Source organism: Camelus dromedarius, chromosome 9 (assembly GCF_036321535.1).
Source record: "Camelus dromedarius isolate mCamDro1 chromosome 9, mCamDro1.pat, whole genome shotgun sequence".
NCBI lineage: Eukaryota > Metazoa > Chordata > Mammalia > Artiodactyla > Camelidae > Camelus > Camelus dromedarius.
The window spans coordinates 16,257,856-16,544,141 of record NC_087444.1 but is presented as its reverse complement, the minus strand read 5'-3'; the positions used below and the strand labels follow the sequence as shown (position 1 = coordinate 16,544,141).

General features: G+C 49.2%; 3 protein-coding genes and 1 long non-coding RNA gene across 5 annotated transcripts in view; 3 read left to right on the top strand and 1 right to left on the bottom strand.

Annotated features, from left to right (window-relative positions):
- Window positions 1-48,413: 48,413 nt before the first annotated feature.
- Window positions 48,414-247,672, top strand: KCND3 (potassium voltage-gated channel subfamily D member 3). Of its 2 annotated transcripts, XM_031457820.2 has the most exons (8): window positions 48,414-48,645; window positions 55,316-56,492; window positions 236,735-236,897; window positions 242,865-242,966; window positions 243,332-243,421; window positions 244,971-245,027; window positions 246,258-246,505; window positions 247,239-247,672. In XM_031457820.2, exons 2-8 carry the CDS (start codon window positions 55,387-55,389, stop codon window positions 247,438-247,440), a joined length of 1,968 nt encoding a protein of 655 aa, XP_031313680.1. In that variant the 5' UTR covers window positions 48,414-48,645; window positions 55,316-55,386; the 3' UTR covers window positions 247,441-247,672. The 2 variants fall into 2 exon arrangements, with proteins under 2 accessions (XP_031313680.1, XP_064344899.1); XM_064488829.1 differs by lacking the exon at window positions 244,971-245,027.
- An 8,179-nt stretch (window positions 247,673-255,851) lies between these two features.
- On the bottom strand, window positions 255,852-266,039 carry DDX20 (DEAD-box helicase 20). The gene is made up of 11 exons (XM_031457814.2): window positions 265,617-266,039; window positions 264,770-264,864; window positions 262,880-263,048; window positions 262,168-262,282; window positions 261,905-262,047; window positions 261,625-261,763; window positions 261,465-261,523; window positions 260,479-260,561; window positions 260,031-260,136; window positions 259,808-259,909; window positions 255,852-257,379 (listed from the first exon to the last, which is right to left on the bottom strand). The coding sequence occupies exons 1-11, from the start codon at window positions 265,915-265,917 to the stop codon at window positions 256,214-256,216; spliced, it is 2,478 nt and encodes an 825-aa protein (XP_031313674.1). The 5' UTR covers window positions 265,918-266,039; the 3' UTR covers window positions 255,852-256,213.
- Window positions 266,040-266,060: 21 nt separating this feature from the next.
- Window positions 266,061-275,723, top strand: LOC135322006 (uncharacterized). Its single transcript, XR_010382224.1, has 3 exons — window positions 266,061-266,197; window positions 268,828-268,930; window positions 275,057-275,723. It is a non-coding gene; the product is annotated as an uncharacterized LOC135322006 (long non-coding RNA).
- A 3,531-nt stretch (window positions 275,724-279,254) lies between these two features.
- INKA2 (inka box actin regulator 2) overlaps window positions 279,255-286,286 on the top strand; it is an 11,968-nt gene continuing 4,936 nt past the window's right edge. The window contains exon 1 of the mRNA XM_010995302.3: window positions 279,255-279,556. Coding sequence (XP_010993604.1) covers window positions 279,500-279,556 — 57 coding nt within the window. The 5' untranslated portion in view covers window positions 279,255-279,499. The remainder of the gene's footprint in view (window positions 279,557-286,286) is intronic.

The window sequence follows — 286,286 nt, the reverse complement described above, 5'->3', positions numbered from 1 at the left end:
GTAAGATTTTCATCATCACTGTTTGTCCAGCTTGAGGAGACCAGCTCAGAGAGGTTAAGAAACTTGTTCAGTGCCACTCAGCACTGATACATGGCTAGAGCTCATTTCCTGTCTCCCAGTCTTGTGCTCTCGCCACTGTCCCTGGCTGTTTTTCCTTTTAAAGCAAAAGGAAAGGAAGGAGATGGATGAGTTGGTGGCTTGGGGGGAAAGCAGGGTCAAAGCACAGTGTTTTGATTTTTAGGACTGAAGGGATTTAACATTTGAATGGGCTTTTGGGAAAGAGCCTGAGGTGTGATGATAAAGAAGCAGGGAACTATTATTACTATTACTGTTGTCATTATTACTGAAGCAGGAGGGAGTGGAATCACGTGGGTAGACATGAGCCTGGAAAAGAGTCAGGCCCAGTCTTCCCTGAGCTGGAGGGCAAGGGGAATGTGTGTGACAGACAGACCAAGGGTTGAAATCAGGGGAAGTTTTCCTTTGATGATCTCAGTTTCCTCAGTGAGGTAGGAGGTGAGATCTCTTGCCGAGTCCTGGTCAGTAAATGCACTTATTCAGTACGGATACCCATTCAGAGTAGCTTAAGTACAAGTGGGAATTTTTTAGGAGGCAAGGAAGTCTCTCACAGGTAAAGAGGCCAGGAAAGACAGCTGGGCCTCATGGGGATGCTCTCACCATCTCTCCGGGACCACATGGCATCCCATCTCTACTCCTCTCTGTGCACCTGCCTCTCTCTGTCTCTCTCTGCTGGTCTGCAGTCCTTTAGCCTTGGAATCCAAAGTGGACTAATCAGAGCCTCTGTATTCTAGCTCCTAATATTCAGGAGGTGGAATCTAATTGGTTCTCAACTTGGGCAGGTAACCATCCCTGGTCCAATCAGAGGTAGACAGGGTTTGGGGTCTCCTGAATCTAGGAAGGATGCTGGACACAAAGCAGTGGAGGACGAATATAGCAATAAAGGGCCCCAAGCAAGAAGGAAGGATTGTCCAAGGAGAAAAGAGAGTTGAAGATCGAAAGCTGCCAAAATGCTCCTCGCCAAAGATCTGCCAAATAGCCCACTGAGCCTCTCAGGGTGGAAAACCATAACTCACAGTGGAGCTTTCAGCATGGATGCAAGGTTTTTCTCTAGCAACTTTCAAAAGGTTGGGAGTAGAAGTGGAAAAATCATGATGTTGCATTGTCTCACAGTTGGAGGGGACCAGGGAGGTGATGGGCAGGAAGTTAAGAGGGCAAGGGAATTGGGGTTGGTGACGGGGTACCAGAATGGCTTTATCAGGGCTGGCCTGGGAGACGCTATGAGGGGAGACAGGTGGGCTGGGGAGACAGGGAGTGGTTGATACGGCATCAGGGAGGATGAAGATCAGGTCTGGGGAGCACAGGAGGTGGGAGAGCCGTCAGTGGGGTTCTGTGTTTCATCAGGACCACTGGGACTTCTCTCCCAGGCTTCGCTCTCCATACTTACTCTCCACTCTAGACAAGAGGCCATTTGCTGGGCTCTCCTCCTTTCCTTTGAGAAGCGTTCTTGATACACAACTTGGACCCAACAAAGGATGCCTCCGGGCTCTGATGGCTGTGTAGCGCAAGGAGAGAGGAACAAGATAATTATCACTATGTAATACCCTCAGAGGCGTGGAGACAATCCATCACCGGGAGAGACAGCATCTTCCCTGCCCTCCTCCCATCGAGGGGAGTTGACATGGTTTCATGTTTGGTGTCCTTACCCACCTGCAGAAGACCATCTCCAGGGGCCCTCACTCTCTGCATCCTGCTGACACTGATTTCCCAGTTGTGTCCCCTGGAGCATGGGAGGCTGATGAATAGAAAGTTCCCCTGTTGAAGGGAAAGTCAAAAGCATGGGGGCTGCGTGTGCAGAGCTGCGGCGACTGAGAGCAGCTTATGATGGGAGAAGCGTGCCCTGCATGGGCTCCTGTGAGAAGCAGCCTGATCTGCAGCAGGAGGAGCGCTTTAAGACAGGCGGGAAGAGCAAGCACAGCTAGTTCTGGAAGCCCACTCTCGCGAGACTTTGGAGACAAGGAAAGGCCTATACTCTCCTCCTGTAGAGTCTAAGTCCCTGAGGGCAGGTGTATGCCTGACACGCGCACCTCTATGCCCCTGGGACGGGCCAGCATCTGCCCAGAGCGATGCTTAATGAATGAAACATGGCCTCTCTCTGTGATGTGCTCAGTGGCAGATCTGCTTGGAAGCAGGTGAATAGACTGAAGGCCTCTCTGAGACCTCTCCTCATCCCGTGCTTTCAGGCTAAGGACTCTCAACTTGTGCTGGAGCTTTGGAGAAGAGCCTCTGCTCTGTAGGCCAAGGCTGCGGGGTGAGGGCTCCCAAGGGAGCCCCTGTCACTGGTCCAGAGTGCTCGATCCAGAGGACGCCCTCTTGGAAGGAGCATCTGCAGGGAAATTGCCCTTTCTTAGGGTTAAATAAGGAGCAAGAGCCTCAGTCCAAGTGGGACAAACTGGGTCCACTCTGGGAAGATTGTCCCTGACTGGATCAAAGTTCTAGTGTTTTCCATTCATTCATTCATCACTCATTCATTCATTCATTCACAAATTTTACTGAGTACCTTCTATGTGCCAAGCATGGTTCAGGGGATCAGGAAAACAGTGATGAACAAGATACAAAAAGCATCTCTCCTCAAGGAGCCTTCAGTAAGGTCTTGAGAGTTTTTTGGATGCAAAACTAGAGACTCACTCAAGACTAGATAAAACGACAAAGAGGGATTTATTGAAACGATGCAGGTGTAACTTCTGCCAATGGAGACAAGAGGCACGACTGAGACCCAGGAGAGGCTGATGTGGGGACCTGCAGAATCAGCCCCCGGGTTGCTGTTGAGGCTCTTGAGGATGGACAAGATCTCTCTAGTCCTTGTAGCCCTGCACACTGCTTCAGGCCTGCAGTGGCAGAAGAAGGTTTCCCCAGCCCTGCCCTTGCAGGATCCTTCAGTTCTGGAACCCCCAAACCAACCCTCTCACTCTCTGTCCTGATACTTGGTCCCTTGGGTTCAGATGTCCACCTATGGTGCAATCAACTATGGCTGGGGAAGCAAAGGACTGGTGGTTCCAAAGGGCAGATGGAGTGAGTGTGGATACAGGGGGGTGTGGAGGAAATCCATCACCTGACTCGATCTCTAATTCAATCTATATGAGTGGTGGCAGCGCCTTTGCTGAGAACTACCCACTTCCCCTGACCCACCAGAATAGAAGCCTGAGACCACCTAAGCCAGGCAAAAACACTGAGAAGGAAGCCCCACCAAGGTAGACTGAGGCCTCTTTCTTCTGCCTTTCAGCCTGGGGAATTGTTCCATAATTAAGGGGCCGAAATGATGAATGCAGACATAAAGGAATCCCCATACTTCATCCTTATTGTCGGTGAATTAGCAGCATAACACATCATGTTTTATTATAATTTTATAATAATTACAGTTATTACTGAATTCATGTATATGGAAAAGGCAGAAATATCACTGTATTAATTTGTGAGGCCCTTAAATAGAATTTATTGAGCAATAAGTGAATTCCAACCAGTTGGCATGAAGCAGAAACTTTTCCCCAACACAGGACTCTATGAGCTGTCATGAAACTTAAATAGCTCACTTCACATGGGATCAGGCCATCTGCCCCAGTTATTGCCTCCTCCTCCAGGCAGCCTGCCCTGATTCTGAGGTTGTATTTAGAACTTCTTTCTTCTGAGCTGAGCCAACACCCACACCTCCCTAGAATGTCTCAAAGGTCACAAATGTCAGGCTGAATGTTGAGATGAACATTTTCCATTTGCATTGGGCTTCTGAGATTTCCAAATATGATCATAGACATGACCTTTCTGCTTGAACAAATAGAAAACTCTTTTGAAAATAGAGATATATAAGCATCAGGGCCATCAATAATTGATTTTACCTTTGGTAGCTTTTGTTGCAGGGAGGGGGGGCTGTGACAAAATGATGTAATGCCAAAGCCCAGGCTATTTTTAAGAAATGAGTAAGCTCTTGGCAGTGACCGCATGCAGTCAAAGAGAAGCCCATGGGCACCTGCCGGTTAGGGCTCTAGAAATGAATGGCAAAGGAGGGACAGAGGCAGAGTTGGGGCGGAGGGGTGGTGGGGAGCCTAAAATTTGCTCAGAGGAAAGAAGATTTGGGAAAATTGAGAGAATCACCTACCATCAGAAGGGCTTCTTCTATGTAGGCAGAAATGGACTAGTTCACTGGGCTCAGAAGAGGGTAGAGAAGGAGGGGCCAGAACCAGGATCTAAAAGGAAGAGACTCAGGGCAGATTTCATGTGCCCCAAGGCTCAACTTTCTGGTGGGGAGACCAGTCCAGCAGCCAAGAGGGCAGCCTCTGTAGTGTTGGATTTCCGGAAGTTTGGGAGGCTGTTTGGTTAGTTTACTCAACTAGTGCTTATCTAGTACTCATTATTTACAGGCAGTGTGGGTGACCCAGCCCTGGCGGAGCTCACAGTCAGGTGGGGAAGTCAGATGATACACGGGTAAGCAACAACCCAAAATGCAGTGATTCATGGTTCTGCCTGGGAGATGCTTCTGATCACAGCCATTCATCACTAGGCCCTGGGTAACCAGCAGGTGACTGATGGAAGAGGTCCCCTTTTCGTTGTGTGTGGTGCTGAAAAGTGATAAATATCCCCTCGGACTCCAACCCCAGCTTCGGTGCTAAATGTGCCCCTGCTGTAAATCCCTCTGTCCAGCCAGGGAAATGGGCCACACACAAGCTTGGAGCATCAAGCTACAGGGCTGCGACCTCCTGTGACCCCCTCCAAAGCCTTACCATTGGAAGAAGAGGGAAGAGCATGAGTATAGGGTCCAGAGATCCAGCGTCTGGGTTTTTCTCTATCACTACATGCTGTGTGATCTGGGGCAAATCTCTGCCTTCTCTGAGTCTTGGGTCTTTCATCTTTAAATTGAGAGTCTGGGTCACTAAATTATCCCTGAGATGCTTTCCAAGCTCTAATGTTTTATGATTCTAGACGTATCCCAGGAAGGTGCATAGATCAGGCTGAAGCTGGAGGCCCATGTTGCAAAGACAGGGTGTCATTCACACATTAGGAGGAGCTCAGATGTGACGACCTACAGGCTTCTTCCAGTTCCAGAAGTCTGTGAATCCCTCCCCTGGGCACTGAGAAACCACCAGAATGCCTCTCCCAGGGCAGAGACCTGGGTTTCACTCCCCCTGTCCTCAGCACTCAATCCAATGGCACCAACTTTGATGGAAGGCAGGTCAATCTAACGGCAATTGATGTTACCACTGGGGTGCCGGGGGGGTTGTTTGATGGGGGTTCTGGTAGGGGTGGTAGAACCAGGGTTCTTGGACACAAGGGAGAGGAAATCATAGCAATAATCACTAAGTATCCAAGACATGTGTGATGAGTACTTTCCAAATCCCTTCCCAGAAGTTGCTTTACTCACAGGGAGCCCAGGCAAGGTCTTCCCGATGCCAGCATTGTTTGCTTTTCACTCTGGGTGCTGATTGGAGAAGTGCGTTCAGTGTGTGAAAATTCGTTCAACTGAATACTTAGGCCGTAAGACTTTTCTCTCTGTATATATTCAACGAATTTATTGGACAAAGTTACCTTATTTAATCCACACAGTTGCATGCAATACAGGTACTGCTACCCTCACTTTGCAAAGGCCGGCAGCGAGGCAAGCGCAGGACAATTAAGGAACTGGTCCAAAGCCACAGGGTAGGACCTGGTGATGACAGGCCTACAGCTGAGATCCAGCTGGCTTCAAAGTGGGTGCTTCTCTCTACCACCCCACCCTGCTCCCCTGAACCGTGTGCAGGAGGGTGACTCCTCAGTCACCCTCAACTCCCCCCAGCCACCCTTGCACACACGCGTGTGCACAAAACCAATCCTAAGTCTGAGCTGGAGGAGGGGGTGGAGGGGAGAGCTGGATAAGCACAACCTGTTCCTCAGTGAAGCTTCCAGTTGCTTGTGGAGGCAGGTAGGGCACTGTAACAGGAGGCTGTGCGTGCAGGGGATGGGGAAGGCGCCGAGCACCAGTCTAGCCTGGAACCCACCAGCCTCCGCGTCCTGGGTGCTCTAAGGAGGACCTCCTTTCACAGCCCCCTGGCGGAGGGAGGCCAGAGCTGGGCCCAGGTCTCCCTTAACCCCTCTCTGCTCTCACTGCTGCCAAAGGGCTCCACATCCCTGCTGGCATCACAGGGTGGCGTGACTGGATTAATTAGGCTTTATTAATAGGCGAGCACCTCATGAATTGTAATTAAGCAGACGTGCATCTGGTGGCAGTGGTGGCTGAGGCTGGGAAGTGATTCCAGGAGGCTCTGAGGCCCCATTAAATATGAATTCCCCAGCACGAACAGTCAGGACCCAGTCTGTGTGACAACGGCACATGGACTATCCTGTTAAACAGAGGCTCTGGGGTCTGAAATCTCAATTTACGCAGTAAGCATGTCTCAAGCCTACTGCGTGCTCTCCTGTCTGAGACACCGCTGTGGGTGTGGGTGCAGAGGGCAGGACGAGCCCGGTGTCCAGCTCTCCCAGGAAGCCAGGAGGCGATACCAGTAGGGACAGACATTTGGGGAACAATCACAAAGAAAGGCTGCTTCTTGAAACAGTGAAAGTCACCCTGCAAACACACACACACACACACACACACACACACACTCACTCACTCACTCACTCACTCACTCACTCACTCACACACACATGACCTCTCTCTCTCTCCCTGCAGCTGAGTAAGGCAAGAGGTCTTTTTGTACCAAGGGGCTACAAGGGCCATGCTGGCAGACAGCCGAGGAGGCAGGACCAGACACAGTCAGACTGGGCCAAAACCACACACAGGGTGCTGCCCAGGGGATGCAGAAGACAAGCCGCTCAGCATAGAGAGGGGCCTGGAACCAAGTGTTTAGACAGGGGCAGGCGTATTTAGCTTATGGACAAACAGAGTACAGAATGATAAAGTGTACGATGGAAAAAGAGACCTGAACAATGAAATCCTCTCCTGTTGCTCTGCAGCCCTGACAGCATGACAGATGTGGGGGATAAACTTTCATCTGGCCTTTTCTAAAGCCATCCTGATTTTTCACTGGGCCTCAAAGAAATATCCCAGAATCACTGCTTTTGCCTTTTGAAATTGTTGGGTGTTTTCAATTTACCTCCATGCTGCCTCACAAAGGCATTTCTCTGTGTCCCCTGCAGCATGGCCTGCCAGATGAGGCCAATTGTGGACTAGTCTATGCACCTCCCATCCGGGCCTTTTTAATACCATCCCTTCATCCTGAATAGCCCTTTCAATCTGACACCAATTCAACCCACTCCTCTGCTAAAACTCAATTCAACTATAACCCTCTTGGAGAAGCCATTTCTGAAACTTCCAGTCAGAATTAGCTCCAGACAGCTTCTTCTGCTTTCCGGGGGTGTAAAGGGGAGAGTCTGGAGTCAAAAGCATGAATTCAAGTTCCAGCTCTGCTCTTCTTGACATCAAGCCATATAATGGCTCTCCACCTCGGTTTTCTTATCTGCAAAATGGGCATGATGGTAGCACCTCCCTCCTAGGTTTGAAGAGTAAAAGAGATGAGGTTTGTGAAAATGCTTTATAAATTGTAAAGTACGTGTCAACATGAGTCTCCTTAGTAGTTTGTGTTAATTGCGTCCTTGTCTGTCTCTTTGATTTAAGGTCTTGTTTCTGTAGCCCCAGCACCTAGTGAAGAGGTCCTCACTGCTTATTCATTGAATGAATGAATGAATGAATAAATGAGGTGGAAGGTGAATGCTTCTCGTGAGCTGGTTGGGCCTGTGGTTTCTTCCCGCAGGATCCCAGGGACTTATGCAGCCAAGCAGTCACCGGGGGCAGAGAAAGGGTAAAGTGAAAGGTTGGGGGTGGCATGAAAGTGTGTGCCAACCTCAAAGACCAGGGTGTTTTAATTAGTATAATTAATGATGCTACCAACTGGCTTATTACCTGATGGAATTAATGAGGATCATTTGTCTCCCTAAAGCAGACCTTCGGTGTGGTGGAGGCTGTCGGGGAGGTGGGGAGATGGCATGCGTTGTCCGCCCTGGGGAAGGATTCCTGAGCGTCCGCTGGAACCTGTCTGCTGTCTGGGAGTCTTCTCCCTGTCTCTGCCCGCTGCCCGGGGCCTCTGCCACCATCCGGAGCCTAGCTTCACTTTGCTTCAGACTAAACAATTGATAGCTAAGCACAAGTATGTGCAGGGATTTAAAATGTAGCAGCTGCGGGACCTCTCTCTCTTCCTCTAAATTTTCTCCCTCACTAACAGACCACTAAGGCCACACTGACCCTAACTTCACCCTGGGCTGGTCGCATCTAGGTGGCCTTCCAATAGCTCTTGGGGGGCCCATCTTAAGAGTCTGTTGCTGCTAAGGGTGACTTAGGGCTAAGCTGAGACAAAGCAGTTAGGCTGAGTGATGTCAGACCCTATTTGGAGACACACGGGCTGTCTATCCCCCTCCAACATGGATGCCTCGGTTCCAAGCGCACCCCCTCTTTCTGCTATAAAGAATCACTTTCTGCAGCCAGAACCTGAATTCTGCCTTCCTTTTCTGGGAGCAGAACCAGAGAGCCTGGGCCTAGCTCCTCTCTGAGACGCCCAGGACACACATTCTGGGCAAATAAAATCTTGCCTGGAATCCCTCGCCTCTGGAACTCACAGCTGTGTGCAGCCGTTCACAGAGAGATATTGCGACTCTTGACCTCTTCCAGGGAATGTGATGGGCGGATAGGGCCCTGTGGGGAGTCAAGCAAAGTCCCCTAAATCACCTACCAAAGAATTCAACTGGCCCTGCACTTTCCCAGCTGTAAAGGTGTCGGCCACCCAGGAAGGAACACCTACCACAGAGCTCGACCCCAAAGCTGTGGTCCTAACATTACGGAATAGACTTAATTCCGGCACATTCCAGGTCACATTTGTACAAAACATTGTACACACGGATGGGTCTCTGAAGCTACCTTTTGGACTTTGGGAGCATGTGTGTTGATTTACATAGGAACGTGTTTTGTGTGACATGAGCACATGCTTTCCGGTACTGCACGAGTCTGTGCATGGGTGTGTCTGTGCACGGGGGCTGACTGTCCCTGGGAACGTGTGTGCACCTCTGGGTGCTGCCTAGCTTCCTGTGTTGGTGGCTGTTTTTGTCTTGTGAGTGTACGTGTGTGGTTTTCTATCTGAGCCGCTGTGTGTGAGTGGCTAGCGCAAACAGCAAGGCCAAGACATCTGAGGAGTCAAGAATAAATCCCCCTTTTTCTTTTACTGCATTTAGAGTTGAGGAGATTGAACACTGCTGCAATTCATCCATTAATGGAGTATCGCTCCCTGTGGAGAATAGTAACGTACTCTAGTGACATAGTAACTCCCACTGTGGCGCATCCACGAATGCTTGCTAGTGCCATTATTCTGGAATCCTGGTATATCCCAGCAGTGGTGTCATGATGCAGAGGTTAACCAGGTTGTCCACTGTGTGTGTGCTGCCGACAGGGCTGGGGAGGGTATGCTGTGGTGCTCATTAGAGCAGAAGCTGTCCCTATGGACCATTCCATGCATGAACTGCAGGGAGCCTGGGGCCCGTAAGGTCCAGAGCGTCTCCAGGAGAACACAGAGGCACAGGGTCTCTGTGCTTGTGTGTCTGCATGCACATAAGTGTGTGTATGTGTGTGTTATGATAATCAGGGCCACCACGTTGCCCAACTCTTGGGGCACCATTTGCTGTGCCTTCCATGGAGTTCCAGGAGCACCATTTACACCAAATGCAGTGTGAATAGTGCCCCCTGGATTTGTGAAACACAGAGGCCCTGGGCAGGATAGTAGATGCGGAGTTCCTTCCTCTTACGCCTCTCTTCCCAGTCCTAGCATCTCACCCAGCTCAGCTCCCTCCCTGAGCCACTGTTGCCACCCCAGCCCCTTCCTTGCTGCAGCTCTGTGAGCTGAGGCTGGGGTGGGAGAGGCCCAGACACATCCCCAGTGGCTGGGCTCCCCAGGGTGTGGGCGCACAGCCAGAAACCAAGTCTTATTCCCTGAGAAGGTTGCAGTGACTTGTATGAAAAAGTCTCTTGCTGTTCAATGGAGAAAGAAATCAGATGGAAAGGAGAGGGAAGAAGGCACCAAAAAAACTTTTTTCTAACTGATTTTTGCTTTGGAAAGGTCAGCAGTGAAAACCTGCTTCCTTGCCAACACAGAGCGGGTGCTAGTGCTCAGCAGCCTTCTCTCGATCAATACGACACTGATCACCTCGTAAAACGGTGTGGAGGCAGCAGGGGCTGGGGTGGAGGCGGCTGGAGGGAACGGCCTGCCACCAGCTCCAAGCTCCCTCGCGGCAGCCTGTGGGCTGAGTCCCTGTTGCCCTAACCTGCCCACATCCAAGCTCCCCCCTGCCCCTTTGGAGCCAAAAGCCAGCCACTCCTCATTTTCAGGGGCACGATTCTGTGGATAGCTGCCCTTGCTTACTGCTGGGAGTTTGGGAGCATCCTTCCTTGAGCAGCCTGGGCCCCTGTAGTCAGGCCAAGCCCAGGCGCAGCCTTCCTGCTGGGTAGCACGTAAGGGGCACAGACGGCCCCCAGAAAACGCTGGAACTCCAAGGAGGGAGAAATGGGCTGTTTCACTATTGGAACCACTTGCATATTGTCTTCTTTCCACAAGACATAGAGGTGGAGCTGAGAGAGAGAGAAGTTGGGGGTGTGGGGTAGCCTTCATCCCAGAAGGGTGACCTTCATCCCAGAATCCTCTATGCATATGCTTGGCATGCACATGGACCATCTGGTAAACCCCATGCACCCTCAGAGGGTGTACAGCTTAGACATCTTCAGCCAGCCTTAGCCATAGGGCACGGTGCAGACTGTCTACAGGCCAGAGGGTGTGAGGGGCAGGAAAGGGGCACAGTGACACTTTCAAAGAATGGAGGATGCTGTTAACACGTCAGTCCAATTATGGTAATGTGCTGGGGTAATTGGTCCTCCAAGGGCGCAGGGGATGCACACAAGTACAGTAATTGCAGGTTCACTTTGCTCTGCATTCTTTATCCTGCTATCAGTGACTAATTATTAGTATTTAGCAAGTGAATATTGTCATCTTCAAAGCAGGTGCAGCTGTGGCTCGGGCGTGGAGCTGGGGCCAGCTAAAGGTCTGCTTCGGCTTGGGGATAATTAATTTGTCTTTTCTGGATCTGAATTGTGCTCCAAGCTTGTCTCTTCTTTTTTCGCTTCCAAACAAACAAACAAACCAAAGGGAAGAGGAATATACTTTGTGGTTATTTCAAGTACCCTTTCCATTAAAAGGCCAGGATTGACAAATAGGGGTGAACGGCTGGAAGTGGTCATGTGCCTGCATCCTCTCTAGAGAAAGAGCCAGAAATTGACCCTCCAGGCAAAATGCACATGAATAGGGAAGTCAAATGGTCTGGGGTGACTATCAACAGGTATGCACAGTCTACAAACTCTGATATCCTGTGTGTTTGTCTATTTATTATCGCTTATGTATTGAACACTAGGACACTCTGTTCCTAAAAGGATTGTTTTAAAATCCCAAAAGGAAAAGGAATAACGATAGTGAATAGCCATTGAGCACCGACTGTGTGTCAGATACTCATTTTACTCCTCACGTAAAATACTTTATTTAATCCTCGCAAGAGCCCCAGGAAATAGGTGCTATTGTTATTACCATTTTACAGTTGAGAAAGTGATGCCCCAAGAACTTAAATACGTTACTCCAAGCTAAGTATCATCTGACGCCGAATCCCTGGGCTCTTGGATGCCCAGCAAAGCCCCTTTACCCAGTGTGGTGCTAGGCTTTGTTCCCTGGCCTCCGTAAGAGTAGCCCTCACTAACTGCTTTATGGAGAGCCAAGAGCCCAGGCATTTTTGTCTGCATAGGCAGAGCCTTCTGCTATACCTTGGGAAGCCCAAAGTTTGGTTTAGAGTTATTCCATGGGCGTGACGCTTGGTAGAATTTTGTCAGAGACAACAGAGAAGTCAGTGTAGCTGGGGATGGAAAGGAAATGATCCCACCCTAAGTCCTACCTTTCCATGGACCCTCCTCAACACCTCTGGCCCACAAAGCACTTTCCCTAGCCCAGCTCCTCCATGCGCCACTGGGACGTTAGATTCCCACTCGTTTTCATGAGCGACCCCATATTACTCTCAAAACGCGTCATATCTGTTCATCTCTCCAACAAGGATCCAAATGCATTTAGGTCAGTAATTGGCCGCACGTGCTTTTGTGCCTCCTGGGTCACTTGGCTCTGCCCTGGGCACATGGCAGATACTCAGTAACTCCTGATCAAATAAAGTTGGGAGGTTGGGGTGGACAAGGCTCCTCTGATAGTTTGGTTGGCAAAGGAAGATCCCACATTTTTCACATTGGCTGGACATACAGAGGATAATTTAAGAGAGTTAAGTGTGACCCTCTCATATGCATACATTCTGAATTCAGAAGAGTGTATTAGATACTTCGGGAAGCTTCTGATGACTCACTTGCCTTGCAAATGGAATTCTGATCATATCATTCTAGGAGGAGGCTGGCAAGGTGAAAGAAGCATCTAGAAGGGACTTGCAGGAGACAAGAGTAGGTACCTTAGAAGTTCAGCCTTATGTCCAGGGTTTGCTGCTATGGCAGGGCAACACAATTTTTTTCTGTGGTTTTGCTGCAGCCTACATATTGATGCGGCCAAATGAATTCCCCTCTTTGCAATCTGACCTCCTTCTTACTGTGAAATGATCTCATTTCAAGGCTAACCACAAGAGGTTTGGCTGGGCACCCGGCATGCCGTGTGCCTGGCATTTGCAAATCTTCATGCAAAGTGCAAAGTGTTTTTTTTTTTTTTTAAGAGAGTAAATAAATCCTGTCCAGAGAAATCTTGGAAAGGTCTGCTCTCAGCCAGGAAGTGAAAAGAAAAGCAATTTCTCTCCCCACCCTCACAACCATTATCTGCTGCTCTTCTCGAACGTTAAGGCTTAAGTCGCTTTTAATTTTAGATCAGGAACAATCTGATTTGGGGCCAAGGTCTTTTTTCACTGTCCTTTAAAATGTATTCAGCTGTGGTGTTTTTCCACCTCCAGCCTGCTCTGTTTCAGTCTCTTGAGTGTCAAAAGCTGAAGCCCTGCCAAGAATTCGACCTACAGCCAGGATGCAGTGAGACTATACTCTCTAAAGAGCATCCCCCTCCTGCCTGCAGCAGGAAGCTCGGCAGTTATGAGAGAGAGAGAGAGAGACAGATGGCTGATCATCTGCCCAGGTTTGGGGGATGCTCACCGCCTCCTTGGCAAAATGCGGCTGTGTCCACACGGCTGCCCAGGAAAATGACCAGCCAGTAGGCAGAGTTCCCAGAAGCTCAGATCACTGCTTCCCACTTCTCAGCTTAATCTTTCTGTGCCTCCTTCCTCAATCCCCACTATCACCGCAGAAAACAATGGGCTCCCTCACAGACTGGGCTGTTGCCTGGTCAGTGCCATCTTGCTCCCAGTCACTGTTGCCATCAGTAGACTACAAGGCATGCAGAACATTCCTTCCAAGCACTGCAGAGGGACCAGGCATGGGACAAGGGTAGATGCCAATACCTGGACTTCAGATTCCATTGGCAGAAACCCAGTTGCCCACTCAACCTGGTTTGTGAAACCTTAGCTCCTCCTCCTGGGGTGTTACGCTTCCAGCCTGAAACTCCACCCAGAATGAGATGTGCAGACGGGGTAGGAGCTGAGACACATAAGACCCTATTCCCTAAGCTGACCTACCTTTCTGTAGTAGACATCAACATTCAACCTACTTGACAGACATTGAACCTCTGATTTTGTTTCTTCAAGATCTTCCCCACCTCAGTGGGTGGATCTGATTCTAGACTTTGACCCATTCCATATTCCCCCATCTGCTGTTATGAGGCCAGATCCCAAAATTTGACCATGGAAGGCTCCTATTCAACAGTATGACCTGGGCACCATCTTGGCTTCTCACACTGGATGGGGTCTTCTTGACAACAGAACTTTCTTTTGAAAAAGATGCCTAAAAGTTGGGTAAAAACCTGCTGAACTTTTTGTGGGAACCCTGATACTCACCATCACCTGGTTCCCTCTCCAGGCCTCTGGCAAGAGGAATGTGTTGGGTGGGAGAGGAGGGGGAGTTAACGGGGAGAGGATGGAAGTGGGGAGAGCTTAATTCTAAGACACTGGTGGCCCCCTCGGGATCCCAGGCTCTGCAAAGCCCAGGCCAGTGACAAACTATTGCTGGTTTTCACTTCCCTTAGCCACAGCCTTTCTTGGGACCATCTGACAAGGTTGCTAGTGCATAAGAGTATCCAGGACATGGCCAGACAGGCTGGCAAGGTGCTAAGGAGTGCAGCAGCTGATGGGAGAGCCTTCTCTTACAGGGAAAGCCTGCCCCTCCCCGCATCCCTGCCTGGTGCTGTGCCGCCTGCAGAGGAGAGAGTCAGCCTCTGGAAAGAAAGAAATGTCTCTGGGCTGCACTAGTGAAATGCCCTGAACCTTGCCTGAATGCTATTTCGGAGGGTTGGGAAGAATGGGATTGTAGGGGCAAGAGACTTGCTTCCCTAAAAATCTGACCATATGTGGGTTTGAGTCAATGCAACTGAGTCTTTGGAGGGACCTCAGTAACTTGCCCTGTTTCAAAGAGATGATATAGGATTCAAGCCACAGGGGACCTTTGCTCCAATCCTTAGTGCAAGCCCACAGCCCTCTCCTCTGGAGACATTGTTGGGAGTGAAACAAGGTGATATTCCTCAGTCTTGATCTTCATGTGAACTGACATGTCATCCCACACATGCCCCTTTCTCCTCCCTCATCAAACTTCAATAGATTTAACATGAAGTAGTGGAAAGGGCACCAGGACAGAAAAAAAAAAACAAAACAGATGTGGAAAGTTGTGTCCATTCTATCCCCAAACAGCTGATTGTAGGCAAGTTGCTCTTGTCTGCTGCATTAGATCTCCACTTCTCTTTCATGGTTCTGTGCTTTCCAAGATTCAATGCCTAAATCTTGATTTCTGGCTCACCTGTAGTCAATATTCTACCTTCCAAAAACATCTTCTCTGTCTAGAACTTTGGCTAGGACACCTTAGTTGCTAGTGTGGCCTCAGAGTACTTCTGTGGACCACAAAGCTTTATCCTGAGATTTGTCCCCAACAAATCTTTGGGCTCTTCTTTCCTCCCATGACTTAATCCATCCCTTTCTTTCTTCCTGGCATCTTGGGGACTTTGATACTCTTTACATTCTCTACCTTTTGACTTTTATAAAGGAAAATGTTTCTTCCATTCATTCAATAAATATTTGCTGTGTGCCTTTTATACAGTAGATCATGTGATAGTCAGCTATTTTTGCAATAATGCTGGGTAAGAAAGTACCCCAAAATATCAGTGGCTATCAACAAGAAGTATTTGTTTCTCCTGCTTGAAGACCTACAGGTAGACTGGGAAACTTTAGGGTTCAGGGTTGGGTTCAGGTCTGCACCTCGGTTGGAATTGGCTGCATTTCAACTATACAACAGCCACCTATGGATGGCTCAGGTCAATGGGAACAGCAGAGCCTGGTCCTCATTTCAGATCTCAGGAAGAAAAATGACAGCTATGTAGGAAGGCTCTTCTCGTGGCAGGGGAAAGTAGCCCCAAGAGATCAAGCCAAACCGTGCACACACACTTAAAGACCCTGGTCAGACATAGTGTACTTTATTTCCACTAACATACCATTAGCCAAAGCGAGTCACGGACCAAATCGAAAATTAGTGAGGTAGGGATGAATATCTACTCACAGTTAAACCAAGGCAAGTGCAGAAAAAGAAAGAATAATTGTAAATAAATAGCACAATATAATACAGAACAGTTTCTACTTCCATAAAGCTCATAGTCTGATGTGGGAGACAGATATTAAACATGCAAACAAATAAATTAATATATTATAAACTGGGATAGACATTACAAAGAAATGAATAACAGTAGGGATCTACTTTTAGAGTGGGTGGTCTCAGGAATCCTCTGTGAGGTGATGCCCTTTAAACTGAGGTGTGAAGGGTGGAAAAGAGTCTGGTGTGCAGAGAGAGGGCAAAGAGCTTTCCAGCCAGTGGGAGTGGCCTGTGCAAAGGCCCTGGGGAAGCAACCATCTTGGTGAGGTTGAAGAAGTAGAATATGATCTGGTGTGGCTACAGTGTAGTAAGGGAGGAGAAAACAGTGTGAGCTAAGACTGAAGATGACCGCAGGGGCCACATCATGCAGGGCCCTGACTTGCTTTCCCCCAAATCCACCAACTATAGCCTCACCATTTAGTCAATGCTGCTAAAGAAAACAGCAACACCTCCTCCTGGAAGCCTCCTTAGGTTGATCAATGTGGTGACGTCACTTTATATTTCACTAAACAAAAACAGAAACAAGACAAGATAAAAACCCTGCAGTCTGCATTTCAGGGACTTGTACTGGGCCCGGATTCGAGTCTGGGGAACTGGTGAAAATTCCTAACCTGAACAAATGAGGATGGAAGGAGTCTCCTGGGAGAATCCTCCCCAAGGGAGGAAGAGCCAGGCCTGACAGCTGGTGCCTGATAACCTTATAAAAAGATACATTTCTGAATCCAGCGATTTAGCTAGCCCTCAAATCTGCCCCTGGCACAAAGGAAATTTTTGGAGTGATGGAGAAATTCTGTATCATAATTAGGGTGGTGTCACACAGATTTGGCATTTGACAAGACCCAACTGAATGATCTACTAAAAATTAGTAACATTTTATTGTATGTAAATTGTACCTCAGTAAGTTGGTTTTCAAGGTAAAAAATAAAACAAAACAAAAAGGAAATCATATATAGAAAACAAAACAAAGTAAAAGATCTGATCCTGGCCCACCTCCATGTTTTCCTGCAGAGATGGCAGGAAACAAAAACAGAAAAAGCTTTCAATGCACTCTATGATACTAGAGCACAGACAGCTTTCTCTGCTTTGGGGCCTTTTAACAGAGACACCAGAAGAGGAAGGGAGACACGGTCCTACCTTGTCCCAGGGCCCTGGGCCACTTTAAGACCTTGAGGACTCAGTTGGTGGTCATAACTGGGTAGAGGTTGAAGGCACTGAGGAGGGTCGGTGGTCTCATCTGGTAGGTGTTACAGGAACCTACCAGAGGAGTAGAGATCCTGCCCAGCAGAAGTGACAGTGACATTCAGCAGTGCGGAGATGTCCTAGTAGCAAAATGTGCGCCCTGACCCAGCGGAGCCCAGGAGAAACGGCAGCAATCTGTGCAGTGCTGTCCAACAGAAATCCAGCGCCAGCCACAAGGGTGACCCACAGAGATCGTTTTATATTTTCTAGTAGCCACATTTAAAAAACTAAAACAAAAGCAAAATAACCCAAATGAAATTAATTAATCTATCATTTAGTTGTAGTTAATTTAGCTCAGAATCTCCAAAATATGATCATTCCAACATGTAATCAATATGAAAAAGATTATTACCAAGATGCCTCACATTTTGTGTACTAAGTCTTTGAAATCCAGTGTGGATTTTGGACTCAGGGCACCTCGGTCGGAATTGGCTGCATTTCAACTATCCAAGAGCCACCTCTGGACGGCGCAGGTCAATGGGAACAGCAGAGCCTGGGAGACCAAATTCATGGGGAGTGTGTGAGGGTTCTCTCCACCCCAGTCCACTCAGGAAACAAAGCCAACCACTCTGAGGGTCTCCAGCAGTACCAGAGAGTAGGACTCCACAGGGGCTGGAGAGGGTGCCTGCTCTGTGCCAGGCACTGTTCTAGGGAGTTGGGACAAAATAGATCCCCATGCTCAGAGAACTAACATCCTAGCTGGGAAGATGGACAGTGAACGATAAACATTACAAATATGTAGCTTGTACAGAACGTTAAGAGAGTGGTGAGTGCTGTGAATAAAAAGACCAAGGAGGGCAGGTTAAGGGGATGGGGAGTACAGGGCAGGGGCAGGGGGTATGTTACATGGGGTCCACGCTAGTCAGTCCATTGAGAAGGCATGATCTGAGCCAAGGCTTAGCTGGTGAAACAGCCAAGCAGAAAGGCCATAAAACTTGAGTATCTGGTGTGTTTGAAGGAGAGCAGATAGGCTAGTGTGGGTGGAGCACAGAGGGTGAGGATGGAAGTAATGAGTAATAGAAAAGGAAATCAAAATTAACAAAGGAAGAAAGGGGTCCCCTGGGCTGCTGTAAGACTTGCGCTCTTAAGCTGAGGAATGGGAGCCATTACAGGGCTTGGGTGAGGAGTGAAGGGATTCCATCTACATAGACCACGTTGGCTGCCTTGTTGAGAACAGACTGGGGGGGTTGGAGGCAAGGGTAGGAGTGGGGAGACCAGTGAGGAAGCTACCAAAGTAATCCAGGCAAGAGATGGTGGTGGTTTGGACCAGAGGAGTGACTGGAACTGGTATCACCATACAGACCTCGTCATTGACTCGCCAGGTCTGTGTGACCCAACTCTGACTGTCACTGGCCAAGGGGCACACAGGATGTATCCCACCTTTTCATACCCTCCTGAGCAATCACTATAAGTCATTTAGGTGGCATCTAAACCAAGTTTGAGGTGCAGCTTCAAGGGAGTCATCAAGAAAATATTATTATATTCAAATGTCACACAAATAATATCTGTAATGAAAGTGTTAATGGAGCAAGTGGAGACTTTAGAGAAAAGGGAATCAGATTTTCAGCAGAACAATAGTGTTAGGAGAGGGAGGAGAAGGGGAGGGGAGGAGGAGAGGGGGCCAGGGGGAAGGGAGGGGGAGAGTGAAAGGGAGAAGGGGGAGGGGATGGGAAGGGAGATAGAGAAGGAAGGAGGAAGAGACAGACAGGATAACAAGATTCATGCAAGTGCTAATCAGCCTGATAGAGGAATAACCTGCTTATGCCTGAGAAATGCCTCAGGTCGGAAACTTGGCTGGACACAGCAGTTTTGGACTTGGTCTGGAATTGTGAAATAAGAACAGATACTGACAGTCATATGTAGAATAGATAAACAAGATTATACTGTATAGCACAGGGAAATACAACAAGATCTTGTGGTGGCTCACAGAGAAAGAATGCGACAATGAATATATATACGTTCATGTATAACTGAAAAATTGTGCTCTACACTGGAAATTGACACAACATTGTAAACTGACTATAAGAAAGGAAGGAAGGGAGGAAGGAAGGAAGAAAGCAAGAGAAGAAAGAAAGAAGAGAAAAGAAAGGAGAGAAAAGAAAGAAAAGAAAGAAAGAAATGAGTCAGGGTGAACCGAAAGAAAGATTTTACTCAAGCCTAAGGGAAGGAAATCAAGTTAGATTAAAATCTATAGGTAAATATATAGCTTTTGAGATTTGCAGATACTAACTAATATACATAAAATAGATAAAGAGCAAGTTCATACTGTATAGCACAGGAAACTATTCAGTATCTTGTAGTAACTTATGGTGGAAAAGAATATGAAAACAAATATATGTATGTTCCTATATGACTGAAGTATTGTGCTGTACACCAGAAACTGACACATTATAAACTGACTATACTTCAATAAAAATACATTAAAAAATAAAAAAATAAAATATATGACTAAGCATTAGTAAAGGTAATACATTGTACTTAGTGCACTAGTACGTTTCTGAAGAACTAGTTTAAAGTTTAAAAGTTGACTTTTTAAGGCACTCTCATTTCTTAATGTTACTGTTAAAAGCTAATTTTTAAAAAGAGTTTTATTTCAGGGGAGAAGAAAAAAAAGCGTAATTGTGGCATAGTTAAAGACACTAGACATCAGATTTCTGAGTTTTTAGCTCCCTTCTGTCTCTAATTATTTGTGTGATCTCAGACAAGTCATTTCAACTCTCTGAGCCTCAGTTTTCTCCTCTGTGAAATGAGAGCACACGCAAGATTAAGCTGTCTCCTTTGGCTGTAAAATTGTGTGTATTTTTAATTGAGTGGAAAGTGCATTCATTTCCCCCTCCATTAAAACCCCTAATGGGCTGCCTGACAGTGTGAAAGCCGAGGTCAAGGTCTTAAGCAAGGCACTCCTTATGTACTGACTGTGGGCAAAGGGTCCCTTGAAAGCTGGATTTGCCAACTTAACCCATAAGGCAGCAAACACACACCCGGGCTACCTCTCACAGCTCAGGTGAGCCTGGCCTTGGCCCCGCCTCTCTCATTTAAATATTCAATATCCCCATGTGTGTGCTCTCACTAACAGAGCACACACATGTGCCAAGCCTGGCACCTGGGTGCCAGGACCCAGCTGTGAACAAAGACTAGTGCAGTCCCTGCCTGGTGATGCTCACAGTCTAGTGGGGAAAACAGACATTAAACAAGAGCTATGAATAATTTATTACGAGATTCTGAGCATGCAAAGTACTGCAAAAAGAAATACCGGAACTACAGAAGCATTTAGCAGAGAGCCTAATTTAGTCCCCTAAGCTGGAGGAGTGATATTTAAGTTGACCCCTCCAAGGGTGAGTGGGAGTTAGGTGATGAGAGAGGAGTATTCTGGACCAAGGGAAGGGAACACATCCCCTCTCTTGAGCTTTCCTCCCCTCCTTCCACCATGTTTACCTGAGGATCCAGCTGGGATTTAGAGAGATAATGGCACTCATTCATTTGTTCATTCATTTATTCATAGCTATTATGATTCTGTTACATGCTGGGAAATCACAATGAACAAGCAGACCCCTCCCCCAGAAATCTGCTCTAATGGAACCTACATCGTCTAGTGGAGAAGTCAGACACATGCAGAAGTGAAATACAATGTTGATGAGCATGGAAAAGAAAATACAGGGAGTGTCAGCTCTGGGGGTAGAGCGTACTATGTCATATAGGAGGTGGTCAGAGAAGGCCTTAGTGAAAAGGCCTAAAGAAAGGGTGAACCTTATCATGCTCAGGGGAAAAGCATTCCTTACAGAGGGAACAGCAATTGCAAAGACCTTGAGTTAGGAGTGTGCCTAGCAGACCTGAGGAAAAGCAAGGAGGTCACAGCAGCCAGAACAAAGGGCACAAGCAAGCCAAAGAGGCCAGAGGGGCTGTGGGGACAGGCTTGGTACGGCCTTGGGGGCCACTGTGAGGACTTGCGCTTTTCCCTGAGTGAGGATTTTAGCAGGGGAGTGACACAACCTGACACACATTCTAGGAGGACCACTCTGACTGCTGTTGAGAATAGACTTTAGGGGCTGGTATCACAGGGACACAGGGAGACCACTAAGGGAAGGTGGCCTGTCCTAGGATAGAGGGACTGAGGTTCTGAGAAGTGCTGGATTCTGGATATAATTAGAGCCAATAAAGTACAGCTGATAAGACTGGATGATGGATTGGATGTGGTGTATGAGAGGAAAAGGGAGTGAAGAGGACACTGAGGTTTTTGGCTTGAGTATCCGGTAAAATGGACTTGCCCGTGAGCGAGATGGGAGAGACGGTGGGAGGAGAGGCTTTGAGGGAGAAATCAGGCGTTTGTTTGGGGGCAGGTGAAGTTTGCGATCTCCATTAGACATCAGTGGAGATGAGCGGTGAGAGTTCAGGGAAGAGGTCTGGAAGGAGAGAAAAACTGTGTATGAGCTGTCAGATATTTACAGCCAGAAGACTCGATGAGATCACTTACGAGTGAGGGTAGATTGGAGAAGAGAGGGGTCCCTGGAGTCCTCCAACACCGAGGAGGACACTGCAAAGGAAAACTGTGAAAGAAGCCATGACAAAGTTACCTTTAGTGGGTCAACCTTCATTCTTCACCCAGCGCTTTCTCCAATCCCTCACTCCCAGCATCTTCTACATCCAATGCCTGACATGTGAACACATGCACACACATGCACATACACTAAACACGATCTCCTGTCTCATTGCATTCCATGCCTCTGAGAAGAGCTCAAAGAGTGTGGACCGCCTTCTGCAGCCATGCACCGTGAGGGACAGGTTTGGACAGAGGCAGGAAAGTTATCTCCCAGGAGGTCAGCACCCTGCACTGTTATTTTTAAATTCCTTTCCTATTGTTGATTCTACTGATCACTGATAACACTGCTATGCCCATGGGAAAATTACACAGAGAAGACATTTCCTAGGTAAACTCATAGCAATATGAACTTGAAAAATAGTGTTTGACTTTAAAAGCCAGAAAAAGTATGGCATAATATAGATAAACAACAAGTTTCCACTGTACAGCACAGGCAACTATATTCAATATCTTGTAGTAACTCATAATGAAAAAGAATATGAAAAGGAATACATATAAGGGGGAGGTTATACCTCAAGTGGTAGGTGCATGCTTAGCATGCATAAGGTCCTGGGTTCAATCCCCAGTACCTCTCCTAAAAATAAATAAGTCTAATTACCTTCCCCGTCCCCAAATTAAATAATACAATAATAAATAATTTTTTTAAAAAGAAAAAAGGAATATATACGTATATGTATGACTGAAACATTATGCTGTACATCAGAAATTGACACTACATTGTAAACTGACTATACTTCAATTTAAAAAGAGAAAGAAAAAAACCCAGAAAAACTAAGGAACCCTCATATCAAAAGAATGAATCATCTTGTCCACGCCCTTGACTCTGGGGACACCTGAGCCTACCCTAAGTGACCAGGTTGCTGTCTACTCTGTTCCTGGGATCTCAAGGAGGGGTCGGGAAGGAGAGCCCTGGTGGCCCTGACTGTGTGCCACATAGCAGCCACTGGCGTAGCTGTGGCCATCTTCACTTTCATGCAGTTCTTTCTGATCTCTCAGCTAGGATTTTTTGGCTTTGGGTTGAGGACAATTTCTCTTGCCTTATCCTCTAATAAAAAGAGCCTGTTGAATGGTGACTGGTCATTCAGTCACCCTCCCACCTGGCAGGTTGGCCATCCATGGTGGGACATCATACAGGACATCACCTGCTTTCCTGTGTCCCGAGATCTGCAGATCCCAGCAGCGCACGTGGTGGGCAGGTTAAAGGGCCACTGGCAGTTTTGTCCCCAGTGGTCTGATTTGCTGATATGATGAGGATTGCCCAGCACAATAGCCAGTGGGGCCATTCCTTGAGAAAACAGGGAAGTCTGGGAAGAGGAAGGGACCCATCCCCTTTGTGGAGAAGTCACAAACGCACGTGTCCCAAATGAACCCCAGAGGGTGGAGATCAAATTAATACAATCTATTATTAGAAGAAAGTCAGACATAGCAAAAAAGAGCAGCCAAGGAACCCAGTTGAAAACAAAGACTCCTCATTCTGAGGTTCCATTAGAGCCCCCATTTTGTATAGCCACCATATGTCCATAAAGCAGCGGATTTTGGAAGCAGAGAACAGCTGACAGAGGTGTCAGTAACCCAATTTGTGGCTTGTTAGAATGTTACACTTGTTTATCAGCATTTAACCAGACAAGACATTGATGTTAACACAGTGGGAGGGAAGTTGCCTAGACCAATAGTATCCCTTGCTGCAAATTAATTTAAATCCTCTTTCCTTTGTGCCAGAAATGGTAGAGGTAATTCATTTCCAAAGTGTTGAAATGCCACTGAAAATGAGCTAGGGTAATAGGAAAGAGTCAGCAGCAGCTGAACAAAATCCCAGTTTAGCTTTCTTTCGGTAACCTCTCATAAATGAGACAACGTGAGGTAATACGCTTTATGGCAAGGAAGAAAACAACAGGGTCTATTTAATTTGGGGAATGGGGGAGGGTTTCAGGGCTGGGACGGGAACGTTTCAGGCACAGATTTTTGGAAAACCATGAGCGCTTCTGTGGCCATGGCCAAGTTCATAGCCACTCTGCGCTGGTGGAAACTTGACAGTTTGTGTTTTGGACCTTTTGGCTTGAAGAGTCCAGGGTCTTGGCAAGGACAAGCCCTTTTATCAAGACTCAGTGAAATCAGTGTTCAGATCATTTACAAGATCTCTTCTCCCTGCGCTCGTGTCTGGTTGAGGCTAGGCACAGCATTATTCACCTCTCTGGTTCACACATCCCATTTAGTAGTCACATGGGGCACATGACCTGAAGTTGTAGTGCTTTCCGTTTTCTGCTCCTTGTTGTGTGTTCCTTTGGCTGTTTTATTTCCCCAGGAGAAATATCAGACATGAGAACTACGACTCAGGAGGACATAACCGCTAACGAGATTGATGTGATCATTTAGTTCAGTGCAAACTTTGTCTTTCCAATCATTATGTGCCCACGTTCTACCCAGGGGAAGATGCAGAGGGAGTCAGGGGGCTAAGTTACTCTGGGTTGACTAGGTCTTCCCTCAGAGGGTCCTGTATCATCTCATCCATCCCCTGACTCCCAGGCAGAGTGGGGAGAGGGAGACATCTGCAAGAGTTCCAAGGGGCAGAGCATGATTCCAACATCTGGCTGGGTTTATGCAGGCTGGGTCATTAGCCCCTCTCTATTCACGCCCTTTGCTGTGTGACTTTGCAGTTCTTCCCATAAAAGAATGGAGTTTGTTTCCCCGCTCCTTAACTTTGTGTTTGGCCATGTGGCAGCATGACAGTTCTGAGTGTAGGTTTTCAGAGGCATTGCATGTTTCCACTTACCTTCAGGTGCCTCTGCCATCTCCACTGGTCCAAGAAGGATGACAAGAGATACATGTTGCAGAGCTGAATCCCAACTTCCCAGCCAAGTCTGGCCAAGATTGGCTGACTGCAGGCGCCCCACACAGCTATGAGCTAAGTAAGTGCTTACTACTGTATACTGCTGAGTTCTGGAGAGTATGTTATATAGAAATAGCAAATGATAATGCCCCATTCAAACCAGAAGAGAGATTCTTATACACAAGTAGACTGATCCTTTGGAGGGAAAGACTGACCTCTACTTGAGGCATTATAAAATTAAGAGAGTCAGGGTATGTTTCCCAGGCCAATGGACTTCTCAGAGTGGAGGGCCACTGCACCATCACCAAGGCCTCCCTCGGCCTCTGCCAACTGGATCATCAGTCAAAAGCCTCAGCTTCACATGGAGAAGCCCTGGTGGGGTGTTCCCCATCCCCTTCTAGAGTCCTAGTACCATTTGTCTAATCCTCCCACCATCTCAGAAGAAAGAAACAACCTTCCGTCTATTAGGAACCCGATCCAAACAATGGCTTCGGAACCTCCCTTAGGCTCCTTATAACAGCCATGATGGGGCAGGCTTCCAGATTAATACTTCCAGGACCCAAGGGTGAAAGGCATGGGAGATTCTTCGTTTAGGGGCAGTCAGCTGCCCAGAGATCCTCTTTCTGTGTCATCCAACCCACTGACAAAGCTGAGAGCTCACCCCAGCCTCCCTAGTGGTCCTAGAGAGATGACATATCTCTGCCAAAGACTTCAAAATGTGAGCACAGGTCCCGGCAGCTTGGATGTGAGCTGTTTTGGGGATAAATACCTGGATTATTTATTTTTCCACTTATGAAAGCCCAGCGATTCTACATTTCCACTAAGCACAGTTGGCATATAGCACAGAGCCTCATTTTTCCTGCTGTATATATAAATGGTCTTACCCTACCGAGGATCCCTGCTGCAAATGTATGATTAAAGGATTATAAAGGTGATGGAAATAGTAATCATGTCTGTTTTCAGACAGAGCCTTTCCCCAAGGGGCCCCAAATGGCTGTGTTCTTATTCATACCCACAAGGAAAGGGCATTTTGGTGGATGGGCCAATAGACCCCCAGAAAAGGTCAGATAGCAGGTTGCCTCTGGTTACTCAGCTCATCAGCTTCCAGCTTTGATGAGGGGTGTGTGTGGAGGGGAATGGGGGGCATTGTCTGTCAAAACAGAGTTCAGAGCCTGTGGACACAGCATCATCAGGTCACTCGGACTGGGCCCGGAATCGGGACATAGCCACTGTGGGTGAGCAGATTAGGGACAGACCTAGCAGTCGGCTATGGGGCGGAGCAGCCCAGCAAGCAGATCATTATTTGGAAAAGATGTCATAGGAGCTAGACAGTCATCCTACCTGGCAGTCGGCATCAGCGAGGTCCAGCGGATGGTTTCCAGTTGGTGAACAGAGCACAGCAGAGAGGACCTAGAAACAGGAGGGAGAGGTGTGATGGTTCAGGCTGGATGGCCTGGGATCTCAGCCTTGGCAGGGCTCTAGGACAGGGCTGGACTCCGGAGAGGATGGACCCAGAAGAGCAAGCCAGGGTCCAGGCCCAGAAGACCTAGAGGTAGGGCAGGTTATCATGAGAGTGGAGCCCGGAGCTCAAACTAGGCAGAAGTCCCACCAAAGCTGAGTCAAAGGCCGAGCAGCCAGCTTGATTGGCACTGAATCACCAAAACCACTCGTTAGACTCATTCTGTAGAAATAAAGGTCTGGTTCCAGCACCAGGGAAGGAGTGTGCTGCTGGGAGGGTGGTAAGGGAGGTGGGGCAGCTCCTCAAAAGCCCATTGAAGTTCAGGCTTCTGGGGGTCGCAGGGACTTTAGATCAGTTCCAGCCAGAATTTTCCTTCCGTATAGAATCACAGAGTAGAACCAGTTAGGTATCAGGACAGAAGGTTGATTGAGTCCTAGCCCACCTGCACCACGGCCCCCCTGTGGGACTCGAGCTGAGGAGCCTACCTGGCCCAGCCTCAGCTCCCTGACCTCCAGCAGAGACAAGTACCTCCCTGACTCCCTCCCACACACATCACTGTTATGAAGAGCACATGAAATAGCCTATCAAATCACCTTGGGAAAAAGTGTAATAGTAAGGTGTTGTCAGTATTATTATTAATCCGACACGTGTAGCATCTTCTCTCAAAATCGAATTTCCCAAGACTGATTTGCCAGTTTGAGAGCTCTCCAGTCCTTTGCCCTAGTCCCCTACTCCTGGATACTTTCTCATCCATCATTCCCCCGCAGAGATTTCATTGATCTTAAAAAGAGATAGAGCCATAGCACTTGAGAACTGGGGGGTGGGGGTGGGGGAGCGGTTAGCTAGTCATAACCTGATTAACCGTTTTATTTTAGAGATGTGGCACTAATGCACGCATGGCAGATGTCACCTGCTCGAGGGCACGTGGCTAGTGCCCTGAGCTGGAAAACACAGTGCCTGGCACACAGTGGGAACTCAGTATATGGAGCCTTTGTTATTATTCCAACGATATCATGCTTTCACTAAACAATCCATTTTGCTACTTATCAATCACTTTGATGAAAAGGTTTGGGATGGGGAATAGTGAAGACTGAAGAAGGGGGATGTCATAATTAATATTACAGAGGACAGTTTTAGGTTATCTAAGGCCACCTTAAATGCCTCCTCTTCCAGGAAGCCAAAGCTGGTGAGGGGCTCTTCCCATCTTCTCACTGTATCTTCTTATCTCTTGTCCTTCCTTATTCCATATGCTTAAACCAAAAGTGCTCCTTTACTTGCCTCTCTCTCTTTCTAGACTGCTGGTTCCTTGAAAGTAGGAACTGTGGCTTTCTCAAAGTGGAATCTACAGTGTTTAATGAATAATATGTGAAGCTGTGGATTTTAGTGTAGTTCAGGAATCTGTCTGATGCTTCTTAGATGTTCTTGATTTGTTTGAGCTCAAGGACCCAGAGAGTCTTGGACCAAGAACCAAAAAAAAACATTGTCCTCATCCCAGTTGATTTACATACAACCTGTATGACTTTAGTCAAGGCACATATATTCTTTAAGTTTCAGTTTTGTCATGTTTAAAAAAATAAAAGGGCTATCTATGAAAAGCAATTTGTCAATAACTAGTAAGTTTACAAAGGGACAAATTCTTTGACCAAACAATTCCTCTTCTAGAAATTTATCTTCAAGTACACTCACAGACATCCTACAGACAAACTTCCCAACAGGTTATTCATTGCAACATTATTTGTAAAAGTTAAAGATTAGAGAGACTTAAATAGGCTTGTTAAATATACTAATTTATATAATAGAATACTATGCAGCCACAAAAAGAATGATATAAATCTATATATACTGATATCAAATAATAACCAAAAAATATTATTAAGTGAAAAAAATACAAGGTGCATAACAGTGTGTAAAGCAAGCTTTCCATTTGTATAATGGAGGGAGGTTATATGTGTGAATTTTCTTGTCTCTGGAAGGCTTCTCAGAGAACTGGTGACCATTGGTTGCACCAAGGGGGGGCTGTGAACAGAGGAGAAGGGCTTTCCACTGTATAGACTTTAGGACCTTTTGAATTTTGAACCATGTGAAAATCAGTAACACATTTTAAAAGAATATCAAAAGAACACAAAAAAAGAATGAAAGTCCCAACCCATTCACGCAACTGTTGTGAGAAGTGTCCAGTGAGACTGTTGCTGCTCCCAGGCACGGTTGTCCCCTTGCTGCTGAATTTGAAATGGGAAGCTGTTTTCCAATCAAGATCCTGTCCTGATCACCCACAGGGATCCACAGCACAGCCTTCTAGTAACATTTAGGTAAAATACTGCCACTCTCCGTTACCAGAACTCCAGTGAGGAATAGAAGGGGCAAGGCTCTCCCAGGACGGTCCAGGACTGGAGTCTAGGAGCCCCGGGACACCCAGGTCTGGGGTCAGCTGGCCTGCAGCACACTCTTCCTGTCTTATAGAGACTAAGCCCACATGGGCTTTAGAGGTTCAACACATACACAGGGTAAGGCGGCCTGAAGCACAGGGAGGACCAAGGAAATTTTGTCTCTGTGGCTAGAAGGATTTACTTTGTCTCCTTTATCCTCTGGCTGGTTCTTTTTCTAAAGCTTTTTTTTTTTTTTTCAGTTGAAGTATTGTTGATTTACAATATTGCCTTAGTTTCTGGTGTACAACATAGGGATTCAGTTATACATGTATATTCTTTTTCATTATAGGTTATTACAAGTTATTGAATATAGTTCCATGTGCTGTACAGTAGGGCCTTTTGTTTATCTATTTTATATATGGTAGTTTGTATCTTAAAATCTCAAATTGCTAATTTATCCCTCCCCCTTTGGTAACCACAAGTTTGTTTTCTATGTCTGCGAGTCTGTTTCTGTCTTGTTACTAAGTTCATTTGTGTCATTTTTTTAGATTCCACATATAAGTGGTATCATATGGTATCTGTCTTTCTCTGACTTACTTCACTTAATATGAATATCTCTAGATCCATTCGTGTGGCTGCGAATGGCATTATTTCATTCTTTTTTGTGGCCAAGTAGTATTCCCTTTATGTATGTACCACATCTTCTTTATCCAGTCATCTGTCAATGGACATTTAGGTTGCTTCCATGTCTTAATATTGTAAATAGTTCTGCTATGAACATTAGGGTGTATGTATCTTTTCGAATTAGAATTTTCTCTGGATATGTGCCCAGAAGTGGGATTGCTGGACCATATGGTAAGTCTATTTTTAGTTTTTTAAGGAATCTCCTTACAGTTTTCCATAATGGCTGCACCAAAGTACATCCCCACCATCAGTGTAGGAGGGGTCCATTTTCTCCAGCTTTTACCATTTGTGGACTTTTTAATCATGGCCATTCTGACTGGTGTGAGGTGATATTTCATTGTAGTTTTGATTTGCATTTCTCTGATAATTAGTTATTTTGAGCATTTTTTCATGTGCCTATTGGCCATTTGTATGTCTTCATTAGAGAAATGTCTGCTTAGATCTTCTGCCCATTTTTTGATTGGGTTGTTTGGTTTTTGTTGTTGTTATTGAGTTGTATGAGCTGTTTGTATATTTTGGAAATTAAGCCCCTGTCAGTTGCATCATTTGCAAATGTTTTCTCCGATTCCATAGGTTGTCTTTTCGTTTTGTTTATGGCTTCCTTTGCAAAAGCTTATAAGCTTAATTAGGTCCCATTTATTTATTTTGGCTTTTATTTCTATTGCCTTGGTAGACTGACCTAGGAAAACATTGCTACGATTTATGTCAGAGAGTGTTTTGCCTGTGTTCTTTCTAAGGTTTTATTGCTCTTAGAGTTAGGAGGGAGATTCTACCTTAGGGAAGGTAACTGTGAGCTACAGACCAGAACCAGCTATATTTCTAATAACTGACTGTCTGACTATGATCAGACATATGAAGGACAGCGAAGAGAACCACTGACTCTAAATGTCTTCCCCAAGGACGCCTGGAATCACACCATTAGCCGTTTACATGTTAATCGTTGTCATCAATGTGCAGATCCTCTCTTTAAACTTTTTTTTTCCCCCTAGGAAGGATAATATCTTTGAAAGAATTAACCCAAAAGAACATTCTTCCATTGATTCAATGATTATTGAATGTTAATTCATGCCAGGCCCTCTATCAAGTACCTGGACCTATAGGCAAATAAGACAATCATTGATCTTAATAATAAATATCACAGCAATGATGCTGATGCTGATAAAATTATCATGGCAGGCACTTTTCTAAGCTCTTTGCATGTATTTGCATTGAATTCTTGTACCAAATTTGAGTAGGTAATGTTATCATCTCCATTCATTAGATGGGGAAATGGAGACACAGATTTAAGTGACCTGTCCAAGATCCCAGAGCAGGTGAGTGAACTGGTGTATAAACTTTTTTATCTAACAGATATTTTTCTAGGAAGAGACAATAGCCAGGAGCTGAGGCCCTAGGTGCTGTCTCCCCAGAGATGATACAGATGAGACACCTGACAATCCTCAGGCTAACTCCTCCCTGGTGATGGTGGAAAGGGCTCGTGGCTGTACAAGATTTAAGGCGGTACAAGAGAAACTGATCAAAAGAGCAATCAATGGACACCAGCCAGGGTGCCTGGGGAGCTCAGTAAACAGAAGAAGCCAGCAGAGGGAAAGGGCCCAGGCTGAATCAGTATCATCTAGGCTGCACTTCTGCGCAAGTTTTGCCTAAAACCAGCACAAGGCCTGAGGCTCAGGCATCCAAAGACCAAGGGAAACGAGAGATAGAAATCTATCGCTGGCAGCAGTATGGAAGTTGAGCGAGGTAACGAGAAAGGACACATGATCCAAGGGATGCAGCCACATGAGGAGTCAGCCAGCGTGGGAGGGAGACGGGAAAGGCCTGCAAAACCCTGGATGAGTCTTTTTTTTCTCCCCACTGGAGGTACTGAAGATTGAACCCAGAAGCTTGTGCATGCTAAGCATGTGCTCTGTCACTGAGCTATACCCCCTTGCAAAATCCTGAACCACACTCCGAAGTTGAGCTCAGCCAACTCAGTGGAACTGAAAACAGGATGCCTTGGGTCTTGCTGAGTGTCCCCAGTCTCTTCCTAAGTGGCTCAGAGCTGGACTGATTTCCAGGCCGGAAACTCAGTTCAGGACATTGAACTCAGGCTGATCTTGGGCACTTCTCCAGCCTTGCTCCCTCCTCTTGCAGACTCTGGATGTGCTACTGAAACGGGAGATAGTCCCTTCCTAAAGCGCTCCCTGGGACACAGAATTGAGCCCTGAATGGTAACTTCATTCACTTTCTGAGTTCCCTGCCAGCTCTTCCCCCTGCCGAAGTGAAAGCTGTGTGCTTACAGGGAAAGCCAGTCTCCCTCCCTCTGGACCTGATCTTCTAGGACCTGGGAGGCCGGAACCATGGAAGCAGGAAGAGGGCCGGGGATTGGGGCGAAAACAGACTCAATTGTCACCAAGTCTCAGCATCAGGACCGGGCCCAGAGGACTCATCTGGGATCTGGGAGCGGAGCGGGAAGACGAGCTGTAGTCTATTCTTGAAGAAAATGAAGCCTGTTTTTTTCCCTCCCTGATTAGCATTTTTATTGCGTCCCTCCTATTCGCTCTGCCCGCTCATAATTAAATACTGCCCATGGTGTCTCGTCTGTCTTGGTAATGTTCTCCTGGACACCGATGAATTGGATTTTCTTTATGGACTTGCTCCACTGATAGAAAATAAGACTTAAGTTCTATGCATCCCCTGGCAGGTGGGTCGGCCCTGGGGCTGCCTCGCATTGAGGTCAGGAGCTTCCTCCTAGTGACTCTCTTGGAGTCTCAATCCGAGATCTTGGAGGGAAAATTTTAAAAGCACCAGGCCTTCTTGTCCTCAGAGCAGCTGCCTTGGGGGATGCCTCTGGGTATAAGGCAGCTTCCTCTGTTCTGCTTAGGGAGGCCTGAGGCTCAGAGGCAGGCAGTGACTCTGGAAGGTTAGAAAGAAGAGATGGGGAGAGAGATGAGGCTTTCGAGGAGGGAGACGAGACTTTGGCCAGGATTCCAAACAGATCCCTGAAGGCTGGTTCTAGTCCCCGTACTCCTCTCTGTCTAACTCGTTCTGTTCATGTGACGCACAGTTTGGCCATGACTGTGGCCCCTCGGGCCACCCCCCTCTGTGTCATCATACCCCAAGCCTTCCTTGGCCTGCTGTTCTTTTGCCAGCCCCCTCGCTTCCCTCCACCTCGTCCCCATCCCCGTGTCCTCAGAAGTCTCCATCCTACTTCCAAGGAGCTGCCCGGCATTCCCCACTTTCCCCTCCACTCTGCCCTTTAACCAAAGCTCTGTTTCTCCTCGTGTCCGACTTGTGCCGGGATAGAGGATGAATCTGCCTTTGAACCTTCTCAAATGCAGGTTTATCCATCTAGACCAGCGATTCAGTGGTTCTCAAAGTGTGATCCCCAGACCAGCAGCATCAATTTGCATTTCGGATCCTGTTAGAAATGCAAGTTCTGGAGCTCCGCCCCGAACCCTAGTGAATTAGGAACACTGAGGGTGGGACCCCGCAACTGGGTTTTTACAAGCCCTCGCCCTCCTGCTGCACACTCAAGTTTGAGAGCCACTGCTCTAGACCAGTTTTCCACAACTTCCTCTCAGCAGCATCTTCTCTGAAGCCCACACTCTCTGCTTATTGCCTTCTACCAGCCTGGACCAGCCTTCCGGAAGGAGACTGCTGCCCTGCCTCTGACCGCTTTCCCCAGAGCTGTGTTTGTCTCCTCTCACATCCCTGCGCCTCGCCTTCTCCCTTGGCAATGTCCTCTTCCCTCGACACATTAGCTGTCATCTCTGGGCTGATGATTTCCACATGCACATTTCTAATGAGCACCACTCTCCCAAGTGCTAGAAATACCTTCCTTCTGCCTATCAGGCATTGACCTTGACTATAGCAAACTCCTTACCTACTCATCCCAAACAGAGCTCCCCAAACTGAGGTCTTGGGTTCCTTATTTCAGTCTATTCCCCATCCCCGATTCTACTCAAGGAGATTTTTCCAACTCTTCCATTTCCTTCAGCACTCGCCCCTCCCTCCTGCACACACTCCCACAACCAACCAGTCACTGGGGCCCACAGATTCTGCTGCTCCCCCTTCTTGGCTGGGACTGTCTTCACTGCTAGTTCAACAGCCCAGTTCAGGCTCCCCTCTCCCAGCTCCCACTTCTACCCTCCCTTCTCACTGCTCTTGTTTTTGCTAAAACACGGTTCTCACCATCACAGTCCCTCGCGTCCACAGGATGCAACGCAACTGGGCTTTCCATCATCCGGCCCTTCCTGCCCGGCTCCCTGCTGATCTCCCCGCTCTGCCTGCTCTCCCACCGCTAGACGCTGCTCATTTTCACACCTCTGTGCATCTGCTCATGCTCTTGTCTTTGCCCAGAATGACTTTCTGTCTCAAGAGCTGCTTCTCACCCTTAAACATGCAACTTGATGCACCCCATCTCGTGTGCACTCTTCCCAGACACCCCTTCCCTCTCCCCCCGGCTCTGAGCTCAGGAGGGCATTGCTCTTGTCCTTCTGATAAGTCACACCCTCTGCATCGCTCATTTGTCATCCTTCCCATACTGATCATTTCCTCGAAAGTCTCCATTGTGCCTCAGTCATCATCATCTTTCCAGGCCAGAGTGCGATTTGCAGCACATAGTGGGAGCTATATGGATACTTGTTTAACTTGCTTGATCCAGCTATTACTGAGAAGACTGAGACCTGCAAACACACCATCGCACATAATCCTCTATCTGCTTTTTTTCCTCCTCCCTTATCATCTCAGGAAAGTGGCAGTGGTTGGGAGCAGGATCTGTCATTCCCCCATGCTCCCCAGCCAGCTCTGAGACACTGGCTCCTGCCCTCCTCACTTCTCTTCTGTGTCAGAATTTCTCCTGTATGAGAATGGTGGAGAAAATGAGCAGGATTTACCCCTCAGGTCCCACCCAGTGAGGGTCCCATTCTGCCTTCAGCTCAGTTTGATGAACTCCCTCCAGCAGAGGAAGGAGGAAAGGAGTATTTCCCACAATCCTGACCCTGGCTGGACATGCTTCTGCAATCGCGGAGTAGAAATGTGCTATCAGGGGGCCTTTCTTGTGGCCCTGGATTCTGAGCTACGGAAGGACGTCCACACCCAGAGACAAGCAGTAGTGCCTAGAATGCAATCAGCGCCCAGCCAGTGTTTGTTGAATGACTAACAAAATGCTGAGGAACAGAAGAGGATCTCAGAGACCTTCCCCCTCATCCCCAGGGCTGCCCGCTCCTGCCTTGCAGCCTATCTAATCCCAGAGTCTCTATGAAGAAAAGAGTGAGGCAGCAAAAAGGAAGATGGAGAGAGACTTGAAAGGAATATTTTTCCATGATTCTCTCCTCTGTTTGCCTCTGAGGAGAACCTCTGGATCAGGAAAAACATACAGGCTTCCTGGGCCACCAAACCCTCCTCATTCTTGGCCTCAGCTCTGGGCTTATGCCCTTCCAGACTATGGACAGAAAGAGGTAGACAGACTAGCTTGGAGACAACTTTAAGTGAATTCAATTACCATAGCAACCAAAACCACCAGAATGGAGATTAGGCTCCAGACAGCAGTGATCCAGGCATCCAAGGCAGGCAGCAATCCAAAGGCCATTGCTTGCGGGACCAGAGGCCGGGGGGGAAGGGGGACCCCAGCTCAATCTACCCAGCATTCCCATTCACCTGCACTTTCTGGGACGCCTCAGAGCTCTAACCTGCAAAGGAGCCGGCATTCATCTCTGCTGGCAGCTGCAGAGACCTGGCAGGGGTGGGGGGTTAGAGGAATGAGCAGGTGCTGGCCTTCTGCTGGCCTCTCGTTTCCTACTGTGACCTTCCATGGATGGGCAGGGAAGCAGGTGGCCTTCTGCACATCTCTACAGAGTAAGATGCAAGAGTAGGAGCTCTGGAGTCAGACTCTTTGGTTTTAAATTCCAGCCCAGCTAATGTTCTTGAGAAAATTGCTGAACTTTTCTGTGCCATGGTTTTCTCATCTGATAAATGGGGATGACAGTATCTGCTCATAGAAGTGCTGTAAGAACTAAAAAATAAGAATGCTTATAAAGCCTTACGTAGCACAGTGTGTGGCACATATTAAACGCCGGGCAAGAGTTTGCTGTCACTGTGTCACTGCTGTTGTTAACAGTTTCATGATGATGATGAGGGCTCCAGGCACCAGCCCTTTCTGGCTCTTGTCTATTTCCCTGCTATGAACACTTTGCTAGGGCAACGCACCAGCCTGAGGCAGGCAGAGAAAGTTCCCAGGAAGCTGACAAGCTGGGACATAGTGGTCAGTCCCCTTTTGCTCCAGAAGCTGGTCAGAAACCCAGAGGGACTGTATGGGCCACCTGGCAAATGACTGTAGGCCTTGCTCTCTGGGGACTTTCTCTGGGCCCACCAGTGTGGTCAGCCAGCTGTGGTCAGCCTGGGGGAATCTTGGTAAGAACAAAACCCCAGATGGTCTCATTCACCTACTCTTTTTGTCCCAACAATGTTAAACGTGTCTATGATCTTCAGCCCAAAAGAACTGTTGCTTTCTCTGAAGGTGGGTCCCCATTAAAATAGAGATAAAAATAAAGGCTGATTTCAGACAAATAATAGATTCGTTCACATGGAACTGAGGGCAGAGGTAGGCACTGCCTTTACGCCCCTCACCTTGTGTGTTCATGGACTTTATTTCCCATGTGTCTGAGGGTAGAGATGACTCTCTTTGACGATGCCAAGAACTTGGGACCATGCTGGGGAAGGTGCATCTGGTCCACCTCCCGGGAGGTGCCCGTTCATTCCACAAGCATTTTTGAGCACTAGTGATAGTTAGCCCTTGTCCAGCTGCCGGAGAAGCCAAGACGAATAGGACTCAGCAGTTCATCTTGGTGGTGATGAAAGACCTCAGAGAAACACACCATGAGGTGCTACTGGACAGGGGAAGCGTGGGGAGGATGCCCGGGGCAGTGTGGCTGAGCATCGGAGAGGACTGGTATCTGGACTGTGCTAGAAGGAGAATACATTTTGCCCAGTGGAGAAGGAGGAAGGACTTTGCAGGCAGAGAGAACAGCAGGTGCAAAGAGGGAGTGTGAAAGGGCCTGGTGTGTCTGGGGGAGGTGAGAAGTTTAGGAAAGATAGAGCGTGCGCGCGTGTGTGCGTGTGCGTGTGCGTGTGCGTGTGCGTGTGTGTGTGTGTGTTTGCGTGCATGCATGTTGGGGAACGATAAGGAGGTGGAAAGAAGTATGGCAGGAGATGAGACACAAGAGTTAATCTCTCCTCTTATCTCTTAAGAGATGGGCAGTTCTATCAGCCTCTAGATACTGTGGTCTGCTATGCTGGGCTTGGTCTGGGCTTATTTTGGAAATTCATTCCCCTACAACCAAAGGAGTTGTTGAGCTGGTTTTAGAATCCCAGCCTGTTTCTTAGAGTCTGCATAGCTTGAAGGTCTTGAATGTCCCCAGCTGACAGATTCCTCCAGCACAGACAGCTCTGTCTGGAAAGGACCCTGAGAGAGAACTCTGACCCATCCCCTCTCCGGGAAGGGCTGCACCTACACCCCCAGCCGGTTCTGCTTTGCAGCCCCCTGCCCCAGACTGGCATGGTCACCTGCTCAGGCATCACAGCCTGTTCTGGGACCCTGTTTTCCTGCTCTACATCCAACCAATCAGAGTCTTGATAATATTTACCTCCAACATATTTCTCTCACGCGCCCTCCTCTCTGTCCATCCACCGCTGCCCTAGCTGACACCCTCAGCATCGCTCCCCTGGAATCCTGCAATAGCCTGCTAATTGGTCCCCCTGCTTCCCATCTGGTCCTACTCAAATCTGTCCTCCACACTGCTGGGCCAGAGTGGGTTTTTCTAACAGAGATCTGACTGCACCGTGCCTCTGCCTGGAGCCCTTCGCTGGCTCCCGGTGGCCTGCAGGATAGAATCCATCTCCTTGGCTTAGCTTTCCAGCTTCAGGCCCTGCTTTGTCCTGCCCCTAGCCTCACATTCCAGGCACATCTGTGCTCTTTGTAGCCTGGCGTCTTTGCCGCTTGCTGTTTGCTTCTTCTTCTTCGCTGTTGGGCTGATTCCTTGTCCTCTTTCCAGACTCAGCTCAGGTGTCATCTCCTCCAAAGCATCTTTCCTGACCTCTTGGGCTGGACCAAGCACCACCCCCATGCTTCCCTAGCTCTTTGTGTACACTGCTGTCACATGTCCTAGCTCTGTCACTAGGCAGCTCTGTGATGCTCACCTCCAATTCTTCATCTGAGAAATGAGAATAATCATAGATCTTTCTCATGAGACTGAGAATTTGTAAAGCTAGCTCCTCTTCACACCTCACTGACCCCCCAGTGAGGTTAGTAAGCCTACACGTGAGTGCAGTGCTCACACCCACTACCTGTCTTTCTCTTTAAACCGGGAGCTCTGGGAAGGCAGGGTCTGTGTCTTATCTTGCTCACCTCCATGTGCCCGGATGATAATGAGTGGATCTTCAATAAGTACGTGTTAAAGGAATGAATGGTTTAATAAGTGTTTGTTGAACTAACATTAGTCGATGAAGACCTATCAGTTGAATTAAAATGTCTATTGAATGCCAGGCGCTGGGCTAGGGCTCCCCTGTTAATACCTAGGTGGGATGAGAGTACAGATAAGACAGTGCACACTCACCTGTCCTGGTCAAAACTGCACCTGGAGTTGGGACTTCAATTCAACTGATTAGCATTTGAGTTGGATGAGATGAGAAGTAAAAGGAATTTCCCAGGGAAAACCTGTAACTCGCACTCCCTCACATCCCTCTTCACCACCCCACAGCTGTAAGCAGCACTGTAACCCACTGAGAAGGCTGTCCTGTGTTTCCTTTTTTATCCACTTCAGGAATCTGTAGCAAAGAGAGCCGGCTAACACTGAGCCTGTATTTGCAAAACTGACTTAGGTGTTGCTTAGGATGTTGAAAGCTTACCACTATGGGAATTCCGGTTGGTCTGGATGGGAGGAGGGTCTGAGGAAGAAAGGGTATTCACCCTCTTGTCAAGAAAGGACAATCTTCTAACTTTTTAAAGCATGTGTGATTTTTTTTTTCACACTGAGCCGGGCTGTCTCCATTCTTTATGACTCTGGGCATGATTTAACACATACACTTAAAAAATGGAAGAACGACTTCTTAAATTTGCAGTAAATGTATTGTTCAATAGATTTGATTTACTAGTTATGAGCCGTAGAAGAGCCGCCATGGCGATTTATCGTGATGTCTCAGGAGTTGGAGTCCACTGCTTCTATCTGCTCTAATGCCCATAAAAATAACCCAGTGAAGGGAAGACCCACCATGCATCTTGGCACCAGCTTGGATTGTAACCGCCACACCCTACTCAGTATATCAGGGTCCCCTTCCAGAGCATGGCAGGTGGGGGAGAGGCAGGGCACGTTCCATGGATTTAGAGGCATTTGTTCTGAGCTGTTGGTTGGGGTCAAGGAGCAGACCCTTTGGGCATTGCAGCTTGTGGGAGATTTATAAGGCTCCACTTGCCTCCCTGGTGACTCTGTAGAGGAATTAAATGGATGGAAAACCTGTGTGTGTGTGTGTGTGTTTGTGTGTGTGTGTGTTGAAGGGAGGAGGGACTGAGACATAATTTAGAGGGATGTAGAAGGGTCAGTCTCTTGGGAAAAACCTCTGCAAGACAGTCTTTTGATTCCTAAAGCGACTGAAAGCATCTCCTTCCTGTTCTCCAGGGAAGACTTGAAAGTGTGGGAGGTTCTATAGCTGGTTGGAGGGCCAAGAGAGAGAGACAGCAGAAGACTGTCCCAGGCTGCGGAGCAGGTAAGACCTCCAAGGAGAAGCATTTCCAGGCCTAGCCCTACATGTAGGCATAGCTAAGCAGAGGTGTGGAAGCAGGAGAGAGTTCCCGCAGGAGGAACAGCCTGAACAAACACTCAGGTAAAAGGAGAGCTGGGGGTTTAGAGAGCTGCAGCGCTTCTAATACGGCAGGAATACAGGTGCAAGGGGCCTAGGACCACAGTGGAAAAGCAGAAGATGAGGTTCGATGAGAACATAAGAGATGTTACAGTGTGCCTACTTAATTCAAAGGGCAATGGGGATTCTGAGAAGGATTTCAACCAAAGGGCAACATGTTTGGACTCGTGTTGTGAAAAGATCACTCTGGCTGCTGTGGAATACGGATTGAAGTACTTACTGGACTCCTTGATTAGGCTTCCATTTTTGGAAAACTCCCTGCCTATCCTCAGCTTAGGCCAAGAAGCATATCCCTGGTCCCCACCCAGTCTCTTGGCATCCGCTGCTTAGCACCTTCATGGATACTGGGGTGAGAATGAGATGCTGCCCCTGCTCTCAGAAGACACAGTCCAGTGAGACAGACAGGGCTCATTCTGTTTGAGGAAGTCATAGGAAAGCATGTTACCAGTGAATACAGGAGGGTCACAGATTATAGCAGGAAGGTTAACTCAGGGAGGCAGGAGCAAAAAACCCTAGGTCTGGGTGAAGGGAGAGGCCTGTCATGTCTGAGGAACCCTGATTGCTGGCTAGACCATCCTCTGTCCTCTCATGAGCAGCACCTCTAGCTTTTCCGTGGGGATCTGGGGAGAGGTACATTGAGAAAGCTGAATCTGTCTAAGACCTGTCCAATAGAACTTTCTATGATGATGGAAATCTTCTCCATCTGTACCTCCAGTGTGGTAGCCATGAGTCACATGTGGCTATTGTGCACTTGAAATGTGACTAGTACAATTAAAAAACAGATTTTTAAATTTAAATTAATTTTAGTTTTAATTTAAATAGCCCCAAATGGTTAGTGGCTACCATACTGGCACAGATCTAAGATGTGAGATCCTCAGAGACAGTCCTACTAAGTGCTGAGCGTGTAGGAGATTCTTGTAGGTGATTCTTATTTCTTGTGCCTGGAGGCAGTATGGTAGAGGCCAAGACCTTGAACATTGGTATAGTCAGACTTAGGGTTTAAATCTTATCTGTGCCACTATATTGGTCAGGGTAGGCTTACTAGTTTAACATACATAGTCAAATTCCAGAGGCTTAACATAATAAAAGTTTATTTTTTTTCAATCATTTCATAGACCACTTCAAGTTAGGGAGGGTCTCTGCTCCACATAGCCACCCAGGGACCCAAGATCCTTCTGTCTTGGGGCTTCACTCTCCTCTAGGTCTTTGAAATTCTCTCCTTTCAGCCAGTGTATGGAGAAAGAAAGAGAGCATGTAGGATTGCTCTATGTCTTTTATGGAACTAGCTTAAAACTACCTTGGCCAGAATTTAGTCACATGGCCAAGCCTAACTGCAAGGGATCCTGGGAAATGTAAATGCCCATGAAAAAGAGGAACTGAGCTGGATTAGCACCTAGTCAGTTTCTGCCACAGGTACCCACTAGCTGTGTGACCTTAGGCCTTAGTTTTCTTGTCTGTAAGATGGGAGTAAAATAAAAATTGGTGAGAGTGAAATGCAATAACGCATGTGAAAAATGCTAAGTCCAGCAGGGATTCACGACTACGATTTTTGCCTCTCAGTTTGGGTCTCATTTCAGTTATTGGGCAGCAGCCCTGCTGACACCAAAAAGCTGGCACACAGAGGTACCCCTGCATGGCATTTTATGCATGCTCCTTCCTCCCCAAGGAGCAGGACAGAGTATGGAGAGAATTCAGTAAGCCCTTGAGCTTGCCTAACCCAAGGACTACCCCTCAGGCAGAGATGTAAGTACTGGCCAAACGTCCTTAGCATCATGCGGGTTGGTAGAAAGAGATTTCCTCCTCTGGGGAGATGGATTTTGATAGCTGTAAGAGGGTACAATGACTGATACATTTACAGGTCAAATTATATGATATCTAGAACTTGTTTCAAGATTATTGGGGAGTTGTGATGAGTAGGGGTCCAAGTAAGACATGATTGGCCTTGAGCTGGTAATTATCAAAGCTCAGTGGTGAGTTCATGGTGGGTGTATTATACAATTCTCTCTTCTTTTGTATGTGTGTGAAAGTTTCCGTAAGAATTTGTTTAAGGGTGATGAGGGTTCTACTTTAACAGGCTTTGCAGGGAAGTCCAGAAACCTCTTACGACCTTGCCGTATGGGGACAGTAGCTTGACTGTTTGTTTACCTGTTGACTCACCAAAGCAATTAACAGTTTTGCAGCTGGGTCTCCCACAAAGGCAGAAACACTGAACCCCAGCCTTGATCTCTGAAGAAAAAATGAACTTGAGTATGGTGTCATAGATGGGCAGAATGAGCTGTGTCTCTTTACCAAGAGGAGGTTGGTAAAAAAAAACTGGTATACAGATCATCTCATCAGAACACTTTTGCAACGGCTGGAGATTTTTATTTTCTAGCTGCAAAATTTAGAAACAGCCCACCCTGTTGCTTATAGTTGTGTCAATGGGGCCGGTTTTGTAAGTGGACAGTGACTCTGTGGAGTTGGGAAAAGCCTCCTGTCCCCCAAAACTTCCCCCATTACTCTGATAAATGCCTGAAATCCCACCCACCCTATTTCATTGCCTTGGCTTTTATTATCCTATTAAAATGTGAATACTGTATCTCTGGACAGGATCGTCACTTACATATTGGTTTAAACGATTTATCAGTTCTTGCTGATGAGGGAATGGAGAAAAATAGGCACTTGAAGCTCAAGGCTGCAGAAATGGGGTGTCACAGAATGAGAGAGAGGATCCCATAGAAAAAGGTGCCTACAAGCAATCTCCTCTGACCTCACACATTTCCCAAAGTCTTGGTATAACCACATGGGATAGGGAGGGGATAGCTCAGTGGTAGAGTGCCTGTCTAGCATGCACAAGGTCCTGGGTTCAATCCCCAGTAACTCCACTTAAAAAATAAGTAAATAAACAAATCTAATTACCTCCTCCCCTAAAAAAATAAAAATAAAATAAAAAGAATAACCACATGCAAAGACCTTGAGTGATCTGTATGAATTTCTTCGCAGACAAGCACTGTAGAGAGCTGTGTCTTCTCTTAGACTTAAAAGAACTAGTTTCAAGCATTTGTAAAGTCAGTTACAAAGTAATAATAACAGCCAATATTTTTATTTATAATTGCATATGAAACATGTTATATGCATTATCTAATTCATTCCTCATGAACCCTATGAGTCAAGACCATCACTATGATCCATTTTACAGGTGAGATAACTGAGAATCAGAGAAGTAGAGAAGCTTGCCCAAGGTCACACAGCTTGTAAATTAAAGTCAAGATTTTAAGCCAGGTCTATCCCAAGCCTATGTTCTCACCACTCAGTCTCTACTGTCCCAGGTTTCCTGATGTGGTTTACACACAATTTTATAGTTCAAGTCCAGCGAGCTTTGGTCTTGTCATTTCTTTGTGTCAAGGCAAGGTTTTGGCTAATGGGTTTTTTGACAGGCCCTTCACTGGGTTTTATGTCAAGCATAGTCAGAGCTGCAGGCAACCCAGGTATATTTCCAAGTGACCACATCCTGGCTATTTCCATGGAGGGGATATTCTGGGGATGTGATTGACATTGTGCCAGAAAGGAAAGAAAAGAGTTCCCTAAAAACCAATCTGGTTCAAGAGCAGAACACTGGCCAGGTCTCTGTAGGCAGCATTGACTGAGGTTCTCTTTGTAGATCCAAAGAGGCTGGAGGAGGGGGGCTTTGGGGCTCTCTTCATTTAGGATCAGCCAAAAACTGAACACCTCATCCTTTCTCTCTGTCCTCATGACAGTGCTTACGCTCAATCAGGTAGGACCTGAAGTCTAACCAGTTGACAAATGTATTGCATATTCTCAGTTACGCACAATCAAGGGAGCAATGAGAACGAAAGAATAAATTCCTAGTGCAAAGTTGTTGAGCATCTACAATGTGTCAAGCACTGAGCTGGCAGAGTCAGAGGTGGCTATGATGTGGTCCTTCCTTAAACAGCTTAAAGCCAGAGAGGGAGGCCACCATACAGACAACTAAGGTAATAAGGTAATAAGAACTATATTTACAGGAAGGACCATGGGGCCCAAGTAGGGAGTGGCTAGTTCCCCCTGAGGTGTGGCGCTGAAACTTATCAATACGTCTTACGTGACTTTTGGGCTGGGTATTGAAGGTCTGGTGTTGAGTGGAAGTTTGCTAGGAAGACGGAAGGAAATGGGAAGTGGTGGAGGCCATTTCTGGAAGTATGTATGTACAAAGGCACGAAGGTGTGAAAAAAACGTAATTTGGTCAAGTAGCAGAGAAAAGGTCTGCGAGCTGAAAAGAATCATGTGTGTCAGTGGAAGAAGGTAAGACCAGAAAGGAAGTGCAGGAGATGACATGATCAGAACAGGGTTTTTTATAGGGAATGATCTTTTGCAGAAGGTTGAAGGGGAGTGGTGAGATGAAGCAGAGGGGTGCCCGTGTGCAAGGATGGAGACACGCAGTAGGTGGTTGGCTATGGCCTGCACCTTCAGCCTCTACCAAACCTCCTCCAAACTGTCACTAACAGAAACTGAACAGATGAGTAGTATTTTTTTTCCTTCCAGTGCCTGGTTCTTCTTCTCATATTTGCTTTCCTTTTCTCCTCCCCTCCTCTTCCTCCGCCTAGTGTCTCACTCTGAGGGAGGTCCTGTTGAGCAGAAGCCTCCTCCGCCCCAACCCTGGCAGGGCTACATACATATCACACCCCCACCCCCACCCCAGGATCTGCCTGGGTTGGAACAGATCTCCTGGAAGGACTGACTTGCGGGAGCCAACTTTGATGACTTCTCATTTGCCAATACTGGTCTCAGCACTGATGTGATGACCACTCAGGCAACTGCTGGCCCCAGAATGGGGTTAGTGCTGCAGGAAGTGAGTGTCCCTCTGCTCCCTCAGGAAGAACCAATGGTTGTGGGAGCTCAGCCATCAGGGCCCCCAGTGTTGGATGGTACCTCCTGACTTGACCATACTGGACAATCTGGGCTGATCCCCATAAGTGAACCCCTGGCCTTCTGAGGCAGAGCCAAGCCGAGGGCATCCTCTTAGGGCAGACCCGCTATCTGACTGAGGGGGCCACTCTACTCTCAGAAGAGCAAAAACCCAGCAGCCCCTGGGGAGTGGCAAGAGGGAAGGTTCAGAGCTTCACTCTAGGTGTGCAGCCTGGGAGGCATCAAACATCTTCAGTTTTCCCATCTATAACATGGTGGTGATATCCACGGTACAAGATTACTGGAGACCTAGCAAGGAGTCCAAGATATGGCAGCTCCTCAACTTAAGACTCATATGTTAAGCCTCATACAACCCAAGGACTTGCAATGTTGCTTTGGATCCCATGGACAGCCTTCCTATGCTGGGTCCTTTAGAGCTCCCCGTCCTGTTAGTGGCTTCCTGAATCCCTAGGTGTGGGACTTGGGGAAGCCACTTAACCTCTTGGTACCCTGATGAGCTGCTTAGAGACTGAGACAAAATGAACTCTGATGGCCGCTGAGTAAGGGCTCATATGCCCAGCTGTGGGAATAAGGGTAGGAGGCAGTGGCAGGGTCAAAGCGAGAGGACCTTGAGCCCAAGGGGAGACTCGGTGAGAATGAGGGGCCACCCCTACTGAGCCCCTCACTGCAGCTCTACTTTCATAAAGCTTTGATTTACGTAGTTAGGGAAAAAAAGAGAGGCTGAGGCCACATGGGTATCTAGGGTCCTTACTTACTCCTCCAGCATAAAACTGATGCCCCTGGAAATGCCCCATGGGCTTCTGACATGGTCCAGCCCCTTCCTTATCCCCATTCTTGTGGCTCTTCCTCTATTCCTTTATCATCAGTCTCTCTCTCAGGATTTAGGGAATCAACCACCTCTACAAGGTGAACTTGACCCATTGTGGGCTGTGGCCTGGCATTTTTATTGTTAGATGCACGGAGGTGTGTGTCTGCCTGTGTCTGTGCGTTCAACCCAGCAGATCCACCTTCCTCTCCAGGTAGATTTCCTCACACTTCATGCTCACATCACTCCTGCCTTGAACAACAACGACCAACGATTCTATTGTACCTCCTACGTTCCAGGCGCTGTTCTAAGTGCTTCACCTGTGATAATTATTTATCTTCACAAGACCCTATAAGGTAGGTAGTACTATTCATTGCTATTTCAGAGATGAAGGAATCATGGCACAGAGAGGTTAAGTAGCTTCCCCAAGATCACACAGCTAGTAAATAGTGGTGGCAGGTTCAAATCCAGGCAGTCTAACTTCAAATCTGTTTTTCACCTCCAAGATACACAACACCCTGAGTGCAGAAAGCTGGCAACCCTCAGAGGTGTGGTCCCACTTCCAAATTCCTGCCTCTTCATGAGGCCAACTGTTGAAGTAGGCCAGCCACAAGCAGTGAGGCGGGGAGCAACCCTGATGGACATTGAGGCACAGCTTCTAAGTGGGAGCCCCAGCAGAGCAGCCCTAGGAGATGCTTGCTCAGACACACCAGCCCGTCATGTCAGCAGACTTGGAAGCTGCAGGATTTGAAGCTGGGCTGCCTCCTACCTCCACAGTCCACACGGTGACAAGTTTGGCCAATAGCGGCCAGAGCCAGGGGACTAAAGAAGAATCCTCATGTGTGCACAGCTTGGAAAGGACACACACACACACACAGAGCACAGTCATCCATAGAACACAGTCTTTAAATAAAAAAGATAGCCTGAAATACACCCTGAGCTCACGTGCACACTCTCTCTCTCTCTCAGACACACACACACACGCACGCACACATGCACGCACGCGTGCGCACAAGCGCAGCCAGGGCCACTGGACTGACTGAACTAGTGCCTTAGCTGTGCTGGTGGCAAGGGAAGGAATTCTAGTGCCCTGGCACCTCCTGACTTTCAGTTCCTATTTAAAATATCTGAATTGGGAGCATCGACAAGCTCCCAAATTAGCTTTTTAAATAGAAGCTGAGAGTTAAAGGAAAAGCGGCCGTGTCATGGGGGAAAAGCAAGTGAGAATCCCGGCCAGGCCAGGCCAGAGGCAGAGAGGGGAAAGGCGAGGCCAGGCAGTGTTGGAAAGATGCAGTGGAGAGCCAGTGGGAGAGCATCTCTAGGGAAGTGGCTCCTTCCGCTGCTGGGGTCAAGGGGGCCTCCCTTCTACCCATCACTTGCTCTCTCTCTTATTTTCCAGGTCACCTGGTTATGAGAAGGGCTGGTAAATAAAAACCACACTGGCCTGGACTAGAAATTCAAGTCTTTCATATTTCCCTCTAGATCTTCTCAACAGAAGGGAGAGTACAGTCTACAGCTACTTCATTTAAATGATGAGATGTGAGCCTGGGAGGAATGCGGCCACGTGTGTGTTTGGTGGTGGGAGATGGGGGGTGGGGAGTGAGTTGGTCTGAATTAATGTCCGGTCTTCAAACAGGTCTGACCAGGCACAGGAGAGCACAGTTGTCCCATCAGTATACTTTGGAGAGGGAAGGATGGTTCCAGCTAACTGTTCCCAGAAACCTCCAAGCTTTGGCGGCAGACCCAGCCCCTGAGCTACCTGAAAGAAGCAAAACACAGATGGGAATGCACAGAAGTTCAGTTCTGGGCAGAAATGAAGTCTTGGGTTTTAACTCTCCTAATTTGGACTTGGGGTGGGAGAGCTGAAGAAAATTGTCCCTCCCTGGACCTGCCCACCCACAGTCTGAGGAATTCCCGGGGACAGAGCAGTTGAGGTCGGCAATTGTGAGAAAACTAGCTCTTCCCCAGAGGCAAGGGAGGAGGGAGGTGGGAGCAGTTCCAGGGCCTTCCCTGAATTCTTCCCCTGTCTGCCAGGGAGTGGCACTGTTGTTAATCATTATTACTGTATGCAAATCAGTATGCAAATTCCACACCGCTCTGGGACTCCAGGCAAATGCTAATAGAGCCCACGCCCACCTCTTGAAGGGCCAATTGTGCACCTTTCAGACAGACACACCGAAGTGGGCTTTGAGGAGAGTAGGACGAGGGGTGAGTAAGGGGATCTGAGCCGCCAGGGAGCCACAGGGGCTCAGGCCACAGTGACTGACCTCTATCTCTGAATCTAGAACAAGGCTAGGGGTTCTCACAAGCCAGAAACCCCGTTTGGACTCAGGTTCTTCCCTAGCCCTCTTCAAGCACACCCTCCCCTTTACCGCATACTTTGCTTTTCCCTCGGTCTCTGCCTCACACTGAGAATGGTGATCGCTCAAGCCCTGCGTTCTGGTCCCTGCTGAGGCACGGAGCCGCCTCGCCTCCGAAGCTCCAGGCCGAGATCCTGGGATTCCGCGCACCCAGGCCGAGATCTCGGGATTCTGGACACGGGGAAAGCTGGAGCCGCGCGGGTCGGCACTGTTGGCGGGGACTGAACCCTCGGCGCGCCGCTGCCAGTAGTGTGGGAGTCTGGGCTGTATACCACTCTCTCGGGATGCTCAGGGGGCTCCATCCGCCCGACCCTTTGGGCACGTGCCGACCGCCAGCCCCCCATCCTGGGTCAAGGCAACGGACCGTGGGGATCCATGGGCTTCCGAGAGGGCCCGAGGGACTGGGAGGACTCAGGTAGAGAGTTCACGCTCCCAAGTCCAGACTCTCGGGTCTGTGTACTGGGTACACGTGGAGGGATGGGAGGGCGAATCCCTACCGCTGGGAGGAGAGCGGCTCTTACATGGAGTAAGGCCACTATGTGTACCCTTGGACCTCTCTAGCTGGGGCACACCGAGTTGAGAGCCGCGGCGAGCCGGGAAGCTAGCGCGGTGGCGGGCTTCACCTCCCCAGGTGGCAGGGCTCGGCCGCAAGCTAGTGCTGGTGCCGCCTGGACAGTCGGTGAGAAACAGACACCCAGCTGGGTCCACACACACCCCACGCGCGCACACACTGGCGCTCCCTGCCACCTCTCCCCGGGTCCCCAGCACACACGCCCACGAGCTCACACTCACGCCTACTCTCCGCTCCGCCCCCACCCCCAGGCCGAGCTCACCTTGCCACACTCACCCCCGTGCCCACGCTCTCACACCCGCGTCGGCACACTCCGCCACCTCCAGGCACACCCTAGGATTCCTCCACTGGCCCAGGGAGACGCACCAGGCTCTGCCTCGTCTCCCTGCCCCCCACCTCCGCTCACGCGCGCGCCCCTCTACACACACACACACGCACACACACACACACATACACACCCTCGCGCGGGGAGTCACTCCCCCTAGCACGCCCTCGCCCTGGGCACCCTCCCGCGGCGAGCCTCCGGGTCCTCCTCATCTCTCCCTCCGCTGCCTGGCGGCCCGGCGCTCTCGGGCCGGGCCTGGAGCCTCTCGGCCGCGGGGGATAGGCAGGGAGCCGAGGGCGCAGCCTCGCCGCCTCCCCCGGACTCTCCTCTCCGCCCCGCCCGCGCCGCGCCCCCACCGCCTCCCCCTTCGGCAGAGGGACCTCGCCTGGCAGCCCGTGGCCCGCCGGGCTCCGCTCCGCGCGGCGCCGGCAGCGGCGGGGGCAGGGCGCGAGCGAGGGAGCCCGCGAGCCCGCGAGCCCGCGAGCCGAGCGGTGAGGCGGGGAGGGGACGCGCTGCCGAGCCGGGGCTGGAGGGGCGGCGGCGGCGGCGGCGGCGACGGGGGAGAGAGGGCCCCACGGACAGACGGACGCACAAACGGACCGAGCGAGGGAAGGAGCGAGCTAGACTTCGCCGGCGAGAAGGAGCCGCGCGAGCGGCGGCGGCTGGGCGCTTCCCCGCGCTGCTGGGTGCTCGGCGCCTCCGCGGCCCCCGGCTCCCGGCCGCAGCTTCCTCGCGCGCGCGGGGCGCGGGGTGCGGGGCCCCGGGGCTTGCTTCGCTGAAGGTAAGACGGACGCGACCGAGCCTTCTGGAGCCAGGAAGTGCGAGGAGCGCTGCTCCCACGCCTGTTGCTCCGGCTGCCCACGCGGCACCCTCCCACTCCCGCGCCCGGGTGGGTGGGCGCTGGGGCGCCGGAAGGATTGGGGGTGGGGCCGGCGCTGCGGGAGAGCAGGCAGCCGGCCCGGGGGCGTCGGTTCCCGCGGGCTGCGGAGCCACCTCCGGGCAGCGAGGTGCTGTGAGGTTTGGGGGTGGGGGTGTGAACCTCTGCCCTGCTTCCATTGGCCTGACTTCCTTCGGGGGTGCCGGAGGCAGCGCCCCGGGATCCGGCGGCAGGTGGCGACGGCTTGCTCGGTTCCCCGCTCTTTGTAAGGGGAGAAAGAGAGAAATGGCTGAGGGTGAAAGCAGGGAGCAGTTTGGGGCGCTTCACAAAGTTCTCCAGCCGGGCGAGCCGGCGGTGTGCCTACCAGAGGCTGGGGGCCCGCACCTCTGGTCCTGCCCGACGCCGCTTCCACCCTGCGAGCTCTGGGAAGGGTCTTCGAGTGACACTGGGAGCCAACGCGGCCCTGGAAAGGGCGTTCGAAAGACTCACTTTTCAAGATGTTTACACTGGGGATGAAGCGCGGAAGGGACTGGGCAGAGAAGTTACCTGGAATCAACTGAATTCCTGCACTTGCTTAGTGTTGACATTTGAATCGAGTCCAAGATGTTCTGCTTTTATCCTGGGCAGCCGTGATATGTCAGCAACAGGCTGAGGTTCCGGACCTGGAATCTTATAGCAAAGATAAGGCTCCGTTGTATTTCTTAGGAGAGGGTATCTGAACTTTCTCGCGATCTTAGGTACAATACGATCTTTTTTAGACCTGGTTGCTATGTGATGCATGATGGCATTTTGCATGAACGTACCGTGACGGTTAAATTTACGCCTTATTTACCATTACTTCAAGGGAACCTGGATATTTAATGTCTGTAGAAAGGGGGCCTGGGCGTGCATGAATTCAATGCAAAGCATGTGTACCTTTCCCCATGTGGAAATGTTGGCAGAAATGGATGTATTTATTTTTCCTTGTCTCTATTTGAACGCAACAAAACGCAAGTACACAAGGGACCCCCAGAGGAAGAAGGATTAGTAGCTTGTTCCCTTTTGCTGTTGAAGAGGCTGAAGGGGAAAAAAAAAAGAGTTCAGAAAAGTGCTCTGGCCAGCCTAGCAGTGGCACTGTGGGAGAAGAGGATCTCTGTGTGTGTCCCAGGCCTGTGCCCCAAGTATCTCCAGCTTGGCACCCTGTCAGTTTCATGCCTGTCTACCCAAACCTTGCAGGCACAGGAGAAAGCCCCCTGGGTTGTCAGGACTCTACCCTCCTCCAGACTGGACCCATTCTGGGCTGAGCCATGTAATGTAAAATTGTGGAAAGTGAGTTTCCAGAGATTCTCCACACCCAGCTCTCTGCCGAGGTCACTGAAGGGCAGACCTTGGTGACATGATGTTTTCGTTGCCTTATGCCTGTGCTGAGGTTAGGTGTCAGTCCCTAGAACAGGCTGTCTGGTCACTTTGCCCACTTTTGGCGCTCGTCCTCCCCCATAGAAGCTGCTTAACAGGGATGCCTTTTTTACAGCAGGGGAACTGTGTTTCCCTTTTCCAGGATTTTTTTTTTTTTTTTTTGCCTGTGTCATTTCAGCACTCACCTGTTTTAAATGTCTCTTCCCCATCCTCCCCCCACCTCCATCTTTCCCACTGTCAAACTCTTCTGCCAAAAACAAAAATAGCTTCAGACTTTTCATTTGTAAGGCGTCCACGTCCTAGTAAAACCTTGGCATTTGAGGCCTGTGCAGTGCCATTGGCTGGAAATGGGGCCGCACTGTTGTGCCTGTTGCAGGAATTCAGACCCAGGTCGGCTCCAGGAGGTGTTGGTGCCCGTCAGGGGGTGAGTGCTGCGGTGAGAGCCTTGGAGAAGCCCTGCTTGAGCTGCGTCATGCCTGCAGGCTTGTGTGGACCCAATGGCTGGTGTGGCCTTAGGCATAGTATCTCGTGGGACACTTTTCTTCCTCTTCCATACTCAGACACACATAAACACACACACACACACAAGACAGAGAAAGTAGCAGTGGGGTAATTGCTCTTTTTCTGTTACCTTTTACCAGGGGAACAGGGCTTGAAGCTCTGGAGACAGCCTGGCCCTTGCCTGGCCTTCTCAGGGAAGATTGTCCTGGATTAATGCATAGGGTGAAGGTTTGGCCTTGGAACCAGAGCCTTTTGTGATAGATGGGAAAGAGGTTACTCTTCCTTCCCCAGCTCTCAAATATTCATCTGAAAGCAGTTTGTAAAATACCATTGCCCTCGGAGAAGAGGAGACTGGCGTGGGGTGGAGGCTGTAAGGTGATGGGGCTTAGCTTGGTAGGGGAAGGTACCGGGCACTGAAGCTCTGGAGTCAGGGTGGAACAGCACTGGGAGAATGCAATTGGAAGGGCACCATCCTCTCGGGGTGCACAGCTGTATATGTGGCCCAAGCAGGGTACTACAGGGTACCTCCTGGCTCTGTGGTCTCTTACTCTTTGCAACTGGAACCCCCTCAAGGTCCTGCCTCTCTGAGCTCCATTCTGGGATAAAGCAGGAATGTTAAGAGTCAGAGGTCCAGGGCCCAGAATCTGGAGCCTGGCCCCCTTTACCCTCCAGGGGGGTGGCCAGGGGTTCAGTGGATGAATCTGGCCTTGGGCTGCCTTGAATTCGGAGTGATGCATGTTGTGTGCCCTTTTCTGGGCACCAACCTCATCAGGAATTCCCAGAACTGCCTTTGCTAAAACGAGGCTCAGACAAACTCCATCCCCACAGCAACAAACCCAGATGCTCTACTTCCTGCTTTGCATGGGCGACTGTCATGAAGAGGTTTCAGTGAGACCTGAGCTACAGACTTGATGTCCTGGATCCAGCAGAATCAAAGCTTATTTGAGCTAAAAGCCTCCTTGTCACTTTCTTGTCCAGGGCTCTCTTATGAGGCCCAGGGGGGAATAGGAGCTTGCTTTCACAAGTTCAGGAAAGAAATGGAATTAGAAGGGCAGGGCCTCCGGACCCTATGCTTTCTGCTGCCTGGGGACGGGGCGAGCGGAGGCTCTGCATCTTGCTCTCTTCTATGGAAATACCAGTATCTTGCTACACCTAGGTCAGGAGAGGCATTTGGCAGTGAGCTGATCAGTGGCCTATTGGAAAATCATCAACTCCTTTATACATGGAACATAGTCGCTTTGAAGGAGTCTCAGCTCCCTTCTTGAACCTTGTCGGCATAAATGTCCATGTCATAGGACTTTGATGGAATTAATTGTTGCTATAAAAGTCCTTAAAACAGTGCCCACTGCATGGCCAGTGCTCAATAAACGTTAACTAAATCTGAATTGGAATTATCTTGTGACCAATGTTTAAATTGTGGGCTTGTGCCCCCCAAACTTCCCTTGCTCTTTAGAAAACCTAGCTATGTGTGTGCTAAGGGACTACAAATTCTCCTAGTAACCTAAAGGAAATATAGGGAATTATAAGGGGAAATTTCTTGAAGAGAAGTATAAAATGCACGGGATGTGTTCCCAAATCTGTCAGCAGCATGCTGCCATGGATGAAAGACTCCCCAGTTCTTTCCTCGGTTCCCGTAATCAAGAGCTCATCAGCCCGCACTGTTTTTCTGTTCTTTGAGTGCTGACATTTACAAGGAATGTCATCGTCATTCCTGATGTCCCCTGCGGCACCTGAATCAACCTCCCTTTACGGCAGAGGAGCCTCAGAATATACTCCTTAGCATATGGATGGGAAACTGAGGCAGAGATTGGCTCCTTGGGAAAACTCACCAGAGAACCGCAGTGAGTCAGAAGCACTTAAACTGGGTTCTTTTGATTCAGATCTGTCTTCTGTGTTTACTGAGTGTGTGGAGAGAAAAAGCCTACCCTTGAAAACCCCTGGAAGGCAAGGCGTGGTGTAAAATCAAGGGACTGCAAAGGACATCTGTAAAATCCGGGTTCCCGCCTACCATCAGGAGGTTGTGCACCTACTGATGCAGTGCCCTGTGCTGCCTCCTGAGTTATTATATAAAAATTAAGGCATCATGGCCTTTATTCTTAAGGAGCTTAGGGTGGGAAAGCAGGGAAGAGACCTGGCTGTACTCTTGAACTCCACATTGAGACTGCCTGGATTTAAATCTCTCTGCCTACTTATGACATCCTTTAGCCAGTTATACTGCCTCAGGTTTCATCTTCCTCATCTGCAAGGTGGGGGTGGGGCAGTCTGTGCCCTAGGTTTGCAGGTGGGGTCGATTGAGGTGGTCCACGTAAGAATGTGGTACTGAGCCTGCTTGTCTCTCATCAGCAACATCAGCTACTACTCTTCTTGCAGGAAGCCCGTGAGAAGCAGTGGAGCACGGTGCCTCAGGGCAGGTGGTGTGAGGGTCAGACCACCTAGGGTTGGGGGGATTCCTGTTCTGGCCCTTGCCGGCTGGCAGGTTGTTGAATTTCAGACTTCTTCCTAGGGTTGCCGTGAGGATGACATGAGATGATCCCCAGGAGACAATCAGTGCAGTGCCTGGCATAGAGTAAGTGCTCAATTACTGTGGGCCGAGATTATTAATAAGACACATGGAAAGTGTCCTGTCACTAGAGAAGAGGGGCCAACAAAGCGCTGAGAGCTCAAAAGAGGAGAGAATTTCAGTGTGGGGAGGGGGGTGCATCACAGAGAGAACGAGGAGTAGAGGGGATTCTGAGAGGAGGGCTGGGTGAAGGGGAGGAGTATCCCCAACAGAATGCAGAGTGCCTGCAGACAGACCCCCACCCCAAGCGTGTGAGCTGGTCTGTGGTCTAGGCTGGGCGCATGGGACACCGGTCTGGAATAAGCCAGGATCCGTTTGTAGAAATGCCAGAATACTGGGCCACAGAGTTTGCACTTGATTTTGTAGACTGTGGGAAAATCTTGTTTTAGGGAGATTACTCTGAGCAGAATGGATTTATTGGGAAGAGGAGAAACAGGGGTTGGGGTGGGGGAGATGAGAGACAAACAGGCCAGTAGAGAGGCCGCCTGGGGGAAGTGGGGCCTTAATGAGGGCAGTAGAGCTACTGTCTCACTATTCAGCAACTCTCTGGGTTGCACTGAGAATGACGGCCAAGGCAACAGGCCCGGGGTTAGGGATGCCATGAGCAAACAGTAGAGAGCAGCTCTTTGCAAGGAGGTAGACTCGGCTTAAACCTGTCCAGTTTCAGAGGCATCCAGATGGGAAAGCCCACTGTGGCCCAGGAGTGAGAGGAGGCCAAGATCTGGAAGACTTCAAAAGAGTTGGGGGATCAGGTGAAGGAAGCAAGTTTACAAGGGAAGGTGACGATCCAATCCCACAGCAAGATTCACCTCTGGCTCATTTATTTAAACCAATGGAATTCCAGATAGTCCAAATAACTCTGAGTCAGGATTGGTTCTGCATGATCAGTTTAGGCTTTGTGAAAATGAGTGTGTCAACCCCAAACAATTTCCCGTTGCTGTTACGTGTGTTTCTGTGTCACCACCTGTCTCCCCACAGATGGTGTACATTTGGGGACTGCAGAGTCATTTCACTATCGTCTTTAAAAAGCCAGATTTGGGAAGGTAAATCTGTTTCCCAAAACCAAATATAATTCTCCAGGCCATTGTTCCTTCCATCGATGCAGGTGATGGAAAGTGCGCGCACAGCGTGGTTGAGAGAGCTGTGGGTGAAGGGTGCCAAGGTAGCCCAACTCTGGAGGAATCTCTGAGGGTGGAGTGAGGCCAGGTGAAAGAGGCTGGCGTGGGAAAGAGTATTGTTACATAACCCGAGGGAGTTATGGATGGTGGGCAGATGGAGATGGGAGGCGAGGAATCTGGAGATGGTGAGAAGTGTGGATCAGCCTCCTCTGGGAGGGAGAGGGACAATGCATGGAAGACAGGTGAACCAAGAATCAAGAGTCCTTTACAAGGTAGGGGAGGAACCTTAGCCTCACAGCCTCTCCTGTATCTTTCTGTCATGGCTCTGCGGGTGTGAGCGGATGTGAGGTTGCCAGGTGTCCCAGAGAGTAGCATTCCACCAGGGTCAGCCTTCTCCATGGGACATGGGGACAGAGCTTCACCAAGCCCTGGGTTTACTGTGGTCACGCGCCATCTCAGAGAATTTTACAGACCTGGTCAACCCTAGCCTTCCCACCAGTGAGGAGTAGAAAGGATGTGTTTACCTGATTTCCCTCATCCACACCCCATTCCTGATTACCCTAGCGGGTGAAGAGAGAAATAAAAATTAGCTGTTTATCCCACTTTTAAATTCGTTTAATGAGAACTAATTTACCCTCTCCCAATTTATATTCGTAAATAACGCCGTAACCTTTCAGAGCTGATTATTACCCACGTCTTCCCAGATCTTTCTGCTAAAGAGGCTTTCCCTCCAAATGCTCCTGAGCCCTCTTGGAACCTGACAATTTGTCAGGCAGTCAGCAACATCTGGTGATCCCACCGGCTGCATTGCCCTGGTGCTTGGGGCTCTCCCCGCCAGGGAAGGGAAAACAATCAAGTCCCCTCTCTTTGGTGACTTCAGTTCCACTAATTTGCCTTGGAGACTTGTTTCACTTACCAATGACCCATCCCTGTGTCCCATTTCCCACCTGGGCATCCACCTTGGACTCACCGGTTCTCCACTCTCTCCTCCTGTCTCCAGGGGTCGCTGAACTAACTCCAAGCTGGTGTGCAGAGTGGCTGCGCAGTGGCCGCCCGAGAGCTGGAGTCACCATGGCGGCCGGAGTTGCAGCCTGGCTGCCTTTCGCACGGGCTGCGGCCATCGGATGGATGCCGGTGGCCAACTGCCCCATGCCCCTGGCCCCGGCCGACAAGAACAAGCGGCAGGATGAACTGATCGTCCTCAATGTGAGCGGGCGGAGGTTCCAGACCTGGCGGACCACGCTGGAGCGCTACCCGGACACGCTGCTGGGCAGCACGGAGAAGGAGTTCTTCTTCAACGAGGACACTAAGGAGTACTTTTTCGACCGGGACCCAGAAGTGTTCCGCTGCGTCCTCAACTTCTACCGCACGGGCAAGCTGCACTACCCGCGCTATGAGTGCATCTCCGCCTACGACGATGAGCTGGCTTTCTACGGCATCCTGCCCGAGATCATTGGAGACTGCTGTTACGAGGAGTACAAGGACCGCAAGAGGGAGAACGCTGAGCGGCTCATGGACGACAACGACTCGGAGAACAACCAGGAGTCCATGCCCTCGCTCAGCTTCCGGCAGACCATGTGGCGGGCCTTCGAGAACCCGCACACCAGCACGCTGGCCTTGGTCTTCTACTACGTGACTGGCTTCTTCATCGCCGTCTCGGTCATCACCAACGTGGTGGAGACGGTGCCCTGCGGCACGGTGCCCGGGAGCAAGGAGCTGCCTTGCGGCGAGCGCTACTCCGTGGCCTTCTTTTGCTTGGACACCGCCTGCGTCATGATCTTCACGGTGGAGTACCTCCTCCGGCTCTTCGCGGCGCCTAGCCGCTACCGCTTCATCCGCAGCGTGATGAGCATCATCGACGTTGTGGCCATCATGCCCTATTACATCGGCCTGGTCATGACCAACAATGAGGATGTGTCCGGCGCCTTTGTCACGCTCCGGGTCTTCCGCGTCTTCAGGATCTTCAAGTTCTCCCGCCACTCGCAGGGCTTGCGGATCCTGGGCTACACCCTGAAGAGCTGTGCCTCCGAGCTCGGCTTTCTCCTCTTCTCCCTCACCATGGCCATCATCATCTTTGCCACTGTGATGTTTTATGCTGAGAAGGGCTCCTCTGCCAGCAAGTTCACGAGCATCCCCGCCTCTTTTTGGTACACTATTGTCACCATGACCACACTGGGGTAAGTTTGTGCTGGTGGTATGGAGAAGGGCAGAGTTTGCATTGATGGTGATGCCTTGGATGCTATCAGGATTGGGCAGAGGAGGATAGAGTCGCTTCCCCCCAGTTGTAGGAGCAAGGGAAGTTGCTCATCAGAAGAGGAAAGCACATGAGTGATTTGTTTGGGGACGACAGATTGCTCCGAGTTTTCTTTTAGGGGTGGGGTGTGTGTTTTGTAAAACAGGGAAAATTGTCACCATTTCTTTTTTCAGCCATGCATTCTGTGTGTGTGTGTGGTGGGGGAGGGGGGAGTGGTGATTGCTGTCTTCTTATCTGCATCTGTGCTTGTAAGGGCTGCCGTGGGGAAGAAAACAAGGCAGTAGGAAGGAAGAAGGCTGTGAGAAGTTCAGTGAGTGTTGTAAGGGGATGCTTATTTCCATTAACTGAAGATACCTAGAACATGCTTTTTTGGATCCTTCCTGTATTTCTTCTCTGTAGTATATGTGCAGGCTGTTTCAGCTTTTGCCTTACTTTCTTTTCTGCTGCCACAAATGCTCAAGGGTTCAGCAGCTTGGAGCAGACTTCCTCTGAGTGACTCTGAACTTGGGTTTTCTGCAAAGTGGGGCACCTGATTTGTTTTTTCTCGCTGAAGGAGCAGCAGGCTTGCTTTCTCAGCCTGGCTCTGTTGATTGAATGATCTGACCTACCTGAGCGATTGTGAGACGGTCTGAATAGATCATGTGGTCAGACACAGTAGCAGCAATATCAGGAGAGAGAGGGAGAGGCGCTTGGCGAAGTCATGGGTGACTCTGTCTCTTCCATCTCCCAGAGGTCCCCTCTCTAGCTGAGGTCACCAAAATGTATTTATGGTGCTGGGATGCAAAGCTTTCCATCAGAGGAAGGGGGCTTAGGAAGGAGATTACAACCTCTACCCTAACGGAATTAGAGCCAACGAAGGCAGCTTTATGGAGATGTGGATTTCTTAGGGGTTGCTGCTTCTGCTGTTGGAAGTCACTGAGGCTAGTGCAAAAATCCCTTCTCAATTCATAAGCTGGGTCTATATTTACTTAGGCCAGGAAGCGTTACATTGCTGATGGTAAATTCATGAAGCTTTTTATTTGGTGTTTGACAATTCGGTTGGTGGCGTCCTAGCGATTTGATTTTTTTTTCCTGGCTGAAACGCTGTGGCGCTGGTATCGGTTTTTCCATAGTGCTGCGTGTGCTTATTGGGAATGACTGAGCAGGTGACGGGACCTTTTAAAATGATTACATTTGTCATTCTGCCACATGGGAGAGAGTAGCAAGAGGGAGAGCAAGGGGTGTCATTGCCCATTTGGGAAGGCCACATGTGATGGGGGCGTTCCCTTGACCTCTTGTCTGCCTGACAGAGGCCACCCTGCCCCTTTCTCCCTCTCCAGTAACATGCAGTCTTCACATAGCTGCTTCCACCCAGAGTGGGCAAGAATGTCTGGTCATTTGACCTTGTCTATCTTGGCCCAGGGGGCAGATGTGGCTTCCTGGCACAGGGATAAAATGGGCCAGAGAGCTGGCCACGCGTCAGGAGGAGGCGTGTTTGCTGCGTTTGTGCTAACCTGGCCATCCCTTTGCTTCCCCGAAGGGGACCTCTCCTGTGGCCAGGACCGCCACGGGCATGCTTTGACGTGGCTCTGACTGTCCAGTGCCCTCAAGTGCCCCTCAGTGGGACTCATGACACCAGAGTGAGGCCTCACGACTGCCATGGGGAGAAACTAGGGCAGACAGATGGGTGTCAGGGTTAAAATGGGACTGTTTCAGAGGAGATCAATGGACCGACCTGCCCATTACTTTTTATTAGTCGATTAACAGTGTATGTGTGTCTGTCATGTGTCAGCCGTGTGCTGAGCACTTTGTATATGTTATCTCTTTAAAGCTTCACAACAGCCTTGCAAGGTAGGAGAAATTCTATCCAACTTTGAAGATGCAGCAGGCAAGTCTCAGAGAGGTTAAGTACATGTCTGTAGTCACACCGCTGCTAAGGGGCAGTGCTGCGTTTCAAATACCAGTCTGGCTGTCTTCGGTGCCCTTTCTCTTTTCACTCCCCACTCCACTTGTTCCCAGACCATCAGGGCCCATAGGTAGAAATCAGACCTTCGGAGTTATTTTTTCTCCTATTATGGCCTCAGTGTGTCGTAGTCCATTCTAGTCAGATCTCTAATTCAAGAAAGAAAGCATTAGTGCAGTGAACATTATAGGCACCATACCAGGCACACAGGGAATTTATTAATAAAACACTACATTCTGGCCAGTTTAAGTTCTGCCTTGGAAATTAATGGCTGCTTTCATAGACAGGTACAGAGTTTTACTGTCGCTGGGGAGACCACTGACTTCCTTTCGCATTCACTCTGTAGAGCAAGGTCAGGTCCAGTGTTAGCAGGTGGACAGTCGTGGCCTCGCATTAACTTTTTGGAGATGGGGGAGGTGCGAAGCAAGAGGACTCTGCCAGAGAGTAAGGCAAAGGGGAAGGGCAGGATACCCATGTGGGGAGAAGCAGGTTCCCTGCACTGCGGGCACTATGGGTCCTTCCCTTCCCCATGAATCAGGATGTCTGGCCTCAGGGAGGAGAAACTCATGGGCAAGAAAAGAAGCCTTTAGTCGCGTCTTCCTTCACCTCAGTTAAGTAATGGGAAAGCAGACTTTTTCTTCCTCTCCACCCTGGCCAGTATCACCCAGTGGTGGATTGGGCCACTTTGACTTTGACCTGAGTTGCAGTTTGAACCATTACCAGGCTCACTGGCTACACAGAGCAGGTGGTTGGCAAAACACTTTTAAATGGGTGGGTCAATGTGATTGGGGCTCCTTTACCATTTACTGGTCTGAAACTGTTCTCAGTCTCCTTCCAGACCCTCCTGTCCGCTCTCCAGGGTGGTCGCAAGATTTGTGTTTGCCCCAGCCCTGGCTCCAGTAAGAGAGGAGGGCAGCCTTCAACTGGTGTCTGGTTCACCCCAGGGGATGCTCTGCAGCCTTGCTGGAGTCTTCCAGTCTGTATTAGAGGTCTTACCCACCCGACCCTGGAAACCTTTCCTTTCCTCTGGCTGGTTTCTGTCCTAAGCATATTCACTGGCTAGTTGTAGGCTTGTTCAACCATCCAAAAAGCCTGTCTTTTGCTTGCTCTTTGCCGGCATTTGAGCCCCAAGTGTCTGTTGCGATACCAAGGGCCAATGTTCTGCCACTTTCCACGTTCTGTCTGGTTGCTTCCAATAACACCCAGCAGACTCTTAGTTCTTCCTGTCTCCAGATCCTCCCCACCCAAACCTTTCCTGACTTCCTGTTTCCAGTCTGGGGAGACTGTCTTGAGCTCTTTTGCAGAGCAGAGCTGTCTGCCTGGCCGAGGGCTGACGTGCCCAGTGAAGGAGTTTGCTCTTCCTTCCTGCTCTGGTTGCCACCTCTGCCTACCTTCCCTGGACCCACTGATGAGTTACTCAGGTGTCCTCCACGGAGGGAGCTCCTGGTGCCAATTATTCCCATTTATTTAATTTCTAAAAATATTTTAAGCATATAGAACAATAACAGCCCAGCTGCCACCAGAACTTGAGAGTGGCTTTTCTTTGCAGATTCCTGTGCTGGTGGGAAGGACCCCTGTGCCTGACCTAGGGTTCCCTTGGGCCACCTTGACAGTTGAGCTCCCAAATTCACCATTAAAAGATTAATTTCCGTGCTCATAATTGATGCTATAAATAAAATAAATCCTCAATTATCTTAACAGAGGGAAGGGATAATGCAGAACTCCCAATATTCAGTAAGACCAACACATCTACTTTTGGAATGTGCTAGATGCCATAGACTTTTTCGAAGCAGATTTGCCTTAGTTTTGTTTTGACTTTGCTTGGCGTCACCATTGGGCGGACTGCCTGAGTTGGGGGGTGATGCTCGTGTGGGGAAGAGGGCAGCAGGCGAGAGGGAAGCTTTGGGAGCAAGAATCCACGGCGTGTGCGATTGAGGGCCAGCTCCAGGCCTGGTGGGGATGAGGTGGCCTGGGATATCTTAGGGAGGGGGAACTGGGCTTGGGAAGGGCTCGGAGCAGTGTTGCTCCTGATGAGACTACCAGCTGCTACCCGGTTGGCCTGGTTATGTAATTGAGACCGGCAGCCTATCTGTCACCCCGTGCCCTGAGATGAGAGAGCTTTTGACAGTGTCCAAAAATCACTTTAATGAAAACAGAATCGATTTTTACTTCTTCCAAGCAAGAAGCAGCCTCCAGGTGATTTGCATTTCCCTTTAAAACAGAATCCTGGAAGGGGCCTGCCTGAGATTTCTGGAGACTGGAAGCCAGACTTGAGAGATCAATGCCGGCACTCCACAGAATGGGCTGCTTGATCAGGCTCCCCCAGGGGGGCCCATGGGAGGTGTGGTTTTGTTAACCCTTTAGTTTCCGAAATTCTGGCTGCATCGTCATCCACTGTCTCTGGGACCCACCAACCATCCTCCCGACTTCCATGTACCTTGGTATGGGACACTGGCCAACAGGGCCCACCTGGATGGTGGGGGGTCCCTGCCCTGTGGAATCTGATCATAATGCACTTACTGGAAACAAATGACCTCAGGGTCTTTCTTGGGTTTGACATCTCTTAACCAACAGTTCTCTTGTGCTGAAACTCCTAAGAGAGGGTAGAGACCTGTATCTCTACAGGGAATTGTTCCTTCACTCAACATTTATTGAGTTCTTTCTATGCGCCAGGCAGCATGGTAGGCTCTGAGAATACATAGGTGCTCTGATTGCCTGTCAGCCCTGCGGAAGGTATAGACAAAATGAATTGAATGAGACTCAATTCTCTTCCTTTGAATCAAAACAAGAGTGGGTGAGAAGAGCAGTAGACCAAGGGTTAGAAAAGAGGCCTTAACTCACACTCTTTCTATCAGTCCAGAGACTACCCCTCACTCTGCTCTGTGTCTGGCTAACTCCCATCATCCTTCCAAATAGCTCTGTAGCGTCTCCTCCAGGAAGCCTTCCCAGCCCTCCAGGAGCTATGTGCCCCTCCTCCTGCCTCCCGTGGCAGCTCCTGCATACCTGTCTTATCAATTGCCACATTTTATTGGCCTTGTTTATGTGTCTTTTCCCCAGGATATCAGCTCTTCAAGGGCAGCTGTCTATCCCAAAGATCATTGTATGATCTATGCCTAGCACAGGGACTGATGTATTAGGCCTCCATACATATCTGTTTGTACCCCAGCTTACCTGTCTTCAGTTTTCTCACTTGCTAACCATCTCCTGCCCATTGTGAAAACCAATGAAAGTGCTGTCTAAATGTTTGCTATATTGTCAAATTAGACAGGATATTTGTGGGGAGGGTGGAGATGGAGAAGCCAAGCAGGGCATTCTCTAGTTCTGACATCAGCCTAAGCAGAGTTGGGGCTTTCTTGGAAGGGAAGTTTAAACCCTTGACCTTCACTATTTTTGGCTACTTGGCAAAACTACCCACTGCAGACTCTGGGGCCAGGAAGGAACAGAAAGGCAGCCGTAGATAAGCCCCCCACCCGTGAGGTTTCCCTCCATTCAATGATGTACTCAGCAGATGTCTGAGTAGCAACTAGACCCTGGGAATACAGCAGAGAAAACAGTCCCTGATCTTCAGGGGCTTACATTCTAGTGGAGGAAACCAGACAGTACGTAGATAAATGAATAAATTAAAAATAAATAAATACATCCTATCAGACAGCAGTTCATGCTGCAGTGAAGAATGAAGTGTGATGTGATAAATTGGGGGTGCTGAGTGTGAGCACGTGGTGAGCAAGGGAAATGGGCCTTGAATCCAGATGGGCCTCTCAGATAAGATTATATCTGAGCAGAGACCTGAAGGAATGCGGGTTTCTTGGGGAAGAGCGTTCCCAGCAGAGGGAACAATGAATGGAAAGGCTGTTGGGCAGGAGGGGCCTTGCTGCACTGTTCTTGGACTAGCGAGAAGGTGCTAATGGTCAAGCCACGAGAGCAGGGGGCAGGTAACAGGGACGCAGCTTAGGCAAAGCCCTCGTGATCACCCGGATCACCACAAGGACTTGGCCCTTTGTCTTTTACTGAGCTGCTGGGAATAGGAAGCCATGGTGAAATTTGAGTAGACCTGACTCATGTTTTACAAGGCCCACTCCAGGTACTGGGTAGTGAATACACTGTAGAGGAGAAGCTCCCACAATGACCTGGGCGAGTGATGTTGACTGGGACTGAGGGTGGTGGCCAAGGAGATGAGAGAAGGGAGAGATTCTGCATATATTTGAAGGTAGAGGCATCATGAAACACGGGCTGGTCCCGCCCCCAGCCTGCCAGCTGAAAGTCTCACCAGCTTCCACAGCAGAGAACTGGCCTGACAGACACAGTCTAATGACTTTCACTGTTGAAGAGGGCTCAAGGCCCTGAGGGATGGCTCCCAGACTCCTGCCTGAAATGGACAAGCCCTAGAGCATCAGCTGAAGCACGGTCGTCTGAGAGCAGGGCTGGGCTGGGCTGGCCATCAGCGGGAGCGTCTGCACCTGACTGAGGTTGCCTTCCACCCAGGCGGCACTGACCCAGCACCTGCCAAGGGCTGGGCACAGTGCTCACCACCATGTGGCGACAGTCTCAGAACCGGAAACGGAGAGGCCAGTCTCCAAGTCAGCGGCTGCTGACACAGAAGGGTGGGCGGAGGGCTGCCGGGTTGCACAGGAGGGAGAGATGAAGTCCCACGGGTGGGACGGGAGCCTTTGGGGTTCTTCACACCAGGGGCACCACATGAGGTTGGTCATCCGATCTAGTAATTGAGGTTGCTGCAGTTTTCTGAAAGGGATGTCAGCACTGATGCCCAGTTCACAGCTCTCTTCTGGAATCTCTCAAAATCAATCTCTCTCTGTTTGGTTTTGTTTGAGTTTCTCTCTGTAAACACACCCGTAAACACAAACATGATTCTTCCTGAGGAGCAGCAATTATTCTGCCTGAAAGTAGTGTAAGTAAGAGGCAGCCCCGCCCTCCCTCTCCTCAAGGGAGGGGCAGAGCCCCTCCGGTAATTACACGGGGAATTTTTATTTCTCTCACCCAGGAGGGAGCTCCTGCCCCAGGCCACCTGGGGCTCTTGGCCACACATTGTCATGGCTCGGAGCTTCTCTCTGGAGCTTCTCTGTGGAGTCCTCCCATCCGCATGTGGCCCTGAACACAACCAGTCCTCTCCAGGAAACTGACAGTCTATTCACATCTTAAGTGTTCATCCTCTGTGATAAGTCAGTTTTTCTTTCCTGGGAATTAGGACCCAGGCTTTTAGCAATCTCTTTTGGGAGGAGTATATAGTAGTGAATTCAAACCAGCTTTGAATGGGCACTTGTTTGTGACCAGGAGGAAGGAGTTACCAAGTGCTCCAAGTTCTTAGCCTGGAGGCTCAGTTATCGTGGTCTCCAGGCCAGCGCTCCTGCCTCTGTCCAGAGTGCTTTTCTCAGGCCAGAAAGAAGGGCTGTTCTCCCTGCCCCACTGCTCGCCACCCAGCTCAATGCAAATGAGGGGTGGAATCGGGAGGGGGAGCGGGGAGGGAAGAGAACTCAGCCTTTGCTGACCACGGCTGCATAGAGGGAGATTGCATCTAGCCTGTGTAATCATATTCCGGGTGTCAGGACTCGAATGAGAGTCATTAAACTGAATCAGAAAAATCGTTTTAATATAAGTGCCACCTCACACACAAGCTAGTTGATGGAGAGATGGATGAGGCAGGGGACGCCTCCTTTGTAATGCGTTGCTGTAAAATCCCATCACCTTCATTATTTCCCACCGAGCCAACGCATCATAATACCCATGAGCGGCAGTAACAGCTTGAATTTAATATACAGAAAGTCCAATCAAACAATAAATGGATGGAACTATATAAAGAAACCATTTTCTGGGAGGCTGGCTCCATTCTCTGGGATTCAGCTCCCTGACACATGAAATGTGCATCAATTTTCCCCAACTAATGCAGCTGCTGAATCACCACATGTGATATTTGTTTGCTTCAGAAGTGGAAGAGGGGAACTTTCCCCCCTGCATTATCTGGCTATCAGTGCAAAATTGCAGATCTCATTTTCTTTGATTTGCATCCAGTGGTTCCCGGTGGCACAGCAAGGCACCATCATGTTGCCAACAAGACTAGAATGCACAGCCCTCTCTCCATCCCAGAACCTTATTCAGGGGGAGTAAGTCCCAGGAGGCACTTTGTCGTCAACTTTAAACAACATCTATCTCTGGACCCAGAGTGGGCTGTTAGGGGGCTGGGACATCTCTACTGTCACAGTCATCTGAGAGAAACTGGCCAAACCATGGGCCATGCTGACACACCCTGAGCGTCTGTGATGTTCTGATCATCCAGACTTGCCTTCGCGGTTGTATAGAGTGGATGTTTCCTTCTGGACTGTATTCCCCCCACCAGCCCAGTCCTCTATCTCCCCTTCCATCCCTCTTGCCCAGCCAGTTATTGAGAGACTAAAAGCAAATAGCAACCAGATCAACCAAACAAAATTAAAAAGGCAAATCGGCTCCTTAAAAAGTCTACAATACATGTCAAAGACTGATGGAAATCATATTTTTATGCTTCTGATGTGGGATTCTCTCCAAGGCTATTTTTCCGGTGGCCTGGATAATTGAGAGTTAACCATAATTATGGGCTTATAGCTGCTGAGAAGTATCATTAGGTTATTTTTACTTCTTCCTGGTCACGCATACTTAAACAGGAAAATAAAAAAAAAACTAGGAGAATTGAACTAAACTAAATGATATCAAAACCCGGGATGGCATAAATCTTGATTCAGTTCAATAAATATTATTGAGCACCTGGTATCTGTGAAGCACCCTATTGGGCATTGTTGGGGATACAGAAATAAATGGGACCTCGGCACCGTACCTAAGAAGTTTTATAGCAGGAGATTGGAGTACATATCTGAGCGACCAGGAGAGAAGGGGGCATGCACTGAAATGATCAAGAAGTGTTTGGCACAGAGGAAGAGCTTAATAAAAATTTGCTGATGAATGAATGATTAGTTTCACGGAAAGGAGAGATTCCAGTTGGATGGACCACAGTGGGCAGGATTTTGATATGTGGAAATGAGAATTCCAAGTAAACTGCAAAAAAATGGTGTCTGGGGAGCTTAACTAACATGCTGGTTTGTTAGCGTTTAGGGTGTATGAGGAGCATGGCTGGAGATAAACAGGAGCAGAAGGTTTGCGAGAGACACTGAGGGTCCAAACTATTAGGCTAAGGGATTTATTCGGTAGGCATTAGGGAGCTACTGAAGGTGTCCCTGGGACACACTGATTAGGAAGATTGATTCTGCAGCGGTCTTCTGGATGAACATTGGAGGGGAGGCCTCGGACACAGTGCCGTCAGCCAGGAGACAGATCCAGGGATGAGGTAAAGAAGGTCTGACCTAGGACAATCACAGTGAAAAAGGAGAGAAAGATCTAGAACGCAAAGACATCCAGGAGAAGGCGAAGTCAAAACTAACTCTGGAACTCTAGGACAGGGTGATTAAAGATAACAGAGCTGGCAAACATTCAGGAGGAACAGGTGGACAGGAGGTCAAGGGGGAGGTAGAGACAAGGAACTTGGCTGTGGGTCTGCGGCATTTACAGGTAACCCAGAATGCCCTTGAAGTGGCTGGCAGGCAGGCAGGCAGAAAGGTGGGTCTGGAGCTGAGCAGAGAGAAGGGGGCTAAAGCAGCAGCTTTTCGAAGTCATCAGCTGAAGCAGGGAAATAGATGCGATCACCCAGGAAAATATGAAGGGGGGGAAGAGGAGAGGGCCTGGGGACCGTGTCCTGCCCCAGGCCCTGCTTCCCCAGCACCTGCCCCCTCTAAGAACTGCCGTGCCCCTCGTGAACAGCTTTGCTGGTGCTTCCCTTCAGCCTCTCTTGGCCTGTGGAAGTTCCCTTTCATACCCGGTTTCTGCTGGAGCTAAAAGGTCATAATGGTTTTCTGAGTAAAACAAGGTTTTCTTTTTAGTATCCTACCACGATAATTAAATAAACAGCACCGACCCAGGAAATCGAAATTGGTTTATGCGCTTTGCTAAAAAAGAAGAAGAACAGGGTTCTTCCATTGGCATGTGGATGGGGGATGAGGTCTAAATGGTCACAGACCAGCATCGTCTGTGCCCGGCCAAGGGGGATGCTGAGCAGAGTGGCGCCACCTCTGTGGGTGACACTGGCTGGCCTGGCAGGGCCAGACCCCTGCGCAGAGTTTCTGGGCACTGCAGACACTGCCTGTCTCACTCGTTCCCTCCTTCTCCATAGAGAGAAATGTCAGACGCACCCCCGGCATCACTGGCCGTGTCCTCTGGCCTGATCCCTCTCCATGACATCTCTCTTGGGCCCTTGGTAGGCAGCTGGGGAAAGCAATGGTTCAGTAATTCAGCAAATTCACATTGGGCGGTCCTTGTGAGCAAGGCACAGTCCTAGTTAACATGAGGGGCTACAAAGAAGGAAGGAGGACAAGGACTAAATCCTGTGGGGCGGGTGTTGGGTTCCCATCCCGTGTGTGAGAAGACTGAGACACTGAGAGTGTAGGTAACTTCCCAGAGCTCCCACGCTGTAGTACATTACTGGATTCAGACCAGGGTCTTCTGATTCCTTTAGAGTCCTCTGCTTCATAAGGAACCTCAGTCTAGTAACAGGGATGCCCTGTGTACACAGAGCTTTATTTCTGGGCTCAACGAGGTAAGAAGTATGAGTAAAGGGCAGGAAAGTGTGAGGGGAAGGTGGAGGAGGCAGGAATCAGGGAAGGCTTCTTGGAGGAGGTGGCATTTCAGCTGGTCCTTGAAAGATTGTGGTGGAAAAGTTAAATGCATTCCTACCTTCGATCATTTATCCAGCAAATACTGTGGGTCTCCACGTGCTAGGCAGTGTGGTGGGGTTGAGGATGTGTTTATGAACAGAACAGACAAACTCTCTGGGGCTGGCATCCTAGTAAGAGCAGCAGACAACCGACAAATGAATGCCTGAAATGAGCATGAAAGGTTGAAGCAAAAGCTAGGGGAAAAAAAGAGAGAACACTGGTAAGGGGAGAGAGAATGGAGCCATCAGCCTGGTCCCAGGGGAGAGATGAGAAGTCCCAGCGAGGGGCAGTGACTCTAGCCTCTCCCGAAGGGAAAACTCTGCCCACGGTTGGTTGGGAGTCGGAGAGAGGCTGGCCCCAGCGCAGAAACGATGACTCAAGAGCTGCGTTTGAGTCTCTTTAGGGTTGTTATCCAGAAGGCGAGAAGCAGCTGTTTGCCATCTCTGCTGGAGACTGAATGAGTAGAAACAGGTTCACCCTGACACGTGGGGACCACCGTCCCTCATCAACAGCAGTCACAGTGACTAACAGCTCACGTTACAGAGCGTCTGTGGCATTCCAGGTGCTGTGCCGACTGTAAACTGTTTAGACGGACTCCCTCATTTAACCCTCCCGGTGACCTCCCCTTAACCACAGGAGAGGGAAATGACTATTATCTGTGTTCTATTGATGAGAAAACCAAGGCCGGCTCAGATCCTGCCACTGGTGAATGGAGAAGCTGGGGTTCAGACCTGCACTGATCTGACCAGTGAATGCTCTTAACCTATCACTTAGCACCCAGATTCCCATCGGAGAGGCGTTGGAAGAAGTCTCCCTCCTCAGGCTCTGCCTTGGGCAGAGCAAGGAGGACACAGCATCCCCAGTCTCCTAGTGTGCCAGGCCTGTTGGCAGAGGTCCTGAGAGTGGAGAGTGGATGCAGAATGGTGATAATCAGAGTCATGGAGTTGAGGCCAGCAGGATCCAAGGGATGTGGGCTCATCTGAGCCAACAGAGACAGGAACCATGCATCCACAGGCCAGGGGCGAGTTCCCAACAGGCAGGGAGCAGACTGGTGAAAAGGAGGAAAGACCAAAAAAGAAGGAGATGGGAAATTTTAGTGTTAGTAGAATTTATGCAAAAAAAAAAAGAAAAAGAAAAGAAAAGAAAAAGAAAGGAAGAAAGAAAGAAAAATTGAAGGGAGAGGGGAAGTTGTAAATATGTATACTATGTAAATAGCCTATGTCAATATCTTTTAGAATAACTGAATCTCCTGCCATCTCCCTCTCTGTGGAGAATCTTTCCCCGGTGCCTTTGTTGCCGGTGTCCTACGTCTGGGGGTTTGGGGCCTCCCCACTCACCCCCATGGCAGCCCTTGGAGCATAACTCAGCCTTTCAAGTGCCCCCTGCCCCCAGCCCCTTAGAGAGATCACAGCTCAGCTCAGCAGAGAGCTGGAAGGCCAGTCTGCACGTTTTTGGAATGGAGAGAAGCAATGTTGATAAGGCAGCCTGTCAGAACCCGGTAACATCATAGGCTGCCTGTCCTCGGCGGCGACACCCCTCAGCTGTAGGCCCCTGGCAGTGATCTACAGCCTTTCCTGAGTTCCAGGAGATGCAGCAGGTGGGGGATGGGATGAGGAGGCTCCTGGGGGGAATGGCACCCCTGGGGGGTCATGGGCACTACCTTGAGCCCACCCTCCATGAGGAATCACAGCACCAGGTGTGGCTCTTCCTTCCTGGGCTCTGACCCTTCCTCCCTCTGCTGGCTCTTCTGACATTGTATCCTTGGATCGTTCAGCCTCTTTCATGCCGTTTCTGCATCAGAGATGAAGGAGACCAATTGGCCAGATGTGACCCTACGTTTGTGTTTTCTTTTTTCCCTTCTTCCCTGGCCTGTTTTCACTTCTGCCTCCAGAAACGGGTTGAAGTTCTTGCGAGATTTCTGGACCTGAGGGCTGTGTCCCTGTCTTCTGAGCCGAAGACCCCTCCCCTCCCCACCCTCCCATCTCCAGCAGAAGCTTCTCTCTGGACCAACAAAAGGCTGTTGTGTTGATTAATAGAACATTTTCCTGCTACCTGACGGGCGTGCTCCGAGTTTGGGCAGGGCTTAGAGAGAGATGGTGGCGTGCCGTGCCCACCCCCACCTCCACACACTGTGTTTGACTTTCTCAATATTTCCATGTAAGGTCAGCTTCTCATCCAAGGAGCAGAGGCTGCTGTGTCCATGCTCTGATTTAGGTGTTTTATGCCTGTACTGGCTCACGTGGGTTCACCAAAGCCTTCCGGGGTTGGGCTCTATAGGACAGTGGAAAGACCACTAAATGGGGAGTCGGGAGATGTGGGCTGTGGGGCCAGCTTCAGCAGGCTGTGTGATCTTAGGCAAGTCACTTCCTCTCTCTGGTCCTCAACATCCTCTTCTCAATGGTGAAGGATGGAATTTCCTGAGTTCTCAGCCCCTAGCAAGTTTCGCAAGCTGGAAGCCTCTCCCTCTTCATAGGAAAACTGTTCCTTAGCCCCAGTAGCCTGGATAAGCCACAGCCCGGAGAACCAGCCCCTATATGGCGGGCATTGGGGGGAGACTGGGGACCTGCCCATTCCTTTTTTTTTAATCTCCAAAGAGGCCAGAGTGAAAGGAGTCCTTGGCCAAAGTGGCCATCAGAAATGCAAGTCTGCAAAGGGGATAGGAGGTTCTGCTTGGAGACTCCCCAGGAGAGCTTCGGGGTTCCTGATGGTCACCCTGTATGACACAGATCCAGGTCAGCAGACCTCAGCCACCTGGTAGTGTGTTTGGAGAGAGCAGGAGATTGTGAATTCAGCTCCCTGGTTGGGCCGGATGAGGGGAAGGTATAAGATGTTAACCCTGGACCATCAGACAGCTATGTAAGCCCCACGAATCCTAGGTTTAGAAGGAGTCTAGTTTGGAGTTGGAGTTGGACTCCCTTCAGCAACCTCCCCAGCAGACAGCAGCGGTCTGCCTGAACATCCAGGGATGGGCGTTTTACCCTTTTGGCTGCAGTGATTCCATTTCGCGGAGAGTCAGTGATCACAACCTCCTCTGTGAACTGAATCCAGACCTCCTTCCTCTACACCCCAGGATGAAGGCTTTTGAGAACCCAGAAGGTTCTGTTACATTGAGAACGCAAGAACTTCAGGGAAGTCACTAGGGAACTTGGTGGCAAGAAAACCCTGGGATGTCTGTCCTGGCAAGGACCTGGGGTGACTCAGGCACAGCCCTGGCAGATGGGGTAGGGTGGAGGCTTCGCGAGTGATATGGCTCCTCACCAGGCGCTTTGAGATGAACAGGGACCTGCCCAGCATGGACGGGTGGGTTCTGGGGCAGGTGGAGTCCCCATCCTTTTGCAGGTCTCCCACAACCCCATCCCTACTGACGTTCCACCGGGGCTGGTGTCCTACTCGCTCCACCCCCATCCCCAATGTATTTCTCCTCCCCTGTTATCCTGTTGGTTTGCAAGTGGCCCTACTCTTCTCCACTCCCATTATTTTAGTACATGAGTTCCCCAGAGGAATACAGGGGAATCTCCATATTGCTATTAGCATCAGTGTGGGCAGCATGGCTTACATTACTGTGAGTTATTTGAATGAAACCAATCATTAAATGATCACAGAGGACTGGGGAGAGGGTGAGTGTGGGCTCTCTCCAGCAGTGGACATCTCACAGGCTTTCTTTCTAATGTGCAGAGAGGACGAGGGCCAAGGGCCAGCAACAAGGTGATGGCACCCAAGGGGGCGTTGAGTGGAAATGGGCCAGGTTACTGAATCTTCTCCTGGGGAGGTTCCCTCCCTCCCATCACCACCATTTGAAAGCACAGGCAACCCTTTTTCCTCAAAGTCAGGTGCCATGGGCTAGGCCCCCAGCTCCCAGCAGAGCCTGGCATGCAGTGGGGCTCAGGCGTCAGGTTCTGGCCCCTCGTGCTCCATCACGTCCTGCCAGTTCACTCAGAGTGAGAAGCACCCACACATGTGTGGCTCAAACAACCTGAAGGCAATGACTTTAAACCGAGCAGGACTGGACAATGAGTCAGGTGCAAGGTTTGTGCATTTCATGGCATGAAATGAGGGGGATCATGTCCAAACAGGGGGTGGGGTATGTAGCTCTGGGACATTTCCTATCCAGACAGGGCAGAGCCAAGGGGATCATCAGATCTCTTCGACCTGGAGATATCACAGAAGAGACAAAACTTCCAGGAGTGTGTAAATTATCTGAGAAAGTTGACTTGGAGGGTTGGAAAGGGAAAGCATTTCAGAAACAAAGTGAAAGTCGGAGGAGAGACTCAGAAACAGGCACTGTGTTCATGGTGTGTGTGTGTGTGTGTGTGTGTATGTGTGTGTGTGTGTATGCACATGTAGATGTGAAGGACTGCTGGCAGCAAGGGGGAGGGAGGAGGGAGTCCTCAGTGGAACCCTGGGCCTTGCTGACACGGGGAACCTCCAGGCCCTTGCTTTCCTTTTGCCATCCCGAGTCCCTCCATTCTGGGAAAGTTGGCCTGTGGAGAAGCGACCCTTCTTGCCACAACAGAAGCATCATCGTGGACCAGGGCTGGGGTTTCTGGTCCTTAGATGAAGCCCTCACCCACCCACAGCTTTTCCCCCAAAAGTAGCTCTATTCTTGGAGAATCCAGAGAGAATTGATGGGGCTCTTGTCTCTATGAATTTGACTACTCTAGGGACCTCATATAAGTGAAGATTTTAGATCATTACTTTAAAAAATTGTGAAATATATCGAACATACCGAAATAATCTCATCATCTTTCAAGCAGCATCTGTAAGACTCCCTTATGCCCTTGGATGTGACTGCCTCTCATATATGGCAGCGTTATTTAATGAAATTCATGTTATAAGGATAACTTTAATGGGGGGGTGGCTTGTGTATACACAAAGGTATGTATATTTTATTGTAAAAAATCAAGTTAAAAATCTTTTTTTCTTCATCTTAATTGTTTAAAATGAAACCTGAACCAAAGAGAGACAGCAGTCCTTGGATTTGTAGTCCTGTTTACACAAAAATGTTTTGCAGGGTGAAGAGGTTTTGCAGGGTTGGGGGTGGATTACAAGCCTCCAACTGCAGATACTGATTTGAATCTCTATCGTCCATTTCCTTTATTCATTCAACAAACATTCCTGTTGTGCTGACTGTGTGTGCCTGCTCTTGGGGTGATAAAAAGCTCATCAGGTGTGGTCACCAGGCACAGAAAATGAATCAGACAGACTACAATGACATCTGTAATTATGCTCCTTGGCAGAGTGAGGGCCCATGCACTCTGGGTGATGGCGAGAAAGGTGAAGGAAACAACCCTTTCTAGTGACCTTGATCTAGAGATTCCTCTCTCGGCAGTGGTAGTCCCACTCCGTCCTGGAGAATCAGAGCCCCTCTGTTTCCCGACTCTGCAAGAGCAGGAGTCCATTCTGTCCTATCCTGGTGTCTACCTCCTAGTAACAGCTAGAATTTCAACCATATAAACTTGGATTTTGTCTCTGAGAAGCCCCTTTGAATTTGTGCTTCTTTCCTTGACCTGAGTTTTAGGGTCTTTTCCTTTAGATCTGTGTCTCCCAATGTGGTCACCTGGCCATGCCTCTGTCAGAGACCCTGACAGCATCAGAGGTAAAGGTGAAACTAAGGATGCTCAAGTAGTTTCCTAGCCTGTGGGCCGTGGTACACAGGCGGCCAAGAAGGGGTTGCCTCATGCAGATGGGCACGGAGCTCCTCAGCCCCCAGGGCAGCCAGGTAAGGTGGGGGCAGCAGAGCCCTGGTGAGTAACCTCCTGCCTCTAGCAGCCTGGCCAGCCTGAGGGGAGCAAGGTCAAAGGCACGGCCAGATGACCACTCTGGGAGACACAGATCTAAAGGAAAAGACCCTAAAATTCGGATCAAGGAAGAAGGCACAAATCAGGCTCAGTTGGCACAGAGTTTCCTGGTCTTTGTTGAATGTATCTCCAGCTCAGCCACTTTCTTAGGGTGGGACCAAAAAGAATTCCACCTGTGAACCTCAGTTTCCTCTTTTGGCAAATGAGGATGGCTGTGTGGTTGAAAACTAATGCCGTCTATGCAGTGCCTAGACCAGTGCCTGGCACGTGTGAGTGCCCAGTGTTAGCCACTACTGGGGCTTGGAGGGGGGGCTCTTCTGCCCTTGCTCCTGGGCAGGGCTGGCCAGATGAACAGAGCCGTCGCTGGTAAATAACGCTTGGCTCGCCCAGGAATACCAGATGGTGTGCCAGCAACTCGGGCCAGGAAAACTCGGGCAGAAGCTGCAGGGAGAAGAGAAGTGGGACTGTGGCTGCCCAAGGACTCAGCTCTGTGGGCACCACTCACACAGGCAGGGAGGGCTCTGTGGAGCCCCGTGTCTTAGACACGAGAAAGCTAAGATGACACCCACAGTGTCGGCCCCTTAGGAGCCACCAGCAGCCTGGAACCCCAATCACTTTATTTCCCGGCTGATGCCCTTCCCTTTCCCTGCTGTGAGATCTTCTAATGTCTCCCTCTGGCCTCCTTTAAAATACCCACTTCCCTAGACCATCATCCTGTTGGATCCTCATCCTGTCTGGGTGCCTCGATGCAGAGTTTTGGGAGGAAGGGAGGTGGAGATAAGATGCACAGGAGGTGCCCGGGGCGGCAGCAAGGAGGGAGCTTGGTGACGGCTGGCAGCTGCCGGGGATGAGACTGGCCTTTGCAGAGCAGCCTGTGCCCCCTGCTCTAAGCAGAGGTCAGCCCTGGCCCTCAGACACCAACAAAACAAAGAGTGTCCCTATCAAGCCAGCCTCCACCCATCCCTCGCTTGGAGCTGCCCAGAGTGAACGAGGAAATGATTATTTATCAGGGAGTTGGTCAGGAAATTGGACACATTCAACAAAGACCAGGAAACCTCGTGCCAACTGAGTCTGATGGGGGTGACAGGGACCGTTGGGAGCACAATGGCCTTGCTGGCATCAGTATTCACTTTCGGAGGGACAGCTGAGGATGCCCACTGCATATGTGATGAGGGCAGATGGACCGGCCCTCTGTGGCCAGCAGAATCCTGGCTGCCGGCCCCAGGTGGGCAGCAAAGCAGGCTGGGCTGTAGCCCAGGCCCCTGGGCAGAGTGAGTGTCACCGTCCCTGGCACCTGCCTCCTCCCCAGGACTGCTCTATCCATGCCTGTCCCTGGGCTCCTGGGCTGACACCTCACTGCTCTGGTGGGAAAGTAGGGAAGCAAGGCGTGACCCGGGGTCCTTCCCTAGAGTGGGAAGCAGGCATTTGGATGGGGTTCCCTCAACCACTCACTAGCCTGCTCCACCGCTGAGGCCCCGGGCTCCCCTCAGGCTCCTCATTAAGTTAGAGGGATGAGTGCTGATGGGAAGCAGTCTGCTCTGTTCTCTCCTGTCCCCAGGGAGGGAAGCTCTTTCCCATCTTCACATGAGCAGGGGTTGGAGAACCTGTGTCTTCCCTGGAGTTGAGTCAAGTGTGCCTACGGAACCATCGATGCTTCAGCGAAGCCTCACCCCCATCTCAGCCTGGAGGGGTCCATGTGGGATTTATCCCCACACCCCACCTCTGATCCCAGGTTTCCCCGAGGATCTTCCAGCATTTTTATCTGATAACCTTCTAGACTGCGGGAGCAGGCTACAGGGAACCCTCCTGGGCCTGACCAGTCCTATGGAGAGGGGAGGGGGGGTGCCTAACTCTGGCTGGTCTTCAGCTCCTGTAGTGTCTCCACCCCATGCAGGAGCCCATTTCTCTGGAAGGTGGCTGAGGGCCGGGAGCTACCCTCTTCAGGGTTGCTAAGTGGGGCTTTATCAAGCGCTCTGAGGATCAGCACCCTTAGCCAGAAAGGATCTTTGGCTTTGGGAAACTTTCTGTGTTTTCTCTGAGCCCAGATTTCAAGCCCTAAATAGCTCCAGACTGTAGGGTGCTGGGTGATTTGTTTGGGGTCTGCTGATGAAGCCAGCTCGGGGGAGGATGCAGGTCCCAGCAGTGGGTCCCAATGGAGGGGTTTGGTCCAAGATGGGCAAGGGAGAAGTTGCTAGGACTGTGGTACCCTTTGGCCATGGGGCTGTCACACCCAAGCACCTCTGCCCCTCAGGGCTCTGAGGAAGGGGTGCTCTTGGCGTTCGACTTCGTACCTGCCCCAGAGCACCTGGCAGAGACAGTGCTGGCTCAGAAGATGCTTTGGTTCATTTGTCACAGCTGGCTGGCTGGATTTACCGACTTTCCCAGCAGTGGGCAGGGAGGAACTGTAGATGTTCCCGTCCCCACTGAGCCCAGAGAGCAGGAGTCAGGGAGTGAACTTAGTGTCTGCAGCTCAGTTCATGGAAGCCTGTGAGAGCTTCCAACCCTTGTGACCTTTAGAAATGAAGGAGGCCCCACCTGTTGAGAGTGGGAAGTGGTGGATGGGGTGAGCCTCCTGGAGCAAGGGAGTCACAGGAAGACCCAGGATGGCAGGAAGGGAGGGCTGTTTCCTTTAGGGTGCTTGATGTGGAACGTTTAAATACAGAGGAATAACTCCATCTCTCCCTTTCCTGGCCCCTTGCTCCTGGAAAGATATCTTCGTCCGTTGAGTAATTACAGCAAAGAAGGCTGATGGTTTTATGGCGAGCTTTAGAGGGAGCAGGTGAGCATGTGGAAGTGCTTCCAGGAGCCTGGGCCAGGCAGTCCGCCATGGGTTGCGTTCCCTCCCTTTGATACGCGGAAGCAATCACAGTGAAGCAACACATTCTCGATTTAGGCAAGTGGACAGAGTCCAGCTCTTGGAATTTCAGAACAATCACTCTGCCTAACCGTTATGCAGTCTGGCTTCCTCTGTAAGTGTGTGTGTGTGAGTGCATTTCCCTTCCCCTCCATGGATCTGTCTTGGGTGATAAAATAGAACATGATGAGTGTCATTCTAAAGCAATTACAAGCAAGATGCATAATAGCAGAGCTGGAGAACACGGCATATGGCCTTGGGCGGCCGCCGTGTGAAAACTAATCGGGAGATTTTGTCCCCCCACCCCCACCCCATCGCTCTGCAAAACCAGATCGGCTTCATGTTGAGGAAGAGAAGACCATCAAAGCCCTCCGTGGCCTGCCAGATGGATGCTGGAGGCTCTGGGGTGGAGATCAAGGGCCGCCACGAAATGCTGGCCTCTAAGACAGGGCCATACAGAGGGGGCCCGCCAGCGCCTAAGGGTGTAGAAGAATGGGGAGCAGCAGGAACACCCTCAAAGCCCAAAGCTAGCAGCCCGAGCCTGGACAGCTTTGAGGAGATTTGGGGAGCCCAGAGAGCGCAGGCTAATTGGCAGCAGGTTTTTATTTCATCACTGCTGATGCTACCGAGTGTCTCTGTGCCCTCACTCCAGCTCCAGCCACTGCCTGCTCCCCAGGTCCCTGGCAGCTCGCTGCTCCGTTCATACATCACATTGCTAAGTGAAGCTCGCAGGGCTTCCAGTCTGCTCTGTTTGCTGGTGACCACCTTTCCCCACTCTTCCCGGGGAATGGCTCTGCTTCTAGGCACTGCCAATCGGACCCCTGGCTCTCCCCTACCCTGGCCTTAGCTCAGGGCTCCGCGAGGGATTGGAGAGGTTTCTGGAGCAGATTAACCATGGGACCCCAGCAGGGATAAGCACAGGTGGGATGCCTTTACACAAGTTGCATTAGGACCCTCTCTGTCACATACTCAGAATGAAAATATCTCCCTGCCCCAACCTACCTACCCCAGCCGTGTGTGTGTGTGTGTGTGTGTGTGTGTGTGTGTGTGTCCCCGCACATAGGGGTGTCTCTGTGTGTATGTATGTCCTGTGGTTTGAGGAGAGCTTATTTCCAGGCTGCCAGGTCACTAGGCAGATCCCCCAGAGACTCCAGGGTTCTTATCCATGTCCCCAGGAACAGTGCAGGTGACCCCTGCTATAACCTGATTTGCAGGACAGTGAGGAGTGGGCAGTTTGCTCTGCCCAGGAGCTCCCCAGACACGTATTCCTGACCTCTACTGGGAGAGTCCTTTTTCTCCTCCTCTCTCCAACTCCCAATCCACTGACATGCCCTAGCAGAAATCGGCAAACTTATTTCGTAAAGAGGCAGATAATAAATATTTTAGACTTTGTGGACCATACGTGCTCTGTTCCAGCCACTCAGCTCTGCTGTGGTAGCACAACAGCAGCCATAGACAGTAGGTAAATGAACAAGCATGGCAGTGTTGCAGCTTTGCTTATAAAAACAGGAGATGGAACAGATTGGGTCCCAGAGCTGTGGTTTGCCATAAAGAGTGGAGGGCAGGAGTCTGGCACCAGCACTTACCCTCTGCAGATGTCCTCTTTCTCTGGCAGCTGAAGTAATATCTTGCTTTAAGATGAAAACTCAGCATCAGCTCATCCAGGCTCCTTTCCTGGCACATGTATGTACAGACCCTTTTTTGTACTTGGAATTATGCTATTATAGAGCTGGGAGCTGGAAAGTTGACTTTATTCCACCCACTTATTTTTATAGACAAGAAAAACTAAGGCACAGAGAAGTTAAGCTACTTGCCGGGGACCTAGCACTAGTTGGTGGCAGAGGTGGGACCGTGCAAAGCCTGGCAACTTCAGCCAGACCTTTCCCCCCTACCGTACTGCCTTGTCCCCAGCCTTCGGTGGGGCGGAACAGAACAGAACCAAGCACCAGTGAGTCACAGGCTGGGCTAAGCAGTAGCACTGTGTGTGTGTTTAGTGGTTGGGGGGCGAGGGGCTCCAGGGAACTGGGAGAAGTCCTGGAGAAGGAGCCTTGTTGCTTTCAGGTAGTGACTGGTGGGCAGGTAACTAGGGAGAAGGAGGGGGTTCTACTGGGCTTTTTTCTACCAGTGTATGTTGGTCAGCATAATAATCAATTTGCTTTTTTCTGGATTCCACCCCCTCCTCCCTCTCTGTTGTGACTTGAAGGGCCCAAGCCCCTCCTCGCATCCTCTCTTAGACATAGCACTGAGAACAGAAAATAAGATTGCTTTTACTTTAAGAAGATGAGGAGGAAGAGACAACCCTAGTTGTGAGTTCAACCATTTTTTCTCTAGAGACTTTTAGGGGGATCTTCACTTGCCTGGGCCCCAGTTTCCCTGTTGGTATAATGGGCGGTTGTGTCCAGGCAGGGCAGAGAGGGGCCAGGGACACTGTCTTCATTGTAGAGAGAGGGGAAAGCTCAGTTCTGAAGGGCCAGGAGGAGACGCCAGGCGTCCTGCTCACTGAGGTCTCTGCCTGGGAAGCCAAGGAACCCAGTGAGTCACCCCTGACTTCAGCTGGAATGGCAGCGGGGGCGGGGGTGGCAGGGTTGGGAAAATGAGCCGAACCCAAGCCTGTGTTTGGCTGCACCTGCCCTTGAAATTAGGAATGCTGCGTGTCAGGAAGAGAAAAGTGGGACTCAAGAGCCCAAGCCAGGCCTGGAAAGGCTCCCGGAGGATGCTGAGCTCACAGCCCAGACCCTCCAATCAATAGGGCATGGCTATTTATAGCATCAGCCCGAGAGAAACTTAATTATGATCAAAAGGAGCTATTTAATACCGTGCTTGCCGAAGACGCAACCTCTTGTCAGTGGAAATTAATCAGCGGCTGCTGTGGGTTCCTGCCCCCTCGGGCTTCAGAACTGGGGAGGCGCCTGGCGGGAGCTGGGGCACCAGCTGCCCCAGGAGTGTTGATGACATCAGTGCCCTCATAAAGTCGTCTAACATGCAGTGGTTTCCCCCAGGGCTCCAGGTGCATGGGGATGAGGGTCCTGGACCCCAGCAGGACAGGAGAAAAGGTTTGGGGGAAGGGGATTCATGACTCAGCTCAGGTCTGCCTCCAAGCTTTCTCTAACTACTCCAGCCCACAAGCATCTATCTCCCTCTTCTCTCTACTCCTACAACCTTTGCAGTCTGTCCTACACAGTTTATGTTCTGGTTAGGACTCAGTGTGCCCCCTCCTAGCTGGGAGGCTGTAAGCTATAGTTTCCTCATCTACTACTTAGAGATAATAGTACCTTCTTCACAGGGTGGTTATGAGGGTTAAGATGAGTTCCCACCTGGTAACTCACTTACAAGAGCCCGGCACAGGGCAAGCCCTCCCAAAGTGGTAGTCGCTGTTACTACATGTGTGTTAATTAACCTTGTCTCCCAAGCCAGGTTGTTTTTCAAGGGCAGAAATGGTAACTTTATCCTTGAGGTGACCTCCGCCAGTGACAGTGCTGGCCACATCAGAGGTATTTAATAAATATTGGCTATTCAGTCCATTGGGTTCAAAAGCTAAAGGAATTCAGTCTCTCAATGATTCATTCATTAATTTATTCTCAAAACCTTTGATTGAGCCTTCACCTGTCTGGCCTCATACTGGACTTTGAAGATGTGAAAATCTTTACGTTCAGATGGACTTTCTGTTGAGCTGCTTACTGTCCAGTGAGGGACACACGTGTGTAGAGGGACCACTGTGACACAGTGTGAGAACAGGGATGGAATGTGGCTGAGATCCTGCAGAGGAGATCACAGAGAGGGGTGAGTTTCCCTTTCCGGATGACCTGGAAGGTTCTTGGAGTAGATGGCATTTAGAAAGGACCTCGAAGGGTCACAACAGGGCATGAAAGGAGTTACAGAGAGTCTAGGTAGAGGGAAGAAAGGCCTGGAGTTGTGACAGTTAGCATTCAAGTCACTCAGGAGCATCTTGACCAGATCCTGAGGACAACCACAGGCCACCGCCAGGCGCTGCCATCCAGGTTGACATTAAAGGCAGAACTGGAAGTCTTAAGCAGTGGGAGAGGAGGAGGGCCCATCTCACAAACACTCTACACGAGTTCTTTGGCTCAAAGGTCAGTTTCCTCACTAGAGAAACCAAAGGAAATGCCCCAGGTGATGGGTTTAGATTAGAAATCCAGAAGAGAGGGATAGAATTCTGAAGGAAGGCTCTAGAGAAGTCTAGGGTCTCCTGCTTGGGACAACCATTGAAAATTAAAGAGATGCTCACTTCTATGAGGACCAGCCCTGCAGCAAACTGTGTAGGAGAGTGGTCAGAACTCAGGCACAGGGGTCAGACCACCTGGGCTGGAATCCCAGCTCCTGCTCTTGTGAGAATAGCTGAGTGTTGACCAAGAGCAACCCCCTGTGTGGTGAGAAATCAGCTTTGCTTTCATCTTCACTGTCTCTGTGAATTTATTCAGTGGAGCCAGTTCTTCTGCTGCCCCGGATGGAATCTGGGCCAGGTCCCACGACTTTCCAGGTCATTTTTAGGTAACGCAGACAGCCTCAGTTCTGTAATTACTGTGTGCAGCCCAGTCCATCATTACACCTTTAAAGCCCACCCGGCGAAGGCCTCTCCGGCCCTGGCTCTGCCCGTTGCTGGTGGGACCAGGGTGGTGGACACATTTGGCTTGTTTTCTCTTTCCCTTCTCTGTCAGTCCAGCTCTGACAGGAAGCACGTGGCTCTCCAAAGCTGGGAAGATGAGGGGAGTTTCGTGAAAGGACTATCTCCAAAGGTGGTGGCAAGGCTTGTAGGTACCAGGGGAAGAAGTTACTAGAATTAAGAGAAGGAGCTGTATGGATAGGGCCACCTGAAAGGAGGGGGTACTGGTGAGCGGGTAGGGGAAGCAGAGGGAAGGGCGTCCCCCACGCTTGTTAGCGCACAGCGCCTCCTGCTGGAAGGCACGGAGCCTGCTAACTTCGTCCACAGAGGCCAGGAAAGGGTAGACAGTGGATCTAGAGGGTGGAGGAAACCCACTCCTGGGGCCTCTCCTCTCCTCCCAGGTTGAAGGAGTGGGAAGAGAGGGCAGGAGGGCAGGGTGTAGGAATTCTCTCTTGAATTATCTGGGCCCAGCAGGTGTGTAAATCTGACTTGTCTCCGCCGGGAAGCACTTTCAGGGTTCTTTGAAGATCTTCCCCCGCCTAGTCACTAGGAAGCACCTGTGTTTCCCCTCTTACATGTGGTGCCCTCTCCCTGAGGGACGCTCAACTCCTTTCTCAGCTCTGAGTTTTGAGGGGGCCTCCACTTCCCCATGGGGCCCACCGCCCCTAGTCAGGCTCTCTCCCCACTGTGGTCCACTCCTGTCTGTCGGCAGGAAACACTCCTTTGCCTGGAAATGAGGATGCCTGTGAGGCCACTTTCTTCTGCTCCACTATCCAAGCTGCTGGGGAACACATCCATCACTTTCCCTGTAGGTTATTCGGGCGTGAGTTAGACAGCAGCTTTTCGTGTCTCCCAAGTGCGGGGGACCCATGTAAAACTCCCAAAGGGGCCCCCTTAGAGCCCCTCACTCTTGACTTGACCTGAATGGGAAGCAGGCAGCATACATCAGCTACTCTCTTCAGGGACCCTCTTCCCGTCTCCAGCAGCCCCAGTCTTGTTCTCTCTGCCTCACTGATGGCCGGGGTGGGTGGACAGCTCAGATCCTGCGGGTGGTCTTGCGTTCCGCTGGAGATGTAGAGCCCGGACTGAAACCGAGATGAAGGAAGTCCGCCGTTCTGGTCCACCCGCTGTGAGGAAGTTCACAAGCCTCTCTGTGCCTCTATTTCCTTGGCTATACAGTGGGGGATGTTGGTACCTTACCTGGTTGCAAAAGGATTTAATGAGTTGGTTCCTTTAAAGTATTTAGAATAATGCCTGGAATGTAGTAAGCGCTCAATAAAATGTTGTTGCTGTTGTTATATTATTTTCTTTTTCACTGGGAAATGGCTTGTGGGGAGGAGCTCCTGAGAGAAGAAGCTGAGGGCAGGGAGCCAGACAACCTCTCTCTGTCTCTGTCTCTGTCTCTCGCTCGCTGGCCTTTCAACCCTCCTGGGTGTTGGGAGGCACGGGGCCCTTTGCCAAGAGAGGGAGGCAAGCATGGAAGGTTCTGGGTTCTCCTGTTCTTAGCATTAGGCATGGCCTTGGTCAGCCTTCTATCCAGTGTTCAGCATCTCCCCTGGGGAAGGAGGGAAGTGTGAATGAGAGAAGCCAAGAGGGATGTTCCCTCCTTTTCCAGCCCCGTGGCTGTGAGGGGAGATGGAGGGCAAGGAAATGGCAGCCAAGCCCCAGAAACATGCTGTCCTTACCAGGGTGGCAGAAGTTGCGAGCTCCGGTCTGAGATGGAGAGACATGGACTGGGGAAGGATGAGTCACCCCGTCAGGCTGCCCCAGGCCAGCCCCAGGCTCTCCCTCTCTACTCCTTAGACCCTCCATGGGAGAGGGAGAAGCGGGGGATGGGGAGAGCACACCCGTGTTTGTGAGAGAGGCTCCCAGGTCAGTCCTGCCCTTGCAAGGGTGGGGTGAGGAGTGGGGTGAGGACCCTTTTGAAAGCAGAGACTCCCAGACACACTGAGAGCAGCTCCTAAGAGGCTTCAGGAGGGTGGAGCTTCCCCAGTCCAGGCTGAGAGCTGCTCTCTCCTCGCCCAGACCCCTGACCCCTGTGGCCAACTCCCAGAGGCTGGAGATGGTTCCCTGTGGATGGACCAAGGTGTGCTCCCAGAACATCCCATGATTCCCAAGGTGGGGGCTGTGGGCCTGCATGCAGGTGTGCCCTGGCCGATTGCAGCACTGGCTCGGCCATGTTTTGTCAATAATCTTGGTGTTTCACAAAGGCCACTCATGTCTCCTGGCTTTCATGCTGGTCCTGGGTCCTAAAATGTTCTCTCCTCCCTACCAGAACCCCTGCTGTCTTTCTGGGGGCTCTCCTGCTCTTACATGGGTTTCTTTGACTCTCCTTTCTGTTGCCTCTTCATCCTCCCTCCCTGCAACCCTGGGTGTTCCTGGGAACTTTCCCCTGGGTCTCTGTCCAAATGTCACCTCCTCGAGAGACTGCCCCAGACTGCCCTGTCGACAGGAGCCTAACTCTAACCCTGCATCATCTGTCTTCTTAGCACCCATTGTCTCCCGGCATGATCTTATATATCTCTTTCATAATTGTCTGACTCCCCCCTTCCTCTACAGTGTGAACTCCACAAGGGCAGGGAACTTCGTCTTCCATTGCACCTTCAGCACCTTGGCCAGTGCCTGGCACAGAGTAGGCACTCAATAAATGTTTGTTGAATAAGTGAATGAATGAATGAATGAATGCCCTGCTCCTCATCCCTCAAATGTTCCCACACTTAAGGTGGTCAACTCAGAGACTGTCTCCACCACACCCCACCCCATCTATGCAACCTTTCGCCATACACATATCTACGCCCCTCCTGATTAAAAGTGATTCCCAATTCTAAAGAAATCAGGGGCTCAGAGACAGATGTATGCAAAGCATCTGGTACAGTGGCTACGCATAGTAGGTGGTCAAGAAACTTGAGCTGTGACTGGGTCTTTACTAAGCTGTAGTGATCGGGCAGGGTCCAGGCCAGAGACGTGGGGTCCTCTTTGCCGCTTCTTCTCTGCCACCCCTGGAGCTCTCTACCTTAAAGCCTTGTCATGTCTTCCCTCAAACAGCCTCCAGGAAGAGCCCTTCCTCGTGGCCCCTGTGGCTAGAACCCTGGACCAGGCCCTCCTCCTCTCCAGCCTAGGATTTCTGCCCAGTAACCCTCCTATGCTCCCTTCAAATTTACCTCCAGGTGCCTGCTCTTCAAGGCCCTCATTCTATCCCACTCTTTGTTTTATGCTCCTCTGCTCCAGCCAGAGAGCCCTCCATTCAGTAACTAATCCATTCAGTGTTTTTAAATCCCCTTCTGGGCTCCAGGCACAGTGCTGGGGGGCTGGGCCCAGGGGAGAGCACGAGTTGTCCCCGGGGAGTTTGCAGTCAGGCCAGGGATGCAGATGTGTGCGGTGACCCAGGATCGGGATGAACGCGGTGACAGGGGAACAGAAGGCAGGGTTGTCAAATGGCGAGTGACCAGCCCATGAGTGGGTCGTGAAATTAACTTAGTGGGTCATGACCAGCATTTTTTAAAAAATTAAATAGAGCAGAAAAGAAATATCACAGAATGATATTAGGGGATCATGCCTATAATAAGGGGAAAATGTTATTTCTTTAAAATTTTTGTTTCCATTTTATATATTGTTGTGTGTGTGTGTCTGGTGATGTAAAATGTATTTCTTATTTTGAGTCATAATAAACATGTTTAGAAAACACTAACCTAATATATATTGGAGCCCCTGTCTTGGGGACTAGGAAGACCTTTCTGGAGGAATGACATTTAAGACCTGAAATATTAGTAAAAGTTCATCAAACAGAAGGGTAAGAAGAGAGGAGCCTTTTCTAGGCAGAAGGAATCACCTGAAAATGCCAGGGGTGGGAGGAGGAGGGTGGAGAGAGCAAGCAGAGAAACCAAAACAGAGCACTATTTGTTAATAACCCCACAAATACACAAGTATGTTCCCACCTCGTGCCTTTCTCCTGGCTTCCTCTCCCCTGCCCTCATGAGCCTCCTTTTCTTTATTTCTTCTAAGACTGGTGGTTTCTCTTTCCCAGCCCAGCCCTGTGCTCTGGCCCCCAGGACTCTGGCCACCCTCTGAGTGGCTTTAGTACCTCCGTATCCAGCCTTTGATTGCTCTGTGTTTCCTGCCTTTCTGTCCAGCTTTAGAATTCACAATTTATTTTCATCCACAGAGTCTCCTTTGAGGGGCCCCATGGCCATGTAAGGGTGTCAAGACTTGTAGCATCATCTCATTTTACAGAAGGGAAACTGAGGCACAGGGAGGTCCCATGCAGGACCAGACTCACCCAGCTGTGAGCTATGGAGTCAGAGCTGTCACCAGATTTTCCACCCCTCGATGAAAGTGTTTATTTGTATCAAGTTGGACCTTGAACATGTGATGCTCAGACCAACCCTTCTGCCCAGTCATAAGCAAAGGCCGAGTTTCACACTTGTGCATCTCCTGCAGCGCTGGATGCCCACAATGAGGCCCAGGAATGCTTGTTGTGATTTTCTGCCCACATTGGAATCTAGTTCTCAGGCCCCGAGGAACAGATCCCCGAACAGCGCAAACCCTTCTCCCTTTGTGTTTTCTTCTCCCTCTGTACTTGCCTCTCTTCTCTGTTTGCTCCCCTGCTCCTCCTCTCGCCTTCCAGAAGCCCTTTCCCTACTCACTGGTTTCTCCCTCATCTCTTCTGCCTTCATCTTCCTCCTTTCCCACCCTCCCCTCTCCTGCACTGCACTGTCAGCTTGGACCAGCAGCAGGGAGGCCTGTTCCCAGAGGGAAGAGGTCTGCTTGCTGAGAAGGGAGAGTAAAAAAGACCATGGTCACAGACTTCCAGCTAATTGATTTGAGGGTTTTTAAGCGTCTCTGGGAAAATGCCCTGCCCAGCTGGGATGGAAACTCTCTCCAGCCCTAGAAAGAAAAGAAAGTAGAAAAACTAGCAGAATAGCCTGACAGGCTACGGGGAGGAGAAGAAATAAATTCCATCCTTAAGTGTGGGCCAGAGGCCCATGGCCCTCCCTGGCACCTCCCAGGGCTGCTGCCTCCCTGTGCCTGGGAGGCTGGCTCTCTTCCCTGGTGAATCACGGGCTCGGTGGGGAGTGATCTGTTTGCTGCTAAGTGGTCATCTGCGGCTGCTTCTCCAGAAGCTGGAGCCATTTACAGATGAGAATAGCACTCATCTCTGGCAGGGGAGCCCCATGCCCTGCACCAGCCCTGTGCCTGGAAATAGATCTTCCTGTAGAGGCTGAGCTGGTGTGGAAACCGGCCGGACATGTAGCAGGGACACAGGCAAACCTGTGAGTCCAGTGGGCCTGGCAGGCTGCCTCCGCGGAGCAGGCGGACGGAGCTTGCCTTGGTCATCCTTGACCCCAGGGCTCACCGGGAACTCACCTGATGTTTATGGAAGGAGTGAGTGGTGGCCAAACAAGGTTCTTTGGAGGTCAGGCCATTACCTCCTGTATTTCCTCCCTTCTCTCCTTGTTCTTACCTGGCCCCTTTCACATACATACACACACAGTCCCCATTGGAGAAAAGTCATCATACCCAAGACAAGAATTACAAAGCAAAACAAAATAATACAAGCAAATAAACTAACAACAATACAATACTAATAATACAAGCAAAAAATGTAATCAGATGACAAGTATCACTCCAGCCCAGGGTTGTACTGGTCACTGTGAATTCTTAGACAGCTGGTCTACCAGAGGTCATTAGTCGGCCATTATGAGAATATGCGGAGTTCCTCCAAACTTCAGCATCCCCCTTGGAAGTCCCAGACAGAAGAAGGAAAGTCCCCACGACAAATCCCCTTCTCTCTTTAGCTCTTCTCATAAAAACATTGTCCTGACAGTTTTGCATCAAGAACAGTTCATCTCATGTGTCTGAAGGGCAAGTCACTTAACCTCTCTGAGTCTTAATTTCATCTATTAAATGAGAACAACAAAAAATACAGTTATCGTAAGACTTAAGCGAGAATTGAGCTGATGTTGGAGACAGCATATCATAAACATTAAAGTGCAGGACAAATGTCTGATGTGTGCACTGTAGTCTCCCCTGCTGGAATGTAAGCTCCTTGAGGGCAGGAACCTTGCTTTGTTCACTGCTGTATCCCCAGCACCTAGAACAGATCGTGACACATGGTAATCACTCATATGTTGAATTAATTAACAAATGACTGACTGGTTGTCCAGAACACAGGGCTTGGGCAAGTCATGTCACTTATCTACAACCCAGCCTCGATGCCTCTGGGAAAAAGGGACTCATCCTCCTCAATCTGCCTTTGTATCTGCAGCATGTGACAGAGTTCCTGACTCCTACAGCCTTACCCAACATATTTGTTATCAGTTGGTTAACTGAATTATGAATCTGCCCGTAAACAGTGGCCTCCTAGACCTTGCCTATTCACTGGGGCCCCTGCGACCCGCTTTCTGTGCAGGGTGGGTTGTGAGGACAAAGAACAGCTCTGACAGGATGTGGTTAAGCCCTTTGCAAACACAAAGAGCAACATAACCTTCTGAGTCCTCACTTCTCGGTGTTTAATCATAATCTCCTAGTCTCTGGGGGAGTATTACAAGAAGGATGTATTGTTCTCAGTCCAGCGAGGTTAGACAAGGAAGAAACAGGCATGTGCTAAGCCAGAAGGTCCTGGAGATTGGAGGGTGAGCCCCGGCAGGCCCTGGGCTGGCGCCCTCCACCGGTCATCAGGAAGAGCCTGGCTGCATTCTTCCACTGGAGGCAAGGACAACGTCTCCCCCATCTTGTTTACTCAGCAGGTACCATCGGGGGAACAGATTCTCCTCCCAGCCCTGAGCTCAGCATCACAGAGGTGTGGGGCGGTGGCCACCTGAACACCAGCTCCGACAGGGCACTATCAATCCCTTTGTCCTTGGTGTCCCCACTGCCCTGGGCGTGGGTTCACCATGGCCCCTATAACACTTTGCTGCACTTACGTGACTCCATGGGGCAGCTGAGCTGATAATTTTTTCAGAATAACAGCTACCATATGTTAAGTACCTACTGTGTGCCAAGCACTGGGCCCGGTGCTATACACACATTAGCACATTTAGTCCTCACAACACCCAGTGAGGTGGGTTGTATTCTCCCCTTTACTCAGTTGTGGAAACTGAGGCTTGTCTAAGATCGCAGGGCCAGTCAGTGAAGTGGTGGAGCCAGGACTCAAGCTCAGTTCTTCTGACACCAAATCCGTGCTCCCTGTGCCGCTGGTACACACGGAGGGAGACAGTGGAGCCGGTGTGCCAGCCCGCCCGCCTGCCTGCCTGCTTGCCTTCCTCCTTTCCTCCTTCCTTCTTCCTTCCTTCCTTCCTTCCTCCTTCCTCTTGTCGGGGACCTGCTCTAGTCAGGCACAGAGATGGCACTGGGGATGTGTACTGGCCCCCTTGCCATGGTGCTTAGGTTGCGTGGCGGGGACTGCAGTCTGCTGAGAGCAGGGCAGGCTGTGGGCCAGGCCGAGGTGGGGTGCAGGGCACTGCTCCCTGTGTTATGGGGTTCACCTCGGGCCTCCTGCAATGGTAACAACTGAAATGCCCATACTTGCTTTCACTTCCCTCTTCTTGGAGCATAATCACCTCCAGGAAATGTATTCACATATTTGAGAAGGAACATTTACTAAGTTCCTTGTGTGTGCCAGGCATAGCAGGGGATACACAAAGACCAATGAACTGACTTTGGGGCAGTAGAGAGCCAACGGGGACAACACGTGAGCAGACCCATCACAGCGCCACTGCGCACGTGCCCTCCTGGAGGCTGCTGGGTGGTCCTAGGGGTGGGGCAGGGGGTGCTGCGCTCCTGAGAGGGTCTTTTGCAGGAACAGACAGAGGGAACCTCAGGCCCCCGAGAAAGGGCCTCTCTGGGGCCCAGCTAAGCTGCCCTCCAACTGCTGCAATCAAGGGCGATGTTTGGCTTTTTAATTGTATCCTCACTTTTCATTAATTGAGAGTGGAATGACAATGGCAGCTGTCAAGTGGGGCAGCAGTTGCAGACTCTGAGCGGGCATCGGGTGGCCTATGTCCCACCCTCTTGTTCCCCAGGCTCCAAACTTGGCCGGGCCTCCCTGTGGGCCTCCACAGGAGACTGAGGGACTCAGTCCTTCCTCTGCCCCCCTTGCCATCTACCCCCTGCCTGCAGAGGCAGCCAGATTGGATTTTTAATGTAGTTTCCCCCTTCTGTTTTGTATTTACATAATAATAAGTCTAATAAATAGTTGTCGAGAAGATGGATGAGGGCCCTGTCTTTATGTTTTCCTGACAGATTTAGTCCTTTATGAAACTCACCAAAGTAGAGGCTTTGCTGAAGCTAATGAAAGGTAATCACCGTGAGGCCCCAGTTGGGTTTAGCTTGGAGTAATTGGAAGGAACATGAAACTTGGAATCAGAGTTCCTGGATTTGGATCCTGGCCATGCCACTCCCGGGCTGGGTAAACTTCCCGAGCCTCCATCTCTTCCCCTGTGGAGTGGGGTGAATGACGCCTGCCCTGCCAGCTTCACTGGGCAGAGTGATAGTGCTTTGTAAGTTCTAATCCATCTCTGAGTGCCGTGAAGGCGTCAGGATGGCCCTTGTTCTCCCCAGCCTTCTTTCTCCAGGCTCTAGCCTACAAGAGGCACGACACCATGTAAATATAACCCCTCTCCTTGGGAGAAAAGGAAAGGGCATCGCGGCCTTGGAGTAAACATCCGGACACCTGGGTTTTTGCTCTGTTCCTGTCTTACTGTGTGACTTCAGACAATTCGCTTTCCCTCTCTGGACCTCAGCGTCTTTTCCTGAAGAAATGAGAGTACTCCATGAGCCAGTGTCTAGGTGTCCTCCAGCTTTATAGCCTCCATTCCAATCGGCAAAGAAGAGGAAAACAATGCTGTGTGCCCGGGGAGGTGTTGAGGCCATACCTGTGGGGTAGGTGAGGCTGGAATGGTGCTCGCTCACCATGGAGACAGGGCTGAGAGGGAACAGTTGGTGTCCGGGCCCCACTGACCTGTTTGCAGTCACTCTTTAGGGCCAGGATTCGGCCAGCATCCTCTGCTGCATCTCAGCCCACTTTGAGGTGCAGCTTTCTCAGCCCCTTCTCCAGGATAACAGCCTCCCCTCCAGCCGGCCTGAAATACGACTCCCACTTCCCCACGTTCAACTCTCATTTCCTGTCCCAGGATGCCCTTCCCAGGTCCCCCTTCCTTCTAAAAGCCGGCGCTCCCTTCCCTGCTCAAAGCTCCCCTGCCCCAGTCTCCCAGCAGTGCCTCCCACTCTCTTTTCCGGCTGCGGGACCTGGCCTGCTCTGTGCCCTCATGGTTCCAGCACTGGTTCCAATGCCGGACAAAGGACCAGGAGTCGCGTGCTTAAAGGCAGCCATCTCCACACCAGAAAGAAGGCGGGAAGGCCCAGTCCTGCCACTTTCTTAAGTTGAGATGGAGAGTGTTGGGGTCAGAGCCTCAATTCCTTATCTAGAAAAATGAAAATGCTATCGTTCTTCCTTGACTAAAAATGGAATCTCCCTCCCCTTTCCCACTTAATTTCCTCCCTAATATGTATCCTCTTGTCTTAATTTAGGCTCCCTTAAAATCGAAGCCCAAGACGTGGGTGCCACTGCATGTGGGCAGCGAGACCAGGGGGCAGGCGGTGAGTGAGACAGGAAGGAGGAAGGGCCAGCAATGGGGGTCGGTCGGTGAGCTGGGTTTCCTGGGGGCAGTCCAGGCTCAGCCCCACGGGGACCTCAGGGGGACCGTGTAGGCAAGCCCAGAACTATCACCCCAAGGACACGCACGGAGCCTGGGGTACTTGAGCCTGTCTCCCGTTGGCTGTGCCCCTGTGAGTACAGAGGGCTTCCCCGGGCTTCAGAGAAAGCCCCTTATTTATCTTACCATCTGTCTTCCTCCCCCAGCCCCACACAGACCAAAGCTCCCCAAGTGCGGGGATCTGTGTCTGTCTGTTCACAGCTGTGCCTAGATCTGTGCATGGCACACAGTAGACACTCAATTAATATGTGTCTGAATGAGAATGAGTTTGAATGTTGAAAAGGATAAAATAGAATCCGGCTCGTGGTAAGCGTCCAATCACATTCAGTCTTTACGTGATCCAGTGAAGTGAACATGGCTGTGTCCTCGGCGGTACCAGGTGGGCAGAGGGTCAAGGCATGTTTCTCTCACACCTCCGAGCCCCCGGGACAGATGAGCTGACAAATGCAGGGCCTTGTGGAGAGCAGCAGACCGATGCAAGGCAAGGAGGAGCTGATGAGTCATGGCAGCAGGTCAGGGCTCTGGTCCGGACGGCTCCCCATCCACACACGACCCCTGAAGGGCTGGCGGGTGGGGCTCTTGGGTCTCACCCCAGGGAATACTTGTCCTTGCTAATTGTGTGTCAGAGGAAACCTGTTTCCTAGGTGAAAGGCAGTTTCTGTTCTGCTGTCAGAAGCTGAAAGACCGTATTTCAGTGGCAAGCAGGGAGACTGTTTGCCTAGAGGTCCCTGTTCCCAGAGTGGGGGTTCGGGTCCCCCAGGCTGGCTCCCTGCAGCTCAGGGCTATTGGAGCCGGCCTGCCTCTGGCTGCCTGTCATCTGCTGGGGATTACGATGCCATTTGTTCTAATTCTTGTTGACATTTCATTTCACACGCTATTAAATGAACCTCTCCAGAAGGGGTGGGAGAAAAGTTTGCTTTAGCGGGAGAGGAAAAGTAATGTGTACTCCGGGGTCAAACAAGAACCTAATTTGTTTCCATGATAGAAACCTGAGTGGATCTGGAGCCAGGAGCCCAGCCCCTGGTGGTTGGGGCGAGGGTTTGGGCTTGGGTGCTCCCGAGTCATCCTACCCAGAGGACCTGTGTGGCCCCACTGTGTGCAAGGGCGGCTAGGACAGAAGTGGCCTACAAGGGGTCCCCACAGACGGCAGGTACCGGGCCTCCTTGCCCCCTCTCCACACTGAGACTCTTGATTGTTTACTGCTCCCTCTGGTGAGAGGCAGAGCCGGCACCCAGCCGGGCCATTTGCTTTCCTGGGTGCCTGTAGCGAGCGACCAGAGGTGGCACACATGTCGGGTTTGACGAGCAAAGCTGGTCGGCAGCTCGCCAGCGACCCTGCTCTTCTTCTTATCCAGGAAGTAACAGCAGCTGCTGCTCTTCTGAGATAAGTTTGTCAGAGCGGGATACCCTTCCCTCCTCCTTCCCCTCCTCCTTCCTGCTTGCCTGCGAGAAGTTTTCATTGAGCACCTACTTTGTGCCCCGCGCTGTTCTTGAAGCTGCGAATAGCAGTAAACAAGGCAGACAGAATCCCAGCTCTCCTGGGACTTTCCTCTAAGAAGAGAGACATGGAGCATTTAGTTACAGTAAGGGGTCAATGATTGGATCCTATGAGGGAAACACCAGGGTGTTGGGGGTGAGGGAAACTTAATACTTAGGTTCTGATCTACTCGTCCAGGAGCAAGGCTGACCCTCCGGGTATTTCGCTCTCCCCGGGTGATTACGATGTGCAGCAGCTTTGAGAAGAGTTGAATGACAATATGGTCAGTGCTTGAAGGGGGATTTGAAGCTGCTTTGAGAGAATAAAATTGTGGGTTGAGATCTCATAGGATAGGGGGCCGTCAGAGAAGGATTCCTTGAAGTCTTGTTTGGCCTAAGACCGAGAGCAAGGCTTCGCCCTCAAAAAAGAGCAAGGTTTCCCAAATTTTAATGGGTCTGCAGCAGATCTCCCGGGGATCTTACTGAAATGCAGATTCTGATTCAGGAGGTCTGGGTGAGAGCCTGAGCTTCTGCATTTCTAATAAGTTCCCCAGTGATGCCAATTCTGCTGGTCTGGGGACCGCACTTTGAGTAGCCGAGATCTACAGGCAGTTGGGATGTAGGTGCAGCTGGGAGCCCCTTCAGGATCTAGGCCCCCCAGGGCTGAGACATGACCTCTTCCTCCCACACACGGCACATCTGCCCCTGCCCTGGCCTGGGTTTCCTTAACTTCCGTTCAGAGGAAGAGGAAATGCCAGAACTCTCCTGGTTCCAGAGGCCCGAATGGGCCCCCTCTCGCCTGCGCCTCTCATTTCCACCTGGAATGCTTTCCACTCTGTGACATCGTGTGGTGGTTAGAAACACAGGCTCTGGGGCCAGACTGCCTGGGTTTATGTGCCACTCGATCATGGCCAGTAGCGTGGTCTCGAGCAGGTCAGTGTCTCTGTGCCTCAGTATCATCATCTGTAAAATGGGGGGATGAAGTATTCGATGAGTTAATACTTAGCCCAGTTCCTGGTATATACTGAGTCCTTAATAAATCTTGGCTATTATTTTAGCTATTATCCTCTTCTCCTTTCCTTCTCCACTAACACACACACACACACACACACACACACACACACACACACACACACACACACACACACACTTCTCTTGCCTAAACACCTGCCCATCCTGCATTGGAAAGTGAGTTGGGGAAAACTTTCCTGATCCTGTCTCACTGCCGCTGTAGCTTGCTGTGCTTTTGTCACACTGCATCGTGTCTGGCTGACTCTCCCCTCCTTCACCCAAGTCAGCTCACGCCCCTCCGTGCTCAGAGCCTCATCTCACTTACAGTAAGAGCCAGAGTCCCTACATTGGCTGGAATGTTCCCCGCCGTCTTCTCTGAGGTTGTCAGTGATACTCCCCCTTCCCCGGTTAGCTCCCACTTCACCAGGGTCCTCCTGCTTCAGGGCCTTTGTGATGGCTGCTTCCTCTCCCTGGACCAGCCTTCCCCAGGGAATCCTCGCTTCTCTCCAGCCCACTTCTGTTAGCGTCCTCAACAAAACATGCCTCTGCACCATCACTCTCTGTCCCCTTCCCTTGATTTTCTTCTTCACAGCACTCATCACTGTCTGGCATGTATCTTTATGGGTTGTGGAGCTCCCCAGCTCTCCAGGAGTGCAGGACTTCTCTGTTTCATTGACCGCTGCATCCTGCACCCAGTCTGGCACCTAGAAGGAGCCCAATAAACATTTGCTGAATAAATGGCAAAGGGTGGGCTCCACATTTCCACATGAGCTAGGGCAGTGTCTGGTAGGGAATGGGCATTTAGTACGTGGTGGATGAAGGAACCAGCATCCTTAGACTCAGCTCACTTACTGGCAAATCACTTACCTTCTCTGGTCCTCATCTATCAAGTGAAGGGCTCCTTCCATCCCTAACCATCTATGATTCTGTCTTTTTATGAGAGCTCAAATCAGTGAGAAGACCCATCTGGGCTGCAGTGAAGTGGCCTCATGCAAGGAGGCAGGGAGTGAGTTGAAATGTTGGGACAGTGGGTTGAGATCAGACTACAGGAGGCTTTGAATGCTGAGCTTTGGACCTCAGCTTCATCCCAGAGGCCACGAGGAGCCACAGAGGGTTGTTGAGTCAGAGAGTGACTTGATCAATGTGGCACTTCAGAAAGACTGATTCAGCGGGGTGAGCAGGCTGGGTAGGGTCGGTCAATTATGCTAGACCTCTGCCCAGCCCTCCATCTTGGCTCCTCTGCTCTGTGTGTGTGTGTGTGTGTGTGTGTGTGTGTGTTTGTGTGTGTGTGTTCATGTTCAGGCCGGCCCAGGGCATGGAGGGTGAGGCTGGCTGGCCCATTTCCAGTCTGGGAGTTGTACCCCAGGTTTTAGAAGCCTGTCCCCTTCTCCTTGCATGTTCCTGGGAATTGAGCTGGAGAGGTCGGGAAGCCCCACCCTGCTGTTGCCTCCAGTTGGGTCCTTCAGGTGGTTGCACCGTCAGTCCCATCTGTGACCTCCAGGCACAGACTGGTTATAATGAAGGAGAAAGTTTCCCGAAAGGGATGAGCACTGGTGTGGAACAGCCAAGCCAGCCTGTCCGCCTGTCCGGGGAGTCTGCTTGAATTCCATTTACACAGCAGACATCCTTTTCATCCTCCTGGTAAGACCAGCGGTCTTTGTCAGCCAGGCCTGCACCCGCCTTCCCCCGGGGAGTCTGGTGACCCTGGGCAGGGCTGCTGGAATGGAAAAGCGCAGGGGCTGGTCTGGCTTCAGCTATGTCAGTGTGGATGCTAATGCTGCCTGAGGAGATGCCAGGGGTGCCAGAGGGGTCACAGGGTCTGCTTCCAGGAAGTGGGTGGCCTGAGCTTCTGGGAACACTGGCTCACTATGGCCATGATGTACTCATCCTACCCCTTCCCTTCCCAAGACCTGCTCCTTCTCCCCTGTTCCTCATCTCGGCAGATGGCCCAGCACCTGTCCTATCCAAGAAGAAGCCCAGCCTGGGTCTTATCCAGACAACTTCTCCCTCCCCCACACCTACATCCATCCACCAGCGCCTGCCTGCTGTCCGTGCCTTCTCACCAGTTGGACATGTTCACTCCCTGCGCTCTGCTTCAGACCCTTAGCGTCTTTCAGGCAGTTAGTTATCCCACCAGCCTTCCTGCTGGTCTCCTGGTCTTCCGGTCTGCAGTCTCACCCCCACCCGGCCATCCCACAATGAGTTGCCAGAGAACCATTCATTAGCCATTCAGTCATTTAATAAACACTTATTGAGTGACTCATATGTACCAGGAACTGTGCAAGGCACTGGGCGAAGAGAAAGCCCACGGTGTCTAGTGGGGGAGACAGTGACCCCAAATTACAGGATAATTCAATAATTCCAGTTGGAGCTGGAAGCACTGTGATGGAAAGGGACGGAGGGCTGAGAGTGCTGGCCAGGGCTCTAATCTGGTCGAGGCGGGGAATAGGGAAGTGCTCCTTGAGTAGGTGCCACTTGAGAAGGCCCTGGAGGGTGAACGGCCTTAAGCAGTGACAGGAGAGGGGGGAGTCACTTGGCAAGGTGGACGGGGCCTTCCCTTCCTCTCTGGCTGCCCCTTAGAGCTCCAGCCCCAGCTCTTGTCTCCCCACCCCCGTGTGCCTTGGTGATGCCAAGCTGGCTGTCCACCCTCCCTTTCCTGGTGCCCAGGGCCTTTGCTCTTGCTGTTCCCTAGAATAGCACCTAGAATGCCACCCCCATTCTCCTCCCCTGGCCACCATCCTCATCCTCCAAGCCTCATACCCTCTCCTCCAAGAAGCCCATCCTGATCTTCCAGTTCAGCCTCATAATCATGCCTACCTTGACATGTTTGTATCTGTTCAGGGGTCCTTTTCTTCCATGAGACTCTTACTCCTCCTGGGGACCCCTTTGCTGACCCGATCGGGGCATGTAACAGGGACTTGCCAAGGATTATTCAGCTGAGCAGCCTGAACTGAAAAACATGCTCAGGCTGCCAGACAGTGGTCACCAGCCCAGCCACTCAGGTGCCTAGCCCTGAGCTGACACCTCCCCCAGGGCACAGCCATTCTCCAGACTTGGGCTCTCCCCATCTCCTTATCAAAATACAAGCCGTATTGAGGCAGTCTGTGCATGTGTGTGGGCATGCGCACCCGTGTGTGCGCGTGTGTGTATAATCAGCAAATTCACAGAAAGCACAATTTATCAGGATAAGATGTTTCCATGTTTCCCGCATGAATTATACAGAGCAGGCCTGTGCTGTGCATTTTGCTATTTTTGTAAGGCAGTCTTGCAGAGTTTATTTTCCTTGAGCACATTTGTTGGGATAATTACATAGGGGGCATGTGTGTATGGATAATTGAAAAGTTGATGGGGCTGTTCTGTGCCGAGGGCAGGCTCACTGTTCACCGTTCTCCCTGCGGGCTGGAATGAGGTTGGGATTCCAGGGGGATGTGCTCACACTCTCCGGGTCTGCAGCCAGGGCTTCTGGACACAGCTCTTCCACACACCTGAACAGGCAAAGTCTGCCCGTCGGTTTGCAGCCAAGAGGCAGTTCTGCTCCTGGACCCAAATTAGATGGGCTAATGCCGGTGAAGGACGGAGCCCAGGGCCTGGCACGTGGAAGCAGGCAGCAGAAGACAGAGGCTGTCACCAGCTTCGTCATTATTATCATTAGTATTGTTGCCAGTTTCATTATTGTTTAGTATTTCATTGTCATTATCACCAATTGTATCACCAAAATCCTCTGATCGTTGTACCCATCAGACTAAAGATTTGCATCTCCCAGGGGAAAATGACGTATTTTTCTCTCCCTGAGCAATTACAACCAAATAAAGAGAGGGTATTAAAACAATTTCATTTATGTAGATATCTCTCTACATCAATGAGTGAAAACAGGCAATTCAATTATCTGGGAGTAAGGGAAACAGGTGGTTGCACAAATAATCCAAAAGCTTAAGCTGCGGGCTTTGCAGTTAACTCAGCCAACTCTCTACATGCAGGCTGGACATGATGAGGTGGATCGGTTGGATCAATGTTAAGGGTTTTGGCTGATGAAGTATCCAAAGGATCTTCTTATAAGATAGTTGAATGTATAAAAGAGTCCCGTAGAGATGGACTCTAGGGATGGCATTTCAATGAAGGTCCTCCTTGTACACTTGAGAATCGACTTAAAAGAATAGGTCTTGTGTTTATGTACATGCTCTGTATTACAGACATGCCGAAAGTATGGATGGACTTGGCTAAAGTCTGGTGACCTCTGGGGATTCCTTTATGCCTCAGTTTGACATCAAGAGGAAGTGACACTTATCAGCCAACTGACCTGGATCAATAAACAAAAAGAAGAAGAGTAGCTAAGAGTTATGGAGCGAGACTCATGGACCAAGCATTAGTTGTTCTAAATGTATTGATTCATTTAATAATCACAGCAGTCCCATGAATTAGGTACTGTTAGTATCTACATTTTATGGATGAGGAAGCTAAGGAATAGCTGGGTGAAACACTTACCCAGGTTCATCAGCTCTGATGAGCCAAGTTCATCCAAGGTGACCAAACAAGGACACAGACCCTGAGTCCAGAGCCTGTGCATCCAGTTGCATCTCTGTCCGTGATGCCGACACACAGGCATAGGGGCACATACACATACACACGCACCCCCACACACATACATACACACACACATTCAGTGCACACTTTTTGGCAGACATGGCTTTTAAGGAACATAAAACATGTGCCTGGGCTAAGCCTTTGACTCAGATGCCCCTCACCAGGTCAGAGGTGGATGGAATGGGCATGGGGGCTGGGAAGTCGTGGGGGAATGGGTGGGAGTCAGCCTTACAATGCCAGGAAAATAGCCTTCCCCCTTGTGCTCCTTGAGTCACTTCCAAACCATCCTCTCTCCCCAGCAGTGGCCCAGTTACAGGGCTGGAAAGCACTGGTTACTCGGGAAGATAGCTGTGATTATGGCATGCTCTCACGAGGAACATGAGATGATGTCCACCTGGGGGAAGTGGCCCAGGGCACTGCCATGCTCTTCTCCCAGCTCCCCAGCCTTGCCCGCCTCTCTGGGTGGCAGGGAGGGATGTGAGCAGAAACTGAGGAACTCTCTGCCTATCCTTGTCGTACGCAGCCCCACTGGCTGGTCCACACCAGCCAGCTTCCAGGACCGGCCAACACAGCTTTGACCTCGGAACCTGCTCTCCCTCCTCACTCAGCCCTTTGACACTGGTGTTGCCAATTCTTCACTGCCATGGGGGCATATTCTGTAGCCTGTTTGGTCCCAGCTAGTTCCACACGTGCCCAGAGGAATGTAGCCCAGGATAAAAATTCATCTTAGTAGCTGCTTTTAGAAGTGTGTAGTCAAAAGGGTAAATTTGTCTGTAAAAATCATACGTGCAACACAAACATCAGAGCCAAACAGAAAGGGATGGGGGTGAGCTGCACCTCTTCAGTGACTTCATAACTGAGGACTGAGGCTCCTTAGCCTTGAGTAGTCAGGGCAGCTGCCTTTTGCTATACGAAAGGGAAGTCTAGTAAAAGTCACTAGAGTTCTGTGAGTTTAATCTTGGAAGGCTTCCTGGAGGAGGAGATTTAAAAAATCAGGCTCAAGAAAGCTCATCAGCTTTGAAAGGTGAATCTTGGCGTCCCTGCCTCCTTTCCCACATGCATGTCACTCTTGACTTGGTCCTGCTTCCTGGCCTACCTTTAGAGGCATGTCCTCAGAGCAGCCTCTCCTGATTTCTTAGGAAATGCTGCTACAATTCTGTGTCTGCTCTTCTGCCAAGGTTCAGAGCTCCCTACCACAGCTCCCTGGGGCTCCTGACAGGAAGCTCATTTGGAACCTTAGGGGTTCTCCACTCGACTCTGCCCTTACCTTGACCCCTTTTTTGAACTAGCGTTTACTGAGTGCTTACTACGTGGTGGTACTGTGCTGAGTAGCTTTTTTGTCTCTTGTGCCTCACACGATGACTGGCACATGGTAGGTGCTCCATGAGTGTTGGCTGATGAATGAGTCACACAGCCAATGAATGGCTGGGCATGGACTGGAATCCAGTGCCCGGCGACCCCAGATTGGCACTCCGAACTGCAGTCTACACCATCACACCACACTGCACTGTGTTCTTTTTAAATCTCTAGACCGTGTGTTTGCAAACTTTTAGCCTGAAATGCCACTCATGGTGGGGACCTCCTGCAGAGCCAGCTTTTGGGGGATGAGTGGAACCAGTAGCATGGAGTTGTTGCAAAACCAGGAGACCAACATGCGATAACGTAGATGAACTTTGAGGACATTGTGCTAAGTGAAATAAGCCAGTCACGAAAGGACAACTACTGTATGATTCCATTCCAGTGAAGTTATTGTTAATGGGTACAGTGTTTCAGTTTTGTAAGAAGAAAAAAGTTCTGGAGAATGGATGGTGGTGATGGTTGTACAACAATGTGAATGTGCTTAATGCCACAGAATTGTACACTGAAAAATGGTTAAAATGGTGAAAAAACAACCAAACTCAAGAGATTAGGCCCTGAGTACAAGTGAAGAGGGTAGAGCAGATCAGGAGTTGGTCCTCACGGTAGACAGAATAATGGCCCAATGATGCCCACGTCCTAATCCCCAGAACCTGTGAATATGTTGCAAAGGGAATTAAGGCAGCAGATGAGAGTTACGGTTGTCAATCAGCTGACCTTAAGAAAGGGAGAGGATCCAGGGTTATCTGGGTGGCTCCACTGGAATCACAAGGGTCCTTAAAGGTGGGAGAGGGAGGCAGAAGAAGAGGTTGGAGCGATGCCATAGGAGAAGAATTTGACCTGCCGTTGCTGCCTTTGAAGTGGAGGAAGGGACTGTAAGCCAAGGATTTTAGTCCAGTAAGACCCATTTCAGATCTCTTACCTCCTCAGAACTGTAAGTGGTACAGTTGTGTTGTTTCTGCCACTGAGTCTGAGCTAATCAGTTAACCACAGCAATAGGAAAGGACTGTAGTCCCTGGGCAGTGGCATTCAGAGCTCAGAGGTCCTGCCACCACGGTGAGCCCGCCGCTGGAAGATCCGTGTCAGGCCGGCCCATTCACAACATCTGAGGGATGTCCTAGGGGCAGAAGGGAGCCCTCATCCCATCAGGCAGAAGATGGACCGCCCCAGCTGCCCCTAACCACGGAGCCCTGAAATTATGCTAATCATAATAGCGAGCACTCACGCAGCCTGGTGCCAAGGGCCTCAGCCCTTGTACTCATACACTCCTCATGATAGTAATGAGAGGTAATTACCGTTTTACCCCATTTTATCAATGAAGGAAACTGAAGTCCAGAGTGGTTCAGTGACTTCTTCAAAGTCACACAGCCCATAAGTCCTATAGCTGGAATTTGAACTGAGCCTCTAAGATCTTTGCTTCAGCTGCTGTGCTATGAAAATAATGGGTTCTCCTCTCTGTGAGACCCACTTTTTGGGGAAGAGAATCTGCTTTTAGGAGGAACTCTGGGTTTTTAGGAAGGAGTCCCTCCACCTCCTGCTGGTTTACTTGTTTACATTGGAGTGTGTGACGGCTCTGTGAAACACTCCTGAGGCTCCAGGAGTCAGAGCCAAACAGAAAGTGATTTTCAGAGACATGTCCCTCCTGCCTCAACCCTGCTCCCCGTTCCCATCCTGCCTGCTTTCTCATCACCTCTTGTAGGTAACCAACCTCTTAAATATCTGTATTCCTTTCACACAAATGTACCAGATACCCATGTTCCTTTCTTTCTAAAGCGAGGAGCAGGACCCCAGGGGTACTCTGTGCTCTGACTTTTAACTTAACAGTATGCTTAGGAGGAAGTTGGAAAGCTCAGCGACACTGCCGGGCTTAGCCTCCGTCATCACAAAGACCGGGGCCAGAGTAGGCCCTGGATAAAGAGCCCACTCCCCTCAGCGCTCACACTTTGGTTAAAACAAAACGAACCCACAGCATCATGACCTTTCTTGCCCGGGTGGGTGCCCTGCCGTGGCTGCCTTTCCAGACACGTCCAGCATGCCACACCCGGTCTCTCTGTACCTTTGCCATCGTAAAAAGTGAAGAGAGAGACCCGAATCCCCATGGAGACTGACGAAGAGAAATGGAGGCTCAGAGGAGTTTTTGCATCATTTACTTGATCGCATGATGATTCAGCACAGAGTCAAGCCAGGGCTCCTGTTTCTTTGTTACACTTGGGTGCAGTCACTGATGCTTTGTGGAGATCGGTTTACTGGGCGAGGGTGGAGGCCAGCCCACAGCTGAGGACCAGAGGAGGTAGGCAAGGGCCCTAGGATGAGGTGGGCAGGAGCCCGAAGCCCCTCGCCCAGGTCTGGGGCTGGCAGGTTTTGAGGCTCACCTCCTCGGTCACTGAGTCAGTTATCTGTCAACTCACCAAGCAGCAGCGTGTGCCTTTCTGCAGAGAGACCAGAGGGAACGCATTCCATCCAAGGATGGAGAAGGCCGTCCCATTAAACAGCAGAGGCCCCCTGTGCCTGATGTGTTTGGGTTCAGCAGTCAGTGGAGGCAAAAAGTGGCTGAGCCCCTCTTTCAGGGTCCCCCCCAGCCCCAGCATTTGTTGACCTCTAACATGGAGAGCTTTCCTGTTCGTTGTAACCTCAGTTTTCAAGCCTATTTGCTGTGAGTCCAAAACCCAGGCTCAACACAACTTACTGTTAAAAAAACAAAAAACAGTGAATTGCAACAAATCACCTCTCTTTGTCCTGCATTCCGGCAGCCTTTCTAAATCTGCCTACCTAATTAGCTTCTTCTCCTAACCCAAAATATGATTAAATCTGTATTAAAAATATCTGTGCAGAGTAGGATCAGACACACCTGAGCATTTTCTAAATTTAGCAAAGGACAATAGGCTCTGGGTTACTTTAATTGGGTGCGGGATTGCTGCAGGAATACATTTTAATTTGGATTTCCAGAGCGTTTCTCTCTGTCTCCTGCCTTGAAATTGCGTAGCAGAGGAAGGGGGAGCAAAACAGGGCCCGTTCATAACTGCCCTCCCTCCCGACTTATCTCAGAGCTGAATGAACAATGCGTGGCTGGTGGAGGAGGGGACAAGCGGGAAGGGGGTGTTCCTGTCTGGCTCGGAGCACGGCTTTGACAGGTAGCAAGGCAGAAGCAAGATGGGCCAGGCTCTGTGGGGAGCGGCAGCATCTTCCTCATAACCCAGCTTTCCCTGGGAGCCCCCACTAGTCCCCCTCACCCCAGCTTTCTGGTGATGGTGGGAGGAGATGCTTGCTTGGAGCTAAGTAGCCATGCAGTTGGGACAAGTATGGAAAACATGAATGATTTCAACCAGCGGTGCATCTCCAAAGCACTCTGTCAGTTCCTTTGCTGAAAGATGAAATAGTGTGAATATAGTAATATAGTAATTATAAACATCATTAAATTATAATTATAATGATGACCCCTCCTCCCAGGAGATGCCAAGGCAGGCTTCTTACAGTGGACTTGAATGACTTCCCTGATGGTACCTATCACCCACCGTTATTGGGGGAAGAAAGAGACCTGGGAATCCCAGCATCTGGAAACCACTTGGGTGCCATCAGTCTTGCTCCATGAGAGCTGTTCTTTGAGGAGGTGGGGGGTGGAACCCAGAGAGAACTGCAGAGAAGGCCTGCCTCCCCAGGGACCAGAGGTGGGCAAGGTCATGGACTGGCTGGCTGGCATGGTGAGGACGCCTGGTTTCCCCTCAGGGCTCTCCACTCCCTGCTGGAACTCTTACACCAGGTGCTTGCAACTGATTTTCAATTTGCAAAGCAAAACAAATTTGCATTAATCTGAAAAATCCACAGGAAAGACTGTTTAGATTTTAATGCAGCTGCTGGGAGCCTGTTGGATTCCAAGTTTGCAGGAGGCTCTGTTAACCCTGATGCCATCATGGACTTGTTATCTGTCCTCTGAAACAGTTCTGTCTGCAAGCAGAGCTCTCCTTCCCTGGTCCCAGACTGTGTGGCCTTTTCCTGCACACTGGAAGCCAGGGAGGGGAAAGCTGCCACACCCCACCGTGACATTGCTCCCACAGCTATATAGGAAGTGTTATGAGGTCAGTAAGGGGCTGCCCTGAGGCCTGGGGCCAGGACACCCAGGGGGGCCTGTGAGCTAGACTCAGCTCCTCTTCTGAGAACTCTACCCCTATGGCAAGGTCATTCCTGGCAGGCCCCTGTCTGCTGCCCGCTCTGCCTTGGGGCTTCCTACTCTGTGTCTGCACATGGTACTCAGACAGTGAGAACTCCTCTTCACCTCAACTTATGCAGATGCAATCAAGGTGGTGACTCTGTCCCCATACCAATTATGCAATGCCTTCTCTAGCCATGCAGGAGTGGACCCACAGCCTGGTCCTTGCTTTGGTCCTTGCAACTTCACTCCTGCTGCTCTCCGCTGAGGCTGAGCATTAGGCACTGACTGTTCTGTGTGTCTGCACAAAGGAGAGAAGGCACTTGGAGAGGGGCTGTCCTGGAGATCTTTAAGGGCAGGGGGACCGCAGCCAGCTGAGCCTCGCGGGGAGGAGGTGAGCCTCGTTCCGGGGTCCCTTCTCCATCCTGGGCATGATGACCCTCTCCCTCTGGAACATCCATTCAGTTAATAGATATTTGTTGAGCTCCTATGGTGACAGGCACCATTCTAGTCATGAACAACGTAGAATAAAATTCCTACCCTCATGAAGCTTATATTCTTTTGGGGGTTGATAACCTAGAGATGCATAAGCAAAAAAAAAAAAAAAAAAAGAATCCATTAGGTGGTGATGGTAAGAGCTGGATGAAGGAAACTAAAGTAGGGTTAGAGGGCAGAGGGTGGTGGCATCTCCCATGAGGCAGGCGGGGAAAGCTCCTTTTAGAGATGAGCAGTAATCAGTAGGAAGTGAGAGACTGAGCCGTGCAGGTGTCCGCGAGGAGGAACATTCCAGGCAGAGGGAGCAGAAATGCAAGCAGGACCAGGCCTGGGATGTCGGAGGACCATCAGGGAGGCCAGTGTGGCTGGAGAGGCGGAGGGGAGGAGGTCAGGAGAGTCAGAGGGACTGGGTCACGTGGGACCTTGGAAGCCACGATCTGCCAGGCCCCCATGGTCTGGCCTCACTCTTCCTGCCATAGTGCTTATAACACTGTTAACATTTCTGGCTCACTGTGTCTCTTTCCTGATGAATTTTTGCTCCCCTAGGGCAGGGCTATCATTTATAGCTGCATCTCTGGTGCCCAGGGTAGTGCCTGGTAAATAGTAAGGGTTCAGTGTATGTTTGTTGGATGGATGGATGGATGGATGGGTGGGTGGGTGGAGGGGAGTGAAGGGAGGAAAAGGAAAGAGAGACAAATGAATATGGGCATTGCCATTCACATTTCGTTCTGGAGAGTCCTCCCTAGTGTTCTCTCCCTCTGCGCACAGGGAAGGAGAGACCCTACCCTTTCACCTGTAACTGAGTTGGCTACACTGGACAGCATGGGCTGTCAATCACACTCCCAGCCCTGCTTTCAGTCCTTTAGTGACTTACAGCCAAAAGAGGGGGGCTTGCCCATTCAGGGATGGGTTTCTGAGAGTGGAAGATAAAATGATGTGCCCTACCCTGCCTGGAGGTGGGAAAGCCAAGGTCTGGAGGCAAGACTCAGAGTGAGAGGAGAGTCAGCAGCTTTCCGAGGTGGATGGGAGGGAGGACGTCCTCTCCCCGCCTTCCCCGCCTCCTCAGCCTGTGGGCTCCCTTGCAGCCCCCGCAGAGGGCTGCCCCATCTTATTGGTCCTCCATGATTCCCGAGGAGGGGAGAGTCCTGGGAAGTGTTGGTAACTGACTGCAGGAAGTGGGAAGGGTCCTGGGGGCAGGCCCGAGGTCAGAGGTCAGAAAGCTGGAGAGGTGAGGGGTGTGGTTTAGAACTGGAAATGCTCCCAGCTCTAATTGGAATGCTGTTAGATAATTCTTCCCTGCCTGTTGATAATTCTAACAATAGATAAGAATAAGAAGACACTTCCTAGTCTGTGGAGCTCCAGCTACTAGTTCCCAGAAAGAGAGACCTGCAGATATCATCTCAGAATCTAGCCTGGTCCCTGAAGTGTCCATCCTCTTGGCAGAGCCCAAAACTCTGGAAGAGGAAGCTTTGGAGCCCCTGTGAATCGTTAGTCTCAATATACTTGGCCATTTGCTTTGGCGACCTAGCAAAGAAAAACAAGGTCAACCTGGCAGCCAGCAGGTTGATATTAAGAAAGATTATACTGTGAGTTGACCTAAGAGAGCAGGCTTTGGAATCGGATACACCTAGCCCAGGATCTGTGCGCTGACATCACCAGCTGTGTGACTTGAGCACATCACTTAACCTCTCTGGGCCTCAGAGTCCTTGGCTGGAAAATGGGGAGATAATGATGGTTTCTAGCCCAGAGAGGTTTTGTGGCAATTAAATAAGCAAACAGATGTCTAGCACTTAGTGTAATAACCGGCCCATCCTAAGTACTTAGTAAATGCTGTTTGTTGCCTTTGAGGGAAAACAAATGGAGTGAAAGGAGATGCATTTTAGAAAAGAAAGGACTGAGAGGAAGGAGACCAGGCATCTTCCAAAGGGATCACTTCCTAAAACAGGTCAGCTTTCAAGAATTAGAGCAAATGCTGTTCTGGACCAGGGTGACGATCCAGCAGTGAAGAGCACATCACTGTCTGTGTCAGCCCCAAGTGATGAGCAGAATCTGGAGATGCTGCCTCTGTTCCCAGGGCAGCTTCCTCCTAGAGCGGCAGAGGGAAAGCCAAGCATCCAGAGAACTGGGGCTTGGTCCAGGTCTGTCCTGGCCAAGCCACCTCCCTGCTCTGGCCTCCATTTTCTCTTTGGGAGAATGAGGGAGTAGACTGGATGGCTTCCCAGGTTCCCCCCAGGGCTCTCCTTGTGCCTTTCCAGGGGACAGGCACCTGTGAGGCAGTGAAAAGGCTCTGGACCCCATACATCTGGTTGTGAACCCAGACCTGCCAGTTCCCAGCTGTATGACCTTAAATATATCACTTGCCGCATCTTTAATAATGGGAAGGTCTTGAAGTTTGAGTGATATAATGTGTATCAAGTGCTTAACAGTATCTGGTGTCTGGTATATAATTGCTCAATAAATCATAACTATAACAACTCCTCCTGCTACTATAACTTCTGGTATTGCTCCTAGGTGCCATCGTGGAGCAGTGTGACCCACCCTAATGTCCCACCCTCAACTCAGTTTAGGGCACTTTATTCTATGGAGACCACAAACTGGAGATTAATCACACATGAGCCATTTGGTATTGAAGTTAAATAACAGTCACTGCAAAGTTACCCTGATACATTCTTAATAGTATGCATAATTGTTTCCGAGCTGCACAATAATTAGGCATAAATGGTAAGCGAGGCATGTAAATGAAAATAATTAGTATATGTAATAGTTAGGCAAAGAAGGCATTTTTGTGATCATCTGGGAGGAAGGAGGAAACTAGGGCTGGGGTAGAATATAGAATAGGGGAAAGGATGCTCGGGCCCCATCCTTTTATCCCAAATGGGAGGGCCAGTTCCTTTCAGGTCACATGAGGGCCAAACCTCATTAACCACCCTGCCTCAGGTGCCAGTACTAGGCTCTGACAAATCGCTTAGCCAGGTGCTCTTCAAACCCTGGACTTGTGACAAGAAAAGAAGGAACATAACTCACTGCTCCCGGGAGTCTCTGGGTGCCCAGGTGGGAAGGGACTCCGTTCTCTATTAGGTCAGTGCCTAAAACAGTGCCTGGCAGAGGAGGTGGGGAATAGCTCAGTGGTAGAGCGTGTGCTTAGCATGTACGAGGTCCTGGGTTCCATCCCTAGTACCTCCATTTAAAACATAATAAATAATAAAACAATAGATAAACATGAATAAAATAAATAAAAACAATAAATTAATAATAATAGTACAAAATAAAAATAAAGACCTCAGTGCATCTGTTGAATGAATGAATGTGTGCTTAGAAATGCCTTTGGGTAAGATATTCCTAACTGGGAGGTGATGGGAGGAAGGGGAATTGGGAGTGGGCGGAGGGGGGAGGAAGCTGGCGGACAGTGCAGAGAAACGCTGGGAGGCCCTCGAGCCAAGCTGTTGGGAGAACAGGCGCTGAAACTAGAACTTGGGCTTGCGTTTGATTCCCTGTGCAGTGTTCTGTCCCATGCCTCGATTTTCTGCCCTATAAACTGGAGACGGTTAGGTTGTGATGTGGATTAAAAGAGTGAATGTAGTTAATACATGTAAAGGGCCCTTTCCAGTGCAGGGTATACCATCAGAGCTAAATAAAGCCATTTATGAGCCCTTTTTACAGCCTTTTCTGTAAACACAGGTGTCTCTCGTGAAGCCTGGTCACTTGCTTCTCTGCAGCTTAGCGGTGGAGAGGTGGGCAGTTCTGACAGGTGAGGCCCTTGAAGACGAGAGAGGACCAGAAGTTGGATGTCTCCCACGCATCCTTTCCTTCACTGAGCATGCGTTTATATTACGAGCACCTCGAGTGCCGGTTGTATTCCAGGAGCTAGTGGTCCAGCAGGGAACAGGACAGGCAAGGTTTTTGCTCTCTTGGAGCTTACAGTATAGGGGGAGAGGGTTAATATACATAAATAGAATACACAGTGTGTCACTTAGTGCTAAGTGCTATGGAGGAAAATTAAGTGGGGAGGAGGAATAAAAAGGGTGGGGGTGGGCATTGATGGGAAACCAAATTGGCTGAAAAGAGTGGAAAGGTCACAGCCGATATGCGTGTGTGTGTGTATGTGTGTGTGTGTATGTGTGTGTGTGTGTGTGTGTGTGTGTGTGCTTACTCTGTAGCTTTTCTATGAGGACGTTTTAAATCCCAGGCCAGCTGGAACCTGCTTTCTCCCCACTGCCCAGCCTGGGTTTGCTGGGGAATGTGTTATACTGTTCCAGGGTCTTACAGATGGAAAACCAGTGCCAAGTGACCTGCCCAGGGTCCTGCAGCTGGTAATCAATGATGTACGGGGCAGGTCACCTCTGTAAAGCCAAGGAAACACGTTTGTAAAATGAGAGCTGGTAACCTTTAGGGACTGTTTCCCAGTGAAAGGCCCTGTACTAAGTACATGAGTACATTCTGGATAAGGCACCTGTTCTTATCCCTTCTGCAGATGAAGAAAATGAAGCCCAGAGAGGTTAAATGACCTTCCAAAGGTCACAGAGCTAGAACCCTGGTCTGCTTGTATCTGACTCCAGAGCCTGCCCTGTTCACCACTAAAACTGCTAGTCAAAAAGCCACTGTGATGTTTCCAACATTAAATGAGGAATTTGAGTGAGTCATGCAGAGGGTAAAACCAAGCCCAGGCCCTGAATTCATATTCCCAGGGTTTAAATCCTGGCCCATCCACTTACTGGCTGAGTGACCTTAAGCAAGCCTCCGGGCCTCTCAGTGCCTCATCTGTGCAGGAGGGGCAGTAGCAGTAACCTGTCCTGCTGCTGTGTGAGCATCGAGTGAGTGAAGCCCTGGAAAGCGCTCAGCCCGGCACAGAGTAATCACAGTATGTGTCAGCTGTTAGTATCAAGAAATGTAGTCATGACTTCCCGGTGCCCAGCCCCTCCTGCTGGTGGCATAGCCAGCTGACCTGTTGGAGGCGTGTGGGTGGACCCAGGCAGGGGAGGTGTGGCCTGGCTGTGGGGTTGTCTCTGATGGGGGCCCCCTTACACAGGCAGGACCTGGGGCTGGGATCTGGCCTCTGGACTGTGGTTGACGCACCCCCTCTGGATTAGGTGGCACCAGATCATCACTCAGGCTCCCAGCTCAAAGTGTGCCACTGTGAAGGGAGGGACGACTTCCTCCCCCAGAGAAACTGAGGAGCGCCGCCAGGGCAGAGACCCGGTTTGCAACCGCTGCTGTTCAGCACGTCTCAGTATCTGGCATGACACGGGCACACATTCTGGGGGTGCCCAATGCCAGTGCAGAGAGAGGAGCACTCACACCACCTATGCCAGTGGCAAGGGACGTGGGCTGCCCTGGAAGTGGGGAATGAGGCTGGCCAGTCCCTCCCTTGCTCTGGCCAGTTCCCCACCAGTCAACCACCTCCAGAGTCAAGGGGGCGTTTGATGTGAGGTCTGAAGCATCACCTGAATCTTTCGTGCCAGACCCTGGATATGTTGGGGGGGAGACAAGATCAGTGAAGGTCTTGGTTTCAGGAAACCTGACCTGGCTCCATGCATCTCTGCGTCAGAAGTGTTCAAGTACCAGGTGTATCTACGTGCTGGGGCTGGCTCCTCTCCCAGTAGGAGACAGCGGTTGGGAAGGAGGACGCTCTTGTCCCTCCCAGGGTCATAGCCAGAAGCAATATGTTTTCCCCTCCAGGGAAATTAAAGAGTCAGGTGCCAGGGAGCCTGTGTCTGGAGAGAAGACAGGTCACGCTGTTATTTCTCAAGTGCATCATGTCCTGAAATAGCCCAGGGCTGTTGCTGTCCCAACTTTTCCTCCTAAACCAAGATGGTCCGAGGGCATCCTTGCCCTGGCCCTCCAGGCTGGCAGAGTCCTCTCAGGGAGACAGTTTCTTAGCACAGCAGCCCTTGGCTGCCCTGCTGGGGTGGCTGTGCCACTAGGCAGCCCCAGAGCTGAGCCTCCAGCTCATGGCTCGGTCCCCTACGCACATGTTAACATCAGCTGGGAAAGAAGAACTCCAGGGCTGAAGTGTGAACTGGAAATGATTTTGGATGATCTGATTGAACCCTGGTCTCCGCCTCTCTTAACTGAGTGTTCGATGGGGCCTAACGTTCCCTGGAATCTTCCATGCTCCCTGAGCATCGCGTTTATTGCTTTATTATAGCACTTAGCACACGCTATTGTGATTGTTTGTGTGTCCACAATGTTCTCTTCTTGGCTGTCAGCTCTGCAGAGGGAGGTGCTCACGTAATTCACCTCTGTGTCCACAGCCCTGCGCTCACTGGCTGGCACTCGGGGCTGGGTGACTGTTTATGGTACGGGTTTGGGAGCAGGGAGGGAGTGAGGAAGGGAAGGGCGATCCACAGCCCTCCAGAGTCGGGGAGCCGCCTCCTGCAACTGCTCACCTGCGAAGGGAAGCCTGGTTAGGGCTGTGCTGGTGGTCCTTGCCTATGGGCATGCCCCTTGCCTGAGGGACAGCTCATGAATCCCTCCATGGTTTGAAATCTCAGGCCCTGGGCGTCTGCCTGGCAGCCCCACACCCTCTGTCCAGCTGCCTCTGGCCAGTGGTGCTCACAGCAGTGCTTCTCCCCATCACTGCCTTCAGGAGGAGGAGCAGAGGAAGGAGGGGGCATGTACCCACCTGTGCAGTGAGCCCTGCATCTCCACCGAGGAGCTTGGAGCTTCTGAGGAGGTAATAAGGCCCCCACCGTTTTTTTCATTGACACAGAAACGTGTGCCTCCTCCTTCACTGGAGGTACAGAAATACATTTCCAAGATGTTGATCCAGGTGTTATAACACCAGAGATTAGAACCCTGGAGATGAAAGTGGAAAGGTCTCTTTCTCACACAGACACACAGACACACACACAGACACACAGACACACAGACACACAGACACAAACACATACACACACACACACACACACACACACACACTCTGCAGCTGGCGCTCCCGCCACTCCCTCCTGCCAGCCTCACTGCCCAGGTTGGATCCCAGCTGAGGAACAACTACATATCAAGGTCCTGACCTGGAAGCCTCAGTGGGACAGCCGCCTGGAGCTCATCAGAGAAACAGAGGAAGTCAGTTTGGGTAGGCGGGGCACAGAAAGGAGGAGGAATCCAGACGACCTGGGGGCACATCCTACCTTTAAAGGGCTCAGCCCTGTATTGTGGAATCAGATGGTGATGACTGTGTTGGGCCCGGGAGGCAGACAGGAACCCACCCTGGCGCACACTCTGGGTGTCTGACACCGGGCTAGGCCTTCATGCACCCACGTCTACCCCCATGAGCTCACTCTCTCCACTCTGCCACGTTGGTTCTCCAGACTGGGTCTGGGCCAGAGGTCTGGAGAGTCCTGGAGAACGTGCCTTGACTATTGGGATGGTTGGACTGTAAGGACTCCTCGAGGCCATACACCCCAACTCCTTCATTTTGCTGGTGGGGAGACTGAGGTTGAGAGGTCAGGCAGTTGTGTGTGGTCACCCAGCTAACATGGGCAGAGCCAGGATAGAGCCAGACCCGCTGACTCGTGATCCAGCATCTGTGCGGAGCCTGCAGGGATGATCAGACCTGAATGTGTGATCCTGGCTCATCTCCTGACACAAGCCTTAAAGACAAGGCTATTATTTCTGTTTCTATTTCTTACAGAGGAGACATTCAATAAACATTGGATACTTTCCATCTCTTATCTCATTGAATCCTTAGAACTTCCATATAAAATAGGGATTGCACTTCTCTATAGATGAGAAAACTGTGGCTCAGAGAGGTCGAGTAACTTGCCTGAAGTCATACAGCTACAGAAACCTAAGAACAGAACTTACATCCAGATCTGACATCAGAGCCCAGATATATCTAACAAGGGTCCAGCATGCTTCCTATCTGGGGTTCTGAGCCCTTGTATGTACCAACTTATAATGCTCCTAACAACCTCTGAGATAACGCTGTTGTTATCCCCACTTAAAGGTACAGAGAGGGTAACTATCTTTGCCAAAGTCACTCAGCCAGTAGGGAGCAGAGCCAGGATTTGAACCTAGACTTTCTGACTCAGAAGAACACACTATTAATAGTGTCCCACATACACTCACTAAACATTTGCTTGATGAATGAATAGAAGTACAGGAGTAACTGCTGGTAGAGTTTCAACTGTGCTCCTGGCACATGGTGGGCTGGTGTGTCAAAAGAATCTGTCCTCTCCCAACCATGACCACGAGGTCACCTCTCCTCAAAACACAAATTGAAAACCACTTAGCTGTGCAGGAACTGGCTGGAATCTCAATTTTACCTGAACTCAAGGCAGAGGCTCCAGGCAGTTCCTCCTTTCCTCCCGCCAATGCCAACCTGCTCATGAATTAAAGATGCTGCCTGTGGCCATGGGTTTGTAATGGCATCACCTCCTCTGTGCTCATCTCGGACAAATTAGGGCTGCCTGGAAGCACTCTTAGGCTTCAAGGCAACAAATAGTTGGAGACAGAAATGTCTACAGAGTGAGTTTCTCAGCTGCCTTGAAAACAGAACACCCGTGGCTGCTGCAGTAACTTAAATTTTTTTTTAATCATTGCTTACCCACAAGCGCTTTCCTGCTATCATCACCACCGAAAGGCCTTATATTTAGGCATCTACGTTATCTTCCCAGGAGCTCAGAGCCCTGGTTATCCTGTTGATCTTCCTAACAGCTCCAGGAGAGGCCAGGACAGGATGCCCTTTCAGCTCTAACGTGAGAAGAAAGTCAGCTCTGTAAATAAGCAGTAACTCCTGCTATCCAAGGCCTCGGAGACATCAGGGAGTTGAAGGTGCTGTAGAGGGAAAACATCACTGGGAACAGTTAGGAGACTTGTACTCTGAACCTTTACTCTGCCATTAACTAGCTGTGTTACCTTGGGCAAGTTACTCACCCTCTCTGGACCTCAGTCAAGTGAGAAGTTAGGACTGAGATGATTTCTAAATTAAGATGCCGCAGATGAGAGTGGTTGGGGCACTTTATTCAGATGGGAGCTTGAATTCTAACTGTGCCATCTCCTACCTGTGTGGCCTTGGACAGCATTCTACAGCAGGCTTATCAAAGTCCAAGTTCGAACCAGGGGAACAAAGGAGGAATTTAACACAGGGAATTGGTGACCAGGTGATGGACTAAGGAGCCAGACTGGGGATGGAGAGGTAACCAGAGATTTGCAGGAAGCCACCACTCTTAGAGGAGAAGCTGTATTATGGCAAGCCTCGCCTTGGCATCACTCAGCAGAAGGCAGAACTATGATGGTCTGTCTAGAGGGAGATAGCACACACAGCAGAGAAGGAGGAGAGACATACCCTGACTTCTGGCTTCCTCTCACCCTCCAGTCTTCTGCTAGGACCACCCATCGGCTGAATCCAGCTGGAAGCTAGTTGGTAGAGGAACCCAGGAAATGTAGCATGTGAAGGAAATGCTAGGCAAGGATCTGAAGGCCGGGAGGTGCAGGACCGGCAGGCTGTCCTTGCCTGAGTTTGTTTCCCTGTGAAGTGGCCTGTCCCACTGTGTTGTTGGGGGATTATCTGAGATAACGCATGTAAGGTCCTGGATGATTTATGTTAACAATCCAATTGATTGATGAGAACTCTTAATTATTAAGAGTTCTTTCCTTTATAATTGACTAGGTTTGTGTGTGTGTGTGTTGAGTGCTGCATTGCCCCTGGAAAGAAGTTGTATTTTCAGAACCAAATGAGAAGGGGAGACATGGGAAAAGATCTTTCATTCATTCAACAAACTAAGTAACAGACTATGCCAGGCCCCAGGGATACAGAGATGCATAAATAAATAGATAAAGTGAATGAATGAATGAATGAATGAATGAATGAGATCCAGGCCTAAGCTGTGGGTTAAGTGGTAGTTTTGCAGTCAAATTATTTTTAAAATAACTTTTAAATGATTTGCAAGATGAAGGGCTTTGTCCACAGACTCAGACCAGAGCTCGTGTTACCCAGCTCTCCTGCTCCTCCTTCTCTTTATTCCTCTCCTTTCAGTCCGCACAGCCCCTAACTCTCTGCACTCTGGCTTCATGAGCTCTGAGTGTCAGGGCTGAGTTTGGCCTGAGCTGTTTTTTCATGCACAGGTCATTCTGTTTTTTCCCCAACAAATCCGTTCCACCCTTCTTGGCCTGCTCTGTGCCCTGGGCTGCATCCCCAGTGCTCCCTTGACATCCAGCATCCAGTTGAGTTACTAGCAGGAGGCCTGCGGGTGGGAAGACGGAGAGGCTGGGGTATTTCCTCCACTTCCTCGAATTCTGGGCACCACTCCATGTTTAGCGCACCTGCCAGGCAGCCCTTCCTCCCTGGCTCCAGCTCTCCCTGCGTCCTCCCCTGTCCCTTGGGCCTAGGGGTAGTGACAGCCTCTGGCCATTGCTAGTCCCCGGGTGCCTTAGCATCCCTTATTGGTCCCCCTAATCCTGCTCTCACCTCTTCAAATGGTTTTTTTCATTGGAGCTTCTGGAACCATCTGAGATGGGGTCTGTTAACTGCCTGGCCCTCCCCCAAGCTCCTTTGAACAAGAAGCTGCTTGAGGAGGGGGGGGGCTGTAGTTTTGTGGCTGATGTGAAGGCCTTTATGCCATCGGGCTGCACTACCAAATAAATCTTAAAAATAAATAAGTAAATAAGTAAGTAAAAGCAAATTCCAAGGAAACTTTTTTTTTTGCCGGAGCCTGGGGCAAGTTACTCAACTCCTCTGAGCGTCTTTACCCAATTGGTTTACAGAGTTAAAGAGTAAGAATAGGGATGAGAAGATGATGAGAGGTAAGCATCTTTACCTTGTGGGGTCACTATGGAGGCTGAAGGAGAAATAAGTGAGATGGCTTGGAAAGAGCATTTTGCAGAGCGGCATATCGCGGGACCTCGGTCGTGTGAGTTTCCCTTGCTCTCGGGGGCACAGATCCTGTCTGTTCCCTCCTGGAATCCCCACTGCTGGGTGTGCCCACACAGGGCCTGGCACGGAGTCGGCATCACCAGCCTGCAGGGTCTGGTTAACGAAGGCGCTTAGATAAGGAAGATGCTTTGCAAAGTCTCCCTCCTGGGGCCAGATGAGAGACTGGGTCAGAGTGAGAGGTGTCAGAACCGTGACCTTTCGCCAGGGAAGGAATGCCGGGGCAGCCCTACGTGGTCACAAAAAGGGAAGGGGTCTGTTGCCTGGGAGGGGATCCGGGCACGCACATAGCTGCGGGTGGCGACGGGGTGGACCTTCCTTGTGAGTGCACAGTGGCAGAGGGCGTGGGGGCACATGAGTGAAGGAGGAGGAGCCCAGCAGAGCCCACCAGCCCTGAGCAGGGCCCTCTCTGGGGGCTCTAGCTGCCCCTCCAGCTCACACTTGGTCTGGGGTGTTCAGCAACAAGAGACTGTTTCAGAAACAGGAGAGGGAAGAGGAGGAAGCGCCCAGCACGGGGAGGCTCGAGCACTGCCAAGCAAGCTGGTACTGGAATTATTTGCAGTCCATATGCCAATTTGCTTTGTCATTGCCTGGCTATTTTTAGAAGCCCCTGGCGTATCTAGGAAACCAGAATCTGTTGACTGTGTTTCTTCAGTGTGGGGAGCGTGATTATTTCCCAGAGATGCTGAAGGAATGTGTGAGGTCGGCCTGTGGGAAGACGACCTCTCCCCGCAACCCAGGTCAGGACTCATGTGCCCATGCGGCTGCACACTCTGCCCTTTCAAATGGTTTGTTTCTGCCCAGTTGGTTGTGAGTCCAGGGTCCAGGTGACCTTTCCCAGATGGAACATCGGCAGGGAGTGGAGGCCTCCGTTTTAGCTCCCAGCAGGCAGGAGCTGTGAGGTCCTCTGATCCCTCATTCTTCCCAGGGCACCAGGTAGGCAGTTGTCCAGTGACTTGGGGGCAAAGCTGTCTTTGGCTCCCTGTTGCCGAGGAGGAGTAAGGAAGCAGAAAGGAGAGGGGACGGTGGTGCATCAGTGACCTGAGATCTTAATTGGAACCTTGGAATATTCTGTCTCCCTCCATTCAGGCTGTCTGCTTCAAGGACAGTGTCATTCATTCAGACACTGCCTAGAAGCCTGGGAAAAGAGGGGCACTTATTTCAAATCAATTCAAGTCCTAACGGCCCAAAGATGCCATCTCAGGAAGGAGAGGGCACCTGCTTTGGCTGGGTTAATCCTTTCAAAATAAGACTATGGTTGAGGGGAATACAGCATAGGTTTGACTAGAAGAGTTTTAAACTGTGAGACTTTGTATTTGATGATGTGTAAATTTGCCCAGCCTGCTCCAGGGACATTACCTAATCAGAATTAGGGCCACTTTGGTAAGTGACAAAATGAGGCACTTAGAATAAAATGCAAACCTTTATCCTAGCCTTCCAGACCTCATCTGATGAGACCCCTGCCTCCTCTCCTAACCCATCCTCCACCATGCCCCTTTGTCCTCTCTGGGCTCTTTCCAGTCCTTGTACATGCCAATCTTATGCTTGCCTCAGGACCTTTGCACTTGCTGTGGCTGCTGTTTTCCCCAGATCTTCTCATCATTCAGGTCTTCAGCAAGTATCATGTCCTTTGAGAGGCCTTCCCTGAACATCACCCAACTGTGAGCCCACCACCAACCTCTACTTGGTCCCATTACCCTCTTTTACTTCATTCAGAGCACCTATCATGACCTATATTTATCTTATTCATTATTTGTGTACTCATCTTCTGTCTGTCTCCCCCATCTGGAATGTAAGCATATTGAGGGCAAGCAATCTGTTTTGTTAGTGCTACCTCCCCTGACCTGGAACAGTGCCTGGCACATAGTGGTTACTCAAGAAATTTTTGCAGAATGAATTAATGAAGAAATGGGTCCTTAGGGTCCAGTGATTCCCTGAGCTCAGGCTCTCGGGCTAGTGCAGATCTGATTTATCATCTCTCCTACCTTGGACTGCTTCCCTTTTCACCCCTCAGCTGCCTCTCCCCCGCAGTGCCTTCTATACACACAGCCACTTAAAATGCAAAAACCATTTTAACGTTGGGTGGCAAAATCTTGAGGGTGTAACCCGTGCAGAGAAAAATAATCTCAGGACAACGATAAACCTGTTCCCTTGTCTCTAGTTGTGTTTCCTGGCTTGTCATTTGCTGCCTCCAGCCTGCAAAAGTACCTCCCATTAGTTCCTTTTGGCAGCAAGGGAAATTCAGTTTTTGTTTTTTGTTTCGTTTTAGCCGGGGCCCTATTCAGCCCCACAGTTTCATATTGAAGCTACTTTCTACCACCACTCTCCCCTGATCTCAGGAGCAGCTCCCCTCTGCCCCTCCCAGAGTTCCTGTACAACAACAGCCCCCTCCCTGGTACTGTGGACACACCAGCACTTACTGTAATGTATGCAAAGTGTTGCACACCTGTCCCCCACCCCATAAGGCCACATGTTTCTTGGTGGTGGGGGCTGTCTTTTATCTCAGTCTGCCTGACACTGAGCACAGTGTCTCCAAGTCCACGGACTCCCCAAGAGATGCGACGGAAACTTTTTCTCTCCCCAAGGCCCACTCCCATCGTTCCTTTTACGACATGCTCTTTGAACCCAACTTTTGCTCAGTTTCCAAGTTTTTTCCCAACTCTCTTCCCACACACACCCAAATGACAGTTTACTCAGGTCTTCTCTTTTGGTCTCATCATCTTCTCAGACAGTCGCTAGCATTGACATCAGCATTTGCACAGCACTTTCCAGTTTACAAAGTGGTTTCCCGATGCACGATTATTTTGTCCTGGAGAGAGCAAGCCACTTGTACCTCCCCTGGGCTCCTGTCAGGTCCAAGTCTCTAAGTAAATATTTACTGAGCACTGCTGGTATGTCATGATTGGATTTGGGTATTTTATGTTTTAGTCTTCTAGGAGCCTCGTTGTGGGAAGCCTGCCAGCTATTCTGAGTAGGACAACCTCACAAAAGAAAGGAGAGATATCCTTGGGGCGCTGGATTCCCTGGGGTCCACCATTCCATGTTAGGGCCCGCTTGTGTCTTGGGCCAGCCTTCTCATAAATGTGCCCACCCAGGTTTGTCAACATTCAGACACCCTCTGCAGCAGCAGAAAGCACTGTGACTCGCCAGGCAGAAAGGAGGGGTGGTGCTGTGGGAAGCGCAGTGGTCTGCGTCTGTGCTCTTCCTCCATCTCAGTTCCCCCATCCTTAGGATGAAGAGCATTCACCTGCCCTGTCCCTTCCCAAGGTCATCAAAGGATTATGTAAGACTTTGCATCCCAGAGGCCTTCGTGAAGAGAAGTACAAATACTAGGGGTCTTTTCTCCCTAACCTACAAGGACCTCCCCAGCCCCCAACACGTGTGAGTGTCTGCTGCCTCAGAGGCAACCAGCCATTTTCTCACATCCCCTCCTCCAGCCAGGCTAGACCGCATCCTATGGCCTCTGTTCTGCTCTGTAATCATTTGAATTGACAATAACAGTGAACATTTACTGAGCATTTCTTAGGTGCCAGGAACTATTCTAAGCACTCTGTCTGGATTAACTCCATCATGATAACTTCCCTAGGAAGTGGGTACCTTTATGTACATGAGCGTGCAGTCTGTGAATAAAGACACTGCTCCTTCTTCATTTCCAGTCTAGACAGTGTCGTATTTCTTATCCTTGCCTTATTGTACCAGCTCGGGCTTTCAGTACAATGCTGAATGAAATGCTGCAAAGACGTGGTGAAAGCAGACATCTTTGCCTTGTTACCAGTCTAAGGACATCCAGTCTTCCACATTAAGACCAGCATCTAGTCTTTGACTGCTAAGTATGATGTCACTGTAGTTTTTTTTTTTTTTTTTAAATAAAAGGCTTCTTTCCAGTTGCGGAGGTTTGCTGAGGGTTTTTTTTTTTTTTAATCATAAATGGATATTATGTTTTGTTAAAAGTCTTTTTACACATCTACTCAGATGATCGTATGGACTTCCATTTTAAGTCTATTGCTACAGTGAGTTACACTGAAGAGTTTATATAGAATTGATATTCTTGCCTAAATGTTTGGTAGAATTTATCAGTAAAGCCATCTGTACCTGAAATTTTATTTGTGGAAATAATTTAAACTAAGAATTCGAGTTATTTAATAGATATAAGGCTATTCAGGTTATCTGCTTCTTCCTGAGTGAGTTTTAATAGTTTCGGAGTTGATGTCTTTCAAGGAATTTCTCCATTTCATCTAAATGTTTGAATTTATTGGTATGAAGTCCTTTATAATACTCTTTTATCTTTTTGAAGTGTGTAGAAGCTGTCATAAAGTTTATTCTTTTGTGCCTGATATTGGTGATTTCTTTTTTTCTTGATCAGTCTGGTGGTTTTTTCAATTATAGTCATCTTTGTAGAGAAAGAGCTTTTGGTTTCATTGAATCTATTTTTGCTTATTTGTTTTCTGTCATTTATCTGCTTTTCTTTATTGCTTCTTTCCTTCTGCTTACTTTGGTTTTGTCTCTCTCTCTCTTTTTTTTCCTAGTTTCTTACGTAGAAGCTTAGGTCATTGATCAAGACTTTTCTCTTTTTTAGCATTAAACATTTAATGCTACAAATTTTCCTCTAAGCACTGTTCTAGCTACCACATACCACTAAGTTTGGTATGTTATATTCATTTTTATTCAGTTCACAATTTTCCAATTTCCTTTGGGATTTTTTTTCTTGGACCCATGGGTTATTTAGAAGTGCATTGTTTAATCTCCTAAAATTTGAAGATTTTTCAGATTTAAAAAAAAATTTCTAGTTTAATTGTATTATAGCCATAGAAAAGACTTTGTGTGACTTCAGTCTATTACTATTCAATCTATAGACTTGTTTTGTGGCCCAGAATATGGTCTGTCTTGGCAAGTGATTTATATGTTCTAATTATGTCAGTTAGGTCAAAAAGGTTGATGGGATTGAGACTTTTACAACCCTACTGATTTTGTCTATTTTTCCTATCAATTGCTGAGAGAAGAGCATTTAAATTACAGTTGTGGATTTATCTATTTCTCCTTTCACGTATACCAATTTTTGCTTATGTCATATATTTTGAAGCTCTGTTAATAGGTGTATATAAATTTAGGTTTGTTATATCCTTTTGATGGATTTACTCCTTTATCATTATAAAATACCCTTCTTTATCCCTGATAATAGTCCTTGTTCTAAAGTCTGCTTTGTGTAGCATAGTCACCCCAGTTTTGTTTTGATCAATGTTTGTTTGGTATATTTTTCTATCCTTTTACCTTTAACCTGCCTGTGTCTTCATGTTTAAAGTGTGTTTCTTATAGATAGCATACAGTTAAGTCTTACTTTTTTAAACCCACTATGACAATCTCTGCTTTTTAATCAAAGTTTGTAGGTTATTTTTATTTAGTAATTATTGATTTGGTTGAATTTAGGTCTACTATCTTGTTATTTATTTTCTAATTGTCCCATCTGTAGTTAGTTTCTGTTTTCTTCTTTCTCTGCCTTATTATATATTAATTGAGTATTTTTATGATTCCATTTCATCTCCATTGCTAGATTGCTAGCCATATCTCTGTTTTATTTTTAGTGATTGCTCTATGGTTTATAATATATTTTATTTTAAATATAAATATATTTTATTGATTTTAACATATCAAAGTCTATCTTAAAATAATATACCACTTCACATATAGTGTAAAGAATCTTATTAGCTATGTGTTCTGTGTTCTGACCCTTGTCCTTTGTGATAGAGTTGCCATATATTTCACTTCTACCTTTTATAAACTCCATCATAATACAGTGAAAACTGCTCTAAACAATCAAAAATTTTAAAGAGATTTCAAAATGAGTAAAAACATACTTCAATTTACCCATGTATGTACTGTTCTCAGAGCTTTTTATTCCCTTGTGCAGAGCCGAATTTCCATGTAGTATCATTTTCTTTTATCCTGGGGAACTTCCTTTAACATTTCTTATAGGCAGACTGCTGGCAATGAATTATCTCAGCTTAATATGAAAAAGTATTTATTCTGCTTTCATTTTTGAAAGATATTTTTGCTGAATATAGAATTCTAGGTTGACAGTTTTTCCCTTCAGTGCTTACAGCTGTCACTGTCTTTTGCTTTGCATCTTTATGACAAGGGGTCTGCCACTTTGCTTTTGTTCTTCTGGATATAATGTCCTTTTTCCACTGGCTGCTTTTAGGGTTTCTTCTTTATCACTGGTTTTCAGCAATTTGGTTATGCTGTGTCTTGGTGTCTTTTTTGTTTGTTTGTTTGTTTTGCTTGTTTGTTGTTTTTTTACGTTTACTCTGCTAGGAGCTCAATGAGCTTCTTGAATCGGTGGGTTTATAGGTTTCATATAATTTTGAAAAATTTTGACCATTTCTTCAAATATTTTTTTCTGTGCTCCCTTTTAGGGGGGAACTTCCTTTACGCATATGTTAGATCACTTGATGGTGTCCCATAGGTCACTGATGCTTTGTTCTTTTTTTTTTTTTTCAGTCTTTTTTCTGTCTTTGCTTTATTTTGGATATTGTCTATTGCTGTTTCCTCAAATTCACTGACTTTCTGATGTGTCTTGTTGGCTGTTAATCTCCTTCATTATATTTTTTCATTTCAGTTTTTGTATTTTCACTTATTGTATTTTTTCATTTCTTAAAGTTTCATTTGGGTCATTTTTATGTCTTCCAATTCTATCCTCAACATGTTCATATTTTCTCATACATTTCTGAGTGTATGTAGTATATTCGTTATAGTAATTTTAATATTCTTGTATACTGTTTCATTATCTCTGTCATTTCTGAGTCATTTTCTGTTGATCAGTTTTTCTCCTGGTTATTGGTCATTTTTTCTGCTTTCTTGGTTGCCTTGTTTTTTGTTTGTTTGTTTGTTTTAGGGTGTGTGTGTGTGTGTGTGTGTGTGTGTTTTAAACAGATGCCAGACATTGTGAATTTTACTTTGTTGGGTGAAGTTTTTTTTTCCTTTTTGTATTTCTTTAAACAGTGCTGGGCATTGTTCTGGCATACAATTTAGTTACCTGGTATCAGTTTGATCTTTCCAGGGCTTGTTTTTCAGCCTCTCTCAGGATGACTCTGGTACTCACTACTGAAGACCCTACCTGACACCATGTGCATTTATTACAAGGTCTGTTCACTCTGGCTCATGGGAACCAAACACTACCCAGCTTTGTTCAAGGTCTGGAAATCGCCTGATTCCTTGTGATGGTTCTCTCTACAGCCTCATGGAGTTTCATTCCTTGCATATGCAAATCAGTATTTAGCCAAAGATTTTTTAAGAGGATCCTTTTCAGATATCCAGAGCTCCTGCTGATATTCTGCTCTGAACATTCTAGCTGCGTCAGTCTCCACGGAGTCTAGGAGACCAGCCTCTGTCTGTGGCACCGTTCCCTGTGCTGTAGCCCAGGAACTGAGTTCAGTCAGTAAGGTGGGGAAATTGCAGCCCTCCCTCTCCCACCCACCACCCCACCCCACCCCGTGTACTGCCTGTTGTCCCGTGTCTGGAATTATTTGCTTCATATATTTTATATGATTTCTAGTTGTTTAAGACAGGAAGGTGAATCCAGTCACTGTCACCCTGTCATGGCTGGAAGCACGAGTGGTAGTATGTCCTTTCATTGTGCTTATTTTGAAGATAAGGAAACTAAGCCACAACAGAGAGATTTAACAAGTTGCCCAAAGAGAGCATTACTCTCAGGTGGCTGAGTCCAGATTTGAGTCCTGGTCAGCAGTCTCCACTAGCCTATCCACTCCTTGGGGTCCAGGACCTTTCCTGTCTTGTTCACAGCTGAATACTAGGCACCGAGCACAGCACCTGGTACACAGAGTTGGTACTCAGTAGATGTTATTAAATAAAATGAATAAGTGATTGACCCATCTGGGACTGAATGAAGCACTTCCCAGAAAGGAGAGAGAAGGTGCTTTCTCTTATCATATACCCAGGTTGTGTTTATATAATGCCACCTGAATGGGACCTGCTGTTCTCACATCCCAGGGTCTCCAAGCCCCAGTAAACACTTCTTTACCTCCCCTGGCACGCACCTTGCATATACTCCTGTGTGTAAGCAGCAGCTGCTGCTCAAATCTGCTGTCTGGCTCCTGCATTGAAACATATCATTTTAATCATGCACTTTCAAGCCAGGAAGGCAATCTGCATTTTAAAAAGTCAAATTCCTTTCCCCAGTGGTGGCCATGCAAAAAGACTTGGCCTCTTTTTCACTTTTGTCCAGTGTGAGGTCTTGGACAAGTAGGAGCCCATCTTGGTCCGAGTTAGGCCACATGAAGAGAAAGAAAGGTCTTCAGACCTAGTGCACCACCCTCCACATACCCTGTTCCTTACCCTACATTTTTGGGGAGAATGGAGGAAAGAGAGCCCCCTTATCCAGAACTTTAGATCTGTTTCGGATGATAGCAGAGCAATTGATTGAAAATTATATGCCCATTTCTGCATCTGCATAATTTTGCATATTTATTTTATGGCCAAATAAACTCACTGGGATTCTCTCTCTCCCTCACTTTCCCTCCTGCTTTTGCTTTTGTTGTGTCATATAGGTCTGGCTCAGCCTGGACAGATGACCAGTTCTTCCCATCTTTGTTTCTATGGGGAAATGTGTTCTTCTCAGAAGATCTAGAATGCGCTCCTTTACCCAACAACCCAGCCCTGTGGCCTGGGTGACATCCTAGTTGGCTGAGGTCTGTGCCCAGCCGGGGCGTGTGGAGGAAGTGGAGGAGGTGGGAGACTGCTTGTCAGGAAGTTTTTGAGCAGACAGGTTGTCGAGCCGCCCTGCAGACAAGTGTCTCCCCAGGGACTCAGCTGCTGTCACTGTGGGTAATTGGATTCCTGCTCCCCGGCAGGATAGGCTGCAGTAACCTTTAGGATTAATTGCTCCAGTTGACCTCAGCTGCCTTCTCTGGCTGGCTGCCTTCCCCAGTCTTGATCAGAAAGCCCCAGGGGCTCGATGTTGGGCACCAGACATTGGGACAGGAGTTTTGAGCCGGAGGCTTCTTGATCTGAGCCTTGAGAGCTTTCCCATAAGCCCAGCAGAGGCACCTGCACAGAAGGCTGTGCTTCACCCTTAAGGCAAGGCCCATTCCTCTCCCGAGACCTTCCCCTGGTGGGGTTAAAGGAGCCCTTCATTTGCTGGTGTGAAGTCAACAACGATCCTAAGGAGGAACACCAAGCTGTCAACCTCCTCTCTTCCCAGGAGAAAATGGTGATGGTGCTCTCCCATCTAGGGGGATAGAGAGGGTTTGGGAGTGTAGTGAACGGCCATGGTTGTGGCTCGTGGGCCACTGACAATTCATTCCTGCCATGCTTGTTCACCAGAACATAGAACCTAAGGTAGAGAGACGGGGGACACTGCAGTGGCTCCATCCCTGACGGCACTGAGCATCTGTGAGTACTCGTAATAACAATGGCGAACACCTACCGGTACTTAGCCCTGCATGACCACATATAATTCTCACAACAGCCCGAGGAGGGCTGTGGGATTGTGATGCCCACAGAGTAAAGGAGAAACCTGGGGCTGAGAGCTGCTCATCACAGAGAGGCCACCCAGCTGCGCATGGGCAGATCCTGTGAAGCAGTGTGTCTGTTACAGAGCCTGCTCTCGCCTTTGCAGCTCTTGACAGTGGGACTTTTCCATTTCTTTCTGGAGTTGGGGGTGGTGGGTAGTGACACTAAGGTTCTGTAATCTTCCAGACTGGCACAGACAAGAATTCGGCCCCTTGTATCTTTCCTGTACATCGTGTGACAGTTACACTGACGGGCCTTTTGCTTCTCTTGGTACTGCTAGCTAGTTGTATCTCCCTTCTCATGCTGATCAGTAATCCATCACTGAGCAAGTACACATCAACATGGACTCACTGTGCCACGGTCCATGGGGAGGGGCCCCAGCACCATGCCCCATGAATAGGGTCCTCGGACTCTAACCTCTCCCCCACGCTTCTCCCGTACTTGGCAATGAGCAGTGTGTCATTAAGAGACTTTCCTGGAAAGCCCGATTGGCCAGTCATTTGTTTCCGCTGCCACCTCCTCACCCCCAGATGGCAATGGATGTTGCCATGACAACATAATGGGAAGCAATCACACCTATTGTGGGGCAAGAGTGTCGACTTGCATGAAAGAGCATGTGTGGGGCTGGGGAGATAAGAGAGACTAGACCTGCTTGTGCCCAGGAAGAAAGGAAGAAAGGAAGTTAATTCAGAATTGAGGAGCCTGGCTTCTGAATGTTCGGTCGACGCCTGCGGAAACTTTATTACTTGCCAGGTCACGTGATTCACTGACTGACACAGTCTTACCCAAAAAAGGCACAGGACCAGGGCTTTAGATTCATTTTGAACCAAAACTTAGCCGCAGGGTTGAGAAATTCCCTGTTACCCTAGTTATTTTTTATTCCTTTCTTGTCTTCCCTTCTTCCCCTCCTTTTCTGCACACACAACAGTACAACCTCCAAAAAGTTTGCAAGGCAATAGGTAGTATTTCCATAACATAGGAGAAGAACTCTGAGTTCTTTATTTTTGAGGCAAAAAAAAAGAAAAGTGTTGAACTTAGTCAAAGACTCAAGGGAATCCATCATCAAATTGGAGAGTCACTGGAACTGGAAGTGAGCTGAAGTTAGGTAGGTGATGGGGAGCCTGGGAAGGAGGCAGGAAAGAGCAAATTATGGGAGGGAGCGGGGCGGGGAACAAGGGGAGTTGGACTTGGAGCCAGGAGCCCTAACTCTGAGTTTCAGTTCTGCTGTGACCGTTAGTGTGGTTAAGAGTTAGTTGTTCTAGAGTCCGACTCCCAAGTTCCGTTGTTGGCTCTGACACTTAACAGGTTTCCTGGTGTAGACCTGGGCAAGTTTTGCATCAGCCTGGGCCGAAAGAGGATTCGATGAGCTAACTAGGGACACGCCACAAGTGTTAGCTGCTATTTTTACTGTGCAAGTTGAACAAGTTATTTCACCTCTCTGGGCCTTGATTTACTCATTAGCAAAATGGGAGTTATATTTGCCACACAAGTAAATTTTTGTGAGGATTAAATAAGCTAATATGTCAGAGAGTACCTAGCAGCTGCTTTCCATACATACAACAGGTGCTCAATAAATGTCAGCCAAATCTTGATCTATTATTCGAAAGGAAGAAGGGAGTAGAGAAGATATTAAAACTCTCAACCCCCCATTCTTCTGTCCCATCTCACACAAACACAGACCTTTAAAATACCTCTGATAGGCAATTCATCATTTTCTCCTCTTCAATCACCAGGTATTTGCAGGATGCTGAACTGGGCTGGGTGCTATGGAAAGTACAAAAGTGCAGAGAGAGTGTCCTAACTGAAGGTGCTTTCAGGGTAGTTGAGGGAAAAGGAACACTGCAGGTAAGAAAGTGATGCATGCACTGTGAGCCGCAGAATCCCCTGTACTGTGAACAGTGCTAGGTGCATGGGAGGTATTCTGCAAATATGTGTTGAAACAAAAATGAATGAGTAAATTTCAAGTAGAACAGCCATGAAATACTAAGCCAGGCAGTGCACACTGATGACATTACAGAGGGGCGGAATCCAGCGAGTGCTGGAATGCTTGGAAAGGTGGGCGGAGGAGCTGGGATGCGAGAGGCTTATGGGGGGTGGGCAGAACACCTGCACCCGCTTGTCATCATCAGGGCTCTGTGTCTGAGCGCCAGGTTCCCCGACGGCAGGGATCTGAAGCACTCCCTTCCGGTCCACTGGCCTGCCCAGGGCCCCATTAGATGTCACTCACCCCTGCCATGCCCACAACTGACGTGCACATTGGACAAACACAAAGGACATGCTTTGGTTCTCTCTTGCTGCATATCAGAGTACCCCAAAACTTAGCTCCTTAAAAAAACAACCATTTATTATTTCTATGGGTCGAGGTTCCAGGTCTGGCTTAGTTGGGTGCCTCTGTGGTAACAATCAGGATGTCAACCAGGGCTGCAGGCATCTGAAGTCTGACTCATGCCATTCTTGGCCCATGTCAGTCTCTCACCATGTGGCCTGCCTCTCAACATGGGAGCTGGTTTCCCCCAGCACAAATGACCTAAGTGAGAGAGAGCCCAAGATGGACACCATAGTCTTTATAATCTTGGAAGTGAGATTCCATCACTTCTGCCATATTCTGTTAGTTAGAAGCAGGCCATTAAGTCTAGTCCATGCACAAAGAAGGTACACAAGGTGTGAATTCCAGGAGGCAGGGATCACTGGGGACCAACTGAGAGGCTGCCAAGCACAGGACATAGGATGCTTTTTCTTCTAAGTCCAACAACTTGAAAGGAGAACCACAGCACGCTGGACTGAAGGGCCTTTTCACATGCATTTTGTTTGTTATTTTGCACATGCATAAAGCAAATATTGTCTTCTAGGTCTGCTGGGTCTGAGAACAACACCTGGGACTTCCCGAGCACACCCTAGTGACACATCTGTACCCTTGTAGAGATAAGTTCAGTTCATCAGTCTTTATGAGCACTTGTGCCCTACGAAGTGTGGTGGGTACCATGCCTGAAGGCTGATCCCAAAGGAACAGGAGCCCTGTGGAGGGGGAGGGGGAAAGCAGAGGAGGAATGAGGTCAGAGGTGTCAACCCAGGGATGAGCCTGAACTGACCCAGAAGGGCAAGGAGATGTTAGCTGGGTGTGAGGAGTGGATATTTCACTCAGTGGGTCAGCAGAAGCAGCAGTTCAGAGGGAAGAAAAGTGTCATGGGTGGGGGACGACAAAGGCTTCGGGATGTGGGGGCCCGGGAGAGTCGAGGGCAGGTGGGAAGCTTTGGAAGCACAGCTGCCCAGCGGTTAAGTGGGCAGCTGATTCTCTAGCTCCCTTTGGATCCGTCTCGATCGCCTTGGTCAGACTGGATTAAGGAGTGGATGTCCTGTGCACAGGCAGATCTGGAGTAAGGAAGGAATGAACAGTCAGCTGACCTGATGTCCCAACGCCAACCTTGAGGATTGAAGGGTGGTCTCTGAGCCCAGAGTAGGGCAGGGAAGCAAGGTACAGGTTCACAGACAACCAGGTCAAGCCTGGGGCAACATTCAAAACCCAAGTCATTAGTTTGGATCGATAAGACAGGAAAAGAGTGATGTTTGTTAAGGTTTTTAAAAATAATCCAGTGATATGCCAAGTGTCACAAGGCACAAGTGAATGACCGACTGCCAAATACGGGTTACTGACACTAAGTCACATCCTGTCAGAGAGGCGGAAACTCTCCCTTCCAGAGTGGTCTGGCGGGGTGGTACTGCCTGTGGGCTTTAGCACATGGCGGGGTGTGAGCTGGGCAAGGTGTCGTGCTGTGTCCCAGGCAGGGCAAGCAGCACACGCGTTCAGGTGTGCTCACCGTCACGGACGCTGGGCCAGAGCGGCTGAGGCGGGGGGCTCCCGAACCCCACCTGCCCTGCAGGGCGGGGACTTCCGTGTATCTGTCTCCGCTTGCTTGTCTAGCCCGACAGCTCTTTCTTCAAACTAAGGAGTCTAGGACAGGAGAGCAGCATCTTTCCCAGACACCACCGCTTGGGGGTGGGTCTCCCCTGGCCACTTCTGCGCTCACAGCCGCAAGAACACAGAGCTTGGAGTGGGGGAGAATGTGGCTTTCCCCTGGTTCTTTACCCATCTAGCAATGACTACTGACAACTCACAGCAGAGCTGTGGGGTCCTCGTCTGTAAATCCAAGGGGCTTCAAAAAGTGGCTCTCCACTCTGGCTGTTCATTGGCATTGCCCAGGGAGCTTTCTGAAGTGGGCGAGGTCCCAGCCTCACCATGAGGAATTTGACTTTAAGGGCCTGGGCTAAGGTCCTGGCATCACTGTTCCTTCCCCAGACCTGGAATCTGACTCAGGAATGGGGCCCCTGGAGCACTGCCAGCTTCCTCTGTGACTCCCAGCAGGCTGCACACCACGGTCACCTGGGGACTGATGAATCCCCTACCTCGTGCCTCCTGACGCAGGATCTCGAGGTCAAGGTGAGGCTCACGAGTCTGCATTTAAGAATCTCTCTGGGTGTCTCGGATGCTGCAGGTTCTCAGTCCAATGATGGGAAACACGGGATGTCCTTACCCAGAATTGGAGCAAGAAAACTTGTGTGTGTCTGTTCTGTCACTTACTGGGAGTTCTTGTGAAAAGCACCAAACCCCTCCGTTCTCACATCAAATACAATTCTAGCAATCCTTCACAGGGATGTGGTGATCCACAAAGAGGCTGGTACAAACGATATTACCATTTTAATGATTTCCCTGCTGCCTGGGTGTTCTGGGCACGGGTTTCCACACTGGCATATCCTGCTCTGTGCCTTCAGGCAGAGCCCCCCACACCCAGTGCCATGTGGTCATAGATGCTCAGTCAAAGGGTGTGGATGGGGAGAGAATGAAGACCCGGGCCTGCTCTGGTGTGTGCCTCAGAAATCCACTGAAAGAACGAGACCACGCAGTTTCTAAATCAGTCATTTGGGCTGCTTTAGCATGAAAGGCTCTGATGAGCCGGGACTGATTCATCCATTCTCGGTGTTCTGGAGAGGCGCACGGCCGAGGTCCCTGAGAATGCCGTGGACTTCCGGCATGAATACCGCCTCCTGCCTCCCTTCCATCGCCAGCAGGGCTGCCCTCTCTGCAGGTGGCCCAGACACAAAGCCGACACCTGAGTGGCCAGGGCAGAGGGATGAGGCCCCAAGGGTGGGCTGAGCGTGTGTCCTGAGTCTGCTCCCCACAGCCAAGCCCCCGTCCCCTCCCCTCTGGGCTGTGTGAGGTCGCCATGGTGACTTTCCATCCTAGTATGTCAGGGCTCTATCAGAGCCAATCGGTGGCAGGTGCAGATAAGGGTCTCTAAGCAGGGGCGGCTGTCACGCAGCCTGCGGCCGCCATGCACAGCATCGATTCTCGCCTGTGCCCGTGCCCACAGAGGACGAGGGAGGCTGGGGGAGGAGGGAGCCCTTTCTATATTTAGCTCCCGCACGGGTACATCCCGGTGGACAGCTTCGAAAGAGGCTGCCTTCCAGCCCAGCATGGGAAGGTTTAAGATTCCTCAATTAGGCACACTCTACGTGGGGCTGTGTTTGGCCCATTGAGAGGGCTTAAAAAAAAAAAAACAGGTAAAAAGGAAAGCAAGAGGGAAGAGAACAACAAAGCTAATCTGATGTATAGCAGTGAGGGAAACTGCCCCTAAACATCTCCTCTGCCCAACCACCCACAGCCCCATCCCCGGACCTACGGGACAGTGTGGGGTGGGCGGGGGTGCTGCCGGCCAGGGCAGGCATTGGAACAGGAGCATCAGAGAACGGGATTCTCCGGATTGTTGAGCATTTTGGCCCTTGGATGCTGCCTGAAGCTGAGACAGAGCAATTAAGTATTTGTCCCGGGCCCTAGATCGTGACCCTTTGGAGGGACTCTTGTTTGGGAGAGGGGACGGGAGGGACTTGGGTCACTGGAAATTCCAGTTAATGGCCTGATGGCCCGGGGATTTGCTCTAAGCCTCCCCATCTCTCCTCTGAAGCCCTCCAAGACACGTGGAAGGGATGCAGCACACTGGGGGAGCCAGAGTGCTGACAAATTGTTTATTTGCCTGAATTCACCGGGTAATTGCATGTCCCTCACTTTGCTTCTGCTGCCCAGGCTGTGACCCACTCAGTGGCCTGGACCGAGCTCCCTCAGCCCAGGGTGTCGTAGAGAGAGAAGCACAGGAGAGATTGAGGCTCTCGCCTCCCAAGGTTCACGAGCCTCTGGGAACACAGGCATGAAAAGGAGACCAGAAGACAGACCCAGAGGACAGACAGATCCTGGTGCAAATGAGCATGTGAATGGGTGCGGAGCCTGTGGGAGGAGCATTCTGGGGCGTCTAGGGGGCTGGGACTCAAGGCAGAAGACCCGCCTGGCTCCGGCCTTGCACCTTCCCCAACCAGTCTTGTGTGGGGAGTACTTAGCCCACCTGGCATCTTCAGGGATATCGGTGATGCCAGGCAAGGCATTCTGCGCCAAGTCCATTAGCATTGTTCAAATTTTGCCTGAATATGACAGTAGATGCAAATGACCCTGCTGCTTAATGAGCAAGTTAAGAGCCAGATCAGAAATCGATGGCTTCTCCCCTGGAGCCTTCACTCTGTCACTCTGAGCCTGGGAGAGACGAGCTTTCAGAGCCTTGAACTGCAGTTGACTGGGGATGCCGTCCCCAGGCAGCTGGGCTATTTGTAAGCTGGGACTTTTGGCACCTCTTGCCTCCTCAGCCACATTCGTGTTGACTGTCAGGACCCTCCCCTCCCACCTGCCACCTACTCAGCTCTTCCTGCACTAACGCTTACCCACTGGTAGTAAGTAGGTGCCAAGGAAGGCCTTAGAAGGGTGCTGGAACTAGCACATCCCCACTGCTCGGCCTGATCTGAGGGTCACCAGACCCTCAGGGACAGTGACCCAGTGTATGTCACAGGCTGAAGCCAAAGAGAAAGGGTCCCACCTCCCTCTCTGCACAGCCCAGCCCAGCCCTAGAGCACACTGGATGGAAGAATTCCTTCTGACCCTCAGGGTCTGTTTCTGAGCTTCTGCAGCCTGTGCTTGTGCATGTGTGCCAGCATTTATACATGTATGCGAGGCTCTTTATTACAAATCCATATGTCCGTGTACAAGTAAATATGTATCTTTAAAAAATTTATTTAACACTACGTGAAGGACTATGCTGCTCTCTAAAGTGCGTTGAAAATGGGCAGAGGAGCATGTGAAGATTATATAAAGAGAATTATATTATTTGCTGAGCACTAGTAGAGTCCAGGCACCGTATTAGATGCTTGACATCAGAGCCTTTCGTTTATGCCTCATGACACCCTTGAAGTGTTAACCCCGGTTTGCAGATGAGAAAACTAAGGATCAGAGAGGTTAAACTCACCCAGGGGCACAACACACGAAAGCAGCTGGCAAACCTCAGACTTGAATCCAGAGGATCTCCTGCTCCCGAGCTCTGGACCACTAGCCATGAATTACACATGGCCCTGCCTTTAGGAGCCTTCACACTGGGGTGCAGTGAGCCCAGGCAGGTACATTACACAGTGTAACTGCTGTAATTACAAAGCGGGGAGGAGGCAGGGTAGGAGTGCAGTCGGCTTGTATTTGACCAGGAGGGCAGTGCTAGGTCCAGGGCCCTGCCAAGGAGCTGTAAATTTCAGCCACACTATGTTGTCTCCCATCGGCACTCATCTTTGTCCCACGGTACCTTTTCTCCCGTCAAATTGTTATCAGTTGCTCCAGGGCCCCGTCGAAGCTCAGGGCAGTTGCTGTTGGAAACAGTTTTTATTAAGTCACTTGCCCCTCATCTCTTTCCTCCACCCCTTTATTCCCTGCACCCTAGATTCTCTGGCTTGCAGTACAAGGTGCCCCACATATTAGATACCCAGAGGCAGGGCCCACTCTGGACTGGCCTCCCCCTCACTGCTAATGTGTGCCCCATGCCTGTTTTGGGTCCACTGGCAAGGAGCTGGGAGCAGGGACCCACCATTCTTCAGTTACCTGCTGCATCTGAGAGGTGTCATTAGACATCTTAGAGGCTCTGGGAGATTCTCAATCTTCAAGCATCTTAGTGTTTTAGAGACTTGAGCACCGAGTAGGGCATTAGGACACATGGAATCTTACTTGGCTTTGTCACTGCCTAATGGAGTGGTTTGTGGTCCTCAGCTTCTGTGGGGGCTCTACCTTCATCTGGATGGTCTCTAAGTTCCAGCGCTGATAAGAGTTCTTGTAGGGCACAGGACCCCTGGGAACCTGAGGGGTAAAGGCTGCAGTGGGAGATGCTGCTCTCGGGGTCTACATGGCTACCTGGATGAAGAGCCTGGTTCAAGGTGAGCTCAGGCTGGGGCTTTGGGGCCCCAGTTAAGAGGTTTGGCCTGGATCTCTAAGCACATCTGCCAAGGAAGAGAAAGCATTCTTCCTAACCCCTTCCCGGTGGTACCGGGAATGGGCATCCCCCCACCCCTACCCCACAGAGGTTCTGTGCTGCTGTCTAGCATTTATTGTCCTGACCTATTTCTATGCGATCTCATTCCCTAGTCGGAGAGCTGCTCCTCTTAATTCATCGTGTTTATCTCAGTGTCCCCAGTGCCTAGCTAGGGGCCTGCCGCTGCACAGCAAGTGAGCTATGAGTGTTTGTTGTACAAATAAATGAAAGTGTGGCACTGGCCTTTAGAATGCAGTCTGTCTTTGGCTCAAGCCGGAAGGCATTTACGCTAATGAGTGTTGATCTTGCCTCTCCAACTAGAAAGTAACTCCTGTAGGAGGGGAGCTTGACTTAATTCTGTGTCTTGCAAAGACTCTCACCCAATCTGGGCACAAAGATATGCTCAGTGTAAGTTAAAATAAACAGGATGGAATACGACATATCACCCTTTGCACTCCAGGGGCAACTGCTTTGATTCTTTGGGGCATGTCACTATTTAGCCTTAATTACTTGATTTTATGTTAGCTCTGGGAACCGGTCTGACTGAATGATGAGATTTGGTTGCTGGATAATAGCTAACAATAATAACCACCTTATATTGAATGCTTAATATGTGACATTGCTGTGATAAATACTTTACTTCCCTCATCTCATTTAATCCCAATAACAATCCTTCTGAATTCATTTATTCATCTATTCAGCCAATATTTTCTGAGCATTCACTGTTTGCGAGGCAATGGGCAGCCAGTGCTGTACGAGATAAACATGGTTTTATTTTCCCTGGTTTACAGTTGAGGAAATGGACTCAGGGACTCTCGGTGACTTGCCTGCAGTCACCAGGCTCCTAAGTGGCAAAACTGCGTCTAAATCATCTTTTCTCTTCACTGCGTCAGGGAAATGGTGCCCCTGCTGCAAACTCAAGTTTGTAGCCATTTGCAGAGTGGAGGTTGCTGTTTGTTTCCTCTGGAAACTGACAGCGCCTTATGCAAATGGATGTTTGGCTGAGAAATGCACTTGCCAGCAGTCCCTGAAATGCTCTCTGGTAGGGGGATGGGGGGGGTACGTGGGTTAAGGTCTTGGGGAAACGTCCCAGCACCCTCCTCTGGACACAGCATCATTGGGCTCTCAGGGAGACATAAAGACGTTCTCTTTCCTGCCAGAGGTGACACGGACAAGTGGGAGAATGTGTGGGGGAGAGAAGACAAGGCTTGGGTAGGGTGGGGTCTCTGGAGAGAGACTCAGGGGAGGCGTGGGAGAGGTGACCAGCGGCACTGCTGCTGGCCCTCATCGTCCCCTGCCTGGGCCACACTGGACAGTGTTCCTGGGAAGCATTGTCTGGATGTCCCCACAAGGGACTCATGGAGGCTGTAAAGGAGTCTCAAACTCTCCTCCGGAAGCACTCCTGCCCCTCCTCGTCCCCAGGGCACGCCCACGTCTAAGTACTCACTCACACATACACCCACATGGGCAGGTGGCTCGCATGGGGGTGTCCAGCTCTTCCGGTTCCTCTGTTCCCTTTGGCCACCACCCTGCACTCCTACGTACACATGTGTGTGCACACACATTCAAGGGGATGTTTGACTCACCCTTCCCAGGTCTGTGCAGCTAACAGAACCATCAACCACCACTGTGGTTGGCCGAGGCAGCGGGAAGCTGCAGGCATGAGGGTCAGGTGTGTAGTTGGTGTGGTAGGTCTTTCTGCAGACTTATAACTCCTGTCACCCAGAACCAGAGGCAGAGGGCCAGGGCCACCCTGGTCTCCCCACCCCAGTTCCAGCCTCAGGCCAAGAAACAGAACATAAAGACTCTTTTGGATGATTGTTCATCAGAAAAAAACTTGGGAGGCAAACGATGGAAGCGGAGAGGGGCTGACATTTGCAGAGGCTTCCTGTGGACAACACCTTGGCCTTTACCCTCACGCTTCGTCTCATCCTCACAAGAATGAGCACGCCTGTTTTACAGACGGGCGGGCAGGGCCCAGTGGAGTGGTCCTAGGAACAGTGATAAGTTAGGGATTCAGACAAAAGCCCGCGAGAGACTGAATAAAGGCTTGATGGTGGCCTCTGGGGGTCAAGTCAGCAGCTAGAGGCCCTTTGGGACAAGCAAGGAGCCCTGAGCACCTAGTGCTGAGAAGCTTGGAGAGGGGAGAAGAGAGCGCTCCTGCTGCAGCTACCAGGAGGGAGAGATGGGAGGACGCCACCCCTTCTGGAACTAGTGTGACCACAGGGAAGGGAGTGCTGGAGATGGTGCTGAGCCCCTGGTGCTCATCAGAGGGGCCAGGGCATCGCCATGTCCGGCCAGCGGTGTCCCCACAGCCCTGAGGGCTGGAGGCTGCTGTGGTCACGGGGAACTATGTCTCCTGGGAGGCCTGGAGCATGTCCCCTACCCCCACCTGCACTCCCTACTCTCTGCTCCGGTGGCATCTGCTTCGACCTGCTTCCTCTGGGAAGCGGTCCCCGACCCCACACTATGGCCTCTGCTCTTTCCCTGTCCCTTCCTGCTCTATCCATGTCACCTTTCTGTCCCTGGGACTCTGAGATCCCGGAGAGCAAGGCCTGCACTTTGGTTACAGTTAAAGCCCCCCACTCAGTAAATAACTATAAGACACAGGTACTGATCACAGTGCTGCTCAGTTCACTTACTGAAAAGTCCCCTTGTGCTGGTCCCCAGAGAGCCAGTCCTGGCCCTTGGGGAGCTCGCAGTCTCCCAGGGTAGCTGGTCACACACACCGCCGACTGCAACCCTGTGCAGTCAGTGTCAGATCACGATCATAATAGCCACGCTTTCTACACTCTTCCCATGTGCCGCACGTGGAGGGGCTGGCTTTGAGCTGCGGGAGAGCCCATGAAGGAGCAGTTAACCCTGCTGGTAGAGTCAAGGAGGGCTTCTCGGAGCAGGAGGCTGGGCTTTTTTAAAATTCATTTTTATTTCCTGCCCCAGGAGTATAATCAAGGTAAAGACTAAGATAATAAGAGTGAAAATGACTAGAGTCCTTCACACTCCAAGCACTCCGCACGGATTAATTTCTTCATCTTCACAGCTCCCTGAGGGGTGCTGTTGTGGACCCTATTTAACAGATGAGGAAACAGAGCCGGGAAGGTAAATGACGCATCTAGGGCCACAGGTAAAGCCAGGAGCTGGGATACAAACCCAGGCAGTTGGTTTCAAGGCTGATCTCTTAAGGATGCCCAAGGACTGATAAGGCTGGGTAAGGAGAGACATTATGTTTTATGGAAGGGCATTTGGAGATGGGAGACCTCTTATGTCTCAAAGTATTTGGTGGTCTAAGGCATATTAGGAAATGAAAAGTATTTTCTCCTTTATAGCTGACCAACTTTTATCCATCCTTCAGATTCTTTATGGAAATAAAGTACTAGGTGCATTTCTCTGTTTTGAGACCTGGTTCTGGGGACCAGAACCCAGTACCTTTTTCACTCCTACCCCCTCCTCTCCATATATACACCTAAACCCACAAGACTGCACCTACTCCCGACTTCCCTTGCCCACATATAGATGATCTACCATGACACCTACACGTGGGCCCATTTGCCTTCGTCTCATCCCAGCACACACCTCCCAGACCTGCATGCCCAGCCCCATGTGATCCCACGTATGCAGGCCCACCTGTACTCCGGCCCTCACTCTTCCGCCCCTCTGCTCCCAGATATGCCTCCGTATTCACATAGGAAGGAACACAGCCCTCACTGCACGCCCACCCGCTTGTACACACACAGGTGAGGCCTGTGTGCCCAACTACCCCACACGTAGGTACGAGCATCCAGGGACCCCCCCCCCAGTCCCCATGGAGACAGTGAGGAGGAAGCCACAAAACCCGGGGCAAAGTCTTGAAGGACATTTGGGGCTGAGGTCCAGCCGCCCTTCCAGGGACTCAGGGTCAGCAGCTTTCTGGGGTGAGAAGAATAAGGAGAGAGCAAACCATGGAGGCTGGGAGGACACCCTTCACCTGTCTAGGCTGTGAGGACCACCAGGGGGCAGGCAGCCAGATCCCCGACCTGGGGACTTTGGTGCAGTGGGGCTGTTTGATTGTTGCAGCTGAGGAGGTGGCAACCCCATGAAATGCCACAAATACCAGATGCTGGCAACGACTTAATAAAGCCTCCCAGAGCTGGAGGGCAGGGCACATACCGAAGAAGGGCCGATGCTGTGTGCAGACCTTTCTGCCTTCACTTCACTGGTATGCACAGAGCGCCTGCCCTGGGCCTGCCAGCGTGCTCGGCTCTGGGGATGCCACAGTGGACGGGACACACCCAACCTGACTCACGGAGTTTAGCCTGATCATAGTAGCAACGTGGTGATGAGGGTAGTAACAGGAGTTCCCAGCCCTCCCTGTGGGCCAGAATCCTCTGATACTTACACATGTGGCAATGCCTTGAAATTTACAACCCGTAAGGAAGGGGCTGATAGCATGCCCACCTTACAGATAGCAAAACAGAGGCACAGAGAGGTTAAGTAACTTGTCCAAAGTTTCACAGCTAACAAAGGAGCTAGTATTTGAACCCAGGCAGTCTGAGTGCCTGGGCTGTGAACTGGGCTTTGATGATAATCCCCAGGAAGGAGAAGGATGCTGCCTCCCATCTTGGTGTGACACTTAGAGTTCGCAAAGCATTTTCAACACACTCGATTTAGCCCATTTGAACCTACCAACAGGCCTCTGGGGTAGGTCCCATGACTCCCACTTTACAGACGAGGGAAATGGGCATCACACATTTCAGTAACGCTTTATTCCCCAGACAGCTAGTAGAGGACAGGTAGGGCTCAAGCCCAGCTGCGTTGGGTCCAGATGGCATTGTACAGTCACTGTTGGAACCGGGCCCACTCACCGTCTCATTCTGGGCCTCAGTTTCCCCATGTGTAAAACAATGAAGAACCAATTCCTGCTGCCTCCTGATTTCCAGAGACTGTGTTGGTGTGTTATTAAGTGGATCGTATTAAAAATAAAATTGTAGCTAAAGAGAGTGGAGATCTTCTGGGTGAAGAATCAGGAGGAGGTCCCCTCCCAGTGCCCCTGTCTTGGATTTTCACCACATCCGACTCACAGGAGGAGCGAGCTCTTGACCACACATCGTGTAGGAAAGCAGCTGAACCTGGAATCCCACAGACCTGGGTTCAAGTTCTGCCCTGACACGCAGCGGCTACACTCTTGGGGCAGTCACCCCACCTCCCGTTTGCCCTGTGTCTCGGGGGCGGGAATGCCTGCTTCCAGGGCTGCAGTGAGGAGAGATGAGACCAGCGAGGAGTGTTTGCCCCAGGAAGCACTCACATCCCAACAGTCGCTTGAAATCATCCCTCAGTATTTTTATCTTGGGTCCTGGAAGTGCTCGTGCCTGAGGGGATGACAGAATTCCTTCCTGAGCTCCTTCCTCCTGGCATTTAACCAAGCTTTCTTCGAAGAACTCCTTCTCCATGCTTGCTGTGACCCCAGATGGGGACCGAGGCCCATCCTCACCCCTGGGAACTCTCTGGAGGGAGGTGCGGGCACACTGGGCCCGTGGAGCCCGCCCTGCAGGTGGGAGCTGGCAGCCTCTCCTCCCAGGCTTCCTGCCCCCCGCTGGGCCTGGGGCCGCCTCCCCATTCCACACCCCTCCCAGGGAGGGCCACCTAGAGCATCCTGAGCATATGGAGAAGGGGTTACTCGGAAGCCCCCTGACTCATCGAGCTGCTGAATAATCCGGGAAGGTGACTGATTTAGGGAACATGCCAATTTGATATCAGGGCCTGATCACTGGAACGCAGCTCCCCGGGGAAGAGAAAATGAAAAATATGACTAAACTGTCCTCCCACACTGGCTGTCATTAAAGCAGGGCTCGGTGTGTCACCGATATTTTTTGCTCCGTCTCCAAATAATTTGTTCTTCCAACTTTAAGAAATTTTTTAAAATTTAATTTTTATTACCCCTTCCTCCACCTCCCTATTTGGCATGCCCTGTGCTTTGGGAGGCCAAGGGAAAGTCAAAGGTGTGTCTTCCTGGTCGTGACTTGCAAAGGAGACGCCAAGAAGCCCCCGGGGAACCTGGACTACAGCTGAAGCAGAATTATCCCTCCTGCTCCTCCCCCTCTCCCTCCTCCCCTCCCCCCTCTTTTTCTTCCTTCTCCTCCCTCCTCATCCTCCCTTTCTTCCTCTTCCTCCTCATTTTTCTCCTCCCCCTCCTCTCCCTCCTTGCTCCTCCCCTCTCCCCCTCCTTCTCCCATCTTCCCTCCCCTTCTCTTCCCCTCCTCCTGCTGCTGTGCCTCTTTGTCAAGGAACTGAGGCCATGCAGGCCCCACCACTCTGCTTTGATGCTGAGGAGGCGTTTCTAGGAATTCTTTAGGAAAAAGAAATCCTCAGAAAGGTCGGGCAGGTCTAGGTCCCGAGCCCTGCCCTGCAGGCCCTGCCTCAGCCAGAGAGCACCTCCTCCCCCACACAGTCAGGGCCCAGGTGGCTCCTGGCCTGGCGACCCTGGGCCAGTGCTTTGCTAGGGTGGCCTCCACCAATTCCAACCGGGAGCTTCTTGCGCTGCCACCGTGCCACCCAGTCTGGTAGCATTCACTCCTGCCATCTTTAGCTCCCGGGGAGAGAGCCAATCAGTGTTTACTACATGCCAGGTACTGCGCTGGGATCTGGGTGCAGAGCCATAAATATGACCCATTTCCTGGCCCTGCATTCTGGTGATGGGTGGGTGGATAGGGGGACCTACACAAACACGTAAACAGATAAACACACAAATGACTAAGATAACCCCAAGCACGGTGCAGTGAAAGAGATGGAACAGGGTAAGGTGGGAGAGAGGGAGCGACAGCTTTAGCCAGGGGCTGAGGAAGGGCCAGAGGGACTGAGGGGGGGACCTTGGGGCGAAGGACTTCACTCTGCAAAGATCCAGAGAGGAATCTTCCAGGCGAAAAGGAAAAAGCACAGCCCAGCAAACGCCAATATTGGAGACGATCTCAGCCTGTCTGAGAGGCAGGAGGCAGGCCGTGAGGGGGCTGGTGAACACGCTTGGCCAGGGGGAGGCAGCCAGCCACGGACCCCTAGGCCCTCACTCACCTGCAGCCCAGGGGAAGATTTGGAATGCATTTTAGGTGTTAAGGAAAGCCTTTGGAGGGTCTGAAGCTGTAGGCAATGTGATCTGATTTATTCTTTAAAAGCTAAGTCTGACTGATGTGTGAAGGATGGGTTGTAGGGAGTGAGAGGGGCTAGGGTGCCCAATGAACAGCAGGCCAGGGACCGGGGCTGAGACCCCACTTGTCTGCCCTGCTCCCTCCACTGAGCCGCAGGCGCCTCACACCTTGAATGTTCAGATCCTCCCTGTACTTGCCCGGTTGTCACAGCCCTCATCACCCTATGGTGTAGTTATGTATACTGCCTGCCTGTCTCAGTACAGGACTGTGAGCCCCCAGAGGGCAGGGATTGTCTTCTTTTGCCATCCTGTCCTGTCTCAGCCAGCTCGGCCCAGAGCAGCCACTCAACAAGCATCTGTGGACACAGAACCCTCCTTTATGACCATCATTTCAGCAAAAGTCAGGCTGTCTTATCCCTTTTGCAAATCTAAGGCTCACCATTCATACTAAGTCTTGAGTAAAATTCACCTCCTCCAGGACGTCTTCTTTGATTATAGAGGATACTTTGCTGCCTCCTCTCAGCCCATGGGCTCCCTGTTTCAAATCCATATCTCCCTAGAACGTGGTTTTCAGAAGGTCTTCCTGCCCGTTCTGCTTCTCTTCATTAGTTTGTTCAGTAGATAGTTGTCATGTAGTCTCAACTTAAATGTCAGAGAGACCTTCCCTGATGACACTGTGATTCTCTTTATGGTACTCTATTGTCTTTCACCTACGTGCTTGTGTATTTATTTATTGTATGAGCTCCCCAAATACAGCATCAGTTCCGGAAAGCGGGTCCTGGTTTCTCTCGCTCACAGCTGCCTCCCAAGTGCCCAGAGCAGTCCCTGGCACGCAGTAGGCCCTCAGGAATTATTCTGTGAGCAGATGAGCCCTGAGCTCTTCCTAGGTATGAACTGTTGCTATAGGCACCATGGCCCTTCCCTCTGAAGGCAAACCATCTGCCTGAGGTCCCGAGACACACACCTTGGATGATTGGCTCACAGGTCGGAGCAGTGCCCAAGAAATGATCCAACAGGCTGTCAGGGAGGGAGCCGAGGGGAGTCAGGGGGCCAGAGTGGCCAGGCAGGCTTCATGCAGGGCCTGGGGGCTGAGGCGAGCTTTGGATGCTCACTGTCACTGCCAGGGCTTTGCTGGCCTCGCTCCTCCACCTGAAACACCGGACCCCACTCACTTTGGACCACTTTGCTGACTCTGGTTTGGAGCCGCTTCTCCAGGAAGCTTTTCCCTGTCTCACATGCCCAAGGCGGTGGGGCCCTGGGCATCCCTCTCTTGTAAGGCTCCTCATACAGCTTTGGAATAGCCTTTCCTGTCTTAGGCTCCCCCGACAGACACACCCACACCCACACCCACACGCACCATGCACGCACACAAGAAAGTTGACTCCATGAGGGCAAGGAGGATGTCTGGTTCATTTCCAATTCCCAAGAACCTGCGTTTCTGGAATGTAGTCAGTATATGTAGAACAGATGAAGAAGGGAGTTTATTCTCTTCCCTGGTGGGTAAGGAGCTCCCCGAGTACAGGTAGCAATTCATCTGTTCCTTCAGCAAATATTTGTAGAGTGCTTACTCTGTACCAGGCACCGTTCTAGGCTCTGGAGATACAACTGCCAACAAGGCAGATGAAACTGCCTGCGTTCCAGGAGCTTACACACTAGCTGAGGGGCAGGCAAAACGAGAACGGTTACTGAAGTGGTAAGCTAGATGCTGATCAGTGCGATGGGGAACAATGAAGCAGAGAAGGGGCAGGGAGTGTTGAGGGGACAATATTGAGCAGGTTAGTCAGGAATGGCCCCCAAGAAGGTGTCGCTGGGGATGCCACGGGGGAAATGAGGGCTACCAAGTGAAATTTATGCACTTGGACACTCGGTCCTGTCCCTCCTGCAGAACATTCCTCCAGCAAGTCTCCCCTCTTCTGAATCACTGAATTCTCTTCTCTAATGGATCATTCTTATTGGCTTCCAGACATCCTGTCAGACATCCTGTTATTTCTTCCTTCTTAAAATACCTCCCTCCCCCCGACCCCAACCTCCCTGCTAACGAACCCTCTCCATTTCTTTGCTTCTCTTTGCAGCAAAACTCCCTGAAGGAATGTTCTGATTCATTTCCTCTCATTCTCTTTCTTCTTTTCTTTTTAACTTGATAAACATTCATTGTGCTGCCCAGGTGCCCAGCACTTTGCAAACACACTGATTTCATCCTCCTCACAGCCCTTTGAAGTAGGTGGCCTCAGATCAGGAAACAAGGCAAAGAGAGGTTAAAGGACTTGCCTAAAGTCACACAACTAGAAAGAGGCAGTGCTGGGACTCGAACCCTGGTAGGCTGGGGCGCAGGTCTGTGCTCTGAATCACTGCGCTACACACCCCTTAAGTCACATCTCCTGAAACCCACCTCCCTTGGGCTTCTCAAGCCCCATTCTCCCGAAACTCTTCTGTTGTGGTCACCTGTGACTCCATGTTGCTAGATCCCAGGGCCACTTCTCACCCTTCATCTTTCCTGACATCTCAGCAGCGTGTAGCATGGTTGGTCACTCTGTTCCTTGTCACACTTTCTTCTCACTTTCACTCCCTATCAGCTCCTCTGCTGGCTTCTCTTCTCCTCCCCAACCCACGGGAGAGCCCACAACGGGGTCCTTCATCCTTTTCTCCACCAACCCTCACTCTCTGGTCATCTCATCTAGTCTCCTGGCTTTAAATCCTCTACATGCTAAGACTCCCATGTTTGTAAATCCAGGGGAGACTTCTTTCCCTAACTCCAGGCTTCTATGTTCACCTGAGTTCTTCACATTTCTACTTGGGTGTATAATCGGTATCTCCGGTTCCACCTGTCTAACTAAACTGATTTTCTCCCCCACCCCTCCCCAAACCTGCCCCGGCCCCTCTATCTTTGTTGATGGAAAGCTCTGTCCTTGCAGATGCTCAAGCCAAAAGCCTTAGCATCCTCCTTGATTTCTCTGTTTATCTCACCCCCTACATTCCATCTGTCAAGAAATCTTGCTGACTGTTCCTTCAGAGCACACACAGGACCTGACCACGTCTCACCATCGCCCCTCCTGCGGTGCTGGCTCAAGCCCCCATCTTCTCTGGATTACGTGATGCCCTCCTAGCTGGTCTCCCACGTGCATCCCTGACCCCTTATCTACTCTCATCACAGTGGCAAATGCAACCCTATTAAGACTTAAGTCAGAACATACTGTCCTCTGCTCCCCTATCCTCTGATGGCTCCCCATTTCATTCAGAGGCAAAGTGTTTTCAGTGTCTTCCATGACCTTCCACAATCTGGTCCCCATGATTTCTCTGAACTCATATGGCTCCCCTGTGGGAACCCTCCAGGCCCGCCAGTCTGGCTGCCGTCCCTCCACATCTCAGGAATGCTCCCAGCTTGGCACTTGGTTGTTTCCATTCCCTGAAATGCTCACCCACCAGGATGCCTGTACAGCCAGCTCCCTCAGAGTCACCTTTTGGGTGGAACCTGCCTGGACCTCCCAGGCTTCCCACTCCCCCTTCCTCTGCTCTGTTTTTCCCTCCATAGCACTTTTCACCTTCTACCATATGGTAAGGTTTATGTTTTCAAGTAAACCTCCCCTCACTGGACGTCAGCTCCACAGGAGCTGGAATCTTTATCTTGTTCAGGGATATTCTCAGCAACCAGGACCAAGCCTGACAGAACCATGCTCCGTAGACACCTATTCAGTGATTATCTGGCAAAGGCCTTCCAGGCAGGGGACCAGAGGTTGCCAGAGTCCTGCCACGTTCTAGCAGGGTCAGGGTCCATCAGTCTGTCCATGGGGCAGACCTACTGGCCAGGCTGCAGCGCCTGCCCCCCTTTCGAGCAGACCTCATTTCATGTGCAGGGTGACATCTGTGGCCTGGCCCAGGTGGAGAAGCAGGACGCTGATCACAGCCCAGCAAACCCCAGCCCAGCCGCCTGCCACGTCTCCTCCGTTTATCCAGACAGGCCCGCTACACAGAGATAAACACACAGCCCTGATCCAAAGAGAGATAAACTGACCTCTGCACACCTCCCGCTGCCCTTGCAGACACAATCAGAGAAAAAGGCTTGGGCCGCAAAGCTGCTGCCAGCCAGTGATGGAAACGGGTGGCGATCCGACCTGAGACCGTGGCCAGGCTTCCGTCCTCTCGCCTGCAGCCCCCAGGGTTCTGCGGTCTGTCTGCCGGTTTCTTCTCTTCTTTCCCTAAATGTGTATTCGCCTCTTTCTGTTCTGCTTCTCCATTGTCCCTACTCTCCGTAGCCCCCGCGCAGGTCTCTGTCTGTGTCTTCACAGAGTCTCTCTGGAGCTGGGTCTCTGCCTCATTGTGTTTTCCTCCAGGATTCTGTGGGGCCCCTTCCTCTGGCCCTCTCTAATCTTTACCCTCCTCCTCCATTCCACCTCTTCCTTTTTCATAGCCTCTCTTTCTGTTTTCCTCTCCCTCCGAGTCCTCCACTGGCTCATGACCCCCATCCTGGCTTCTTCTCTTGGCTTCTGGCCTTTGGGGGCGACGTGCTGCCTCCCTTCACCAGGTCCACCGGGAAGTCCTGCACCTCTTCCCTCTCACCCTACAATTAGGACTTCTGTCCATGACCTTGGTATGCAGTCCGAGCAGAGCCCGCTGCCAGTCCCTGCCCTCCTCTGCCAAAGCTCTGGTCCACCCACCGGGGGTGACCTGTCTCAGCCCCACTGCCTTGGCTTCCCCGGTGGCCCACGGCCTTTGCCAGGACCTGGGATTTTTCCCCTTTCTCTGGCGCTATCCCTGCAGCTGGGTCTAAGGCCCAAGGCTGGTTCCTGGAGAAAGCTCCCTCCAAATCACAAATCCTTCTCTGCTACTCCCTCCCACTGACCATGAGTTTTGCATTCCTGGGCACTCCAAACTGATTCCTTGTCAGATGTAAGTCCTGCCCATCTTTCTCTTTATAGCCAGCGTGTCGGATGACTTCATAAAACTTAGCACCAGCCTCTGGTTTATTGGCCACAGTAGGGCCAGTTTTAAATCTGGCTCCCTTACTGGCCCTCCATTTTCTCAGCCAGTGAATGTTCACCCCACTACCCCATGAGAGAGAAACCATGGGGCCCTGGAGGGGTCCTTTGCCTCTGGGGGTTTTGTTTCAGTTGGAAATATCAAGTACTCGAAGGCAGCAAGCAGTTCTGTCTGGATCCCAGATGAGGTTGGGGAGATGTGTATTTTTCTCTCCTCTCTCCTCTTCGTCTCTTCTTCCTTCTCTAGTATGACCACTCGTAAATTGTTCTCTTTTTCTGTCATTCTCCCCTTCTGGCCCTGGAGACAATCTTCCCCTCCCTCCTCACCCCCGCGTACCAAAAGGGTATTTTCATCGAAGGTTGTTGACTACACAAATGAGCTCATGTCCACGAAGGGGCTTTGTGAGATGGAAAACATAATAACTCGTGGTTTAACAGTGCTTCCCGGCCTCCTTGGAAAGAATAAACCGCTCTCTAGTGCCTGGGCAGTGTTTCTCCTTGGCTCTTACCTCTGACTCCTAGCTGACACCACCCCTACCGAAAGCTCCAGTCTTGCCCCCAGACAGATGTGAGCAGGAGCCTGTTGGCCTCTCTCCCCACATGCCTCCCCATCCCTGGCATCCTCACATGCCCAGAGCTTTCTTCTTAGCTTACTACAGCGTGGCAGGAATTCCTCATAGCACCGTGCCAGGCAGTGTTTACATCTCTGTTGAATGCTGGTGGTGACAGACAGCTCACTACCTTTAGGTGGGAGGCTTAATGGTCAAGAATATGTGTGTTGGGGTCACAGGGATCCACCATCTGCTGGTTGTGTCACTTCAGGTGCCTTTACTTACTTAGCCTCTCTAAGTCTCAGTTTTCCTCTTTGTTAAAATAACAAAAACAAAAAAAATACCTTTGTCGGGCTGTTGTGTAAAGATACGGAGGTAATGCAGCAAAAGTGCTTATCACAGGGCCTGATGCTTTGTAGCTGCTCAGGAAGTGTTAGCTATTTTATTATTAACTCACAAGGCGGCCTTTGCATGGTTCTGAACTGAAATTGGCCTCCCCATAAATTGAAGAGGGCCTGGTTCTGCAGTCTGGAGCTACACAAAAGCCCCTAATCCCTCTTGCATAGGATAACCCTTCAAATGTTTGAAGATGGCTTTCATGGTCCTTCTAAATCTTTTCTCAATTTAGATCTCCCTAGTTTCATCACCTAGTCCTCATATTTTTCATGGTTTCCAGGCCCCTTGCCATCTAGGTCACTGTCCTTTGTACATGCTTATCAATGCCCTTTCCAAAAATACACCATATGGAAGTGAAGGTGTGACTACGAATCTGGTCTGACCTGCCCAGGGTGCAAATGGGACTACATTGCCCTTGACCTGGATGCTGTAAACGGTCAAAGCCTCATTAGTGTATGTTGGTGTGTCTGTTTGTGGACTGGTTGGCAGGATGACCTGTGATCAACTGAAAACTCTGGATTTTCACATGAACCTCTCAAGCCCACCCTCATTAGACCTACTGAATTAATTTTTTTATTTGTTTGTTTTTGATGGGGGGGTAACTAGGTTTCTTTCTTTCTTTCTTCCTTTCTCTCTTTCTTTCTCCCTTCCTTCCTTCCTCCCTTCCTTTCTTTCTTTCTATGGCCTTTACTAGGGATTGAACCCAGGACCTCATGCATGCTAAGCACACACTCTACCACTGGGCTATACCCTCACCCCTTGCTGAATTAATTTTTGAACTAATGCAGGATGGATGTTGTGTCTGTTCAGTTGCACTGTATTTATTTTGACCCCTACTGTAGGTCGAAGATCTATTTTTAACTTCATTATTTGAATAGATAATACACTTCCATATTTAGAAATGAAAAATTTTGACAGGATAAACTGTGAAAAGTTCTAGGCCATTCCATCTGCCCAGTCTTCTCTCTCCCCACACAGACAGTGACCACGTTCTTTGTTTCTTATGTGTCCCTCTGGAGTTTCTCTAGGCAGGTACTAGCCAATACCAATAATGGTTCTTATATTTCACCTGCTTTTTACACAAACGGTAGCATATGGGAAGCACTGCTCTAAAACTTGCTTTTTCACCCAGTAATGTCTGGGATCTTTTTGAATCTTCAGTCTTCCATCTGACATAGTTTCACATCTACCGGACTTGTGAGATTTGTACATAAAGTAAGCACATATCGATGTCTTTATCCAAGCTGTTGATAGAATCTGTGTATGGAGCCTGGAGACCTGTCACCATGGACTTGCCGCAGGCTGATGCCCACCCATCAATCAATGCTGCTGTCCACAGTCTTCTGCTGGTACAGCTAACAAGGCTGATTCTCAGCCCATTTTCTCCTCCTTCTTCTTGAGGATAATGCACAAATATGTCAAATACCTCACTAAAGAACTGGGTATATAGAAGCTTCCTGAGTTATCACTCTAGAACAGTGGTTCTCAACTAGGAAAGATTTTTCCCTAGGGGACATTTGGCAATGTCTGGAGACTCTTGGCTGTCATAACCGAGTGTGTAGGGAGAGGGGGGGAGCCAGGGCTTCCCCCAGCATCCCGTGGGTAGAGGCCAAGATGCAGCTAAACATTATACAATGCACAGGGCGGCCCCCAGGCTCCCACCCTCACACAGCAAAGAATTATCAGGTCCAAATGTCAGTAGCGCCAAGGTTGAGAAACCCTGATCTAGAACCTTACCAAAATAAAATAAAAAAAAAACTTTTTAAAGATTGGTTTGGTGTTACCTGGTTTTGAGAAATCCTTGCTGGTTCTTAATAATCACCCCTTTTCAAAGTTACATTAACATAAATTTATTTTGGCAAGAGAAGATCCTCTGATCGAGTGATAAACATCATCTAGACTCTCCTGTCTCATGGAGAGAGTCCGCAGATTTGGGGAACTGCTCCTCTCATGGGGGATGAGTTCTTCCAGGTGTGCCCTCCTCCGTGGAGATATCTCAGTGTGGGAGCTTCCTCTCTAGTGATTTCTGTCCTGCTTCCCAGGACTGCTCACGTTCCTGGTGATGACTTCAGTTCTGGCTTCTCTCCCTCCCCTGCCCCCGCCCCCAGCCCCAGCCAGGAATCACACAGAATCTGTGGAACATTAGGAAGTCATAGGGCTTAGGGGCAGTTCGATGACTTGACCAAGGTCTTTCCCTCTTTAAATATGCCCATGTCCCACTTAGGGAGGTGTCAAGGTCCCCAAATGAACATCTCAAAAACCTTGACAAATAGAAAAATAAATAAATAAAACATTTCCCACACCTCTTTAGAGGAGTAAGTCTAAAAAAGATTGAACTGAAGGTTCAAAGGAGTTGTTGCTGTCCAGCAGAGCTGCCAGCCAGGCACGGTCCATCTTCGTACTCACTAAGCTCCTGCTGTATCCAAAATTCATTCAGGGATAAAGAAAGCATGGACGCAGCCCCTGAAGAACTTACAAGAAGCAGCCTGTATAGTGCCAAAGCATCACCTTGGGACAGCTCTGCATCCAGATCCCACAGAGATGGTGAGAACTGTGTTGATTAGACCTGGCACTCAAGGCCTTGAAGTGTCAGCTTCTCCTCCATAAGAATGGAGAGGGCAATAGCCATCTCATGGTCGTGAAAACAGAATGAGAATAAACATCTGAAATGCCTCATGCACGTCTTAAGAAGCCAACGTTGTAGTTATTACTGAATACTCTAATATCCTAGTACAGACACGAGACATGCAGAATCTGATAAACACTAAAAAAAACAAAAAACAAAACCACACCCAAAGGACTGTAGACTCCTAAAGGAAGAGCCACTGAAGGAGCTGAAAGCACTGTGAAGACCTGGCTTTGAACCCTTCCTCTGTCACTCAGGAGCCGTGTAAACGTGGACGCTTCACTTCATTTCTCTAAGCCTCTGCTTTTTCATCTAGCAAGTGGAGGTAATAGGACCTCCTTAAACAGCAATAAGTATTAAATAAATGCTTGTTGAGTCCGCGGTTGAGTTTCAACCAGGGAGACTTCTTAAGATAGGTGGCGTTTGAGCCGAGCCCTGAGGAATGAGGAGGTTGTTCATAAGGGCAAAAAGGACCAAGAAGACCTCTCGGGGTGAGGAAAGAGCTGGGTGAAGCTCATGAACGATCACGGATGTGTGTGGGACTCTCCAGGGAGTTACGAGCAGAAGCCTAGGGTGTCACACAGACCTCGGTAAGTCCTCGAACTGCTCTAAGCCTCAGTTTCTCCATCTGTAAAAACTAACCTGCAAGGTGGATATGGGTGTTCAGTGAGTAGCGTATGAAAGCCTTTAGCTCAGGGCCAGGCACGTGGTAAGCGCTTAATGGACATTCTCTGGTAGATCTGTGGCTCTGGGCTTGATCTTGGCTGGAAGGCCCAGATGGGCCAGTCCTCCAGGGCCCTGTGTGCCAGGTCAACGAGGAGGCCAGTTGTTTGGGCAACAGGAAGCAACTCCCAGCTTTGGAGGAGAGTGATGTGACAGAGTTTTAGGCTAACTCCAGGCAGCGATGTGGAGGGTAGGTGGGCAAGGGGAGCACCTAGAGGCTGGGAGACCAGTCGGCTCAGAAAGCTGGGCTGCAGTTTAGTTTTTATCATGTTTTCACTTTGGACTCTGGAGCAAGACCCCAAGATCCAGTCAGGCCCCAGACTCACCGCTGGGCTGGGCTGAGGTCTCGGGGGGAAATGAAGAGTTCCGGCCCCTCCCTGCCGGACTCCCTTCCACCACCCTCACCAGCCTCCCGGTGACAGCTGCGACTCCCACCCCCAGTCCCTGTTTGGAGCAGTGATTAATACAGGTTTAAAATAATCTTTGTCTTCTCCCTTTGTCCGCCCCCAGCACAGCCGCTGCTCTCTTCCCATCCCCCCACCCTCCACCGGACACGCCTCAGAAACCAGCTTCAGGGCAGCTTGGGCCTGGGGCACTGCCTCCCCACGCACACTTGGGACCGGAGCAGACAAAACACACTTTCCCTTCCAGGCTTCTCCGTGGCCCCGGACCCCGCAGTGCTCTCTTCCCTGGGGTTCTGGGCCCGGGCAGGGAGAGGCTAGCAGTAGACAGTCTCCCTCCTCACTAACACTGACCTCCAGCAGCACAGGGACCCTGCCTGATGCACAAACTGGATGCAGGAGGCCCTGCCTCATTCTAGTCAACACTTTCCCCAAACACATGTGGAGCTCTTCATGCCTCAGTTCCTCTGGCTGCTTTTCCTTCCCAAAGAACTTTTTTTTTTCATTTCATCATGGATGCTCCTAAATTGGGGCATGGATAATATTATCCCATTAAACTGATGGAGAAAACCAAGCCTTGGAGAGGCTAAGCGGCTTCCCCAAAAGTCAGAGCCAGAAACGGAGTGTAAGAACCAGCTTCAAAGCAGCACCTAGTCTGTCCTGAAGAGGCCACCCCCTCACCTCCCCACCGAAGCTGCTGGGTCTCCATTCCTAGTCCATCAGCCCCCAGGGCACCAGTGACCGTCCTCACACCCCTCCACCGTGGAGTAAACCTGATAATTAATAGACACTTGCCCCCTTGGAGCCAGGTGACTCCAGGCTAGCACAGTGCTTTTGTCTGGCCCCAGCCACGATGGTTAGGCTCGGGGGAGGACATGTGGGCATGGATAAGGCAAAACGGCAGATTGTGGATCAAAATGCATGTTAATGCAATGTCCAGTCGTGGGGTATTACAGTTCGAAGGGGTGCAAAGCTATCTAGTGTGCCTCTCTTATTTTCCAGAGAGGGAAGCTGAGTGGGAGGGACCTCTCAGAGCCACACAGCTGCAGGATGGTGGGGTGACCGCCAGGGCCCTGCCCTCTGTCCTTTCACGGGGGCCACCCTGGATGGCTACTGTGTCGCAGGAAGTGAAGAGGCTGCCACCACCGTTTCTCCTTCTGGTGACAGTGGAGGTGACGGCATAAAGAGAATTCGTTTTCCTGGCACAAGCAGCCAGAGTCAGAGAGGGTTAGGAAAGAAGGAAACACATCAGGTGACGGGGGAAGCCAGCCTGGAGTTAAACCTGAGAACCAGAGGAGAAAAGCTGCGTGCTGGCAGCTGGTGGGGACGAGCTGGCACAGCCTCGGGCAGGTGCTCACTTGGCTGCCGGGCTGAACCGTGCATCTCAGAGCATAAAAGGCACTTTCTCTGCTCTGTCTGGTGGGAGAGCCGATGAGCTCACGCCTGTGCTCAGACAGAGCTGACAAATACCGAGTTAATCCCAGATCGCTTGCTCGGGATTAAAAAAAAAAAAAAAAAAAGATGGAGGTGGGGAAATGTGTCACTTTGGGGAGGAAAGGGAGACAGAAGTATGTTTGATGGCCTGGATGGAGTCAGGCTAAATATTTAATGTTCTTGACAGAGACCTGGAGGGGGCTGTTTCGTTCTCTAAACAGTGACACACAAGGCTCCCGGTCTGGGAGACAGAGGAGCCGGCAGCTGGAGAGCTGCTTCCAGCTGCCTCTTAGGGGAAAGGCAGGAGAGAGAAGAGGCTGCATGAAGGATGCAGCAGAGGATGTGGGAGCAAAGGGCCAGTACAGCCGGAGGCTGGGGGGTGTTGGGGGCCAGGACCAACCCAGAGCTCCCTTTATTAAAGAAATAACGGTTCATTCTTTACATTTGGAATAAAAACCTGTTGTAATTACCTAGCAGTGGGAAAGCAATTTCCAAGCAGCTTTATTGTTCTGCTCTCCAACCAAATGTGCAACGAAACATCCACCCGGGAATAGCAGGAGCGAAGACACACGGCAGTAACTATGATATTTAAATGTTTCCACGGTAGAAATTTCAATAAGGTTTAAATGAACCATAAATTGATTTCTCTCTGGATTATTTTTTTCTCCTCCTCCTTTATTACTTAAGACATTGTGCGCCTACACTGCATTTCTATGGCACTAGCAAAGAAGTCCCAGCAGGAAACTGCAAAACTTTGTTACCGTTCTGAGCACCTCTCTCCCAATCCATGCCCCAGAGGAGGTGGGCACCTTGCATCCACCTGAGACATTACCTGGGTTAGCCTGAGGCCACGGGGTCTCACTTCAGATCCCAAAGGTGCGCTGGGTTGATTTCACCCAGGCTGCCAAGCTCTCCTCGAGCCCTCATGTCCTCTGTTACACCTCCTGCAGTAGTGGTTGATAGTTTATAACCCAGTAAGAGTAGATAAGCCTCCTTAACTCAATTTGTTAGTCCTTGACGATTAAGACCATATCTCCAGTATCCCCTTGCTGAGTCTAGGTTGAGCTGAGATCCTGGCAGTGGGTAATGTCTGAAATCAGAATGTTTGGCATCTTCCTATATCACTGTTCTAAGTATAATTCTTTGAATACTGCACAAATTCTAGGCTTAGAGGGGGACACAAAGAGGGGTAAATTATTCCGCCAACCTATAAACACCTAATGATAGCTGAAATGTATATAGTGCTACTATATGCCAGCCAATTTACTAAGCTATATGTATGTATATATTCATCTGTGTATGTATATGTATATATCCACATATATCCAGATATATGTGTATATATATTCATTTAATCCTCACAACAACTTTAAGAGTGGTTACTACTACAATCATCCCAGTTTTCAGATGAGGAAACTGAGGTACAAGGAGCTTAAGTAACTCACCTAAGATCTCATAGGGACGAATGTCAGCTGGGATTGACCCAGACAGATTAGCTCCAGGACAAGAGCACAACCTTTTTTACTACTGTGCCTTGCCAGCCTGCCTCTCGATTCACCTCCTCAGGTCTGCATTGCAGAAGCGTTGGCCTCCCTTAGAATAAAAGTATTTGGAATCTTCTTGATAGGTCAACACTGGAATAAATGAGTGGGGATGCTGGTGGTGGTGCCTTCCTCGGAGACCTTGAGGAACTGCAGAGATCATGCGTCCAGTTGAGAACTCTTCCACTTGGAGGCAGGAAACTGTTGAAGACAGCCCCTTTGAATTCAACTGTTGTCTTCCCCAGACTATGCTCTGCATCTGGACACCCAAGCAAGCATCTCTCTGCAAGGCTGAGATAAAGCATGTTCAAACTTTCATACCATATGGTTCTTTTCAGCCCTGTAGCACATAGAGAACTGGGGAAGAATGAAGAACTCTGCACGTGATCTCTAATTTCAAGCTTTGAAAAGCAAGCCATATCTAGGAATATTTGGCCAAGGAAGTGCCTTCCTGCGGAGTTTCCTGCTCAAGGCGGTATTTCAGGGGCCATTAGAGTAAGCTCTGGAAGCTGAGAAGCCAGCATGCAAATGCATTGACTCAGAACCTTCCGTCACAGGCAGAAACCCAACCCACCAAACTCCAAGCCAGGTCCCCACCAATGAATATGTATGGTGCCTGTATTAGTCAGAGTTCTCTGGAGAAACGGAACCAATAGGAGATAGATATTTCATGTAAGGAATTGGCTCACACCATTCCAGAGGCTGAGAAGTCCAAAGATCTACAGTTAGCGAACTGGAGACCCGGGAGAGCCAATGTGTAGTTCCAGTCTTGAGTCCAGATGCCTGAGAACCAGGAGAGCTGATGGTAAAAGTTCAAGTAGAGTCGATGTTTCAATTGGAGTCCAAAGGCTGGAAAAGACCCATGTCTCAGCTCAAGCCAGCCAGCAGGAATTTCCCTGTAATTCGTGGGAGGATCAGCCTTTCTGTTCTATTCAGGTCTTCAACTGGTTGGATAAGAGCCACCCATGTTAGGGAGGGCAGTCCGCTTTACTCAGTCTACCAATCTCTCGTTCATCTCTTCCAAAAACACCCCCTGCAGACTCACCCAGCATAACGTTTGACCAAATATCTGGGCACTCCATGGTCCAGTCAAATTGACACACAAAATTAACCATCACAGTGCCCCTGCCTTCTCTACCCTTTGCCCTCCAACTGCTGCTCTCGGAGGTTGGAATGTGGGCAAAATGCTTAGCATCCCGTTAGCTCCACTAATGAGGCTGCCTTTTCTGCTGGCCTCCTAAATCTGTCGCCTTCAGCAGGTGGCTGTGCAGGTTAAAGCACCAGTACCTGACAAGGGCAGTGCCTGTCTCCACTCCTTACCCCCTCCTTTTCCTCCCCAGACCCCAGGCTACCAGAGAATGGAGCAGAGAAGCCAGAGATAGGGAGAAGGGCGCACACATGAGTCCTGTCTTGTCTGTGGCCTTGGACTGCAGCCCTGGGTGCCCCGGATGGGCAGATGCTGGGGTGGAAGCAGAGACCCCATGTCTCCCCTTTGCTCAGCATCTGAGCTCGTGCTGACTAGAAGCCTCGTATCTTATTAGGCATAATAAGGCCATATTGTGGCTGGCAGGAGGGAAGCTCATTTCACACTCTAGGGAACGGGATTCAGCGAAGAGACAGGAAGAGTTTTCACGTACACGCTTCTCTGCCTGCTAGTCTGAAAGTTGGCAGTGGCAACAAGCCACAGGAGATAAGCACAAACTTCCCTTCCCAGTAACCCAGAGGTGAGGTAGCGCTGAGGCTCATCTGGGGACTTTTGTCCCAAGTGCCTAACACCTCATCCTCCATCTACCAGTGTGACCTTGGGCAAGTCACTTAACCTTTCCTTGATGCAGCTTCCTCATTAAAAAAAAAAATGAGAATAAAATAACACCCACTCCATAAGATTGTTTTGTGAGGATTAAATGAATTTAAATGTATGTATACATATGTATATGGCTTAAAAAAAATGCCTGGTTCTTGGTGGAGCCCCAGTACTTGTTAGCTATTAGCTATTATTAATACCCATCAGATTTTTGCTTCTTGAGATTTGGAGGCTCAGTTTTCTGCTAGTGGAATACCCACAACAAACTGAAAGTTCTAGGCTGGCCCCTGCACACCCAAATGTGTGCCCTGGGGAAATGAACTTACTCTAAGAAGAAGGTTAAGAGCTCTTTCCCACGGCCCCCACTATATGTCATGAGGCTGAGAGTCAACAGCTATGGGCTTGGTGAGTTTGGGAATAATATATAAGATCCTCCATTATCACGGCTGTCTTCTGGTGTGGATACTTGAAGAATGGTTGTGGATCTTTGATACGTAAGCTAGCACTCTATCTGTTGCTTCCTCCTAATTCCCAACTCTCTCCATGCCCCTCCCAGCCCCGAAGCCCTGCGTAATCTGCCTCCGCCCTTCCTCTCTTGTTAGGATTGTGTCAGAAGTGAATGATCTACTCCACTCCTAAAAGCAACTCAAAGTGCCTTCTCCCTGCCTCCCCATCCCCAGGCCCCACCCCTACTTCTCAAGTGTGTGCACATAAGTATACAAGAGCTGAAAATGTTGAGGACTCTGTTCTGATGGAGTTTCAAGCATTTGCAGGGATATAGGCACATATTCGTATATTCATTTATATAGAGAAACCCCTTCCCAACTCCACTAGAGATCCGGAATGCTCTGAACAAAGATAGTTTGTAGGTTGAGCACACTGCCTCGCACATAGTAGATACTTTTCTAAATGCATTTGAATGAATGAGTGAACGAATGAATGATGGAGCTCTGAGACAGGATCCCACTCAGTCCATGTAGATGTGGCACCATCCCACCTGGAGATGGAAAGATGGCAGGGATCCCTGGGAGCCAGGCTGGATGGGGAAGTCAGGACCAAGGAAGGGCTCTCCTCATCTTTATCTGCCCCCCCCCCCCAACTTCCAGGCAGGAAACACAGCTCCCACTCTTTCTCCTTCTTCTCCCAAGAAATCCACCTTTGCTCTTCCTCTCCTCTTTTCCCCTCTTCTCTCTTCTTCTGCCTTGGGAAGAGCATTGTCAGAAGAGGAAGAACAAAATCTGTCTCTTTCTCCACCCTTGGGTTGCCTGAAAATAGTAACTATTCCAAAACTCACCTTTCTCTGACCTCAGAAGAAGTCTGGTGACTATTTTGGAGCAGATTGAACCTGCCTGATTTAATTCCAACTCCACTCACAGTTCCTGGGGTTCCTACAGCTGAAGTCAGGGCAGGTAGCCTGGAGGCAGAGGTGCCAGATAGAGTGGGGCTGCATCGTGGGATTAAAATTTGTCTAAAGAGGTGGATTAACCACACTCTGGGCCAGGGCCAGAGAAGTCACCTAGCAGCTTGGAGTACCTCCTAGGCACTCAGAAAATACACCATTTGATTCCTCCTGGCCTCTGCCCACTCATGTGGCCTGACTTGAATCAATTCCATGCAGTGGCTCCTGGAATTATGGAATGTCCTAGCTGAAAAGGACCATTTTACAGGTATGGAAACTGAGGCCCATGCAGGTGAGGGGACTTGCCCAAGGGCTCCGCACAAGTCAGGGCAAGGAGTCCAGGCAACTGATGCACTAGAAACGTCAGCTTAGTGGATATAGCCTGTGGGCTATCAACTTGACCTCAGGAAGAACTGGACACTTGGGGACCAGCTTCCGTGCCAGTTGAACAGTGAGCTTCCTCAGTCTGTGTGTTCCTGAGCTTTCCCGCCATCTCTGGAAACTACATCCTGAGCAGAGAAGGCAAACAGCAGACAAGTTCGCTGGCCTGTTTCTCTACTCCCTCCATGAACATCCATCAGCCACAATTTTATGTTGAATGGGACTGTGAGGAACTTCAAGGCCGAGATTATTACATTTTGTACATTACACTTCTGCCAGAGAGCTAAAAATACCCTCCTGGTGGTTGCTAAGTGCAGGTCTAATGGTTTTCCTTAGAGGAAAGGATGGCATTCTAGTTTCTCTGAATCTGGAGGCTCTGAGTCCAGGGAATGGAAACATGGAAATTGTCAGAGCTGGTTGTAGAGCATCCCTGGGGGAGGAGAAGCGAGGGACGATCCCAGAATTCACTTCTCCCCAGCGTCAGGGAACATCTCCGGGAACTGGTGCCAGCAAAGGTCATGGACCCTGGAAGGCGTACAGAAGAGGCTTCCACGGAGAATTCTCCCTGATCTGCAGCACCGCCCCCTCCCCTTGGGATCTGGTTTTCTGAATTTTCATTCTTGGAAATCTCACTCTTTCATTGGCACAGAATGGCCAGTCCCTAAAGTAGCACCTACAACCTAGATATTTGAAAGGTAAAGAGATTGACTTAGGGATACAGAGCAGGGTCTTGAGAACAGCTCACCTGCCTTGCTAGAGGCCTGATGATGAATCCAGGGGGTCTCTCACTTGCTAAACTGAAAACAGACTTACTAACTATATAGCTATCCTGACACTGCCCACCTCCTCTCACCTGGCCTAGCACTCCCTCTGACTACAAACATAAACGTTTGAATTTATTTTTTTAACCAATACATCAGAAGTCCTAAATCCAAGTAGGAGTCTTGATCTGCCCTGAGAGGTCTGCTTAGGGACCCACACCTTGTAGTCACATCTCCTGGAAAAGCTTCAATGCCTTCGTTTGGAAAGGTGTCCAGCCCTAGGTGACTACAAGCCCACGTTGCCCCTCTGGAACCAAAATGTCTCCTCAGGACTCTTGGTTCATTCTCTGGAGGCTGTTGCCATGGTTTCCTCCTCCTGATTACCTTGGACATTGACATTCACATGAATGTGCCTTTCCTGGCACAGGCTGATGAGTGGCCCTGGGAGGTGGGAGAGGAGTTGGTTGTATGGCAAGGAAATCTGATCTGGAGTAAGATGTTTGAAGTGCTGTTTCTGCAGCTCATGAAAGAGAGGCCCTGGGAGCTAGTTGTGGTGCCATGTGGCTGTCAGTGGTTGCCTGGCTGAGAGCTGTGTGCTCAGGAGAAGAAAAGGTCCATGTGTCATTGTTGGCAGGGGGGTGGGGGTGGTTTCTGATGCTCATTTTGTTCAGGGGAGAATTGTGGAGCGCATCCCTTGCTTAGGTGATGGTTCCAAATGCAAACTGCTTAAACTGTTTTCCTGGAAAAAAAAAAAAGGAAGTGGGAAAACAATCTTTATGAGTAAGAACTATAAGATTGTACTTGACTCACTACACTTCCCTCCAAAATGCTTTCTGCTGTCACTAACCTAACCTCCCAAGACAGAGATCTGCCCCTCAGTGGGAGACAGGCACTTTAAAGAATGGGCAAAAAGCAGCAAAGGTAATTCCCTTCCCCAAAAAGAACTTCCAGAAATGTCTTCAGCAAAGCAGCAGCCCTGTCCCAAGGTGACTATTTTGAAAGAACAACACACTTGAATGTGTATGTTTTCAGATGTTTGTTAAAGCAGCCTGGTGGCCTGCAGCTCCTCCTCATTGGTTCCTGCCGAAGGAGGGGAGAGCAGTGGGGTGATTAACTCAAAACGGCGGATCACCAAAACCTCGCCGCTGTCTGACTTCAAATGTGTGGAATGATATATCGATATTGCACATACCTTACCGCGTGTTTGCCTTCCTAATTATGTTCTCCTTCAACCAGGATGGAAATGAGCTGGCCGGCTGTGAGTGCACACCAATTAATGGCTGGGTCAGGCTGCTTGGAAGCTTTTGGGGTCTGTGGAGCAGTGGCGAAAAGCTCAAGGGATTTAACACTTTCTACAGACCGCTTGCCCAGTGTGTAATCCACCTGGGTGTAATTGAGGGTTGGTTGCAATCAGATTCATTAGCAGCTGAAGAATTAAACCTACCCCGCCATCCCCACCCCCGTCCAGTCATTCTCCGTTTTCCCCTGTTCATGCCAAATATTTCATTAATCTTGAGTACTGCCAAGCTGGCAAGCGGGCAGCTTTGCATCAGTGGCAGGGGGGCTAATCTATATTCTCATATTAACCGTACTTCCCAGTGAATTTCAATAACTTGGAAATGGGCATTTAGCAGCTGGGAAAGAGAAGGCATGGTAAGTGCTCAGACCAACTCTATAATAAGCATCTGCTTAAAAGAGACCTCTCCAACCAGATGCCCTGAGCCTGATGGGGGCCCTGGGCTGGGGCTGCAGCTGTACATTAAAATACACTTAGTCTGTCTTCCCGGGTGGAGGGAACAGCATTTTTTTCCCTGTGAAATGGATCTGGCCCCAACAGGCAGTCTCTTATTCATAATGCAGAATTGCCAAGCCAGACTTCCTTCTGCCCACAATCCCCGGCCCCTGAGTGGGGCCACTGTTTTCAGACTCTCCTTCAGAAGTCTTCACCCAGTAATTCCTGCCACCTGTCATATCATGGATGCCTGCTTTATATGCTACTAGCCAGGCTGTCCTTAGGAGAGCATTGCCACCTCTGTCCTGGCTAGGCTTGTGTCTCCTTGAGGTTGGGGCTGTTCTCATCTGAGTGCCCTCATCCTTTGCACCCCACCCAACTCTAAGACACACAGCTCCTGGCAGAGGGCAGGGACAGTTCAACAAAGGACAGGCTGGGTCCCTGCACAAGGTGGACGGCCCAGGGCTGGGTCAGCGTTCTTACCTGAAGCTTCATGGGACATTGGGAGCCAAAGAGGCATAAGCCAGAGAGGCATAAGCCAGCTAGTGGGGAAACTGGTCTTCAGACTCTGGGAAGACCAAGCACAGCTTCAAGGCCAAAGGAGCAGAGGCAGAAACACAACCCAGGGTGCAGAGCCAAGAGCTGAGAGTTGGGAAGAAATAGTATCAGAGTAAGAGCAATGCCTAACACTGCTTCTCACCCAGAGGAAGCCCAGTCTGTATTTTCTGAATGAATTAATGAAAGAATGAATGAGGAAGAGGATCCAGAATACTCTGATTGCTCCCTAAAACTGTGGGAGCATCTCCCCTTAAGAAGCTGGTGAGCAGCATGCTCAGTGGGTGTGTGGAAGTGGACAGGCCACTTATAAGAGCCTGGAGTGCAATTGGTAAGAATTTGCTCTCTCGTGGTCTCTTTTCCAAGAATCCCAGCTCAAAGCTCTCTATAAACGGGTTGTTGATTTTTTTGTCTAGCCCTAAGACTTCTTCCCCATTACCCCTCACCCTCACTTCCTTTAGCTCACCTAAAATTTTGCTCCCCTATCATAAAAAACAAACACCCTTCCCTCTCAAAAAAGAAGAGCAGGATGCCCCAGCCTCCTCAGGTTTCTGTCCTTGACTTTATGGAAGAGTCCTCACACCAGCTTTTCCCAACATGTGCCTTGTAGAACGTTGTTCCATACAATGGTGATGGTAAAAGGTTTGTCGGGCAGACACATTTAGAAAACACTGGGTTTCACAAAGCTACTTTCTTCAGTGTGGGGGCTCCTCAATCTTTAATACAGCAGTCTGCATTCCTAAAAAGGGAAATGCCAAATGTACTTAACCCTCTTATGTGCTGCTGCTTGCGGGACAAGGGTTCTGCACTTTGGAAGTCTCCAGCCTTGTCCTTTCTTATTTTCTCCAATGCCCTGACTTCCTTATCTGTAAAGTAGGAGGTGATAATAGTACCCACCCTATAGAGTAGTTGTGAAGATGAATCTGCTCATGTAAAGTGTTTTGAAAGTGCTTGGCCCTTAGTAAACATCGAAAGCAAGGCTTTATTATCTTTATTAGTGTCTTTATGATGATTATTTCTGGCTCCTTTTACTCTAGCTCTGGCCTTCACCACTCTGCCAGACTTGCTCCCCTGACCATCTCTGAGCCCCTCTCAGCCCCCCAAGGCCAGTGGCCTCTTCCTGTTCCTCCTCTCCTGGCCTCTGGGAGCATTTGGTGTTCCGTTTTCCTTTCCCTAAAGCTTCACCCTCTCTCCTTGAGCTTCTCACCAGCTGCTGTCGCCTGTTGTCTTTCTGCTCTTCTGGCCATTACTCCTTTGGTTGCTCCTTTACAAACTTGGGTTTTACTCAAGAATCATGCCTTGGCTCCTTTTTGCTCTTTCTCCACACTCTTTTCTTAGGAGATCATATCCAATTTCAGAACTTCATGTACTAACCTCAGTGAAGGCAGATGGTACTCAAATTCATTTCCCATCCCTCCCTAACTTCTCTCCTGAACTCCATGTGGTCCATCTTTTCCAACTATGTGCTGGACATCTCAGCCTTAATTCCCACAACCCCTCAAAGTCAGTGTGTCCAGAGCTGAATTCATACATTGACCCCTTTAACTTGGTTCTTTCTTTCATGCTCCCTGTTCCTCTTAGTGCCTCATTTGTCCTCTTTACCACCCAAGCTTCAGTCCTCTCTGCCTCTTCCAGATCCTACCAAGTGGGTTACCATCTTGCTCTGAACTTCCATTTCCTTGTCCGCATTTTTTCTGCTTCTTCCATGATTCACTCCTTCATTATGCCTTCATTGCCTTGACCAGCATGACAACTTCTTGACTGGTGTCTTGATTATAGTCCATTTTACACTGTGCTTCTAGAATACTGTTCTAAAGAACTAATTTTCAACCTTTTCTCTTGCCTTTTGAGATGGCCTGCACTCTGTCTATGGAGTGTGTATCTACTTTAACTTTAAACACCCAACCCCATGCCTTGTGGCCTCCCTGGCCTTCTGAGATGGCCTACACTCTGTCTGTGGAGTATGTATCTCTCTAAATAAATCTACCTTCACTCTAAAATAAAAATAATAGTAATTTTCATCGTCTCATATCCTGCTTGAAAACATTCAGTTACTCCCTACTACTAACCGAACAAAGTTGAGAGCCGAGGCCTTTTATAAAATAGTTTCAGCTTTCTTTCTGATCTTGCTGCCATGACTTCTGCTCACAAAGCCGTCTCTGTGACCCGCCGAACGTCTCGATGTGCTCACATATGCCCCGCACTTTCCTCCCTGTCTCAATTGCTACTTTCTTCATGAAGTCAGTTACTCCTAGTAGATGGTACCTTTTCCTCTTCTGATCTCCCCTACTGGAGGTTATATCCCTTCAGGACACAATCTATGTCTGATTCATCTGTCTCCCATCCCACATACACTTTGCATAGGATAGTAGCCCAATAAATGCTTGTTAAATGAATAAATAAATTGGTCTGTTGATGATTGGGTGGATGGTTAAGTGATTGGATGGAAGCCACCTCTTTCCTCTTTTTGTGTCTTTGTTTCCTTCACTAAGTGCAATCCCGTATACTGTCTTACATGAGACCCTGAACAACATACACATTGGCTTACCTGGCTGCCGTTCCAAATCTTGGATGTGGTGCCCCCTCAACCTCAATCAAAGCCATCTTGACAAGGTATCCTAGCTGAAAACTCCCCAACCAGTACCCCCTTTGAAAGCCTGATACCCATATCTCCAAAATGGTACTGACACCAGCTGGCCGTCTAATTAAAGCCATAATCTTTTATTATCCCCAGTAATTTCTTTCGGTGTCAAAGTGACCATCTCGCCTCTTAATTGAGACTTAGTCTGACTCTGTGGCAGAGTGACATTAGTGCCCAGCACCAGAATGAGGGGAGTCAAACTCAGCCTGGCAGCTCTTATTGTCCACCATGCCCAGGGCCCCTCAACCAGGAGTCACACAGCTGAAGAGCTTCACAGTGAAGCCTGTGACTATGGTCTGCTAGGAAACTGTAAATGTTTATTTCTGAGAAGTGAATTTAGTGTCTGGTAAAAAAAAAAAAAAATGAAATAACGAAAGTGAATTCTGTGACCCTGCCAGCAGGAGTTTGAAATTCCCACAGCCACCGAGAGGCAGATAGGACACTAGTGGTTCAGAGAACATGCTCTGTAAACAAGCTACCTGACCCAAGTGCTATAGTAGTCACAGTCTAGTCAGGAAAAAAGGAACCACCCTAGGTATTTCAAACAGAGGAGATTTAATACAGGGAAGTGGTTACACCACCGTGGGAGAGCTGGAAGAGCAAAAATGGCACACTGAAGTGACCCAGAGATAATAAAGGCAGGAAACAGCTACCATCTCTAGGACTGGGAGGCATGAAGAGTGACCAGAACTTGGAGCTCAGAGGAGCTGATGCTCAGATCTCTGAGTTGAGGGTGCCGCCTGGCTGCTGCTGGTCCCTATGATGGCATAGAGGCTGTTTCTGAAATGCCCATAGGAGTTAGTGGCTGGAGCCACAGAAAAGAATGAAATAAAACCATTTGCAGCAACATGGATGGACCTAGAGATTATCATATTGAGTAAAGTAAGTCAGACAAAGACAATGATATCATGATATCAGTTATATGTGATACAAATTCTATTTACAAACCGAAAACAGACTCATGGACATTGAAAACAAACTATGGTTACCAAAGGAGAAAGAGCGGGGAGGGGTTGGGGATTAACAGACATGCATTATTATATATAAAATAGATAAACAACAAGGACCTACTATATAGCACAGGGAACTACATTCAATTTCTCGTAATAACATATGATAGAAAAGAATCTGAAAACACAAATATATATAAGTATGTATGTATATAACTGAATGGCTTTGCTGTACACCTGAAACAAACACTGTCAATCAACTACACTTCAATAAAAATTCTTTTTTAAAAACCTGACACGTTAGCAAGTTGGGCTTTCCGATATGACAAGAAGAATCCCAGCACAGACCCCATCCCTCCTCCACCCTCATTGCGTGGAAATGGCAGTGAGGGGCATTCTGTTCCTGTAGGGGAGAGGAGTGCTTTGAGGACCCTAAGGCTCACTTTCCTTCCAACTGCACAGTCTCATCCAGTTATGACCCAGGACTGGGATGCTCTTCATATTCTGAAAATATCCAAAACATGTTGATCTTAGAAATCTATCCAAGAGAGTTTTCTGCTTTCAGTGAAGTCTAATGCTAGCCCTTCAGCTCCTGAGGTGCATTGAGCACCCTCCTGATGCCAGACTCTGGGCCAAACTGCCTAACATGCCTTAACTCACTTGGTTTTCTACCAGGGGATGTGCCTAGAAGGTGAAGGGCAATAGGGTGTATGGTAGGACTGTTGAAAGTGAGCATGTACTGCATATTTTAATGGGCCAGGCATTATTCTAAGCACATCTTACTTGTATCAACTCATTAGCAACTATCACTATCCCCTTTCTACAGATGAAGGAACAGGGGCACAGAGAAATTGGGTGACTTATCCAAGGTCACACAGGTGAATAAGTAACCGAGCCAGGACTTCAAAGCAATACATTTTTTAAAAATAAGCACACGTAGGAATCTTTCCATGATGTGCATTGAAAAGATTGCAGTGCCCTTCAAAGGGCTTAAGGGCTTCCCTGGGAGGCTGCATGCTTAATTCAGTGGTGCTGGCATTGCTAGCTGGTTGTAGGATACCTGTTTGGAAATAACCCATTAGAACCAGTTTAGGAATTAAATAGGAAAGTCAGCCTTAATACGTTAGAATCACACCTTGTTTTTGACCTGAAATAGTATTGCTCAGCATCTAAGCCATAGTGTGTGTGTGTGTGTGTGTGTGTATTTAAACAAACAAATAAAATCAGAGAAACAATGTAGAAAAATAAAATGGTACCCTCTCAATTCTGTTGTGAACCTAAAACTGCTCTAAAAATAAAATCCATTTAAAAATTTTTAAATACAAATAAAATGGTGAAAAGTATTTTACTCAAAACATAATTTGTGTGGGGTGGGTATAACTCAGTGGTAGAGCACATGCTTAGTATGTGCAAGGTCCTGGGTTCAATCCCCAGTCCTTCCATGAAAAAAAAAAACATAACTTGTACCTACAAAATGAAGAATTTTTATAATTGAAAATGTATAAATAATGTCTTTAGGGAAACTCCAAAAATAGGAGACCAAAACTCTTTTGAATAATAGAAACATAATTAGAATGGGTTAGAGCTGCTAGAATCTGTACTATGAAAGATTATCTTTTGGACACATCATTTCTGTGTTATTTTAAGGGTACTCATTTACAGCAACCCCTAGAATTCCCCAGGACCCCACCTTTGTTAGCACAGACATGCAGTGTTCTGGTGGGACACATCCCTGACAGATTCCATGCTGGCCCTCTCTCTGTCAAGCTCTGACCTCTTTTATAAGGACCTTGCCCTTTTTTAAGGTCCTTATAACAAAGTAAGATACTTTCAGTCAGTACCCAGTCTCAACTATGATTTGGTTTGAGCAACTTAAGGCAAGACATTAGAAGCTCTTCGAATTATTGTGTTAGGAAGTTATTGTGTGATGAAATGAGGTAATATGTGTGAAAGCAAATGGCAGAGTATCTGGCATGCAGTGGGAATTAAATAACTATAATAAGGAATTTGTGAATATAAAAGCTTAAAGTCATAGCATGGTTCACCCGTGTCTACCTGTTAGGACCTTAAAATTCAGCACCATGGCCAAGGACATTTTAAGATCAAGATGAGGGCACTTTAAAACCATGAGGATTTGTTGAATTTCTGGCTGTCCCTGACACCTCACCACCACCACCCCAGATCTCCTATTTCTCTTATTTCCTGTCTTCTATTTTCACCACTTCCTATATATCTACAATTTCACACTGTTCCTGTCTTGAATGAGAGCATTCTCTCTGTCCATATTTGTCCCCTAAGTCTTTCTCTGCCTTCCCTTCCCTTTCTCCCCTCCCCTCCCCTCCCCTCCTATACACACAAATACACAAACATGCACACTATTCTATTACTCCTTGGAAAATCTTTGCCCTTCCTCCTGATGAGCCCTTCTGTGAGGTCAGGGCTGAGGACTGCAGTGAGTCATTCTGAAGGTCATGGCTTGGGAAACTGCCTAAACTTGCTGAATTAGTAGTTCCTCCTGAGATGTCTTCCATGGTCCCAGAAAATGTCCTAGTGGAAGCAAATGCAGCAGCAGCCAAGGATGACTTGGGCCTGGGGGAATGGGGAGAGTTAGGCAAATATTTTCAAACAATATGAAAGGAACTCTGGGTACAAGGAAGGCCTCCATCTATTCATCTTTGTTTAGCTCTTAGAAAGCCAGATAACTGGTTCCTATGATGATGTCAGAATTTACATTTTACTGAAATACAAAGAAGTGAAAAACAACAACTACAAAAAAGAAATGGAAATATCCACACCAAACCAGTTTCTTTAAGAAAGGGGGATTCCCACGTGTGGTTTCTCTCACCAGAAGACCCTTCTCAAGAGTAGAAGGTAGAAGCTACCCAGAAACCTTGAGGTACCCTCCACACCTCACCCAGGGTTGGTTATCTGGGCCTGATGATGGTACTGTTTCTCAGCTCTTATCAGTGAGTCCCACATGGGATTGAGAGAAGAATGTGTGTCTTCTCCCCAATCCTGCCATCTGATACCCACACCCTCCGCCACCACTAATCCCCACACTAGCCATCCTCAGCATGTCCAAAGTGGAACTCCTTCTGTAAAATCCTTTTTCTCTTCTCTTCCCCATATCGGTCAAGGTTGCACCCATTCCTCTCATCCCCCAAGGCTCCAAGTCACCCTAGGCTCCATTTTCCCTCCCCACCCCACTCTTAATTTCAAGCATCATCAAGTCCAACCAACTTTACCTCAGTATCTCTCAAATCAATCTTTTCCTCCCTAGACTCACTGCCACTTTTTAATTAATCCTCTCATCTTTTCTTCCCTGGAATATTTCATCTGTCTTTCAAGTGGTCTTTCTATTTCCTGTGCATTCACCTTCCAGACCAACTTTCATTTTTTATTTCTAAAACACAGTTTGGTTCTGTTGCTGCCCTGCCTCCAATCTTTTAGATATCTCCCCATTGCATGCAGAACCAAGCTCAGACTCTTCATCATGACCCATGAGGGCCTCCCTGAGTCCCTTGTGACCTGCCTCTCCAACCTCATTGCCCACTGCTTGCCTTTGCAGCCCTCCAGAACACTGTATGACTGTTCTCAAAAGCACAGTATTATTTAATGCCTCTGTGTATTTGCGTATGATGTTACTTCTCTTTGCAGTGCCCTTCCTCCATGTGCTCCAGTAGACTCCCACTCTTCCTTCAAGAATCAGCTTGAGTGTCTCCTCCTTGGTGAAGACTCCCTGCTTCTCCACACTTTTCTTTGTTATCACCCCACCTTGATGACTGATTTAAATTCTCATCTCCCCCATCTTGACCATGAGCTGGTTTTATCTATCTGTTTCCCAAATTATGTCTGTCTGACTTCTGATTGGTGAAAAATAATTTTTGATGGAAGAATCAACTTGTAATTAGGCAGCCTGGTAACCGTGGACATGTCATATAACCTTTCTGAGACTTAATTTTCTTTGTCTATAAAGTGAGGACACCCTTGCAGAGTTGTTTTGTGGATTTCATGAAATAAAATGTGTAAAGCACTTAACCTGCCCCGCTTACTGTAGCAACTCAGTAAATGTAGTTTCCATGTCCTTTCTCTTCTTTATTCTTCTTGCTATAATTATATTCTAACCAAAATTGGCACAGGCAAAAGAGAAATCCCAAACACCCAATGCCAAGGTACCTGGATGGGGATGGCCACCTATTGCCCATCTAGCAGGAACAATGTCCTCACACCTCAACCTCCCACGTCACTCAGGATCAGCCAGCCCCTGGGCAGTGTTTGCAAAGAATCTGGACTGGTTCCCAGATCTGGCAACATGTAAGGACTGACCACGAGCCAGGCCCTCTTCCAAGTGCTTTACCTATAATAACTCATTCAGCTTCACAGAGACCCTATGAGGGTGAACTGTCATTGTCCCCATTTTACAGATGAGGAAACTGAGACAAGTGAGGTTAAGGCCATATAGCTAGTAAATAGTAGAGTAAGGACTGACAACACCAGAGCCTATTCTCTGAACTCCTACACACTCCTGTCCAACACTGAGGGTGTTGTGAGCGATAATAGCCCCAAATCCACAAAAGAGCAGATCCCTTGGTTTCTGAGACTTGGTGAGACAACAGATAGGCTCCCGGTATCTGAATCAAGGGCCAACTCCAATGGCCTCATTGATTGATTTACAGCTTTTCACTGTAAACTTTATCATGATAATTATTAGTTGATAAATCTTGTTAAGAAGGTGAAAGGATCTCCAAATTTCCAAAGGTTTGGGACATTAACATGTGACCCATGGGCCAGTCACCTGTGTTTTGTAAATAAAGTTTTATTGGAATGTAACTACTCTATTCATTTATATATTATCTACGGCTGCCTCTGCACTACAGTGGCAGAGCTGAGTGGTTGTGACAGATGCCTTAAAATAGTCACTGTCTGGCCCTTTGCAGGAAAACTTTACCAGCCCCTTCAGATAACAGTACTTTCAGCCAACACGCTCTTGTCAAAGTGGGCTGGGAAAATCCCAATGATCCCAGACACCTGGGCAGAGCCCCAGGGGCAGCTCCCTTCCCAGCCAGTGTGGCGCACTGGGAGAAGTCCCTCGGTCCCTGCAGGCCAAGAGGAAATGCATCATGTCCTTTGGGGAGTCTTTGCAGCCCAGGGTGGGAACAGACAGGTGCAGTTTGTAAGGTACTGGCTCTGTGGACAATCTTTGGGTTTGATTCCTTATGCTGGTTTCAGGGTCTCTGGCATAGCTTGAGCCACGGGAACCCAAATAAAGTGGCAGAGCAGTGCCGTCAAGACAAATTTCCTGACCCCACGGAGGCTGCCAGAGGCAGCCAGCTGATGGATGGAAGAGGGAGAATTTCTCAGTTGCCGTCTAATCTGTGCCTGGGAAATAAATTGCTCTTGTCACTGGTGTCTGCCCCAGCCCTGCAGGCCCCACTTCCCTGCAGAGCCTTCCCTGCACCCCACCCTGCTCTGCCAGCCTGGAAATGCTGCCTCGGGAAGTGGGGGAAGGAGAGGACAGGGGAGGAACAAAAGGAACGTCGCATTCTGTCCTGTCCCCAGCGGCCCCTTCCTGCCGCCTGCCTCTCTCCATGAACTCGGGGAGGTGTGAGCAGCCTGCAGGGAGGGTCCCACTGTGGGCCTGCAGCAAGACTCAGGACCTCAGTTTTCTCAACTGTAAAATGAGAAGGTTTTTTAAGTGATCTCAAAAACCTGATTATTCCAAGTTACTGAGACTGTGCTAAGGGAAGGAAAGGAAAGGGATCTGCACAGTCAGAGTTTGGAAGAATCCCAAAATCTTAACGGAACGTGCCTCCAGGTGTCGAAATCTCTGAGCCTGGGGTTAGGGCATGTCTTCATTGGAACCTAGGGTGCAGACTCTGTTTTGGGTTACCCAGGGACCCTCGGCAGAGCCTCCCTTAAGAAATGTTCCCTGTCTCTTTTTAAAGGAAGCTTTTCCTCCCAAAATTATTTGCTCCTCTGTGTCATCCATCTCTTTCTCCCTCCCTCTCCCCGCCCGCTTCTGCCACTTCACTTTTTCACAAAGCACCCAACACTAGTGGGCTTAGCCCACGAGTCCCTTTGGAAATGGGAGCCGGTGAGACAGTTTTTGCCAGACAGCTCCTGCTGGAAAGAGGACTTCCCTCAGGAACAGTAAGGAGAGTTCCTTGCTGGGACCTAAACCTTCACAGAGATGTCCCATCAATAATCCAAGAAGACAGGGACGGATGCTGGCTGAGATCTGGGCCCAACACTTTCTCTGGATGGATGGAAGGACTTCATCAGCTGACAGCCAACATCTAGTCAATCCAGGAAGGCTTGATGGAGGAGGGGGTGTTTTAGGGCTACCTGAATGAGAAAGGAGAGCTCATTTGTTACAGGGCAAGGACGGAGAAGGGGTCACCTCCCTGCTGAGGCAGACATAATCACAGGCTCATCCTGGAACTAAACTGGATCTGTCACTGCGATTTCACAGCTGCAGCTCAAGGATGGGCAGGGCTGGGAGGGAACTTGGGAGCGTGGGTCACCCATTAGCAGCGTGGATACGGCTAAACCCCGGGCCCAGGGGCTGGGGGTGGGAAAGTCTGAGAAGCCAAGCCTTAGCCATGCTTCAGATCCTCTCCCATGGCCGGAACTCCTCCTAGGGGGCTGGATGCACAACACTGGTATTTTTATCCAGGCGGAGCTGTCAGGGGCCAGTTTTCAGTTGCCACCTAACAAGTATTAATCAAGCACCTAAGCTGTTAGAGGCAAGTCAAACGGTCCTGGGGACAAATCCCAGCTTCAGCATTTATTAGTTGTGTGGCCTCAGTTAAGCTCCTTATTCTCTCTGAGCTGCTATTTCCTCAGCTGTTAAATAGAATTCACAATAGCTGCTTAGGGTTTTTGTGTGGCTTAAAGGAGACAATGTGTGCAAAGTATCTTTGACAGCACTGGCATTAAGTAGATGCTCAATAAATTGATTAACTCGTTGCATTTAAAAAAATTTTTTATTGAAGTGTAGTCAGTTACAATGTTGTGTTAATTTCTAGTGTACAGCATAGTGATTCAGTTATACACATGTATATTCCTTTCCACATTCTTTTTCATTATAGGCTATTACAAGGTATTGAATAGAGTTCCGTGCACTATACAAGGGCCTTGTAGTTTACCTATTTCATACATAGTAGTGTGTATCTGCAAATCTCAAATACTTCTAAATGCCCACCGTAGTCCAGACACCATTCTGATAGCTACTGCTGGTCGTACCTAAGACTGTGGGATGTGTGTCTACTCCAGCCGTGTCGATAGCAGAATAGCACCAATGAGGTGGTCTCCACAGGACTGTCCCTGCTGGTCCTTAGGGTGCTTCCCCGGAGAATGCAGAGGCCTCCTCTCCAAAAGGGGTGGGCGTAAGGAAAGGCTTTCCCACACCTCCCGCCAGCCTGGCATCTTAGGGTCAGGGAGATGGGAGCTCCAAACCCTCATCTCATCAAATAGTAGCCCCTCCAAGGGCAATTGTGAGGGAGAAATGACTTTAGGCATGTAAAGCACTAAGGACGGTTGGCACAGGATAAAAGCCTGATAAATACTTATTTTTATTGTTTTAGTAGGGCTCAGCTCTCCTGGGAACAAAGGGCTTTGTGATGGGAGGCTGTCCTGGCTCTCCATGTCCACCAAATAGGGAAATTGTAGCATGCAGCATGTAGGAAGGCACGAGGAATGCTTCCTAACTATAGCCTGTAAATTCTCTATTCTGTGGCTTCTGGAAAGCACTGTCCAGCTTCAAACAATGTCCGGAGGTAAAAGAAGATGAACATTTCCAAGCAGAATCCAGGCACTGCCTCCTTCACCAAGTGGGGCCCAGGGTCCTCCAGGGTCTCCCCAGAGATTCCAACTGGGCTTGGGAGAGAGTGTTATTACCCCAGGATTGCCAGGGCTCATGGAGTCATCCCTGCATCCATTTCCTTCCCATCTGCACCAATCCCAAGCCTTCCCGAGGCACATTGAGGTCTTGTCTCACATGAGGTAATGCTGAGGCTCAGGTGCCCCCAGAGAGCTTCTCATAATGCGATCAGCACAGGCCATGCGCTGGGAGGGTCTTGGGAGAAGAGGAACTTTAAAAGGGTCAGCACGACAGCTCCTGATCAGAATGTCTCTCCACAGAAGCCTGGAGTGTAGCATCAGCTCTTCAGGGCCTTGTAGGTTATGCTAGGGAGTCTGGCTCTTCTAAACGCAATGAGAACCAAGAAACTTTTTTTTTTAGATCAGGAGACAGACATGATCAATTTTTTTAATTGAAAGGTCACTCTGCTTTGTGGAGAAAAGACTGGACAAGAGTAGAAGGGAGGAAGGGAGACAGGGAGAGCGCTGTTGCACTGGTGATCACAGAAGGCTACAGTGACAAGGAGACACTTGAGCAAAGATCTTAATGACCTTCGTCAAATGTTTATGTCAGGCAGAAGGAGGGGTAAGTGCAAAGGTCCTGCGGCAGGAGTGTGCCCAGTTTGATCAAGGGCCAGCAGAGGAGCCAGTGTGTCTGGAGTAGAACTAGCTGAGGAAAGGAAGTAGACACTGAGGTCAGAGAAGCAATGAGGAACCAGATTATGGGAAGTCTTGTATTAGAGTGATCAACCATTCCAGCTTGCCCAGGACTAAGGGGTTTCCTGGGATGTGGGACTTTCGGTGCTAAAACTGACAGAACCAATCTATCCATCAGGTACAACAGACACACTGCCTGGGGCACATCATACTTTTAGGGGCCCATGAAAAAGTTTTAATTTTAATTTCCTAAATCAGGAGAAAGAAAGAATATGATGATAATGAATATATAATAATAAATTCGGCCCGAATTATTTTTGTCATTATGCTAATGTAAAGGAAATTTTTAATTTTTTTTTCAAAGAAGGAAGAAGACCACGAAGACAAAGGGCTCACAAATATCATAACTTAACAGGACATAAATCAGGACAGTTAGTCACCCTGCTTGGGAGGCCTTTGGAGGGACTTTGGCTCAGGATTGTTTAACTTACCCCCATTTTACAGAGAAGAAAACTGAGACCTTGAAATTTCAAAATAAGGCAGCCTTGAGATGATGGTGGGTTGGCCTAGGAAAATAGCAAGAGAGAAGGGATTAGATGGAGTCAAGAAATATTCCAGTGGTGGAACTGACAAGACCTGATTGTTTGAATGTGTGTTGTGGAGTGGGGTGGGATGAGAAGGTGAAGGAGGCATGACTCGGTTCACTAACATGGGCCTTTCACCGTGATGAGGATCGGGGCAGCCAGTGTGTGACCCTGGGCAAGTCATGGAACCCTTCTGAGCATCAGTTTCCTTATCTCCAAAATGGGGGTACCAAAAGCTATCTCCTGGCATCACTGTAAGAATCAAAAGATTTTTTTTAAAATAACCCAAATAAAAGTGCCTGGTGCCTAGTATGAATTTTGATATGAATTTTGATACGAATTTTGAACCTTCCCAAAGGTTCAGTATAATTCATTTATTCATTTTTACATTCAGTCACCCAATATTTAGTACTCTTCCCTCTAGAAACTTATATTCTAGTGGGAGCAATGAGAGTAAATAAATGAAAATCATAGATTGGCGGGGTACATACATGCTATTAAGAAAAATTGGGTAAGAAGATAGAGAGTCAGGGAGGGGGCTCTTTAAGTAGGGTGGTCAGAAGCAGCCTGCTGGGGAGAGGGGGCATGGCGGGAGTGCTCTGGGTATCCTGAACAGAGCAGAGCAGAGGAGGCAGCTGGAGTGCCTGGAGCCCGGTGCAAGCAGCTATCAGAGGTGTAGGTTTGCTGAGGTGGCAACAATTATCACCCTGTTCATCCAGCGGAGAGTTGCTGCCCTCCCTCCCGTAAGGGATGGGTATTTACTTTTCCCTGCTGCATTGTTGACAAAGGAGTCCCTGGAGCTCAGCCCAGGAGAGGAGGAAGATGAGGGTGCCAGCATCAGCCCACAGGAACACTTCGTCTTGCAACTACCTGGGTCAGCAAAACCTGCCAGGCACCCAGTGAGCAGGTGAAGAATAGTGCAGATGGCTCCATTCTCCTCCTGGATGCCTGCAGAGACCCCATAGAGGCCAGGGCTGTGCCAGAAGGCTGCCTCCCCTCTCTGCTGGGGACCTGGAGCCCCATGCAGAACAGAGCATCTATAAAATGGGGATGATGGTGATAATAGAAACTGTGCAGAGCTGCTGTGAGACTTAACGTGGAGTAATGGATGTGGAAAGTGCTTTGTAAACTGTAAGACATTATACAGATGTTCATTTACAATTTGTAAATCATTTGATGAGAGAAGGCACAGGATGCTTGCCCAGGAACTGGGTGGAGGCAGAGAAAGTTAAAGAAGGGGGAGTGGCCGCAAAGCGCCCCTGGGACTGTGACCGACACAGAAAGACAGTGCGTGAAGGTACATGAATAAACATGAGACATCTTCTGACTCCTAACTGCCTTAATTGTGCTCCAGTTAACGAGGTAGACAGGCAGCTGCTGGTTTCTGTCAGGCAGGGAGGGCTGTCCCCTCTCTTCCTGCCTTGCTCAGCCACCCACCCAGGGTCCTGTTGACAGGACCCTGCTGGTAGGGTTTCCCCTCCCTCCTCCACCCCAGCCTGGCCCCCTGCCCCTTCCTGCCCCTTCCGTGCGCAGCAGTGCAGTGCAGTCACTATGGGCATGGAACCAATACTCATGAGCAACAGAGATGGATGCTGGGATGGGCTCAGTGCTGGTGAGTGTAGCCGTGGAAACTGGCAGGTGGTCTGGCAGCCAGCTTCCTGGAGCTGACCCCAGGCTGGGCAGAACCTTGGGATCCACACGTGCGATGGGGGTCCGGATGGAAGGAGGCTGGGAGAGACGGCAGGCAGGGCCCAGGGTTGGAGGGGAAGCGCAGGTCACCAGGCAACGGTCTGCAGACTTTCAGATTCAGTTCATGCTTATCGCACACCTACTATCTGTCGGCCTGCATTGCGCTGAGAATTGTCGCTAACGTCATCCTGTGTAACCTCACAATGGGCCTGTGCGGTCAGCGTTACCCTCTACAGATAAGGACACAGACTTGCAGAGGGTAAGTGACTTCACCAAGGTCACACACACTGTTCAAGGTCCTGAGGCTTCTGAGACCAAACTGCATGTTCCTTTTCCTGACACTTCTCAGAACATCTACACACCACATCAGTGCCTTCACAGAACCTGACGTGGGGAACAGACACCCTCTGCCACTCTCCCTCCTGTTGCTCGTGCTGGGTGGGGTGGAGGGTGAGGAGACATCTCCTGGGTTGTTCATCCTGAGCGGAGGGCCAGTGGTCTCCCTCCAGCTCTGCTCCCCTCCTCTCCTCCCTGCTCTCTGCTTCTGGCTGGGTTTGCCAGGAGGAGTCCTGGCAACACCTTGAAGGGAAGGGGGAGAGTACAGTGGGGATGCCCCTGTGGGTCACCTTGGGCTGCGGGTCACAACTGAAGGCCAGAGCCCCTCCCGAGGGGACCCTTTCTACACAACTGTCTTTCCCTGGATTTTGGTGTCACTCCCTTCCTGGATCCTTTTGGTTGGTGACAGCCCTGCTTTACTTGCTCTAGCGTGCCATCTACCAGTCGTGCGGGTGTGGAAGGAGGTTGGAAAAGGGTGAAGGTAAGAGGGATGGTCCTCCCAGTCCCAGCTGGAGAGAAGGACGCTGACTCTGGCCCATTCCACAGGGCTACGTACCTCAGAGCTTCCCCAGATTCCAGCAGTCTGGAAGAAGCTTCCGATAGCCCCCTTGCTCTTGTCTGATCCGTCCGCCACCCTCCCACGCATGCCTGGTATGGGATCATGAGCATAAGACACAGGCTCTCTGCTTAAAGAGGACAGTCAAGATGCAGCTGGGGTGTGAAAAGTAATTATAGGCTGGTGATTAGAGCCACCCTTGGTCTCACTTGCTGGAACATGCCTCTCTGACCCTGAGAGGGTGGGTGAGATTAGTTAGCTTTTGGATAACTGGCACCAGGAACTCTAACACTCAGGAGGGAGACAGTGGACTTGCCCCAGTGAGGAGGATGGACTGGATTGGAGAGGTCTGGAGGCTGCCCAGCTGGACATCCTAGGTCACTGAAGGATGAGGAGCCTGAGAATGTGGTGGTGGGTGAGGGGGAGGCAGTGGTGGGCTGCATCTCTGGCTCTGAGAGTTCAGTCTAGGTTTGACCTCAGCCCGACTTCCCCCAGGTCTCTAAGGACCTCAGCTTCACACAGGGGCCTCCAGGGGTGCTGAGAGCAGCCCACCAGGCCAGCATGGAGACCGAGCACAGCAGGGTGGGGACCAAGGCAGCAGGACTGACTGGGCCACAGAGTTGCAAGCACCCAACTCGGCCTCCAGCACGGTGCCGGGTACATAGCAGGCTCCCAGGAAATGTTAGTGGGATTCTTCAAGTGCTTCCGAGCTCAGTCATGGCACAGATGAGGCTGTGTGGTGTGGTTTCGCCCCTTCCCAAACAGGAGGCCAGCATTAGGATGTCAGGGTTTGAGCCCAGCTAGGCAGCTAAGCAGTTGGGTAACACGGGCAGTGCTTCTGGTGGCTCGAGGCCTTAATTCCCTCTTCTCTGAAGTGGAGGAGACACCTACTCTGAGATGAATGCATGGAGGCATTCGCAGATGGAGGAGGCATTTTAGTAACCAACAGCAACTAGGAGCAGGGGTGTCTGTGTCGCGAGGGAGATACCCGTACTCTCACCCTTTCACACCTCCCCCCCTCAGAGAACCAGCCTCTACCCAGTGGCAGAGATCAGTGTCTCACCCTTTTCATGCCTCTCTGACCCCTTCTCCTGCCTCTCTCTCTGCCTCTGAGCTCTTAAAGCCTCCACCCCAGCACCCCTGGCCACAGCTGAGAAGGAGAGATGGTTGTGGCTAAGGGGATCTTCCTGATGCTTCCATCTTCTCAGGAGCCCTTGAACACACACCCCTCAGCTAAGAATGCCAGATTTAGCAAATTAAGATATAGGACAGTGAATAATTTTTTTCAGTATATGTGTATCCAAAATACTGCATGGGATATATCTATACTAAAAAAGTACTCTTGTTTATCTGATATTTAACTTTAACTGGGCGTCTTGATCTGGCCAACTCTATCCCCGGCCAACAAGCCTCCCAGATTGAATCAGCTGCCTGGTGCCTGTTCTGGCAAGTGGCCGTGCTCCGAGCAATCCCCATCCTCAGCTCTGAGCCTCTGGGAGCCATAAGCTCTCTTTTAGTGTCAGGAACGTCAGGAGACCTCATGCTCTAACAGACCCCCTATACCTTTTCAGATTCAAAGAAGCTTCAAACAGTAAGAATCCATTTGACATATGTTTAGTGAACATCTACCTGGTACCAGCTGTTCTCCTGAGCACTGAAGTTACAATGGTGAACAGAAAAGCAACACTTATCTCTCATAACCATCGTGTTTGGAGCGGGTACCAAATGTCAGGCTCAGTGTTAAGCAGCCTAGAAGCTATGTCAGGTACTCCTCACAAAAACTTAAGAGGGTGGTAGTGTACAGCTGAGCAAACTGAGGATTACTGAGGTTAATCATTTGTTCATTCATTCACCAAATACATATCGAGCTCCTACTAAGTGCTAGGCGCTGTTCTTGGTGCTGGAAATACAACAGTGAACAAAACAGATAAACACCCCTGCCCTCATGGAGCATGCACTCTAGTAGGGAGCAGGGGTGGGAGAGACGGGAATAAACACAGTATAAAGTGCAGCATGTGAGAAGGTGATAAGTGTTATGAGGAAAATACAGCAGAGAGCGAGGCTATTGAGTGTCCATGGTAGGAGTTATAATTCAGATTAGGGTGATGAGAGAAGGCTCTGGACAAGGAGCCATTTGAGCAAAGTCGGGAAGGAAGTGATGGTAGTTTAGGAAGAAGAGGAGAAGAAATTCATCCCCCCACACCGCCCCACCCAATCCCACTGCTCTGATTCTCGCAGCCGGGTTCCTAATTACCATGCATCCCTGCCTGCCAGACCTTGATTGAGGCTTCCTGCCTGTCCCTTTCACACACATGATTTCATTTAATCCCCACATCAGAACAACCCTGAAGGTAAGTTTTATTATCACACTTTTCCAGAGAGAAAAGATGAAATGACTCAAAAAGATGAAATAACTTGCCTGAAGTGCCAATGCTGGGATTCAAGCCCGGCTCTTCCATTTCCAAATCCACCAAGCAGGATGGGAAGCACCCAGGTCTGCCTAGGTCCGATGACCTTGCACATTTCACGTCCTAAGCCTCAATTTCCCCATCTGAAAAGTGGGGTTAATATGGTCTACCTCATAGCCTTGCTGAGAGGATTAGTAGGTAATACCGGTAAAGTGCCAGACTTAGCTCATTCATGCTTTTACTAATATCCTAAGAATAATACCCTACTCATCGAATCCCCCTGGAGGAGCCGGGTTGGACAGTGTGGTTCCTAGGACTTGGGGAAGGAAAGGATGCCTTGGGAGAGCAGAGGATGTGGAAATGGAAGAAGCACGAAGCAGGATAAAAGTGGAGAGAATCACCGCAGGCAAGCCCACCTGCGTGCGAGCGGATGCGTAAACGTTACTTAACCCTGCGTGGCGCGACTCCGTGATTGTAATCACACTGGTTTGAGGTTATGACTTCAGCAATTTTGTTTGTCTTTTGGAGGCGCTGGCTCATTTTTCATGCACGCGCAGGAGCTAACTGCGTCCCGGAGAGCGCTCTCCGCCTGCTGGTCTGGAGGTGCGCCGCCATATGCTCGGCGCGCGTAATTAACCCGCGGCAGCTGCACTCCCCTCCGCCTGGAGGACGGATTCCATTCGCGTTTCACTCGCAGGCAAATGATTACCCTAAAGCGAGGTGCTGAGGACAGAGCCCAGCACCAGACTGGAAGCCGTCCTGGCCGGCTCGGGCCGACGCCGGACGCCCGGTGCTGAGTGAGCGCGGCTTGGTCCTGCCCGCTCCCAGGAAGGGCTCCCAGCCCTGCAGGTGCACAAGCTGTTTTTCTGGCATCTGAAATGCATTGTTCCTGGACTTTCCTTGCTGGTCTAGCCCTCATCCCATCTTCTCCCTGCCAACCTTCTTCAGCCACTGACCCCTCAGGCTCTTTCCAGAGAAGTGCTTTTGGCACCTGGAACCGGTACTCAGAGTAGGCACCTGATTAATATTGAGCAAGAGATAATTCCGATGGGGAGAGGACAAAGGGATGCTCCATTAATCCTCCTGTATAGAAACCCGAGCCTGTGGCCCACGTGTTCCATGACCTCCACAAATAGTCACTTAACCAGATGGTGACAGCTATAAAGACTGATGTATCACAGGAGGAGGGCATAACTCAGTGGTAGAGCGCATGCTTAGCATGCTCAAAGTCCTGGGTTCAATTCCCAGTACTTCCATTAAAAAAAAAAAAAGATTGATGGATAAGGTGCTTTTGGGGACTTAGGGGCAGGGACAAGAGGAGGCTATAGGGAGCCAAACCACGGGGCTGGCCATCTTTCTAAACTTTCCTCACACTTTACTGCCCTTGGCTAGGGACAGTGGTTCTTGGCAGGGTTGTTCTGTGAGGATACAGAGCCACATCAGCTCATCCCACGGTCTCCATCGAGTTGTGAGCTGCTCTTGGTCCCACAGCCACAGCCCCCCTTGTGGTGGTGATTCACACCGTCTGCAGGCATGCAGCATCCACAGTGCCAGAGGCCCTGCTAGGCACTGGGATGGGGAATATAAAGAAAAATGATAAACATACCCGGTCCCCAAGGAGCTCATGTCTAGTGGGGAAGACAGATACGTAAACAGTTGTTTGCAGTACACTGGAGTGTTTACAGAGGTTTGAACACAGAGAAGAGAGTGACTAAATTTGCCAGGATTTGGTGATGAGATTCTTGAGATTTTCACTGAGTACAGATAAGTTTGAGGGCAGAACCAGACCAATAACATTTCCTTTGTTCCTCAGAGGTATGTGCACTTCCGTGCTAAGCACCGTGCTGGCTGGTAGATGTATGGGTCCTAGACTCAAGGAGCTTGCACCCCAAGTGGAAAGACTCACATTGCACTCATTTACTCAATGAGCATTTAGTGAGCACCTACTGTATACCAGAGTATGTTCTAGACTAGAAGATACCAAGATGATTAGACACCATTGCTGCCCTGGTCTAGAGGGAAGACAGACAGACAGACAGACAGAATACAGTATAAGTCAGTGGAATATGTCCATCACAAGAAGAGCCTTTTCAAGGTCTGGAGAGGAAAGAACAATTATTTATGTGGAATGAAGAAAACAGCAGCTCAGGGAGGACTTTCTTGGGATGGTTATGTCCAAGCTGGGTTTTCAAGGGTGATTAGGAGTTTCCAGGTTGAAAGTGGCAGGTGGGAATGATTATAAGGACATAAACAGTTGGGCAATAGAGGAGCTCAACAGTAACACAGATGAGAGATTCACAAGGCACCCCAGCATTGAAGACTAGCCTTCTAAGTGCCAGATGATTACCATGGTCAGCCCTATGCAGGCTTTTCTGCATGTGAGAAATACACCCAGTTCTGTCTTAGCGATTGTGGCTTGAACACAATGTGGATGTGTCATGGGGGCATTTGAACATGGATCCAGCCTTCTTCTGCCCCAGTCATGTCGCTGGTCATTTTCCCAACCCCTGGGCTTCCTATTATTTGGAAACAAACATGGGAAAGTCACCTGGTGCGGTGGCTCCCAGTGGCCGGTGACTGACCCAGCCACATCAGAGCCTCCAGCTACATATGGTTCCTTGCTGTGCTCCATTCAGTGTGCCAGGCTGTGACCCAGGGTCTGTGCATTTTAAGTTCCCCAGAGTGACTGCAATGAGACCTGTTGGTCATGTCTTCCTCCTTTGGTTATCCTTCCTTTCACAAGGAGGGGCGTGTTCCAAGGGAAAGTGATGCCTGTGAGTTGGCTGTGAGGGGCCCCCAGATAGTGCTGCAGCCTCCAAGGATTCCCGAGGGAGCAGAAGCCCGGGAGATGTGTCCCCGGGAACACTGGGCAGGGAAGAGTGGGGGGGTGCTGTTTGTCAGGTTATTTAGTCACTGATGAAGATGCTATTCTTAGCACTCAGGCAATTTGGGCTTCTCTAATCAGGGAGCAGTGAGCAGGCCAACTGAGGGTGGCCGGGGATTTGAAATTCCATGCACAGCCTGTTAGGACCAGACCAGGGAAGATGACATTCTTGGCCAGGGATCGGTTGGAGGAGAATCAGATATTTTCCAGTCACACAGAGGAAAGGACAAGAGGGAAAGATGCTAAGACTGAGCAGGAAGGAACATGGTGAAATGGCTGACAAGTTACAGGGCTCTCTGGTGGGTTCCTCAGAAGAGAAGGTGGACTCTCATTTGCCTTCAAAAAGGCAGGAGCAATCAGCCAGGAAGTTCTAATGGCAACTACCAGGCAGGTCCGATGGAAGATAGGGAGGAGCCAGGATGAGGAGATGGCGGGATCAGGAACCCTGTAACGAGGCTGGATAGGAAATCTGGTCCCTAAAAGAATGGACAGAGGGACCAAAGGAGGAGCCTAGTCACAGAGGAAATGAGTCCAGGCAGGAACCAAACTCTGAAGAGAATCGACAGAGAGCCTCTGGGTTGAGCGGAGTGCAGCAAGCTAAATGCCACTTTCTTGTGAATTAGAAAAAGCACCTCCTCCCACCCCCCACAGAAGCAGCGCGAAGATGGCTGCCCCTCAGTCAGGACCTGCACAGCAGAGCACATGGCCTTGAGGCTGAGTTCCTAAATGGTTGGCCTTGGACTCCTCCACTTCCCCGCCTACAAATAGGATCATTCCCAGAGCTTGGCCTGGACTGCCCCTACAGATGGCACCACCTGCAGGAGGAGAGGGAGGTACCTGGCCAGGCCTAAAGCCAGGTGTTTCTTGCCAAGTGGGGTTTTGTGAGTCCTCAGGGAGCAGGACCCCCTCCCGACCTGTCAGGGGTGAGGGGAGGAAGACGAGCTGGAACAGGGACCCTGAGCCAGGTGCTCTCTGTTTGCCCCCCATACCTCTTAGCCTGGAGGCTGGGCGCTGTTCCGCGGTGCAGCAGCACCGCAGGCTGATCCCCGATCACAGCCTCAGTCTTCTGCTCAGCCTGCCCAGGGGAGGGGAAGTACGTGCTGAGAGTCACTGAGGAGTCCTGATGATATTGGAGCAAGTGTCCACTTTGGGAGGTCTACGCCGTCTAGACGATGTTCTGGCCCAATCAATAGGACGTCAGTCTCCAAAGGCCGCCTGCGCCTGGCCAGGAATAGACATAGGCAGGAGCGCAAGTGTGCCTCTGTCCTTCCTGCGGCCTCTGTCTGGAGGATAAGGGAGCCATGGAGAGGCTGGGGGAGAGGAGAGGAAGTGGAGAAGAGGGAATGAGACGGAGGGTGGGGTGGGGACCTGAGCTGGAGACTGGAAATCAGGGAAAAGGGAAGAGCACGGAGGAGATCCACTGGCAGCCTCTCTGGGTGGGGTAGCCAGTGCCTCCTGTGGGAAGCGGTACTTCCTGTGTCCCAGGCATCATTCTGCACTTCTTTCATCCTCACACTCGCCCCGCCAGGTGTCTTGTTATCCATGTCCCACAGACAGGAGCTGAGGCGTGGAAGGGTGCAGTGATTCCCCTAAGTTCTCAGAACTAAGAAGAGGGTACCAGGGGTCTCACCTGGTGACCAATCCCGCGTGGCAGTTTGGCTGCAGCCCTCTTGGGCAGTCTCTGAGGTCTCTGGGGTGAGTCTGAGTGTGTGGAAGCCTATTTTCTGCAGCTATACCAACAGGCACATGGGCATCACCTCAGGGCAGAGATGCACATCCGGGGTGTGGGGGCGGGAAGGGATTCGGGCACAGGAAGAGGCGGGCAGCCCACCAAGTGCTCCCTCTGTAAAGTTTCCATTGGACTTTCACAGACCCCACCGCCATCACTCCCACCCATGACTGCTCCCCTCTGAGGGCATCTGGTGGCCCTGGGTCAGGAACCCTGGAAATCTATGGAGCAAACTGCACTGGCATGAGCTGTGACCTCAGTGCTGAACTCAGACTGCCCGTGTCTGCCGAGGATCCACGGGACGCAGCTCCCTACCCGCTGACGGATTCCCCTCTGCCAGGAGGTCCTGTCACTGAGGACAGGGCTGTGCGTGATCTGCTTGAGGCCAGGCGTGCCTTGGTCTGTAATCTGTGCCCTCAAGCCTAGAACGCAGAGGGTGCTCACCAGACACTAGCAGCATGTGAAGGGTGCCAGACAGCAGCAGGGAAGCTGCTGGCCCCTCTGTTCACCTCGCAGGGCCGGAGAACGGGTTCACAGGAGGGAGGAGGGCCGAGCAAGGGCTCTCAAAGCACAGTGGGGCTGTGGGGATGGCACGCCAGGCCAGGATGACAGCTCAGCCAATCGGAGGCAAACTGTGTGAGCTTCTCCTGGTGTCTCTCTACCTCCAGCGTTCCCTCCAGGCATGCTGGGGGTCCTGCCCACAGCTCTGGGACATCCTGCCCTGCTGGAGGGAAGCTGGAGGACTCTGCTCCCCAAGGCCCCCACCCCAGCTGCTGGCAACAATTAAGCCCAGGACAGCCATTAGCTAGCACTGAAGGGCCTGTATTGATTAAGGATAATTATATTTACTCTTTAGCAGTGTGAGGCCTGCTAGGAATATTTTTTGTTAATTTGCTGCTGCTTAGCCTCAGGAATGGGAATGATATGCCAACCTCCACCTAGATCACCCCCTACACACACACACACACACACACACACACACACACACACACACACACACACACAGACACACACACACTCCTCTTCATGGTTGCTGAATGACTGTAAATGCTCGTCTAAGACCCGTGGCATTCCAGGCTGTTCTTCCTGCAGCTTTTATTTCTGAAAAGAACATGGAAGTGGTTGAAGGAGTTTTATTTTCTTTTGGCTGCTTTTACCTTGGATGAGAAGCATAGAGGAACCCAAGCTGATTGCAGCAAACCACAAATACACACACACACACTCTTATACTCTCTTCCCCCCTCCTCCCAATAAATATGTTTTCTTTATTAAGTGTAACTCAGTCTACCATGTAAACATCATCTTAGTAGTAAGATGAGTTGTTGGGAGGGTAGGTAATTAGGATTTTTTTTAAATGGAGGTGCTGGGGATTGAACCCAGGACCTCGTGCCTGCTAGGCTTTCGCTCTACCACTGAGCTACGCCCTCCCCCTGCAATAAATATACTTTTAAAACCTAAATTCTAGGAGGAAAGGAGAGACAGAGGAGTCTCTTCTCTATCTCTGGGGTATAGATACCCAGATCCCGGAGAAGATGGCCCTGTGTCACTCCGCCACCCAGTAGACGGCGTCATTCCCACCTCAGTTCTTCTGCCCCTCGGCCCCGCCTCCCTGATGACACGCCTCACCCTCGGTGTTTCATTTTGGCAGGAGCAGGAACATGCCTTCTCCTGGTCACCAGGTTGTAAGTTCCTCCCTCCCTTCCTTCAGGAAATACTTATGGGACAGGGCCAGGCCCCTTGCCTAGGCTGAGGATATGGGGGCCATGGGTCCCATCTCTGCCCTCAGGTGGCTCACAGTCTAGTGAGGGAGACCAAATAGGAAGCCACAGTTACCCGCCGTGCCGTGGGTCCGAGGGCCTGGGCACACAGCTGGAGTCCAGCGCTGGCTGGAGCTGCTTTACTAACTCGGGCAAGGAACATCTTTAAGTCTCAGTTTCCCCAGTTGTAAGATTAAGATAATAACAGAGACTACTTCAGAGAACCATCGTGACATATGGCTCACGAGGTGTTGCACGTGAAGTGCTCACCCCCGCCTGGCACGTAGCAAATGCTCAGTAAACCACAGTGGCCGTGCTTAATGGCTCTGTGCATTACTATGTCCCGGGCAGATTTCACGTGCACTGTCTCGTCCAAGCCTCATGGGAGCCTTATGAGGATACAGAGCCGTGGAGGGGTGAGATAACTTAATTGGGGTCACAGAGTAAGCTGAGACTCGACCCCCTGCCACCCATATGCTTAACCACTCTGCTGTTGCCCCCGCATCCCTCACCCCAGGTGGCACTGGCTCCCACTCCTTGATTGGCAGCACAGCAGGGTGTGATGGGCACACAGAGGAAAGGCCCTTACATCACCTGGGATGTGACATCAGGAAAGAGCTCCCGAAAGAGGATAAATGGCCTTTTTCCGGTAGAGGGAACAGTGTGTTCAGAGGCCCAGAGGTGAAAGAACACGGTGTGTTTGGAGAACAGCAAATATTTCAATCTAAGTGGATGACGGCTCGGGTGACCATATATCCTAGTTTGCCTGGGACTGTCCTGGTTTACACCTATTGGCCCAGCTTAATTATAAATAGTTCCTGTTCCCTCTCAGAGAATCCCAGTCAGGATGATAAATTACCTGGTCACCAAAATTCTAGTATGCAAGTCCTGGAGAGGTGAAAACAGAGCTTTGCCAGCCCACCCACGGACTCAGATTTTATGCGGAAGGACGTGGAGACCACTGAAGCGTGAGTTATAGGGAGCAAGACTGAGGCCATCCAGACCTTTAGGATGCAGTGGTCCAGGCGGACAGTGATGTTGGATTATTAAGGAAGTAGAATCCATAGACTTTGGTTACAGAGAGGCTGTTGGGCTAGTGGGTAAGGGCAGGGACTCTGACACCAGGCTCTGAGTTCAAATCCTAGGTCAGCCCTTTATTAGCTCTTTATTTAATTATTCAATCCCTCTGTATCGCACTTTCTTTGCCTCTGAATAAGGTATCATAATAGCACCACCTCACGGGTGGTTGTGAAGGTTACATAGAGTTAACAGGTGGGGCAGTTGTAAGCAGTAACAAGTCAGGGATGACTCAGTCTCTGGCTTCAGTCACTGGAACAGAAGCATTCCTTGAGCTTGAGAATGAGAGGAGATGCAGGGCAGGACACAGGGATGGTAAGGCCTGTGTGGGGATATGTTGCATTCAAGGTGTCAGAGGGGAGAGGAGATACCTGACAGATAGCTGGACGTGCCATGTCTAGCATGCAAGGAATGTCAACCTTGGCATCATCCGCGTGTGAGCAGGAGTGGATGGAGTGGGAAAGAAGCATCCAGAAAATCCTGGGGGCACCAGTCTTTAAGTTGATGGTGGAGGAGAGGCACCCAGGATCCGAGGCGTGATCAGAAAGGCAGGAGAGGGAATGGGGCTATAGCTCAGTAGTAGAGTGCATGCTTAGCATGCACGAGGTCTTGGGTTCAACCCCTAGTACCTCCATTAAAAAAAAAAAAAAAGAGGAAGGAAGGAAGCAGAAAAAACAGAAGAGAATTATTTCCCAGAAGCCAGGGGAGAATTGAATTTCTACCAAGAGAGTTTTCACCAGCAGGCAATTCAGAGATGAAGATCACCTGCTGGATTTAGCTGTGGAGGCCGTGCGTGGCCTTGGTGGGCACGTCTCACTGTAGATGGCAGGGATTACACTGAATGGAGGATGAGGGAGTGGAGGGAATGCTGATGGACTGCTTTTAAGAAGTTGGGCTGCAACGGACAGGGACAGTGGCCACAGCGCGGTGCAGGGTCAGGAGAGGCTGGTTCATCTTTAAAGAGCAGAGCTTTGAGTTCGGGAGAGAACCATAGAGATAGAAAGGTTGAAAAAGATGTCAGATAAAGACATAATTGATGGAGCAAAGTCCTTGAGGAGGAAGGAGGGGGTGAAGTGATGGGCACATCGGCAGGATTAGCTCTGACTGGAGGGGGGCTGCCTTCTATAGTGAGATGGAGGGGGAGACAAGGATGTGTGTGGTCACAGATAACTTGTGAGGGAGGGACGTGTCAAGCAGGCATCTGGCACCATTCTCTCTGGTCCATTGGAGGCAGGACCTCCGGTGAGGGGAAGGGATGGAGTAAGAAGAATTGGAGAAAGGATGACCATGTGAAAAAGCTATATGGGGAATAAAAAAGTGTTTCCTGTGGGTGGATGGAGGACACTTAGGGACTGGGAGGAATGCTCTTGTTAGGGTGGTCCACGTAGATCCTGTGGTCACCTGGGTTGATGGCAGGGCTTGGACTTCAGTGAGAGTAAATGCTGTGGTTTTCAGTGAGCAGAAAGTTGATCAATGATGAGACTAACGAAGGGAAAGACGTGTAGAGCTAGCATCAAAGAAGCAGGATGCTTTTTGAAAATTTGACAGCAGAGAATGGGGGAATAATTTTGAGGCTGCGTTGGTTACAGGGGTGGGGGCCTCCCCACCTCCTGGAAAAACGAGCATCTCCTCCTCGAGAGGTCATCAGGGATGTGGTGAACATGATGGCAAGATCTGTGCCCAATTTGCCTTTGTTGCCTTTTCCTACCCACTGGAAGGAGGCTGGTTGAGAGTGAATGAATGAATGCCTGAATGCCTTGCTCCCATCCTGAGAGTCACTTCCACTTGTCCCTGTGTTTCTTGTTCTTGACATTGCCTCTTCCTGTCCCTGAGGAGTGCCTGCCAAGCCTGTGTGTGCATCCCTCTCAGGGGCCATGTGGGGGACTGGAGGTGGAGAAAGGAAAAGAGGTGCTTACTGTCACTCTCATTGTCCCTGAGAGCATGAGACCTGCCCACTCACCCAGCTCCATTCCCACATCCCATTTTATGACAACATAGAATGATTGCTACCTGGTCTGCCAGGTAGCTCTTAGGTTTTCAGTAACTCTAATACCTCAGTGTGTAGCCAAAGGAACAGTGGTGACACAGTGAGGGTGGGGAACACAGCATCAAGTCTGAGGGGCCTCAGCTTTTCCAACCGTAGTTCTAGTTTCTCGATTGGACTCAATTTGTCCCCATCGCCACCTTCTTCCTTACTCCCCACCTGGCACCAATGGCCTGATCAGAGAACCCTGAAATGCAGAGCAGAAGGTGCTTCACTGGCTCCCAAGGGCAAAATGAAGCAAGATGTCACCCGGCCAAGGAGGACCACAGCTCATCCATCCCCTGTGGCCACCCAGACTCCCACCAAGGGAGCAGCAACGGAGTGCCTTTATTTTTAGCTCCCTTGTGGGCCCCTGAGCCCTGCCCCACTTTCTGAAAACAGTGGCCTTGGGGCCCAGACCATCTGGTCATAGAGGGGAGACTGGGCAGGCCATGCCTTCTCCTGCCACTCATGAGGAAGAGCCAGGGGAACGCAGCCTTCTCCATGCCCACATTTTCCAGGCCAGGAAATTCACGCGGTGGGGCCTCCAGTGGGACTGGAGTCTACCGGAACCAGCATGGTCGGTCCTGTGCCCAGGGCTCTGGCTCTGGAAGGGCCTCCAAGGGCCCTGCTATGGGAACCCCAAACTCCAGGCACTATTCTGACTCTGAAGCCCCCTCCCCAGGCCCCAGCTAACATTTTTCTGAGCTCAGCTTGAGCTTCTTATTGGACTGGGAGCAGATCTGTAATTCGGAGGGTAAAGGACAATGAAAGCAATAAAGAGGCTCCCAGTTGAGATCAACCCAGACAATGTAATAAAGAGCATCCTTTATTCATTTGCTCAGCCAAGAGTGGACCGCATGCCTGTCAAGATGCTAAGGATGCCAGAAATGAATAGAACATCATCTTTGCCCTCAAGATGCGATACTGTTGTTCGCCATCACACAACTGATCACAGGGACTGCCAGGATCCAAGGACCAAAAGCAAAGGAGGCGGCAAGTGGGGCTGGGAGACCTAGCATTTCTTCTTCCCGAGCTGAATCCCCAGGTTTGTGGCTTCTCCCCACTTTTTCTCTTCTCTGGCAGTGCCCCTGGGTTCATCCTGCCTGCAATGCCCCTGGGTTCATCCTGTCTGCCACATGTTCTCAGCTCCTACACATAACTGAATTGGGAGGGCACCTGCCAGACAGACCCAGTCCTCCAGATGGAGGTGGCCGTCATTCATCTTGGCCGAGACTCACAGCTTTAATTGGCCACTCCATGGAGCCCCTGATGGTCACTGTCCAGAGTGAAGACCCTCCTTGGACTCATTTTCTACCCCAGCTCTCTAGTTCTCTAGGCCTAGGCTGAAGTCTTTTTTCTAGTCCTTCCAGACTCAGCTAAGTCTTTTGCAGCCTGGATACCTCTTAATGGTGTTTGCTCCCTGATCAGAGCCTTGCTGGATCTCCCTATGGTTCCTGGTTTCCCGTTCTTGGCCCTCAGCATCTAGAGTGGGTCCCTCCTGTTCCCAAGCCTACTCCTCAGAGGGGGACTAAAATGGAGCAAGTGAAGCAGAGGACAGGCAGTCACCTGGCCAGGGAAGGCCACTTGGGGCAGGTGGCGAGTCTGCACAGCGGAGGCCTAGTTGGAGCTCACCCTCACCCTGGCACCTCTGCTGGGAGTCCTGCCAAGCCCCGAGTTCCCTGTGAGTGCCCAGCTTAGCAGGAGCAATCCTGAACCCGGAATACCTGGGCCCCTTCCTGGCTGGCATTTGGGACCCAGACTGTTGCCTCTCTGGCCTCTCAGGTACTTTGCTTCCCAGCTGCCCTCCCTCCCCCTAGGATGTGTTTCCAAGCTGCGAAGCCCCAAGGTGAGCCTGGGAATCAGGTATTGTTGGCAATGGCATATCTGAGCTAAGCGTTATCCCCTGGCCCCCAGGGCACATGGGGCATAGCCCCCTGCCCCCCTACCATTTTAGGGCATACTTCTCAGTTCTTTCTCTCTCCTAAAGAGCCTCAAACAAGCAGACACAGAAATAAGACTTTAAAGTGAAAGCAGAGGGAGTGAAATGCCCAGAGAAGACCAAATACCCTGAAGGAAGTCTGGCATGACAGAGGAGGAATGGCGGGGAAGCTGACATGGGTTGTGCCTGTACCTGGGGGCCTCATTTTGCAACTGGCACTATAGCTCCATCCTGGTGTCTCATTTACTCATCACATCAGCCCCACGAGATGTGTTATTATCCTGGCTACAGAAACGAAGAAACTGCAGAGAATTTAACCTGCCCAAAGTTACAGGGAGAGGAAATTGACCACACGGAATCTAGAGAAAGAAGAACTTTTCTGGAGGAGGGGCCCAGGAAGCTACAGTTGAAAAGCTGAGAGCAGTTAGGTTCTCTGATATCTACCTAGTAACAGACAGACTGGGGGAACACGTTACCTTGTAGTCTAGTGTGTCCTCCAGCCTGTTGGATGGAGCTCAGGCGTGGGGTGTAGAGCGAGGTAAGTTCTGACTACATGGGAGAGGGAAACACTACGTGCCGTGCCAGGAAGGTGCCTGCATGTCTGGAACCAGGGAGCCAGAGGGGGCGGCTCAGGGGAGAGGAGTTGAGTGGGAATAGGCCACAGACTGCCTGCCAGAGGGGCTCCAGGAATGATTCTGCAACAGCACAGGACAGAAAGGAATAGTGATGAGGCTTCTGACTAATTAGACGACTGTGAATATCATTCTGCTAAAAGCAGAAAGGCTGATAAATTTTTTACTTGACCTGCTAATAATTTTATCCCTTAAAAGGTGGAACAGGCAAATAGGGGAACTGAGTCTAGACTGGGCTGTGATCCACAGGAAAGAATTACTTGTTGCTGTGGAGAGTGCTGATCCCCCAGGGACAAGGACTTGGTTCTGCTCCCTGCAGCATCTCCGCTGCCTAGAACAGCGCCTGGCAGATTGCAGTTGCAGAATCATTTGTTTGGTGAACAAAAAGAACAGGGATGAGAATCTGGAGGACACAGCCACGTCATCTTAGCATGGCTGATAGTCGGGGAAGGGAACTGGGTGGCATTCTCAGACGTAAGCCTTAGACCTGAAAGACGTTAACTTTTATAAAGAGAGAGTCTGGGGAACACAGCTAAGCTGTCAGTTCAGTTCTGTGGCCAGAGGTGCCAAGGGGAATGCAGCTTAGGATGGTTGGGGAGATTATAAAGACGGAATGTCTATGTCACAGTCACAAACTATATCTAAGAAAAAAGAGAGGCATCAGAAGCAATGACATACATTTTTGAATGAGGGGATGGATAGTAAATCACTTTGAGATTCTAAAGAGAACTATATAGATCCTTTCTCCCAGAAAAAAATAAAAGCACATCATATAACTTTAGAAGAGGTTGGAGACCTCATGTTAAGAAGATCTAATGTAAAGCAACCAATGAAGGTGCAGAAAATACTTCCTCGCTTGGAAAGAGTGCAGGGCAGGTGGGAAGGTGGGAGGGCTGTGTAAAAGGCTGGGTGCCAGAGGGCCCCACATCCTGCAGGAACTGTGTCTGGAGGTCTAGGCTCAGAATAGACCATTTTTTCAAAATCCAGACAACAAAAAGGCACTTTGGGTAGTTCTGTAGCTATTGTGCTAAGAGCAAAGATTCAGGAATCAGATCCACCTGGTTTGGAATCTCAGCTTTGTGACCTTGGACAAGCTCTTTCACCTTGCCAAGCCTCAATTTCCTTATCTGTGAAATGGGAGTGATATCTATTCCCAAAGGGTTATTGTAACTAATACATTCGATAATATCTATTAAGTGCCTGGCCTGGTGCCCGGCAGATTTGGTTCAATACATGTTCACCATCATTATTATAATCATTATTCTCTGCTTGTAATTCCCGTGCTCTCCTTTGCTGATTATCAAACCCTTCAATAAAGATTTGCTTTTAGTGGGTTTTGTTATTTTTAAGTAATGCCTGAAGCAGGAAAATGAACAAGATAAAGGACTGCTCCTTGGGGAAGATGATGTCATTTTAACTTTGTTTGAAAGAAACAGCTAACAAAAAGGAATCGAGCTAGCATGGAAGGGCGGGAGAGGAATACAGCACTTCTGCCCGCGTGGCCCCTGGAGAAGAGAGAAAAATAGACCCGCCTACCTCTTGTTTTGCTTCCAAAGATGTCACCAAAGATTTTTGATCTGATGTGTCAGGAAGAGCATCTACCATCCTTAAATGAGGCCAAGACTCCAGACCCAGATGCTTGATGTCCCAAGACTGAAGGAAGTTGCAGCTACAATGGTGGAAACGTAGCTGGTAGTTGTTGAGAGACCACATAGTACAGAGGAGATGCTCAAAGACTGGAAAAATCTTACTTTTCTAAAAGCAAAATTCTAGAAGTCCTGGATTGATCAGCCTGATGTCAAACTGATGACATTCTACAAAGATAGAGTGGTAAGTAGATTGTATGCACTTAAAAAAGAAATAGAGACCCAGGAGCCATCAGGGGATCACTTATAAATAATCATGCAAAATTAGAATGACTTTTTAGAAGGTATTTTTTCTAGACCGTCAAGGGAAGACGATTGTCATATAGTTGATTTCAGGGAAACATTTGATGAAGTTGCTCCTTATCACACTGTGGATAAAGTGGAGAAATATGATCTGAACAATAATGCAATCAAGTGATTTCAAAAAGTTCTCCCCAAAATGCCAGTTGTTCTCCTCAAATGTCAAGAGAATCTCTGTAAAGGCAGTCTGTTCAGTGTTTGTACAAGTGACCAGAAGTCGTGCTAATAGATACACATAGATACTGCTTACAGGGGGAAGTTAAATTACCAGATGGATATGGTATCCGGATCCAAAGAGGTCTCCACCACCTGAAATGATGGGCTTATGCTGAATGAAGTGTAATGGAGGCATGCAGAAGAATAGCAACTAATTTCTGTAGATACTCTGCCCTCAAGGAGGTGGGACATAACTCCCCACTCCTTAGGTGTAGCTGTGGGAAGTGACTGCCTTCCGAATGTACAGTAGGAAAGGGGCAGGGAGACTAACTTTAACTTTGCAGAAGAGAAACCTGGCAAACCCTTCCTCAGCCCTGTGATCAAGGTTGACAGCAACACTGATTAGTCAGGTTGATGGCAAGACATGATACCTTGACAGGATGTGACCAGAACGACACTTCACCCTTGTGGGCTTCCTCCCCAAAGCCTATAACCCCATTTTCATTATGAGAAAAATATTAGGCAAATCCCAGTTGAGGGACATTCCACCAAACACCTGGCCAGTACTCTTCAAAACTGTCAAAATTATCAAAAACAAAGAAATTCTAGGAAACTTTCATGGTCTGGAGGAGCCCAAGGAGACATGACAACTAAACGTAATGTGATATCCTGGATAGGCTCCTAAACAAAACTAAGGAAATTTGAATACAGTGTGGACTTTAGATAGTGATGTATCAGTAATGATTCATTAATTGTGGAAAAATATACCATATTAGCATGTAAGATGTTAATAATAGGGGAAACCGGGTGTGGAATATATGGGAACTCTGTACCATCTTCACCACTTTTCTATATATCTAAAACTATTTTAAATTTTAAAAGCTTATTTAAAAAACATAATAGATATAAGTAGAAACTGTTGCATTTAGCATAAAAATGACTTATTTGTGAATGTGTCATGGGGGAACATCCAAATTAAATACAGCTTATGGGAAAGACATCTTGGGCTTTTAATCGACTAAATCTCAATACAAGACACTGGGCAACACAGTTGTGGAAGGAAGTGTAGTCCTGTGATGTTCCAACAACCTCTCCGAGTCCAGATCAGGCAGCCTGGCAGGACTCTGCTGCTCAGACCATATGAGGAGTCTCACCTCGGAGCCCAAACTTCCTGGGTTCAAGCACAGGCTCTGCCACATGTTAGCTGTAGAAACGTAGTTGAGTCATTTAACCTCTCCAATTCTTAGTTTTCTCATCTGCAAAATGGGCAAATAGAGTTATTGGTTGGCACCAAGTCCCTCGCCGGTGATAACTACTCAGGAGGTGGATCTCTGCAGGCCACAGGGTCTGATGGGGGCAGCACAGACCCTGCACCTTATTTTTTTTAGAGTAAGCCTTATTTCAATGGGGTGTCCACTATCTAGGAGAATAGCATTAGATGAAGGAGTGATGGGGAACTCATGATGTTTACCTTGGAGAAAAGACAGTCTTTGTCATTCATTTACTGAAGCCCTAAGTATGTCCCTAAGGCTGTCTGGAGTTTTGCTTCCTTAGCCTCAAGATACAGGTAAGGACACCTTTTGGTCAATTTTTCAGGGAGACTGAGAGGATAAAATGAGTTAATCAATATGGAAGAGCACTGAAAGAAAGGCAGCTGTTGTTAATAAGCATATACTGCTATTAGAACTACCTTACTACCTAGACATTTGTGTATTTCCTACTGTGCTGCTTCAGAGGGGGTGGGGAAAGACAAGAAAATGCTGTTTGAAATGCTTACATTTTTCAACTGCAAAGCCATCAGGGGCAAGTCAAGGACACAGACTTTCTCTTTAGGGATGGAGTCTGATGTCATGAGCTCACGGAGAAGTAGGGGCGGGACTGGAGAGCATGCACAGGCTTTGGAAATTTACCCAACTTCTGTGAACCTTGATGTCCTCTTCTGTAAAATGGAGATCATCGTTTCAACCTCACAGGATGACTGTGGGATCACATGCATGGATGGGCCAGTAGATAGTAAACATTGAGTCGATGGTGGCTGCTATGTAATCTGCCCCTCCAGCAGCTCTGGGTTAAGTGGTGGTGTTCTGAGCACCCCAGCCATGGGGCCAGTCAAGTGAAATTGTCGCTGCCCTTGGAGGCTCTGGGTAGCGGGGGTGGTCAGTGGGGAAGAGCCACTCTCACGGGAGACAAACGAGAACAATGGTGGAGTCTGAGTCAGTGGAGAGCAGACTGAGAATAATTATCCATCCCAGACACTTTAAAACCACTTTTTCTGGAGCTCTTAACAGTCAAAGAGCTTCTGGGTAAAATCAGAGGCCAGAGGGAGTCAGATTACAGGGAAAGAGGGGAATTGGATTGGTGCAAGAGATAGGAAATCACTGCAGAACTGCCCAGCAGTAACTATGGTTTAGAAGGAAAAAATGGGAGAAGGCAAGTGGCCAACTGGCCCTGCCCAGTCCCAGAGGCAGCACAGTGACAGGGACATGGCAGAGGAAGTACGAGTGACGTGGTCCTTCAGGACTTGTGTTGACTTGTCACGTATCTCGGATGGCCAAAAGTCTCATCCAGCATCCACCCATGTGAATTTTGACATCATTCAGGGCATGAAGCCGTGTATTATGCCAAAATCTTCTTACATCAGAGATTTCTAAAGATGTTACCGCATGCCTTTGGAGAAAAACAACAATGTATTCAAAAATTTTTACAGAGCCTGGAGATACAATAGACAGTGACAGGTGGATCTGGATTTACATAAAATGACACAGACACTGATTTTCTGAATATTTTCTGATAAAATCAACAACTTAAATGGATCTCACACACACAGCCCCCACCCCACCCCCCAACCACTGCCAAGCAGCCCAGCTCCCAGCAGGGATTCACAAACCAAAGATGTGACAGCAGAGTACCCAAAGGGCAGGAGTTAACCCCCCATTAAGGCTTGACAGATTCCCTCCCAGGCCTCCTGCCAGCACTGCCTCCACCTCCGCAGGTTGCTTTGGAGGAGGATCAGCCTAGAGCTTCTCCAAAAAATCACCTCTAAATTGACTGTTAGATGGACTGAGGCTCCTCCAGGCCACCAGGATCCCAGTTGCTGTCTGTCCCTCCAGAGTGATTCAGACTCACTGGATGCAGATGAGTAGGATTATCTGTACTCAGACCAGAGCTCCACATTTGAAGAAAGATATCGACAGACAGAAGCATGCCCACAGCTGGGCAATCTGGTTGGTGGGGGCCTGGACCATGCCTTGCTGAGAAAGTTGAAGGAAGATTCAGAGGGACCTGCCAGTTGTCTTCAAATACGTGCAGAGTTGTTATATAAAAGATATAATAAATTTCCTCCATGTATCCTCAGAAGGCAAAGCTAGGACCCACGTATGTAAGTTAAAGGGAGGCAGATTTTGGCTCCATCTTGAGGAATACTCTCACCTTTGGTGTCTCTGATAATCTGATTGCATGGAAAAGTCATCAGTTCTTCATTGTGGCAAGGGTTCAAAGACCGGATGACCTCCTGTCAAGATTGCTGTTGAGAGGTTCCACTTCGAATGAAAGACTGGACGAGAAAAATCTCTAAATTTCTTTCCAAGCTTCAGACTGTGTTCTCAGTCAGTAGAGAGAGCAGAAACTGAGGTTCATAACTTAGCCAGAAAGAATTGAGATGCGTATGTAAAGCTGGGAGAAAATCTTTAAGTTTTGTAAGCCTCGAGTTCTGGTTTTAAGCTCTTACATTTTGTCTTTCAAGCTCTTTTTAGCAGAAGGAGCAGTATATCTGAGTCTGAGCTCTAGGATGATAACTGGCTTCTGCAGGGGTATTTAAAGACACCTGCTCCTCGTAAGAAAGTTCTCCCCAAGTTCCAGTGGGCACCAGTGGCTACTGTTGCTTCCCAAGTCTCTTCCTTTTTTCTGACTTTCAGGTGGTCACAGAAACAGGGATAAACCTGGAAGAAGATACCTAACCCCCTCTATGACTTAAATCCTTGATCTGGTCCCATGTGAAATGGCAGAGTAGATAAATGGAATTAGGCCCACCCAAGTGGCCATCTCAGATGACTCAGAGCTGTATTTCCTATGTTGTCAAGGACGCATCCATACCTGTGGGTAACCAGTCTTTCTCCTACTCCTAGCCTGTGTATTTGAGCCCTCCACTCTTTCCCTGGACAGTCCATTTTCCTCCTGAAATAAGCCCTGGTCAGTGCCACTTCCTGCTGGGTTTTCTTCTTTCTTTCTCAGCTTCTTTAGTCAAATTAGTTTGTTCTTCTTAAAGGCTCTCATCACCACCTTCCTTGGACACCTACGTCCATACCATTTATAAGCTATATATTTGGGGAGATGCCCCACCAGATTAAGAAACTGACAAAGAAAGTGACATTGAGAGACTCTGTTTTAGACTCCTAGCCTTCATGTATGGGCAGCAGAAAGCTGGTAATTATGCCAGAAATCAGCACCACCAACATTTGGACAGTGCTCCCCTTAATTTGTTCTCTTCTTCATCCAACAAATTCTGGCTGGCTTGCTGCTCTTGCCACGACCTGTCTGAATTTCTTATTTTTAGCATGATTCCTAAGGAACTGAGGACTTGTTACAGGCTTGAAGTATAATTTCAGGCAAGTCACCTTTCCTTTCTGGGCCTCAGGCTTCTTGTCATTGAGCCTTTGACTGCCCCTGTGGGCCACATTGGGAAAGGCCACTCATTAAGAATGCATTGGATGCCAGCAAAACAGGTGCAAGCGTTCCAGGCTGCTTGCAAGCAAGGGAAAGGTCTGCACTAATCATCCCAGAGTCTAAAAGGTTTCCAGCATCTGTCAAGATCCAAGTGTAAACTGGGTGCCATAATTGGGCTTTAGAATCTCCAGCAAGTTTGCTTGACACCTCTGCAAAGCGGTGGATGGATCAGACATGGTGTCAAATGGCAAACCTGTTAATGTGCAAAGCAGAGAGGTGTCAAAACTGGCAAAAAGCAAAGCCTCCATTTCTTCTCAATCTCCAGAAAAATGAGTGAATGTGGAAGCTGGGCTGTCACCAGGAACCAGGGACCAAGGCCAGTTTGACAACACTGCCAATGTGTGGTCCCACTGCTTTCCTAGCTCTCTCCCCTCTTGCCTCCCATCTGCCCCTGAAACTTTTATTACTTCTTGGACCCAGTATAATGTCCGCTTACTGGTGGTGAGCTGGAGGAGGGAGGACAGATGACTCCCATAGAAATATAAAAGCCCATCAGCCTTCACAGCAACCAGGGGGAACAGAGTGGCTGCTTTTCGCTGTGAAGACATCTTGGTGGGAATATTGACCAAAGATATATTTATTCCATTAGAACTATACTTCCCTTCAGCCTGGTTATGGCCAGCACCACGCGTCACTTTGCCACAGCACTGGTAGGGTGGGACAATGGGGGAGATGCATAGAGAGAAACTATCTGAACTGAAGCTTAAGTTTTTAAATGGAGGAGTTGTGGGTCTAAGTAAAGCAGGACCTGGGACCCCCTCCACAGTCACCTTTCCCTGCACTGGTCTTGGAAATAGTTCTAGCTGCCCTAACCTTTAGGGAAGGGGGGTAAGTTTGGAGACATTTTCAGAAAAAAAAAGAAGGGGGTCCAGAGAATGAGGAAATATAAAATTATAGAAGAGATGATTGAAGAATTGCAGTAATGTTTATTAAAGATAACTTTGATTGATAAAACCCTCCTTAGAAGCTTTTCTGGAACTTAGAAAGCCTCCAGAAAAAGAACAACAACAACAAAAAAAGAATTACCAGGTCTGATCTGCATTGTCTCCCAGCATCCCGGGCTAGTGTCAGTGTTAAAAGCCTCTTTAGGTCTAAGATGGGCTTTGCACAGGCACATGCTTGGGACTACGTTTGACTACCATTAGCTGGGGAGGTATAGAGCCAGTGTGAATGAAGGCAGAGCTTGCTGAATCTGTGCCTTTGGTTCCCTGACACTTCCTGAAGAAAGGGGGAACCGCCGTGTGGGCTTCAGGGAGAGGAGGTGAATTTAGAGGGATGTAGTCACTGTGTTGACAAGCCCCGGTCAGTGGGATTCTGCCACCACTCCCTGAGTCCTGTGCACAGCTCTATAGTTACTGTTCTGGGGATACAAAGGAGGAGACACTCTAAGCCCTGTGCTCCAGGAGATTACAGCCTTGTTGAAGGGGGAACTTCAAGGTGGCTCCCACCTCTGGCTGCAGGGGTCTCCGAGAGGAAGTTTTAAAAATCTATGTCCTTGAAGCCTGTGCATCAGAATCTTTGCAGAAAGGAGGCTGGACTCTCGGAGAGCTTGTATTTTGGGTTGGGGGGCAGCCCAGCACAGATCTGCCAACCCGCAGGTGGAAACACTGGGACTGTGGCATCCAGTGACTTCCTGGAGTCAGTGAGACCTAAGTTGTACCTTGAGGGGAAAAATAAGACGGCAGCAGGCAAAGTACAGAATGAACAAAAATAAGGAAGTACAGGTGAATTGGGGCATTCAGGGTAAGAGATTTGAGCCTGGCAGAAGGGAGAACCTTACCTCCATCACTTTCCTTCTTCTCTGAGGATGAAAGGGGGAATTAGCACAGCCAATGTTTAAAAAAAAAAAAAATGTGTATCACAAACCTTTGAGGCCCGCAGGGCTGCTGTCTGAATTGATCTACTGAAATTTCTCTGAAGTTCTATTTAATTATAAAATTCATGCAACCCAGGCTTATTTTAATATAAAAACAATGTTTTCTCACATCTTCTGGTTTAACAGAGCAGTTCTTTACCGTTCTGATCTCAGAAAAAATTGCTGAGGACCCGAAAGAATTTTTGTTTGTGTGGGACATATACAGTCCTAGAAAGTAAAACTGTGGAAATTTTTTAGTATTTAAAAATATGTACTTATTAATTTATTTTAAAATCATAATTCATTACATATTAACATAAACTTTATGGAAAATAACTATATTTTCCAAAATGAAAAGAGTGAAATTGTGGCATTCTTTTATATAATTTTTGTGAATCTCTTTAAGGTCTGGCTTAATAAAAAACAGCTAGAATCTCACATCTACAGCTGCATTCAAACTGTGGTTACATGTGGGTTTAGTTGAGGAATCTGAAGGAAACCCAGACCCATACGGCAAGGCCAGGACTACAGTGTGACAAGCAAGGCACCTAGGACCCAAAATTTAAGGAGGCACCCTCTCTCAGGGTCCTGCCAACACAGAGCTGGCCCTGAGAGTGAGGGCCTCCTTAAATTTGGTGTTCTAGGGGCTTAACTCGCCTGGCTTTCGTCGGTCGTCGCAGCCCTGACACACAGATAAGGAGTTGGAAAGGCAAGAAGTGCTTTAATAGCCTTGCCAGGTGATGGTGGATATTCTGTTTTGATAACCACACCAAAACACAAGTGGTGGGTTAGTTGCATTGTGGAACCTGAACCATACAATGTACTTGTCATCCTGTGTCTGCATTAAAAATCTATTGGTCATTCTTGCACTTCAAATGGATCTTTTATCCATGTTCACTGACCCTTTGAAAGAGTCTCAAGACCCCCAGGGCTCCACAGACTATGCTTTGAAAAATGCTGGCTTGAGAGATGCTCCAGAAACTGCATGGAGGTTGTCACGGCTGGAATGTAGGCAGATACAAAGAGTAACGAGTGAGTACAGAGGCTTAAGAACCGAGCTGGGGCCAGACTTAAGCAAGCCGTATATGCTACACCAAGAAGCTGGCTTGTGTCTTGCTGGCTTCAAGGAGCCACACGAGAGTCTTAAGCAGAGGAGTGATGGAATCAGATTTGCATTTTTCGACTCATTTATTTATTTGTTCAGCTGATAAGTACTGAGCTTGTATTGTGTGCCACGTACTGGGGATAACAGTGAACAGAGACGATTTCTGCCTTCATAGAGCTTATACTTGTGAGGAAGCAGAAAAAAAATAAATAATAAAGACCTAGGTCCCTGCTGCTGGCAATAGAGGATGGACTGGTAGAGAATTCTGCTGAGGGGAGAAGAGTGCAAACAGTTGTAACGATAGTCCAGGAAGGAGATGACAGGGACTGGGTGAGCAGCAGTAGAGATGAGTTGTCTGGGGTGGGGGGTGTTAGTGACATTAAGGACGTTCCCATGGGGGGAGTCTAAGATGTTGCCCAGCCTGCTAATTCAGGCAGTTGGGTGCACCGCCCCTGAGATGGTGCACCCACGAGGAGAAGCATTTGGCCCTGAAGGATAATCAGCTCAGTTCACTGCATGTTGAGTCTGAGGTGCCTGGGAGAGGGGAGTCATTCAGGTGGAGATGTCCAGCGAGTTGTGGGATTGCATGGGTCTGATTGCAGAGCGGAGGACTGGACTGAGTTATCACTTATTCCAATGGTGAGTGGATAATGTCACCCAGGGACAGTGCTCAAAGACAGCCAAGGAATATTAGCATATCCACCTGTTCCTGCCGTCTGCCTTGAATTTCTCACATCTCAAGACAGATATGTTGTCTCCCCACCCCTGAAGACTGTTCTCCATCTTCATTAAGATGTTGGTACCTTGTTGTTATCACCCCAGAGGTTCTCTCTTGCTCTGCCCTCATCTACCAGGTCTTTGTGATCTGGCTGGCTCCCCCTCCCATACCCTCTGCACCCCTAAGTTGCTTCCTTACTCTTTTACTCTGTTCTCTCTGTCTGGAAAACCCAATTGCATTGCCCTCTTCCATTCTCATCAGAAATTTGTCCACCTAGAGACATTCTTTGAGACATCCTCTTTCATTTGGGGTCTTGCCCCCTAGTCCACCTCCGACCACACACAACCACCCACCATCAGTTGGTCACCTTCTCCGTTAGTTTCCAACCTGCCTCATCATGACTGCGTTCTAGTCCTCATAACACTGTTGTGCAACTATTTGTTCTCATGACTTACTTCCAACTAAAGTGGAAGCCATGTGACAGCAGGAAATATGTTGATTTGTCTTTGTCGCCTTGGTTTCTGGGGTGGTTCCTGAATGAATGCTGAGTCCTCAACCTAATGGGTCTAATGGGGAAAAAAGACAGCCAGGCACCAGCACTAGGGAAGTGGCTCTACCAGCCAGTGGACCCAGCATCAAAGCCAAAGGGAAGCCGGTGTGGGGTGAGCAAGGCTACAAAGGGTGGTAAGCATCACGAAGCTGGAAAGCAACTAAGAGGTAGTGCCTTGGTTCCAGGTGCCTTATTTGTTCAGAGAAAGACCCCAGCAGTGGCTGGTATGGCAAAGGGGTTGATGACAGTGAAGAGCAAAGCCGAGTGTCCAGACAAGAAGACAGAAAGCTGAGCAGAGTTTGTGGGTGAGCTCCCTCCGTATCCCAGCCCATCAGTCTTGGGTTCCTAACAGATCCCAGGGCTTACCCAAAGGTATCGGTGAAGATAGATCCTCTCAGGACAGACCTAGGAGCTGGGGATTACTGAGCCTTCTCAGGGACCTAAATGAATACTTTGGAGCCTTCCAACTTGTCAAGGCAGCAGCTGACAGCACCTAAGGCATACAGATGGCATGTGTTGCTTGAGGAGATGGTGAAGGAGCTGGCCCCACCATGACGGAGGGTTCGCATTGTGACTAATGGGAGATGGAGCTAAAGAGTATAAATGCACTCTTCTTTGTCTGTTCAAACAGGAGCAGTAACAAGGTAAAAGCCGAGACAGAAACCCATAGAGACAATTATTATTAGACAGCTGCAGGTAGACGGAAGTAAAAGCTGGGTGCCATCTTTGTTCACAAAGCCACAGAATATTGTATGAATGCCAAGCTCTGTCAGGGAAGAAAGAGCCTTTGTCAGATCTTGCTGCTGACACCGGACACAGCCCTGAGCCCAGTAAATGTGGCTGGAACCTCGATCACTGGGCTTCCCACACCCAGATGTGTCCCATCAGGACCCGCTTGGGGTGGAGGGGCAGAAGAGGGAGCCTGGGGCTCCACACTGCTTCTTTGGAGAAGTAGCCCAGTAGCCCCTGAGCAGAAGGCGGGTGCCTTAGCAGGTACCAATTTTCAGTGGTGGGAAGAAGTTGGAGTAGAACCACCTGAAAAGTGTAATCTTATTTCTTGCTCTCTATCCCAGGGCTCTAGAGAAAGAATGACAGGTCCCCTGCTGGATGCTGTGGAGCTCCGTTTCTTCTTCCTCTGCTCAGCCCTGGCTGACCATCAGGGTTTCCGGAGCAGGAAGGAGAGTGGAGCTAGAGAGTACCAAAGCCATCCACCTGGGGTAGAGGATGAGAGGGGAATGGAGACAATGTATAGACTTTGAAGTCACGCAGGCTCTGCCAGTTAGGTCTTTGTAACCTCTCCCAGCCGCTATTTCCTCATATGTAAAATGGGTATAATAATAGTGCCAGACTTGCAGGATTGGTGTCAGGCATGCATGAGCTAATGCGTGCAAAGTTCGTAGCCCAGTGTTTGGCGTGTACTAAGTGCTCACTGCAAGTTGGCTATTGCCACTGTGATTATCTGTCCCCTGCCCTCACCGGGCTTAGGAATTCCAGCACTTAACTTGCAATGTTGGTGGGTATCAAAATTCTGCCTGCTCGGTATCCTTGCGCCGCTGGGGAGCGCTGAGATTCCTGTGCAGGACGGGTTCCTACAGTGTGAGCCCAGCAGGGTCCCAGGATGCAGTGGTCTCTTCCCCGGCCAGCGGCCAGCATGTTGGGCACCGGCTGCCTTCAGTCTCCTCTCGGCACTTCCCACTTCCTGCCTCGGTTCTCACCCCTTCGGGAAACTCCGCAGTCGTCTGCACGCACATCTGTTCTCTTAGCAGCGCATCCTCTGTGCGCACGTCTCCCCGTTCTGCTACGCATTTGGGCAAACTACTCAACCACTCTGTGCCTTGGTTTTCTCATCTGAAAACTGGCAGTAATAATAATGCCAGCCTCGTGGGTTTGTTGGAGGTTAAACCAGGTAATTCACGTGAAGCACTTATAACAATGACTGGACTATTTAAGTGATCTTTCAGTGTTAGCTGTTATTATTATTAGAGAAATTCTTATTATTATTATAGGTCATGTCTCCTATGAGTAGGGATTTTGCTCTGAGGTGCCACTGTCCTGCAAAAACCCTGAAGGAATTCCCCAGCCTTAGGAACCTTTCAGAACCTATGAATTCATGAACATAATAACCCACCTGTGAGCAACCTTCTGACTCAAACAAGCACTAATAATAGAAAGAGTAAAAACCTCGAATCATACCTGAGGGCCTGAGGCCTGAATGTCTCTCTGTGTTTCTTTTAAGGGATGGTGGAGGCTGTGCACGCAAAGATGAGCATGTTGGGTGGCAACAGACATGTATCTAGATTTTGAAGTTAGAAATAAAGTTACTGTGGTCCCATAGCTGCAAACACTAGAAGAAAACATAGCTCACAAAGAATGAGAGACTCTAAAAGTGAAATTATAACAATAAAAATCATGTATAATTCTAACAAGAAAGAAAATGGGACATCTGAAAAAAATCAGTGTAGCTACATGAGAAACCTCTAACCCTGATTTTAAAAATCGAACTGGGAAAAAATATATTTGCAGCAAATATTGGATAAATGGTTAATATCTTTAACGTATAGAGTGCTCACACAAAGCAATAGTAAAACCCCTAGGATACAGTGGGAAAGTGATAAACAATTTACTAAAGAAATAAAGCCAGCTTTCCAAACATTACTGGTAATCACAATGAAAATTCAAACAATAAAAGATAGCTACTTTTACCCTGTAAATTTGCAAAGATTTCAATTTTGATTTTTAATGACTACCCATATCTGATAAGGGTGCAGCAAATAGTCCCATTCAAACAGCACAGGTGGAATGCGGTACCCAAGAGAGTCACTTCTTAGGTTTATCCTAAGGAAATAGTGCTAGTTCAGAAGTACTGTTATTCATAGTGTTATTTGTACGAGCGAAAATTAGAAATAATTGAAATGCAACCATGTAGAAAGATGTTTATGATGAAGTTCACGGTGATATGGGAAAATGAGGGAGAAAATTGCTTAGGTATTATGGTCACATCTATGATTTTTAAAAACAACAACAAAGACTAGCAGAAAAGAAAATACTAATGGTAGTGTCTTTGGGTGATGGAACAATGGACCATTAGTTCTTTCTGCATTTGTGCTTGGTGATTAGACTTTCTGCAGTAAGCATGCATTAGTTTTATTATGAAAAAAAAAACTTTATTTAAAAGTTCAGGAGATATGAAGAGACTAGGAAGAAGGTTCACGTAATTGAAGATGAATTCAACAGACGAGTGGGATCATGGGGCCCAATGTCAGGGGACCTTAAAGCTTCAGGTGGGTCCGGCTGGTGGGAAGCGCTGGGATCCACCAGGGGAACTTATGTTCTCCCAAGGACATGTGCATGGCGAGGAAGCATATGCAGAGTTGACAGGAAGAACTCAGCACAATGGGCTGTTGTGTTAGAGAGTAAGGAGAATCCTATGGACCATAGACCTGTGGTTCAAGAAGTCATAGGAGTGTTGGGACCTCAGTGATCCCCAGTGTAGTCTGCTGCTTCCCAGCGTGTGCACCCTGGACCACCGCTGGTCCTCAAAATGACTCTAAATGAAACTTGAGGCAATTTAGGTGGTATATGAATGTGGAATTATTTTTTTTAAGCTTTTTCTTTTCCATTTCCTTTCAATCTTTCCAATTATACCAAGAAGAAAGTTTTCGTTTGATGAGTTAGATTAGCTTTGTTAGATTAGCCTTGCTAATCTCTTCCTAGCAAAGCATGAGTAAGCTTCAGGCTCAGTACCTTAAGTGGGCAACAGCATCTGGCTGGCATTTAGTAATGCGGGTGGTGTGTGGACATAGCAGAACGGCCAGGGCAAGAGAAGGATGCGTGAAGAGTGGTAAACATTCAGGCATCTGGAACATGAGGGGGCAGGAAGCAGGGTGGCTTGCTGTGAGTCACCCAGCTGGCCAACGGCAGCCTAAGCCTGGCCACCCCCCCCAAAAGCCCCATCAGCTCTCAAGCCCCAAGAACTCTCCCCCTGAACCCCACGTGCTCTCCTGCCTTCCACGGAGCTGCCTCTTCTAGGCCAGTATTTCTCCACTTTCCTCTAAGTGACAGACTTACCCTGTCTTTTCTTTGCTGTGATTGTTATTTCTTGTTTGGTTTTGTGTTTGCTGTTGGATCTTATTTTTTCTTTGAGTTGGGGATGGCACAGGATCATGATATCAGGGCAACTAAAAGCATATTTCATTTGCCTGTGCACTTTTCCTAAAAAAAGCCAGCATCTTCCGCATCTTTCTCTGGAGTCCACGCTGCTCCCCGGTACTGGGCTTCACCTATTAACAACAAAAGCAGCCTTTGCCTTTTGTTTTCTGTTTCGGTTTTCAGATGTGAATTTGTCCGAGAGTCTCCAGCATGGCCACATTGGTGTCTTTAGATGCCTTCTGATTGGGGTCATTTGTGCTTGTGTAGTCCATTTCCCCTGAGATCTCCGGCCATGGCTTGGTACCTCTGGTCTTGCCTGTGCTGCTAACTAGCTGAGGGACCTTGTGCAAGTCACTCAGCCTCGCTGAGCCGGTAATAACACCGCCCTGCTTCGCTGTCAGGGTCGCATGGAGGACCAAATGAGCTGCTAGTCACAAAGTGCTTTGCAGGGCAAAATGCACCCCACAATAACATGCGTTATTCAGCTCTTATTTTTCTTTTGCTTTTCTCATCAAGGAAAACGTTCTTCAGATTGGAAAGCGTACAACTAGCACCATTAAAAAGAGACCCAAAGCTCAAAATAGGTGGAAAGAGGGAGAGTAGTTCAGTCTTTAAATGAGCTCCATCCCTGGATGCCTTAGAACCATCAGGCCTGATCTGCAGGCTGAGGTGTGCTGTGCAGGCCATGTTGTCTGGGGACCAGAGTAGGTTTGATGGAGGGAGAACAGGAGGGTCAGCGGGGGCTTTGGCCACTGTCCCATGTGAGACACTACTGAAAGAAACTGGGAGATTTAGATAAGAAAAAGCCTGGAGGATGATACACGCACCACTGCCCGCCCAGAAGAGAGATTCCTCCAAGAGCCTCGCAAATTACCTTGTCCAGCCTCCCGGGACTCTCCACGGGATCTTTGAGGGAAGTCCACCATCTCCCCAGCAGCCCCCTTGGCAGTACTGGGGAGGAAGCAGAGAGACCATGGAGCAGTGAGACCCCCGGCTTCTGTGATTCCTTCCCTAGCTCAGCCGCCTTGCTGGGACCACCTGTCTGGGTGCAGATCGGGATGCCACACTTATAAACCATATGACCTGGCTGTGTCTGGGCTTTTCCATCTGTAAAATGGAAATGATATCTCCCTCATAGGCTTGCTGTGAAGTTTAGGAAAGATGCCATGAAATTCTTAGCACAAAATACACGCTCAAGAGATGTTCATTCTTTTCCTTTCTCTACTTCTCATATCCCTGTTTCTGATTATAAAAAGAGAACTGCAGAGGGAGGGTAGAGCTCAGTGGTAGAGTGTGCTTAGCATGCACAAGGTCCAGAATTCAATCCCCAGTACCTTCATTTAAAAAAAGAGAGAGAGAGAGAATTGCTTCCACAAAAAATTCAACATGGATTTCCATATAATCTGGCAATTCCATTTCTGGGTATATAGTCAAGAGTTGGAAGCAGGGGCTCAAACAGACTTTTGTACACCCATACTCACAGCAGCCTTATTCACAGCAGCCAGAAGGTGGAAGCGACCCAAATATCCTTCCACAGATAAGTGGACAGACAAAATGTGGTGTACACTTACAGTGGAATATTATTCAGCCTTAAAAAGGAAGGACATTCTGACATGCACTACACCATGGGTGAACTGTGATGACATTATGCTGAGTGAAATAAGCCAGACGCAAAAGGACAGATACTGTATGATTCCACTCACATGCGGTACTTAGAGTACTCAAATTTATAGAGTCAGAAAGTTGAATGGTGGTTGCCAGAGGCTGGGAGAAGGTGGGAAATGGCCAAATAGTGTTTAATAGGCATGGAGTTTCAGTTTGGGAAGATAAGAAAGTTCTGTAAATGGATGGTGGTGATAGTTGCACAGTATAAATGCATTTAATGCCACTGAACAGTACACACCTAAAAATGGTCACGATGGTAAATTGTATGTTATTATTATTTTACCACAATAAGAAAAATTGCTTACGTAACCGTAAAAATGTATACCTTAATTTTAGGCCATTGTGGCCAGCACTGCAGGAGGAGAGGACCCTGGCTGGACCTGCAGCCGGTAGGGTGGTGGGAACAGGTGGTTCGTGGCTAACCAGTGCGTGCTTCCAGGTGTCCAAGCCCCACAGCCCCCTGGAAAACCCAAATCCCAGAGGGACTCTGAGGCCCAGGACTGGAGCTGGCCACCCTGGGCTTCCTGAATAGACAGGTAACCAGGCCTCCCCCCATACTCTCTGCAGTGCCACCATGGACCCAGGACGTTTTAAATGGCCTACTGTTGAGGGTGCCAAAGAAACCCACATGCACTTTCAGACCCTGGGCTGGGCTGAGCTCACACTTGGAGACGGGTCACACCAGGTGCCACGCTACCTAGCTGCCGAGACCCAGAACTCCTGCCCCAAGACCAGCTCCACTGCCAGCTAGCTATAAGGTCACTGACCTCTCGGGACCTCTAACACCCATCACTAAAGTGCTTAATCTGTCCCCAGCCCAGGGACCTCTGCAGACAGGGAGGGGAAATCTCCATTCCGCTCCACACAGCTTCCTGGGCATGTGACAACGGGGTGCCAGTCAGAAAGGACAATGAGGAGGGTCAACAGATCCTGCCCTTGGGGAAGGTATTAGTTTCCCAGGGCTGCTGTACAGAGTACTGCCGACTGGGTGCTTAGGACAACAGGAATGTATTCTCTTGCAGCTCTGCGGGCTGGAAGTCAGAAATCAGCAGGCTGGTTCCTTTCCAGAGGCTCTGAGGGACAACCCACTCCCCGCCTCTCTGCTGGCTTCTCTGGTTGCTGGTGGTCCTTGACTTGTAAGTGCATCACTGCAGCCTCCACCTCCGTCTTCACATGGCCATCCTCCCTCTGTGCGTGTCCACATTGCCCTCTTCTTATAAGGACACCAGTCATTGGATTAGGGGCCAACCTAAAGCCGTATGTCCGCATCTTAACTTGATTACATCCATAAAGACCCTATTCCAAATAAGGTCCCATTCACAAGTTCCAGGGGTTAGGACTTCTATATATTATTTCAGGAAGACACAGTTCAACCCAGGGAGCTTCCAACAGTGAGAGTGCAAAAGAGCAAAAAAGAAAGCAAAAACTTAAGAACCAGTTTGAGTTGGTCTTCTCACCCTCTCAGAGCCTCAGCTTGCTCAACTGTACAATGGAATAACAGTATCTACCTTGCAGGGTAGAAAATATGTAAGGCAACTGGCACCTTGTAGCCACTTAGTAAGTAGTGACTAATATTGTTCTAACTATTATTATCATTGTTATTATTAACTGAACAGTGTAGATGTATGCGACTGTAGCATAGGAGAGGTTCAAGCAGAATTCCCTGGAGAGAGATTAGCTCAAATTGGGGGAAACAGGATTAGCTTAATAGAAGAGATGATATGAAACAGGCCTGGGAAAGACTGCGAGGATTTTGACAGGCCGTACCTACAGTGGAGGGGAATCCAGGAAGTAGGAGCTACACAAACAAGCTTCGGAAGCAGGGAAGTATAAAGCATGATTGAAGAAGAGCTCCAAGTTCCATTTGGCTGGAACACTGGGAAATGAATGAAGAGTGATGGTAATTAAAGTTGTAAAGGAGCATTTGGACCACAGAACATGGGAAGTTTGCACTTAATTCATAGTCAATGGGGAGCCAATGAATGTTTTTTGGAAGGAGTGAGGCAATTAAACCTGCATTTAAGAAAATTAATCTGGCGGCAGTGTGCAGGATCAGAGAGCCCTGGCTCAGGGAGAGATCCGGGGTGGAACCAGGAGGAGATCCCCATGGGAGGTGAGAGCTTTCCTGGTCCTGGCTAAAGGCTGAAGGTGGCTTGTAGGAAGTGTCCAGGGACTCAGTCGTGGCTTGGCGTGGCCACCCTGGACAAGTCATACCCCTGCCCTGGTTACCATTACCTCATTATGAGCTGGGTGGCCAAGTGAAATAAGCCAGACAGAGAAAGACAAGTATTGTGTGGTATCACTTAGATGTGGAATCTTTTAAAAAAAAAATCATACTTATAGAAATAGAATGGTGGTTGCCAGGTTGAGGGGTTGGGGGGATCAGGAGAGGCTGGTAAAAGGGTACAAACTTTCAGTTATAAGATAAATGAGGTCTGAGGAGCTAATGTAAAACATGGTGACTGGGGTTGATAACGCTGCATTGTATAATTGAAATTTGCTAGGGTTGTAGAACTCAAATGCTCTCACTAAAAAAAAAGATAAATCTATGAGGTGACGGATAGGTTAATTAACTAGATGGGGACTCCTTTCACAACGTATGCATGTATCAATTCATCACAATATACACTTTAAAGATCTTATGATTTTATTTGTCAGTTAAACCTTAATAAAGCTGAAATTTAAAAAAACAAAACAAAACAAAAAAACCAGGGTGGCCAGTGATGGACACTGGGAGATCTTTAAGACCCTCCCGCAAGAAGGGTACTCTTGTCCTAAGAAGACACCAGCAGGGCTTTCACCTGAGCTGCTTTCGCTTGGGCCTGTGGGGGTGGAGGAGAGGCGGGGAGAATCAGCCTTGCCCCAGCCCAGCCCCCTCCCCTGCCATTGCTGGAGACCAGGAGCTCCAGATCCCTGGCAGCTTCAGAGAGGCCATAGCCCGGTCAGGCTGCTGGCGAGCTGTGAGCAGTCTTAATTGTTGCACATTAACTTAACTTTCACCTCGGTCTTACTTTAGAATTCTGTGAATATTTATGAGCGAGCTCTTGCTTAATGAGAAGGGGAACAGAGACATTAATGAGCTTTTATCCCCCAGTTGGGCTTGGAGATTTTTTTTGTTTCATAGCTCTAATCTGAATTCCAGCCCTGCTGTATGTTTTTTTCTTCCTGGTTTCTCAGACGTGAGACCTGCGGGGCATTTTTCATGGTTCCCTTGCAGGCAGAATCTAAGCCGACAAAAGTGGAAGGGGCATGTGTGCACCTGTGTGTGCACACTTGTGAATGCGTACAAGAGAGAGACTGTGTGTGCACACGTGTGGCCATACATGGGGACCCATGAGCTCTCCTGAATGCAAAGAAGGCTTGTCCATGGTCAAATGAGAACCAGAAGTTGCTTCTCACCTTGAGTTCGGCCTCGCAGAGATGAAAGGAAACATAAAGCAAGGACCTATATCTTTCCCTGGGTCTTCTTTGCAGGAGGCAGGAGCTGAGGTGTGGGGCTGGGCCTCCCCAGGATCTCCTCAAAATGGGACAGAACCCGAGGCCTGCCCACCTGCCCCTGTGAGCCTGGAAGGCTCTGCAGAGAGCAAGGCTCAGACCCACCCTGCAAACCCAGAGGAGGGAGTGAGGGGGCTGCTTGGAGCAGCCAGCCCAGGGCTTGGAGCCAGAAGGCAGATTTAGGGGGACAATACACAGTCTCACCTGCACCCAGGAAGTTGGAGAACGTCACAGTCCCCTCCCTTGCATCTGCTCCCGTGGGGTCTTAGCCCAGTCTCCACAGGGTATGAAAGAGCCTGGCCGCTGTGTATTAAACAGAAGAGCAGAGAAGGCCTTTGGGAAGGTGAAAACCCCTCCCTGCTGAAATGTCAGGCTGTTTCTCCCTGGCCTTCCCTCCAGGGGACCCTCCAGCTCTCTCTGCCTGACACCTATCTGCTTTTAGCCTCTGATCTGACATTAGGCACTTCAGTGTGCATTTGGCCAAAGCCGGAGGGAATGTGTTCTTCCCCCTGCTGGGAGGAGAGGCCGGGCCCCAGATCCAGGCACAGGCAGGTCTCTGCAGTCTGCCCAGCCCTGGTCCTCCCCCATCCCCCGCCCCCACCCTGCAGCCCAGAGGCCGCCTCCCACCAATTCTCATTGCCATCCCAGATGCATGTTTTACAGCGGCTTCAGCTGCCTGGAACCCACCAGCCCAGGAGAGAAGGTCACGAAGCCCAGCCCTGAACACTCATAATAGTGTGTGTGTGTGTGTGTGTGTGTGTGTGTTTGTGTTTGTGTGTGTGTGTGTGTGTGTGTACGCACATGCACATGCCTGTAGGAACAGCTCACACCCAGTATTAAGCTAAACTGTCAACCCTCTAGTGGTCAACAGATGCTGAAGAACTGACTACAAGGAGAAGAACTGAAAGCTGGTTCAGTGGTCTAAAAGCTGAATGAATTACAGCCTCTGAGAGCGCCGGTCACTGTTCACGAGCCGTCACGCGTGCCCAGGGGCGCTTCTGCTCATCACTGATGGGACAGGTCATTTCTGTCATAGGCGTCGCTTGATTCGACCTTAAATTCTGTGTCCATTCACTTGGCTTTTCATCACTCATGTAGTGTCATGATCTGCTCCCTCCTTTTTTCATAAAGTTAAGTTTTATTGGAGATGTGAGCCAGGCTCTTTTTTCATTAAAATACAGAAAATCCCTCCCTGGTTAAATGTCAGGCTGTTTCTCCCTGGCCTTCCCTCAGCCTTTCAGCCTCTGGGGACTCTCCAGCTCTCTCCGCCTGAGAAGAAAGACAGTGGATAGGGTAGGAGGAGGAAAGGAGCAGTGATTTCTGATCACCCAAACCCACAGGTGAAATTACTGCCTCCGTGGTCTTGGACACTTTTTAGTCTCTGGATGGATACTGCCAAGTCACTTTCCAAAAGAGCTGTACCAGTGAGCGGTGTACGAGAGTGCCCATTTCAATGCAGCCTCACTGGGACTAGCTTCTCATGTTTTTTCCTAATTTTTGCTAATTTGATGGGCTAAAATGACAGTCCTTCCTTGCGGCCTGAATTCATATGTTTAGTATAAAGTGAGGTTGGATATTTTCCCGTGTGCTTATTGGCTAGTTGTAGTGTTCACAGCATTCAGATTAGAAGAAAACGTTGATTTGTGCACGAGCTGTGCTCATGGACGTGGGGAGCGCACTGTGTGTGTGTGTGTGTGTGTGTGACTTCATGGGTTGTACAGGCTCTCAGAGACCAGGTGCGTATGCTTGTCTGTTTGTAGGTGTGCGTGCATGGGGTTGTGATGTGTGGTTATTTTCACTTCCTGTGAGGCAGGGAGGGGAGGGGGGTGGTAAGCTTTAGAATCTTTCAGGCTCAGGTTCAGCGCTACCAAGTGGGAAGTTGTATGAGTTGGGGCCAGTTCCTTGGCCCTTCTCTTTAAGTCTTTATTTCTCATCTGCAAAATGAGCTAACGATGTCTATGACGTAGAATTGTGGAGACTAGTTCACGAACCAAGGAAGATGCAACAGAAGCCCTCCTGCCCAGGGTTCCCCTTGTCTTTCCCTAGTTTGGGGTGTGAAGGTGGGCATGCCTGGATGTTGGTGAGGACCTGTGAGGTGATGACCTCCTGGGGAGCCGTGCCAGCCTCCTCTGTCCTGCAGTCACTAGCAAAGAGCCCTACGCACCCTTCAGGTCCTGCAGATGTTTGTGGAATGAATGCACGAGCCTCTACATGAGCACATGTGGGGCTTTATTGGAAGAAACAAAAGAGTCTGGGTTAATTCCCCTCCAAGCATCCTTATCTTCCCCAGGTTCTTGAGGGCCCACCAGGTGTGGGGGTGGCCCTTTTCAACTGACACATCCAGCTCCTTTCATGAATAAGACACGTATGCCCGAGAGAGAGAGGAGGCTGAGCGCTAGCACGGGGGGGTGTGTGAGAAACCCTCCTCAAAGTCAGTGTGGCCCACAGACAGCTGGAGATGGCACACCGAGGCATCCTCAAGGGAGAGCCAGGAGTGCGTGGACTCACGCCTTTCCCAGGGAGGCAGCGGGGGCTGAGTGCAGGTCCAAGGCCAGGCTGCGGGGGTTCCCATCCTGACCCCACCCTGCTGAGCTAGGTGGCTGGGGCACCTCAGTTTCTTCATCTATAAAATGGGAGTAGATAATACCCGCCTCATAGATTATTGTGAGGATAGGGAGCTCATGCATGGAAAGCTCTTGCATCCTGCGCTCAGGAAGGTTGGCTGTTATTACTCCCACTGTAGCCCCAGCCTCCCTTGTTGTCCCCCACTTTCTCCCCAGGTCCTGGGAGTGGCTGCCGGCAGTAGAGGTGGGGGCTGGGCACTATTCCAGGGAGGAAGATTTTGTGCGTGTGTGAATATCTAGAAGAGCCCAGAAATTTCTTCTCATCTTCTGTCTGACCTCTCCAAAGAGGGGGGCTTATGAGCTGATCAAAATGACCAAAAAAGAGAAGAGGAAGAGACAGGCGGGATGGAGAGGGGAAAGGAGGAAAGAGAGGGCACGGCATCGTGCTGTTCGATGACTGAAATTTACTGAGGGGCGAAGGGGCTGGTCTCAAAGTCAGCTGGGCCCAGAGAGAGCTGGACATGGTGCGCGTACGGCAGGACTGTTTCCCTGAATGCAGTCCCGACACCCCACCCCTAGACTCTAGTCCGGGTTCTGCCACCAAGACCCTGAGGGTTCAGATACAGCCCTGGGCCTCGGCTGCCTCTTCTGCGGAAGAGAAGAAATTGATTGCTCATCTCGGAGGCAGGAGGAAGCTAACCTGCCCAAAATTCTGTCCAATACTTTGTGTTCTTTAGAATAAAGGCACCACATGAGTCAGGGTACAAATATAGCCAGGTATTCCACTATTCGATAAAAATACTAGGGCACTGGGCCTCCCTAGCATGGCTGAGCGGACACATCCTAGGGGCTCGGCCACGTGGCTTAGACAGCAAAGCCGCGGGCTGCAGAGACAGACAACCACGAGGGGAGTCGGCCACCCTCTTAGCACCTGGGCCTGGGTCCCCTCCACCAGCAGGACATCCCAAGAAGCGGGGGCCTGTGTGTTAACATCTGTTCTCTGGCAAGAACATCCCAGGTCCCAAAGCAGATCTTTATCCCGGCAACAGAGGCTTCTCGAGTAATAAGTTCTCTGCTCTGAGCATTTGGTAAAGCCAGATTAATCTGAGAGATAAGAAAATAAGAAGATGACAGAGGCGCCTCAATTACTCATCACTCGGCTAATCCCTCCAGCAGCACCGTCTGTATGCAGAACTCAGCTCCATCAAGTCAGACACAGTTCTGGTCCTGGGGACATGCCCATGTCTTGTTCCCATGGATGCTCATAGTGAGGGCCCAAGAATTGTTGTTTTCTCTTGTCACTGTGGAATCTGCAATGTTCTCCCCGGCTTCCCGGGAAAACGTGGGGGTCGCCTCCTCCAGGCCCCACATCAGTTTGTGGGGCCTCTATTTTAAAGCTTACCACACTGCAGCATCATCGATCAGGCGATACGTTGGGCTCCTCCACTAGTCAGCACCCTCCTAGGCTGAGCACCATAACTCGCTGCTCCATCTTTCTGCGCCCAGCCTCTAGACAATGGCTGGCACGTGGCACGTGTGAATAAATGCCTATTCGTGTCAGATGGCCACAGATCTGTCTCAGATGGTGGGCTCTCCAAGGACAGGCCTATTTCCTTTGTTTACCTCTGTGCTAGAGACCTGCCCCAGGGCCCAGCACATCATCAGTGCTCCTCCTTTGATGAGTGACTGATGCATTCAGCACATTCTGTAAAAGCTCAGACAGCTCACTAGCATGTCGGCTGAGTAGAGCCCCTCAACAGAGGGAGATGATGTAGACAAAGCACTCAGCACAGAGCCTAAGTACTCACTGAATACTGTTGTTGTTACCCTGAGCAAGTCACCAAATGCCTCAGAGCCTCAGTTTCCTCATCTGTAAAGTGGGAGTGGGATCCCAGTGGCCACAGGATTCTTGTGGGTGAAGCCTGCCTGGCTCCTAACAGGTCCTTGTCAGTGTCAGCTGAACCCACCTGCACCCTTTGACCCAGCCACAGAGCCAGCACCTGACTGGGGGAGATGCCCGGAACAGAGCCCCCTCACCTGACACAGGTGTGGGAGATGTGGGCCTCTCTGTCCTGGCTAAAGCCTCAGGCTACTCGCCCCAGCTACAGACAGCCGCCCCTGCTGACTCCAATGACTTGGGCGAATACTACCACTTTGCACGTGTGCAGTGATGTGAAGATGGGCAAGAGGTTTGGCCCTGGAAGATCAGACGTCCCAGCTGAGGGCGAAGAGGCCTGGCCTTGTCACCGATGCTCAGGCTCCTGGTTGCCATGGCTCCTTTCCGACTCTTCATGTATTTTTTAAAAATACGTAATTTCCTAAAGGGAAGCTAAATTGGATTGTGCATTAATTTGAGGGACTGTAGTTTGATAACAGCTGGCACCAGCACTGCCGACTTCCAATCCTCGCTAGGGTGCAGCAGGTGATCTGGGGGCCCCCTGGGGCTCCTCTTCCCCACGCCTACCCCACACAGACAGCGCTCGCTCCTCAGCCTTCAGCTGAGCCCCCTGCTCTTCTCCAGCTGGTTTTCCAGGAGCCTGAGGTTACTTTACCCACACGGGGGGCACCCACCCTCCCCTGTTCTCCGCCTGGGAACCTGAACCAGCTGCCCCTGCCTCCACATTCTAGGCAGCAGGCCCTGTCCTGGTGGGGGCCGAGGGGCAGAGGATGCTGACACAACACCTTTCTGAATGCGCCAGGAGCGGATCAGGAGAAATCCAAGGGACAGGAGTGCGGGCAGGTGTTCTGCTGGGACTGGTGTCGGCCTCGCCTCCCGCTGGTGGGTGCCCAGCAGCTGGTGAGTTGGGGCTTTGGTTCAGACATTGTTGTGAAGCAGTATGAGTCCTAGTTTCACCATCTGTGAAATGGGGATAAGAGAACCTACTTCACTGAGCCCTTGTGCAGATTAAAAGGTCCAAGGGAAGAAAGTGCTGGCACAGTGCATACAGTAAGCACTCAATAAATGTGCACTGCCCTTATTTTTGTAGCTTGCCTACTTGATGCAGGGATCCTGCCCCAGCTTGCCCTGGAGGAAAGCCACATTGCCGCCTGATGGCTCCTGGACACTGACCCTCAGCACTTACGCCCTCTGCCTGCTCCTCGGGCCTCGTGTGGGGCAGCAGTGGATGCCCAGAACCCCACCGAAATTTCTGCATTTTCCCAAATGCCTGGTGCAAGGTGTGGTGTGGGGACAAAACCAACTGAGTAACTGACCCTAAGGATGTGAAAACCAGCTCCTCCTGTGCTCCCAGCAGAGCCAGGAAGCCGGTCCTGACATCCTCCTCCCTCCTCTGCCCTCCCCGGCCAGCACAGCCACTGCTCAGGGCGCACTTACCAGGCCAGCACCATGGGAGCATCACCCTGCCCAGCAATTAACATCATCCCCAGTTGTTAGATGAGGAGATGGAAACTCAGAGAGACTGGCCCCCATGTGACACTGCAGGTTCCAGAGCCAGAGCCTGTTCTTGATCCCCACCTCTCGGTCCCTCGGAATTACTCTGTGCTGGGCCCAGGAGGCAGGCAGGTGGACAAAAGGAAAAGAGATGTCCAAGTCTAAATTCTCTAGACCTCAAACTCTCAAGTAGTGCCAGTGTTACTCACCTATTCCCCGTGAGTTATATTTCTCCAGGGGAATTATACAATAGGACTTTAGTCATAACTTAATGGAGCCGAATGATTTCTGAAAGCAATCAAGACTTAGTCCTCTGCAGCCAAAACTAAGTGCTGGTTGCTAATGGGGAGGACAGAGGCACAGAATGTCGATCCCCTAAGGGGATGGTCCCAAGGGTCCTTTTGGCTCAGGAGTTCCATGATGACGTTCACCCAGGGACCCAGAAACACTTACCCAAACCTCATGGATCAGCCCACCCTTGCACCCTTCCACCTCCCCAGCCCAGTACCCAGGGAAGTCGAGGTTGGACAATGGACACCTCCCAGATAACCCAGGGTTCATTCACTCAGCATATGTCTTGAGCACCTACTGTGTGCCGGGTACAGTCAGGGTTGGCTGCGTCAGGGCAACAAACAATAAAAATATATCAGCTCCCATATTTGTATAGCATTTTCTGATTTTGTCCAAATTCCTTGACATCTCTTATCCCCTTTGAGCCTCACCGTAACACTGCCAATGGAACACTGTATACAAAACACCTGGCCCCAAATCTGGCACATTGTGGCCCCACTCTGTAAGCATGCCTTCTCTTTTATTCCTACGTACAAGTAACACAGGGGTCACCAACCTTATTGAGCAAATGAGGAAAGTAAAGCACAGAGGGGAAGAAGACATGCTGGAATTCATATCACAGGAGAGCGAGAGAACCAGGACCCCAGCCCCACCCCATGAATCACACTGTCCAGATGCCCTCTCCCCTTACTCAAAAGTTTTATATAGATAAAAATCTACTTAAATTGAATATTGATTGTGGTGTCAGGAATGTGTGTGTCAGCCTGCCTGAGGCCCGTGCTGCTGGAGGGAGTGGCAGGTGTAGGCTGGAGGCAGAGCACATACAGAGACCAATTATTTTAGCCCCAGCATTAGCTTGCCTCCTTTTACAGCTGCCACAGCCCTTCACAGTAAAGACCCCAATTTGTTAGAGCCCAGGGAGAGTCCCTGCTCTTTGAAAAAAAAAAGAAAAGAAAACCCAGACACAGTCTGGAAAAGATATGGCCAAGTTTTACTCTTATTTTAAGCTACTCAGCTGAGTGTTCCTTCGCATTTTCTGTTATTAAAGCCTTGGGCTAACAGCTGCAAACCAGCTCCCGAGGTCCTGGGGGGTTACCCCAACCTCACTCTTCACAGAGATGTCTACAAGAAACGTTGGATTTGCTGTTAGCTCTGGGGCTGGAAAGAGGCATTTTCCACCTTCCTGGGCACAGCTAATTGTCTGTAGATCATCACTGAGAAGAGAAGGGACAGTTCTCAGACACCTGCCTTCTCTCCAGCTGGGATGGATGCTTGGAGAGAAATTCAGGGCATGCCAGTGTGAACCATTGGGTGCAGCCTTTGGGCACAAGGGAGTGATGGAGCCCAAGAGCACGGCTCCTTCCTCTGCCCGCCATGGGTCTCAGGACAACCAAGAGCCGTTCCTCTCAAGGTGTTTGGTCTTAGCCTGAGGGACCTGCCCTCCCCCAGCAAGGTCAAGCCCATTCTGGACAGAGAACAGGAAGAGACTGAATGGTCATTAGGTCCAGGCCAGGCACCTAACCCAGCCCCAAAACAGAAGAAGGAAATGAAAGCTAGCAGGAGGAGACAGAGACATACCACTCACCCAGTTTATTCAAATCCGAGCCACAGATCAATTCAGGAGGCCCCTCCCACGCTGACCTCCGGGTTATCTCCTGCTCCATGATCCGGGCAGAAAGGCAGGCAAGAGCCGAAGCAGCCCATCCATCGGCGATCTCAGTAATATCCTGTCCACACTGGGCAATGCTGGACTAGGAAACGGCTTTCTTGCTTGAAATTTCCGGTGCTGCCCTGGGAGCCCAGGAGGGGCTATGAAGAAGCATTTTGGCTGGACCAGATACAAATCAGTGAATAAAGAGAGCCCTAGAGCAGGCTGGCCACAGCAAGGCACGATCAAGAGTGCATGCATCTCCCTGGGGCCCTTGAATATCCCAAGTTCAGGGTGAGGACACACCCTGTCTTGATCATTTTTGAGTCCCCAGCACTCAGCCCAGTGCCAGACACACAAAGGCCATCAATCAATATTGTTTTAACTGGGACATGGGCCCTTGTTCTTGGAGAACCCTTGATTAAATGAGGTGAGTGCATGTGCGTGCAGACACACACACACACACACGCACACATACCACACAGAGGAAGTGTGACGCAATTTTTTCTAAGTCTAGAAAAATAATTTTCTGCTGTTGAAACAGAACAAGTGAGGCCAGAGCTTTGGATTCTGTAGTCCCCTCAGGCTCTTACTAATCAAAACGCAACGTTTCTCCTTGGCACCTGCACAAAGCACCCCCTGGCCTCCCACCCGCACCTGCTACAGCAGCCTAGCACCACCTCAATCCCCCACATAGCAGCTCCACCAGCCTCCCTCCAACCCAACACAGCCCAGCGGCCAAGCCCCCAAAGCCTGTCCCTTCTCTTTCACTCCCAGGGCCATTCCAGGCCTCCTATCTTTTGCAGCGGCCCCTTGAGGGAGAGACCAGTCATTGGCCCTGGTTCTGCCTTAGTTATGTATGCTTGTGTCCTTGAGGCCAGGCGCCTGAGATGGCCCCAGACGGGGGTAGATTCAGGGCATCACTGTCCCTCTTGCCCCACTGCTGGGAAATGAAGGGCAGACGTGCAGGAGGCATCTCTGGTAAGGCCCACTTGTGATTTTCAAATTCCCCAGACAGCTGGGGGCCGCAGAACAGAAATACCCATTGCAGAGCTGACAGGGTTCTCATTGGGGCTGGTGATTTTTGTTGGTCTCATTAATGGCAACCTAGAGCCACTCCCACTCACCAACTTTGCTCATCAGAATTTCCAGAATGAACTTAGACCAGAAGCTCTGCTGGAAGAGGAAAGCAGGACCCAAGAGAGCCTGTGTGTGTTCCCTGTTGACCCTGCACCTGGGAGCATTTATAGCTGCTCTCCGTCAGCAGTTGCCTTGACCCAGCATTGACAGAGGAGTGGGGTCAGGAAGGAGACCATACTCTGGAATTCAACTGACTCCTTTTCCTTGGAGCAAAACCTCTAATAGGGAAGCCCTTGCATTCGTACAGCATTATGGCAAAGAGGAGGAAGGGGACTGTGAACCAGGAAACATTTGACCAAGGGACATAGACTTGGGGTGTGACTTAGTTCTTACATTCATTGATCTCGAGAAATAAATAAGTGCCTGTCAATATGAATAAACAAGTACAAAGATGCTGAGAAAATTTAAAATCAGGGAGTGATGGATGTCCAGCCAAATGAATCAGAATAAGTTTCGTGAAACAAAAACATTTTTTAGTATCTGAAAGAAAAAAGGAATGAAAGTTACACTTACGGAGTTCTTGCTTTTATACATCAGGTGTTCAACAAGGCACGTGTACTTTCTCATTTGCTTCTATGGGCTACATTCTGGAGAATTCCTTCCAGCTTACCATGTACTAATTTTCTCTTCAGCTGTGTTTCATCTGCACTCAAACCCATCCATCAAGTACTTAGTTTTGGTTTTTTTTTTTTTTTTTAGTTCTAGAATTTCAATTTGGTTTTTCTTCAGAATAGCTAGAACACATTTTAGTTTCTATTCCCTTACAAAATGTTCAAGCTTGCCTCTTATTTCTTTGAATTGTAGACATAGCAGTCTGAGGGCGATAATTCTAATATTTCAAGCGTTTGGGGGTCCCTTTGTTATATATTACTTCTTCTGGTTCTCACTCATGGTGCCTTCTTCCCTTGTGTACTTGGTTGTCTTTCATTCTGTGCTAGTCAGTGCATTTGAACAGTATTTGAGGGTGGTTTCAGGTCAGAGTATTCTTCCTCCAGGGAGGATTTTAGATTGCCTAGTTTGGCTCTGCCAGACAAATGGTTCATCTGAATTCCTTAACCCAAATTCAAGGCTGCACATCCATGAGAGGGAATATTTACCTTCAATTCATCTCTACCCTGAGAGTGGAGCCCTTCAGGACCCCGACTCTGAGAAAGGTGGAGAGCATTTAGTTGTGCCTCCCACCTCAGGAGCTCCTTTTGTCACTGTTACTTCTGGATTAATTAATTTTTTTTCAAAGGCAAAGGTATAGTGGGCTTTCCCTCTCTGAGCTCTTACTTCCTCAGAGATTATGGCCCAGTGATTCCTCACGATGTTGTTATCTCTTGGATGATCCTAAGAAAATGTTTGTTGTATTTCATCCAACTTTTTGTTTGTCCTCAGCAGAAGGGTTTATTCAAACTGATTAGCTTTCCATTACTGGAAGTAGCTGTCCCTCCTCTCATTTTCCCTTACAGTGATTCAGTGTGTTGAGTAGATATGAACAGTCCCATTTTACAGATGAGAAAGTGAGGGTTAGAAACTTTGCCCAAGTCAGTTGTCCACAAGTAGAGGACTCAAGGGTTGAATCAAGACTATTCCAAGCCCAAAGCCCATAATTTCCCCACTAGACCACGCTTAGGAATCAAAAGGGGAGCAGGAAAGCTATTTAAAATGTCTGAGAAAGGTATGTGCAAGAGGTCAGAGGAAATGGTAGAGCTGGGCAGTGAGCGTTACGAGCAGATGCATCCGCAGAGCAGAGCTTCTGTGTCAAAAGAACAATCCTCCAATGGAAACGGCAGGCCAGGCGGAGCAGGTGCCCTCACTGGGGCAGGAGTCCCTGTTGAAACAGACATGCCCCCTCCAGTGGCCCTCTTCTTGGGGACACAGATGCTTCCCACTGGAGCTGCAGTGCGCAGAGGGCAGGTGAATGTCCCAGCAGCTGGGAGGCCAGCTTGGAGCAGATGTGCTCCACAGAGCAGAGCGCCCAGTGGGAGACATGAGATTGTCCGTTGGTGAAAGGACGGCGGGGAAAGCTATTTAGGATTCACTTGCTAACTCACATCCCTCTGTCTTCTCTTCCTTCCTCCTTGTCCTCTTCCTGCCACTGGGAAGTCACCCAGCAGCCTCTCCGGAACACCTTGGTCCTGGACCTCCTGAGCTGATGAAAACACATTGTGTAATTACTTTCCCCTCTACAAGCCAGTCGCTGCCTTTTGACTGCAGCAGCAGGGGAATTCTCTGCAGGCACTTCCCCAAGGCAAGCAAACTGCAGGCTCAAGCCCCCGCATCCCTACCCTCCCAGCTCTGCTCTCGCTCTCAAGTAAAGTTTGCTTCCGCCCTGAATTTTAAGGCCTCTGCTGAACTAAACTCTTTGAAGGAGGTGGCAGGAGAGGGGGAGAGATTTCTGCCCCTCCAGGACTTTCCTTGTGCACTTGGCAATATTTCTAAGATTACTTTTCACACCATCTGCACAGGAGGCTCATTAGCATACAGAGGTATGTGTCCTCTGGCTGTGACAGGGCTCAGCAGGGATCCCACCAGCTGGGAGACAGCAGGGGTGGATTGGGAAGCCAGTCAGGGCAGGGGGAACGGGTGAAAGGACCAAGCCTGGCGCTGGGTGCGCGTCCAGGTCGTGGCCTGGAATCTTTGTCAGGCCCTGGAAGATTTCCTCCCGCAGTGTCCCCACGTGTCCCCTCTCCAGCAGACTGAGGCTGAGACGCATGCATTCTCCTCTTGCAGATTTTCTAACTCTTTTTTTTCCTCCCTGTTGGGGTTGATGTTTCACCAAGATTAATCGTCTATTGAGTCATTTTTAAAGGGGCCTTTTGATGAAGAGAAAGCACATAAATAAGCCCTGCCTGTCAGCTTCGGCCGTCCTTTTCTCATGAGTGGGTTCTGCTTTGTAGCCAAGAAGCCCTCTGCCCTTGATACACAGCCCCCTCCAGCAGGCTCACCACCTGCAGCCCTGCGCACCAAGGGGGAGGTGCAGTGTGGGGCGGCGGGGAGGGGGAGAGGCGGAGGGGCCTCCTCAGAGCCCAGGCACTGGGCTTGTTGGTTCTGCGCCCTGCCTTCTTCTCTGGCTGCAAGGTAGTGGTCAGGGGCATAGGCCCTGAAGGCAGACTGCCAGGGCTCCAACTCTAGCCCTGCTGTTTATTTCTTGTGTGATTTGGGGATTATTACTGAGTCTTTCTGAGCCTTAGTTTCCTAATCTGCAAAATGGGCATAATCATAGACCGTGTCTCCTGGAGTTATTGGGAGAATTAAATAGACTCATAAATACCTGGACCGGTACCGAGCACATACTAGGCATTCATACATTAGAATTACTCACACTACTTCACCCTCCTTTGGCGCAGGAATTGTGTTTCCTGCAGAGGCTGCAGGTGCCGTGGCAGCCACTGGGAGCCGTGGGACCGACCCAGCAGGTTCCCTTCCCTGCACACTGCAGCCGCCTTGGACCCACAGCTCTGAAGCTTGACTAAAGGGTCAGGGGCAGAAATGTTATAAAGGAGAGTACAGACACTCCATTACACTGTAATGTGTACGGTCACATGAGGATCTGGGGGAGCCTGGCTCTGCCAGCCCTGTAGAAACCTCCAAACCCACCTGCTTGCCTCTCCATTCACCCTGGACCAAAGCATCCTTTTGTTACTTTGGCAAAAGCCAGAGAGGAGCTGGGCTGGGGTGAAGCTGGAGAAGGAATGAAATGCCACAGACGTGGGGATATGAAGGAAGGCCCTGGTCCAAGGGGCAAGGGCGGGGTGGCTCCCAAGAACCGTTTATTGAGGGCTTTCCTGTAGGCCCAGCTCAGTTTCAAGCTCTACAGAGGGTTATAAAATTCCAAAGGACACATCCCTGCAAGAATCTAGTTGGCAACATAAGCCCCACACAAATGAAACATTAAATAAACAACAAGGGGTTTTGCAGGGCTGGTTTTGATACGTGAAAAATGAGCAGTAGCTTCAGACAGCTCTGAAAATGACGGGGGTGGAGTAGATGGTTCTTATTTTAAATTAGTTGGGTTCCCCCCACCCAGCTTTTTATTATGGAAAATTTCAAACCTATACAAAAAGGGAGAGAGTGGTAAATGAAATCTCAGGGACCTACCTACCTGGCTTTATCTTTGTTCCTCCTCACTAGCCCTTTTTTCCTGGAGTATTTTAAAGCACATTCCAGATATGTGTCATTTCACCCATAAATATTTCAGTATGCACAGAACAGATGGTTTTTAAGGTTTCCTCTGTCTCTGACCTGGTGTGAGTATATGGGTGATGGTGAATGTCAGAGCGGCTTTCTGATGGGGTGAGGAAGAAGTGATATGTCCACTTGGGGGTTGGTGTATGTGGAGGGTGCTATTTTACACATGTGCACGCACACACACACACACACACACAACTAGCCGCCCTAAACTATCTTAACTGATCCTAGTAGATCTCAGCCCAGAAAAGGCTGGCTGGAACAGCTTGGACATGAGGGTCCAAAAGAGGCAGAGACAAAGAGAATCAGTTAAACATCCATTTCTTCATAAAATATGTGATGATCCCTACTAACCTGGCAGGCAGTGGGCTAGCTCTACACTGAAGGAGCAAAGGTGACCCAGGCAGGCAGAGCCCCTGCTGTCACCAGCTTACATGGGGCAGGGGGATGTTGGGGGGCAGAGATCAAATGGGCTGGTGTGTACCGTGGGAGTGCTATTCTAGGGTGTCACACCCCAGAGGTCCCTTACCCAGAAGCAAGAGTAAGACACAGAGAGAGAAGGGCAAAGGCTCAGAGACCCAGATATGAAAGATGGAGGCCTGAAGGACTAAGGGCCAGCCCCCTGCTGGCAGGCATCAGAGGCCAGGCGCCTGCTGAGGGCCATGGTAGCAGCCTCCTCGCCTTTTCCTTCCCCAGCCCTCCTGGAGTCAGACGAGGCAGGTCAGGTGAGGCAGAGTCAAGTGACAGCTCATTTCCACCTTCCAAAGCAAGAGAAAGACACTTGGGGGATGATCAAGGCTCAGCAAACGCACCCAGTTGAACCAAACCAAACCCAGAAACTCTGAGCCCAGGGCTGGCAGCGTATAAGATGCAGGAAGATGCTTCTGGGTTTTCCATAGCTCAGAGGGAACTTAAACTGGCCTCAGGCCCTGGAGCAGGATTTCAAATATCTGAGATGAGGTTGGAGGTAACAGTTACATGTACTGGGGACCCAGGAATTTAGTCCTGGTACAGGCTCAAGGGGAAACCTACCTTAGAAATGATGAGTGAATTTAGTCCACCACCCTGAAAGTAACTTTTAATAGCCCACTGTGTGTCCACATGGGATAAGAGCTGGAATAACACAGAAATAAAAAAAATGGGGGGTGGGAGGTGCGGTGCAGCTCAGTGGTAGGGCACAAGCTTAGCATGTACGAGGTCCGGGGTTCAATCCCCAGTGCCTCCATTAAAAAAAAGAAAAATCTTGACTTCAAGATGATGATGTTAGATTTGTGAAGTCCCTACTGTGTGCCTGGTCTGGTCTCTGCCAGGCTCATTCTCATGGAGGTTCCCATCTAGTAAGTAGATAGATGTTAATCAAACAATCTGGAAAACGCCACGCTCTGGGGTCTGTGCGTGCACAGTGACCGCTTCCTGCAGGGACATTATTCCTGATTTTACAGCCCAGGGATCTGCGGCTTAGACAGCTAAGTCAGTGGCCCGAAGATGCACAGCTAGAGAGAGAGAGACGCAGGTTTGCGATCCAAGATTTGTGTGACACGTCATCCTCCCAGGCTTAGGGTCTGCCAGGGACGAGAGCACAGGTGAGCGTGAAAGAATGGCCCCCAGTCCGGGCCACGCAAGGTGGGGAGCGTGGTGTGCTGAGGAGCTCTGAGAAGGGCTGTCCTGCTGGCAGGGGGACACATGAGCTCTGGGGCTCCAGGGGCAGATCCGGGGCTCACAGGTGCAAGTTACAGGTAAACTGACAACGTGGGTAGCCCAGCTATGACCAGGTGGTTTCATGCAGAAGAATAACTAAGCTCTCAGCTCTAACTGAGCTCTAGCTAGTTATATAGTAATATAATTATAGCTAGTTATGTGTGTACTACTGTAGCTTACATATATAGTAACTACAAACTATTTATAAACTATAGTATAGTTTACTTTATACGTAGTTTCTGCACAGAGTTGGCCCTCCAGTATCCGCGAGTGCCAGAGGGCCAACTGAACTCCACTATTTTACATCAGGGACTTGAGCATCTGCGTACCTTGGTATCCATGCGGGGGTGGGGGGAGGGGTGGGGAACCGTCCCCGTGAATACCGAGGTCCGACTGTCTATAAATAAATTCGTTTTAACTAAGCTCCTGCCACAGTTTATAAAGAGCTTTTGCAGACATGATTTTCATAACAACCCTGCAAGGAAGGTCATTGTTATGCCATTTGCCAGATGAGTACCCTGAGGCTGAGGAAGCCCGTGGTTGCCTGTCTCTTAGCTGAGTAGGAAGAGCAAGGACTTGTCAGTCCATCTGACTCAAAGCCCACCCAGGGGAGCTCTCCCAGAGGGTGGAGAGGATTCCCATGCCACGTTGGGGCTGGGCCCACCAACCTGTAAGACCCTTTGAGACTCCATCAGAGTCTCAGACTGAGACAGCAGGGACGCCAGTGCAGCTCAGATAAGGCTTAATGGGAGAGCGAATGTCTCCCAGTCCTTAGAGGGTGGGGATGGGAGAGGAGGGGAAGGGAAGGGAGAACACCCAAGAGAAGGGAGGGTTACTGGACAGTCCAGGGTTGAGCGGGCAGAGCCAGATAAGACTTGGGAAGGGCAATTGGAATAGCCTGGATTTACCCAAAGGGCCACGGATGGCAAAGCACTGTGATGAGTGGGGATACCTGGTGACCATATACGGGGTCAAGTGGCCAAATCACTTAGCATTTCCATCTGTCCCGGCCTGGGGCTGATTCCTCTCAGCCCTGCAGTCCTTGCTCCTTGCCCACTTCTCCACCTGGCACTACCCCAGCCACCCTGCCAGCTGGAGCTGCAGGAGGATGAATGAGGTGTGCTGGCAGGGACAAGACTGGACCTTCAGAAAAGGTCTGCACAACTGTGAACACTGGTTTGCCACGTACCCACCCCAGCCCCTGCATCCTAGCTCCCCATCACCTCCATGGACTTTGACCTCAGTGCTCCATCTCCTCCTTTGGGAGTGCCATCTGATAGTGTCTGACCTGGCCATCCCCCCCAACACCCCCCAAACACACACACACACACACACACACACACACACACTCCTCTGCTGTGCACGCTGTGGCCGTCTCTGCTTCCTCCCAAGGTCAGCCTGTCCTTCTGCACCACGCACTCGCCCCAGCACTAACCAAGGGCTTGCCATGCTAATGTGCCCCTTTGTGACTGAAGCAGCTCGTCTCTTCCTGAGAAATGCTTGCCAGCCGAGGGTGGCAGAAGGCCGAGAAGCGGCCCCAGGGAGAAGGGCTGTTTGATGGACATGTGGAGAAAAAGAAGCAGATGGCGCGGGCCTGCGGGACAGGGTCTCTGAGGGAGCACTGTTGTTTGAGTAGACGTGCGTGCTGCTCTTTCTTGTCAACCTCTACTCCCAAGGGTGTAGAGGGGGTAAATGGGGACAGGTCTCCAGGGGGCTGAGTATGAGGAGAACAGACTGAGCAAGGCCCGATTTCCAGCAGAGAGTGCCTGTCAGGATTGGGGCTAGAACTCTGGCCCTGCCCATGTGACTCCCAGCCCACGGGCCCCCGAGCTGGGGCACTGCCCCGTCCAGGTCTGACGAGGCTGGTCCCCAGGGCTGGGCCCAGTCAGGCGGGGTGCTTTCACAGTCTCTGAGACCTCCAGCCCTCGACTTCTTCCTTCCAAAAGATAAATGTCCTTGCAGAACTGGCTCGGAGCAGGCCTGCTCACAGAAACGGACTGGGTATTTAGGAAGTGCCACCAGAAATCACCAAATCCTGGCTTTCATCTGAATATTGTCCCACTGACAGGAGAGCAGTAGTGAAGGCGGTGACAGCTCCTCCCCTGGTTTTCACGGGAAGGTGGCTGGCATCACTCCTGTCTAGTTAACAACACCGGTCTGCTGGCCTTATTTGGTGGTCTGCTTCTCCTCTATACCCTCTCCATGTTAGTGTGTCTTTTCTGGGAGCTGTGTGAGCAAAAGGGTTGTGTCGCTGCAGGAGCCAAGCGTCCCTCAGCACTGTGACATGACGACGGCGATCGCCTCTTTTGGTGACCAGGCTGCTGCAGGCCACTCCTTGGTCTTTACTGCCCTCCTACTAGTCGCGATAGGAATAGACTCGGGTACGAGGACTTCCAGGACCAGGTGACAACATGAAGGTCCTTAAGGACTGGGTTGGGGAGAGGAGGTCTGCTCCAGAAGCTGAACCCGTTAGGGTCAGTCAACCAGTTGGTTTAAGGCAGGATGTTCAGTTACAATTAACTTTAGCATTTTTCACTTCTAGAAACTCTGTTTTGTTCTTTTCCACATCTGCCTGGTGGTTTCTGATAGCATTCTATTGCTAGTTCATCTTTGTGATTCCATCCTTTACTTTGAAAAAGACATTTCCTGTGTAACTCTTCTGCGTCCATCCTTTCCAGTTTCTGAAGTTCTTGGGGGAAGCTAAATCTATGGTTCGTTTTTTTCTGTCGACTCTCACTCATGGTTGCTTGCTTCTGTATGATTTTTTTTAAGGCAGATTCATATTTACATAATCTTAATCTGTAGGAATCCTGAAGGCCTGGGTTAAAGATGGTTTCCTCTGGACGGGATTCAAGTCTGGTTTGCCCATGAGCCAGGTTCCACCCTCTTGGGAGCTTTTCAGCCCACGTGCAGGGCCTGGCTTCACTTAAAGGCTGTGAGAGTGTTCCTTTTTTGCCCCTGGCCCAAGGTCAGTTTCCCAGTGATGGGTGGCAGGTCACCGGGCTGGGCTGGCACCTGTCCTCGGAGCGACAGGGTTCCTCCCTCTGCTCACTGCTCCCTCCTCCCAGCTGTGATTTCCCCTTGTGGTTTGTTCCTTTTTATTGGGAGTAAAATATGTTTCCCCTCCTTCAAGTGAACTCAGCAATACATCAAAAAATGTATTTTCTCCAGCATTTGGGTGTTTTGCAGTCAAAGGGCTCCCTGATGGTCTGGTCTGCTGGAGTCAGCAGTTCCATTGCTAATCTGTTCATAGTTCATTCACTCATTCAACAAATATCCTGAGAGCCCATCGTGTGCCAGGCATGGTTCCAGGGGCCGAGGGTACGGCCTCTGCCTTCCTGAAGCTTGCAGTCTGATTCCAGAAGGAGTCGGTCCAGGGGTGGCAGGGGCTACAGTCCACAGAACACATACCAGCATGGTTGTTTTATCTGTCACTCCCTCTGAAGTACTGAGTGCCTCCTGTGCAGCATGCAGCTTGCTAGGCACCACGGATGCAGAGACAGAGGGCCCTGTGCTCGGACTGCGCTGATCCCAGTGGCAAAAACAGCCATTTCAAGAGATATATCAAGTCATAAAGGAGTAAGAGGCCTGAAGGAGGTGGAAAGACACAGGAATGACGCAAACTCGAAAGCCTGAGGGAGATGACATTTAAACAACATCTGGAAAGATGAGTAGTTGTCGCCTGGCAGAAGGAGTTCCCAGGAGAGAGAAGGGCCTGTCCAAAGGCTTGACATCAAGGAGGAGCCTGGTGCCTCTGGGAGCAGAGAGACTTCAGTGTGCAGAGTGTGGACAGCAGGAGGAAGGGAAGGGCGGGAGCGTGGCCGGAGGTGGACACAGGGCCTGCCCCATCTCCCAAGCCTGAGTGCCACCCTAGGTCCTCCCTGCCCTCCACCCTCACACAGTCAGTTACCATGTCCAGCGGGTACTGCCTCCTCAGTAGGCCGTGTTGTGTCTCCTCCCTCCCATCTCCATGGCCACTGCCTTGGTGCACATCAGTATTTCCTACCTGGACTGGTACAGTGACCTCTTAACTGGTTTCCCTTGATCCCCGTCCAGTCCATCCTCCACTCTACTTCCGAGTGCTCTTTCAAAGATGAATTTTTGATCATCTCACTTCAGGAGAAAGTTCAGATTCCTTGGATTAACCCAGAAGAAATTTCATGTGACCACCTCTCCAGCCTCATCTCCCACCTACCCCTTCCTCCAGCCTCTAATTTCTTATAGTTCCTCAGGCTAGCCCTACTGCTTCACAGCTCAGGAAACTGGCCTGTGCCACTGCCTCCAGGAGGTCCTCTGACCACCCTCCAGCTTGATTTAGAGGCCCTTCCTTCGTGCTCACACAGGACCCTGATTACATCCTTCCTGTAGGATAATGCCATTGAACCGCCATCGTGATTTGCTTGTCTGTCTTCCCCATGAGATCGTAAGCTCCTTAAGGGCAGGGGACATGCTTGTCTATTTGGCTTTCTATCCCCAGCACCCGACAAAGTGAAAGACGCAAAGCAGACACCCAGCAGGGGTTTGATGAATCAATCAATCCGGAGAGATGAGGTGGAAGCCGAGGGCCCAGGCAGATTGGTGTGTGTGCAGTACACAGGATGGGCAGGGCATTCCTCCAGTGACTGGACCAGCTCTCAACTGATTTATGACCTGGGGAGAGGGGGGGGTCTCAGTTTCCTCACAGGTGCAGTGACTGGTCCGCCTCTTTCTGGCTCTGACATTCTGTAAGTCTGCAGATCTGTGACCTCCAGAGACAGGATGGTTTACAGCAGTGGTTCTCAGAGTGTGGTCCCAGATCACCAGTATCAGTGTCCCTGAGGAACTTGGTTGCAAGGCAGATTCTCAGGTCTCTCTCCAGACCTACAGAATCGGAAGTCTGAGGCTGGTGCCCAGCAGTCGGTGTTTTAACAAGCCTTCCAGGCAATTCCGACACACACTGAAGTTCGAAAACACTGGTTTAGAAGCAAGCACAGCTTTGTTACCCAGCACTATTGCTGTTGAGGTGGCGAGACAAGGAGATTATCGCCCCAGACTCCCAGGGGCCAGGAGCCTGCAGCTGTGACTCTGTAGAGGAGGCCAACCACAGCAATGGCCTGAAAGGGCCACACATCCCTTTTTCCCAGGATTCTTTGCTGGCAGAACCGAGAAGCACCTCCCTTGGCACCTGAGATCTTCCCAGCAGGGTGTCTGGGCTCACAGCACTTTGAAAGTTGCTCCATTTTCTTGAAGCTGTTTTCTCATGTATTTAGCCAAGTCCTTTGGCTCATTTCTCTCCTCCTGCAGGAGGGCATAGCTTGCTCTGAAGTCAGACAAGCCTGGTTTGGAATATTGGCTTGGTTTGGCTGATGATCCTGAGCTTGTTAACTTAACTTCTCTGGGCTTCAGTTTCCTCACCTTAAAACGGGGCTAATAGTATCTCAGAAGGTTATTATGAAGATTGAATGGCATGTATTGTTGCCAAGGAGAAATAAACTAGTACTGAATGGTCACTGTCATTGTTAGTAGATTCCCCTGCTCTGAACCTCAGCTCTCCCCTCCGGTGCACACCCAGGTGGGGTCTTCAGTGGAATCTCAAGGTTCCAAAATGCTGCCAACCCCTCCCTTTGGCTCCTGGCTCGATGCTGGGGCTCACATTACAGTGCCTAGCTGTAGGGTCGATGTGGTTTTATGTGGGGAGGAAGGGGACGTGTGGTAGAAATGAGGAGGAATAGGGGGCTTTCATTCCACTTCCCAAGTCCCCTTGCTCGAGAATCGGCAGCGCAGGGCTAGAGCCACTTGCGGGGGCATGGTTAGGCTGCCACCCTAGACTTGGTCACCTCTGAAGCCCCTCCTCGCTCTCTAACCAGACCGCTGCCCTCCATGCTGGCCCCGCAGGTACCATGGCTTTGGGCTGTAGTAACTAGCAGTGTGTTGGGACTCTGATGTCTAAGAGGCTTGATCCATGTCCCAGTCCTGCAGCTGGCTAGCTGAGTGACCACGGGCATATTACTTAACCAATCTGTGCCTTGGTTTCCTCGTCTGTAAAATGAGGGTAATAATTGCTTCTATTTCTTAGGGTTGCTGGGGGGAACAAATGAGATCATGTATTTGCAGTACGTGACATGATTTAAGAGCTCAAAAAAAAAAAAAAAAAGAAAAGTTACGGCAGTGCTGCTCCATAGGAGAGGATTTGAACATGAAAAGAGGTTGACCAGATGTTTGCCAAGGGGTGCACTTAGCAGCCAGGCAGGTGGTTTCAGTGTCCTCCAGGGTGGTCTACCAATTGACTTTGCCACTGGACAAGGAGGCAGCCACAGGGATCTGAGTACCTGGAGCTTACATGGTGCCCAGCCTGCTCTAACTCCCCTCCCCACTCTGACCCCTGCCACCAGGACAGCTTCCACCCCCCATCTGCAGCTCCAACACCGGGGGTTTCAGGAGCAGAGACAGAACCAGGTTCAGGGGCATCCCCGTGGAGAAGGTGGGTGCAGAAGTGGGTGTGGCAGTGAGGCTGGGACCTCTCCCTTGCAGAAACTCATCAAGGACATGCCTCCGTGACTGAGCTCCTAGCAGCTGGGTCCTGACTGGCATTGCCCTGGACCCCAGCAGAGAACGGACTCCCCACCAGATGGGCAGCTTGGCCTCTACCTGAGAGGAGGGCCAGATCTGACAGGGGAGCTTGGGTTGCACTTATCTCTCCGCACCTGGAGGAGGAAATGAACGCAGCAATTAATTGTACAAGGCGGGTGGTTTGTGCAGCTTAAGTTCAGATAGAAAGTTTAATTATCCCTAAGCCCTAATACAAATTAATTAGCCTTCCATATTAGGAGGGTAAGCTCCCCTGCTCTTGCCACAGCCCAGACATCACTGCAGATTACCGAGGATGTGCTGGGAGAGGAGCAGGGAGTCCCTGGGCCCCACCCGGGCGAGAGCAGACAGCGGCTCCACGGTGGCCCCAGCTAAGGTCTGCGTGTGAGTCCTGAGTCCTGGGTGAGCATCACAGCTCACCTCTGCCTGGCGTGTCATCTCCAGGAGAGGCTTTCTTGTCCCTGACTTTTCTCCGCCCTCAGAGCCAGGATAGGGGGTGGGGAAGGGGAATCCTTATTTGCCTGAAAGAAGGAAGGTGAAAAGGAAATAAGGCTATGCCTTAAAAATTTTTTTTCTAGGCCAAGACATTTTCTGTTTTTTTTTTCTTTTCTTATCCCTCTCTTTCCTCAAAATTCCACAGAGAAAATAGGCCATAGATGCCATTAGGACTTGGAGAACCACTATCAGCTCCTGCACCAGGAGTGGCCTTGGGACAAAGGGCACCGCCCATCACGGTCATTACAATCCCAACAGTTGCTGCTTAGTAAGTGTTTACCGTGTAGCAGGCATGTAGACTTAGCAAGAACATTGCAAGTTATGTTTTCTTCCTTAATTCACACATTCGACCAACATTTATTGAAGTGGTTTGAGCAGGTGAGTGACATGCTGGATTTGCATTTTAAGACTGTGGTTCTTTGTGAATAAAGGGGAGCAACAGTGCAAGTGAGGTGTCTGGTTAAGGGGCTTTTGCAGAAGTCCAGTCTAGAAAAAGCAGGGGTCTGGGCCCAGGATTTATTTAATAAATACTTATAAAGTTCTGAATATATGCTAGAATAGAGCATTTTACAAATGGTAACTCATCTAATCCCTCGCTACAATCCTGTGAAGAAGCTAATATTATTTTACCAGGCCCAGGAAACTGAGGACAAAGAAATTAAGTAACTTGCACGAAAGTCATCCAGGTAACAGTGGTAGACCCAGGACTTGCCCCAGGGAGTCTGACACTCAGAGTCCACACCTTTAAGCCCTATGCTGTACTGCTACGTGGGGGAGCAGAGAAGCTGAGAAGGGGGTGAGCTCCAGCTGACTCCTCAGAGCCCTCTCCCACGACCACCTGCTCCCCACCCCACCCACTCCCCCGGAGAAGCAGGATGTGACGGGCAGAGCAGGACAATGGAAACAGACTGACCTGGGCTTCAACCCAGACAGTTCTGTCTCTTACTGCTTGAGGACCTTGAACAAGTCACTGTCCTCTCTGGACCTGCTTGTCCTCCCTAAGGAACCTTAACCCTACCCGATAGGGCAAGTGTGGGACCCAATGTAGTACATTCTTCCCTTCCATCCTTCCATTCCCTGTCCCCTCTTCTTCAAACCAAACGTTCCTGTTCCCTATGAGAGATTTCCAGACAATTCACCACCTCAACCTCCCTTCTCTGGGCACGATCCAGTTAATGAACGTCATGGTGTATGTAGTGCCCAGAACACTCCACACATCAGCCTAGAAGTGGTCTGCACCAAGGAGCAGTGTATGAACACCCACTCCCTTTTTCTGGACACCATCCTCCCATCAATCCAGCCTAAGGCAGCATTAGGTTCTTAGCAGCCGCATTAAACTGGTGGCTGTGTTGAAGTTAATTCGCTCCAGTGATTTTTAACTTGGATAGCTTTTAAGTTCGTCTCTCCATCAGCTATACAAGTCATTGATTATTTGAATCAAAATGTCATTTATCTTTGTTAAAATTAATCTGGTTGATTTCACCCATGATTACAACCTGTTAAAATCCTTTTGACTCTTAAAGACCTCAATTCATAGTCACTCTGACGCTTAGAAATTTGAAGAGCTTGCTTAAAAACCAACAGCAGTAGCCTCACCATCCGCATCATCGTCACCATCATCACCATGATTATAACGACAGGAGCCAAAGGGAAGACGATTAGGTAAAACAAGAATTGGTTGGTGTGCAGCGGTCGAAGGAAGGCTTGAACAGCTCAGCCACAGGAGAGGCAAAAGGGAAGCTGGTCCTCAGGAAGAATTAGGACAGGAACTCCAACTCCATCCGATAGCTCTTCATGTCTCATCTCTTTCTACTGCCTCCTGCTTCCTCTCTCACTGCAGTCTGGCTTTTCCCCAGGGCAGAAAGCATGGCTGCCAACAGCTCCAGCACTTTAGTTGTTATAGTTTCAGTTCCTTTGAAAGAGATTGATCTGGTCTCAAGGGTAAAAGTCCAGGGAAGGGAAGGGAAGGGAATGGAAAAAATTGATTGACATCATTAACCAACAGTGGAAATGCAATTCAAAACCAAAACGAGATACCACACCACACCCATTAGGACAGCTAGAATCAAAAGACCTGTAGTAACAAGTGTGAGTGAAGATGTGGAGAAATTGGAACCCTAATTTATGGCTAGTCGGATTGTAAAAGGGTACAGCCACTGTAGAAAACAGTTTAGCAGTTCCTCAAACTGTTAAACATAGAGTTACCATATGAGTCCTAGAGGAATGAAAACATATGTCCACATGGAAACTTGCCCATGAATTTTCATAGCAGAATTGATTCATAATAGCCAAAAAGTGGAAACAACCCAAATATCCATCAACTGATGAATGAATAAATAAAATGTGATGTATCTGTACAATGAGATATTATTCAGCCATAAAAAAAGACTGAAGTACTGATATGTGCCACAACATCGGGAAACCTTGAGACCTTAGCACATTATTCTAAGTGAAACAAGTCAGACACAAGAGGCCACATATTGTGTGATTCTGTTTATATTAAATGCCCCAAATAAGGAAATCCATAGAGGCAGAAAGTAGAGGAGTGGTGGCCTAGGGCTGAAGGGCGGGGTGTGGAGTGGCTAATGGATGCTAGGTTTCTTCTGGAAGTGATGAAAATGTTCTAAAATTAGACTATGGTAATGGTAGCACAATTCTGTAAATACTCTAAAAACCATTGAATTGTATGATTTAAGTGGATGAATTTTATGGTATGTAAATTATATATCAATAAAGCTGTTAAAAAATGAATCCAGGAAAGAATTCATTGACCCAGCTGGAGTCAGATGCCCTATTCTGAACCTACTAACTGGGACCAGTGGGAGCAGGGACATCAGGGAAGGCTTGTAAGAATGTGGCAGCTCCTCTGAGACCCAGCTCCTCTGGACAGAGTTTATGTCATAATGGGGAGGGGAGGGGTACAGTTGCTAAGATGGGGCAGGGTATTAACAGACAAAACAATAGGTATCCACCACTCTGGCTATTTAGAGAGAATTTATATTTATTCAGACACAGCATCAAGTGCTTCTTCTGAATTATCTCATTAATTATCACAACAACCCTGTAAGTTAGGTATATAAAATCCATTTATATTGGTGGAGGCGTAAGAGAAATAACTTTCCCAAGGGCACTGAACGATTTCATAAGTCACGTGGGGCCAGGGTTCAGCCCCCGCATCTGATGCCAGTCTCCTCTTCAATCATTAGGCCACGCTGCCTCCTTCTGGCCTGATAAATGTCATTGAAAAATTCTGGAACACACCACTGGAGACCTAACTTTAGATCCATTCTTTATTTCACGTACTTATTTACTCTTTCAATGAAGGAGACCCTTCTAACATGAAAGCCAGGCACTTCCTTTGCTGGCCATCACTGGTCATCTTTGAGAAGGGCCAGAGGACCAGGGATGGTTGTCCAACCCCTGCTCACCACACTGTGACCCATAACTCACTGCTCCAGCTTGTCAAGGGTACAGGGAACTGGGACAAGAACACATCTTGCTAAAATCACGAGGCAGTCGGTCTGTAGCAGTCTCTGATCCACCAGCCGGTTAACCCTCTCAAAACAGGAAATAAGGTTAATTTGGCGAGACGTGTGCTTAGTGAACCAGTGCAGCTTATTTTCCAAGTGTTCGCAAGCTGTCCACTTAATAATCTGCTCTCAAATTCTGCCAGCAATTGAATGGCAGAATTGATGGATGCCAAGCCTGCTGGTCTGTGGTTTCTCAGACCTTCTTTCCCCTTCTTTAAAGCTACTGATTCAGTAGTTTTCCATCTCCAGTCTCTTGGTATTTCTCTTCTGCATCATGATTTGTCAGTGATCATGGGCAGTGGTTCTACAAAGCCATCTGTACCTTCCTCTTGTCTCATGGGGCAGGATCCAGGTGGGTCTGTGATGTGAATCCACTGAAGACAGCAGGGGCCCAGCCTGCTCTCCCCTCCCCTATCTCAAGCTCTGGATCCTTTTTATTCCCACTATCCCAGCCTTCCCAAGATAAAGCATGTTATTCTCAGTGGAGAAGGCAGACAGCGCATGGGAGTCGAGTTGTTCTGCCATCTCGCTGTCATCTGTTACCAGCAGACCATCTGCCCAGCAGTGGGCATAGCTCTCCTTCCAGCGGATAAAACAACCTTCCTGTTGTCCTTAGCATGTTTCACCAGCCTTAATCACTGACATGCAGCCTTCCTGACACTGTTCTTACCTACCCCTGCCACACTTCATTTTCCCAATGGTCATGTGCCCAGTGTCCACCTTTCAATCATATCATCTGAAAATCCCAGCTACCGTGATTCACCCCTAGGGTCACCCCCTTTTCTTCATCACTGGGATTATTTGAACTTGGAACAATCAGCTTCTCAGCAACAGAGACCATGGTTTTCAGAATGCCCAGGTAAAAGCTATAGTATTATTGTTCGTAGAGCTGTATATATCTCCATAGGATTATGACCTACATTACTCTTATCTTCATTTTTGAGGCAAGGAATCTGAGACCCAAAATAACATTCCCCAAGGTCACGCAGTTATTCTGTGCTGGAGCTGGTCGGATCTGGTACCCGTGTTGTCTAACTTCAGGAGACAAGTTCTCAACGACTTCACTGGCGGCCACTCCTGAGCATCACGGCAGAGAAGGCAACCCTAGCACTAGAGTTCCCAGAAGGAGCTCTCACAGGCCTTCATGTCAGTGGCCTGACTGAGACAGCCTGAGCCAGGACAAAGGGCCTGGACACTGACGGAGAGGGAAGGCAGCCCCCAGAACAGGAGCCTACTTCATAGGCTGTTGAGAGGCTTAAATGAGATCAAATATATGTCAACCATGGGCACGTCCTCAACAAAGCCCTTAGGTGTTTGGGAGGTGAGGACTTCCCAGTTCAGAAACGGTTCCCCATCCACTTCCACATCCTCTCTGGACCCCAGGACACCTTGGAGCCTCCCAATTTCAGTGGCAACAATCCCTGCTCATCCTAAGCCTGCTTCTGCTCCAGACATCAGAGGGCACAGAGGTAGGGGAGACGGTGTTTCTGGCTTTGGCCAAAGGAGTCATCACAGCTCTTTGCTTAAGATGACCTTTAAATTACCTCAATAAAGAAGAGGCTAAGCACTTAACCGCATGGAGCGTATCATATTGATTGGAGGAGAGAGGCTCTGGCCTGTCTGCCCGGGGCTGAGTGGGAGCCTGGCCAAGCCGGTCCCAGGGGGCAGCCGCCAGGGTGTGAAGTACTTAGAGTTCCTCTGAGTTCTGAGAGGAGCCGGCACTCTCCCAAAGTGCCTTCACAGCTTAAGGGGCTGAATTTTGGAGCTCATGGTCCCCCTCTAGGACGGTGTGGGTAGTCCAAAAGAGGTGAGAACAAGAGGAGTGGGTTTTACTCCCGGTGCACCCAAACACGGGCAGTCCACTTCATCTCTGAGCCTCGGCCCCTGCGTCTGTACAGTGGGGACCAAGGGACCAAGTTCACGGGGTTCATAGAGCTTATGTGAGGCCAGTGTGTAAAAGTGCTTTGTAAATTACACATCTCCACGTGAACAGAATGCGGCTTATTATTCGTTATTTTTATTATCATAAACGAAGTCGTGTTGTTCTTCTGCTTGAGACTCAGCCATGGCTCTTCTTTGCACTCCGGATGAAACCCATCCTCCTCATCATGGCCCACTAGACGCCGCATGGTCTGGCCCCTGCCTGGCTCCCGCCTCCTGCCCGCATCTCCTTTTGTAGAACTGCCCCTCCTGCCCTGTGCAGCAGCCCCACTGGCCCTTACGCTGTTCCTAGGACACACCAAGCCTCTTCCTAGCTCAGGGCCTCCATACTTTCTGTTCCCACTGCCTGGCACACTCTTCCCCAAGTGTGTTGCATGGCTGGGTTCTTCACCTTCAGATCTTAGCTTATGTTACCTCCTCAGAGAGGACTTACCTGACCACACTCCTCTGACCAAGCACAGCACCCATCTCTCTTCTCTGCATAGAAACAGCCATGGGTCACAGTGTTTTTATGTAACCGCTTCAGTGTTTATGGCCTTCCCTTCATAGAATGTTGGCTCCGTGAACATAAGGATCTTGTCTGTTTCGTTCACTGCTGGGTGGTATCAGAGTACCTGGCACACAGTAAACACACTAAACAGTTGTTGAATGAATGAGTGGGCGAACGACTGGCAGGGAAGCCTTTGTTTCCCAAATGGCCCCTCTTACACCTGCTTCCCTTTGTCTCTGTCTCTCAGATATGGAGACATGGTGCCCAAGACGATTGCAGGGAAGATCTTCGGCTCCATCTGCTCCCTAAGTGGTGTCCTCGTCATTGCCCTGCCAGTCCCTGTGATCGTTTCCAACTTCAGCCGGATCTACCACCAGAATCAGAGAGCTGATAAACGCAGGGCACAGAAGGTAATCCTGGGACCTGGGAGGGGGGTGGGCAGCACTGGAGAGGGGCCCGCCCTTGGCCTTGCGCAGCTGTCATGAGGAGTTCCTGGGAGAACCACTGCACTGAAGGCCTCTGGGTTTGGAAGGTAAGGCAGCTCTGGGTCCCTTGCTCCCTACCCGTGTCCTGTATTCCAGCCCCAGTCAGCCGCACAGGGCAACAACCGCTCGGTTACCCACAAGCTGGTGAGCTCCCTTCTGGATGGTCTGTGCAATTTCCTTGGGCCCTGGCTCTGCAAGGCCTCAGCCACCAGCACAGGCAGTGCCCGGACTCCTCCATCTCCCAGCCAAGAGCTTACCCGGGGAGTGTAATTGCTTTTCAGTGCCCTGTAATGGCCTATACAAAACACCGTGACAAAAATTAATTTGCTTAAAAAGAAAAATGAATACTCTGAAAGGAGATGATTCTGCAGCACTGAGTTAAGGGACAAATGGCACAGCGGGCTTTAGTCACCTCGGGGTATCGTAGGATGAGGCACGGAACTGCACTTGATGGTCAGGACTGACCATTGTCGGTCCTGAGGAAAGTTTTCAGTGACGCCCAGGGTGCACTGCTCGGGAAGGCAGGGCAGTGTGCGCGCCCCCTCGCCACAGGATGAGGAAATACGTCTGAAGGTTTTGGTGCCTGGACAGAACCTCCTTTCCTGACCAGCCTCACCTTCTGTCCAGAGCAGCCCCCTCTCCACTCAGCCATCTGCCCTTCACCTGCATTTTTAGGGCCTCTGGCTGGCAAAGGTTCTTGGCCCAAGGGGGCTGCTTTTCATTCCTCTTCTGATCTGGGCTGAAATACTCCCCCTTCAGTAGCATCTCAACCTCCAGGGGGTACGGTCAGAGCCTTTCCAGGTATGACGGATGGAGGGACCTCGTTGAATAAGTCACTTAACGGTGGCCTGAGATGTTGTGTCCTTCTTTTATTCTTTCATTTATTCATTCTACACACATTTACTGAGCCCCTACTATGTGCCAGGCCTTACTATGCATTGAGCTGGGTTATTCCCTCACCACCTCCTGGCCTTCCACCTGCAGGGACAACCCCCAGATAGCAGGGCTTCCTCGACATATCAGAAGAATCCAAAATTTCAGCACAGACCTGTGTCTGCTGACCGAAACAAAGTCTCAAAGTGCATGAAAATTAACTCTGAAATGTATAATACTTTGCATATAATGATGCAATATACATTATAAAGTTATGTAATAAATCTAGCGGGTTCCCACTTCCAGTGTATCCCCTTTTTGTGCCCTGGGGGCCCCCTCCTGCTTGCCCTTCTGTTTCCCTCCGCCTGCGTGGAAATAGATTTTGCCTTATCTTGACCTGGGCCTGCAATGTTGTCAGCCTGCCTCTGCCCGATCTGCTGGCTCTCTGCTGTCCTCTCCATCCCCTCCCAGAACCGTTTCCTCCCTCTTTCACCCAAGGTCAGGGCTTCCCCACCCCCAGCCCCTGCTAGCCAGCCCAGAAATAGAAGTCTTATCTCTGTCCCTGTTCAAGTCCACTGGCAAATGTGAGCCGTATCTAAGTTCACTGTACAGTCCTAAAGAAAGGGGCTGGGAGAAACTGGGATCTCCTTTCCAAATCAAGGAGCCTGAGGCCCTGAAGGGCCAGGGTCCTCCAGCATCCCCACCCGCTATGGGCCCCCCGGCTCACACAGGTTTTTCAAAAAGCAGTGAGGTTCAGAGGAAGCCTCAGCTCACACACCCGCCCCCAGCTGTGCCCATCACAGCCCCACTCAAGCTGTGCCTTTCCTGCCCCTGCAGCTACCTTCCCGCCCTGGGCTCGCACCCATGCCTACTTCTTAGAGCATTGCATCTGCTGTGGTTTTACCCCTGCAAAGAATATAACAGGGGCCATTTCTCTGTAGAACTTTGCAAAGCTCTTCCTGTGTGATTAAAATCCGGAAGGAATCAGCTTTGGCGACTTCCTCCCTCCAGCCCCTAAGAATGAGACTCCCTCCCTTCTTCTCCCTGCCCACCCTCCTCCTTCTCCCTCTTTGCTCTCCCTTTGAAATTAGAGTAAATATTTAGTGTTTTCCCCTCGCCTGGATACTGTCTCCTCTCATGCTTGCTCGGCTCTGTCTCTTTCACCTTGGGCTTCCTGTGAGAGAGGGAGAAAGAGAAACCAGGATACTGCCTGCTTCCAGCACTGAGTCTGTGGCAGCCAGGCGAGGAAGGCAGGTCTGGGGACTCAGTGGGGAGTGGGGAGGCGGCACAGGAGGGAGGTCAGGGGAGCTGATGCTGGTTCCCAGCCCAGATCACATGCTCAGGAGCCACGACGGTAAGCTGCAGCCCACGGGCCTCAGCTGCAAAGGAAAGGCTCAAAAAGTTGTCACCCTTTCCCGTTGTGACTGGTTTGCTTGGGATTATTACTAAAATGACTCCGCGACTATTTCCTTCAGAGCCTAGGTGCTCTGAGCCAAGTGCACTGGAGATCAAGTCAGAGGTCTAGCAGTGGACAGAGAGAGGGCAACATCTGAGTGGGGAGTTTTTAATGGAAATGTTTATTGAAATAATTGTAGATACACATGTAGTTATAAAATTATAACATCCAGGGTAATGATGCTGATACAACCCACCAATCCTATTCAGACGTCCCCAGTTTTACTTGTACTCGTGTGTGTGTGTGTGTGTGTGTTTGTGTGTGTGTGTGTAAAGGTTTATCGCCTATGCAGGGTCATGCATCCCTCACCGTGGTCAAGGTACTGCACACCACAAGGATCCCACCCACTGTACCTTAAATAACCATACACCCCACATTCTCCCTCCACCCTGTCTCCAACCCCTGGCAACCATTTATCTATCCTCCCTTTATAAAGTGTTTTCATTTGCAAAATGTTATTACCAATGGGCTTACACAGTAGGTAATCTTTGGAGACTGGCTTTTTTCATTTTGTGTAATTCCCGAAGCCTCATCCAAGTCACGTGTATCAACAGTCTGATCCTTTTTCTTGCCGAGCAGTACTCCATGGTGTGGATGCCTCACAGTTATGTTTAACTATTTGCCTGGTTATTATAAATAAAGCTGGGGTTAACATTCACATACAGGTGTTTGTGTGAACGTAAGTTTTCATTTCTCTGGCATAAATGCCCAAGAGCACAGTTGCCCACTTTCTCTTTTGGCTTTTCCATTTCTCCTTCTTTCTCCTTTTCCTGCCCCTCCCAGGGCAGAGATGCTGATATTCATGGCCCAAGAGCGCCTGCTAGCCAGACAGCTAGGAAGTGCTTCATCACAAAGGGCCTCTAGGGCCGGCAGAATCCTTGAGCTTATCAGCCTGTGCCTGGACCTCTACCCGGGGTGACAGCATCCTCCATCCAGACCTCTCCTCCAACCCTGGAATCGCCACACTTGTTGAAAATGAAACTTCCTGGTTTTTGCTCATCAAGTTAAAAACCTGCCTGAGCGGAGTTGAAATTCAGGGAAGGAGGAGAGGGATGTTTTGGAAGCAGCATTTGGCCTGAAGGTTGGAAGACCTGATCCGAAGTCTTGCCCTGGATAAGTCACTTCCCCTCATGTCCTCCATTTCCTTGTCTGTAAGATAGCCTAGGTGACCGCCACATCCTCTTTTAACTCTCCTCCTTCGTAGCCATGGGAGAGAGTGGGGCTGACCAGTCCCCACCAGGGGCGAGTGAGCCCATCACAGTGGCTTTATCGGCGTGGATTTCTGACTGACCTTGGAGGGATCATCTTCCTTCCTGGACCATCACAAGCCTCGCTAGAGTACATGCTCAGCGCGAAGCTCTGTGCTAGATGCCGAAGATAAAAATATGCATAAGTCACAGATTCTGGCCCTCAGGAGCTCAAAGCCAAGCCAGAAGTCCTCACCAAATTGCATATGCTAGGTACTGTTCTGTAAATCCGTTGCAAAACCTTTTTTTCCTGTGTGGGAAATGATTAAACGATATCGTGCATTTGATATGACAATCTGTTGCTTTAATAGAGCCCAGGGTAAGATAAGATTAAAAGAAGTGCCACAAAGGAGAGCAGGAGAATCTTTCATCTCTAGAAAGTAATGAAGACAGACCCCAGATACAAGAAAGGTCTGGCTCTAAGTGGTGCAATCAAATTATATAAGGCTCTAATGAGCTTGACACAATTGGATTTCCATATGCAGCTCTCCACACCCAGTATTCACCCAAAGCAAGAATAGCTACCTCCTCGAATGATGAAAAACTTGCTTGAATATACGCATCTAGCTGAGGGGAGGGCGGGAGCAATATTCCCAGGGAGGAGAATCATTCTGGACCTTGAATGAATGATCTCTGTTCAGAGAGAGGAGGAATGGTAAGGCTTACTAACCATCCTTTCTCTCCCAGCTTCCTCTTTTCGTGCTCCATCCAGGAGAGAGTTCTTCCTCAGGTTTACAGGCAGACCTTCCAGGCTGAGTACTGACTTCTTCTCCAAATTTAGAAACCAGGGAGGGCCACTGAAGTGTCCCTGCAAGGACATGCTGGCCACAGGGGGACTTCCCAGGAGACAACAGATAAAGTGTGTTCTTTGTGCTTCTGTTGACAGCCTGACTCCAAGTCCCTGGCCTCCTTTTAGCAGATAAGCCAGTCCAGCAGGACACTTGGAGGGGACACTTCCCCATGCTGGGGAGAAGGTGACAAGAAATAGAAATTGCCACAATTTCCCAAGGACTCCTCTGTTCAGAGTACATGCTGAAGTTAAACTGGGCCTTTTAGAGGCAGGAGGAGGGACCCCCTGCCCCAAGTTCGGTCTGTGAGTCCGTCTGGGCTCTTCTGCTTCCAGTAGCAAGGGCCTGGATTTGGGTCCAGATCGACGAGAGCCCAAACGATCAGCTGCATTTTTTTTTTAAACCAGCAGAAACCCCTCTATCAGTCCTTTCTCCTTCCCTCCCAAAGCCTCTTTCCTCTTAGGCTTCACTCTGTGGTTGTGCTGCTGTCATGGTGACACTGATTATGGTCATTAGGAAGGAGAAGAGAAGCCAGCATGTGCAGTGTGTCCAGCCTCTCCCACTGCCTCTGCAAGCAAGAGGGAGCTTGTGTTGAGATACCAAGCAGGCTTCCTGCAGGACACTGCTGAAGCCTTCCCAGGTTGGAGCTGGGGAGATTTTCAGTGGTCATGGCGGAAGCCAAGGTGGTGTACTGAGATGTGTTCCATCCTCCCCTCTCTCACACATACACTGGGCCCCCGGTCACACGCATATGCACTCATTCCCGTGGATGCGCATAAAATATACACACACTGACACATCCATGCATGAATCCACTCCCAAAGACAGACGTGCAATTGTAAATTCATTTAAAAATTTACAAATTACTAGGCACTGGGGGTATATCAGTGAACAAAACAAAAACCACTGCCCTCGAGTTTATAGTCTGGCTGGGGAGAGAGACATTAGTGAGATAAATATATAAAGTATATACTACCTTAGTAGTGAATGCTGAGGACAAAACAGAAAGAGGGGAAGGAGTTGAGGGGTACAGAGACACATGGCTTGGTTTTCTCGTAATTAGCTGGTATTTCGGCGCCTACATATGTGCACAGGAAACCGTGCTGGACCCTAGGGGAGAATCAGGAGACCTATCACATGTGCTCCTTTAAAGAGCCTGCAGTCTAGTGAGAGATGAGAAATACCCTGATGCACCACTGAGTAAAGGTCATGAAATCTGGGGAAGGAGGGAGGTCACCGATGAGTGATATTCCTCTGGCCAGGATTACACGCGGGCTGGAGAGACAAGTGGAGCCCCTGGGCAATCTGACCATGACCGTGCCCCCTACAGGGGGACACAGCCTCTCAGACCAAGTCCCACGGGTGTAAACAGAGATCCCTGCAGCTGGGAAGCAGCTTCGTCCCCTTCATCAGGCATCACCTGGGAACCCGGTCTCCCTGGGACAGCCCGTTGTCACTGGCTTTGCCAGGCTCACAGTCTTTTTGTCTCAGTTTCCCCTCACTCTTTTATTATCTCTGCCAATCACAGAAGGCCCGCCTTGCCAGGATCCGTGTGGCCAAAACAGGCAGCTCCAATGCCTACCTGCACAGCAAGCGCAATGGACTTCTCAACGAGGCGCTGGAGTTGATGGTAGGTGCCCGGAGGACCGGGGGTGAGGATACGGAGGGAAGACGGGCTTGTTCTCTCGCCCCGGGGGCACCGGCTCCCTCACCCCGGAGCCCCAGTCTGAGCCCTGACTTCTCAGGCATGTTTCCAGACTTTCCGCAGGTAGCAGCCCCCTCTCCGAGTACCTCTCCCGAAGGATGATCATCACTACCCCTAAACCAGCTTTAGCTCAAAGGCCCCCAGCCCAAAGGCTACAATGTTCTGGGGTTTCCCTAGAATTTGATTCATCCAGATTTTTCTGGTCCCTCCTACCCTCTGTGGAGAAGTGAAGGAGGTGGAGGGGAGAAGAGCCACCAGCTGCACACTCAGGCTCTCTTCTCGCTCACCAGGGCACCCCGGAAGAGGAGCACATGGGCAAGACCGCCTCACTCATCGAGAGCCAGCACCATCACCTGCTGCACTGCCTGGAGAAAACCACTGTGAGTCCCAGCCCAGTGCCACCCCCTTTTCTCGTCCCTGACCCCTGACCCTTCTCCAAGGTCAGAACGTACAGAGTGAGAACTCTGTACTCACGTCCTCATGCTGGGCCCAAGCTTCAGAGGTCAAAGTCTGTCTCCCTCAGTTCCAGAGTAGTGATGAGGTCTCCATCTGCCCTCAGGAGGAGGACCCCAAGGAGTGGTGCCAAGTCACCAGGGGAGGGACGCCAGCTCTGTCCTGCAGCAGCACGGAGCAGGCCATTTCCTCCAGCCTTTCCACACACCCCTACATCGGTCCCCATGGCCGGTTTCTTGGTTACCAAGGCCTAAGGGCTCTGCCTGTCAAGTTTCCCGGTTCTAATGGGCAATGCCTCCTCAATCCTGGGGCTGACTTTGTGCTAGATTGCCACAGGATAGCAGAGAAGAACGTCAATTTTTGCCCTATCCCTGGGGCTAGGTTGATGCAATTTGTGGGTCCTTTTGCTCCTTACACTCCTCTTGGAATGAGAGACAGTGAAAGAAGGAGGCAGTGCAGATATTTCTCCAGCCAAGGATGTTGTCAGTACCACCCCATCCTAGTCACCCAGCTGTTCGCAGGGAATTCCGAATCTGAAAGGCTTTTTGTTAAAATAGAGTCACGGCTAAGGGGGCCACAGCTGGAATGTGGAATGACGCTTGTGCCTCACCAACAGACTCGAAGGAAGGGCAGTGGGGCCAACCCTGGACCCTTGGCAAAAAGTGTTAGGAGTAGCAGAGAGGGAGGAGAAGTCAGGCTGGATAACCAAAGGGAGACAAAGTGAAACTCTTTCCTGTTCCTTTCCAGGCCCTCCCTCTCCAGAAAGCCTATGGTCAGGGCTCAGCCCCTGAGGAAGGAATTCTCTAATTCTCAGTGTTCCATATCCTGGCCTCTCAGATATGGGAGGAACAGATGTTAGATGACTCTTAATATGAGCTAAATGTGAACACTATGGATGGCAGCTGAACCCCATGAGAGCTTCCAAAATGGGAAAGCACTCTAAAAATCTTAGTTTCCAGGATTTATCAAGTATCTCTTAGTGTCAAGAACTGTATAGTATATGCGTATCTAGAATTTCTCTCCAAGACTCAGAGCTTGCCAAAGAAATAGGCCTGGACCCAACTGCCCTTTCCAAGTTGCATGTGCTGGGTGGAATGTATACAACTGAAAGGAGATGGGTAAAAATATTTGGGTTTGAAGGGATGGAATGTTGGCATTGAAGAAATGAGATTTTGGAATCCAGGGGTGGAATGCTGGCATTGAAGGGGTGGAATGCTGAGTCTGACGGAAAGAATGTCAGATTGTGGGGATACTGGGATGGAAGAGATGGAATGCCGGACTTCAGTGGAGGAACGTGGGACTCAAGGGGTGGAGTGTTGGGACGAAGGAGGGAGAATGCTGGGAGCAAGGGATGGAATGTTGGACTGAAAGGGTGGAATGCTGGGACTGAGAGACTGAATGTCAGGACTGAGCTTGGGAATGCTGGAATGTACAATCAATGGTGTTTTTATCTTCTGTTGGCATGTTGTCCTGTAGGGGTTGTCCTATCTTGTGGATGATCCCCTGTTATCTGTACGAACCTCCACCATCAAGGTATAACTTTTTAAAAATTCAATTGATGTTTTCCTCTCTGATTCTTTTAAGTCTGTGGAGTCTCCTCTTTTACCCCTGGTCTGGTTCTCTGCATGTGCTGTTGATTCTTCTGGGGCTTACCCTACCTCTGCTGTCACACCCAGTACCAGCTCAGGTTTCTTTTCTTTTTTTTTTCTTTTTTTTTTTTGTCCTGAACTACCCAACTGCCTTTCTGATTCCTTTTTTTGACCTCCTCAGGGGCTTAGCGGGGCGGTAGAACATGGCACCAATGCTGGTGTCCTGTGAGTGTCCGTGGGCCACGTCTCTGTGCCACCTCCCCAGCTCCATGGGGACTCTTGGTATGGGCTGTCAGGGCTGGTCACTCTCTCTCTGAACTCTGTTCTTATGCTACGTCTCTTCAGACTATCCTCACTCTGGCAGCCTTGGCCAGACCATTCCTGCCATGGATTTTTTAGTCACCGTGGCTGAACAGCCATTTTTTTAGTCATCCTGGGTTCCACTCCACCCCACCCTGAGCATCCCCAGCCAGGAGTCTGTTAGCATTCCCTTCCCATGCTTACACTTGACTTAGGGAATCCTATGCCCTTAGCTATATTAAGGATCCATACCCCATAACCAGGTGGAAAAAACCAATAATTTAAAGAAATCATAACCCTGACAGTTTGACCCCATTGGCTTTCAAGAGCAAAGCTCTCCCAATTCTGTTAATAATCGGGTGCCTTTAAAAGCTTACGTCTCATACTTACCCAGGATTCATAAGGATCTCACCCATCAAATCCAGAAAAGACAACCTAGCGTACCCACTAGCCATAGGAGTAGTGACTCCTAGGGAGTCAGTGAGTCCTTACCTGCCACCCCCTGGAGATCCTGTCGAAGCTACAAAGTCAGTCAGGTCTTTGCTTCTGGCTCTAATGATGCCACTAAGCACCCCCCCCCCATGTCCTCAGTGTGCCTTCAGCCCAAAGTTGTCGGTGAAGTGTATGTCACATTGTGATTTCACAACCGCAGTCTCTGCCCTGCAGTCTGATGACCAGGGCTGCCAATAGGAATCTCCGTCTTCCTTCCTTGGATGCCTGTAGGACTACCCCCGTCCTGAATGCCTATCTGTGCTCCAGGCAGCTGGGAGCCCTCTTCCCCCGGCCCAGAACAGAGACAGGCAGCCATCCAGAGGACGGGGCCCATCCTCTCCTTCCTGCCTCCCTCTACTTCTCCTCCTTCTCCTTCCCACAGAACCACGAGTTTATAGACGAGCAGATGTTTGAGCAGAACTGCATGGAGAGCTCGATGCAGAACTACCCATCCACCAGGAGTCCCTCACTGTCCAGCCACCCGGGCCTCACGACTACCTGCTGCTCCCGTCGTAGCAAGAAAACCACTCACCTGCCCAATTCCAACCTGCCGGCCACCCGCCTGCGCAGCATGCAAGAGCTCAGCACGATCCACATCCAGGGCAGTGAGCAGCCCTCCCTCACTACCAGGTGGGTGGCTCCACCCCCGTCACTCCCTAAAGCTTGAGGGGCTCCAATCACAGAGTAAAGCAAGCTCAGCGCGCGAGGAGAGAACCCTGAGGGTCCTCGGCCCCGGCCCCTTGTCCAATGCATAAGATCCTCCCCCCACCTTCCTTCTCATCCATGCAAGTTAACCCAAAAGCCCTTTCTATGCTTTGAAGGATACTGTAGCAGGTTTAGGCCCAATGTGGGCTTAGATACCAGAAAAAATAACACAACAACAACAACAACAAAAATCCAAAAATAACCTACTCTGGTGCAAAGAATGCTTTCTCAAGGAAATAATTTTCACAATTGTATTAGACCTGGCTTATCCAGGCTGATTTTGAATCACAGACTAACTTTCCCCTCCTTTCTCTGCTAATATTTAAGCCACTTCCTGCTACTTCCAGTGAGTGGCAAGGAATTCAGGGAAAAAATCAAATGCCACAAATGACGGGAAAATAATCCACTGGAGGAAGACACATGTACTCTGAATTCCAAAGCCCAATATACATGACTTGTGCAGTCTGAAGTAGTTTAGGAATAATAATCAGAACGGGTAATTACAGACTGATTACCAAAAGCAGAGATCTCTGTCTATATCGGTCTAGATCTGTCTGACCTCCTCCTAGTCACTGTGAGCTGGAAATGTAGAGGGTCAAGGAAGCTTTGGGATACTAGCAAGAAGAACCATCATCAACTCACTCTTTTTTTATCCCAGTCGTTCCAGCCTTAATTTGAAAGCAGACGACGGACTGAGACCAAACTGCAAAACATCCCAGATTACCACAGCCATCATCAGCATCCCCACCCCGCCAGCGCTGACCCCAGAAGGGGAAAGTCGGCCACCCCCTGCCAGCCCAGGCCCCAACACGAACATTCCTTCCATAGCCAGCAATGTTGTCAAGGTCTCTGCCTTGTAAAACCACTGGACAGAGGGCCAGTGCGGGTAGTGGGAGTGAAGGGGGCTGGCATGTTGGTGGGTGGCCGCCGGGACCACTCCCTCCCCCTTCCCCACTATTTCTGCCTGCCCCATTGCACCCCTAGCACTGAAACTTGTGCCTGGAAGGAAAAAGAGGCAGCAAAGGGGCACCTGAGGTTCACTGCTGCTAGCGTGGACATAGCCCTGTGATACTGCAACTCACTGGGGCCAGAGGAAGGGAGGGTGGGTGGGGTAGGGATGGGATGGTGGGGTAGAAGCTGCGTGCCAGGACAGGGCCCAGAGGGGGAAGCCTCAGACCAAATGCAGTTGTTTCTGGAGACCCCAGTGAGGAAAATACAAGACCAAGAGATGCACAGAGGCCGAGATGTCACATGCAAAACAGGAAGAAAATATAACACTGTGGATTTAAGCACCTTTTTCAAGGCTCTTAATGGATAATATTTATTCATGGGAAAAGGTGGAAAACAGAAACACCAACGGAGTTTTGTGAAATGTTTTTCTCCATGGACCCAATACCTTTGAACCAAAACAATGCGTTCTGTGAGGTTTTTGTTTTTGTTTTTGTTTTTTTTCCTTTTATAGCAAAAGCTTTTAGGCCAAGAAGTCAGTTACTGCTGAGTTCTCTCTCCATTCCCCCAGGTAGGTGAGGTCAACTGAGCCTGGGCCCCACTGCCCAGCTGACCTGCACAGAGCTGCCAGGTGACCACACAGCAACCCTCACCCTGTCTGTCCCTGTCTCTTTTGTCTCTGTACCTCTCTGCTTTACCCCTGGCTGTTTTCCTCCATGTCCAGCCGTCTGTCTCTACATGGACCCCAGTGATCCTGAGACGTGCTAGTAAAGCCTTCTCTACTGCCAAGCACCTGCAGACCCATGCTTGGAAGTTATATCTGTGTGACTGCAGTTGTGGGAGAGAAAAGAATGAAGCAAAAACAGGAGTTTAGGGATGAGAAAAGTCTACCTTATAGAACAAAATGCTTCCCTTATGGTTGGAACCACTGCTGTTGGAAGTTTCCATTTCTGGGCAAGAAAGGGAATGACCAGAGTTATCACATTGGGATCTTGAAAAAGGAAATAGCCAGCCCCAGAGATACACAGTAAATGCTGGTGTGTGCTGGCAAAGAGAGAACAGAAGAACCGCGGCTCACAGCTGCAGTCGGCCCCTGGGCCACCTTGCTATGTACCCTTCCTGCAGGACCCACCATAAAGCCCATCCAGAGCTCTGCCAAGAGGCCCCAGGAGCAGTTTCCTGCAGAGAAGGCAGTGGTACGGGGACCACGCTTCTGACTTATCTCACACCTGAGGCAACCCCCACAGAGGCTGCAGATTAAGCCTGTGTGCCTCAAGAAGGATGCTCCGAAGTGTGAAAGCAAGTAAGAGATTATAAACGATTCTTACCTGGCCTGAAAGATGCCTTGAGGTCTGAAGAGACTTCAGGCCGGATGTGCCTGAAGATAACTGAAATGGGAGAAGCCTGGTCACCTCCCTGCAAGTGAGGAAGTGAATATTATTTCTGGAGAAACTGGACACATTTCTGTGCAAGTGACTTGCAGCCTGATGGGGCCGGGAACAGCGTTTCTGGAATCCAGTCAATTTTTACCGCTTACACACAGCAGGTGGGCCTTGGGGTTAGTGACAAGGCCCTTTCCACCCTCCCCAATCTCCAACTACCCTGTTGCAATCTCTCTTGCCTGGGTTCTGAGATACAGGAGTTCCTTGAGAACTCTTTATCCATTCAACAGCCTAGTGGTTAGCTGTTTAATTGTAGGCCAAGATTTTTTCTGCCCACCACAGCCATATGGATGAGTTTCACTAGCCAGGACCCTAAAAACATCTTCAATGGGCTTCCTTATGACCACAGCTCTATTGACCCTGTAGAAGGAGAAAGTCAAAGGGTTATGAGGTGGTACCTAACCAGAAGGTGAGCAGAAGGAAAAAGGAGAGGGAGCCTTCCTTCCACCTTAACGCTATCCTCATTGACCACGGACTGAGTCCCTTTTCTCTGGGTCTGGCCCCTAGTATTTCCCCCTTACCTGAGAATGGGGTGGTTCTGGCCCTCTGAGTGTAAGTGTAGGTAAGTAGAAAAGCTTTACAACTACAGAGGAGTAAGTGTGTACACACAAACACACACAACAACCTAAACACATTTGAGAGTAAGTACTCAGACCCATTTACATCGTATACATATTTCATTAGGGAAGGCAGAGGACTGGGCCTGGGCTGGACTCCATTTAGAGGGCAGGCAAAGGACTAGAAAAGGAATTTTTCTTTTGAAAGAATATGTAATGGAACAAAGTTAGAATGTCTCAGTATCTAAGTTTACATCATAAGAACTGAGTGGGGTAAAGGATAAGTATGTAAATAGGATCGTGGTTACATACACATGCAAACTGCCTGTGTTGAGGAACAGGTCATCACAGGGTTAGAACAATGACTGCTCCAACCCAGGATCTGTTTGGCAATACACCAAGGGAGTATATTAGTGGTTCCCACAAAAATTAATGAAGCAATTTTAAAAATTACGTCCCAAATAATTTCCCAGGTTTTGACCCTAATGAACTAAATGTTTTGTATTCCTTCAATTTCACTTCCAAATCCCATATCATGTCAGTTCCTAAAATATCATTTAGACTATCCCCTTCATCTCCATCCCTTAATGTAGTCTTAGCCAAAGGTAAGAGACCCAGCTCACCTCTGGTACAAAAGATGTCAACCCAAGAAAATGGCACACAGAACACAGCCAGACTACGCTGTTACAGGGCATTTGTAAGTAAACAAAAGGGCCGAAGTGTGCTGAACCAGCTTCATGTCTAGCTCACTGGCCAGTGACTGAAGCACCTGGATGTTATCAGGTTTTCAGGGGGCAGTGGCTTTCTGGTGAAATAACTCCTGAGCTTTCATAGTTCATGAACCACTTCAGCATAATAGAAGATCTACAAAACCACCTATTCCACTCAATCCTACTCAACTAGGGAGGGTAAAAACAAACAAACAGACCAATAAGCTACATTCAAATGAATGGAAACTTAGAAAACACAGAATTAAGAGAGAACTAGTTAAGAACTAGAAGCGACTGAAAAATATCTAATTCATTTTACAGTATAGAAAGTTGAGGCCCAGAAAAATTAAGGGACCTGTTCTACGTCATGCAGTCATTTAACGACAGGGCTGGAACCAGAACCCAAGTCCCTTGGCTGTTGGTATAATGCTTCTTCACTACACCCACTGTCTCTCAGAGTGACGGTGCTTCAGAGAAGGCCCGTCAGAGAACACGTGCCGTAACTAGAGACATAGCCTTGTGTAAATGTCAGTAAATGGACACAGCCTTGGGAACTACCCGACTGTACTAACACAAAACCGCCGCTCACTAGATAGAACCGGCTATGGACTGTCAATTTTGTCAAAAATAGGTTAACAAATGAACAGTCAGGGTTTTCCGTCGAATGCTCTCTCATCTCAGTGAAGAGAGGCCTAGGACGACATTCTCAAGCATACCTTCTATGTCCTTTTAATCCTTTCTACAGCCTCTGGTGGTGGTAGGTCAAGTAACTAAATCCTTGATTCACAGAGAGGAAAGCAGGCAGGAAGAAGCTGAGTGACATCCGAGTTCACGTGGCAAGTTAGTGGCACAACTAAGATTGCATCCCAGGGCTTAGACATCCTGTCCTGGGAGCTTTCCACCACATCATGTTGCATTACTCTGAGGCTTGCTTATATTTCTAATCCCCAGATTTCAAAAGTGATGATTAGGGCGGGGAAGCATTACAGTCAGAGCCACCCTGAACGAGCACCTCCAGAAGCAAACGCTGCACTATTTCTCCTTCATCCCCTATCGTGACGAGTGTCAAGCTCTATTCTAGCTTTGAATAGAATCCTGTTCAAAAGACCAGACATCCTCAGTGATAGTGGAGCACGTGAGTCTGCAATCATACAGGAGTACTCAGTCAGCAAGTAGAAAAGCGAAATTAAGAAAAACAAAGAATTTGAACCGAAATTAAAGTGGATCGTTAACGCTGATCCATAATTAACAGAAAGTGTCAACCCGTGGATATGCTAAGGACCTTACCCAGTTTTCAAACGACAATTCCTGCAGTTCATGTCACTTACTTGTTAGAATATAGGCAGGAAAAGTGTACATTGAAAGATGTACCTAGATTTTTTTTCCTCATTTTTTCTTAACTTTGCAAAGGTAGTGGTTGAAATCGATCTAAACGTAGATGTTTAGATTATTAATGAATTCTAGTGGTCCAGGCTCCGTCACTTCCATTACCAGGTAACTACAAGGCAGGAAGATCCTAATGCTGTTACTCTAAGGCAATATTAGTTTCCTTTCTAACCTAGTTGGCATGGTAACCATGACAAACAGGAACCCCAAAAACTTCTTTTTTCCCTTTATGATCTCCTTATGAAATCTCAGCATTTGCAAAGCTTTAAAGTGACTGAAGGGAAAACATTGTTATGACCTGTGACCCTTGGAGCCCAAACAGCCTCATGAAGAGCATCATTAGAACTAAGAGAAAGTGGATCAGAAAAAGAAACAGCTTTAAAGGGGTTCCTTTTGAGTCTTGTTTTCTATTCAGAATGTTCTATGTTTTTCTCCTCAAGTGTGGGAATGACATTTATCTTAGCAGGTTACTTAACTACACTGGGTGATGTCACACTGACCAGTGTAGGGCACTGACCCAAGTCCTGGGGGGGGGGGCTCCTTGGACCAATAGACTATTTTACAAACCTGGGTGGTGGGAGGGATGGTATATTTTTGATAATCAGACATTCCAATGTAATGTTTTCCTTAGAGGTCACCCTCCCCCATTAATGTTATCGTGAAAAACATCGTGTGTTCTTTTCTATTTTCATATAATAAATGGGCTTTGCTTACCAACATCATAATGGCAAAGAAGAAATACTGTACAAAACTGCAGGACGATAAATATGTGAAAACTTTCTATGGAAAAAAAAACTCTTTGAGTTTCCTGTCGTCTTCTTTTGAAACTGTAGTGCATATGTTACAATGTATATCATTTACAGTATTGAGTCATGTGCCACTGCTGTACCTGATGTATCCAATCTGGATTAAACGAACTATGTGCCACAAATCCTAAAATGATTACGAATGTTTAATACCAGTTCTCCTGCTATCCACTAGAAAATAAGGGTAATTTGAACAGAGGCTCTCTACCTTGCCAGAGAAAAGTCACAGAATCTCAGAAGGGTGCTTAAGGTCTAGTCTAATCTTCCCTTCCCCCACCTCCTCCAATGCGAGCGGCTCCTCTGGGACACGCAAGCCGGTTCCTGCCGGCTTGTACACATTAGTCATGGATGTTCACTGACAGGGACAACATCTGGTCGCATTTGTCAACAGCTCTATTTTGAGGCTCAGCCCTGTATTATTGAAAGAAAATATGCTTTTATGTATCAGTAGTGGTTCTGCTGAGAATACAATGACTATCCTTCATCTGAACCAAGGTCTTGAACTGAAAACTCAAAATTAAGTGCTATATGTGGTAGAGCAGGAAGCTTGGAAATTAGACGACAGAGGCTCACATTTAGGTTCTACTGCTTAGTTGTATGACTTCACATCAGTCTCTTCCTTTGGCTTCAGCTTTTTTCCTCATCTCAGAAATGAGGGGATTGGATTAGATGTATCTTGAAGATCTGTTCTAACTTTAATAATTCTGGTTTAGGTAGTGAGAGCAACAGGTATTTTCACATTCCACCATGTGGCAAGAACAATGGGAATTCTTTTGATTTCCCCACAACCACCAGATCCCAATCAATGAAATCTGAAATAGAAATGGGATGTTCAGGCAAATGATGCCCAAAGGCCCTAGAAGGTTGTCTGTGAAATTCATTTCCATCACTAATGCTCATATCCTTATCACCCACTAGGTGTCACTAAGATCCGTAGCTCAAATAATCTTCCAGAGCAAAATAACTGGAAAATCAGATGTGTGGCGGTCAATACATGCTTTTTCACTAAAAAAAACTAAATGTTAACTGGGACATCTGTGCTTGTTCGCAGACACACAAAACAATAAAAAATATTCTGCCATAACAGTAGAATAAGCTTGATGGATTTCCAACATCAGCCGTGACTATCAAAAATATAATCGTATTTTTTAAGATTAACATAGGTTTGTTTATATTTAGGAGAAAAAAACCCTAAAACTTCAAACTACTCCCTTGTCTCATGAGTTGACCCCTAAGTACTATAATTTCTGTTCAATTATTTTTAGTCTTCAGGGGCTGAAGTTTACCTTTAAACCATGTGTTTTTAAAAGGTTAGCAATTATTGCAATACTTGAGCTTCTTTAGAAAATATTAATTATCCAAAAAAATTTGTATTCTCTAAGTCAGAATTATCCAAAGCAGTTTTCCCAAATATTTCTCTACATGTTAATATTGCTAGCCTAATTTAAGTTCATTTAAGCCTAACCTGAACAGCTGTTAATAGTGTATTGACTTAGTATTCTAGAATTCAGACATTAAACCAATTCACACTAGCACTCAACCAAATTATGTGACTGTATAAAGGCTCTCTATACACATATAAAGATTACTGTCTTCTCTAACTAGAAATTAATTTCTCTTATTAGTCATATATTAGTTATATCTTACAACTGGAAGGGACCCTAAAAATCTTCTAGTCCAACTCCCTTCTTTTATTGATGAGAAAACTGGACCCTGAGAGGTTAAATGACCACTACAAAGTAAAAAAGCAGATGGTAGCAGAGTCAACCAGGACAAACTCCGCTACACCAAAAACATTCTCAACTGAATTGACTAAAACCTGTCTATGGTTCCTAACACATTATGGGGACATGCACCTAGACTGACAATTCCAAACAAAAAGTCATTTCCACACAAACACAGTAACACAAAAATTGCAGCAGATTCCTCCCAGAGACCGTAACTGCATCCCTTATTTAGGAAGGTAAACGCTGACATTTTCCTAGCAAATGCTTAATAGAAAAATGTAATAATTAGTATTTTCATGTTTTACATATGCTTACCTCCAGCTTATTTTTTTAATAAAAAAAAAGCAACTATAAAATAAGACAAACCTAAGAGAGAATCCAATTAATTTCTAATGACTTATGGGCAATCTCATTTCTAATTAAGGTGCAGGAGTATCCTAATTAAAATCCCCTAGTAATGACAGATAAACTGTGAATGTGGCAGTATTGTGGGGAAAAGGGTAGAAAGAAAAAAAATAGGTAAGTTCAATTATATAGCAGCGACAGGATCTTATTTAAATGTATAATTACATCTTCTTAATGACAGGCTGGACCTAATTATGGATTTGCTATTTACAGTGTTAATTAATTCACTCTAACTTGGCAATATGTGTACAGTACTGATACATATAAGTAAAGCCAATCATTGCCCAACCCAGATGACAGGAATCCAAGTTAAACAGTTTAGGACTGTGTTATGTGAGTGCTGGACAGTAAATGACAATGGCTGTGGATGTTTGCTGACAGCCTTGGGGGAAAATGTTTACACTGCCTAGACAAGAATGTACACAGGAAAGGAGAGCTTTCCTGTTAAAAAGCAAATACTTATCTCTCTATGTAAGGGGTTCTCTCACCACAGATCCTGTTCACAGACAGGCTTGGGAACCAAATGCATAATCGTAAGATGACTGCTAGAGAAGACATGACAATATGTAACTTCCAATTACATTTTTCTAAATCATAATTTATAGGCACATTATCTCAGAAAAATGACTGCTACACTTGGATGCTAGCATTAGAGGTAAAACTAGGAAAAAAATTTATGAGACACAAGATTAGAACACTTGAGTTTGAACAGAATGAGTCCCAGCTTCCACAAAATACTTAAAATGCAGAGCTAGAACCTCCCTTGGTTAAGAGCAGAGCAGGGCAGCTCTTAACCTGGGCTCTACAAATGGACTTCAGAGGGTCTATGAAGCCTTTGAAATTACATGTACGTTTGTTTATAAAATGAGAAGTTTTTTGGGACAAATCTATTTGGATAAAAGAATTCAAAAACCAGCAAAGATTAAGATCTGCTCCTTTTCCTGAGAAAGGAAAATGAGACAGCCACTGGTGGTCCTCAGCTGTATAATGCACGTCAAAACTGCAGACAGCTTCCACCACCTTAAAAACAAGACATTCAAAAGATGAATAATAAACATATCAACACATTTGACTAAGTTTGTATTTTTACTGGTAATGAATAATTTTTACTGGGAAGAAAATAGCATCAAATCAAGTACTTATGGGAAAATCTGAAGCAATGTTTATTCCTTCCTGCTGAAACCTAAAAGGGGATTTTCTGACCTACCATGCTACAAATTTCTTCAAAACACAACTCTATGGAAATGCAGCCCAAGACTTTTGGAAAGAACTCCACAGCATAAACTAGCATTATTTCAAATCACAACTGTTTTTATTCTTTTCAAAGCAAGCAGTGGTATAAGTCTTTTTAAATGTTTCTTTATGGAATGGCTTATAGAAAATGGCACCTGGGACCTTTAGCTCTATGTCCCCAAAATTTTCTTTCAAGAATCTGCTTCATGAAGTTTCTTTTAAAAAAAAAGATGACACCTGACCTAAATTGGTTTAGGTCAAAACAATCTGAAAAACAGATGTGTCGCAGCAGAAAGCTTCAAGACTTTCCCAGTTCCTCAAAAATGCCTCTAAATGCCACTCTACCATAGCTCAAAGAGGATAGCTACCCTAAGACACCACCTGTCGATGTTTCCAGATGGTCTGTGCACGGCCTGTTGTCACTGGTTGCCGCGCATCATCTCCTGTAGATAAATGGTGTTCATGTGGTAGGCTGCCACCCAACCTGGATGCCTCTGAGCATTCCAATAATACGACTGAGAAGCAGCAGCATAGTATTCCTGCCAGGCCCTATAGTAAGCTCTCCAGTACTCCTCATAGTCCTGATAGGTATTTGAGAAACTCGGATGTGCTTCCCCACGGCAGTCATACCAGCCATCTTCCTGCGGTTCTGTCTGCGGTCGATAGGAGGACCGCCTGGGAAGGTTTCTCCGGCTCTGCTTAACTCTCTGGTTGTGGTTAGCCCCCTCTTTATGCCTGGCCTTTATTTGGATTTCAGGCGATTCCTGATACTCTACTAGATTAGGGGTGTCACCTTCATTCAGAGGTTGTTCCAAAGAGATCTGGCCATCCACGGGAAGAGGTTCCGAGTCCTTCAGCTGAGTATCAGAAGAGCCTTCCACGTGTGACTTATTTCCTTTGCTCTGGGAAGAAGTCCTTGAGCTGTAAGAACCACTGTCGCTCTCAGAATCTCCAGATTGGCTACTACTTGCCAGTATCTGTGCTCTCTCTTCAGTGATTCTGTTTCTCACGAAACCATTCTGAGGATTCACAGTCTGATCCCCAGGACCTGTGTAGTGTCTGATGATTTCCACAGGTTTCTCTAACCCTTCTTTAACAAAGTACTCATAATCCTCCACCAATTCTGCAAAAGTCAAAGGGCATGGCAGACGGATTTTAAAGGAAGACAGACAAGGAATTGTGGGGAGTGACACAGAAGCTTCTTTGACTTGGTGCTGATTATCAGCCGAGTTTTCAACAGATATCTGAACAGAATTCTTCATCTGCTCTTCCAGTTGTATGGCACAGCCCAGCTCTTTTGGCGACATTGCTTTCTCTACAATTCCACACTCTGAGTGGCTTTTCACAGGAAGCTTTTGCTTGGTATTATTTTTTGATTTGACTGATAGTGCAGACACAGAAGTATTTCTAGATGAAGCCACGTGGTTACTATAAGCTTTCTGAGTTTCAAAGGTTCTCTCTATTTTTTGAATTTGTTTGTTTAGGGGCTGGGGAGGTATACTTGCTAAGCCATATGTATGCATGGCAGCTTCGACCTCCACATCCCAATCCAAACATTCTTCCATCAGACCAGGAGGAATAGGATCTACATAAAAGGAATAAAAAAGTATCAAATTCTCAAGCTGCTCTCGACTAGCATTTTTTCAATGGCTTCATAAAGCCTTCCATGGTCAAATACAGTTAAGAAACAAACTGTACTAATTAACATACTAAGAAGCTTAATATATCAGTATTTTAAAAAACCTAAGTAATTCTTGCAGAAAAGAAACCTGCCCCAAAATATGCAAGGCCCAACCCAGACTCACAAGCAACATCTCCTTCCACCTCCCACCTGAAAAGGGCTTATTTCTAGGAGTGAGGGATGGCTCTGCAGCAGTCCTCCCACCTCTCCTCTTCTCCCTCTCCCTAACTTCTCCTCTGTACTTCTCTGACAACAGCAAAACAAGACATTAGAAAATGGACTGTTTTCCCAAAGCTTACCAACTGGGAAATAATACAACTGTAACTCTGTACCCAAGTAAATCTGCCACCAAATATTCTAACAGGGAGAAATCACTGCCCTCAACAGTGGAGAAAAAACCTCTATAGGGGAAAAAAGCTAGATGGCTGTGAAAAGATCTGAGGTACCAATGGCACTTGTAAATTAAAAAAAAAAAATTCAGGGCTCCTACTCTCTAAATGTCCTGTTCCATCCAGGTGTGACAATTTGCTTCCACCTGCACACTCAGACCTTTCCAAAGTATGCCCAGTTTTCACCTTAAGCAGACCAAGGACACAGAGCCCCTGCTTTACAAAGATCTTGTCCATGTGTTGCTGCCGTTGGTATTCCATGTCTGTGTCCCCACTACTAAAATCCCTCTTCAGATGGGGCTCCTGATCCTTCGTTGAACAGACCCTCTGACTAAACTCGGATTCCTATGGAGGTGCTATCTTTTGGCTGCCGAGACCTATCATTCAGGCCTTTCCCTCCTAATCCTGCTCTAGGCAACTTATCCGCACAATCTGTTGTCACACAAGTGTCTCATGCAACAGAGACCTAACACTATGAATATCACATTCTCATGTTTTCAGGCCTCTGTTAATACTTCATAAAGATCCAAATATGTCATTTTCTGGTATCCAAAAGCCAATTTTATTTTTATCACTAGATGCTATGATACTGAATCCTACCACAAGTCCTAACCCTCTTGTACCAATTTTCAATTTAGTTCTTCCATATTTATAATTACAAAGATCACCAACAGACACATACATAGAGAGAAATAACATAATACAATCTTAGAACTGACAGAGAACCTAAAGGCCATCTACTCCAAAAACCAATGCTTTGTAAATCAGGACATAAGCTTAGAGCAATTAAAGAAATCTGTAAAAAGATCATAAAATGAGCTGTCACAAAGCCATAACTACTATAGAATCCACAGTATTCCAAAATCTGTGCTTAATCTAACTTTGTAGAAACCACTAAAGGAGTTAAATATAAATGGATAAAATATTCATTGCTGTATTTATTCAATAACCACATATCCCATCTTCTAGAAGGTTATGTATATACTACGTAAGTATACATCTATGTATCTATACAACATACATGTACATACTAACGTGCATACATTAACATGTACAATTGACCCTTGAACAACTCAGGTTTGAACTGCGCAGGTCCACCTATATGCAGATTTTTCCCAGTTTGTACTACAGAACTGCATACCCTGCGGCTGGTTGCATCAGCAGACGTGGGAACGCAGACGGAGGACTGACTGTAAGTTATATAGGGATTTTCAGCTGTGCGGAGGCTGGGCACCCCGACCCCCAACACTGTTCAAGGGTCAGCTGTATAGCAAATAAGCCGTATTTTCACACGAGTTTTTTAGGGTTTTTAAAAAAAATGTTCAAGAGATCATTAACAGTTTTAAACATGCATTGTTTCCAAGATGACAGTTTAAAAAAGCAGCTTGACAAATGATACATTAAAATCAAAAGTGTAGGGCTGGTAATAAAGTAATCTGCAGTGAAAAAAAATCAAAAGAAAATACTTCAAAATTTTCATAATAGTGTCCAAATGAATGGTACTGTTCCTTCCCTGAGGTGACAAAGGAGAATATGGCAAAATTATCTTCACAGTAACATAAGAGATAAAATACATTCCTTGATATAAAATGAAATCAAATTGTAAGGCTACAAAGTAAAATACAGAGTTAATACAACAGGAAAATACTTCTCATTTTTAATGTGTCATTAGTTAGCTTGCAGTCCTCTCCCTGCTACTTATTAGCTGTAAGACCTTAGGCAAATTACTTAACTTTCCTGTGTCTCAATATCCTCATCTACAAAATGCAGATACTAACAGCACATACTTCATAGCATTGTGGTGAGAATTAGAGTTAATATACATAGAGTACTTAGAACACCACCCAACACATCGTAAATTCTTATGTTAGCCATTATTTTTATTAGGCCTCTAATCATTACCATTATTATTTCGACAGCAAAATTAAACAGACAAAATATACCTGGTAAAGGCAGAAGGTTGATATTACATTTCTGGGCAATTTTCATCATGGTATTTTCTTCTTCTCCCCTGCAGCAGTAGGTCACTGTCAATCCCAAAGTACCTAAAGCACAGAAGGAATGTTAAGTAGTAAATCATTTTCAGAAAAATGATACTTCACATCCAACTGTCATATTACAGATTCTTCCCCGTAGAGAAAGTACCCAAGCTTTTTCTTTTTTTACCAAAACGGCCAGCTCTGCCAATCCGATGCATGTATGTCTCCCAATCCAATGGTACATCCAGGTTTACAACCAGATTCACCTTCTCAGCATCAATCCCACGGGAAGTCTTGAATTGAAGAAGAGAGCAACTTTTTGTTTGCATTAACTATTGCATGGGTAACAATGCACATTGCATTATTCTGGTATAACCAAGAACCAAATCCAACAGGAGGATATTTAGGAACAAAGGAAAAGAAAATCCTTTTCTCATCACTAACTAATTTCAAGAATAAAGATAAAAATATATAAGACATTTTTAGGAAAGCATGTTTCCTAGCACTGGAAAGACGATTATCTTCTGGTATTCTTGTCAGATACACCCACCTAAAATAATAGATGAAATCTGTACATTTGATAACAGAACATATGTCCAGATAGATTAGTCACCCAAACTGAACAAGAAATTTACCAAATCTGTGGAAATGAGGACTCTGCAATGAAACTGCCTCAGTTTAGCCACAGCATCAAGACGCTGATTCTGACTCATGTTGCCTAAAAAGACCCAAAAATAAAGTCACATAAAAACAAGCTATGATACATTTATCAACTCCACAAAAAGCAGAAATCATAATTTCCAGTCCTAACACTTTAAAAATATAACAACCAAAGTTAATTCTGTCCTTATATGCAAATCTAGGTTAAGACCTAAAGTCAGAATCTTCTAGAACATGGTTAGGCAATCAACTTGAAATTATTTAGGCTGCTTAGTTTTAAATGGTGACTAGGCTATGCCTGCAGATATAACAATTACATATCAGGTATAACAATTCTTAGGAAGATAAAATTGCTTTAATCAGCTATTTACCAATTTAGTGGTAAAGTGTGATCTACAGGTAAAATATTGGTCCATATCTCATTATCTCATGTCTCATGATACACCGTGACTAAACAAACTTATGTTAACAGGTTAAAAACTAAGCTATCAACCAAGCTCTAATAAGGATCTCACTGATCAAAAATTGTTTTAAATCGTTCATTCTTATTAGGCCAGCAGTAATAATTTAGCTTTGTGTTAAAAATGAGCCAGTTTTGCCTTCCATAAGACAATAAAAGTCAATTCAGTCAGCAAGTCTTAGTGTTTTTAAATGACTATATAAAGAAACAAAATACTTTCCAGACAACAAAGATAGACTTTGTTTTATAAAATTAAGTTCTTTGTGGATATAACTCCAGTTTTCTATTTTTTTTATTATATATCATGTTACTTCTTAAAAAACAAAGATACTGATACATCAAATTCCAGCGAAAAATAAATCTGAAATTCCCTTTACTCTGGAGACTCAGTGTAACCTCACATTCACGAGACAACTCATGAAGTGGTATCTCTTCCTCCTGACTTTGGGAAAGCTTCAAGTCAGGACACTTAACAAAGATTAAAGTAAGAGATGAACTTACCTGAAATGCACTCGGCAGGAAAGCCTTTAGAAGAAAGGATATCAGCCAAATGTTGTGCTCTATGAAAAATAACACAAAAGGTTATAATTTTTACAAATATTGGCCCACACCTATCCTTCCATTTCACAAGATGACCAGATGACCTTTCAAGGCACATTACCTGCTGTGTAGATTAGAAAAGACTAAGGCTTGATTAAATGGAATTTTGCTGAACAGTTCCTGTAAATGCTGAGTCTTTTCCTCAAAAGTCTTATGGGCCAAAGGATATGAGTTGACAAGTTTGTAAAACTGCTTCAAACCTATAAAGAAGAGTCTTCTGTTAAAACAAATACATTTGCTATATCACAGTAGCAAATAGGAGAAAGCAACAGCCAACTAAGCAAAGGAAAGCTCCAGAATGTCACGAACAAACCCAGTAAGCATCGAAAATCTATACTCACCTATGAGACTCAGATCACTGGAATTCAGTCTTACAAAAGTGGGCTCTCTCATGTACTTGGTCAAAGCATTAGCCAAAAATTCAGGGTAAGTAGCTGATACTGCCAACATCTGTTTATTGGCAGGTAAGGAAGAATAAATCCAACTGCAAAACAGAAGAAAAACACAATCATGGAAACTATCAGACAGTAATCATCACCTAGAAAAGCCAAAGACAGATACTGTGGGACACCATTTTAATAGTCAAGTTAGTTATTTTTCTTACTTTATTTGCTCCTGGAAGCTGCCTTCTTCTAAAAGCTTATCCGCTTCATCAAGAATAAAGAGACGTACACTGCCTGGGTTCAAGTAGTCAAGCTCTATCAGTTGTTTAATTCTGCCTAAATTCCAGAAGAGAACATATAGAAGTATTCATGATGTACCAAATTTGTGCTAATTTCAGCCAACGTTGTTACTCTACTTACAGGCTTAACTGCTGACTTTCCTGACCCAACCCTCATTATTCGACATTTACACATAAATCACAAATTAGAAATCCTGACTTCCGATCTTGCCTTAGTCTTTATTTTTCTCTCACATTTCATCACCAACAAGTATGGAAAATAAACACTACTCCTGTAAAAAGACTTGACTGCTAAGGCACTGAATGCTAGACTGATTCTGAGTGATTCCTGACCGAAAGACTAATATGGAAACCAAGAATCATCCTACTCCACAGCTTAAAAGGGCTTCCTAAAAGTCATCTCATTCCTCTTCTTCTCAGAAGCCTATTCCATACTTGACCTTAAACATCCTTAGGAATGGAGATTTGTGTTGGTAATCCAATCCTGTGTTTATATCTCATTAATCTAATGTTCTTCATTTTTAATCCTCAAAATAATTACCATAGTTATCAAAGATTCTCATACTGTTATTGTTATACTAACTGTGTTCAGCTCCTTTAAAGCCCCAGTTATGAACAGACACTGGTATCTTACCAGGAGAACCAACGGCGATATGACACTTTTTAAGTCTGGTTTTGTCTTGTGATAATGGAGTCCCTCCAATAAACACATGACACTCTAAGCCTTCCATTTTTATTCCAATGGCTGTGATAACAGAATGTATCTGCACAGCAATTTCTCTTGTAGGAGCCAAGATCAAAATCTAAAAAAAACAAAAAACAAAAAACAAAAAAACATAAAATGTACCTTTAACAAGTCAGAAGAATAAACACATGTGATTGGAACATTCATTATACAATGAACTATTTTTCATTTAAATGATCATTTTAAATTCATTCATTTATGTATTCATTTGACAAACATTAAGAACCCACTATGTGCCAGGCCACATACAAGTTGCTATAGAGACAAAAGTTAATACAAAGACCTTGTTCTCATGGCACTTTCATTCTTGGATGATAAGAAGATATACAATAAACAAATGTACAAATAAAGGCAGGTAATGGAAAGTGCTATGAAGAAAAAAATCAAACAGGGAAAAGAGAAAGAAGGGACAAAGGAAGGGAAGACATTATTCTAAATGGTACAATCAAGAAGACCCCTCTAAAGAGAGAACATCTGAGCACCACGGAGTTGAGCTAGCTATGTGAAACCCAGGGAATTGTCTTCAGGAAAAGGAAACAGCAAATGCAAAGGCCTTAACATTGTAGTGTTCTTGGTGTTTTTCAGGAACGGCAAGGAGGCCCATGGTTGGTCCAAGTTAGGGTCAGAGATCTAGCTCCAGAGGCTAGGTCATGAAAGGCCTTGAGAGGCACAGTGAGAAGTCTGCAATATAACTACTGGAGGAGAAGGTAAAACAGCATGTTCTCAACTACAAGGGGGAAAAAAACTGCTTAAGAAGTCTAAGACAAAATATGCCGAACTGTTAATGGCATTTTCTCTCTGAGATTATATTTTGTCTTCTGGTACTTCTTTATTTTTCGGAATTTTCCCAATTTTCAAAAATGAATATGCATGATTTTGATAACACAAAGATCTTAAATTAAAAATGAATTTCATTTATGGAACTTATTCAGAGTTTTGGCATCTGACCTGCTGCCAAACTGTCAGAAGCCAAAATCTTAAATACATTTATCTCAGTTCACAAGAATAGCCCAGGTTCTTGGGAAACAGAAGGATTTTCTAGGTGCAACATCACTCAGGATTTGGTAAATCTAAGGTAGGACTCAAAGAGCTTTACAGATCACGAATATGGGTATCTGCGTAAAAAAACATTTGACATACCCCCAGATACACATGACCGAGAACTTGAAATACAGTCTGCTGTAACTATTAAACCACACAGCAGTACTATGAGCATCATATCTGATTCATCTTTGTATTCCCAATGCCTAGCATACTGTTCATATATAGCATGAGCTCAACAAGTCTTTGTTGAAGAAATGATCCCCAAACCCAAATCAACTGTTAATCTGGGATAAGGACATCTTAGACCTACTCTAAGAGAACCTAGAAGATGGAGATCAATATGATACATTCACTGTAAGAACCACCTGCAGTTACCAGCAATAGCCAAAGCACCTCATTACCATGAATGACCTCACCACAATCTAGTGAGCAAATAAAAGAATAAAGAATTCCTATCCGTATTCTCCAGTAATGATAAAATTGACACACACGGCAGGCTTATTTAACATGCAGTAATAATAGAAATTTCCAAACTTCTAACACTAATAATGTATATTTGGTCACCATCCACACCACCACCACTCAACAGCCTTAAGGTCTACTTTACTTTTATACTTTTCACATGTCTTAACTCAATCATTCACCAAATTCACTTCTACCTCTACTGGTATTTCTTCTACCTGTAGTAAAATCCACATAGCAAACCCTCCTTTGGGTCCTCTGAGCTCAACTTACCTGGGTACTTAAGTTTTCAAGAACAAGAGAGTCCAAAGCAATGGTGGAGAATACACAGGTTTTCCCAGTGCCAGACTTAGCTTGAACAATTAAATCTGAGGAGAAAAAACAAAAATTATCAGTAGCCAGGACTGACTCAAGAAGCTTAGGTACTAACATGAAATCCCAGAACTAGAACGGTCTCCAGAGATCACCTCCTTGGCATCTTTGTGTTTAGTTAACTCAAAAAAAAAACCAAAAAACCCACATGAGGCCTTATCCAGAAACACACCTCCTCCCTGAACCTCCACCGTTTCTTTCTTGGGGGGCAGGCTTAGAAAGCAGAAATTTATATTCTTAAAGTTTTGGAGGCCAGGAAGTATGAAGTCAAGGTATCAGCTGGCCCACATTCCCTCTAAGGCTCTGTGGTACAATCCTTCCTGGTCCCTTCCAGCTTCTGATGGCTCCAGACACTTCTTGGCTTGGGGCTGCATAACTCCAATCTCTCCCTCCATTGTCACATGGCTTTTTTCCCTCTGTCTTTCTCCCTTCTCTTTTAAGGACTCTTGTCACTGGATTTCGGGCCTACTATAATCCAGGATGATCTCATCTGAGATCCTTACTACCGTTTATTTTCTCAAACGTAGAACAACTTGTCAGTGTGGGATGGGCCTTAATCACCTTCAATTTCAAGACTGCGCCTCCGTTTGACAGAGGACCAAACAGGCTCACAGCGTGCAGCGTCTGGCCCCGGGCCGAGCCCTGCCGGGCGGCCGACCTAAGCCCTTCCCGGCCCTCGCCGCGGGCTCGACCGCCGCCGCCCCGCTTCCTCCCGCCCTACCGGCCTTCCCAGGGCCCCCGCCCTCACCGAGCCCGCAGCGCCCCAGCGGGATGGCCTTGAGCTGCACGGGCGACGGCCGTTCGAAGCCGGCCGCCCGCAGCCCCTCCAGCACCGGCCGCGACAGCAGCAGCGACTCGAAGTCCGCCGGCTCCGCCAGCAGCACGTCCCCGGTGCGGGTCCGCGGGCCGCCGACGTCGTGAGCCGTCCGCAGGCTCCGCACCGGCCGGGGGACTGGCTCGGGGGCCGAGAAGTCCGCAGCCACACGCTCCGCCGGGACAGCGGTCTCCACGGTCGCTAAGGCCGCCGGGGCTTCAAACGCCGCCGCCATGGTAGCCGCGCCGCCGGATCTCGCGGTACTTGGGACGAGGCGGGGAGCCTGAGGGCGAGAAGAGGAAAAACTTTATTGGTAGTCTTTGTGCGAAGACACTGACAAGTCTGGCCTCGAAGAGGAGGGCTAAGGGACGGAAGGTGGAGGCCTAGAGAGAGTCAGAAACAGCTACAACAACCGAAAAGTGTGGCCTGAGGTAGGCAGGAAAAGGGAGGAGAGGAAAGCTGAAGCTACCGGTGTGTCGCCGCCTGCGGCCTGCAGAGGGCGCCGCGCGCTCACGGTAGGAGCGCCGCCCCGCCTCCAGGCCCTCTGTGGGCGGGTCCTCCCAGCCCCGCGCCCGGCGTGGCTGGCCTCACGACGCGGTCTTTGTGATGCGCCCAGTGCGTCACGCTCCCCGCCTCGCGGCCGCGACTCCGCGGTTTCGTCGGCCTGATCCCCTTCCTCTCCCGCTCCAACTCGCTGCTTCTCGTGCTCACAGAGAGCGCCCGGAGTACAGCGAGACTTAGGATGTACCACTTTGCCTGGTACATGTTTGTGCAGTACCGCTTTATTCATCTCTGTGTCCCCAGCCCGTAGCGTAATACGTGGCACATGGTGAGCTCTGATAAAAGTCAATCGAAATGCAACAAGCAACTGGACTGACAGCTCCCAAATTCGTATCCGCACCTCAGACCTCTCCCTGTACTCCAGACTTGTACATTCAGATTCTCCCTTCTCAACATCTCCACTTCGATGTCTAAATAGACATCTCAAATTTAACATTTTCTGTGTGTTGCTCCTACTCCCCCCCCCCCATCTCATGGATGACAACAGTCTTTAACACTTTACTTTAGGTGTCTGCTCAGATATCACCTTGTCAAAGAGGGCTTTCCTGAACACCCACCTGAGACAGCGCCCCCATCCTGTCGGCTCCCCGGCCTTTCCCACAACTCTCTAGTCCCTTGTTCTGCTTTATTTTTCTTCATGGTACTTATTCCTAGCTGAAATGTGTTTACTGTCTGTCCCCACCACTCTATGATAACAGGGACCTGTTCCCTCTTGTTCTCTGAGGTATCCCTAATGGGAAAAAAACAATCTGACACAGATTAAGTGCTCAATATTTATTGAATAAATAAGTCCCTATAACAAAGTCTAAGTCGTAACTCCAAATGTTAGTATTTCTGGAACCTAATCTTATTCACAATTCCAAATCTAAAGATATTCTGCATCCAATCGCAACTTTTCCCTTTGTCCTTATATTGTAATTCCAGTCATTATCTCTCACGGGCCTCAGGCTTCCCTTCTCACAGAAACACACACACACACACACACACACACACACACACACACACACACACACACAGAGCGATGATCCTTATTCCAAAGGATGTAGGAGGGGTTTTGGCATGGTAATCCCATTGGAAAGGGGTTCCAAAGATGAGTTTGCTTAGAAATGTACAAAACATTGAGAAAATGTCAACTGTTCATATGAAAGAAGTAGGCCTGTTAGGAGTGGGCACTAAAGGTTCCAGACTTCATCTTGGTACCCCACCCCTTTCTTCCACCTGATCCCCAAATCCCCAACTTGGGAATTACTCTTGACTCCATCTTCCCTTGCAGGGAAGCCAATTACTCTTGACTATCCCTCTGCCCTTTCTAACAATTACTTGAGGGCAGGTAATTTTGCCTCCAAATATTTCATCCATTTCTCTCCTCCAGTCTCCATAGCATCAGCCCTATTTTAGGCCCCTTTATCATCATAACTCTTACAACAATCTCCTGAATGGTACCCCTGGCCAGTTTCTTCTCTCTCCCGGTCACCCACCCAACAGGTGCTAGAGTGATCCTTCTTCAGTGGATGTCTTAGGTTGTTTGGGTCCAGCTTCAAATCCTGCCCTTTTGACAGCCTTTTTTATTTCCCATCCCAGGCTCCCACTTCTCAATATAAATGATTCCTGTCTAGCTCTTACCTTGTTCTATTTACTTGTTCATGTATCTGTCCTTCACACTAAATAAACTGTGAGCTTCTCAAGTATGGAATTTTGTTACCCTAGTCTCTCCAGCCCAGCACCAGGCCTTGGTGGACCTAATAAACGTTGAATGGACGACCTTTTCTTGCTCAGAAATCTGTGCTGGGCTCTCATGCTCACAGCAGTAGCTGTGTAGAACTCATACCAATCATCAATGAAGAAGCCAGCTCTCATCCTAAAAGAAATAAAAAAATTCCTTTTCCAGAAAAGAACATTTATAGTTTTATAGGCATTCTGTTATTGCATTTGTTGTTTACAATGTTTTATGGACACAAATATTGCAGTAATGTTATTAGGAATAATTTTTCTATAGCTAAAAATACAAATCAATGAATTTTTTCATCTGTACTTAAAACTTGTAATCATATCGTTGGTCGTAATTTTTAGTGCTGTAACAATAAAACACAAAGGTAAGAGACCATTTAATAACCAGGTAAGGTATGAGAGTAACATCCACAGAAACCAGTTGGACTGTCATCTGCCTCCTGGCCTCCCCCAGGATAAAATCACAGAGGGACCCCAGCCTCTTTTTATGCTATTCTATGTACCCGGAAAGCCTTTCCTCACCTTATGTACCTGGAAGCTAAAGGGAGGAAAAGATTCCTGGGAACTGAAGTGGGAAGAAGACATAGGCTCAGAGTGGATATTGAGGTTCAAATGGTCCCAGGCAATCATTTCACAATGGAGGTTTCTGCACCCAGAGGAAAGGAAAATGATGTAATAAAAACATGGACATAAGATGGCCCACCCTAGGTGTGAGGATCCATAGAAGTATGTAGAAAGAAGGGAAGGAACTAAGTTTCTTTTTTTCCTCTCATTTGACCCTCAGAGCAACAAAGGGCAGGCAACATGATTATTTACATTCAATCTGCAAACATCTCTTTATTCACTCTTTCCACAGAAATCTTCTAAACACCTAATAAGAATCAGCCAAATGGTGGAGATACAAAGATGGGATGAAATAAACAGAGCATTTGCCCTCAAGGAGAAAGATACATGGCCAGGTAAGATTGATCAAGGAAGAAATATGAAAGCAGCACAAGGAGGTGTAAAATCATATGCAGTCCTGACATTTTTCAGGGCCTTAGTTGCTCCAAGTGTGGGAGGGAGGGAGAACTTGGGAGAAATGGAGCAAAACAGCTTTTGGTGTTCAGAGAGCAAGAGCTTTCTTCTCTGTGCCCTGCTCATCCTCACCCAGAAGAAAGTGGTTTAAAGCATGCACGGAACTGTGAGAAAAACTCCATGCCCAGATCACTCTTTTCCTAATCCCTGGAGTCTAGCACTCCTGCCAAGACAGCGGCACCAGGAGACAAAATTCAAGTCCCTTGAAGCACTGGGGGCTGGTTTTCTGAACTGATCCTGAAGCATGGATGAGGAGTTCATGAGGCAGCAGGGGTGGGAGGAGAGCTCACCAGGCAGACAAGTCAGGCAGATATTCTGGGCAAAGGGAACAGTTTGTGCAAAGGAGTGGAAGCGTGAGAAACCATAGGCGTTTAGGGAAGGTACGAACTTTAGTGTGAACGGAGGCAAGTATGGCAGCCCTTACCAGGAAACAAAGCTGCGGGGATATATTGGTCCCATATTAGGGAGGGCCTTGTCTGACACCCTAAGGAATATAAAATAAACGTGTTGTGCTCGCCCAAGGTGAGGCAGGGGTCGGGGGAGTGTTGTGTAGCAATAGAGAGAAATACAGTTGGAAATACAGCTTGGGGCTTGATTGATGACAAAGTGGAGGAGTTTGGATTTTAACTTGCTGGCCATCAGGCATCATATAAGCCTGGGATCTAATCTGAGGGAGTGACTGCAGGGCCCACTTTGCACACTGCTTCTTACCCCTGACAACTGGGTCTTTTAGGTGTTGGACGCTGCTTTCCGGGTGTCAGTGCTTTCCCATGTGACACTCATCCAGCAAACAGTGACTGCACACGTGTTTCCTAATTCTCTCTCCCAGGCGAGGGGCACCTTCCCTCCCATATTCTTCAGTTCATCTGCTCAGTGAACTAGCACTATTGATAAACTTAAGCTGTAGCAAGTTTATCAGGTAACACTGTCTGGCCTCCTGGCCAGAAGTTGTTGTGTTTCATGACCCTGCTCAGTCCTATGCCACTACCTTTCGACATGGAGAATAACTGTTCTCACATGTGCCCCTTGGCCTATGGGGTGACCATATCCTCCCGCCGTGGGGACTTGCCTCGCTGACCTTCAGAAAAGGACCCAGACCATCCTCCCTCTCTCCAGACCAGACTCCCTTCTGCCCAAGGCCCTTGTTGATTAATTGCCCCTTTGACTACCATGGCCTCAGTCTTTAGGGAGGAAGGCGTCACGTTCGCTCTTCTCCTTGTGTGAACGGGGCCCAATTCATTCTTGTCCAGGCAGCGTAATAAATAACCTGCTCCTGTTGGCAGGGAGTTTATTAGAGACTGATGGGACATTTAACAATAACTGGGGGCCTGTGATTTATTAGGGAGGGAGGTTCATGGCGTCTCCGAAGACTGGGAATGTGGAATTTAATTGATAAAGTGGCTGTCACCAGCCATGAGATGCACTCAATAGAATATGCATTTCAGGGATCCTCTTTGGAGCTGTCAGGAAGGGTTTCTGCTAATCATACTCCGCTCCTGCGGATGGCGGTGTCTGCTGGATATCTTGAGTGAGAGACAAATGGCAGGGAGGCGACTCTGAAAGGGGCCTAGGGAAGGGTGCACCTGTCAGTTGCCTGGCCCGATAGAAGAATGTGACACAAATGAGCAAAAGGAAAAAGGATTTCCTTCAGCCTTAGAGAGGGCTCCCCTTCAAGAGGCCTTTGTTTCTCTTCTGTGAGCTGCTCAGGGGAGCAAGAGGTGTTGAGCACCCACTTCCTGGAGAAGGAGGGAAATGAAAGAGTGAAATGGCCAGAGGGATTTGTCCTGGAATTCGAGACCCAAATCTATATGGACCAGAGACCCCTGCCTTGCTCTCCAGCCACTGACGCTCATATAGACAACACACACACTCACACATCACACGCCACAATTACCCTACGCCCACACAGCCTCCCTGGAACCCCTGGTTCAGGTGGCAGTGCCTCCTGTCACTGCTGCTTTCATACCAAGAACAGAGCCACAGAAACGCACATGGATGGAGCTTCCCCTTTTTTATGTTCTCTCAGCTCCAGAGACACCAGAATCCAGACTGAGAAACTGGAAATGAATTCTTGCTGTCTGGATTGGGCAGAGCTTACAGCTACCTTCCCCCGGGCCCAACCTCCACCCTCCACCCTTCACCCAGTTCCCTGACAATAAGGGAGACTGGCTTTTTCTCCGCTGCCCTCCATGATGGCACTGATGTTGGCACAGCTCTGTCCTCTGGCAACCTCGAGCCTTCCCAAGCAGCTCGGCTCACATTGTCTGTTCCCTCCACCCCTCGGGCTGCTGTGCAGCCTTAAACAAGGCCATGTAAGGCACGAGAGGGGCTTTCTGAGGCCAGTCTGCTGCCTTCTTCTGATCCTCCTGCATCTATTCTTAGGTCCCAGGAGACTGGTCTGCCTCCTTGTTCCCTCCAGGGAGAGGAAGGGAGCGGGGAGGCAACAGCCAGGGAAGAAGTAATTGTCACTGTCTAATCTGAGCCTCAGTGGTGACACTGAGGGACCTCCAAGCAGAATGGATACAGCAACTGGTTTGATTAAATCAAACATCTCCCACAACCTTGTTAAATTAAACTGACAGGCCGGGAGCAGAAGAGGGAGGGCAGAGGGATCATCGCCTCGGGTGGGGGCAGGGGAGGCGGGGAGCGGAGGCTGGTAAGAAGATCAGACGGCAGCAGAGCAGCCTCCTGCCCTTTCCCTTATTTGCTAACTGAAGATAGGAGATGAGATTTATGGATGTGTGATGCTTAAGTACCTGTCTGAGCACAGGCTGTGAAAGTGACGCAGAGGCAGACGGCTGCCTCCCCGTAGGCTCTGCAAATTCCCTTGGCAGTCAGGCCTCCATGTTTGGAACCATGCTCTTGACATTTTAAAGGGCCTTTACACACTTTCCCTTCACAACAGGCAGGTAGCGGTGAGGTTATTTTCTCCCCTTTACAGTCAGAGAAACTGAGGCACAGGGGGATTGCAGGGCCAACCAGCAGGCAGAGGCGGGCGGCAGAGCCAGTCGAAGATCTCAGGTCTCCCGCCTGCCCGTTGTAGCCCGCGTCACCTCCCACACTACACCATATGGCAGAATCTCCCAGGACTTTGCCCCTGGGCTGCCATCACTTCTCCCACCCGCCGGAGAAATGTAAACCACACAGCTTGCTTGTGGGCCGTCAGGAAAATGCCAGTTCCCACCTGGCTTGGGGCAGCCCACCTACAAAGCACACAGCTGGCTTCCAAAGGTCACGAGGCCATCCTGACCTACCCACATCCCTCTCCCACGTGTCCCAGGCCTTCCGAGTCATTTCCACTCCACCTAATTACCATTCAGGGGAGGGGGAGGGGTGGGCAAGATGTTGTTAGCAACACCAGAAAACAGCAATAGCAGACGGATGACACGGATCCCCTGCTGGCCTCCTCACCTGTCACCCAGTTCCTCACCTGCCAACGCTAATTTTCCACTCACCAGTGGGTGAGAGCTCATTTCAGAGCGTGTGAGCCACACACACACACTCACACGCGTGCCTGGTGCACAGTGCCGCCGTGAATGGAGACATGCTTCACCAGGGATGCGCTAGTTCTCACTCCCAGTGCACCCCAGTGATTCGTTTATTGACACCTCCACCCCTTGCCAATCTTTTTTCCAGTAGGAAAGACACAGATGGGGATGCTGGTAAAAGTGGTGCGTACAGACACAGTGCTGGCCCCCACCTCCTCCCAGGCATGCTCATCACACACCAATTAATGCTCAGAGCCTGGGATGGGGGTGGGGGACAAAGGACATGGGGGAGTGGGGAGAGGAGCAGACTTCCAACCACTGCCACCCTGAAGGAAGCTGGGTGAGAGCCAGCACCAAGTGGTAACATTTGCTTGACGAGGACACACAACTGTGAACACCACCCACCAGGGGAGCGCGTGTAGGGGCCACACGGGACCTGGCATCGTCATGCTTTTCCCCATGGTTATCTCATGATTTTGATCGTGACCCTTGACCTGAAAAAGACAGGTTGACAATACTTTGATAAATATCACCAGCCTCCTAAAATTCACCTCTGATGTGACGGGACACACCCAAACCCAACATCTCCAAGCTACCTACCTGAAATAATAGAACAGATTTCTAAGGCAAGGAATTGGATTCCTCTAGAAACACATACCAAAGTGACGGGGAGGGGAAAGAGGTCTTACCTGGGGTTGGGGTGGAGGTGAGGGGAGCAAAGGATGGAAGATCACTGGGTCTGGGTTCCTTTGCTGGTTCTGCCATTAGCAACCTGGGTGACCTCGGGCAAATTACTTAACATTTCTGCGCTGCACTTTCCTAAACTGTAAAATCATGTGCTTGGGTGGGAAATGCAGACTGTCAGGCTGTAGAGATCACAGAGAAGAGAAGTGAGACCCAAAGAGGTTAAATAACTTGTCCAAGGCTGCACTGTAAGGCAGCAGTGTGACAGAGGGTGTGGGTTCTGGAGCCAGTGCCAGAGCCTCAGTGTGCCAGAGGCGGTTCTGGTCCCCACCTCTTCCTCGTCTGCAGAATGGAGGCACTAGGACTCCTGCCTCCGAAGGTCTGGGAAGAACAGACGAGTGCCTGACACAAGGAAAGCCTTCAATAAATGTTAGCTAGCTCTATTTTTAGTGACAGACCGGAGGTTCAGACCCGCATAGCTTGACTTGCAGTCTTCCCATGAGGTCACAATTCCCTGATCATCTGTAAGGTCCTTTTCAGCTCTGAAATTCTATGATTCTAAGTCAGAGAGATTAAAATGCAAGTTATTTCCAAAACCCTCCAGGCGGAGACACAAAAGACCATTTGGGGGATTCATTATTCACTCTCCATTGCCTCAGTCACTTTCTATGGATGATGATTCATTAGGAATAATCACAGCAAAGAAAACCTGTCCAAATGCAGGGAGGAGAGAGGGCGGTAAAACACCCAAACTCCTTTGCATGTTCAGCTCCTATTCTTCAATATGCATCTTCATTTGTTCAGTGATGGCAGTGTTTCCTGGCCTCATTGCCTTTCCCCTCTGGGAACTGAAGGCTCTCTGTTGGTACAGACTGCTGCCTACCCCATCTGCACCCCACAAAACCCCAGGGAGAAGGTCCTGTCTCTGGTTAAGCAGAAGCCCTCACAGAGGCAGCTGTCACCCAGGGCACTGATTCCCCTCGGGGTCTCCAAGCTGAAATCTTGACCCTGTTCCAAGGCTGATGTCTGATTAGGGTGAGGACAGGGCTCTGGCACCTGCAAAAGACCAGGAAGAAGCTTAGGAGCCAGCCTGGAGGCAGCAAGTATGCAGTAAACCAAACCTGAAACTTGACCTCTTTTTCCTCTCACCCCTGGCCTCAGGGGGAGAAGTAGGTAGTCTTTTTTCTCTCTTGCTAACAAATCTTCCCTGGCAAGCAGCCAGAGGCTGGCCCTTGCTTACAGCTACCAGAAGCTGGTGGAGATGGCCAAGCAGTGTGTAATAAGATGCGCTTTCTGTCTGGGTTGCAGGCCATGGTGAGGTTACAGGGAAGCCAGCGCTGGGCCTCCAGGGAGTCAGATGTGGCAGCATATCCTCCAGGAGAGTGCTAGGAGCAAGTCACCCCCTCTCTCAGTCTAGTTTGCCTCTACCAGCGTTAGTTTGCACCAATTCCCTAAGTATTTCCCTTAGCTGCACCCTGACATACTTCAGGTGTTCTTTGCAGTCGCAAAATATTTGCTTTTCCAGTGAATGTTTGCAAAATGGAAATATTTGCTTCCCAACTAACAGTGAAACCATGCTTAGGCACTATAAGCACCAGGCCCATAGCTGCAAATAATTCCAAATAGGGCTCGATATTAGCCCACAGCCTAATTGCTCTTTATTTGGACTACTCTAATTTTGCATGTACAATTTCCTCTGAATTGTTCAGGTGAGAGAGTCCATTTATACATGGAGTTATCTCAAACTACTATCCTGCTACTGCTGCCCCAACACCTTCCTTCTGTCCCCCTCCATAAAGTTCTAGCACCTGCGTAACTGAGAGCCTGGTCTTGCAGCCCAGGGACTTTGTGATGCTGTGAGAGCGGTGATGGTGTGAGCGATGGTGATTCTGCAGAAGGGGAACTACCAGGACTCAATCCCTCACGAGCTCATCATCTCTGTAATCCACGTGCCTCCTGCTTTCTACAGGGTAAGGCAATGGGAAGACGTTACCTTGGAAACAGGGAGACGACTCCATCACCATTCAGACCAATCTCTTAGACCTCAGTTGCTCTGTCTGTAAGTGGGGAGAATGATACTTCATGCTTGAAGACATCAAACGCTAAGGGGCTTTTCATGACTTGAGCCTTTGATTCCACCTCCCAGCCAAAGGAGTATGCAATTAAATCCCAAAGTGAATCTTTCTTTGGGAACCGAGAGGCCCTCCAACACACAGGCTACTTGGTCTTTCTGCTGCCCTCCCTGGTATTGGGATTGTAAGAAGTGGAGGAGCCCAGACCTTTGTCTGAGGTGGACAGAGGAAGATGTCATGAAAACTGAGAGTTAGATTATTTTAAGAAGAGGGAGTCCTCCGTCCAGTCCCTCCCCCACCATCCCAGTGTGTTCACACCAGACGTGCAGTCTCTGCTCGGCACCTCTGGGCCTGCCTGCCAGGAGAGGTCTTCTCCCTGGAGAGAAACAGTTCCGCAGCGATAGCTGAACACATTCCAACAACACATGTTTATCTCTAGGGTCAGCCTTTCCTGTTGATGCTCAGGAGGTGTGGGGGGAGAGGGGGTTGGGATAATGGCTGTTGGCAGCCACAAGGGGCAGGAGTATGTGGGCGATGGGGACACGGACCCCGCCCTTGGGAGGGTGATGTTATGATGAGGTTTCCAGACTGTGTGTGGCCACATATCTCTTTCCTCACATCAGGATGAGCTCCGGAGGTCTTTGTTGCCAGTGAAATGAGAGGGACACTGCCTCATTCAGAGCAAGATACGACGTGGTGGGTGGGGACCTCCAGGTGGGGGCCGTAGGATCTGAAGCCAGGAGCATGGCAGTGTTTCCATTGTTTAAGATCTGAGCTCTGTTGGGACACAACGGGTTCTGCCTCTCCCTTTGAGCTCAGTCATTGGTGCCAGGACCTTCGGGCTCTGGCAGTGGGGCAGAGGGGACCACCCTCCCTGACGAGGCTGGGCAAACCGCAAGAGTTTGATACCCTTAGGCACCGTTTCCAGGAGCTGCACCCCCTCCCTCTGGAAAAGTATCCACCTTGCACTTATCCCCACCAGCAGGGGGCAAAGCTGAGATGCCTTCTGAGGGTTCCACTCCTGCTCTGGATGGCTTTGAGAAAGTATGTTCGCATCCAGTCTCAAGACCTTTGATTTATTCTTTATTTTCAAATAAGGTAATATCATCTTTCTCCCAGGCTGAGTTTTGGGGGGCAGGAGGGAGGAGACCGAACCATTTGGTTCCTTTTCAGCAAAAATGAATCATGTCCCCTATTTCCCATCCCCCATCCTCAGCCCAGGAGTATTTACCCCTGTTTATATAACCATGGTAACAGGCTTTATTCTCTACCACTTAAAAAAAAAGATAGAAAGAAAAGTGGGAGGCAGGGCTTTTTCCTACTCTGTCTCCTGCTCTGCCCAGGTGATAGAGCTATCTCCAGAACCATGTAAGAGAGAGAGCCCCCACACAGCCTGATGTTGTGTGGGCTTCTCGGGAGCAAGGGAGCAAGAAAGTTGCAATGGCCCAGCATCATAAAAACACCTCAGAGTTTCAGAGTAATTGTCCTTCAAAATCCTGTGGAACCACACAGAAATAGTACCTCTGACTTGTCTGGGACCTCTCTTTTGACCACTGTACTGAGATTACAATCATCAGGTTTTTTTTTTTTTCTTGCCATACCGTTGACCCTAAAAGAGGACAGAATGCAATTTGGCTTTGCTAACAATATATTCTTCATCTCTAAGGTGGATTCCTCTTGTATTGACTACTTCACAGTCAAAATAGTTTTGTAAGGAATATGTGTTAGGTTCACATAGGTTTAAACCGTAAGTGAGGGAAACTGAGGGCACTAAAAGGAAACCACTTGTGCAAGGTCATACTGTGTTGTCAATGGTCCAGAAGGCCTAATCACTGAGTCTTGAATTCTTTCCAAGAGATCAGCCCGCATCTCTTGGAGTTTTAGCCATAGCCACCCTCCTACTAACTTCCAAGAGTATTCCAGTCCATGAGCTCACAGGATGGAGAAAACCAGGCCTGAAACTGAACTCTAAAGACTATTTTAACCACATATCCACAAACTCAGTGCCTCCTATAGCCGCCACTACTGTTGGGTGCTGGAGAGAAAAGCACCACGCTCTGGGCTGCGGAACTCTTTTGTGGTGTTTCTCCCAGCTTAAAGCTTCCTCCGTGGACTGTATGTTAATGGCCAGTCCCAGAGGATTCAACAACTCCAGAACTGGTTCAGTTGGGCTGAAGACCTCAGCTGGGAGCTGCAGGTGGCTTCTGCTCTGAACACCACTTGGATTGCACCCAAGGAGCCCCTTGGGCATCTCAGCTCACAACTGCAAGGAAGTTGGGTCCAGGGCTGCAAAGCTGTGAGGACCAGCTGGGCAGGACTCGGCCGGCCCCCTCCAGGAGGGCAGAAGAAAATGAGATTTCAGGCTCTCCCGGCCTGCGCTGGAAACGCAGGAGCAGATTCTCAGCTCCATCCCTCGACCATTGGCTTTTCAGGCCAAGCAGGATCCTAAGCAGCTACCGCGAAGGAAGTGCGGACACCCGAGCTTGGCTTGGCGAGCGGCTACAGAGACACAGGCTTCGGACTGGGTTCTGACCCACCTGTGCCTCTTCCTTTTCTCTGTCCAGCGGGTACCGCTGCCCAACTTCATCCAAAGGGGGCACTCAGGGCTAGGCCGAGAGCCGTGAGCAAGGTCCACTCTAACTGAGAACCCGGGGTTAAGTGGAGGCCATCTGACAGGACTCTGCAAAGTCTTCACTTTTAAAGATGTTCATTTTTATCTTCCCTCCCTCCTTCGCTCTCACCTCTCAGCAGCGAGCAGAAGTGGTGGCGCTACTTGCTGACACGGATCGGAACGACCACAGCGCCTGCCTTGTTTTCTGGCGCCTTCTCTTGAGTCTTCAGGGTTCTGACTTGGAGACCCCTAAATTCTGCCTGGGGCAACTTTCCTCCGTTAGTTCCTTTGAAACCGCACTCTACTAATTACGCTAATTACTCTCGAGCCCTGAAACACCGCCCCCCGCCCCCCGCAGGCCAGGCCGTGCGGCGCGGCGCCCAGGGCACTGGGTGGGAACCGCAGCAGCGACGAGCGCGGAGGCTGGCGTCGGGGGGTCCCGGGGAGTAGCGTCCACGCCGGCCTGCAGCCCCTCTCGGGTCCATCGGCCGCAACTCCACCGCCCAGGGCCTGGCTGGAGCTCGAACACCTCCAGTGCCTGGGCCACGCCTGTTGACTGAATCCCGTCCTTTCCCCGACCTTACAGAGTTTCGCAAGTGGCCAGAGCAAGAGTTGGAATAACTGACTCCGGAGTACTGGGGAAGAGAAAGGCTTCCTCCCCCACGCCCTGCCCACCCTAGGGAAAGCAGCTTCCATCCCATTGTTTTATATTTTCATAAAGAATCGTTACCTGAAATTACCACGTCTATATTTTTTTTACCTGTTTATCTCATTCCATTCCTTTCCCCCGCCGCATGTATGTCCTTGAGACCAGAGACCTGGCCTGTCTTATTCAGTATCCTCAGACCTACTGCATGGGCTGGAGAGCTGTAGATCCTCCATTGCTTCGTGTCAAATACGTGAATAGACGGAGAGGCGGCTCCTCGGCTCCAGGGGTGAGGAGTGGACTGGGAGGATGCTACACTAGGAGGCGAGGTGGACCCACACTTTCAGAGTGCACTTTTTTGAACACTTTAGGATTTAAAAGAGCTGCCGAGTGGCATTTAGAGTGGGATGTTCCTTTTCTGATCGAAGTTTGGCTAACGAGGTTGACACTAAGGCGATCAGCTTCTGAGACCGCTACCCAGTGCCCATCCATAAGACGGGGTTCTCTCTTTAGGACCAAACAGAGGGTCACGTGCTTTGCTGGAGGATGTCAGTAGTCTGGCGTCACGATACCTCCTGACGTGCCAGGGCCAGACCAGGTGTCCCCACGCAAGCCCCCTAGAAGCCGCGGCCCTGCCTGTGGACACACCCGCCCCAGGGTCCACCCACAGAAACCCAGCCCGCGCCCCCTGTGCGCTCTTTTCATTGGCTAAAGGCATCCCCCCTGAATTCTCATAGGCTGTCCCACTTTTCCCTCCGCCCCCATCACGGAACGCGCGCCGCGAGCAGCCAGGGAAGCGGCTCCAAGTCCTGGCTTGCGAGCAGAGGCTCCGCTCCGCGCTGTGAGAGACGCGGAGCGCCAGGGCCGGGAGCCGGCCGAGCTCAGTGTCAGTGGGACCGGTGTCCCCACCCCAGGACTCTCTCGTGGAGCCGAGCCCGGCCAATGGCCGCATGAGGAAGAAGAGCAGGGAAATGGACTGCTATTTGCGCCGCCTCAAACAGGAGCTGGTAAGAGTGGAGCGGGCGCCGGGGGCTGGGAGGGCTGCCCCGCCCCGACGGGTACATGGCCTCTGCCTGGGCCCCGAGACCAGGACGCGCGCGGGGCGGAGGGGACGCGGCACGCGGGCGGAGGGCAGGGCTGTCCCGAGGGAAAGGGGCCGCGAGGAAACTTGGGGTAGAGGCTTGTGTGAGAGGGAGGCAGTCACGAACAAGTGAGAGAGACAGGGAGAGCCAAGCCAGCCCAGACCGAAATGAGTCCAGAGACCCCAAGGGAGCTAAGAGGGCGCACCCGAGACCAGGAAGAGTGGGACCCGGGGGTCCCGCACGGAAAGAGCGGGACGCGGGTGCCGGACTGCTGGGGCTGCCCGGGGCCGGGAGGCGCCCGGAGAAGGGGGCGCGGCCCGGACCCCGCCGGGGGCAGGAGGTCGGCCGGGGACTGCTCGCTCGAGGGGAGCTGGCACCGCCGGGGGCCTCAACCCAGGCGGCCGGGCTTGGCAGGGCTGGCGCGGGTGCGGGGGCAGGCCCGGCCGGCTGTCTGCCCGGGCTTGTCTGCCAGCGGGGAGGGGGCTGGCAGCTGGACCGGCGGGGGAGGGCCGGGTGCGGGAGGAGGGCGCCGCCTGGCAGCTTTCGAGCGGGGAGCTGCGGAGGCCCAGCCAGATGTCAGGTTTGGGCTTGGGGAGTGAGGAGGGGAGCGTGCGGAGGCTGGGGTACATGGGCTGGGCAAAGTGGCTCAGTCTGGAGCGAGGCGTGGGGTGGGAGGAAATCGCCCACGTGGGGAGAGGGGGCCTGCTGAAGCTCTGTTGTGGAGGGGAGGAGCATGTTGCTTTTCACTGAATTGATATCCCACCCCCGCCCACCTGCCACCTCTCTTGTTCCTTCAACCATCAGAATCCAGACAGATACTCTCCACGTCCCCTACCTGCGCCCCGCCTCCATCTCTGTCAAGTAGGCTCTCTTGGGACTTCACTTCCGCCTTTTTTTGTCCCTTTTAGTTTGTTTCTCTTGGAGTCGCCCTCTTCTCAGTCTCACTTTTCTCCCTTCCTCTTTCTTCTTACTTTTCAGAGCCAGGGGCACCCTGGATCCAGAAAGTGCCAGCCATGGCTCTCCAGATTCCATGACAGCCTCTCCCTGTCCTGCCTGCAAACTCTCCACTCTTCCTGTGGGGGAGGGAACTCGGCAGCTGGATCAGGGGCCAGCTTTGGGGGAGGGGGAGCTCACAGCAGCAGGTGTTCTCACTGATGCTTCCTAGTCTAGTGGCCCAGGCACCTTTCCTGTCTGTCCTACTCCAGGGCCTGTCTTCTCAGGTCAAGGTCACTTTTCTGGTACTTCCTCCTGAACCCTTTTCATGGTGACAGTCAGATGGGAACGTTACCCGGAGGAATGTTTCTTAGATGAGGGACAGAAGAGTCTCTCTCCATCATGTTCCTTCCTGTATGCATTTTCTCATGCTTCCCATATCAGTTTGGGATGGCTGGCCCCAACCCACACGTACACAATTCTGACTTTTCCCCTTCACTTGTCCAATACCAGAAAGAAAGGTGAGGATCATCACTGATAATATCTGGAGTCCAAGGCCCATGCTGAGAAAAGTATCTAACAGAATCCTCTTTTATGCTTGGAATCTGGGACCACACCACCCACCTCAGGATCTGCCTTAATAGAGGGTTTGTGGGTGTTCCTGGCATGGGCTTGAATTTTAAAATCCGACTGATTTGCATTTTTTACAGCACCCTAGGTGGGAGGTGGTGAGGGGAGGAAGAGAGAGTCTGTGGATGCCAGGGGAATAAAAAAGGCAATAGGAATCTGCACTGAGCTGAACTCCAGGTCTCGATTTGCACCCTCTCCTGCCAAGGACTTGAGCCCCCAGTCCCAGTCCCCCCGGAGGAGGAAAGGGAGAGGCTGAAGTCACCCGGCTCCCCATTAGCTTTCATTTGGCCCTTTGTCTGAGCAGCTTCAGCCTTTGACTCTCTTGGAGAGGAAGCCAGATGCCTGGCCTGGGGCCCAGAATGACACTCAGATGGGAGAGCTCTGCACCCTCCCTCCACCCATGGTGTTCCGCCCCCTTCCCTGGTGCCAGTCTGCCCAGAGATGAGATGGAGCAGAGTGACAGGCAGAGCTATTAGAGTCTTTTTCCCTCCCTGACACCTCAGTCCAGTGCTTAGGTAGCAAAGCCAAATCTCAGTGCCTCAGTTTTCCCAGTGAGAGTGAAGGAGAAAGTGGGCTGAGTTAACGCAGGCTCAGCTTTTGGCTTTTCCAAGGACTGTGGGGGTTGAATTCAGTGCAGCTTGGTTGCGGCTGGGATAGGACAGTGTTGGCTTGTTTGCCCCCTAGGCCTGCAGTGGGGTGGGCACAGCATACAATCAGTGTGTGTCATGAGCTTGAAGTGTGTGATGTGGTCATCCCAGGCAGAGCCTTCCCTGCCGCCCATAGGAGGACTGTGTGTTGCCTGGTTTTGCCCAAAGTCAGCATGTACCCAGAAATGGCACCCATGTAATACTAGTCAAGTTCTACATTCATTTATTCCATTAAATTCCCTTCAAGAAACATGTGTCCTACAGACACCAGGTTAAACCTGCTGGAAAAGGAAACAGTAACTAGCTGTGAAGTTATCTTTGTCCAGAGGGTGTTCTGCGCTCCTCTCCTGCATCCTGGCCCTGCCCTGCCCTTGGCCCAGAAAATCTAGACAAGAAGAATCAGTTTCTGAAAACCAAAGCAGCAGAATTTCCCAATTTCCTGAAGCAGAAAATTTGCTTTGTAACAAGTGAGCACTGAGGGGAGGCTGAGGGTTTGGGGATCCTGGCTCAATTAAATTGATGTCTAGAGAACTGGCTCTTTCCTCCTGTTTGTAAGAAGATGGGGATCTGGTTTCAGGGCTGCAATGTGGCAGGAGAGTAGCAGCAGCTGACACACTTCTTCATTAGGATGAAGGGGTCGGAGCTCCAGCTACTCAGCAGGGAACATATCTCTCCCGAAAGAGCCGCCAAAGAGGGCCCCTGCCTGAACAGAGGCCTTGGGACCAGCTGTTCCTTATATGCTGTTCCCTGGAGGGCTTCCAACAAATGGGGTAGACACAGGCACACAGAGGGAGTAGATGTAAGATCCTCACAGGGCATTGCTCATGAGTTCAGATCAGTGTAGAGCAAACAGAGTGCGTAAAGTCTGAGTAAAGTACAGCCAGGCTGGGAAGGCTTCCTGGAGGAGGAGGAGGTTTTTGGGAGCCAGTTCCTGGAATGTTGATCCTAGCTGAAGTATGGTGAAGCAGCCCTTTCTCTGGCTGGGGAAGGTCCTTCTAGAACAGCTTGGTGTTCCTAGAAGGCAATTATCTATCCACTAGTGGCCACAAGTTCAGAAGCTTCTGGCACATGGAGGAGGACCAGGGCCTAAAGGCAAAGTAAGGAGGAGAAAAGGTGATAGAGGAGATACATTAGGAACAGCCTTCTGCTCTTGGAGCAAAAGGCAAATTTCCCGAGGCAGAAAAAAGCTTTTGCAAGGGATCTCCTAACGTGGTCTCCCTTGATGTTTAGAGCTCGGGGAAGAGGACTTTGGACTAGACAGTATGGCATGGTGTGGTTATGGGGAAGAGTGTGGAGCATAGGATTTGGGGTCAGGCCAACTTGAACTCAAATCTCCGCTGTGTGACCCTGGCAGATTACTTGACCTCTCTGTGTCTTGTTTTTTTCATCTGTAAAATGGGGTTTTAAAAATACCGACTTTATACAGCTACTGTGAAGATTAAATGACAGCATATATCACATGCTTCCCTAGCTGTATGTCCCTAACACATAACACGGTGCCTGATGTGTTTTAGGCACTTGGTAAACGCTTGATGACGAACTGATCAGCCTGGTGTCATGTGCCACTCATTCACAGAACACACTTACTGAATTCATGCTATGTTTAAAGCACTTTGTCCAGCACTAGTGCTGTGGTTACAAATATAACAGACACAGATCCCGCCTTCTAGGAACTCACAGCTTAGTAGGAGTGAGAATAACAACATATATTGACGTTGAGGATTATTGCTGTGCCAGATAGCTAATGTGTTATGTTACTTAATTGCCAAAGCAACGCTAAGAAGTTGTGCTTCCGTTATTGCAGTTTTATAAATGAGACATGGGGAGGTTAAGTGACCTGGCTAAGGTATAGAGCTGCTAAGTGGCGGAGCTAGGATTCAAGCCCAGCCAGTCTGACTGCAGAACTCACACTTTTAGCCAGTACGTGCATGCAAACCTTGTACAGAAATAGAGGGTACATGTTAGGTGAGAGGCTCCTGTTCAGGGCTCTGAAAGGGAGGAAATGCCTCCAGCAAGGAGATCGGGGGAGGCTTCGTGGAAGAGGTGACATTCAAGCCAGGCCTTGAGGGATAACTAAGGATGGAAATAGGAGGAAAACAGCATTCCGGGCAGATACTAAGATGACATGACCAAAAGGCACAGAGATAGCAGTAACAGGGACATTCGAAGACTGTCTAGACGGGATGTTTGAAGACTCCCTTGAATTTGGCTGGAACATAGGGTGTATGCAGAGTAATTGTGGGCACCAGGGCTGAAAGAGCAGTTGAGAGCAGACTAGGTGGTGATGATGGAGGCCTTGAATGCCATGCTAAAGAGCCCGACCTTTTCTCTATGCATTGCGGAGCAGAGTGATGAGAGATGTGCCCTGGGATCTAGGAGGTGGTAGGGGGTGTAGGTGGGGGGAGGGAGGAAATTGAGGCAGGAAGATGAGTCTGAAGGGTTATTATTACAAGAGTCCACACAGGAGCTTATGAAGGCCTGAAGCAGAAAGGAGAAAAAGAAGGTGACTCTTTGAGGGCCCTTGGATGCCCAAGGAATTTGGATGACTGATTGCACGAGAGGGGCTAACACTGGTCAGGGGAAGGGTGAGGCTGAGAGGCAAGCTCCCTTCAGGGGTAAGACGAGGCCCCTCTCTCCATCTGTCTGCCTCTTGCCCGAGCGCACGGCCCCCAGTAGACTGTTGAGTTGGGAAAGTGGGCGCATCCATCTTACACTTCCTCCTTTCTTTACCCTCTTCCCTCCTCCAGCTCTTGGCACGGTTTCTGCTTTACCTTCCTGTTGAGCGCTCCAGCCAAGAGCAGTGGGGGGCAGGGGATGCTGTGAAGGTCCCTATTCACTGAGCTGGAGAATGGGCCACTTGGCAAAAGCGGGTCTTTTCCCATTTCCGGCCCTGAACCTCCTTCTAGCTTCCAGAGGGGCTGAAAGGAACTGTGTGGGGATCTTGTGAGTAATGGGCATGGGGGGAGCAGGGCAGGGCACACCGCCAGGTCCATGGTAAAGCTGGAGCCTGTGTCAAAGGATTCTGGCTGAGCCGGGAGAGGGCGTGAGATGGATGGATAGAGGGCACAGCTGTGGGATCAGTCAGGGGCCCAGGAGAGGGCTTGGGAAGGTTGCCGAGGATGCTGGTGTCACATTTTCCCATCCTCACTCCTCCCACACCACAAAGGGCCAGCGAGTGCCAGTGGGGGGAGCCGTCCATGCACAGCAGACCCCTCACTACCCCACCAAGGGCTCAGGACTGGAGGGCCAGGATGGAGGGTTGGGCTTCCCAGCAGCATCTTCCCCTTCAGCCCTAGGCAGCAGCTTCTCTCCCCCTCAGATGATTCAGTGAAGAGACGCCTCCAGTGGGAATGAACTGAATTGGGTCTTGGAGTCCCTCCAAGATTCATGCTCTTCATCCCCATATGATGATAATTGCACTTGCCCAGCCCACTGACTATGCTGGTTTCCTCTCACAACAATCCCATGAGGCTGAAAAGTCAGGGGTCATGATGACATGGAGAGCCCACTGGCCTGGAGTAAGAGGCCAGGCGTGGGGTCCCAGTCCTCCCACTAACACACCTCAGAACCTCAGGCAACAGATCAGTGTTTCCACTGGGCGTGCTCAAGAAGACATCAGGCGATACTCAGAGGAAAAACTTTTAGTTTAAGGTAGATAGATGACATATAGATAGATATAATGTGTGTGTTATCTGTTTATGGTAAGTGATATACATTTCATATAAGTCCCTGGATAAATACACTTATTTATATAAACAATAGACTGAAGTAGAGTATTAAATAGGAGGCGAGGTCATATGTAGATGTGGTGAAATCACGAAGGAAGTCTGAGGAAGTGTGTTTGGGGAACCCTGAGGGAGAAAAGGAAGCTCTCAGATTCCTAGTTTCCCGACCTACTAAGTGGTGACAACCCCACCTGCCTAGTCGGCCTCCCAGGGTAATGGCAGAGATCAGATACGGCCACGTGGAAGACAGGGCGGGGCTACACACATGTGAGGGGTTATCTTTTTATAGTCAGAATCCGAGGCACAGAAGGTTGATGAAGCTGCCCTTGTCAAGTGGCCGAGCTCAGCTGGAGCAGGCCAGGGGTCCACAGGTGGGGACAGCGTGGGGCTCCTTACACACACCGGGAGGGGGCCCGGCAGCCGCCCAGCTCTCATCTAGGGAGAAGCCAGGGGCTGGTGTAAACTGCCGCAGGAGAGAATAAAGTGTGACAGGGAGAAGATTGTTAGAATGAGACATTTGGAGGCCCAGCAGATGCTGGGGGTGGGAGATGGACTGTGGGTGGCATGGATGTGAGGGTGGTGTGACCTTTCCCAGAAAGGGTTCCCACAGCTGCCTCTGGGATGTGCTTATCACGGGGGTACTGTGTTGGATGATGGAGCGGGCCAGCCCTGTGCCTGTGTGAGTGTGTGTGCACAAGCGTGTGAGTGTGTGTGAGCAGG

Bases quoted from the DNA above. Each gene is read 5' to 3' on its own strand.
- KCND3 (XM_031457820.2), top strand. From the start codon at position 55,387: ATGGCGGCCGGAGTTGCAGCCTGGCTGCCTTTCGCACGGGCTGCGGCC. The intron at 243,422-244,970 runs GTGAGTCCCAGC...GTTGTCCTGTAG, and splicing joins ACTGCCTGGAGAAAACCACT to GGGTTGTCCTATCTTGTGGA. The intron at 245,028-246,257 runs GTATAACTTTTT...TCCTTCCCACAG, and splicing joins TACGAACCTCCACCATCAAG to AACCACGAGTTTATAGACGA.
- DDX20 (XM_031457814.2), bottom strand. From the start codon at position 265,917: ATGGCGGCGGCGTTTGAAGCCCCGGCGGCCTTAGCGACCGTGGAGACC. The intron at 260,137-260,478 runs GTAAATTTCTTG...CTTCAATTCAAG, and splicing joins TCCTCATTTCCACAGATTTG to ACTTCCCGTGGGATTGATGC. The intron at 257,380-259,807 runs GTATATTTTGTC...CCTTTTATGTAG, and splicing joins CAACCTTCTGCCTTTACCAG to ATCCTATTCCTCCTGGTCTG.